Here is a 270,050-nt window from a genome sequence, read left to right as displayed (position 1 = left end):
TGATTTCCAAAGTGGGCTTGGACGGGCTTGGTCCAACTGGGCTCATGTCCCACCTTATTTCGTAAAGCCCATATAGTATGGACGGCTATTGCAAATAGAAGACGCCAGTCTATAGACCTTGGTCCCTAACTCATTTGCAAGATGCGGGCAATTATGCCATAGGAAGATCTAGCTTTTACTAAATCGGCCATTGAGCCAGAGTCCTGCACTCCAGAGAGCAAGTCCGGAACTCCATAACTAGAGGAATTGGGACAGACTGATAGAGCATACTCGGAATAAATAAATAATGTACGAATTTTGTAGGGTTTCTCATAGGTTGGATCGAGGCCATATATGGATCCCAACTTGAGATACATTGCAACCTTAAGAAAAATAAAATTATAGAATCTGTTCATATATTGTCTGTCATACACGCGACAATAAAAAAAGAGAGTATTAAATTGGAGATCGAGAATCTTTAAGAAGTATGCTAATTTAGAATATGTTCGAGTTGGGTATACATATAGCTCAGTAATTTACAATGGGAATCATTTTTTTCGGCGTCATAAAAAAACTCGAAAATGAGATGATTTAGCGCGATTAAGCATGGAGCATGATGAAAAAGTTTCGTTTTGAACAAAACAAACTTGAAAAAGCAATCAACTATTTGGTTAATCATATTGTGTGTGTGAAAAGGACAATATTTTAAGATAAATTTTTAAGTTACTTTTTTTGTATAAAATTTTAAATTTTGTTTCAAATAAATTAGCAATTAAGGGAAAACACTTGATCACCCAACGTATACCGACAAAAGTATTACTCCGCACAATTTGCGATTTAGAGAATTACGTGTTTAAATTCATATGTGTATGTATCATTTAATCTATTAATTACTTGATATAATTAAAATTACAAATTAATTACTTGGTCATGACGTATCAAGTTTCGTTCTTTTTCTTTTTTTTTCCTCGAAAAAAATAGCTCACAAGCAAACTCGAGAACGATGAGCTCAAGAACGACTCTATATTTTGAATTATAGAGAAATACTTCGGAAGGGTTATATATATGAGTATGTCTCTTGTGAGAAGGTCCCACAAATCTTTATCTGTGAGATGAGTCAACCTCACCGATATTCACAATAAAAGTAATACTATTAGTATAAAAAGTAATATTTTTTCATGAATGACCAAAATAAGATATCAATATAATAAAATACGACTCGTGAGACCGTTTCGTACAAGTTTTTGTCTATGTGAAGACCATGCAATATGGGAGTGCACCAATTGTGGAAGAAATTCATGCAGAAATTCATCAATCCCCAATTGCAATTTAAAGACAACCGAAATCACTCCATTATAGCACAAATCTCGAGTATATACCTTGAACCAAGAAGAGACCACGTTCATCCGGGAGAGATTAGTGCAATCATCCATTTGATTAGCCATCAGCGTCATTCGTGGAGCGACTTCAGAGCTTACCTTGTAAGCTGATTTTCCGTGCCTATAAATAGGAGGACTCCTCATTCAGAACTTGCACTCCCAAATCTCTCGAAATCCTCTCTAGCATCACCGTATTCTCGAAGCTTTTCGCCCTCTAGTAACAGAGCTCTGCCGCAATCTCACCATTCACGTTTCTTTGAGCAGTCAGAATATTGTAAGTGGGCTTTTGCTATATATCTTTCTTTATAAGTGGGTTCTTGATACTATTTTATTTGGCACACTTATTTTCTTTTAAGTGGGCATAATATGTTTCGAAAATAAATTAAATATGACTTTGAAAATTCGGTCGGCGTGATATATTCATTTCCATTTGGTATTGAAATCCCTTGAATTGTTCTTTGTTCGATATCAGTTAAATATGTGAAAGCATGTTTGAATTTTTTTGAAATGCACTGTAATGACTCGATTTAGAAATGGTAAAGGAAATTCCGAACTTTGATATACTTTTTTTAGGCCCTGATGCGGTGGGTTATAATAACCGTTTCTTTGGCCTCGTCCCTTAGAGGAGGAACATATAGGGGACTGATCAGTAAAAACCATAGAAAATGAGATGATTTTCAGTGCTATATTCGTATTTGTGTTAGTATTTGATTCAACATGCTTAATATTGAAATTTTGATAATTTATTCATATGTATATCCTCGATAATTGTCATGCGCGATCGGCCCCCATTTACTGAGTATTTCTCCAAAATACTCACCCCTTACTTTCCTACCCAGATAAGAATGAGAATCAAATTGAGGATGAGGAGCAAGACTACTTTTGGGGATGGTGATGAAGCAGTCTAATTCGGGACCGGTCGATTATTCTGTCTTATGATTTCAGTATCGTGTATTACGCTTCCGCATGTTTCTATTTCTTTTGAGTTGTAAAGACAGTGAACTTTTGAGAAATTTATGATAATAAACTGGTTTCGGTTTATGATGTACTACGAGGCTAGTTGTTTTTCGATCGTGTGGTTGTTAAACAACGCCGGTGTCATAACCCGGTCTCGGGGCGTGACAGTCTATATATATATAAATGATCGGAAATAAAATCATAAAAAAATTATTGATTTTACAAAGGGCAATTGCGTTCTCTATTTTATTAAGATGTCTCATAACACATGCCCATATGGTTCAATAATTTGGAGAAAGGCCCCGCTTGTACAATCTATTGAATAAATTATTTTATATGAGCCTGGAACATGGCCGTACCTCCTGTGAGGCGAGAGAGGCCATCGCCTCAGGGCCCGGCCCTCACAGGGGCCCAAAAAAAAATCATAAGTATCATGTTATTTAGGTATATATGCACCTAAATAGTATGTGTAATGGACATTTAAAAAAAATTAGACATTGATCTATTGAAAATATGATTAAATATGATGATTGTGTTCATTGTGGATTTAATCATGTAGAGCCCAAACAATAAAACTACACGGCTCATTGATTAAATTTTTAAAAATTTTGTATGCATAACATGGTAATGTTTATCCAATATATGTATTATTTTATCTTGTGTCAACTCATGTGTTAAACTTTTATACTTTACTTGTCGATTATTTGGCCGCTTTTCTTGAATTTACGTAGTTGGACCCATTTCAAAAAAATAAAACACAAAAAATTGTGATATTTACCTATTTTACATATCTTTATTTTCTATTTTCTTGAATAAAATATTATATTTATTATTTAAAACAAATCATATATTTTTACAATATTGGTTTATTATATTTATCATTTTGTTATTTTGATAGTCTATATTGATAAATTTCAATTTTAGCAACATATCTTACAATTTTTGTCAATTTCAATCTTTTCTCAATATAATTGTTCATATGATACTGCATTAGTTAGAACTATGTTGATTTTGTGGCGCACGAAGAAAAAAATCGCAAAGAGATAAATATATAACTCGTAAATTATATTTTTCTTATATCTATTTTTTGGTTATTTTTAATTTGCAAAATGAGCTTTACGATTATTTATCATAACAAGATTTTTTTTAACATATTGCCTCATGCCCCTGTGAAGCTCTGGCCTGGAATTGAGAGAGGTACCAAGAATAACCTGCAGAGAATACATGGATATGATTCCAGTATTGAATTCGAATGGGACGGAAGAGGACATCGAAATATAAATAATTAATTTATTATAATAAAAATATATTAATATTTCTTTATATACGTAATCCGTAAATTTAAAATTAAACTATTATTGTCAATAAAGTGATACCTCAATTACAAAATTTTACTATATGGATGCATGTAAATTTTTTTTTTCATTTGGCATTTTTGTCGATGTTGTTCAAAGAGTATTGTTCGTTCCGTAGCATGCACAAATCTTGATTATAGGAACCCCGAATGAGCTCTTATAAACTTACGGAAGGTCGCATGATCTAATGTACAAGCCTAGGCCTAGAACACGTTAAAAATCCCGAGTAGAGAATCTTGTAACAAAACTATTTAAACTTAACAGGGATATATTATTGTCAAAATTTTAATGGCAAGATAAATCCATTTAAAATAGCCAGTAATCAAATACCACAAAAATTCACGTGTGACTGTTTTACGGAACAATTTTGTGATACGGATCTCATATCTTACCCAACTATGCAGGGCAAAGTTGGTATCAGAATGGTATCAGAGCCGGTCACCAGCAAAGAACACCATGAAATAAGTGCTATGCAGGGCAAAGTGCTACGTGCATGGGAGCCACCTCTTGAACATGTGGGACAAAGTGCTACATGACGAGAGCCACCTCTTGAACATGTAGGAGCCACCTCTAGATTCTCGGCGCTTGTGGATCGAGTGGTCAGGCCGCGACGAGGACGTCGCGTTCTGAAGGAGGGGTGATTGTGATATCCTTGTTCCACATCTTAAAAATTAAAGATTTAAAATTAGTATAATGGGCTTACAATGGATTTCTATAGCAACTTGAGTTAATCATTTTCGTAAAACGATGACGAATACGAAGTAATTGCTATAGGGACCTATTGTGCAGTCACGCAGCCACGGACCCAGGCTCGGGACGTTAATTATAGATCAGATCAATCAATATTAATAATAAAAATATGTGAGACCGTCTAACAATAAATTTTTCTTGAATACGTTTATATGTTAAAAGATTGAGGACGCCTTGTGATATATATTATATTTAAGAGGGTCCCTTCAACAATGAATATATTTTTCCAAAAAGAAAAAAAAAAAGCTTGTGGATATAAAGTATCGTCTTGTTCTGTCTATTTGGTACATGATTGGCCAGAATTAAAGGTAACTAACCATATGTTTTTAACTAATCCATGTCATATGGCCAGCAAAAAAGAAACCCCCAAAAATCAAATAACAACAAATGCCAGCCATTCAATAATCCATTTGACGAATAATTGAAATAAAAGAAACTATTATTATTAAACTCACAGCAAAAAAAAAAAAAAAAGATGGATCTTTAATCTTCTTACCTTTTTACGTTTATTTATTTCCTTTTTAAATACATTTGAGACACATTTAATAACATATGAGAATCGAGATAATTTTATGTGCATGAGATCAATTACAAATACTAGTGATGCATATAATTCATCGTAAAATAGTTCAAAATATGCACACACAAAAGGATCGATTTCACAAATTATACCAACGTCAAACCATTATAAACATTCGGCTATTTAAAACAAGACAAAAATTTGTGTGAGACGGTCTCACGGGTCGTATTTCGTGAGACGGATCTCTTATTTGGGTCATCTATGAAAAATATTACTTTTTATGCTAGAGTAGATCTCTTGTGAAACGGTCTCACGAATCTTTATCTGTGAGACGGGTCAACCCTACCGATATTCGCTATAAAAAGTAATACTCTTAGCATAAAAAATAATATTTTTTATAGATGACCCAAATAAAAGATCCATCTCACAAAATATGACCCGTGAGATCGTCTCATACAAATTTTTGTCTTTATGCTAAGAGTATTACTTTTTATTGTGAATATCGGTAGGGTTGGCCCGTCTCAAAGATAAAGATTCGTGAGACCGTCTCACAAGAGACATACTCTTAAAACAAAAAATGTGACCAAAACTAAACAAATTTCAACTTAACTAAATGGCTACTACTTTATGTTATAGACAACATAACTATTATTTTCCCAATCTCCCGAAAAAAAAGGTCAAATTTTGCGAGTCGAACTCGAGTAAGATTGTCGAATTTGAGCTCGAACCAAAGACAACTCATTGAGTATCCAGATTCGTAGTCTACTATATATATACTCTCTTTTTTTTCATTTACTTGATCTATCTAGTAATTACAAACAATAATAATAGAATAATAAATCTAACAAAAATGTGAACTGTACACAGAACCTTAAAATTAATTATTTCAAGAATCATTTCTTCTTCTTCTTGGATTTTTTACTACAGAAAAAAGAACCAATCCCAAAAAAACTTACTCTACCTTTAGCAATGTAAGTTGGAGGAATGTTCAGAACCGGACTAATTCTGACACCATTGCCATATGATCTGTTGGAACTCTTGTTCAAATAAGGCCTTTCAGCTGTATTGTAATAAGGGTAGTATTGAATTGGAGATGAACGTAAATTTGAAGATTCTTTTGTTGAATGCTGCTTCTGCATAACTTTGTGCTTTGGATTTGGATTTGGATTCGGAGCAGAACCCGTTGAGTTGCTACGTGTTAAAAAATGTAAAGATCGAAGCAACCCGCTGTTGCTGCTATTTCCGCCATTTTCGCAGGCGCTGCTGCTTCGTCTGAACTTCCAAAAGGGTTTTGTAAGTCGCTTGTTGCTATCCTCTTGCTCATCATCAGCATCGAAACTGGTGGATAAGAACTCGACCAATCGCTTTTTCTTTGTGTTTTCGATTGGATTCTCGATGGTTTTGTGGGGTGGAGTGGTGATTTTTCTGGGTTTAGAATGGGCTTGAATCGGATCTGTTTGATGGGTTTGGATCTTCTTGGATTTGAGAGGTAAGATTTTCCCATTGGCGAAGAGTTCGTCGGCAGAGGAGATTGGTTGCGACAAGTTTTGGATGATGCAGAAGTTGAAATCAACGGCCACGATGTTGTCGTCTTCTTCTCTAATTGGATCATGAGAAAATGGGATTCTTGGAGTGGCGAACGGACTTGAGATTTCAGAGCATATGTCAACTGCCATGGCGATCGATCTTCTCAAGAATTAATGGGAAACTATTGCAACAGGAGAAGAATTTTATACCTACAAAAGTATTTTATTAAATCAAAGTACAGGAATCAAGAAATAAAAAATTGGAGATGATCACGATTTGTGGTATGAAATTTGGATTAGGATTTAAAGAAATGGAGCTCATTTGGGTTTTGACACTATTTTTTGTTGGATGATCGAGAAATCTGCAGCAACTAACTTTCGCAACTAACTTTCGGGGAAAATATACGTGGCAAAAATTCGGGTGAGACGGTCTCACGGTTCATATTTTATGAGACGGATCTTTTATTTGGTTCATCTATGAAAAAATATTATTTTTTATATTAAGAGTATTACTTTTTAGAGTAGGGCTCTTATTAGACGGTCTCACGAATTTTTATCTGTGAGACTGGTCAACCCTACTATAAAAAGTAACTCTTAGCATAAAAAATAAGGCAAAAACTTGTGTGAGACGGTCTCACGGGTCGTATTTGTGAGACGGATCTCTTATTTGGGTCATCCATGAAAAAATATTATTTTTTATGCTAAGAGTATTACTTTATATTGTGAATATGGGTAGGATTGACCCGTCTCACAGATAAAGATATGTGAGACAGTCTAATAAGAGGCATACTCATGTCGTGTATTCATAAAAAATCTCATGAAACTGTATGGATGTATGAAAAATATTAATATTTTATTAAAAAGAGTTATATTTCATTTTAAATATGTACTGATCAACTCGTCTCATAAATACAGATCCATAAATATTGTTATAAAAGAATTATTCTCATATATTGTATTGCATATAAAACTGTGGATTAATATTTTTAATAATAAAGATTATTATATATAAGTTAATTCTTTAATTTTTTTTATTGAAATATTTAAATAAGATAAATTATTTCCTCAATAATAAATAAAAAGTGAACGAGATCAGGCTTCTAGCCCAGTTGATCTCACCGACTGCCGACCCTAGACAATACCTTCCATTTATACTTAAAAAAAAAAAATTTAACCTCAAATAGGGATTGGACAGTTGAATTTTCATGGTTTGAAGCCAAGAGAACAAACAGAGGATGCTAAATAATTCCTTATTAGAAAGTTGAATTATCCTTCTTTTTTCTTTTTTAGAGAACCAGAATATTGGATTGAGTATTCAAATGATCACTTTCTAATTAAATTTTCTATGTTAGTTGATAAATATGAAAATAAATCATATAAAGTCAGAAATGCAAGAAACAGTTAATGTCGGTAGGACGTCGAAAAGTAAAATTTAACTAATTACACTATTTTGGTGCGAACGATAATAACATATTAAATAACTATACATATTTGTTTCATTCAACATTTGACTCAAATTCTACGAATAATTAAATTCACTCTATTATCAATATATCATGTATAAAACTTCAGAGCCGATGTTTAGACAAGGCAGACATATACATCTCTATCATCATGATCCTGGGCAATGTCATGTTACTTGTCACCTTATTTCACATTGTCACATTCGGCCTTTATTCTAACATTTTATTACATATTCCCACAATTCTGACATTGCATATCAATTGTATTGAATCTTCTAAGATAGATTGAAATATCAATTGATGGATACTAAAATCATTCAACGGTGATCTTGTGGATCGTATAATACCCTTGAATACCACATTAATCTTGTATTTCTTTATTTTTTTTACCACATTAATCTTGTGGATTGTAATACCCTTGAAAATATATGCAAAATCGTCGATGTTACGAAAGTCTTTATGAATTTGTTCTTGAATTTTATGTAAAAAAAACTTCACACCGATGAGATTTCTTACATCACGATCTTCCACGTATATTTCTTAACATGCATTCTCAAACACATGCTGCTTCAACTTGCAAGAAAACCCACTTGAAGATGTTATGAAAAACACAAAAATGGGAGTTGGCCCAAAAGAAAGAAAGACATAATTGGGGGAGATGAATTGAATGAACTTGAGGATCACTGTAATCAACATATATTGATCCAAGGCGTGTGACGTGTAATAATAATTATTGTATGTTGATAGAGACACGAGAGGGGGAATGCATTTTGCTTTCAGAATTCCATTTTCACAAGAAAAATCAATCTCAGCTTATTGGTTCACATCACATCCCAAAGGCGCGGGTTTTGCATATTGGCTCGTTTTGTGCATACGTTAAATTTTCATAAAAATTAATTTCGACACCTAAAATAGTTCAGACCTAATAAAATATTGATAGATTTAACTATAGAAAGCTAGGGGTGCACACGAACCGAGCTGCTCGAGTATTATATTACTCGAGCTCGATTCAATTTAAATTTTGTAAACTCGATTAGAATTCGATTCACGGCTTCAAGGTCAAGCTCGACGATTTACATACGTATATTAGTTCTATCACAATCGATCATAGATTATGCATAATCTAGCTTGAACCAACTCAATTTTTTGACAACATTGAATGAACTTGATTTGATTGACATTATCTTTAATATGTATCTTATCGTTATCGAATTGCATTATTCTAATTTAGAGGTGTAAACGAACATAGTCGATTCGCAATCTTTTCGAGACAGTTCGAAAAATATTTGATTCATATTCGAGTTTATCGAATTCGAGTCGAACTCGAACATGTTCGACCCTTCGTTCTTAAGGCCCGTGTCCTACACGTTTTGCATTGGAGAGCTATTCGAATACCAATTCGATTTGAAACTACTGATATTGAATAAATATACATGGCCCTGTCACAAAAACAAAGGGGTCACGCACTTGTAGAGCCTAAGCTACATTCTTAAAATGCCATAGTTCATCGTTACTCCAACATGAGGAGGTCTCCCCAAAGTCTTCCCCGAACCAATCAAAATTGTCCAAGTGGCAGTCGGAAACTGAAATATTTTGGGCGTCCAATTCTTGCATGCAGTAGCCATGAACGCTACCGTCATAACAATCTCCCTCAAGTGAGTTTCCACAAGAAAATCTCAAAACTTCAGAAGACGTTGATTTCTCCGAAGAATTAGTGTCCATGTCGCTTGGATTTGGGCAGAGTGAATGAAGGGGAACATCGTTATTGAAAACTGGTGAAGGGGCGTTACTTTTTTGAGTTTCAATCGAGGGTGAACAAGATGAAGAAATGGATGCTAGTGATAAATTTTGTTCCATTTTCTCCTTTAATCTTGGCATCAAAAACTGGCGGATGGCTTCGACAAATTTCTTGCTATTGGAATCGACCTTAAGTTGTCGCGCTTGCTTCTGCACCCGCGTTCTCCAGTAATTCTTGATCTCGTTATCCGTTCTTCCCGGTAAATGTTGTGCTATCTTTGACCATCTATATATACAAGTTTATGCATATTAGGGTGAATGGTCAAAAGATTATAAATTCAAATAATCACAACTTTACCTATTTCCCAAATTGGAATGGAGTTCAAGGATCAAGAGTTGTTCTTGTGGAGTGAGGTTTCCACGTCTAATGTCGGGATTCAAGTAATTTAACCATCTTAATCTGCAACTTTTCCCTGTTCTCTGGAGCCCTGCATACACACAAACAACATGTATAAAGTACAAACATAAAATGATAATCGCAAAGATCAGAAAGTATGCGTATACCTGCAGATTTGGCCAAGAAATTCCAGCGGCCTTCGCCATGGGAAGTTATATATCGAATAAGAAGATTATCTTCTTCAAGGGTCCATGGCCCTCTTCTTAGCTCAGTTTCGCCTCTGCATGAATTGTTTGCTACGCTTTTATGAATTCTTACTTCACTCATTATCATGAAAAAAAGGAAGTGATTTTTGGGTGGAATGAACAAGTGAAGTTTGAGTGGGTTTTATAATGAATGGAGCCCATTTGAAGAGAAAAACATATAGTTTTAAGCGTAGAATTATATTTTAAAATCGATTTTCTTGAAATGGTGCTCTTTGTGTGAGCATCGGAAACCCTGCAAACTAAGGGCGATTGTGTTATTTGAACGTGACCACTATTCAAAAATAAGAAAATAAAATTTAAAAAACCTAATCCTCTAATAGAACACCATTTGGCTTAAAATTTGGTTTTGATACAATAATTTTTAATTTTCTATTATTTCGGTTCAAATGTTAACGTAACATCTTACCGTATAGATTGTGAGAATTTAATTTAATAAAAGAAATTGAATTCTTCTTCGTTAGTCTAGCTAGCTAGCAGGTCCATGGTGACTTATGATCGATCCCCGGATTTGGACTGTGACTGTAAATAATAAACATAATTGACTGTTTTTTTTTAAAAAAAAAGGAGTTTTCTTTACTCTAAGCTGGCTGCATTAAATTGGTTTCATTCCTTCCCTTTTTCCCCCTTGATCTTTTATGGGATTTTTCGCACAAGAGACGTGCTTGACTGGTTCAATTTTTTGGGAACATGGGATTATTTGACTTCATAAGTAGACCGGCGGCGAGAGATTAATAATACTTCCTTCTTTATATAGTGTATGCATTTTATGTGGAATTCGATTATCATACTCCATCTCCAATGCTCTTTTTTTATTATTATTAGTTGAAGTTATATTTATAAGCAATATATTTATTGTGGGCAAAAACTTGTATGAAACGATTTTGCGGGTCGTATTTTGTGAGACAGATCTCTTATTTGAGTTATCCATGAAAAAGTATTACTTTTTATGCTAAGAGTATTACTTTTTATTGTGAATATCGGTAGGGTTGACTCGTCTCAAAAATAAAGATTCGTGAGACCGTCTCACAAGAGACATACTCTTTATTGTGATATCATTCCCCTACATTTTTTTATTGAAATTGAACGTTTAAAATAGTTTAATAAACTTATATAACAATTTAAGTTAATCATTTTCATAAAACGAAGAGGGATATGAAATAATTATTACATGAGCCCGTTATGTAATCACGCTTGAGCGAGTTTGGGGCGTGACATTTGTATTTTTATACATTATTATTTCATATTACAGTAATAATATAGCCAAGTAAAAAAATTGAAATCGATAATATTTGCAAATAGACGTCATTGATAAAACTTATATTTGTAATTTATGCATTATATATTTCCGCACAAAAGTAGTTTGATAATACCTTAACTTAATAATAAAAAATCGAAAATTTTATAATTATTAATCATAAAAAAGAAGAATGTGTGTAAAAATTAATAAAGTAGGAAAAAAAGATTGAAATGCCGTGGAAGAATCACCAAAGCTAGCTAAGTCAGATCCAACTTTCAACTGTTTCTCTTTAATTTCAGCACTGTATGCCCACTAAAATATTGCTATTTTACTTCATTCTAGTTTTACCAAATAACCGCTTAAAGATAAATCACAAAAATAACACCCAAACCGGTAATATTGGTCTGTTAAAATTTCCCCACTTCAATTCGATAAGTGACTGAATTAACCGATTTTTTTTCGGTTTGGTTTGTTCGATTCATTTGAAAAAAAAAAAATGACATATTTGTTTTGCGTGATTATTCCTCATTATTATATGATAAGGGATTCCCATATTTGAATTGTTTTGTTGAAAATCAAAGTTTAGTCGAACTTTTATCCTGAAATGTCTTACTCATGGTTTGGTTAATTGATTTTGGACCGAGTTTTGAGAAAGAATTAAAGACCGAGGAAAATTCTTGCTTTACACTGTACGAGGAACATGCGCTAACCGTCTAACTTATTGACTGAATAAATTATTTGATACGCAGCTTTAGTTTCCAAGAATAAAATTCAGGAAGTGGAAACATTATTGAAACTTAAGCTTTTACAGACGCCTAGTGCTTCAACATGATATTGTGCATGGAAGGTCGGTCGGTTGAAGAATTGAAGAAGTATTTGTGCAAGTACTGCCGAGAGACCAACAATCTAAATGGTAACAAACTTGAACATGGTGATAAAGCAAGATTATACATGTTGTACCACATAACGTGTCTGAGTCGGTAGAATAGCTGAGTAGGTGTCTACTTATATAATGGTCATGAGTTCAATTTCCCCCACTAACACAATTTCCAGCGAGCCTATCGCACATAGTTTGTCAAATACGATTTGAAAGTAATTCTGTTTAACATAATGATAAGGATTGTGTGTATCAGATATAAGTGTTGTCTCGGATGTTGTAATATCTTGTGACAACTTGCAGCGTGTGATGCCTCATAGCAAAATAATTAATATAAAAGAAATCAACTTTATTGAACAAATATTAGTGAAAAAACGAAAAAATATCTTTCTTCATAAGTCAATGGAGTACATTGCATCTTAAAATATCTATAACAAAAGTAACCAAAAAATAAAAATACAAATCAGTGTGGCCAAAATTTGGAGCAACAAAACAATTCTTTAATTAACATTTTGTACGAGTGGTGTCATCAAATGTCTCCAACACATCACAGCAACATAGTGAAACAACGATATTTTGTCTTTACGAGTTCTTCAGAAAATTTTCTCTTTGTTCTCTCATATTCGTATGTAGCTTCTCTTTGGTGCAATAATTATTTTTCAATATATATAGACTTGTGTTGATCTTGATGGGATTTTTTGAATAGATTCTTACAATATAAGGTCTTTCATTAGGAAATAATTTTTTAAAAATATTAATGATAAAAATTTAAAATTTAAGAAACTCGATATTCTATAAAGACAAAACTTTTATGCAAAATCTTATCAAAAATGAAAATAATTTAGAAGGTAAATTTTGTCTTGCAAAGCAAAACATGCTTCATTTCATGATTTATCTAGCTACCGTAGTTTGCAAGCTAAATGTATTATCTTATGAGTTTATCCAATGTATAATGAAAGTAAAGACGGAGTAAGATTGAGTGAATTAACAGCCAAAGTCCATAAAACTTATAAATTTGTTTAATGTATTTTGGTAGAGCAGTAAAAAACTAGATGTTATATTAAACTAATAATTTTGAAATAAATTTTAATATTTTTATAATTATTTAAGTAGTATATTTTTTTATTATTTAAAATTTTTAATATAATTTTTTTTAAAAAAATCAGATTAAGGTCACATCCATTAAGTTTATGATCGTACCATATACGATGTACATTTGTTATGAATAGAAATTAAAATGATAATTTTTATTGGGATTTATCATATACTATATATTAAGATAATTTTTGAAGAACGAGATATTATATTGTACGAGAGGGTTATGAGTCAATACTTAATATACACTGAATCTAATATTAATTTTTTTTTTAAATGTAAAAACAATAATTAACGTTTTGAAATCAGAAAAACAAACTTATATGACCAAAATTACCGTTTTTCTATCAAAATATATGTCGTTTAACGTATTATTTCCTACCACTTGTTTATTTTTTTAACAAAACAAAGCAATTAGGATAACTCACTGGCAAAACCAGTCTTAAACAAATTGTTTTAGTTCGATTTTCAACAAAATAGATCATTATTTTCTAAAAGTTTACATAAATACAAGAGAAAATTATGTTTTTCCACTAACTTTTTCAATTTTGGGTTGTAGTCTATTAAGTTTACAAAGTTTCATTTTGGTACACTAATTTTAATTTTTGTTTTTTTTGGTCAAATTATCAACGTGATATCAGACAAGTTAACAATTCTTGATGTTACATCGGTATTTTTGGATGTCAAATCAACATTGTTGGGTTTTACATTGGTAGTCCAATGAAATAGGACTAAAAGAAAAAAAAATTAAAGGTAGTGCACTCAAATCAAATTTGAAAACTTAGTGAGTCCATACCTAAATTTAAATATTATTGGATCAAAGAATTTTTTTCCCATAAATTCATATTTTTTTTTCATACTACAAATAAAATACAATGTATATCATGGCGACACCATAATCAAAGACCTTAGAATATCTAGCACCAATGGCTAATAAAAAGTAGCATAATCACCCATCTCCCTAGGTTTGTTCAACTTAGAAAAAGGAATTTCATCTTGATTTTAGGTATGCATGGAAATTCATTAAAATGTGTATGGTAAAGCCAGCAGAAACATACGGACTTGTCCCCTTGCTTAATTAATGATTGAATTTTACACTACTTATCCAATATACATAGAGTAGGTCTCTGGTGAGACGGTCTCATGAATTTTTATCTATAAGACGGGCAACCCCACCGATATTGACAGTAAAAAGTAATACTCTTAGCATAAAAAATAATACTTTTTCATGGATATCCCAAATAAGATATATGTCTCACAAAATACGACCCGTAAGACCGTCTCACAAATTAAAAAATCCCAACGTAGTCTATGAATCCTAGTTTAATGTAATTTGTTGCCCATACAGCCAAAGCAACCATTGAATGTTCAAGTAAAAGTAAGCTTTTCTTAAAATGGGAAAAGTTTGATTAGGCTTCCCATGAGTTGGGTGAAATTTTGGTATGAAAATAAAATTTATATTTTTGGATGCGTCTTTGATTAAACCAGAATGGAAATGGATGTTTTGCATGGGGGATATATATATAGACGACGGACTAAAAGTATTTACAAACAAGACTTTCATACAAGATGCTTGGAATTCGAAACATTGATTAAATAGTGTAGGACAGAGCGTAGCAAATGTAATATTTTAAACCATACAATATCACAAACACCACATTTTAATTGCTCCTGTAGCCGAAGCAATAACCCCAACAAATAGTCGATCTTTTCTTTTAAAATTCTTAATTTCACTCTTTTCGTAACTTAATTAATATACATACCGCAAATTATTGCAAGAATAAAAAATACTTAAATTTATCGACATAGAATTCGCCAGATGATAAATCATAATTGGTTTTCGATGAGCAAAGTACGACATAATAAATAGAGAATTTTTATTTTGTTATATATTTCATTGAATATTTAACATAATTTCTAAATTGAAAACTTCCTTTTATCCAATAAAAACTTAAAAAGACTTGGTAATAAACTAAAATTCACTAGATGATAAGTCATAAATGGTTTAAGATGAGCATTTGCGGCAAGAGGACGTGTGATCAATTGAACCAGAACAAGGCAAGTTAATAGTCAATAGATAGGAACATATTCTAATCAATCGCCACAACAAATAAATTTGTATAGAAATTGAACAAGTAACTAATACCGACATGGAGAAAAAACTTTCAAGGAAAACAAAAATGAGAAAGAAAGAAAACACTCTAAAAAATCCTTTACCATAAGCCTTACAGTTTCATAGATTGGACAAGTTTCCAATATACATTATACCCAAGTTTTTCGATTCAAACTAATGGTCTTGTAATTGGACCATTGTTTGTTTTTAATTTTATAAATTGTCGATGTTTAATTTAGTCTAGTCTCAATCCAATAAGTTGGTCCTCGTTTTCATTTTTGGTCATTTTTTACGAAGTCTTGTGTACATCTAAGCAATATCTACGCCTCGTCATCATTTCCGATGACATGTCAAATATTCAATAAACAATAACTAAATGTGAAAGAGAAACCAATTTATTGGAATGAAAATGAACTTCAAAGATTTAAAATAGTAAAAATGAAGAAGGATCCAATTATGTACAAAAGCAAAATTTTGTCTTTAATGGATTTTAGGAGGGTGTATTCAATGTAGGAGATTTATTGAAAAATATTAATTTTTTTAGATTTTAAAAGTCTAGATGTATTAAATTAAAACTTTTACATATTTCATAAAAGTCTAATGGTATTTAAAATAGACTTTCATAGAGTTTAAAAAGTCAAGTGGTACTCAACATTGACTTTTAAAAACTCTAAAAAAGTCATTGAAAATAACTTCATAGAATTCATTAACATACAAACATTAAAATTTAAGGTACAACTATAAATTGTCAAAAATTGTATTTTGGTTCAACCCAAAGATTTGGATGGATTTTTAAAACTTCTAACTCATACACAAACTATTTATTTCTCTCTTTGTCGCTACACATCACCTCTCTTCTTATCTTCTCTCCTCTCATCTATCTCTATCATTCTCTCAAATTTTCGAAGTGTATCTCTATATATATTTTCATCTTTCCATTTCAAATTTTTCATTTTTTGGTTGATTGTTCATTTAATAATTTTTTATTTTAATATCATAGGAAATTTTGAATTCTAGAGTTTATTTTGTGATTTTTAATTTATGATTTATACAAATTAATGTAATATTTATTAATAATAAAAGATTATCCAAAAAATGTCGTTTAATTCTTAATAATTGAATATCCTCACAACAACAATGATTTTTTAAATTCTTTTTAGAATTTTCAGTTAATATATAAACTATGATATTTTTATACAAAATTATATCCACACAATGCTAAATAATATTCTTTTCACATATATATTATCAATTCAAAAACAAGATTACAGATTAATCAATTGATGTATTTTAAAAAATTTACAAACATGCATACAAATTACAAACTCACATATATATACATGTAAGGATTAAATAATTTAACTTTTAAATAAGTATATTTATTTATTAATATAAATATTGAAAAGCTATTTCAAACTGAATATGTTATATACGTCAATTAATTATTGGTTCCAAGAAATTAATAAAAAATAATATGTTATAATTAAGTACAAAATTTATAAAATTCTATATAAAAAAAATCACAAAAGTCTATAAAAAAACTTGTAAAAAAGTCTACATGAATCTACATAAATCTGTTTATAAATCTGTGAGAATCCATATAAGTCAATAAAAATCTATCAAATCCATAAAAGTCTACATTTGAAAAAGTCATTAAAAGTCATCAAAACTCTGAATGAACACACCCCACTTAATGTGTGTAACATCGATTTTATTCTTGTCACATTTGTCACATGCGAGAGAATCATTGTTAAATAAATAATATTCTATTAATTTAACGACTTCTAGCGAAAAAAGGACCAAAGCAACAAAAAACCAAGTTATTGAACGAAAATAAAACTTTGACAAGCTACGTGACTAAAATCTTAAACATGTTAATTTATATAACTAAAATTACAAATTTTCCATATCATGTGCATTTTGCCCCATTCCTGAAAACAATGACGTATGGGCAAAAAATAAATAAAAAAAAGCATATGTTATAGCATTATAATAGAACAAAAAAAACATATATATTGCCCTTTTATGATATTCATCGCAAAGTATTTCAATGGAAGAATTCAATATAGGCTTACATAACCCTAAACCTTCTCTCCCACACATTAATTCCAACATGGAACTGTTCAATCATAACTTGGTTTCAGTACAAAGTTTTAATGCGAACAGACAAGGGATCATGCCCTTCTCCAACAACGTGTTTTCCGATCACCAAGAACCTCAACTGCCTACTATTTTTAACGACGATATTTCAAGGTCAATCGAGCCTAGCCTTCCAGTTCCTCATTTATATTCCAATTTCTTCCCATCGAGCGATGGATGCAACAACGTAAACTTCAACTTGGTTAGCTCGAATTCTTCGGTTTCTGGAATAGATATTGCAACACCACCTAACAAGGTTAATCGAATAGAGCTAGCTAGGGCTCTTTTCTTTCTCTTTTACGAAATTTTTCGAACCCTTACTCATAAAGATAATGTTTTTAGATTGATCTATTTATTTGTTTATCCTGTGTTTTTTGGCAGAACTATGGGGGGAAGAAGAGGAAAAGAACCAGTGATAGAGAATTCGTAGAGAAGCCAAGAGAAGTAGTTCATGTTAGAGCAAAGAGAGGGCAGGCTACTGATAGCCACAGTTTAGCTGAAAGGGTACGTATTTTTCACTGTATGTCGATTTATTACAGGTTAAACATATGCTTATTATTTAAATTTTAGTTTCTTTTTCGACGTTGATCCCGACATTTGATAATCGAAACAAATATTGTTGACATGCTGATGGTGTCATGAAATAAAATCACTCGATCGATATTCACTATGAAAACTAATGATTTGTGATTAGAAAATTTTTCTTGCTTTTTTAATGAACCAACCAGTTAAGAAGAGAGAAAATAAATGAAAAGCTGAGGTGCTTGCAAGATCTCGTTCCAGGGTGTTACAAGGTAGATTTGTTCATCTTTCATATATATAATTTTTTATTATTATTCGTTATTTATTATTTGAATAATATAACTATCAATTTGATTTTCAGACAATGGGGATGGCTGTAATGTTGGAGGTGATAATTAATTACGTACGATCTCTGCAAAACCAAATCGACGTAAGCTTCATCAAGAATTAAATATTTTTTAAGTAAATATTCCATTAATTGTCTTTATTTATTTAACAATTTTCTTACCTTCATATTTTTTGTAGTTTCTTTCCATGAAGCTGTCTGCAGCTAGCTTATTTTATGATTTCAATTCATCAGAGGCTGAAGCCATGGAAGCAACACAAGTAATAATAATCCTGTTGTCTTTTTAATTCTAAACTTTTTCTGCTTTATTTCTGTTGTTCGCCAAACAAGAATCGATCTAAATTAAATTTCATTTCCGAAGCCATTCCGCGATCGATCAAAGTTAGCTAATGCATTACAATAAACTAGTTGAATAAATTAAGCTATATATGGAGCATTTAATCACTAATTCTTAGGATTTATTGAACAAAAACATATGGTATATGATTAGTTAATCTATCTAGCTATGCCCGCCCATGTCTTATTTCTATTTAAAAATTGAGACGATGCATTGCTTGCAATTATTGGTCTCAGAATGAGCCAATATATGTAAATAAATCTTCTTTTTTTGAAACAAATGAATTTTTTAATCAATTTCAAATTACTGAACAAAGAAAATTGTGGGTCGATGCTTGCATATTTCCATTATTCAATTAATATTACCCTAGCTTTAATCGTCCCTGCAGTGTACTAAGGTATGGTTTTACTACAGGGAACTGTACTTGGGTATGAAGTACAAGGGATGGAGAAAAATGTTGGGGAAAACTATGGATCGGGAATTTCCCAATTCCAAACATCATGGACCCTTTGATACATCTAATATTTTAATTTATATATGTTATATTAATACAGTAATCATATATTAAAATGCTAAGGCCATCGTATCTGTTACATAATTCTTCACCCTTCATGCAGAAAACTATTGATTTTATTTGACCTTGTTTGTCGCAAATAATAGCAACAAATCCGTTGTGGTTGAACGCACTTTCAACAACAACATCAGTTACAACAGTTATAAATTACCTACAGTTGTAAATTGTCGTTCTTGTTGTAGTGCATTATCAATATAAATTACCTTTGCTTCATTTGCAAATTAAGCCATGTTTTCTTAGAAATGTTGGCATTGCTGGAACCAGTTTATTGGCTAAAATTTGATACGAATAGGCCAAATTACATAACTAACATTGCTATTTTCCCAAGATATATAAGAGAATCCATCGCTGAAAACTCGTGCTTGATTGGACCAATGTAGACTCCATTGGTTTGACATATCCTTTTCTGATGACACAGACAAATAACGATTTTGTTCATTTTGTACAAACTGGCAAACCATAAAATTTTGTGGCATGGCAGTTTAGTCATCTACTGTGCACCCAATACTACCTGCTGGTTTAAGCTGTCGCGTGAGTTTAACTTTATCTGAACCGTCATCCGAATATACGGTTAAGCGTGGCGGCCAACCGGACTCCACCTTGTGCCAATCGGAGATTGACCACCGGATTACGCGAGATGAAGTAATCATCTGCCGAAGACAAATACATTCAGTGTCGACTCGAGGAATCCGCTGGTGGAAGTCATGAAACAAAAGATGAAATGTACCTTCAAGTACTGAACCTTCACTGACTCCTTTGTATGCCCAGTCGCAAGCTGCTTTAATTCCTTCCGATGCATATCTAGATTTTTACCAATATAACATATGTAAATTTACATTATTCTAATTACCGTGAGATTAAAAACAGTCATACTTGAGTTAGATGATATATGCAATATTCTTACACATCAGGGCAAGCAGTGTTGGTGCAAGCTGCCCATGCCTTTGCTTGGTTCGACCACACAGTCTGTAAAGCATATATATTTCATGATAGTTACGAACATGGTGAAGCGAATTGGATTGAATCAAATAAGATAGGTATATATGTATATACTGTTATGTTCTTTTGGAGCGTATCGACGAGTTCATCCACACTTGAATCGTAAAACCTCTCTTCGGCTGTCTCGATGATGTTGACATCCCATACCTGCAGCATCGATCATTTGATATAATTTAGAGAAATACTTGAGCATATATGTATAACAGTATAAGCATGTTGTGATACATAGTATTTAACATACTTGCGGATGTCAAGATGCTAAGAAAACTCACATGATGGAGAACTGCTTTTCGTCTGTACCAATGGACATCAATGGTGTTTCCTCCCCTGTCTGAAGTAAATCCAACGTGTAGAGGCTGCATTAATGCACTTTTATGCTTAATAAACGGATTTTGATGCAAAATTCTTTGACAAGATTTTTCATATAATGTGATGACAAAGACGGGTTTCAATTTATCTTAACTAGAAGCCAGTATTCCATCTATTTGATCACTAATCGAAACAACATAGTGTCAAAAACCAAATTAGGCAAATTTCAACCAAACTTTTACGCAAGAAGACATATTGAAAATATTAATACCTGATGGATATCTCCCATGAAATGAGATAGGAAGAGAAGTGCTTCTGTGAGATTATCTGATAATTGCTCAACTAATTATTTAAGTTTTAGGCATGATAAAACAAATATCATTCAAGAAACTGATACGTTACATTGAGAAGCAGCACTGAGACCGCGATAGCTTAGAAGCTGGTTGGTGTAATTTTTTATCGCTCCGGACACACATCTGTCCTGTATGCCATCTTCGTCTTTGCAATCCCCTGCGTTGTAACATTAGAACATCGATTTAACGTTCGATTCAAGGAAGATAAGAAACATGAAAACTAGGCAAGATTTTATATTCAGACCCACTTTTGTATTGATATGTGCATAGATTATCGGGAGTGTCGATGTAATGCAGAGCTGACGACCAGTGATACCGAAATTTTACACGATCCGCCCACGAACACACGCTACCAAGATCACCACCGGCATAGTCCGGCAAAAGCTGCGACACAGCATCCGCTGCTGCCTCGCTTAGCCTCGGCTGCAAACAATGGGAAACCCATAAACAAAACACGTTTCAAGAAATGAAAACCTTAAACATGCGCAGACCCAATGTAGTTTAAGGCGAAACCTGAGCAATTCTGCAAATAATGAGATGGCCATCGATTCCCCATCCATTGGCTACTGGAATACAGATGATAAGTAGAGCTATGAGTGGTAGAATTTGAATTTTGGATCTCATTTTCGTTTCTCTAACGTTGTGGGAATTGTGAAAGTGAATGAGAATAATCGATATGATGCCAAAACTTTTATTATGGCATTGATTTTATAATATGAACATAGGGAAAGAATCAGTAAATACAATTAGAATCTTTTTTGAAAAAAATGGAACTTTTACTTAATGTCCTTTAATAGGACGCGGATATGTGGGCCTTCTCAAATTATATGACATTGTTTTTGTCCTGATTCATGTGATTTGATAGACAATTATTTTAAATTATGTCCGGGAGTGATTGATTACAAATCTAGTATATTTAACGTATTTTTATAGTTCAGATAAAGTAAAACCATTAAATTTAAATCAATTTTTCACGTGTTTATATAGTATTTGATATTAATTGTAATGGATTTCAAGTTTACCCAATAATAATATCATTTATAATTCATCTATTTTGTTTTAGTAATTTATAAAATTAGTAATTTATAATTTGATATATTATTTCATTTTAAACAATAAAACAATATCAGTTCAAAGAGTAGGTATCTTGTGAGACGGTCTCGCAAATTTTTATCTGTGAGACGGGTCAACCCTACCGATATTCACAATAAAAAATAGTACTTTTAACATTATTTTTCATGGATGACCCAAATAAGAGACCGTCTCACAAAATACGACCCGTGACACTGTCTCACACAACTTTTTGTCTAGTTAAAAACACAACCTTGTTTCATCGGGTAGCCTATTATGTTAGTTCCGAAAACTGCTAAAGTTACGGTCTCTTCTTCATGAAAAAGGCATGTAAGGAAACGTGCCTTTACAGGTAAGAAACTGGGATATATATATATATATATATATATGACAAGGAATTTGTTATCATGAGCACCGCCTACGTGGCGGTGCATGATTGGTCAATCATTTTAAAAAAAAAACAAAACAAAAAATTTTGTGTGGTTGTGGGCGTGCCACATAGGCAGGCGCTCACAGATGTGAAGGAAAAGAGTTTACAGGGTATCATTGTTATATATATATATATATATATATATATATATATATGTTGTTGCCCTATCCCGTGATCAGAGCCAATCATTAATCACAAAAATAGTATTCCATAAAAGGTTTTAACATTAGACATGAAAATGATATTATTCTATATTACATCTTAAGCATCTAGTTCCAATTATGTAAATTTTAGATCTTCGATCGTCAACGAAAAATGTCAAATATCGTTAAAATATGATGGATTTACATGATCTGATTATGTTGAGATATTAAAATAATTATTCTCAGTGGAGGATGTACTCACTCGTAAAAATGTAAGTAGGAAAAATATTTCTTTAAAATGAGATTTTAATCTTGAATCGCGATCTTATGTAACACAACCCCTGATTTTACACCAATGTTTTTTTCCCCCATAATCTATATATATATAAAAGCAGAGTTTTTGTCAAAAATAGTAATTTTTCGCCAAAATGTCATTTCTAAAAAAATGAAAAATTTATTATGAATATTGTTATATGTGTACTGCAATAAATGATCAGTTCAATTATTGTTTGCATTGATTATATCAATTCATTTAATTCAATTTTGAATTTAATTAATTTTTATATTAATTCAAATGTAATTTACGTATCATATGTTTTTTTATTTTTCTACTGAAATTAAAACTAAATTCTATTGAAAACATAAATTATATTAAAATTTTTGCATTGATTATATCAACCAGTTTAATTAAAAACAGTATAAATAAATTTAAAAACAAATGATTGCAATGTTCAGTATCACTCATTAGGTAAATCATTCAAAAATAAATTGTTCTATTTTAAGTAATTTCTGTTCAAATTACTTACTAAAAAAATACAATATTTAATTAGTTTATTTAATTTTTCTAAAAATAAAATTGGTTGAGTGTTAGAAGTTATCATACAACAAGGTTTTCCAATGAACATTAATTTACCATTTAATGATCATAAATTTTTTTATCTCGAATACATATTATTTCAAAATTACCTTAATTTGAAAGAATTAATGCGTTGTAATTTTCTTCCAAAACCATATGTATATTGTATATCTTGAACTTGCTCTTCTTAAAAATTTAAATAAGAGAGCACAAAAAAATTAAAAAGATAGATTCAAAAGAGTTTCAAATTGACATTAAATTAATCCCAATAAACATGTATATTACCCTAATAATAAGAAATTTTTGACACTCAATGCATGCAATTCGAGATTTCCATAATTTGAAATAGTTAATGTATGATATAATTATGTCAAAAGCATCAAATATATAATTATCGTCCCTTGGAATGTCTTATTTGAATTTAAAATTATAAATAATGCAATATTGCATATTATATTAGAAACCAATTTTATTCTATTTATCTATTCCAAGATAGAATTTTGAAATGACTCCTCTTTTCAGCACCATATATGAGTTGAATCATTTCAAGATGTAATGTTTGTTTAAATTTAGATTTGTTCGTTGTTATGAACTACCTACCTATAAAAACAACGAGAACAACAAGACACTTTAAAATATGTCTTTCATAATCGAGAAGTAAAAAATATTATTCATCTATTTGTACAAAATTTTAATTATTACGTATTACTAATGTGATGATTTTCTTCTATATTACAAAGTTCACGGATACATGATAGTATAAAATTTTCCGTAATGAAAATGATTAAACCAATTCTAAAGAAAGTAAGCATCTTATTAGAAGACACCTTATAAAATTTATTGACATTGTTTTAGAATAAACATAATAAATGTTAATTAAATAACTTTTCTGATTTATACATAATTTACTTATGATCATGTGTTTCAATTTTCTTTCGGAATAATAGACTGTTGTGTATATTATGAAGAGATTTTGTAAATAAAATCACAACCCATTTGGATAAAGATATTGATGAAACAATTATTGTTATCATTCAAATGTGTCAAACACGTGTCATGTCACAAAATTCTTTTTGAATGTAGATTTATACAAAGTTACTGAATTTTTTAAAAAGTATTTCTCATTAATTTTATTGAATATGATTTAAAAATATTTTTTTATCACATGTTAAAAAATAATAATATATAGCTTCTCAAAAATTAAAGAATTAAATATGTATTAAGGTTGGTGGTCGACATCAATACAATAAACACGATAAGCATCATGTCATTGCCTTAGGCTAACACAATCTAAAATTTTGAGATATGATAGTGATTATTAGCCAAAAAAATTAATCGACATGCGTAGTATTTAATAAAGTTTTTTAAAATTACCGAAAAATAGTTTTATTTTTATTTTTTATAATTATATTATTTTTTCAATTTAAATATTTATTCATTTTCACTAATTTTTAATAATATTATCCCGTGCATCGCACGGGTGAAATACTAGTTGTAGACAAAAATGGAGTTGGTACTGACATCACGAGTTTATTTCATGTGTTATGATTGGGCCCAAATTGAGTAACTTGGGCCGGGCCTCTGTGTTGTGAACAGGCTATCTCGACCCGACTTTGATTGAGCTTCTTTGGTCCATAACAGTTCTTCATTTAGCCCAAGAGAAATAGTGCAATTATAGAATGTGAGTGGGGTAGGTCTCTTGTGAGACGGTCTTCACGAATCTGTATCTATGAGACGGGTCAATCCTATTGATATTCACAATAAAAAGTAATAATCTTAGCATAAAAAGTAATATTTTTTCATGGATGACCCAAATAAGAGATCCGTCTCACAAAATGCGATACGTGAGACCGTCTCACACAAGTTTTTGCTACCTGAGAATTCAGTAAAATTTGAGCAGCCAAATGTTTGTTTCTTACCGCTACGTGACACATGTGATGCGTATTTGTAATATACTAAAAAATATATTTAAAAAACTATAAATTTAATACGCGTATATATGCCTAGTAATAATTTAATAGCACTACGTGGTTTTCTTTTCAAAAACTATTTTGATCTAGGTTTCCTTAGAAATTAGGGAAGTTATTAATTATGAGTTGAGTATGTTTTTGTGCAACGGATCCAGTCATATATATAATATTTTTTATTTAAATAAGCATATATTGTATAATATATTTTGACATAAAAAATAATATTTTAACTCAAATCAACGTATTTATTATATATATATATATATATATATATATATATATATATACACACCACCCCTACGGGTGACTTTAATTTCATATGTCCTGACGTTAATGAAAGGATAATCTCGTCACCAACGACGTGGACCAGCTTTAAATGTTATACGCAATTACACGACTAAAGATGATTATTATATACTTTTTCTAGATATAATATATTTTATTCCTCGTTAATATAAATTGGGATGTTACATAAATTTTAAATTCAAATTAGTGGTTATTACCTAAATGGTAATTCTATAAGAAAAATATAACAAGAAAATTATTAAAAGAAAACAAGAAAATTATGACAAAAACTTGTGTGAGAATGTCTCACGGGTCGTATTTTGTGAGACGGATATGTTAATTAAGTCATCCATGAAAAAAATTACTTTTTATGCTAAGAGTATTACTTTTTATTGTGAATATCGTTAGAGTTTACACGTCTCACAGATAAAGATTCGTGAGACTGTCTCAAAAGAGACCTACTCGAAAATTATTAAAAGAAAAATCATATGAATAAACTAAGAAGCTAATAATAAGTGTATAATTATATTTTGTTTCATAATATTATATAGAAAAAGGTGATAAATATTATTCTCTCAATGCTATAATTAATATAGAAAATATGACTAAATTCCTTGATATCTTTTTAAATGTAAATCTTGCATTTTAAATGAAATATAAGAGAAAATTTCAATATTTTGCATTTGTGCAAGTATATCACCCTTAATATAGTAGGAGATTTCACCATTTTCGTATAGGTATATACAATATAACATTAGAGGGTTTGTATTAATTTTGAATCATACCAGCTAAGCATGATTTTTGCATGAATTACTCATTATAAAGTCGACATTTGAAATAATATATGTAACGACCATGGATCGTAGGCTGACTCAACATGAGTCTCAACGTATAATCATACATCACTAATGATCGTAAATTAGTCCAGCATTAGCTTAGTCCATTCTCATGCAGCGTAACTCATATAATATCTCATCAATGGAAAGTGATCTATTTCATCTCTCCCAACACTCGAACTCAAAACATCCAGGCTTAAGTACTTGAAGTGTTGGTACCAATTGGGTTGCTTGCTCAATTGGTACCAATACTCTAGGAATCTATATATTTTAAGTATGAAGGTCTTGGTTTCGAGTATCGGAGTAGACGAAAAAAATCACTATCTGAGAGTTTGATATTATATGAGTGACATCACATGAGAATGTCGATGAAGGAGAAAACCCCATAGAAAACTCGTTTACAAAAAAAAAAAAAGACCTTAAATATAGTTCAAGATCGAGATAACTCATGTTCTTTACGTCTCGTTTTCAAATTTATCGAAACACAGCAATGTCAAATTCTTATAACCTTCACAATGTGAGAAGATTCTGGCTCCCGCATCATATCGACAAATTACTTGGTTCCTTGGTCAAATTTTGAGTTATAATTGCTAATAATTATGAATAGTTGTCGTATGTATTTCATTGAATTACATCAATTTTTAATTGTTCTTTATCCTACCCTTTCGAACATTGAAAAATCTCTCAAATTTTTAGCAATTACATTTAAAAAAAACCACAAAGAAACACGGTTTCATATATCTAATTTCGAATAAATAATGTATATATGAACAAAATCAAAAAAGAGAATTTACAACATTTAATATGAATTCATGGGTTCACCAAAGATTACAAGCTCGCATTTATTTGTGAATGTGAATGGACATACGCATAAATAATAAAGGTATTGGGCACAAAGAGATAATGCCAATTACCAAAGGCCCTAATTTTTTTGGTAAAACTACAACTTGTGGTGTGATATAGATTGATTGATTGTGTGCATTTGAATGAAATAGGATATGCACTCCACCGCATAATTTCAACAAAGTTGAGTGTGGAAATAGTAAACTAAACGTGGTACGTCTAAATCCACACACACACACACACACACACACACACACACACAAGCTTTAAATACACATATAAACTGTCAACATAACGAACACGACAATGGCCTGAAATTGACAGTTTCTAAAAATATTGTTCCTGCATATACAATCTATTAAATAAATATTTTTTTATTTCTTTAATATAATCAATAAAGGGTTGTGATTTAATAAATATAAAGTATAGATAAATAAATTATTGTTTTCTTTAGGGAAATAATATTTTTATTTGTTGCCAAATGACACATAAGTTGGTATCCTTGAGCATCTCCAACGCTGCGCTATTTTAGCATTTCAGCATTTCTTTCCAATAAGGGATGCGCTATTTTGGCAATTTGGCGCAGCCCCTTTTTTCTATGCAAATTTGGGGCAGAGGATAGCTTTACGCCAATTTGGCGTGGAGCAATTTAATTTTTTTTTTTTACTTTCTTAATTGTATTTTGGTTTTTAATTATTATTATAAATATATATTAATTATATTTTAGATAATAATCTCTTATTACATATAATTTAATTAATATATAATAATTAATCAAATATAATGATGATTATAATATTAATATTGTTAAATTTATATTGTTATGTTAAACAGAATAATTTATATAAAATAAAAGGAATATTCTAAGAATATATTTTTAGTGTAATATTTGAAGTAAATGGGTTGGAGATGAATGTTGTATTTGGTGCAGAAAGCACACTATTTTAGTGTAGAATTTACATCAAAATAGATTTCTAGCTTTGGAGATGACTTAAATGTTTTTGCAACGAATTATCCTCGTAAACTCCATCTGATCTTATATAAAACGTAGTTTGTTTCTAAAATAGACTGCCACGTTTATTATTAACTAATTAAATAATAAAGAGAACATAGTATAGGCACCTTAATTAATTTAATATTATATACATTAAGAATTAATACAACTCTTTTGGTAATAATTTTCTAATTCCGGTTCGATGATGGAGACAATTTTGAAAGTTAACTAAAATAATTATAGAACACAATTATTATGTCCTTACAAAAGGTATCTTTTCTTCTTTGTTTTAGAACCTTAAAAAAATATTCGAAAGGCTATAAAACTACCAAACTCACCACTCCAAAAAAAATGAACAGTGTCCCACAAGCAATGAGTTATTACCACGTGTCGGGAAATGAATGGTAGGTAGTTGGATGAAGAAAATCCCGCGCAAATTTGGACTGTATTGCTGAGTCGTGTATGAGGCGGCCGGAATCTCCTGCCTGGGCTGGGGCTGTCCATCTGTGTCATTTACGATATATTTTTCCATAATATTTTTATATTTTACACCATCAAAATTTACAAAAATAACTATTTTCGAGAAAAATCATGATAGATATATATATCATTTATATTTAAACTCAAGTTCAAATTTTTTTTTTCAGCTCTGATACCTCATGAATGGACCCATCGAGATCAAGTCTAAACTCTCAGCCCATCCCAAACAAAGGTGGAGGGCCCATGACAGGCCTATATATTCTCCTATAAATATCAAGTTTGAGTGTTTATTTCAGGCATTCACTATATTGTTTTTTCATCATCACCTATAGATGCTCTCTAGTTATATCATCAGTGTCTGACTTGAGAGTCGGAAGAGTTACGCCGGGACGCCCTCCCGGCCATTTTTTAACGGTCTTTTTCGTGATTTCAGGCTCAAGGAGACTGGTGATAACCCATGGATGAGCCCATCCAAATCGAGCTCACACCGCATCATGGGCCCCGGCCCATCTCTAGCTAAGGTAGAAGGCCTCATGTATTCTCCTATAAATATCAGATTTTAGTGTCTAACTCATTCATATTTATTATATTATTTTTCGACAGCACCCTTAGCTGCTCTCCTTATATTCCAGTATCTGACTTAAGCGTCGGATGGGCTACGACGGGACGCTCTCCCGACCCTCTTCTAATGGTCTTCTTCGTGATTTCAGGCTCAGAGCCAATTCAAAATCTATGTCTGGACTAGAGTCACTTGCTGAAATCAGATCCTAAATTTTCAGTGAGTATCGAGCTGAATGCTCAATTTGAAAAAATAGATATTTTTTTAAAAGTATGAATTTGAACTAAATTTATTTTTTTAAAACTTAATTGTCAGACTCTATTAATTAAGCGGTCTCGACTTCGAATTCATGCACGTGAGATTCGTGTAATTCTACATATAACAAATACGATTCAAATAATGCTGGAATTAACAATTCATTTGAAAGTCCAATCTGAACATGGATAGCAAAATGTTGGTCAATGAGTTCCTTTCGACTCTATTTTTTTTTTAATAATACGATGGGAGTGCATAAATTTATCTGCCTGAACCCAAACAACTCAAAAGTATTTGAAAATTAGGACTTCATCTTTACAAGTAGACCGAAATCTCAGTGTACTGTAGATGACAACTGATCGTTTGGACAAACCCGAAACATAACCTGTCACGTGAAACCGACGGGACCAATCTAGGTTGGACCCGTAGACCTGTTAAATTTATTTTTCTCAAATAAAAAATAAAAAATTATTAATTACTAAATTTATTTTCAGAATGTATATTAATAATATTTAATAACAAAAAATATTATCACTAAGTTAACATATATTAATTTCTATTTAATTAAAAATTAGTAATTATAATAATAATAATATATATATGTTTATATATTTTTATATATATACGGGTGATAAATTCGGGATCCAGACCCGCTTGAGATCCATTTAAGCGAGTCTAAACCCTCCCCGATGATTTTACAAAAACGAGACCACTCCCCTTCCCCCTCATTGACATCACCAAATACCACTATTAATTACTTGCACCACATCCACCTCTCCTGAATTCTCCTCCTCCAATCTTCTGTCTATCATAATTATCAACACTGCATCAACCACATACAGTTCTTCAAATCACATAATTCATCTGGATAGTAGCTGTACTCTGCAAAGGCAAAAATTCTTGAATTACAAAAAGCTAATCTTGTAGAAATGGAGATTCCAGAGATTAATATGATTTGCAATTTTGAAGCTGGGGTGAATTGCCTGCAAAACCCATCTTCAGTTTCTCGTTTCTTTGCACTTCCTGGTTTTGGGGTGTATAGTTTCTGGAAATGGGGTGCTTTGATTTTTGCAATTTTGGCCACTTTAGCGGTATAATCAAGAGAATTAAGCTTATTCTCTTTCGGTTGCATACGATCATACCTTCTCCAAATCGATTTCAACAGATTGTGATTAGTGAGGATGACGATATCTCCTTGGCATCTTCTTCCGATGATGAGGGAGAAGAGGAGGAGGAGGAAGAAGAAGAAGAAAGAAGCAGGTCGACGACGTCGTTTTCAGGTCAACAGAGCGTTGATGAAGGCTCCTTCGTTAAGGATCCGCGCCGGTTGAGGAACCGGAGGCGGGGGATCTGCGGCGGCGGCGGCGGCGGGTTTGATTGGTCGGATTTTACTTCCGGTAAAAACGTTGTGAAGCTATGGGACAGTCTGAGCTCAAGCTTCAATTTTGGGCTGGAGTTCGATGATTTCGAGTCGGACGACGTGGTTTCTACCTGGGATTTCGATCGGCGTCGGGATTCAAACGGATTCCCGGGCCTGATTTCTAATATCCCGGCGCTCGTCTTCATGGCGGAGGGGAATGAGAAGGGAGACGGCGTCGTTTTGCGAGGCTACGATACGAGAGTGCGGAGTCGGGTTCCAGATTTGTATGCCGAATGGCGGTCATCACCGGCGGCTAAAGTTTCCGCCGCCTCCACAACCGTCATTGGTGGCAAGATATACGTAAGAGACGACGTCAGCGGGGTGTTGACAGTGGGAGACGTTAGAAATGTGAGGATGCCGTTAGAGAAGACCGGAGATTCCGACGGCGAAACTTGGTGGGGCGCCGACGCCCTTGTTATCGAGGACGAATATGTGGTGGTTGACAAGTCAACTTAACCATGTCTCCACGCAATTTTCATTTCCTTAAATCGAAATTATACATAATATAATTTGGTCGAAATTTAAATCCCATTTGATTATGCTTTCATTTGGAGAAGTTGTTGTTTATAAATAATTACTCCAATTACTTTATTCTGCAATAGCTAATTTGGCATAGTTTATTTAGTCAATGATCAAAATTTGTGTGAGACGGTTTCACGTGTCGTTTTTGTGAGACAGATTTTTTGTTTGGGTCATCCATGAAAAAGTATTACTTTTTATTCTAAGAGTATTACTTTTTATTGTAAATATCGGTAGGATTGACCCGTTTCATAGATAAAGACTCAGGAGACCGTCTCACAATAGACCTACTCTTAGTCAATTTACTTAATTACCTCTCTTGATTTATTTAGTCAATCGAATTAGGACAAATTTTGTAAAATTGGATCATAAATTTAAAATATAGATGAGTTATCAAATCTCAATTTTGCGTGCCATGTTAGTATAAAACCTTTGATTTTTTGTTAATCTTGATGAACTATTAATTATACCACTTTTTTTTTTAAAATGAACTATAATAACATTAATTCGTGAAGTCCCGACATACAATGTTTACAAGTTACAAGGGTAGATCGTCATCAACACAACTAATAGAGTTATTACAAGACAAAGCTTTGCGAGCTAAAATGTGAGCCACTTCGACGGCCTTTCGTCGCACATGTTTGATGGAATGAAAATTTGGAAGCTCTAACATTGATTGGATTTCCAAGGCAAGAACACCAGCAGATCCAATATCTTTTACGTATGAAAGGACCATCCTAACAGCTTCCAAAGAGTCAGAAAATATACAAACATTTGATAGCCCAATCCGAAGACATAAGTCCATCCCGCTTCTGATTGCCAACAACTCCGCACAAGTAACTGAACCTGGACATCTGATAAGGCTAGCTTGCACACCACAAACATGTCCCATTGTATTACGCAACACCGCCCCAACACTAAATTTGTTGTTTCTAATATCAAAGCATGCATCAACATCCAACCTAAAAAAGTTTGGTAGTGATGGTACCCATTTATTTTCCATAACAAACTACATATGTCTAAAATCATCAATAGTAAAAGTGATGAGTTATTTTCAAAAATTTACTTGTGCCAAAATCAAAGCTCCAAATAAAAGTTATTTCACTATTTTATTTTATTGATTAAGCATTAATAATTGACAAAAATTTGTGTGAGACGGTCTTACGGATCGTATTTTGTGAGACATATATCTTATTTGAGTCATAAAGTATTATTTTTTTGCTAAGAGTATTACTTTTTATTGTGAATATCGGTAGGGTTGAACCGTCTCACAGATAAAAATTCGTGAGATCGTCTCACAAGATATCTACTCTTAAAAATTTTATTTATATTTGTAAATTGGATCACTCTTTGTATGATTTCATAAAATCTTATCCAATTTAGTTAAATATTTTTCAGTTGTTAAGAATTTTATTTTCTTTTATTTTGTGCTTTTAATATCCTTTTTGTGGTTTTAAGAATCATTAGATTTTCCGAAGTGTAGTTTTAGGAAAAAAACCGAAAAAAAAAAAAGAAGAAGAATCTCTTCAACCATCATTTATACATGATAATGTCTCTCATGAGATAGTATTATTGATATTTATTTATGAGACGAGTCAATCATGTTTTTATTTACAATATAAAAAATATAATTTTTTCATGAGTGATTCAAATATAAAATCTGTATTACAAAATTGATCGACAAAATTTTTTCACATGAGCTTCTGTGTTTATATATGGATAAAAATATTATAATTCTAATTAAAGATAGACAAGTTGTACTAACAAATAATAATTATGATAAGCCTTTGAGAACTTCTAGAAACCCTATTAAAATCCAACTGGTTATGAACTTCATCACGCGATTCACAAGATACGATTACGTAATGAGATAAATGTGATTGATATTTCTCCGTATAAAGAAAGTCATTAGTCATGGGTTGGTTTGAATATTTAATCGGAAGCTGAAAATTAATGAGATTATGAGACTAATATACAAAGATACCAACATACAAACATGCTTATTTATTTAATATATATAATAAATTTAGAGTACAATATTCAATTTTTTAATAAATGTTTCGTTTAGTTTATATATTTTTCGGATTATTTTCCATACAGTCATATCATATATATTTTACTTGTTTATATATAATACGTATATTTGTTTGGAGTAGGTCTCTTGTGAGACGGTCTCGCGAATATTTATCTGTAAGATGTGTCAACCTTATTGATATTCACAATAAAAAGTAATACTCTTAGCATAAAAAGTAATATTTTTTCATGGATGACTCAAATAAGAGATCCGTCTCACAAAATACGACATCTGAAACCGTCTCACACAAATTTTTACCATTTGTTTGATATCTGTATTTGTTGAGTTTACGACTCACCACGATTACCTGGAACTATATTGAGATTTGAGGCAAACAACTCACCATATCACCAACGATCGACGCAATGTCATCGATCTTAACGCAAAAGGCTCACTTTTTCCTTCGATCAAATTTCTCAAAAAGCAAATACTAGTGGAATCTATGGAAAACAAAGATAAATATATTTATATTAAGATTGAGACTTGAATTTAATTCAATCTCAAAAAATAACTCAAAAAAATATAATTGTTCTAATCGATATACAGAGCTCTCATAAATTTTATTTAACTAACGTTGCACAACTAACTATCTAATCTAAACACACTTAATTTTGATTTGGAAAGAAAAGGATGTATAACTAAGAATTCTACGTGCAATTATTAAAGAATAGACAGTTGAAAAGATTGCACGAAAATGACATATTAAACCTCTTACTTTGTTATCACATACGAAACATGCATTTATAAAAAGCAAATGAAAGCGAAGGATGCAATTATGTTCACATTTGCTCCACTAAGTCAATAACTAGTAAGAAATTGAAATTGAAATTGAAATTGAATTTGAATTGGAAAAACAAATGAAGTTCATATTAGACAATAATAGGATTTCTTTTGGATCCAAAAGGGATTACTTGAAAACTTTAAAACCTTTTTTTTTTAGAATGAAAACTTTTAAAAACTTACTGATATTTGTCTCCATATTTTACGTACACTCTCGAAAGCATTTCAAACGGCAAAAATTACTGTGCTGTAACGTAGATTTTATTATTCTACTTCAAGTATGTTTAAATAAATAGAATGTGCTTTTTAACTATATTATCCAAATATAATATAAAGTAGTTGTAAAAGTGTTAAAACACGTTATTTTTTCAAGAGAAATTCCTATCGAAGTTCACTATGAATTTTAGGGTTTAGCAGAGAGACGGGTATTCCTGGAAAGACTTTTTCTTCGATTTTTTAATAAAGACGCGTTTTGGAATTTTTTTCTTCATTAGAATAGAAAAAAGGTTAGGATTTGGATCTAACTAAACTCCAAAAATTAGCTCAACGAGAAGGATTATTCAAGCCCATATATGCTAACTCTCATTAACTTAATACGGCTGATGTAGGACAACACACATCTCACGTCCAGGAATGAACATTTGGATCGTGAATTTTACAAGACAATAAGTGGCCCTCTATGGACAATCCAACACATAACCATAAAACCTGAGCTCTGATAACATCTTAAGATTGAGATTTATCTAACTCAACCCAAAATTTTGCTCTGATATCATGTCAATATTACGAATTGAGTCTAACTCAACCATAATAGCTAGCTTTTGAGACTGAGTTAGCTCAAAATCATAATTTTAACCAGAAGAAAATCCTTTAAAAACCATAAAAAAATTATTATCTGAAAAAAAAACCTAAACAACATATTTTTTTCTGCAAAAGAAAACCCTTTTTTAAAATCTTGTATCGAAAATTCGATCAATCAATATGGTCGGTGATTAGCTTCACCAGACCAAATTAGATTAAAATTTGAGCGAGCGAGTGCCGTGAGAAAACTAAAGGTTACTTCCTCCACACCCCCACATGTATAGAGCAGAAATATAGGTTGTACTTAATGATATCATGTGATTAGAGTTGGATGAGACTTTGGATCAATCGAACTAACTGATTGAATCAAAATTTTTTATTTTTATTTTGTTAAAAAAAATCGGTTATATATTTGTTGTTTAAAATTATTTGAGTCCAATGAAATTAACTCAAGTCCAATAAGATATCAACCTATGTCAATCAATCTGAATTGTGCTGCCAGCGAGTGATTGGTTGGAACAGTCCAAAAAAATGAGTAATCGGCAGAAACAGAGAGCACAGCTAAACATCCAAAAACAATAATGAAAATTTTCAGTAAACTTTAGACATCATAGTTCAAGCATTTTCATTTTCTTAGTCTATGATTTGAAATTTCTTTAAACATCTCGAACCTCAACATCAAAATAGCGTTTCCTCCAACGGAGCTGTGCTATTTTGCAAAATAGCGCAGCTCCAATTTCCTCTGCGCCAATTTGGCGCATAAGTTTTTTTTTTTTTTTTGAAAAAAAAAAGAAAAAAAAAATTTTTAAAAAGGAAGAATGGGTTGGGTCGAGCTCAACCCACTTTTCTTAAAATAACAAATCACTTTAAAATTAAAAAAAAAAAAGAAGAAGAAGAACAAACGAGTGGGTCGAGCTCGACTCACTCACTTTAAAATTAAAAAAAAAAGGTCGAGCTCTTGTGATAAATGAGTGGGGACTCACTTTAAAATTAAAAAAAAAAGTAGGTCGAGTTCTTAACAAGAGCTTGACCCACTAATCTCGACCCAAATGGATCGCAATTATTAATAAAATATTATATTAACTAAAATAGAATTTTTGGTTGGTGATGACCTTTACTCGTTTGGATAGATAAAATAGAAATGAATTTTAAATTCACTAATTATGATAGATTTAAAATAGGCATAAGATTAATGTCATTTCGAATTCATTCTTTCGATCCATTCCTCAAAATCAAATCCTTCCACAAACTTCAACCTTATTTATTTAGGATTAAATCTTGAATTGGTTCGAGTAGTTTGAACTTTCAAAGTAGTTCCCTTCACGTTCATTGGTTGCTTGAAACTTAAGCTGGATCAGTTCTATTCGAACCGGGTGATGGGCCCTAATTGTGATCATCTTCTCTAAAAGTTCTAATTATAGTCTCAAAAGCTGGAATCCCCAGCCCAAGGCCCATCCACTTACTCTTCAAAAGAAGTTAAATGCTGGAAATGAACTCCATGAGATTTTTGAACTTTGGTCATGAGGCATGGGAAACAAAAACAAACCAATTTATAAGACAAAAACCAAAATTTGACTATTTAGGGTTTCTAGACAAAATAATAGGTCAAGTTAAAGGATGGTTTGTGCATTTATAAATTTCTGATACCATCTGCTCAGTGCTCCTCATGAATTCGAGTCAAGGAATTAAATTTTTATCACATTAATATGACATTTACATTAAATAAAACAATAGTATGTACATTAGAAAATGTCATATGCAACATAAAATTTGTTATTTTTATGACCGTCAGATCTTGTAATTTATTGAAAAGTTGAGATGTCTTTAGTTACAAGATAAACCAACCGTAGATGAAAATCTCCAGTCTCCCACGTGAAATGAGACGAGAACGAAATAGTAAAAGCAGCAATCGAATGTGCAACAACATTTGCCGATCGTCGAACATTAATAAAGGTGATGTTATTTGAGAATCCATGATAAGTATGATATATGTAGCTATGGATCATACATAACTGAGATTTTTTTCTGACCTTGTGATTATTTACACTGTTAATAAAGAATCTGATGTAATTTAATGAATCAGTAAGTTGTTCCTTTGAGAAATCTTTAAACCACCTTCCGTAGCAAGAAATTCAGCACATGTAATAAACCGAGTTTAGCTTAAGATTTATAAGCTTATTTTTCTTAAACATATCTTCTCAAAGAACAATGTGTCAATATACATTTTGATCGAAGTCACAGTTTCCCATGCAATATTTACTATTTCCCAATCGAAATAAAGATATTATCGAATCAATAAAGTGGAAAAAGAAATATAAATCGATCATATATATACTATATATATCATCATTATAATTAGAATTTTATTATTATAAACGATGTGAGCTAATTACTTTTGTTTTGGTGTAATATTTTGAAGTACTAAAAATTACCCCATCAAATTAGAAAAATAGTGAAATACTCAATTTTTATTTAATAAAAAATATAAAAACATATTTTAGAAATTTTGTATTTTATCTATATAACTAACATATCTTATCCACTTCCAATTTTTTTTATTTCTAAAAATATTTACTTATATTTTTAAACATTTAAAATTACCATATTTTAATAAAGCTTGTGTGGCCATATTGTAATGATTTTTTTCATCAATCAAGTTTTTTCCGGTATAAAGATATAATATCGATACGGTGTCGACATCTTCGTATATATAATCGGTATGCTGCTTGTACCATGCCAAAATTTTGGTATGGTATCCACATAATTTTTCGCATACCTAAAATTTCAATACGATATATGGTATATGCGAAAATTGTCGGTATATCGTATCGAACCACCCTTAGCTATATTACGGAATCTAAGCCTATTATTAGCTTGTTTGAACTTGATCGATTTTCGGTTTTGAATCGAGAAATATAATAGTTCGTAATTCTTCACATGCATATCGGATGAATAACCATTTTAGATTTAAATTGACAAAACCTTCGTCCAATTAACCAAGTACCAATTTCGATTCTAAACCAAATTTAGAAAAAAAAATTCAACTTGGTTCAATATCAAATAACCCTTAAGCATCCTATATATATATATAATATAGGATGCTTAAGGGTTATTTGATATATATATATATATATACCCGTTGCTTTTAAATTGAGCATCCTTTGGAAATAGCTAGCAATTTAACAATTTTCCAATGTTTAGGCTTTTATGAGTTCATAGAACAAATACTTCTTCGGCTCCGTGCAAACAAATATATTATAAGTTCATTAAGATTGAGAATGAAAATTGGCAGAACTATTGATGTTTTAATTTTTTTACACTTAAAAAGTGTTTAAATTTTGCCACACCACAAAATATAATTAAGTGTTTAATCATATAATCGACATCATGGTCAAGTCGTATGTTCAATTTTAGTATTGCAACAAATGGTCGGTTTTATAAAACTCATTTAACTAAAACGTCGTTTAGCACTAAAAATGATTTTTTAATGTTTTTTTTTTGAAGTTATATATGAAGGCTGTACTTGAAAAGCAGTTTTCCTTCAATTTTCAGGCATATATTAAAATGAAATAGCAAAACAGTAGTTTTCCTTTGGATCTTTTAAAATCCATGATCTTTTCCGTAAGGCTATGTTTGATACATTTTATTAGGTTGGTTTATGTTTTTTTAACCCACATAATATCATGTTTGATATGATTTTTATTTAACCAAGTCAATCCCTACTATGAATGATTATGTTATATTAATTGGGATAAAATAAGCACTCCTCACCCCCCAGAATTATTTACCTATACTCTTAATTTACCATATTTTTTCAATTTAACCTTTCTCCTAAATCCAAACTCACCACCACTTCCCACCACCGATCGCCGACCACCCACCCGCCGCCGGCCGACCACCCCCCGCCGTCGGCCGACCGCCGCCGACGCCGGCGGCCAATTACCACTGCCGCCTCCGCTGGCTGACGTCGTCGTCGCCAGCCAACCACCAGCGCCACCACGGCCGACCGCCGCTGCCGCCGGCCGACCACCACCGCCGACCGATTGCCGTCGCAATAGTGAAAAGATATTTTAGTCAATTAATCAAAAGATTCTAAATTATCTCGTTCTTAACCATCATAAATCAAACATAATATTATTTTATCATTATACATTATATTTCTACTTCAATCATTTTTTTATCATTTATCTCTTAATCATTTTATAATTTTATCCTCCAATCAAACGCATCCTAAAAATAGAACCCAACATAAAGCTAAACAAAACTTTCGAACCACAAATTTTAAACTCTTTTTTCTTAAAAAAAATAAAATGAAATAATAATGCATTCCGACAAATTATTTATATATATACAAAAAATTGAATCATAGTTTGAAAATAATAATAATAATAATAAATCGAATCATTGTAGATTACTAATATCTTAAAATAAAATACTTGGCGACACGATGCTTCCAAGGCCACTTATTCCCTCTCTTCCACATATTTTTGTCTTTTTATAACTTTTTGGGATCTATTTCTCGTGGCTCATCCATTTCTTGATTTACTTATTAATATACTTGGGTTCGTGTGGGTTCAGAAATAATATAAAAAATTGTTTAAGACACCCACACAGGCATATCCAAGTTGAGCCAAACGATGTGGTTGGGTCATTCTTCTGGCGAGTATGTCTCTTATGAGACGATCTCACGAATCTTTATCTGTCAAAAAGATCAACCTTACCGATATTCACAATAAAAAATAACTCTCTCAACATAAAAAGTAATAATAGATGACCAAATAAAAGATATGTCTCACAAAATACGACTCGTGAGATCGTCTCACACATATAATTGCCTTCTTTTATAATATATATCATCTCCAAATCCCAATCCTGGATGAGCTGTATAAATGGTCACAAATTTGGAAAGCAAAACCTATGATTGGGACTCAAAACAGTTTGCATTTCCTATACACTGCGGTTCATTCAATAGTCCTACTTTATTATCTAAAGTCGTCATCGATAATCCAGACGCATTCTGAAACTCTAAAATAAGATGGGAAGCATTTTATTTTATTTTATTTCAAGATGATTTGAAATTGTTTTGAACCAAAAATATGTGAAGAAAGCTGTGTTCTACGGAGTCCGGTCCCCACTTCGTATATCTATTTGAGAAATTTTAAGTTTCAAGAATTTGTTAGCCCTAAAACTTCTCTTTCGAATTTTATACCCCAAAATATTGAAACGGCCCTGCAGAAGTTTATATTGTTTCAAATAAAGTTTCCAAAAATGCAGCCACTGATTAATTAAATAATGACCTTCTTGATGTTGTGGTTATCACAAATGGGCTCACGTGATACCAGTATATCAAGTTTATGATAAGTTTCGAGTTCGAGACTCACTTAATAATATAATGATTTATAATTATAATTTTATGTAAATCTTGAGTTAAACGTTATATTTCTCGTGTGATTTTGAATACTGATGGAAGGAAGTGATTGATTTAATTCTATGTACTTTAGGATTTTTTTTTTAAAACGTGCGTTTTTGTGTACAATACAAGTTTGATCGTCTCATTTATAGAGTACTTGTATTTTGAATTAGAGATATGTCTTTGCAAAATCTGAACTACTTATTTTAACTCAACTTTTGGTTGCTTCCTTCGATTGATAATATAAACAATGAGAATAAATAAATTATGAAAAGGATAAGATTTGGAGTACTCCAATGGTATCCTATTGGCTTAGACCTTAACAAATGTTCTTCATTTCCGACTATTTATTATTTAATTTTTTTTAGGACATTTAGTTTACCAAAAGTATTCGTACTGAGTAGATATCTTGTGAGACGGTTTCACGAATCTTTATCTGTGAGACGGGACAATCCTACTGATATTCACAGTAAAAAGTAATACTATGAGCATAAAAAATAATATTTTTTTATGGATGACCTAAATAAGATATTCGTCTCTCAAAATACGACCCGTGAGACCGTCTCACATAAATTTTTGTCATTTTTATTATGAATTTTCTAATTACAACCCGTATCAATATCTTGAATTTGATTATGATAATAATTTTAGGATGATATGTTTCGCACCTTTACAAGTTTTTATTTTTTAGAAAAACGAATTCTGTAACATTTGTGCAACAACTAAGTAATTTACATATTATTTAGTAGATAATAATTAATTATCTTAATTGACTAATTAGAATTTAGAAGAAAAATTGGGCAAAAGGTACGTGAACGAATAGTAGGTTTCTTGTGAGACGGTATCACGAATCTTTATCTGTGAGACGAGTCAACCATGCTGATATTCACAATAAAAAGTAATACTCTTAGCATAAAAAGTGATATTTTTTTCATGGATGACCCAAATACTAGATCCGTCTCACAAATATAATCCGTGAGACCGTCTCCCACAAGTTTTTGCTGTGAATGAATTTTCTTTTGTTAATCTAGTTTCCGAATAGATAATTGATCTGTAAAAGCATCAAATTAGGGAAGCTTGCATTATAATTAATATTACACACGGAGGTTCAGGACCACTTTTCATTTTCGTGCTCTGTTTATCATACCACATTTATTCTACCTAGGATAGAATGTCTCCAGGAATACACATATCACTTCAGAAATTCTTGGAAAAATGAAATAAATTGACATATCTATCATCTATTAGCTCTGTGTAATGGACGTAAATCTTGGGATTGATGGTTATAAACTTTTATTTATAAACGTCTAAAATCTATCGAACCTTAAAAAACAATACATTAAGTCTAAAATCTGTCGAACCCTGGAAACAATACATTAAGTTTAAACGATATCACATATCTATTTTCAAGACTTATCACTATATATATCAAATGATTTTTTTTTGAAAATAAGATGCATTATAGATTCTTTATAAAGTTTTATTTTGTTTATAACCATATCAATCGGAATTTGGTAACATCGCATTCTTGGTTCATTGAATAAGGTATCGTTTGATTCGTGGTATGTGATAAACATTATGAAAATAAGTTATATTTTTTAATAATAAAATATATAAAAATGATAGTTAATATAATGTTTGATTTGATTGATTAAATTTGAGATAATATAATATTATCGTTTTATCTTTTTGAAAATATTAATAAAATATGTATAATATTATTTATTTTTAAAGATAATATTGTAATTTCAATTCAATGATTTGATTGATGTAAGATAAATAATTGATAGATGAATAAATAATATGATGAGCCAAACATGATATTAGATAAGATAAAAATGTTGATAAAAGTATAAATAAACGATATAGCGAACCAAACGGACCTAAAAAAATACGGTGATATATAGTTCAAAATAAATATATTTATGAAAAAATACATATATATATATATATAAAAAAAAGCGCATCTTTGCAAAAAGACAAGACAAGCAGTCGGATAGGCAGCAGATTAAAAATTTATGCCGTCAATCACCAAAAGGCTAATCTTGTGCCTTAGCATGCAGTGCAAGGCCTGGGAGGCCACTATTCATACATGCCCATGTTCTTTTCAATTTTAAACTTTTCCCAATTATTTTTTCCTTGTTTATATTACTTTTATTTAAAAAATACGACATCCACAATGGCACAATACATAAACCACTTGAAAAATCCCAACAAAAAATAATTAAAAAAGAGGTGAAATGGGATAATTTGGTTCCATTTTGTGTATTTATAATTTAGAAAAATGTACATAAAAAGTTTAGGAAATTAAAAATCTACATTTTCTCGGCGAACTCAAAGGCGGCCTACCGCCACAAAATTGGTCGCCCCTGCAGCCCAAATATATCTGAGGCCCCCCTCAAAAATCCGTTATTTAAAATTCTTACACCACAAAAATAGAGAAATTAAATTTGACCACCCCAAACAAAATGGAAAATTTTGGTCCAACAAACATGAGAGAGAGAGAGCTGGGAATAGCTGGAAAACCTACTCCATCAAGAACCGCTTCACAATCTTCACGCTTGGCTCCAACACCTGTCTTTCCCAAATCTCCGCCGCCCTCCTTCCACCCATAGCTGCCAGAAATACCGCCGTCGAGTCCACCCTTTTCAACTCCCACCCCGCCGCGTCTCTCAAGCGACGGATTTTCCCCGCCTGCCTCTTCGCCAGCTGACAAGTGTTCTCCTTGACTGCCCTCACGGCCTCCTCGTACGCCGCCTGCTTCTCCATTTCGTGAATTTGCGATTCACCATTCTCGTATGTCTCGAAGTACTTCTGGAACTCGGGGACCCCGATCGCCTTCTTCAGCCCGCATTTACTAACTGGGTTCAGCTCGGGATGAAGGAAATACTCTGCTAGTTCCTCGAACATCCCTGAATCAAGCATGTCGTCTACACGTTTGATTAAATACTGATTCAATACTGGTGAAGAAACGTCAACCCAAATGAAACAGCACCTATAACGAAGTTCCTTACAGAATACCGAGTCCGCATCCGAGTTAAAATCGCTGAATACGTCGACATCTGGGTTGTATTTTTTCGCCAACAAGGCGTAGATGAACGAGTTGGAGCCTCCGACTAAGAAGGGCATTCTTCGACGGGAAACAATCTGAGAAATGACGGCTGCCCCGCTGAGGCGGAAATCGGAGGGAGTGAACTCTGGGTGTGAATCGGATGACTCGAACTCGCCGAGTAAATGATGGTGGACGTTCTTACGTTCCCATAATGGGATTTTGTTTGTGGTTATGTCAAGGCCATTGTATACTTGGATTTTGTCGGAGTTTATGATTTCCGAATCGGGAAAAAATCTGGAGGCCAAATCGACGGAAAGCTTGGATTTACCGCAGCCGGTTGGGCCCATTATGACAATTATTTTCATGTGGCGGCGGAGGGTGGCGGAAGTGGTGGCTGAATCGATATCAGTGGACTGCATCCGGGCCCACCTAGTCGATTTATTTGAAAAGGAGAGGGAAAGGAGCGTGTTGTGGTTTTTGCAAGGAAAGTGGGGTGTCGATGGAAATACTGATAATCTTTTCATATGGAACACAAACAAACTATGTATGTGTAGAGCCAAGGAGAGAGACAGAGATAGATATATACGTATATATATATATATATATCTGTGTGTTGTAGGTGGGTGATGATACTTATAGTACTGTTGAAGGCACCTGATGAAGGGCGGACGAAGGGGTTGGTGCAGAGTTGGTTGTCTGTAATGCTACGCAGAGCGGTGTGTCTGTGTGTGTGATGGTATCACTTATACACTGTTGTTGCTGCCATATTTCAATATTGCTTCATCCTGTATTTTCACTCTGTTTCTTCTTCTTCTTCTTCTTCTTCTTCTTCCTTCAATCCTTCAATATATATACCTCCACGCAGATTCAGACATTCATTTGAATCTGATTCTCTTCTCTGCTTGTGTGTGTTCTTTCTGTGAATGAATATATTTTGGTGATATATATATTTATACGGGTGCGAGGCAGAGTGGACTCCTTATTCGTAGTCACGCACAGAAAAGTAGGGATACTACTTTCTTTCTGGAAACTCATTAATTATTTTTACCACATTTTTGTTTTCCGATACTATTTGGTGGGGTTGGGGAATTTTTTAACTAATCTATTTTAATTAAAATTGGGGATTTTTGGGGAGGGAGAAGACTAAGGTCTTCAACGAGTCAAATTTAACTAAACAATATCGGATTCGAGTTTGGCTCGTTTAAGATATATAGCTCGAATCTTTTATCGTTAAGCTTGAGCTCAACTTGTTTTAAAATTATTAAGTTCGCGGATAGCTCGAGTTTGACTCGTTAATAGTTTTTTTATAATGTTTAATGAGTCTGCCTCGAGGTCGACTCATTAAACAGGCTCGTTTTCGATCTTGTCGAGTATTTTTAGCGAAAAAGTCAACTAAGATATGAGAATCTAAGATGACGGGATTTTATTTTATATTTTTCCAATCACTTTATTTACACTCAAATTTTGATGTGTTAAATACAAGTTATTATTGTACGTTCAACGTCAAACGAACTAGCAGAACACAAACTCGAGCTCGCGAACATGCTCGCGAACTTATGAGCCGAATATCTTTAAGCTCGACTTGATAAAATTATGAGTTCGAATCTCTAGACAAAATCACCTGCTCCATTTGGTATATAGTTGCATATAATATATACGGGCGAGTTATTGGACCGCTTCACCCAAAAAAATTCGACGAATACCTAACTTGGAACTGAAATTGACAATGGGAAAATGCAGTAATGACCAAAGCATATAGACACATAACTTTATGACCTTGTGTATCTTCAGGCACTACTCGCTAACTAAGTACACGTACCTAGTTACATACATGCATGGAGGGTTTAGGTATATTCGAACTAGGGTTCACGCCCGAGATTACACTGTTCGTGAAGATATATAGTTCTTTTTTTTAACAGTGTCGTTTTGAATTAATGAGAAGGATGTAATAATTTGATTATTTCGATTTTGTATATAACACAATGTTTTAATTTGGTCCCAAATTTTGAAATTGAAGTGGCTTTGAAATTATAATCGAGTGGAAAAGTCATTTAATGGTTTGATGATGAAACCCTTGGATTTTTTGTGGCATATGTGCCATCTCATATCATTAGCGTGTGTCTAAGTGCGTTCGACTTCTAAGGAGTTTACATTGAATTTTTATCTTAGTTAATCACGTGTGACAATGATTGCATTGTTGGTGTCACCGTCTTTCGAGTGGGGTGGGTATATGGTGAAAATGAACTTTGAATATGTAAAGAATAATTAAATTCATCCTCCCAACTTCTTGGTAACAATACACGAATTTGGCTTAGGAAAAGTAATGTCAAAAGTTTCTAACTTACTAGCATAGATCAAGAACAATGTATGGCAACGAATCAATGAAGAAAAAAAAAAATACAATGTATGGCATTACATAGTTCTTGATCCTTGTATGTTATTATAGCTCAATTCGACTTTAATCAAAATTCACTCGATTGAATAGAATATCTATCAATTACTGACTTGTGAAATATTGATGATGTTGTAATTAGTATTACTGATGTGACATTGAATATCGTTGACGTTGATCTAAGACACTACATCATTACTCCAATGGAAAGAGGTAAAACAAACTTTTTGACTACTTGAAAAATCAAAATTCAAAATAAGTCAATTTTACGTGATGAATTTGATTATTTTCTCCTAAAATTGTGAGTCCTCGATTTACGGTGGAGTATATAAAGAGACCATATATATTAATTAAGATAAATATATGAACACATATACTCATAATTTCAAGAAATTAGAAACATGCTCATGAGATGATGAATGCTCTCCCCCACAAGTTCACGACTTTAATTCTGTCTGTCTCCACAATTAGGGACCGTCACGGGTTCAACCATTTCAAAGTGGGTAATGCACCGACCCAGACCCGATTGGTTGCTTCGGCTTCAAATTATGACAAAGCGTGGAGTATTGTCACATTGCCCCATAAAATTTATACAAGGGAAAAACTATATAGTTGCTTATCAATTAATATTTCCAATTTTAAATAAATTTATGTCCAAGCATGCGGAATATTGGGGAACCTCATGCACTATGCTGTCACGCTTGTTCCGATTCTGTCTCCATGGTAATGCTCGATGTTTTGGTCTATTTGAAAGGATAAAATAATCAAAGGGAGAGTTTTCAAATAGAATAGGTCTCTTGTGAGACGGTCTCACGATTCTTTATCTGTGAGACCGGTCAACCCTACCTATATTCACAATAAAAAGTAATACTCTTAGCATAAAAAGTAATATTTTTACATGGATGACTCAAATAAGAGATCCGTCTCAGTAAAAATTGTTCGTCGACACATGTTTTATTCTAAAACCTAGCTAGACTACATACTACACGGTAGTAGATCGATCAAGCAACCATGCATCCTCAAACTTCATCTTCTGGATATTCTACACTATCTCGCCCACCATCGAAAGGTCACCAACTTCTAATGGCGCTACAAGGAACTGGGAAGCACGCTCCATTTTCCTAGAGACACCGATATTGCTCACCATATTCGATGGCTAGTAAGAAGTATCATGGCCATGAGGCACGCAATTGTCGAGACAAGACGGGTTTGAGCGAGCTGCGTGATATAGAATTAAGTACATGTCATAAAAAGGGCTGGCAGCGGAATAAATCATCATGCAAGTCGTGTTTATTCCGTATTTAATTTTTTATTGTGAATATCGATCGGTAGGGTTGACCCGTCTCACAGATAAAGATTCATGAGACTGTCTCACAAGAGACCTACTCTTTCAAATAACACGCGAAAACTAATATTTGACAACATGAGTGTGGAGCACGTGGAGTCGTAGACACATACTCAGTTCTTTGTTTCCTGAGATTTTTTACCAATCAATTAGTTAGATAGCATCACTTCCCGGAATCTCAAACATATCTAAAGGGCCAAGCTTCTGTTAGTGAGTATGCTCCAGCAAAAATTCAACATATTGATCAAGAAATGCCAATATTTCTCATTTTAAACCAGGATCCTGGATTACGTAAGTGACAAGTCTTCCAAATTCTCCTAAAAACAGTAACATCTAGCTCTATCTCCATAACCAGTTAACTTTTCCTCTTTCGAAAATAACCAAAATCAACATTCAAAGATATGGATCGTGGATGATCTTACAGATAGTGACAATGTACTGGTAGCACAAATAGTTGACTATGTTTTTCTTTCCTTACAAAAGATTAAAACAGTGACATTTGGTGAATGTTGATTTTAATTATGTTTCATTTTCTCCTATATCATGTACCACATCAACTGAATAACATGAACCATTGAATATTTTTTAATGTACATAATCTAGTTTATGATATAACATCAAAATGCTATGAAATTTGACTACATAAATAGAGATCGATTTCGATTCAAGTGTTATGATACAAATTGAAATATCAATGTAATTAAAGAAAAATAAATTATTAATTAACAAGATAACTTAAAATCTTAAAGAGGATTCAAAAGGACAAGAAGAATAGAATCCAAAGCATAACCGAATCACATCCATGCAAGATTTTCAAATCGTAAATTAGGATAAAAAGGAAACCTCCATTTATGACTTCTGGTGAACAAATACTTATCTCTCCATTATCAATATATCTAATTATTTGAAAACATTATCATTGGTGGGGTCAACGAATATACTTATGGAGTAGGTCTCTTGTGAGACGGTCTTACGAATCTTTATCCGTGAGACGGGTCAATCCTATTGATATTCACAATAAAAAATTATACTCTTAGCATAAAAAAGTAATATTTTTCATTGATGATCCAAATAAGATATCTGTCTCATAAAATACGACCCGTGAAACCCTCTTACACAAGTTTTTGATTATATTTATGTAGGACTTATTAGGAAGGTTTATGGTTTTTTAAAATAGAATTTAGTTTGATCTTGAATGTAACGGCCACGCGTGGACGTACGCATGATCATGTTATTTTCTTTTATATTTTAGCAATACTCTTTCAATTTTTGTCTCAAAATCTATATATATATATATATATATATATATAAAAGCTAATACTGACAAATTAAAGATCTAAAACCCAAAATATATCATCAATAAGACGAATTTATTAATTTTCCTTCAGCAATTTGTGATTTTGGATTGGATATGAAACCTCGTATTTCGTCCCAAATTACTATTATGAACTAAATGTATGTGATTTTTTTTAAAATTATTAAGGTTGTATTTAGATCGAACGATGCAAATCTATAAAAAGCGTAAGATAAATTTTTTCAAATAAACCTATTTTGTAGATTTTAAAACTCATTACATTAGGTCATGATAAACAAGTTAAAAATATACAGTTTTATTTGAAATTTATAGATTTCAGGAGTACCCAGATAAAATAAGACGAATATATATCCAAATATAAAAGTTCAAATCAACGTTGTCAAACCTTATATTTTGGTGATACATATGTTTTGCCAAACATTTGGGATTAATTATATTTTTTTAATAAAAAAACGTAATATTTGTTTATTTTTATTGTCACTCTATAGTTTCCATAGAGTGACAAGATTAGCCTTATCTGTTGTCCAAAACTATATGTTATTTACCTTCACCAAGTAATATTAAAAATCAATAAAAATAAATAATTAAAAAAACCGTGACATGGCTATACTTTTCTAATAGCTACGGATTATTTTATTTTTGAAAGTAGAAACTACAATAGTTTTAACACTACTTTTTCCTGATTTATTTATGTTAATTATATACGAAAATTTTGCTACGTAAGCAATAAATACTAAAAAGTAATACTATTTTATGAGCCGAGTGTGATAAAAATTTGTCTCACAAAATTGATTTATGAGATTGTCTTATAAAATTTTTTGTGTTAATGAATATTGGATATATTCCCTGTCCATAATCGACTCTAAAGAGACACTAAAAACCACTTAAAATTTTGATAAAGTTTATCAGTATATATAATCAACTTGGCGAACGTACAACTAAACAATGAAATTTAATTTATCCTAAACAGTAACCTTAATTATGTATTATAGAATATTAAGTAAACATCAAATCATAGATATTTTGATATTAGATCGAAGTAAGTGAACATAATATATACAAAACATGTAACGTTAATCATGGGAATTAAATAAATTATTAATAAGTTATTATTAAAGTTAACTACAACGTAAGAGTGGTAAGCGTAAGACATCCAAGGTGGGATCTAACCATGTAAGGATTTTCAGATGAGATCATGTCCTAATGTCCTATTAGTTGAATAAAGTTATTAATTAGTTTAGGTAGTTAATTAAATAATTATCTAGTTTACATTGCATCATACCCTAATTAATGATAATTTTAACAAATGAATACTTTCTTGTCCGTTGCATAGCACTATCAACATTTTCTGAATACTTTTTACTATCTCTTATTTATAAAAGATTTATTTTAGGTCATGTCTATCAAGTAAACTTATATTCGATATTTATATATTCTTTATGAAGAAAATATTTTTTTTCCTTAAAAGTTTATATATTCTCAATTTTTAATCGATCAGTTCAGAACTACTAGATTTAAATATTAAATTGTTAACATTTCAAATCTTAAAAAAAAATTGTTTTTTTGGCAAAAACTTGTGTGAGACGGTCTCACGGGTCGTATTTTGTGAGACATATATCTTATTTGGGTCATTCATGAAAAAATATTACTTTTTATTTTGAATATCGGTAGAGTTGACCGGTCTCACAGATAAAAATTTGTAAGACCATCTCACAATAAATATATTGTTTTTTTGATATAATTGTACGTGAAAACTGGGGAAGAAAAGGAATTAATAAACTAAAACTATCAAAATAATTTTAATGAAGAGATCGTCTCAAATTTCTTTCATTTGAAGAACCATGACGTACAGAAAGTATTAACATGGGCAAATCTTGATCATCTATCTTATCATGGGGACAATGCTCACATGGGTATGATGAAATGAAATAGGGGTCGATTTAATGCATTTAGTAACAGGGTGTCGTGGTTCACAGCCCAAACATACTGGACAACAAGTTAAAATGGGCTTAAGAATGACGAATGCATCTGTTCGTATAAACTCAAAGCCCAAATGGAAGAAGACCAACTTTTCAAGATGCATTGCATTTGCATAAGAAACAAAAAAAATTAATATATTAATTGATTAACTTAAAATAATTTAGTATAATAAAAATCTCAAACTACCCAATTCGTGAAGCTCAATTTTCCTATACAAGCAAAGGCCACACATGATACAAGAAGTAATCGATCAATTTTCCTATCTAATTCTTTGTTAATATCTATTTCTATTATTAAGTGTGCATAATAAAGACAAATCCAACTGTGCCATGATCTTTTTTTAAGAGTAGATCTCTTGTAAGATGGTCTCACGAATCTTTATCTATGAGACGGGTTAACCCTACCGATATTCACAATAAAAGTAATATTCTTAGCATAAAAAGTAATACTTTTTCATTGATGATCCAAATAAGAGATCCGTCTCACAAAATACGATCCATGAGATCATCCCACACAATTTTTTGCCATCTCTTTTTTAAAATTCACCATTTCAAAATCGTCGTCCAGTCGCTCCTCTTCGTTTGAATTATTTATATTGGTGGGTCATTCTTTTTTTGGCAATTAGCTAAAACCTCCTTCCATAGTATAATGGTTTGCTGATTTGGTTTCCACTTGGCCATACTAGAGAAGTTGTCAGTAAACACAGAATGCCAAAAAGGGGTAGAAGATTTTGTGTGAAACTCTTTAGCGATTGTCAAATCGTAGTTCAAGTAGAGCACTTGTAAGTTGGATTCCAATGCTTACGGAACTTTATACTTTATTTCTCGTTTTCATTTTGGACATTAAATATCGATAGAACTCTCAAAATGGACAAAGATTATCATATCGACTCACCCCACAACGTAAAATTGTTGGGTTGGATTCAGATGAGTTGACAATGTCTGAATCAGTCAAATATGACTTTAGATTGGCTAGGCCGTCACATAAAATAGTTAGATTGAAAATTTTCTGACCTGCCAAACTAATAGTGCGACCTATCATGCCCCGCCATATGATGGATTGAGGGCATGTGCTCCCTGTTAGCATGTTCTGACTAGGGCAGAGCCATCTTTGTGTTAGAGTGAGCTCAAACCCCACCTTTTTTTAAATAGTAGTTTGGAGTTAGAATTCTTACCGTAAAATTTAATGTTGCGAATTTTTGGAATAATAATCAATTGATTGAAATGTTTGATGATTGTTGATGATCAATTATTATTGAGTTTGTATTGCGATTTTTCTATTTAGAATAATCGAAAATTGAATAATTATGAAATTAGAAAAATAATTCTTTATTGTAAAATTTTGGGATTATTGAAATTTCTAGTCAGGTAACTCATGGAATGAAGGAAAAAAAAACTATTAAGTTATTTTTAAATCAAAAGTGTAGATATCAACAAATAATGGGAAAACATTAATTAATGTCGATGTACGAACAAAATATCAGTTTTAATCAAAATAAAAGATCGAACTGAAATAATTTGAAAAATCGGTTCGGATTATTCAGAAATTTGGTTTAAATTTTTTAAAATATCAATTAGTTCGGTTCGATTTCTATTTTTAATATAAAAACTTCGTTAACCGAACAAATCAAACTTTTATAAAAAAAATTAATATTAATAAATTTTCTAATAAAATTTATAAGGAAATAAATTTATAAATTTATAATAAAATTTATTGGACAATAGAACTATATTTAAATATATTTTTAATAAATAAAATTTAAATTTATTTAATCCAATTTTTATGATACAATTTTTTATTTAAAACTTGATTTTTTTAAAATAAGTCTAAAATTCTTATTGTGTTACCGATCCAAATAATCGATTTTTTCGATTTGATTTGTTTGGTTTCCATAGTAAAGTATATAGAGAAAAAAGTTCGGTTAATTCGATTTTAAAAAATTAGATTCGATTTTAACCGAACCTATTAATGTTTTACATGTATGGCTCAGCCCCTGGTTATGACAATTCTAGATGTTGACCACATATTAATAGCTTTAATTAAGAATAAGTATATTGTGATACTGTTTCACGTATCTTTATTCGTGAGATGAGTCAATCCTGTTCATATTTACAATAAAAAAATATAACAATTTTGGTAAAAAAAGTAAAATTATATTATAGATAATTTAAATAGAATATCTGTAACACAAAATTGAATGATTAAGTTCTAGTGTTTAATCAAATATTCAAGTTTGTCAAAATTTTACGAAGAAAACCAAAAGATTATACAAAACCAGCATTACTGTAAAATGGATCCGGTAACCCGCCCGATATTCTTGTACGGTTTTCTTGCCCGGACTATTTTACACTTCCATGTCTGATGCATACTTGTTCAGGTGCACGTTTTTCTCAATAGAGATTACTTTTCTTTTTTAAATACAGTGGGAGTCTCAGTCTACATATATAAATGGAAGTGATTCTTTCACTTTACTAATAAAAAAGTGTTCCCAATCCCAATGGATCTTGCTTTATGTCCAGCTTCCCGGCAGCTCTCGCCGGAAAGTGGCCACTATTGTTGGAATTCTGTCAGACCCGTTTCTTTGGGGCGGACTTTGGGTCCAAGGCGAGCAGTGATCGTAATGGCCCAGAAAAAGAAGAAAATCGAGGGCGTGAGTGATCAGCTGAACTCTATCGCTTCGCAGAATTTGGACCAAGCCATGGCTCGCAGAAGGGTGCGATCTGCTTTTAGTAATGTTCAGCAGCAGCTTGATCATATATTGTTTAAGGTATTTTTTGACGATTAATCGTATTTGATTTTGATTTTACGAACTGCTAGATGCATACGAACTCCTGTTTGTATGCATCTAGTGCTAAGAGACTTTCTTTCTTTCTTTTTCTCCTCCATTTTTGCTTTGATGAGCAGATGGCTCCAGCTGGGATCAGAACAGAGGAGGTAAGTTGTACTAAGCTTTGCTATCAATCCTCATTTAGACACACTGGCGGATCAAGATTGATCTGGGCTATTTAATATATTTTGGAAATTTAGATTTTTAGAAAAATCGTACCTGGCTGGTCCGGTCTCCTCTTTTTTGGACTAGAATCTTATGCTTTTTTTGTGTGATTTTATTTGTTCCTCCGTGTTTATCCATTGATTTTGTTGAAGAACTGAATATTTGGGGGTGAAACTGGCTTGTTTTTTGATGTTTGTGAAAGAATTGCGCTGGCTTGCCATCAATTCATATACTGCATATTGATTAGCAGCACGGTAGCGTCTATCTGAAGTTGCGCTTTTGCATTGTGACACTTGACAGTATGACATCTTCCAATTCTTGATATTGAATGCAAATGTTTGTATAGTGGTATGAGATCAATTCAAACCGACAAGAAATTTTCTGCAAAAGCTGGTTGCCGAAGCCCGGTGTAAGAATCAAAGGAGCCTTGTGTTTCTGCCATGGATATGGTGATACCTGCACTTTTTTCTTTGAAGGTTTGTTGTTCTTCATCTAATGTAATGCGTCTGTCTCTTTTCCTCTTTACATACAATTTGTGCCGGAATGACTTGACTTCAAACAAACTGCACTATTTGATCGTCTTGAAATTGTATCTTACCTTCTGAGTTTCAGGCATTGCCAAATACATAGCTTCGGCGGGTTATGGAGTCTATGCAATTGATCATCCGGGCTTTGGTCTATCTGAAGGATTGCATGGTTATGTTCCGTCTTTTGATGGGATAGTAGATAACGTCAACGAACAATTCAAGATAATGAAAGGTGAGTGCCTTCTCTATGGTCTTCCTTGATTTAATAACAAATTCAGGTGAAATTCACGGGTATACATGAACAGAACTAGGACTTTGAATTGGGAATCATAATTTCTATGCATCGACTGTATCCATTTTGGATGTTTATTTGAGAGTTCTTACTTTGATTCTTTGGTAGGGTGGGCTTTTATACTTATTCCTCTAAGACAAGTCACGCCATAATGTAATTGTGATACACAGGAAGGCCGGAGATTCGAGGATTCCCCCGATTCATATTCGGTCAGTCCATGGGTGGAGCAATTGCGATCAAAGCACTTCTCAAGGCACCAAAAGAATGGGATGGCATAGTTCTTGTAGCTCCAATGTGTAAAGTAATTCATCGTATCTTATGTTTTTCTACTTTGAAAATAGCTTTTGCATTACAAATTCTTGTATATAAGTCGAACACAAAGCCAAACTTTGCTTTGCAATCTCCAACTTTCAAGGACAAAATATTACAGGGATAAGCTCTATTAAATGAAATCTGACGCCCGTTTTTATAATCAGATTTCAAAGGAAATGTCACCCCCTCTTCCACTGCAGAAACTCCTAATATTAATGTCTGAGTTTATGCCAAAAGCAAAGCTCGTTCCCCAGAAAGACTTAGCTGATCTGGCATTCAGAGAACTCAAGAAAAAACAAATGGTATGTTTCAAACTGTTTGTTTGAGAAGTTTCATAGCAACACACTGAATTTAAAACTGTTAACATATTCCGAACTTATTTATTTTTAGGCTCCATACAACGTGATCAGCTACAGTGATCAAACGCGACTCAGGACTGCTGTGGAGCTACTAAACGCTACAAAATATATCGAGTCACAGGTGAATAAGGTCAGTACCGTATCCTTTCTTCATCCATCATCCACTGTATGTCCACTATTTTCTTGAAAAAAATGATTTTTTTTAATGTCTCAGGTTGCATCTCCTATGCTTGTTCTTCATGGAGCTGCTGATAAAGTGACTGATCCTCTAGTGAGTACATTTTTATACGAAAATGCTTCGAGCAAAGATAAAACTCTGAAGCTTTATGAAGATGGATTTCACTGCATTCTCGAAGGGGAACCAGATGACAGAATTTTGACTGTTCTTGGTGACATTGTTGCATGGCTTGATTCAAGAACCTCAATGAAGTAGTGGCTCAACTTCTTCTTCTTTTTGGTTAAAAAAACTTTATTTATTTGCCTTTAGGAGTTTCATTGGTAAAGTTGGTGAGTTGAGATTGTAGTGACCAGTAATTTAGTTGTTGAAGAGATATATACATCTAGAGAGGCATTAACTTATTTATGCGAAAAATAAGCTCTATCTTGGTTTGTGTTGGATAACATCCGGTCCTCTTGGAAAGTCCAATAAAAGTTTGAAGAATAAACTTGATTGTCACTTCAATCTGGTCTTCTTTTAATTTTTTTCCTATGCTTAGATTGAATTAAAAAAAGAAGAAAAGAGTTTAACCTTGACTTAGGCTTGGTTGGGTTGTAATTTTATGTATTTATTATTTATAAATCACTTTACATGTATATTATATAATATTATTGTCTTCGGGCACAATTACATATAATTTTTTTTTCATGTTAAGTAATTTATGATTAAAAAAAAAACTTAGAGATTATATTAAAATTAAAAATTTATTCAAAAAATGACTTTATTATAGTAATTTTATTTTATGGGTGATATTAGTAAATAAATAAAAATAGCTCATGAAATTGCGGAATAATAGTTATGAAAATATCAACTGTGAATATAGATACAGAAACTACCGATAGGCGATAACAAAAAATCATTTTTGGCTTTATTTATTTTTTATTTTTTCGAAGTATCCAAACTCATTTTTGCTTAAAAAACAAATAAATTACAAGAAAATGTCCTTTTAATATCCAAATCTAGATAAATTTGTATTATTATTAATTTTCAAGATTTTTTATCTGGATCTTTTTAATTGAGTATGTCTTTAAGTTTAAAATTCAGAATAATTTTGAAAATTTATATTCGGATAAATTTGTAAAATGATCTTGATCAACTATTTATTCAAAAAATTGATTATTCAAATACACTTGAAAAAATCAACTCCTAAAATAAATATTTGATTTTAAATAAATAATTGACAAAGTTAAATCAAATCTTTAAAGAAATAAATAGTTTATCAAAATTATTTTACAAATTTTTCAAACATCTTCGTGGGCAGAGAGGTTCAGAAGCAACAGTACTGATGAATGGTCGCAACAAAATTCTATTTCTAGGTGAGGAATCGCAAAAAACATCCCCGATCAACATATATGCATAGTCAACAGTTATCCATCAACAGTCCATTAGTCAGTCAATTTTTTCCAAGAAATCCGATGTCTATGCTGAATCAACTTTTCAACAGGGGACTTCTGGGAGTGAAATGGTTAGTGCTTAACAATTTTTGTGATAATTATTTGTTTGACAATATCTGTGATTATTATTTTTTAATTAATGGTAAATGTAAGATTGAAATAGTTGGTACCTTGTTCAGAAAAGAAGGGTAAATATTACACTGATCTTCGTCGAGTTCTTGGGTATTTTCTTTTTCTTTGAGTTCATTTTTTATCTGGGTTTTTATTTTTCGTATTTGCCATTGTTTTTAGACCATAATATGCTTAAAAATCGCAGCTTTCTGCTAATTCTATGATGTTTATGCAATTCAACAATCTTAACATGTAGTTTTATTTTATGCTTTTTTTGCTTTGTGTCGGATATTTGTGTTTAAGAAAGAGGGGTTGCCTTGAATGTTATTTCATGGGTTCAGAAAAGGTTTGTAGGTACTAAGATTTGGCAAACATTTTTACTAATGGTGGGCCAAGATTTGTATTCGATGCAGAAACTCGTCACTGTGGAATCACTTATAGATCTAAAGGTGGGTTTTTTTGAAATCATGAGCCTCAGTGCAGAAACTGAGCAATCTATGATGAAGTGATCTTGCTGCGTCTTTATGTGCGTGTGTGTGGAAACTCGTGCTGTATTATTTTAAAAAATCATGACCTTTCAGGTTCTATATAGATTTTTATTTAACTGAAGTTGATTGGTAACTTTGTAGTAAAACATGCTTGACCTTGGCCATTGCAAAACAAGCGAGAGTCACTCTAACCGGTTTCTTTCGTCTTCTCCAACACTTGAATCCTAGGGAGTGAGATATTCTATGAGTGACAGTCTATAGCCCATGCTGGATCATACTAACGGCTCATGACCAGTAGTGGTGCATGGGTATGGACCGAAGCCCATGTTGGTTCAGCCAAATGACTGATCGTTACAAAAAAAGACACCTGAGTGTAAATAGCGATTTATTCTGCAACAGTTGTAACTCTTAGAAACTTAATCACGTTTTCGCTTAGTATGTTCTTTTAGTTTTCCAAAACCGGCCCTGTACTCATCCGTGGGAAGAGGGAAGGAGAATTAGAATCTTCCTTCGTGTTTTGTTTAAAAATATCTTAAAATGATCTTTTTCAAACATTTTGTTGCATTTATACCAATAAGTAAGAATGTAAGATCACGATATGCATTTATGTGTTTAAATTTGTCTATGTATGTATGAAATCGAGTACATCACATAGATACATACCCAAGTAATAATTTCGTGCAAATGATAAAAATCAAGGTCAGTTACCAGAATGAAGGCTACATTTTATATCCGTTGCCTCTGATTTCTGTTGATTCAAATAAACTTTTCTATTTGTTTGTTACTCTACTACTTGAAACAGGGAATGCTCGAGTGAGCTTCGGGAAGCAGTGGCAAGCATAATCTTTCCATCTCCCAAATGTTCAGATTTGCCAGATCTATTGCATGTTCAGAATTTGTTTGCTGCGAAGTATGGAAAAGAATTCATAGCTGCTGCAACCGAGCTTCGCCCCGATACCAGCGTCATTCGTACAGTTAGTTTATTTCATCCTTGGTTATCAAGAAAAACATTCACACTCAGGCATCTGATATGACTCAAACCTAAACTATATCCTGGAAATCAAACTGCTCTCTACAGTTATTCTTTTATGTGGGTTCCTCAATGCGGTTTATCCCTTGTCTTTCAGATTATTGAAAAACTCACTGTGAGTGCTCCGCCGCCACAAGTAAAACTCAGAGTTCTAAAGGAGATCACGCTAGAGCACAGTGTTGATTGGGACTCGACTAAAACTGAAGCTGAATTCGGCAAGAAACCCGAAGATCTTCTGGTATTTGTCGTGTTTCAAGCTATTAATCTTTCATTTTTCAGTTCTGTCTCTTGTCCGAGCCATTCTCCTGGCGTTGACAATGCATCTGTGTACATTTTAGATGGACCGAAGCAAATATCTGTTCAATTTCCGAAGCCAGAAATTCAAGAAAGTTCATCTAGCACAAAGCATTCTGTTAATTATGTAGATGGTTAAAACAGAGAAGATTGATGATTGCAATCTCCCGTTTCTCGTAACAGCACCCCTGCTGCTGGTGTGTCCGAATCTTCAAGGGATCAGAGTTTAGAACCGAGTTCACATTCATCTGATGTGCTTCAACTGGCTTGCACTGCTATTGCTGCAGCTGAACGTGCATCAGCTTCTGCCCGTGCTGCTGCCGAGTTGGTAAATGCAAACTTTAGCTCGTTGAAACTAATGAAACGAAAATCTAGATGAAGGTTTCGGCTCAGAAAGTATGATGGTATGGAGTTCTGAACTGATCCCGTAGTCCAAGATCAAACTGAAAATTGGAAGATGAATTTGTACATGTATGCACAAAACGTTTTTGTTTACAATTATCTATGTTGTTGGCAGCGTCATGCATATTTAAAGTCTTTGATTTGATAAAAGATTTATGGGACCTTTTGTCAATGAAATATGAGTTTCACTTGTTTAAGTGCTAGATTCCAATCTTATCTTCATGACTTGAGGCATATTTTCCTACGGTTGCTTTAGATCCCTATTCTTTAGGTACATGCCTGAGTAGGAACACTGCTAAAATACAGACAATGGTGGATAGTTGTAACAGTTGATAAGATTAGACAAGGGACTTTGGAAGTAATTAGTTAATACATTTAGCAAGTATAGCCTATAGGTGAAAATAGTTAAAATTTAGACTTTTTTGTTTGTGGTCTCTCCTTGGAAGCCAGAACCTTCACCTTTGAAGTTATTCCGTGTATTTTTTTAAAAATAAAAAAAGTAACAAAATGAATAGATGGGATGGAGCTTTCGAGGCTAACGGAGACTTGCCACCAAAAATATGGTGCATACCAAAGGTCCTTTTCAAATATTTTAGGGATAGAATTTATATCCAGCTATATAATATTTAAAATATAATATGGTTTTCTTGTGAGACGGTCTCACGAATCTTTATCTATGAGACGGGTAAACTCTACTGATATTCACAATAAAAAGTAATACTTTTTCATGGATGACCCAAATAAGAGATTCGTCTAACAAAATACGACCTGTGAGACCGTCTCACACAAGTTTTTGCACATGAATAACACATGAAATTATAACCCATCTTAATTAATTGAATTGATAGACGATTTATAACCTATCTACACCAAATTTCCAAGTTCGAGACGAGTAACTGAGTTCAAAACTCAATAATACTAACGCTGATACTTATAATAAAAAAGCCCAATACACAACTCAAAAACTAACGAGAACATTCTTCCGGTTAATCGGCTAGTCATGCAGAGAATATTCAATTTTTTGTTACAAAAAATTGGTAGAAATTCTTGAAAACCGATTCTTAATCTATTTAATACTTCAGTAAATGATTTTAAAAGAAATTAAGTGGCAATATATAATAATATTACAATAAAACATCGAAAAGCCTGGAGAAGTAGTTTCCCCCAAAAAACAACGAAACAAATTTTTTTTTAAAAAAAAAAGAGAAAAGAAATAGACAATATATAATAAATCATGAAAAGACGTAGCTTTTGAGTACCAATGAAAGAAGGTTCAGAATGATTGGCGATGAGACAACAAAACTCCTCATACAAACGACAATCCAAATTATTCTTCTTTTCTCCTCTAAATAGCAAGAAAATGTTGGTCACTTTCTGTTGGAACCTTCAAACTTAAATTAATCTAAAATTTTCGAAAACAAAACTGTTTAGAGTAGGTCTCTTGTGAGACGATCTCACGAATCTTTATCGGGTCAACCCTATCCAATATTCACAATAAAAAATAGTATTTTTTTCATGAATGACCCAAATAAGATATCCGTCTCATAAAATACGAACCGTAAGACTGTATCACACAAGTTTTTGCCAACTGTTTAAGAATAAATTTGGGACGGTCTACACATCAATTCAAACAAATTAAAGCTCAAATAACATGATATATATCAAAGTTAATTTTGGAGTACAAATTCTGATGTCAAAATAAAAAGATGAGACTCAACTAAAAATAAATAAACAAAAGATGAGGTTGAATTTAATTTTGATACTATATTTTTAGATATTCGAATAAAATTTAATGTGGGCTCTCTGCTCTCTTAGATATTTTGGATATCAAGGGGCAGGTTGTCTAATCAGTTAAATATAAGCAACTAATAGACGGAATTTTAAAAATATTTTACTACAAGAAGAAAATTAAATTGATTAAATATTATTTTATTAACTAGAATTCACTACTGTATCCAAAAAAAAATTAAAATAATATAAAGAACGTACGCTTTGATTGGATATATATTTCCTTGCTGAACCACATTTTATACTTGTAAAAATAATTTAATTCGCGACCTAACAGAGGCATTGGGCAGGAACTTAAATTATTATTATTTGCACCTGTTCTTAACCGCATGATATTGAGGATAAAGTTTTCAGTTTGGAAAATTGAAATGTTCTTTTGGTATGTTTAACTTTTTTCGTAATTAGGTTTTTTTGTAAAAATTGAATCTTAGTAATCTATTTTCAATTTTTGTTAATTTTATTCTAATTTCCACTTGTGTGATTTTTATACACAAGAACTCTACGTCAGCATCATATCAGTGTCATATCGACGCCACGTCCACGTTGTAAAAAGAACCAAAATTACAAAAAAAAGAAAATGTAGTTAAAATTCGACAACTTAAATGACCAAAATCGCAGATGGACAAATATTTATGTCCAATATTACAAATTTTCCTTCTTAAAATCGTGATCTAATTCTATGAAAATTTTCAGTGCAAAACGTGTTTCTAGTACCTGTACATGTAGGTCTATTTTATTTTATTTTTTTACCTTTAGTCGAACAATTGATGTGGGAAAGGATAAATCTTTTGGTAACTTAAAAAATTTAAAAGCGAAATAATTTTATGGGAACTATTCACAAGGGATTTTTCTGATCCTCTGCTTTTAATTTGTAGCTTCCGATGAAAGTCAGTTTGAACTACATATCGGTACAAAGCAGCCATTAGTAGTTTTTTATAATAAAAAAAATCATGACCCAAACTTTGAGCAATTTTCTTTCATTTTGGTTAACTGTGACATGGAAAGTTTACTCCATCAACTCTCAATTCTTATGCTTTTTCCCTCAATAAAGTTTGGAAACTTTGATTATATATATATATATATATATATATATATAAACGAGCTAGGGATTCACGTACATTTATTTATAAAGACTAAGATAAACAGATTTAGGATGTTAAGATTTGATGTAAATTGCCTAAAAGATATTTGATGTATGATTGTGTTTCAATTGATGTATTTGATTTGAAAACTTGCTTGATGAATTAATGGGTACGTATTTGAAACATATCACAGTTATTATTGAAATTGTTTGTTATATTAATATAAAAAATATTTGAAATTCGCGTTAATACTGAAAAGGCTGTGAAGAGTGCAAAAATATTGGTATAAGTTGATAATTAATGTTTTATTCATCTTTATTCTCGAATCTACCCTTTACAGTAAATTGTATGAAGTGATTTTTATATATTAAATTGTCTATAATTTAGTTAATAGACTAAGTGGTGTTATGAGTTTATGCTGAATCTATTAGCCAAATATGGAGGATTTTTGGCTTTATCAAAAGTTGTTTTAAATTTCCTGATGCTTGATTTGTTATGACTTACTATGCTCATTAGAAATAAAATCATAATTATCAAATTTATTTATAAACTTGTATCTATTTACATATTTCTAATGGTAAAATTTGGATTTAATCCATTAAGTTGATATTTGATTTCTCTTCTAGGTCTTTTTCACTAGATTGCTAACGTGGTTCGGACATGTCAAGGCAACAATGTCTAATATCGTGTCACCAACATATAGTGTCACATCATATCGGTGTCAATGCTACATCAATACACTGTTAGTGAAAAATGACTAAACTTAACCAATTATGTTAGAAAATGAAGAAACTAAAAATTACTACATACATTTTCTTGATATTATATTATTAATGCGTGCAAGAGGACATTTTGAAAAGGCGATTCCCCAATAACTAATGGTTTCAAGGGAGATTAAGACTGAAAGTACTAAGATGGATAGAAACACCTCAATAAATGAGACATGAGTACGATAACCCCACGAGACCTAGGTCCTTACACAGGAAGCATGCTCTTCTTAACATGAATTTGAGCATGACTGCACAGTCATGTGTATACGATAAAGACTTTGTCTTCACTGCCCTTAGTGTATATAATGCCAATTCCCTCCTCCAAAAATTAAGTGGCAAGGGTTAATTTGATGCTATATATATAAGATGCCATTTTGGAAGCAATTCCTAGCTTCAAGGTAACTGTACGTTACCAATTCTAGATTATTAATTATATATCCTTGTGTTTGTGTGGTTGGGTTCAAGTCGAGGCATATGAAAAGTCGAAGATGGGATAAGAAGAACGGACGTCTTGTAAATCTTGACTATTAGTTACAACTGTATATATTTTTTTAAATTTTATATGTTTATATAATTTCATCTATCAATTAAGTGTATATACATCATTAAGTCTCGCATTACCATTCATTACAACAGTCATGTCGCCTCCATAACTAAAATTTCAACGACTATCGATCCCGAAAAAGCCTTGTATGCATCATCATGACAATCACAAATATCATATAGGTGGTGTATTATAAATGATAATACAACTCAAATATTTTAGATTATATAATAATTTAATCATTATGTTTCGATCATCGTATATACCACAAACGACATTGTAAGCAGTTGGTTCATGTTTGAACATTGTCATGTCACCAACTCTCAAATGATCTTACATACATTTGGGACGCAACATGATCCTTCTGGCCAAGTTTTCCCCTGATGAAGATGGGGTAGCTAAGTTTTGCAAGATTTTGTGTGTATGGACATATATATATATTATGGTATCATGAGTCTAGTATGTAGCTAGCTCCAGGGCAATAAAACTAGCTACTATACGCCGAGCCAAGAGATTAAGGCAACGTCCCTCTCATTCTTCTCTCTCAATCCCAAACCAAATGACACTACACTGCACTATACTTCCATGCATCTGCACACCAAGCCTCTCTTTTACTCTGTCCTTTTTAAAGTCACGAGACCCTCTGCCTCTTTATTTCATACTCATTCAATTTTCTTGAGAGATATATATTAGAGAGAGAAAGGGAGAGAGAGATTAAAATGAAAATGTTTCCAATGTGGTTGGCAGAAAGAAACTGAGAGAGAACTTTCAAACCCTTCTTTTTCTTCACCCATCACTCAACTATAGCCCTCTAAATTTCAGTCCCAAACTGAAAGTCTTATAATTTTCCAAGCTTAAGTTGAATCCCATCTGCAAGAAAATCCAGAATTATTGATCACTTCAAAGAAATTTTGATCTTTTGGCATATGTCTTTCTCTGTCGGTCGTTCCATTATGTAGGCCTCACCCCACAAAATTTAATTAAACTCCCCCGAACAACTGCATCTATCTTATCTTATCTTCTAAATGTTTTCTAGCTTGCTTTTGATTTGAATTCTCTGGTCCCTATCTAACCTTCTGTCTTCTGTTTTCTGTTGTTTGTTCTTCTGTTTTTCCAGGAGATCAGAGGGAAATCCATTAGATCTTAATAACTTACCGGAAGATTACGGTAAACAGACCTCTGAAGATAGTTCTTCATCTGCTGGTACATGGCTTTGTCTTTACTATTTATTTATTGAATGCGGGTTCTTGAATTTGAAGATGGAAAGAAAAAAAACCCACCATTTCTTTCATCTTGATTCCAATATGAAATCAACAACTTTTGCTAGATCAACACCATCACTTTCAGTGTTCCAAATTATATGCATTGCTTCTACTTCTTACAGTTGCATCTCAATTCATTTTGAGCTAAATAAACGTGTTTTCCCGTTGGAAACTCCGTTTCCTCCTAGATTTTCTTTTCTGTCTTCATAAAAAAGACAGCCCATTTCTTCTTGGCAAATGGAGTGTGAGATCGAAACCCTAGAAAGAAAAAAAAAAAAACATTGACAAGACAAGAAGAAAAAAGAAAATAATTATGCTGGAGCATCATAATTAATTTGGTGGAATTAGGGTTGAAGTATAGGCATAAGATGTGTCTCATCAGAGTTGCTTTAAATGGCATAGTTGCAGGAGGAGGCTACAGAAAAAAGAAAAACGGCGCAAATGAAGCAAAAGATGAGTGTGGGAAGGTGTATGAATGCAGGTTTTGTTCCCTTAAGTTCTGCAAATCTCAAGCTCTCGGGGGACACATGAACCGCCACCGCCAAGGCAAACTCTTTTCATTTACTTATTTTTATTAAAACTGCATTTTTCTTTGAAAACATGAATTTTAGCAAAGTTCGTTATACAATGAAATGCTCCCACTGTTTTTTTATTATTATTTATTGGGCAATGACATAATATTCCTAGTTTATTGAAGCACTATCTTTGTCAATCTTTTCTTCACATGTTATTATCAAGAAATTAATACTTATGTGGAATGATACGGAAGTTCGACTCCAAAATTGTTTAAAAGAATCTATACATTATCAAATCATAAAATTTTCTCTCAAAGTGACTCTTCGTTGGAATTCTTATTAATAAATTTGAATTTCAATTTACTTTTTTGAGTACATTGGAAAGGAGATAGTATTAAAGTTGCGGGGGATTGAAGCCGAATCTTGATAAAATGGTTTATTATTATAGATAAATTTTTGCTTGTGGTTCCAGAAAGGGAGACAGAAACATTGAACAAGGCTCGTCAACTGGTTTTAAGTAATGATTTGGCCCCAACTACACATCACTTAGGCTATGTTTCAAGGTATATATATATATATAGATTTACAAACCCCCAATCAAAAATAAAGTCGTTTTCATTGCATTTATATTTTAACCAAATGTTGATTATTATGTCTGTATATTTAGCAATGGGCAACCAATCCCACATGGAGGATACCATCATCAAGGAACCAACATGTCCGATCCATCCTTGCCTTTCAGATCCATATACCCTACAAGATTGTTCCAGGCATCTTCACCGCTGATACCGCCACCTCCGCCGCGGCCTATGTACACTTCTCCTCAACGTCTGCTGCCGTTCCCTTCGGGGCCACCGATAAACGAGTACTACCTGGGACATGTCCTCTCAAATCCGACATTCGGAACAACTCAAAATGAAGGCAATTACACCTGCATCGGAGCACCGGTGGGGCACGGTGGGGATGTTAGAGACATGACACTGCAGAATCAAGAAGACGGATTGAACTGGGGCCGGAGATAAAATGGGACAAGATTGGAGCAATTGGAAGATTTGATGATCAATCAGTTTCAAGATGGATTCTACGTATATTTGTTTCTTAATGTTTTCTCTGTGTTGTTTCTTGGTAAGTGAGAGTGGCAACGTTTTAATGTTGGTGTTGACAAGGCACACTCACTGAAAGAGAAAGATATGATCCAAGCAAACTGACAAATTAAATGCGGATGTAAAAAGAGACAAGTTTTTTGTTTTTTCCGAAATGTGGATGGATTATGCCATTCACATCGGAATCATTCGATGGATCCACTTCCACCATCGCTTGTTCTTATAATATCATTTATTTTTCTTTTTTACTAAAAGATTTTCATAACCAAAAAATTCTTGTAACTAAGCCTTCTATCAGAAATGCAAAATTCTTCATAATTTGTCAAAGATCTATTTTTTAACTCCAATGAGCTATTAACCAATCATTTGAAAATAAAATGTTCATTTTACTTTGAATTTTCTTCTCTTTTTCATTCAATGTTAATATGTACTTGATTGTCCGTCTTTAGACATATAAAATTATTTTTTCTTGAGGCTAAAATAAAATATAAAAGTAAACAACAAAAATTTTGTAAAGTAATATCAAATTAGTAATTTTATCGAGAAATCAATTGTTTTGAAAAAAATTATTTGATTTTGACTTATGTTATTATAAAATTCTTATATGTTTAAATATTTTAAGCATGAGATAAACATTTTACTGTTTATGTAATTATTGTAGAAACGTATAAGGCTCCGTTTGAAAAAGTCTTAAAGTATCTTTTTGGATAAATATTTGTAAAATGTTTTTGAAAAATAGTTTTAAAAAGTGTTCTCTAAGTATATTTTTAAAGAACAATTGTTATAAATTTTTTTAATGTTTTTTTAATCGAAGGTAGTGATGGAAATCAAAATATATTACTTTCTAATTCTCAAAATATTTTTATATAATAATTGTCCAAATTAAAACATATTTATTCTTAAAACAACTCCTAAATATTTTATAAAAAAATTAATTTTTTTATAAAAACTTTTTAAAAGTACATGTCCAAACGAAGCCATAATTTATAACCGTTTCTTACTAAAATTTTATTTCCTTAAATCAATTCAATTCAGAGTAATTTGGGAAGCAACTGCAAAATTCTTCTGAATGCAGTTTGTAATTTGGGTGTGAAAAAAAAAAAGAAAGATATAATGATTTGTTCTATTAACTCGCTGGTGTTATGAAGAACAAGGAAAATTACAATTTGATCATGCAACTTGTATGTTTTTCAATTTTTTTCTAGTTATATGTCAATTACCATTTTAATCAACTAATTTTTCATTTTTATCTTAGTTTTTTTTTCATCGAAGATATGGCACGACGCCAGAAAATGATGACATAGAGATTGACATTTCTGTCGTGTCTAACATTATGTCAGCACTCCGATGAAAAATAACCAAAGTTGAAAAAAGTGTGTGTTAGTACGAAACGAAGACCGCAAATTAACAATAACATGACTAAAATTGAAAAACACGTGCATTACCAAATATGTAATTTTCTCAAAAAGTACGTAAGAGATCTAGTTTTTCCCTTAAAAATGAATGACCAAGTTTATTATTGCAAGTGGCCTACTCTTCTACTTGCTTTCCATCTCCCCTTGGGAAGGAATATTACAACTTTCCCCTCATTCGAAACACAACGTCCTAGTCGTTCTCGGATGATATTTAATCAGACCCATACCACATGCCAATGCAAAAAAGAGCATCAGTAAATATAGTTTATTTTATAGGTATTGTTAATTTTTTCCATTCACCAAATTTACTAGCTGGGAAAGATTAGCCAAAAGTTTCAAACTCTAGGGTTTCGATAGTCGTAATTAATGTTTCACTCTTTATTAAAACTTAAATTATTGTAAAAATAATATTAATGAAAATTAGAGATACAGAAACAACAAATCACACAGCCTAGCTAGCTGCTTAAGAATATTTGCAGATTTAAGCAAATTTCGGCCAAAAGCTGCGGCAGTTGAATTTCGAGCTACCTACAAGTTCAAAAATAGGCTCCATGTAAATGAACAAATATATGCACTCTAATTGGCAGGTCAACTCTATGCGCGACAAGGCCTAATCCCCTAGTGCTTCTAGATATATATACGCATATATACATATATAATATTCTGAAATCTGAATAGCCTCTGTTATGTAGGTCAAGCTGGATTGTGCGATTATCCAAGATCTGGCCTTTTGTCCATATTTCAGTGCCCAATGATAAAAAGATGGCAAAAATCATGGTGAAATTTTATTCTTGAGAAAATTATATTCAATTACTGTAGAATTTCATACACGCTAGCAAGAAAACGTACCTGTGGTCACCACGTTTGAAATAAGACTAAAAAAAGCTGTCCCAAGAAACCTAGTACTTGACACCCTACAAGCTAGAAATTATTATTATTTTATTGCCTGATAAATAAATATAATTGATAACCAATTTTTTTTAAGGGCTGACTAAAGCTGAATATGGGAGAAAATAAAATGGGTGTCGATGATATAATTCGAAACTCTTTTCAATGTTTGAAAATTCCCTCTATAGCATTATGACGTGTAATTATGTGCAAGTATTTTCTATTTTGGTTTCTATGTTACAAATTTCAGTTTTAGTTAGATTTTTTTTTTGTGATTTTGGTATATTTTGATGTGATTGTTGCACCATATATCAAATGGTATATAGTACAGAAATATTTTGGCAAAGAAAACCAGCGAAAAATATAGTGAAGAAAAACAGTAGAGAAAGACTTAAAATAAAGCAAATCGAGGCTTGCATGAAATACAGTGTCCTTAAAACAGATTCGTCCCCTCCGGTATGTGCTTCGAAGATGTACTTGGACGTCTGTTTCCCAGGATACAACGAAATAACTAGCAATAACCTAGCACGAGGCACCACTACAGCGAACTGAAAACGTACATTTACTTTATCACCGAGATTTAACGGATGCCAAATGGAAATATAACAATATGAAATGCAAGAAAGTGCTTGAAAGATATTAGATTTTCATATATTTGAAATGAGTAATTGAGCTCACTATTTATAAGCCCCAAAATGCACACCAAGAGTCATGCAAGATTAATTAACTCAATTAATCTTCCTATTAACTCAAGATTATTATTAAGAGCCAAAACTCTTCAACTAACTCAAGAATGTGGAGAGCCAAAAGACACTCACACATTCATGAGACATAATTTTTATTCAAACTCTAAATTTGATTAAATTTCCAACAATACTGATGTGACGTTAATTAGACGGTGAAGTGGTACTTCAAGTGAAAAACGACTGAACTTGTCGAAATATATACGACAAAAATTGCAATTTTTTATCAATAAAATTTATTTTCAAAAAAGGACTGAAATTTTATTTGACCATTTGACATCTAAATCTCTTGGATTTTCGGTATCAAGCTGAATATATATCTTCGCAACCGTGGAGCAGCACCTGACTGATGCTATTTCAAGTTATTAATTCCTTTTCTTCAATATTTCTTTTTCATTCAAATGATGGTACTATAGTAAAGATTTACATATCTTAAACTTCCATTCCTCATTTTGAACAACATAATCCCAATGTCAAAAGAAAACAAAAAGATTCTACCAAAAAACAAGTCTCACTGTTACACTACAAGAGAACCACAGAGCACTACGCGTTGTAGTCTCTCTCACACAAGCCGAAATCCCGAGATTTTCATTGGTCAAGGGTTTATTATATTATATATTTGAGTGGAGCGTGCATTTATTTAGGCCAGTGAAACTACACGAAAAAAGGTTGCAGCAGTATCCATTTAAACTGCGAAATCTGAAAGAGGGCTGCAGCAAAAGTCGATCACCCTATATCTTTTAGGGTCTGCTCAGTCGTCGAAATTTGGCGATTTTGGAGATGTTTAAAGCTGCATGATGCGTACCTGTTAATATATATTATAATCATGATAAAGTTTTGTTTGTGAGTAAATAACAAACAATGCTTCGATCGAGTATGTTTGTAGATTGCTTTCATCTGTGTTCTGATAATTACAACTCGGTCACAAACAAAGTATTGCTACCATATCTAATTTTGGCAGGGTGGATTCTAAAATATATATGAGATAATCCATTTTATCTATTAACATAAAACTAAAAAATAAATATGACTGTTACGCACATTTTTTTTATAGCTCACACACGTATGAATAAATTTGGATGTTTTTTTAAAATAAATTTTAGTCATTTTTTCTTATATGGTGCATTATAACATTGACATGACGTCGCACTCTCTCATGGAAAATGGACTAAACTTAATATTCAAAAATAAAATTGAAGTTTAATTAACAAGTAAATATCAAAATCGTAAAAAAAAAAAAATTATCATATATGAGAGAAATTTTTAACGATAATTTGTAAAATACTTCGTTGCCAATTTTTTATCAAGGAATTATGAAGTGTGTAATTATTGATGGAAATGAATTAATTTTAAAAAGTAACTACGGAAAATGACATGACAATGTTTTTCTTTAGATTCATAAAGAGCTGATTATTTATTAAAAATTATCTGATGAGGAAAAAGAAAATGTAAACCCTGTCAAACCTACGGATTAAATTTTTTATCGTACGATATCACGAATTTTTATCTGTGAAATGAATTAAAAAATAATATTTTTTTATAAATAACCTAAATAAAATATATATCTGGTAAAATACCAATGATAACTCCCTCTCACACGAGTTTTCGCGGGCCTTGTATATCCAAACGTTACTTCATCTACGGCTTCTTCTCTCCTCTCCCTCTCCCTCTCCACAACCACACCGCTGCTTCAGCTTTCCTCTTCTCATTTCAAGGTACTGTGTATATCTCCATCTACTCTCCCATTCACATATCATGTATTCTCAAAGAAATCCAGTTTCACTTGTTTTTTAGAATTACGGATTTAATTTTCTTTTTTTGTCAATCAACAGGGCAATATACGAACTTTAAAGGAGAACCCACTTGCATTTCCTTCCATAAAACTCTCCCACCCTAAACAAAGACAGAGGCAACCACTTGTCTTTCTGAATTCATCTGCTTCAGGAATCCAATAGACTGTAGTAGGCGGCCAGAATGTGCAGTTTCGTCTTAATAACTTGGGCCCGCAACCCGGGTCGCGGAAGAAATCGAAGAGAAAGGGGAGAGGGCATTCGGCTGGACAGGGAGGCAGTTGCGGATTTGGAATGAGAAGTCAGAAGTCTAGGTCTGGTCCTGGGGTTCGAAAGGGGTTCGAAGGTGGACAGATGCCGTTGTACCGGAGGATTCCGAAGTTGAGAGGGATTGCTGGAGGTATAGTTTTGGTGTAAAGATTGAAAATTTCCACGAGTTAGTTCGTTTTCTGTATGTATTTGTGGCTAATTTAGCTTATACACAGATGTGTGGAACTGTTTGTGGTGTAAGTAATGGTGATTTTGGATAATGCTGATGATTTTTCCCTGGGGGATGTTTGGTATGGGGTAACCGCTGTATAAGTGTTCTATGATGTAGTTGATTTAGTTTATGTTAGCTGTTAAAGGGTATTAGTATCACTACGATAATCCAACAGAGTTTTCAAAGTCGCTAGCTATATAAACATCCTTGCATCAAGCAATTTCATTATGCCTGCTTCACTATATTCATATCTAATTATCATGGGTCTTTATGGATTAGAATTACTTTCCTTCCGTTTTTTTCTCAAAAGAATAGGATGGTGGACTGTTAAAAGCTCAATGCCTGAAAATTTGATCTTAAAATGTGTTACATTTTGAATAGGGTATCGTGGTTATTCAAAGTTAAGTGTCATGTTTAATTTCACGGGGAAAGTCAGTGGAAATATTGATTAAGAACAAGCAGACAGAATGGGATTTTGGTGCAACCTTTTGATATCCATTTAATAAATTAGTTTAGACTCTTGATATAGGTGCACTTGTTTAGTTTGCAGATAATTATGCTTCCACTCCCACTTGTGCATAAGTCAAAGGGATTGGCATTTGTTAGACCATGCTGCTCGATTCTAGAAATTTCGAAAAGATTTTATGTCAATCTGTTTATTTTGCTTAGCATCAATTTTAATTCCCAAATTCATTATACTCTTCTAGTCTTCAGCAAAAACTATTTAATTGTAATCACGGGAATACTGAAGTTTTTTCCCTTGTAAAATTGGCCAGCCATTAGATCTGTCCATGATTTTGCAGAACAATGAGGGGATGAAAATCCAAATCTGTTATTGATTTGGTGAATCTTTGAATTAAAACTGAAATTATACTTGAATTGGTGAAAATGACATTTCAAAAAATTGAATCGGTCTAATGAGATGATTAAAAACGAAAATTGTATTTGCATGGTTTAGTATGAGGTTTTCTGGTTGCTTTGCACTCAATTTCTCTATTCTAAAGAGGTGGATTTGGAAATGATGTGGTTTGATATGTCATGAATCGTAGGGATTGCGAGATTGTAACGGAGTAGCATGCATCAATCACATGGTAATGAGGTAAAAGGCAAGATCATGACAACTTAATGACAGGTGTAGTGATAGGTTATTGAGTATGAGAAGTTACGATGATGATAAGATTATCTCAGTTCAGTTGATTTGTGCAAAGAAAAAAGAAAGTGTTGTTCATTAAGTGTGAGTCTCGGAGCCTTTAAAAGTGACTGTTCTAATGTTCAAAGTATTGAATGATGGACAATTAAAATATGAAAAATGGCATATGACTTTTAACAGATATAAAGAGGAATCATAATTGGAATGAAGAGAATAAATATCAAGAAACATTCAGTCATTTATGCATAAGTAATAGAATTTATCTTCTGTAACATCAGCTGCAGAGAGTGAGTCAGACTAACCTCGAGTAGGTTTAATTCATGCTTTGTTGATATGTATATTTTTTCCCATAAGGTATGCATGCTGGACTCCTGAAGTATGTGCCCGTCAACTTGAAATATATCGCTGATGCGGGGAGAAGTGGTTTCCCTGGAGTCATTGAAGACAAAGGGTCTGATCAACCCATCGGGAAGGGAAAGGAGACTTCCTCTGAAGGCAATGATTAGAAGACTAGACTTTGGTATATTTTCATATATTAGTCATGCTGAGTTATAATTAGTTATTACCTTAATTACTTACACTTTTGGGAGGGCATGTTTAGCACCCGAATAGAATAGAAGTGAATATGAGCTTTCTGTTCCTTAGAATTTTTTGGTACATTCTTTGTTAAACATTCTCCAGTTCACTAACTTAAATCATGTGCTGCAGAGATGATGGCCGGCTGTATGTCAGGCCATAATATCCGGCCTAAATATGGCCGGTCATCATATCTGCGACACATGACTTGTGTTAGTGAACTGGAGAATGTTTAACAGATAATGTACAAAACAGAACCCACAGGTTAGACACTAGCTTTCATATGTATCCAGATTGAATCTGATTATGACACCAGTTAAGAGAGGTAGCGCGTCTCCTTCACTGCCATGTAATGGTTTGTCTCAAAAACAAATAATCTTTTCCTTATCATTAATTTCTTTTCTTCTTGTTTGTGTTCCTACCTTAGGAGGAAGTACTGAAATCAAATAGAAGATGGGTGGTTGCATAGAAATTTAACAAATTCCATCTCATCGAATACCAATTCCAAGTTCTTTCTTTTTCCGCCATTTTTTATTGGAGGCTGTTAGTTTAATTTGTTTTTCTGGGACTGAAGTGAAGGTTTCACATGATGGACATTATAAGACCAGATTTATTCATAGTTTTAAGGTGTAAAATTTTTGTTGTGCTTACTTCCATGAGTTTGATCTTTTGAGTGAATGCTTATTTTTGGAGTCTGTGTTGCCTAATGTAAATGGCCATTCGCGTGTTTCCTTTGAATGTTACTTCTAGGAATATATTCCTCAGTTTCTAACATACATCCGAGGATATATTAAATTATAAAATTAGTATTTGGCCACCTTCTAAAATTTGGCTGGTTTAAATACTAATTACCATGTAGTTCATGTAACCATACCTGATTATCCCAAATTTGTCATTTTTCTTTAGTTTTCCATTTTTTAGCTAGGGCAGGGGTGTACCGAGGATTATTTTTAATTTGTTCTTTTTCTTATGCAGAAATTTGTGTCTTGAAGCAAATCTTTTCCAAATTCCACCATGCCCCAATTATCCGTATTAGTCATTCAAAACATTGGTTTAAGTTGTCTGTATTTTGTTGGTCATCAATTATGTTCGACACGAGCATTCGAAAAGCCCTTTCATGATACTCTCTCTTTCTTTCAGATTTTAGGCGATGGAGAACTGACTGTGAAACTCGATTTCAAGGCTCGTGCCTTCTCAGAATCAGCAAAAGAGAAGCTTGAGGCTGCAGGTTGCTCCCTAACCATAATCCCAGGCCGGAAGAAATGGGTCAAGCCATCAGTGGCTAAGAACATTGCACGAGCCGAATAATATTTTGCCAAGAAAAGAGCAGCAGCCGATAACCCTTCTTAACCTTGATCATTTACGTCAAGTCCAATGCCGGTTTATGAAACGTTAAAATGAGCTGTAGTTCTATTGTTTCACAGAATATCTTGTTTAAGTATTTTTTGTTGAATCTGTCGAAGTGGAAGTGGTTCAACCAGGTTCTGATTTGAAGATGAATGTGCGTAGCCGTACCGAGTTCAAGATCTATTAATTTTGTGCATAAATTTTCTTTCTTTGTGGAAAATATTGAAAAGGGTAAAAAAAGAATGGAAAATTACTCACTGTTTGCATGAAATCAATTTCAAGAACCCGACGCTGCTTCTCATCATCCACTACCTACGGCAAAGAATTTTCTTTAGTCGCCCAAAGAAATGGAAACTTTTCCTCCCTTTAGGATTAAGACAAGAAAGCGACTTGACATCTTGGGTAGATTCGAATTTTAAGACTTCTTTTTATCTTCTTAGATGGAATTTCAAAAAGAAAAATGATTTCTCAGTTTACTTTTCCTACATGCCGCTCCAATGGAGCCAACACCCTATGTCCACAAAATATTCCTTCTTGTGAATATGATTTATTTTTCATTGATTTCCAGTGGGATGAGCAAATGTTGGTTTCCGTGGAAGTGGGACTTTTTTCTTACATGAGACTTGGGTTTTCCGTATTGACTAGGTTAGAGTTAGTTGTGAGTGATTTATGTAGCTATAATGGCTTTGGGTAGGTTTCTCGTGATACGGTCTCACGAATCTTTATCTGTGAGACGGGTCAACCTACCCGCAATAAAAAGTAATATTCTTAGCATAAAAATTAATATTTTTTTCATGGATAACCTAAATAAGAGATCTGTCTCACAAAATACGACCTGTGAAACCGTCTCACACAAGTTTTTGTCAATAGCCTTACAAATTTTTTTTAAAACGCTATAAACAAGTTCTCTTCTTTTTTAAGCCATTAATAAATATGTTCACTTGCTCTTTTATGCTCATCCGGCTTTGTGCTTTTCTATATACCCGCACAAGGCAATAAAGTGCCTAATAAAAAAAATTTCTTGAATCAGTTTTACATAGTTGACGCCTAACAAGATGTAGGCGATTTTTTCTATTCTGCTTAAATGTATCTCAATTAAAGAAGTTAAAATCCCGATTCTTACACGCTAATTTCGAAAGGAGACAAACGGGCTTGACACGCACAAAGAGAATATCTCACCATGTGTGGGATATCATATCCCCGGATCTTGTTGGTATCATGCGTTACGCGAGTCAAATGAGTTGGCTATTGCGATACTTTGATTTAGCAGAATTTTATGTTGCGTGTTAATTATCATAGGTAGTACATAAGACATGAGAAAACCAAAAGGAAAGCAAGTCATTTAAATTAAACCCAAATTTAATCATAAAGGCTGGACACCCCAGGTTACCAATATCTGTTCTCTAGAGTTTACTATGGATTTAAGGGCTTGTATCACTTATGAATCGAAGATGGTTGTTAAAAAATATATATCATTTAATTTGTAATCTTGTGATATGTTAATTGATTTAAATCAAATTAATAAACAGTATTTTGGAAACAGAATTGAGAGTTGATTGGTTTTACTAATTATCGATTTTCCATGGGCAAAGCATCACTCAAGCTGTATGCTTGATGATAATGCTAAAATCGATGATGCTAACTGGCAGGTCAGATCCTCGCTTGGAGAGCTTGGATCAGGCCTTGGAACGCTGGCTGGGAAGTCGGCACGTCACTCGAGGAGTCGGATTGGGCTCTCGAAATCTGGCAACACGAGCAAGAACGTTAGAAGGGGGCCGGAAGGTTGTTCCGGCGTAGCCCCTCCGACGCTCAAGTCGGATAATAGAAAATTTGAGAGAGTACTGTGTGTGCTGAGAGAATGTGAATATATAAATGAATAAACAGTGAACGAAACCTGGTATTTATAGGAGAACGATAGAGTTTTGATTTGGTAGGTTTAGATCCTCAGAATCTTGAAAGATTTGGGTATATCTTGTGCCAGATTTGGTTAGATCTTTAATGGGCTTTACCTTTCTGGGCTTTGATCTATGTGGGCTACGCGCTTAATGTCTGAATAAGAGCTCTCGTAGGTATGAGCCCGTCTGTCGCCAGGTACTTACGGGAGCTCGGCCGAGAAGTCTTCAATCATCCCGATATCACCGTCTTGGAGGTCGGCTCGGCTTCATGTTGGGAGGTCGGCTTATGCAATCGACGGGGCTGGTGATATGGGAGGTCGGCTGGGATGACCTCCCAGATGACCTCCGAAGGCCGGGTCCTCAACTAGGTGGGCTACCGAGAGCGGGCTGAGCCCATCCTCAATCCGGGGGTATCACGAGTCCCTCCCTCAAGTCGAGCTGACGTTGAAGACCAAAAGCTCGTGGTTGTATGAGCTCTCAATGGCCCATGACTACTGAGCTCAATGCCCTTGAACCGTGCTGAGATTAATATGCCCAAGTGATTGGATGAGCTGACGTTGCAGACCAGAGTCTCGTGGTTGCGTGAGCTCTCGATGGCCCTCGGCTATACTGAGCCTCGAAGCTTATTGCTGCGCTGATCTTATGTGACAAAGTGCTGGTATGTCCTGGTGTGATGGGTAACAACCTTTAATCGAGCTTCCTAGATGTTCTGAGCTTATATGACCAAGCTAATGTACGTCCAGAAGAATGAAATCCTTCAGCTGAGCTTAGGAGTTTTTAATGATACTGATCTGTGGTGAGGAGGTCCAGGTGCTTCCCGATCTTAGAGGCTCATCCGTGCTGATCTGGAATGACCAAGTTATAGGGTGTTCTGACCCTAAAAGCGAGTTTTTCAGCTGAGCAAAGTTTTTGATTGTCCTGAACTGGAAGACGAAGTTCTTAGCCGAGCTGAATGAATAAGCAAAGTACACGAGCTGGCACTCAAAAGTCCCTAACCATGCTGACTAAGTCGTCCTTACCCATGCTGAACTGATAAGGAGCTGAGGTTCGCAGCTTCTAGTCCTGCAGGTTCCCGAGCTAAAAATGAAACGTCGCTGTCACCTGTCAGTTCAACGGCTAGTTTCACGCATCCCGAGATGATCCTAGCCGTCCACCTCATCTGGATTCAACGGTCCGATTTCCTCATGGTCCCTCTATAAATACCCCCAACCCTTATCTCTTTATTTTCCACGCTTTCACCTCGGCTCCGACCTTCCAGAAAAAAGAATTCCCTTTCAACTCCTCATTCCCGGTTCCCCGATCTCCCGTAGGTATTTTATTATGACCTCCCCAATTATTTCTTCCCCGCTGAACTCCGAGGAGATTTTCCGAGAGGTGGATTAGTATGATGCCCTCACGGAGATCGCCTCGGGGTCTGGTGAGTGTCCCGCGACTGAGGGGGACAGCTCCCGCCTTGCTACTGGTGATGACGGCGCGGTCCGGAACCAGCTTAGTCTTAATCATCCCGAGGAGCTGATTAGGACGTCGGATCCTTGGTTCGAGCTCCATCCTTCGTGGTTGGATGAATCGGACGAGGTTCGCATCTGAGTTTTCTCCCACGCCCCCTCAGATTACAAGTTCATCTTCCCTCACTCTGAAGAGAGAGCTAACAACCCCCCTCCTGGCTATTATACCTTCTATCAAGATCAGCTAGAGGGTGGCCTTCGATTCCCTCTCCCCCCTTTCTTTCAGCAGCTTAGTCAATTTTACCAGATCCACCTTGGCCAATTCACACCAAATGCTTTTCGTACCTTGTGTAATTTTGTTGTCCTCTTCAAAGCCTTAGATTTCGAGGTAGACCCCCTGACCTTTTCCCACTTCTACCTCCCCAAGAGGTTAGAAGAGTTTCCCTTATATTTCTCAGCTCGGCCGAACTGCCAGTTCTTTGAAGGGGCCCCAAGCTCAAATAAATATTGGAAACATCACTTCTTTTTCGTTCAACCTTCCGACCTGTGGGACATCTGCTCCCAGTGGAGAGCGACTCTCCCTGAGCTCCCTTGTCCCCCTTCGGGTTTCCGCAAGAGTCTCACTTTTCTTGGGCCCTTCGGGGCTATTAGAGGTCGACGTTTCCTAACCCCAACCCTTCTAGCCGAGGACCTCTTGCGCTATTACAGGCTCAGCTCGGCCAAAGTCTCTCCCAAGGGTCAAGAGGGTATGGATCTCGGCTCGGCCCCTTTGCAAGTCGCTACTTTGGTTTTTGTTTTGTGTGTTCCCTTCACCTCCCACTTTCTTTTCTGATCTGACCTTAATTTTTCCTTGTCTCAGCTAGCAGAGTCATGAATGCCCTGATCCAAAAGGTTGCGGCTCGGAAGCAACAGCAGAAGGCCAGCTTGGAAGCTGCGAAAGGTAAGGCCGTGGCTGCTGAGGTCAGTGCTGAAGAGGTCACCGTTGTGACGGTGACTGAGGCTTTGGAGGCACCTCGGAACACGCCTTCCCGGAAGCGTCGAGCCCCCAGTACCCCTGGTCCGGTAGGCCAGTCCAGCAGCAGTGGGGATTTCAGGCCTCCCCCAACTGAGGCTGTGCCCCTGCGTCAGTTCAAGCCGGACCCTCGCTCAAAGGTCCTCCGCTGCCGATCCAACCTCTACAATATGTACCGGGATGACCTTCGGATAATAGGGACAGGGCCCACCCCCCTGGCGGGAGCTGTGCTTCGGGATGTCGTCTCTGAAGCCGATGCGGCCTTCCTCCAGGAGCTTAACTGGTCTGAGCTCATATCGAGGTCCACCACGGCCAGTGCTGAGGTAACGTTTTTCAAATAATCTCCTTGCATCTACTCTGAATTTCACTGAGCTCTTCTTTTACAGTGCGCCCTGCTGAACGCCGAGGTAGCTTTCCGGGCCACCAATTTTCGCAAGCAGGCCTCCAAGGATACCAGGGCCTTCGAAGCCCATTCGGCTGAGCTGGATAAAAAGGTAGCCGACCTCACGGAGGCCTTTGAGAGGGAGAAGGCCAACTCGAAGAGGCGGGATGATGAGATGCGCCAGGGCTTTGCAGCTGAGGCCTTGAAGTTAAAAAACGAGCTTCGAGTGGCAGAGGTCCGACTCAAGGCGTGCCAGGAGGAGGTCAAAGCTTCCCAAGAGGCGGCCCCGGCTGCTCAAGCTGACCTGGAGAAGGGCTCTGAGGTGTTCAAGGAGGACTTCCTGAAGTCGGAGGAGTTTGCTCTTACTGTGGCTGAGAAGGCCCTTGGCTTCATATATGTGGGCTTCGACGGTGCTGTGGCCCAGTTCAAGGAAGCCGGCTACCCTCCGGAGGGATCCTCGACCGATTTTCTCGATGCCCAGAAGGTGGTGGCTAACCACCCCCCCCCCCCCCCCCCCCCCCCCCGAAGCTCCAGAAACCTGATTACCTTAGCTCCTCGACTCAGCTCATTCGTTTCGTTTTCCTTTCCTTTTGCTTGTATTTAACCTTTAAATGAAAATTTTATTTCCTCATTCTGTCCCGCACGAGGTCAGCGAAAGACAAAGGGAACCGTGGCTTGGTGAGGTCGTTCTGAGTGGGGTAGGTCGGGCTCTTGAAGCTCGGCCCATTACAAAATAATTAACAAAATACTTAATTCGGTAAGCTAGATCATTGAAAGAGGTCGGCTGGGTTCACGGGAGCTCGGCCAACCACTTAACAATATAATAATTTGGTAAGTTAACGCCGCGATGAGCTCGGTTCGGCCATGGGAGCTCGGCCAGCCACTTGACAATATAATAATTTGGTAAGTTAACGCGGCGATGAGCTCGGCTCGGCCATCGGAGCTCGGCCAACCACTTAACAATAATAATTTGGTAAATTAACGTCGCAATGAGCTCGGCTCGGCCATATGAGCTCGGCCAGCCACTTAACAAGAATAATTTGGCAAGTTAACGCCGTGATGAGCTCGGCTCGATCATGGGAGCTCGACCGCAATGAAAATAGTCCTGCCGAGCTGAGGTAGGTATAAACCAAGGTGAGATGAGCTCTGGGGCTCCTGAACTGACTGAGGGTGAAAACCCTTTCAAACTTGGCGTAACCAAGATGAGGTGAGCTCTGGGATCCTGAACTGAGATCGGGTGAAAACCCTTGTAAACTTGGCGTAACCAAGATGAGGTGAGCTCTGGGCTCCTGAACTGAGATCGGGTGAAAACCTTTGTAAACTTGGCGTAACCAAGATGAGATGAGCTCTGGGCTCCTGAACTGACTGAGGGTGAAAATCCTTGTAAACTTGGCGTAACCAAGATGAGATGAGCTCTGGGCTCCTGAACTGACTGGGTGAAAACCCTTTCAAACTTGGCGTAACCAAGATGGGGTGAGCTCTGGGCTCCTGAATTGACTGAGGGTGAAAACCCTTTTAAACTTGGCGTAACCAAGATGAGATGAGCTCTAGGCTCCTGAACTGACTGAGGGTGAAAACCCTTGTAAACTTGGCTTAACAAAGATGAAATGAGCTCTGGGCTCCTGAACTGACTGGGTGAAAACCCTTTCAAACTTGGCGTAACCAAGATGAGGTGAGCTCTGGGCTCCTGAACTGACTGAGGGTGAAAACCCCTTTTAAACTTGGCGTAACCAAGATGAGGTGAGCTCTGGGCTCCTGAAATGACTGATAAGTGCAATTTATTGTACTTTTATTACTTGTTTTTAACTTGAAATTCTGTGATTCTTGTGCAGGTTTTATGTGATTTGTTATTGTTTTTGTTTTTATAGTTTGGAAGCTTAGAATGAGAGTGTGGAGTATTAAAGTGTTGAATTGGAAAGTGCCAAAGATAAGAAAAATACAGCAGCTGCACCGCACCCGCGGTATATGTAGCACCACACCCGCGGTAAGACAGTGCACCCGCGCTAAAAGGAGTATCGCACCTGCGTTTGCACACCAGAAGCAACACCGCACCCGCGGTAGGTTCTGCACCGCACCCGCGGTCCCTGCACGACAGAATCCGAAAAATCTGTAACTTGGTGTGCTGCGCATGGAAGTCCAAGATAATGGTGTGCTGCGGATTGAGGCTTGTCGAGGACTATAAAATACATCATTTTCTTACCATCTAGGGTATGGAGGAGCCAAGGAAAGAGGGAAGGCTGCTGCTAGATGATTGAAAACTCAAGTTCATCTAGTTCTTGAGAAATTTTTTGCACAAATCCGGGGACGGAATCAACACTTCAAACTCTTGTTCTAAGTTCTTCTTTCTTTTATTTTTCATTTGATATGTCTTGTTTTTTTAGAACCATGTTTTGTTGTTTTACTTGTGTTATTATGAACTAATTTTTATTTCTAGAGGAATGATGGAACAAAACTAGAAACCATGTGTTGGAATCTATGAACTAAGCTATTTAAGTTCTTCATCTTGTTCTTTTGTATTATTTCAATCTTAATGCTTTCAATTTATTGGCCATAATTTGAATGATTTATATGTTTACAATTTATCACTCGGAAGAGGAAATTATAAACAAGAAAAAGAAAAAATGATTTATATGTTTACAATTTATCACTCGGAAGAGGAAATTATAAACAAGAAAAAGAAAAAAATACATCAATGGTATTTACAGAGTTTGGGAGGGCCTATAATGCTATTGAAGCTTATAGAGAATCTAGTGCTTGATGTGTTATTTATTTGTAGATTATTGATGGGAACATTGCAATCAAATTTTAGATAACTAAAATCTACTAACACTCGGGAGAGGGAGTATGTAATTATATGATTCTTGGCTATTGAATAAGAAGGAGTTTTACAAAATAGCTACAAGAAATTACACATGGTGGATAGTTGAGTGAAATCGGACCTCTAGATCTTTTATTCCATTGTTATTTGCTAAAAAGTTTGGTGTTATATTTTATTTAATCCATTTTCAATATAGCTATTCTTGTAAACAAATCTTTTAATTGATTTTTCTAAATAAAGTCTAGACTATTTTAATTACAAGTACTAATATACAGTTATATACACATTCCTCGTGGGATCGACACTTGTACTCAAAAATACATTTTACTATAACTTGTGCGTTTGCGAGCAATCAAGAAAATACGCAACAATGACTGAGGGTGAAAACCCTTGTAAACTTGGCGTAACCAAGATGAGATGAGCTCTGGGCTCCTGAACTGACTGGGTGAAAACCCTTTCAAACTTGACGTAACCAAGATGAGGTGAGCTCTGGGCTCCTGAACTGACTAAGGGTGAAAACCCCTTTTAAACTTAGTGTAACCAAGATGAGGTGAGCTCCGGGCTCCTGAACTGACTGAGGGTGAAAACCCTTTCAAACTTGGCGTAACCAAGATGAGGTGAGCTCTGGGCTCCTGGACTGACTGAGGGTGAAAACCCTTATCTGCAATAATCTTTAACAAAAATGCATAGTTTTATTAATAGATCTGAATAAAGTATTGAAACATGACGTCCTTCCAACAAAAGTAACTGACAAAATAACAGAAACTAAAGCTCTAACAATATCTAAGCATAATATTTGCGGAGGTGAAAAGCATTCCAAGGCCTCTTCAATTTCTTCCCCGCCAGGTCTTCTAAGTAATAGGCACCCGAGCTGAGCTTCTCTACCACCTTGAACGGGCCTTCCCATCTTGGATCTAGCTTTCCTACCTCCGCCTCTTGAATCTTCTTCCAAACCAGATCTCCAACCTGGAAGCTCCTCTGGATGACCTTCTTATTGTAGGATTGGGCTATGTGTCTCTTGTAGGCTTCCATCCTTATGGCCGCGACTTCCCTCTTTTCTTCCATGAAATCTAGGTCCGCAGCTCGCTTCTCATTGTTTTGCTCATCATAGAATATTACTCGTGAGGTTTCTTCGCCGATCTCTGCTGGGAGCACCGCCTCATTCCCATAAACTAGGCTGAAAGGTGTCTCCCCGGTGCCAATCTTTGGAGTAGTCCCGTATGACCAAAGCACACTGGGGAGTTCCTCCACCCATTTTCCTTTTGCATTCCCCAGTCGGGTTTTAAGGCTTTGCACTAAGGACCTGTTGGTGACTTCCACTTGGCCATTGCACTGAGGATAAGCCATGGAGGTAAAATGCTGTTGAATTTTCATCTCCTTACACCAGGCTTGGATCTGGTTTCCTTGAAACTGTCTTCCATTGTCAGATATCAACTTTGTCGGGACCCCAAACCTGCAAACAATGTTCTTCAAGAGAAATTTGAGGACCTCACTCTCAGTGATCTTAGCCAACGCCTCAGCCTCCACCCACTTTGAAAAATAATCGATGGCGACCAGCAAGAACTTCTTCTGAGCTGGGGCTATGGGAAAAGGTCCCATAATATCAATTCCCCATTGGTCAAACGGGCAAGCCGCTACAATACTCTTCATTAGCGCGGCTAGTTGATGTTGGAGCTTAGCATGACGTTGGCAACTGTTGCATGAGTTGACGACGGCTAGGGCGTCTTTTAGCATAGTTGGCCAGAAATAACCGGCCAGAAGTGCCTTCCGTGCCAAGAAATAAGGTCCCAAGTGATTTTCGCAACAGCCTTCATGAATCTCCCTCAGCATGTAGTTGGTTTGTTTGGGGCCTAAGCACTTGAGCAGAGGTTGAGAGAATGATCTCTTGTAGAGAACTCCATCGACAAGTATAAACCAAAGGCTCCTCCATTTCATCTTATATGCCTTTTTCGGATTTCTTGGCAGCTCCCCATATTTCATGTATCCCAATAATTCAGCACGCCAGTCATTGTCTTCGGGTTCAGGAGATGGGGAGTCGAGTGAAGGACTTAGTTCCACTTGGACTACCACATATCTCGTCTTCGAGCTGTGAAGCGAGCTTGCCATTTTAACAAGGGAGTCAGCTCCCTCATTTTCTTCCCTCGGGATTTGGTTGAAAACAAGTTCCGTGAAGAGTTCTTTAGCTGCTTCCACCGCTTTTGCGTATTCCACCAGTCTTTCATTCTTGACATCGTAAGATCCATTCATTTGATGGGCCACCAACTGAGAATCGGAAAAGATGTGAAACCAAGCGGCCCCAACCTGCCGAGCTGCCCTTAGACCTGCTAAGAATGCTTCATATTCTGCCTCATTGTTAGATGCCCTGAAGTCTAGCCGCACAGCCAACTCTAGTTCATCCCTTTTCGGAGAGATCAATAATACTCCAACTCCGCTGCCTTCATTGGTGGATGAGCCATCCACATAGACTTTCCAAAGGTCTTCTACCTCGACATGCAAAGTCTCAGCCAGGAAATCGGCCAAGGCCTGCGCTTTGATTGCGGTCCGAGGTCCATATTGAATGTCATATTCTCCCAATTCAGTGGTCCATTTCACCAACCTTCCGGAGATATCAGCATGCATCATTATTTTCCCGAGAGGGCTATTAGTGAGGACGTTAATGGGGTGAGAGAGGAAGTATGGCCTCAGTCTTCGAGCTGTCATGACCAAAGCTAGAGCTAGTTTCTCTACCACAGTATATCTGAGCTCTGCTCCTTTGAGTGCGTGGGAGATGTAATATACGGGACTTTGTTCGGTGCCTCTCTGCTTGATCAAGACTGAGCTGACGGCCATTTCAGTGGCCGAGAGATAAACATATAATGGTTCTCCCGGGGCCGGCTTGGCCAGTATGGAAAGCTCAGCCAAATACTTCTTCAGATCATCGAATGCCTTCACGCATTCTTCATCCCACTCAAACTTCTTAGCTTTTCTGAGAACTCGGAAGAAAGGTAGACTTCGATGTGCTGCTCTTGAAATGAATCGTGATAAGGCGGCAATTCTCCCGGCCAGCTTCTGGACCTCCTGGAGATTTCCAGGAGGTGTCATAGATTGAATAGCTTTTACATTTTCAGGATTGGCCTCAATTCCTCTTTCCGTTACCATATATCCAAGGAACTTTCCACTTTTGACCCCGAAGGTGCATTTCTGCGGGTTCAGCTTCAGCCCATAGGATCTTAGAGTGGCAAAGGTCTCACGGAGGTCTTCAATAAGGGCGGCTGAGCTTTTGGACTTTATCAGAATGTCATCCACATATACCTCCACATTTCTTCCGATCTGAGCTGAGAAGACTTTGTCCATGAGCCTCTGGTAGGTGGCTCCAGCATTTTTTAACCCGAAAGACATTACCACATAACAGAATGTCCCATCGGAGGTGATGAAGCTCACTTTGTCTTGGTCTTCCTCTGCTAGGAGGATCTGATGGTATCCCTGATAAGCATCCATTAAACATAGGTACTGATGACCTGCAGTGGAGTCAACCAGTTGATCTATCCTTGGCAAGGGGCAACAATCTTTTGGGCAGGCTTTGTTAAGATCTCTGAAGTCGACACACATTCTCCACTTTCCAGAGCTTTTTGGGACCAGGACGACATTTGATAGCCATGTCGGGAAAAAGACCTCCCTTATGTGCCCTGCCCTAAGTAACTCATCCACCTGTTCCTTTATTACCTTGTTCTTCTCGGGACCAAAATGCATTTTCTTCTGTTTGATTGGCCGAGCTTCAGGAAGTATATTGAGGTGGTGTTCCATGATCCTGGGGCTGACCCCTCGGAGCTCTTGTGAGGACCACACAAATATATCAAGGTTAGCATTCAAGCAAGCCAGCAAATCATGCTTAGTTTCAAGATCAAGATCAGCCGCCACCCTGACGTTTTGTTGGACCCCTATTTCTATTGTTTCCGGCTCTTCTTCTGATGCGAGCTGAACCTCTTTTTTTGAGACCACTTTTGGTTGGGTCACAATCATCCCTACCTCGGTTCGAGACCTTTTGACTTCCACCTTTACCTCATCTACATAACAATGTCGTGAGGATTTTTTGTCTCCCCCGACGACTCCCACCTCATTCCCTGCAGGGTATTTCAGCTTTTGATGGTAAGTGGAGCTCACAGCTCGGAAGTCAGCCAGGGCAGGTCGGCCAAGTATACCATTGTAAGAAGAAGAGGCATCCACCACAGTAAAGCATGTCATTTTGGTGATGCAGTGTGGTCCCGCCCCTAAAGACAAGGGGAGCATGATTTGCCCAATGGTCTGAACCGCATGTCCTGTAAAGCCAAATAAAGGCGTAGAGATAGGATCAAACTCAAAGCCTTCCACCTTCATTTGATCAAGGGTTCTTTTGAAAAAAGAATATTAACTGAGCTTCCGGTGTCGACAAAGATTCTTGCGACGTCATAGTTGGCGACCGTAAGGGTGACCAATAAGACGTCGTTATGAGGTGCCACAATACCTTTTAAATCATCCGGCCCGAAGCTAATAATAGGGTCAGCTTTGGGAGCGAGGTCCAACCCCAGGCTCTCCAATCTTCGACCATGAGCTTTGCGAGCTCTGCCTGAGTCCCCGTCGATGGCGTCGCCCGTTATCATATGGATTATACCTCGGGTCGGGTCATTAGCTATCTGCTGGACCTGAGGCCCTTGCTGTCACGGGGGGTCATTCCGACCACCCTGGTTGGGTCGGTTCTCCGTGCGTTGTGGTCTCTGGTTCACCCCGGGAGGTCCTCGGCCTCTTCTATTATCTTGGCCCCTTATTTCCGATCGGGCTAAGAGGTTCTTCATGTGAGGGTCTCTCTGCATGATCCTTTGGACCTCCTCACCCAATCTCTGGCAATCATTCGTAAGGTGACCGTATTCTTGATGGAACTCACAGAAATTATCTGAAGGAGGTAGACGCGGCCCCCTCTCGGCTTGTTTCGGGCGCTCTAACTTTCTTCTTTCTTCGCAAATAGCCATGGCTCTTTCCAAGCTCATGGCCAATGGGGCATAGGGGAAGGGTCTAGGGCCTCGGCCTCTTTCCTCTGTTCTTTCCGTAGGTCTCTTCCTGCTCGGCTCCACTTTCTCATTTCCCTTATCCTTATCACCGGGTCGGACATCCACTCGCCTTTGCCTCTGTGCGTCCTCAAGGTTCACATATTTCTCAGCCCGGCTCAGGAGCTCATCATAACTTTGGGGGGGTTTTTTCACCAAGGAATTGAAAAATTGTCCCCCTCGGAGCCCTTGTGTGAAAGCATTAACCAAGGTTTCTGTTGCTGCAACAGGGACCTCCAAGGCTGCACTGTTGAATCGCCTAATGAAGTCCCTCAGTGAATCTGCATCTCCTTGTTTCAAATTGAACAAACCCAATGATGTTTTCAAGTATCTCTTGCTTGTAGCATACTGATTTATGAAAAGGGTGCTGAATTCCCGGAAGCTGGCAATGGAATGCGGTGGGAGCAGATCGAACCACCTCTGAGCGGGTCCTACCAGGGTGATAAGGAAGACCCGGCATTTGACCCCATCTGGGTATCGGTGGAGCAGAGCGGAATTATTAAACCTCCCCAGGTGTTCTTCAAGGTCAGTACTCCCATCATAATCCTTAACAGTTGGCTAGCGGAAGTTAACAGGGAGGTCCTCATTCAGTATTTCGGGAGAGAGTGGGCTTTCCCTGTCCAGCATGGGAGGTCGGCCTCCCATCTGTCTGCCAAGCCTTCTGAATTCCTCCCATATGCCTTCTAGATGTTCAGGAGGAGGAGGAGGAGGAGGATTAGGAAGTTGTTGCGGTGGTGGTGATGGGGTCCGATTTCGACAGAGGGCCTCATTCACAGATCTATTAATCAGCTGGGCCAATTGGTCTAGGCTAAGATCAGCCACTCCTCTCCCTTGACCCCCTCGAGGGCCTCCTTGACCTCCTTCAGGACCTCGGTCACCTCCTACATGGCCTCGACCTCCTGCAGGGCCTGTTCTTCTACCTGTTCGTCCCCACATGTCTACGTCTTATCAGTATTTTCCCACAGACGGCGCCAATTGATAATGCTAAAATCGGTGATGCTAACTGGCAGGTCAGATCCTCGCTTGGAGAACTCGGATCAGGCCTTGGAACGCTGGCTGGGAAGTTGGCACGTCACTCGGGGAGCTCGGATTGGGCTCTCGAAATCTGGCAACACGAGCAAGAACGTTAGAAGGGGGCCGGAAGGTTGTTCCGACGTAGCCCCTCCGACGCTCAAGTCAGAGAATAGAAAATTTGAGAGAGTAGTGTGTGTGCTGAGAGAATGTGAATATATGAATGAATAAACAGTGAACGAAACCTGGTATTTATAGGAGAACGATAGAGTCTTGATTTGGTAGGTTTAGATCCTCAGAATCTTGAAAGATTTGGGTATATCTTGTGGCAGATTTGGTTAGATCTTTAATGGGCTTTACCTTTCTGGGCTTTGATCTCTATGGGCTACGCGCTTAATGTCTGAATAAGAGCTCTCATAGGTATGAGCCCGCCTGCCGCCAGGTACTTGCGGGAGCTCGGCTCGGGAGCTCGGCCGAGAAGTCTTCAATCATCCCGATATCACCGTCTTGGAGGTCGGCTCAGCTTCATGTTGGGAGGTCGGCTCAGGAGGTCGGCTTCTGCAATCGACGGGGCTGGTGATATGGGAGGTCGGCTGGGATGACCTCCCAGATGTCCTCCGAAGGCCGGGTCCTCAACTAGGTGGGCTACCGAGAGTGGGCTGAGCCCATCCTCAATCCGAGGGTATCACTTAATATCACACGTCTTAGATTCAAAATGTCTCATTTTGGTGATAATAAATAATATTGAACTGTTTCAGTTCTAGTTATTATTTCCTTGTATTCGTAAATATCAAACTGGACAATTAGTCATCCAAGATACAAGTTAGACCGCAAAACTATCTATCCAAAATGTCCGACCAATTTACAGATTGAAACTCTAGCTCGTTGTTAAATCCAACCAATGAGCATATCAAATGCATACGTCAAGCTTGATTTGTCAGAACGTTACTAGACAATTCAATGTCATCCAACAAAAAAAAATTATTTGCAGAATCTTTTTCTCTCGTGAACCAAATTTTTAGAAGTCGTTTGTTATCTTATTTAGATACAAATCAAGATGCATTTATTACGACGTATTATAAAGATAAAGGAAACAATAGACAACTTGCTTTAATATCAGATCTCATTACAAGTGATTGTTGGAAATGATTTGACAGTTGAAAAACTCAAGTATAAATATGGAGACTCAATGCTGAAGAAAATTACCAAAAAGCGTTTATCAAGCTATCATTCTGATCATATGCGCTCAACATTATATGCAAAGTCTTTAGCACGCAAATCTTCTAATTTTTAGCTGGTCACATGGCACTCGCTTATATTTTTTTTATCAAATCATCTAATATTCGTTCAGTGTTACCTTACCAATTCTAGCTGCTCAAGCGAACTGTTAAAGAGTTGTGATTGTGTTTCTGTCTGGACCGATGGTTCAAAAGATTTTTTTATTGTTGTAGATACTAAATTTTTTATTTTAGGCAGTGTGATAAGCCTTATATCGAAGTAAATTTGTATAAAAATTATATAAATCGAAGTTTTTTTAAGTGAATTTCTTCCTAAGTGAAATAAAAATAGATATAGAATGAGTTTGCTTACTATATGTTCACTCTTTTATATCTGCCTACATTCATCTTTTAACTTGAATACATACATGTTCATGTAGTCTAGAAGTAAATAACGCAAGATATGACGGAAGTTCGAAAGCAACATGTTCATCTAATCTAGCAGAATAAGAAAAAAGACATAAATAGCTATCTACTATTTAGACAAGGTCAAATTGCATTTAAGTTTATTTTAAGGGTTTATAATTCACATCTTCTAAATACATATCTAATCCCAACAACACTAAGTTGGATATGCTTAAATTTCATTTAAACTCATAAATCAAAATGACACATTTCAAAATTACACAAAACAAAATCATTTAAAATTTATTCCTCAAATTTTTTTTTAAAAGTCCAAATGATTTCATAATGCATACCTAAGTAATTGTCTAATTAATTTGTTTTTTTAGGGAAAGGATTTGTCTAAAAAAAACACGTTAAACACCTTCTCTGCGCGGAAGCTTGTTATTACCATAATTATATTTTGACTGGTCAAATTTCACTCCGTAGGTTTGGCTCCTATAAAATAAAGTAAAACAAAACGTCATTATTCTAATGTTACAGCTATTATATATAATCACTTTGCTTAGTGTCTTCAAAATATAAATTAATATTTAAAAAAGACCCCTGATCTACTTTTTAATAGATAATTAATTTTCATCCCAACCACTAACGCTCCTCCCAATTTCTTTTTCTATTTTTTCAAAACTTTCTGGTAGGGGGCTAAATTTCGACTAGTCTCGTCTAAGAAGTAAGAAGAGTAGATCTCTTGTGAAACGGTCTTACGTCTCTTTATCCGTGAAACAGTTCAATTTTTCTGATACTCACGATAAAAAGTAATACTCTTAGCATAAAAAGTAATATTTTTTCATGGATAATCCAAATAAGATATATGTCTTACAAAATACGACCCGTGAGACCGTCTAACACAAACCGTTGCCATATAAGAATTATCTCTGCATGCTATAATATTAGATTTAAACTTTTCATACTAATTTCGTATAATTTATATATTACCAAAAAAAAAGTGTTGAAGATGGAAACAAAATCATGCAGTATGGAATCTCTTGTTCAATTATATTAATATTTATTTTATTAGCATAAATAATAAAATTAAAATTATTTTGTCTCTCGTTAGTCCTTGCCATGTCTTGTATAAATACAAAGGAAACGATCCGAAGTCCCTCTCCACTCTTTGCCCGAGCCTGACTATTTCTGCTCTTCTTTTTTGTTTTTCTTTTTTCTTTATCTTTTTTATTTTTTCCTCTCTTGGAATCCTCCCCTTTTGGAGGTGCTACACAATCGTGTACAGTTCTTCCAGGTAAATTTTTGATCTCATCTTTTAATTTTTGTTTCTTCGCCTTCTTGCAGCTGGGATGGAGGTGGGCTACTTCTGGAAAAACCTTTTTTCGTGTGATTTTGTAGTACTATTGCTGCGATTCTTGTATGTTGAAGTGGGCTCTGTTCGAAATGTTTTCCTGAAAATTACAAAACAAGTCTTTGATGTGAAGAAGCTTGAATCTTGTTTTTTTTTTTTTTTTTTGTGCGAATATATATATTTTCTGAGTTGAGTTCTTAGTCTGGTGACTTGTGATTGTATTAGATATGCTATGTATATGGAATTCGAAAAATGTTTGTCTTTTCAGATCTGTTAAATTTTCAGCTTAATTCTCGTTACATCTTTTAATATTTCAGCTTGGATCGTGAGATCTTTCTTGATTTGTTAACCCAAAGCGCGTCTTATTTCAGAAAGATAAAAACAAAAACAAAACTTTCGATTTTTTCTACAGATCTGTGTGTTTCTCGTCTATGACCACTGGAAAATATTTTTTAAATCTTGTATGTGCACTCTTTGTTTTGTCTGTAAGAACAAGTCAAAATATGCCCGACTCTTTTTTCCAATTTAGCCGCTTTGTCCGGATCTTAATCACTGAAAACAAAATCAAAGAAACAAATTTATAATATTCCCAGTTAATTCAGGTTGTTTGCGTCCCTCTTGTCTACGGATCTATCATATTCCTTTGTCTTGAATTTATTTTTCTAACCAAGATTTCACCTTTCTTACCATATCAGGGGTATTATTTCTTCAAGATATTTAAAAGATGAATCACTATGCAATTCAAAAAAAGGGTTTTGTTTCCTGTGAAGAGATGATAGGGATCACCACGGCCAGCGGTGGCGGAAGATCTATGGAGAAAAAAGAAACTGTTGTCTGCCCAAAACCGCGGCGGCTCGGCCTAATCCATACCACCCTTACCGACTTTTCTTCTATGAGACCTCTCCGATGGCATGTCAGGTAAATTTTGTAATATCACGTACCTTTTTCTGGTCTTTCATTTTAATTATTTTAAGCCTTCTTATTTTTTTATTTTTGTTTTCTTTGGTAACAGCCATCAGCAAGAGATTTGTGAAGTTAAAGCTGGAAATGAACTGCTTGACATCATTCTTGCAAAGGTTAGTTTTGCTATATAACCCTTATTTGGGAATGGATGGATCATTCATTTGGTATGACTTGCAATTAATAATAGTAGCTAAAAATTTGTTTCTTATTTAGAGCATTCAACTCGCCTCTGAAATTCGGTTTTTCAATCTAACAGGGTGGTTCTGGTGTTGATCAATCCGTTACCCATGTAGCCTCGTCGCCCCCATTTTTTCCCGGGTCACCGCCGAGTAGAGTATCTAACCCACTAACTCGGGACTCACGTTTCGGGGACGAAAAATTCACCCCCGTCTCACCACGTGCGATCCCAACTCCATCAGCAGAAGGGTCTGGTCTAGCCCCTTCCCCATCATCCACTCGCAAGGGTGGATGTGTTCGAGCAAATTTTGGTAACAATCCGGCCGCGAGGGTCGAGGGGTTCGACTGCCTCGACAGGGATAGGCGAAACTGCAGCATCCCGGCCCTGGCCTAGAGAGTGTACTTGTACAAAGAATCCAAGCCGATTTTCGACGAGAAAATGATTTTTGCACAATCTTGGTTGTGTGAGTAATAGGTGGATTATTGATAATTTTTGTCCAAAAAGTGTATATATAATGTTATTTCGGAGTGTCTGTAATTAAAGGAAGTCGTTGTATTAACCGATTTTACCCCCCTCTTTGTAATGGTGTAAGGGATGAGGGGGATTCTTGGTAATTTGTGTCCATTTTGGGGGGTCATTGTTGAGATTTGATTGTATAATAGAGAAATTTACATGGTATCGAGTCGTTATCTTTTGTAGCCCCATTTGCTTTGTATATATTATGGGAAAAAACATTATAATTTTATAGATAAATACAATGTATTCAATTGGTTCCAAAAGTTGCTATAATATCATGCTTTGAATGATGATGCGTGTCTCGTTTGTTTGCCATGCGAAAACAAGGAATATTATTGTGTCAGTGGGTCGATTATGATAGGTTTGGATATATAATTTGAGTATGTCTTTTATGAGATGGTGTCAACTCTATCTATATTTACAATAAAAAATAATATTCTTAGCATAAAAAGTCATATTTTTTCATGGATTATTTAAATAAGAGATCCGTCTCATAAAATATTTTTGCGTGAAACCGTCTCACAAATTTTTGCCATATAATTTTGGTTCCTTGATTTCAAATTTTTCCAATATGATTGATTTATCGTCTTCTATAAATAATAAAAATATGGTTTCATGTTCCACATAATTTGTGAGACGGATATCTTATTTGGGTCATCCATAAAAAATATATTTTTTTATGCTAAGAGTGTTATTTTTATTGTGAATATGGTTAGGATTGATCCGTCTCACAGATAAAAATTCGTGAGACCGTTTCAAAAAAAACATATTCCCTTCCTTTTATACGTATACACACAAGCATATTAAATTGCAAAGTTACAAGTTCATAATTAAAATCTAAAAGTTTATATATAAAAAAAATCTAAAAATAAAATAAAGAATTTTCCATCAAAATTAATGGTTAATTAAAAGAAAAATGACGTTTTTTTTAAATATATACTATTATATAAAAAACTGTCGACTAGAGGACATCCTCTTTTGTTTATCAAATTGCCCTTACACAAATATTTTTTTCTTGAAATTATCATTGTAATTTATTTTCAATATCACCCATCTCAAATTGAGCTATGGTCTCTCTCTAACTTCTATCAATTATTATTAAAATTAACATAAAAATACGCATTTAATAAAATTTAATTTTTTTTATATAATTATGATTATAATTTTATACACAAAGTGTGTGCATAATTTACTAATAAATAACAAAGTAAGTACACCTCTATTTTGAAATATTGTAAAGTAAAATTTTATTTTTCTTTTAAAATTTTTAATATAAAATGAATAGTAATATTTAATTTTAAAAATTAAAAAAAAATGAAAATATTGATGAACAATAAAATAACAATGATAATAATAATAAATAACATTGTATAAATTCATATAAAAAATTGCTCAACCAGACCCAACCCAAACCCGAATCAACTCGATTAACCCAATTTTGAATTTTTTAAAATTTTTTTTAAAAAAATTAAATAAAATTCAAAAAAACTTAATAATTTAATTCAAACACATAATAACAAAATCTCTCTCATATATATGATTTAAATTTGAAAGTCTAATTGTAGAAAAATAAAGTATATTTACTAAATCAAATATACGATTGTTTAAAAATAAAAAAAAAATGTACAAAATAAATATTAAATTATGAAAATTTATGATATAAATACATAATAAATATTTTTTCAGACATACAATATATAAAAATGTATGAAATATTTATTAATTATATTTTTTAAAAAAAATCAACTTTTTCGGGCAAGCCAACCCAACCCGATCATTTTTTTCGGGTCCAATATGATCTGACCCGAACCCGAAAACCTCAAACCCAAACCTATTTTTTTATTGAACTGTATCGGATTGATGAGTCGTGTCTGATTTTGACATCTCTTGCCAGAGATTCCCAAAAAGTGATGTAGACATTAAAATAGAGTTGGTCTCTTGTGAGACGATCTCACGAATCTTTATCTGTGAGACGGGTCAACCCACCAATATTCACAATAAAAACTAATACTATTAGCATAAAAAGTAATATTTTTTCATGGATGACCCAAATAAGATATTCGTCTCACAAAATACAACCCGTAAGACCGTCGCACACAAGTTTTTGCCTTATATTTAAATGTTTTATTAAGAAATTATGTAAGAAAGATAACATATTATATTTTACAATATATTTATCTTATTAATTTAAATAATTGTATCAAAACCGAAATAATCGATCAAAATAACTGAACCATTTCTTAAGAAAATCGAACCGAACCGAAGAAAAATGGTCGTATATCGGAATATATATTTGTAAAATCGAAAACCGAAAAAACCGAAATAAAAAACCGAAAATCAAACCGAACCGATCAATGAACATCGTTGATGCCGTTAGATTTTGACCTGGGCATGTATTTTTGTTCTCTTTACATTAATCTACTTGATTGATTTTTATCTTTGAATCAATCCCTTAAATCCTCGGCAAGTAAAAGCTTTATTTATGTACAAATAAATATATATTGATGGGAAAAGACTTGAACTCTTTTATGAAAAATAATGGTGGCAACAATATGGTAAACGGTAATATAATTTGATTGATAATTAACATCTAACAAATATTTTTACAAGTAATAATTATTCTGAATCAGTCAGATTTGATGTTAAATAAGTTAATTAACGATTACATCCAATAAAATGATAAGACAAGAGTCAAAGATTCAATGTTACAACGTTGACCCCATGGCGCGTTGTTCACTTGCTATAAATTGCGTGGGTTATACATACGAACTCACACTGCAGCTTTAATTTCCTACTTTTCCCACTCAGTTTGATTTACTTTTTCACAAATTCACTGAGAAAAAAAAGAGGGTAAAGCGAGGAAGTGAGGATGGAAGAAAAAGGGTCGTCTTTAGTTCATCTTCTGGTTATAGTATTGAGCTTAACTGCATTTGGATTTTCCATTGCTGCTGAACGGCGGCGTAGCACTGTAATTGCTCTCTTTTTCACTCCCTCTTTGTCGTTTGTGTGTGTATGCAAAAATGTATGTCGATTGATCCAGCATTTAACTGGTTTATGTAGATCATCTTGATTATTACTGTATTTTGGGTCTCATTTGGTTTGTTTCCTGATAAAAATTATAACTGTATGACTGTAATCGTTTCTATGATTGGAACGGTGTACAACGGAATGTCGATTTGTGCTGGAAATGATTTTATGTGAATGATTTTACAGGTTTTGTTTACTTTGGCTTTTTGTCTAAATATTGTATTTTTGTTTCTTCTCATATGATGACAATGCTGAGTAGTTGGATGTTCTGTGGACCTTTATACGAAATTAACTATAATTGATGACTGATTAAATATGAAGTGGTGTGATGCACTTATGTTGCCTTTTCGGAAAAAAAAGATTTTATTTTTTCCTCTTTTTTGCGCCATTTTATACACCATTCAATGAGATTTGAACAGGCCAAGTCCCGTGAAAATGAGAGTTGCACCAACCCTTGGTTAATTGGTTGGCCATGTAAATAGGATTTTTACCAGGATCTTGAAGTTTATCTTGTGTAGGATTCGAGGAAGTAGGGTTTTACTGATTTCCATCCCATATGCTGGTAAACGTTGGAAGGCTCTTGAATTCTTTGTTTCTTGGAAGAATAAAGTTGTTTGCCTATTCAAGCGTGAAATGCAAAGTGCTATAATATAGCATAAGTGAAAAGAAAATGTCGAGGACATATATTTTCTTGCATTTTATTAATATCGGAAGCTTCAATGTTATTTTACGAAGATATGATGTTATGAACAAATTTCTTACATATCTACTCCACATTCTGAAATGAAGGTAGGATGCAATGAATTGTTTATCAAGTTACTTTGATTTAATGTCCTTGCAAAAACTCGAAGATAACCTTGGCCTGTAATTTCCATGACTTACATTGCTGATTGCTCATTAAACAAAAACATATGTTTCTGTTTGGTCATGCTACACATAGTAAGAAACGAGAATATGTTTTCAGACAAAACTAGTTGTGCAAACCGATAAAATATGCAATTTCCTTCTGTTTGTAGAAGTGATTATAATTCCTCGTTTTCATTGCCCCAGTGACTCCTAGAAGCAATTTTGTTAGCTTTCTCCTGGTTAGGTGGCCGATATCGTGTTCTCTGTTCAATGAGTTCACATACATCCTTTGATTTCTAGACAAAGACCATTTTCATGGGCAGTATGTTGTTTATTTCTCACCTTCTTTCTTTTATAATTTATACTTTAGGTTTTCGAAATTGGGCAGCTATGAATTAAATTTCAACACATTTTCTTTGGCTTTGCGAGTTCCTTAAATTTCCTTGTTGTTTAGTTACTTTTGTTGTTAGTAGGTTTTAGTGAACATTGTTGGTATGGTTGGATGATTACAAGTGGAGCTCCCTCTCCGTGCCCCAATTAGCATATTTTATTTGCTTTAGGGTGAGGGAATGATTATGTATAGAATATATTAATGCAAACTTTGTATAATCGATCAAGATTCTGGTTACAAGTTTGTGGAAATGGTTTGCCTGCATTTGCATTCTTCTATGGTAGCCAAATTTGGAAAGGAAACATGTAGTAGTATAGTTCAGGACCGAGTCTCGTTATATTATTATGTACAATATCTTTTTCTCTGGAAACGAACAAAGAGAGAAAACTTGTGATGGATAGTACTTGAGTGAAAGATCCGGTTTTATTGGGGTCGATGCTGGAAGCAGCCATTTTGATCGTAATCTCCGGACATGGTCCTTTGAACATGTTTAACCTGCAATATGCTTGACTTGGAAAAAAAATTTAGCTTGCATAAAAAATAAGTTGTATCAATATTTGTAAGTTTATTATTTTGCTGCCGTTAGTATACATCCAACTTTGCTTTTGTTTGTTTTAGAATTTATCTCACCTGAACTAATATCCATAAAACATAGTGGGTCTACAGCACATTGCGCACAAGTTTGAGTATCAAGAGTAGATGTCAACAATGGGTTGCAATAGGTATACTTAGTTCTTGTAAGCATTCACATATGTGAATTCGATGATCCAGCATGATTTGGATGTCATTTTTTATGAGATTGTATTTGAGTTAAAAAAACATGATAAAATATTATCCAAAATTTTAGTGACCAAATGGTATAGTCCTTTGGATAAAACTTTTTTTCTTGATTTGGGATGGTGAAACACATTTGAGTATTGAAGCAAGCCATTTTGAAGGAGAAACATCCCTTTCTCGATGGGAGTTGTCAATATTGTGTGTGATGGCTGATTACCTGATGACAGTTCAACACTCGATTGGCTTGGTCAACTTTTGATTTAAGAGAATCGAATGTTAGCATTGTGCAACACATTTGACCACATGTTGGATAAGTATAGAAAATTTATGCGGATATTTTAGTGAAATGTGGTCAAGTCACTGGAGCTATGGAGTATTGGTAACACAAAATTTTGTCTTAAGGCGGTGCACCTTTTAGATTATTTACATATACCTTCCTGTAAGTGGATGTAAAGATACTATTTGATCTATAACATTGATAAACTGCCAATCAGGGTTAGATACCAACAATTTCGGTATCTTTACATTCATCTTATGGACAAAAAGACCGAGTTATCGGACCCAGGGAAATTTGGTATATGACCTTATGCACATTTCAGTTTCAAACTGCGACCTGTGTATTTGTTTAATCGTTTTCACATGCATAGGATCATGTGTTTACAGTTTTTAACCATTATCTTACACATAGTACCACATTTTTTGCAAGTGTGAAGGTTATGGATAACAAAAAGTGAAATATGGTTATAAATCTTAAAAAACAAAAGATTGATCAGGTCATTTTGCAAACTCTCCTTGAGCTTAACTTTACTTTACGGGTTTCTAATGTAAATTTGTGGCACTAAACAAGATCAAAATATATTAACCAGACAATTTGTTGATTATTCGAGCGTGCTGGTTATGTTTTTTTTTTCTTTGTCTCTTTTGCATCGGTTAAAGTTTACTTAAATTAGTAGCAAAACTAGGACGTAATGTAACAACCACGGGCTATCCCGATCTCGGGCTCCCTCTGAGTTCTTCTCCCTTATGGACTTTCTCATGTGCCGTCACTCATAAAATATCATCATCTCTGAAAAATGGGTTCCTTTCGCTTTCCCAACATTCGAACCCTGGACCTATAAGCTTAAGTACCTTGATTCCTACAATGTTGCTACCAATTGAAACCTGGAGATCCTGAGTTCGAGCGTTGGAGGAGGCAAAAATAACCGATTTTTCAGGGATGAGGATATTCTATAAGTGATGGCACATAGGAAAGCCCGTAAGGAGAAAGCCCAGAGAGAAATGTTACAATCACTATAGGAATCTAGGTACTTAAGCCTGAAAGTCTTAAGTTCGAATGTTGGGAGGAGTCGAAAGGAACTCATTTCCCAGGGATGGAGATATTCTATGAATGACGGCGCAAAGGAAAGCCTGTGAGGGAGAAGGCCCAGAGGGAGCCCGTTTACAGGATAAGGCCCAGATGGAGCCCATGGTCATTAAAAAACGACCATGGGCTACCCCAATCTTGTACTTCCTCTGGGGCCTTCTGTCGTAAATGGCCCTCTCTGGTGCATTCTCCCTCACGGGCTTTCCCATACGCCGTCAGTCATAGATTATCAAAAAATGGTTTTTGTTTCCCTCTCCCCACAGTTGAACCCCAGACCTCCAAGCTTAAGTACCTAGATTCCTAGAATGTTGGTACCAATTGATACTTGGAAGTCCTGGGTTCGATTGTCGGGGGAGACGAAAGGAACCTATTTTCCAAGGATAATGATATTCTATGAGTGGCCGCGTATGGGACAGCCCGTGAGGGAGAAAGAGCCCATTTACGGGAGAAGCCCCCAGAGGGAGCCCAAGATCGGGATGGGCTAACGACCATAGGCTGACCCAACATGAACCTCAACTCATATCCATACACCACTATTGGGCACGAGTAGTAGGTTTTTCCAGCGTGCGACATAACTCATGTACTGACACTCATAGAATATCACATCCCTGGAAAGTTGTTTCTTTCGTTTCTCTCAACAATCGAACCCGAGATCTTCAGGTTACCAACACTCTAGGAAATCTAGGTACTTAAGTCTTGAGGTCTTGGGTCACAATTGAGACCAACACTCTAGGAATTTAGATACTAAAGCTTAGAGGTTTTGAGTTCGAGTGTTGGGGGAGGCGAATGTAAACACTTTCTAGAGTCGAGGTATTCTACGAGTGAGAGTACATGAGTATAGGCTACGGCTCATGCTGGACCAATCTACGGTCCATAACCAGTAGTGGTGCATAGGTATGGGTTGATGTTCATGTTGGGTCAGCCTACGGTCCATGGTCGTTACACGTACGTTGGCCAACATGGTTCAGCAGGACTACTGCTTAATAGTTGTACTTAAAATTGTTTTGAACTTAGCTTAGCTATGATCCGGGCAATGTGTATATCGTACTAGTTAGCTAGTAGTCCGCGTCATGTTTGAGTTATCAGCATAGAAGTAGTTTCAAGTGTAAAGGCGTGAGCTTGTTTTATATATTTTTTTCTGTATAAATGCCTATATTCAGCTGAACCCAGGGCGTTTGTAATTATGGTTGTATCTCTCTCTCTTATTCTTTGCATGACAGGGCACTTTAACCGTAGAAGAGGTCACTAATCGAACATATTGTGTCTACGAGTCCGATGTTGCCACAGGATATGGAGTGGGGGCATTCTTGTTTCTTCTCTCAAGTGAATTTTTGCTTATGGGCGTTACTAAGTGCATGTGTTTCGGAAGGCCTTTGGTTCCTGGTGGAAATCGTGCCTGGACCATAATATATTTTGTCTCTTCGTGGTAAGATAGTGAATTCTTTATATAGAGTTGTCTTTCGTTTCCGTATCTTCCTTAATTTCTTGTTCTTTATGCATATTTGCGTAATCGAAGAGAGTAAGCTAGTACATTTTTCGCTGCCTTTTTCTAGCTCATTTAGATTTAATAACAAGTTTTATGCAACTTAGTAGTTTGTGCTTTATATTTCTAATGATCTATCCAAAACTTTGTAGGATGACATTTATAGTAGCAGAAGCATGCCTGATTGCTGGTGCTAAGAACAACGCATATCACACCAAGTACCGTAATATGCTCTTAGCGGATAATTTTTCTTGTGAATCTTTACGGAAAGGCGTATTCATTGCTGGGGCAGTCTTTGTGGTTGGAACGATGGTTCTGAATGTCTACTACTACGTGTACTTCTCTAAAGCTACCACTCAACCTGCTCATAAAACTAATCGTGCTTCTTCGACGGTTAGCATGACTGGGCGAGTATAGATTTTCAACTTGAGACTTAAAGATTGCTGTGCAACGATATCTAGTCTACTAAATGATGATTTTTGGTTTTCAGCTGATAGGGCTATATTGGGATTAATATCACATTAAATTCAGTTTATTTATTTTGATATTCAAAGGTTTTACTGTTTATTATGATAATTTTGATGTAATGATTGTTGTGTTGGTAATTACTAAGTTGGTAATTTTGAGCGATGTCAATGTACTAAAAACGACTAAAATTGAAAAAAAAAAATTAGTGTACTAAAACTATAATTGATTGATAACATGACCAAAAATGAAAAACATTCGAGCGATTGAACCAAAACTATTATTCATCCCTGCAACCAATTTCTCCCCTCTAGTATTGATTTCCAAAGTTTAAGAGATTTTCTTTCAAACGAAGATGTGACGGTCGCTATGAGTTGTGAATTTGAGTCCCACTAACCTTATTGCATGGTAAGAAACCATACAAAAACCATACAAATATATTGTATGTTTACTGCCCAATATCATGTTAAAGTTTATTTTAAAAAAAAATTCTGTCACCACACAAAATATTTTATAAAATTATTATCCCTTTGGGTGGTTATAAATTATAATATCTCTATCTTCAACGGGTTGTCCCCGCATCATATTAAGAAGTTTGTTGCTGAATTAGTGGCGAGAGAGACAAATGAATGAGGCAAAAGGAAAATGGCAAAAAAGCAATGAAGCTAAGAGGAAAAATGGTAAAACGAAGAGTAAAACGACAGCAAGAGAGAAACAAATCCAAGGTACAAAATCTAAAAAGTCCTTTGTGGTGTGCAGAAGATCAGACAACCCTTTTCATTTCAAAATTGAAATACTTTTATTTTTTCACAGACAGAGCCAAACAATCCTCTAGACCATCCATTTGGAACAAAACCCGATAATCCACAATCTTGTATTAGAGATCATATATTGTACTTTCTGAGAATGTACTAAAATTATTATATTTCTTTATATCTTTATATGCTCAAACTGTGCATGATATACGTAAAAAAAACAATTATTTTTGCATACTTTAAAAACAAATACATTTGTTGAAAGACTCTTGAAAAGTCGGGGTTGGCTGTTCCGGTTAAATATTAATAGTTGACATTACTATATAAATTTATTTGTTATTCCCCTCATTTATATTCTTATAGTACATCATTTATTAGTAATAAATGTACTTGTTGGCCATTTATTTCGTACAATGATCACTCAAAATTTCTAAAATGTCAGAGATGAAATTAAAAGCTAGCAAGCATCAAGTTTCCATCATGTATTCATGTCAATTAAATTCTTAGGCCTATCCTATCAGCCTCATGTCCTTCCCCCTTTATAAAGCTCATACAAAGCGCAATAAAAATAGTAAAGCTTGAACTCACGCTGACCAGGAACAAATCCTGTCGCCGGAATACAAGAAACTGAAGTATTTTTTACATGTGGGTTCACCGGCGATGTCATTATCCGGCGGAAAAACACAGGTTTTGCCCTCGTATATTGCACTGTTTCTTGTCATCTCAATTGTGCATACATGGAATTCCTGCCAAAGCAAGGTAGTGGCAGTAAGGACATTTCCAGAACAAGCTCCTTCCCCTTCTCATCCTCCCAAGAATCAAACTACAATTTCCAGAGAGCATTTCAATGGCAGAAATGGTACATTTCTTGATTACAAAAGGAGAATACCAAGTTGCCCAGACCCTCTTCACAATTAGTGGAGTTAATTGTTTTAGCTTTTTGGTTTATTAATCTTACTTTGTTCATTAATTTCTGTCCAAAATACTCAGGTTTCCTCGTATTTTCACTCATGATTCTAGGAAGTAGGAACTGAATGTTGAATGAGTAAACCGTGAGTATTTTGTTTTTAAAAAAATGGATGATCGAGAATATTATATAATATATATAGGTGAGTTCTTGAAATTTGGTTTTGTAATCACGCAATTAGGTATATTAATAACTCAATGCCATCATCTCTTGATTATATTTCGTCTCCAAATTAAATGAGTACTTCGTGGGGACAGTTTTATTATAACTGCATTGATGCCAATTAAATCCAATTCTTTCACCATTAGAGCAAACTTTACTGACTTTGTTTCTCAGAGCCTCGTGAAGAAAGCAAATCCAGTGGAGGTCTTGTTCTTTTTTATGATTAGAAACACACGACTTTACAAAGATTTCAGACACGGTTTTCAATTTTAGTATTGCTCAAAGTACTTGCTGATATATTGCATACGAGGAGGAAAAATCCTACTTTTTAAAATTTCTTGTTACGTTACCTCATTAATTCCCCACATTAGTCATCAATGGCAGGCTAGCTAGGGCTTCTTTTTCATATTTCTTTCCAAATAATGGCCAAAACACAGGAGTGATGGGATTGATTACTTTCACCGGAGCAAACATTGATGAGATTGATGTCAGAATTTTTCTCAAAATCATGTTTTCACGTATATATAAATATGATAATTAATATGTGGAAGCGGATCGAGCGTTACCTCCGGCCATCGAGAAATTTGTAAGTTTTCTGATTTCCTTTCGGTTGAAGTCTGTTGAAGCCTTCTAAGCACTACACAATCTCTTTAGATGGTGTATTTTTCTTATGAGGTATCTGTACTTACGGACCTCAATCGCTCTAGTTATAGGCGTTTCTCATACCATCGATGAGTGTATCGGGAGCCGAGATTCAGAAGAAGAAACATGTACGTATCTCAAGTTTCTAAAGTTGAGCACGTTTGTCAAAAATTGTAGGTAATGGCCGTCGCCATTTCCTACACGTCTTTCCTTCTTCTGAGTAATATGGGTCATTTTTTTTCTTACATTCTCCCACTTGACCCATATATCTCATTTACCATAGGAGAAAACAGAACACATGAATCATGGCGATAGTTCCTCTAGAAGCGAGTATTATCTTCCATGTATCACAATGCATTATGTATCTCAAACTGTATAACTTAATGAATAAATCTTATATTTATTCGAGGTCTAACTTTATTGATATTTCTCAAATAAATGAATGTGTACACAATAAATATGAGAAAATATCACATAGTTTCATTAACTTTGTTCTTACAACAAAATTACATAAAAGAACCAAGTCTCATTCTTTCTGTATGATCCTTAAATTTTAATGGTGGCATGCCCTTAGTCAAAGGATTCGCAATCATCAATTCAGTGCTAATGTGCTCAATAAGTAACTTCTTATCTTTAACACGTTCTCGTATGGCTAAATACTTAATGTCGATGTGCTTGCTTCGACTACCACTTTTGTTATTTTTAGCCATAAAAACAGCAGCTGAATTGTCACAATATATTCTTAATGGTCTAGATATAGAATTCATAATTCTAAGCCCTGAAATGAAACTTTTCAACCATACACCATGTGAGGTTGCCTCAAAACAAGATACGAACTCAGCTTCCATAGTGGAAGTAGCAGTCAATGTCTGCTTTGCACTTCTCCAAGATACAGCTCCACCAGCTAGCATGAAAATATATCCTGAAGTGGATTTTTTTGAATCAATGCAGCCAGCGTAGTCTGAATCAGAGTAGCCAATTACTTCCAAATTCTCAGTTCATCTGAACATAAGCATATAATCTTTTGTCCCTTGAAGGTATCTCATGACTTTCTTTGCAGCTTTCCAATGGTCTAAACCTGGATTACTCTGATATCTTCCCAACATCCCAACAACAAATGCAATGTCAGGTCTAGTGCAAACCTGAGCATACATCAATCTTCCAACAGCAGAAGTATAAGGAATGTTTTTCATTTGTTCCCGCTCTAGATCATTCTTTGGGCATTGGCTCAAATTGAATTTATCGCCTTTCACAACGGGAGCTATACTTGGTGAACAATCTTTCATCCGATATCTCTATAAAACTTTGTTTATATAGGTTTCTTGAGACAGACCTATAATATCTCGAATTCTGTCTCTATGTATCTTAATGCCAATGACATAAGATGCATCGTCCATATCTTTCATATCAAAGTTTTTAGAGAGGAATTGTTTCACCTCATATAACAGACCCTTATCGTTGGTTGCAAGTAATATATCATCCACATATAGTATAAGGAAACAAATCTTACTCCCACTGACCTTCTGGTATATACATTGATCCATGAGGTTCTCAACGAATCCGAATGAAGAGATAACATCATGAAATTTTAAATATCATTGAAGGGAAGCTTGTTTCAATCCATATATAGATTTCTTAATCTTACAAACCAATTGCTCACCATTACTAGAGAAGAATCCTTCAGGTTGTTTCATATAAACCTCTTCCTCTAGTTTTCCATTGAGAAAAGCTGTTTTCACATCCATTTGTTGTAAATCTAAGTCAAAATCTGCAACTAATGCTAGAATGATACGGAGATAATCTTTCTTAGATACAGGAGAAAAAGTCTCCTTATAATCGATTCCTTCCTGCTGAGTGAATCATTTAGCAACGAGTCTTGCTTTATACCTTTCAATGTTGCCTAATGAGTCTTTCTTTGTTTTGAAGACCCATTTACATCCAATGACTTTTACACCATCAGGCAACTGAACAAGATCCCAGACTCCATTAAATGCCATAGAATTCATTTCTTCTTTCATAGCATTAAACCATAGTTTTGACTCATTACAACTCATGGCTTGTGAAAATGTTTCATGATCATTTTCGATTCCGATGTTAAAGTCCGATTCTTGTAAATACACAACATAATCACTAGATATTGTTGATCTTCTTATTCTAGTAGATCTCCTAAGGTTGTTTGGTTGATCAACAATTTCTTGTTGTTCTTCATTAACAACTTGATTTACTGGATTTTCATCAGCGATTTCTGGAACTTCAGTAATCGGTTGCCTAACACTCATTTGGTCTTGAGGGGTATGAATAACAACCAATCTATCATTTGAATAAGAGGGTTGTGCATTAATGTGATCATTCTCAAAAACTATGTCATGATCACTCCCACTAATCAAGTCATTTTCAAGAAATTTTGCATTTCTTGATTCCACAATTCTAGTGTTGTAAGATGGACAATAGAATCTGTACCCTTTGGATTTTTCAGCATATCCAATGAAATATCCACTTATAGTTCTTGGGTCCAGTTTCTTTTCATGTGGGTTGTAAACTCTTATTTCAGAAGGACAACCCCAAACGCGTATATGTTGCAAACTCGGTTTCCAACCTTTAAATAACTCAAATGGCGTCTTTGGGACATCCTTAGTTGGAACTCGGTTTAATATATACACAGCTGTCTTAAGAGCTTCGGTCCACAAGGATTTAGGAAGTTTAGAGCTACTAAACATGCTCCTCACCATGTCCAATAATGTTCAGTTTCTGCTCTCAGCTACGCCATTTTGGTCCGTAGAACCAGACATAGTATATTGGGCAACAATCCCATGTTCTTGGAGAAACTTCGCAAATGGACCAGGTGCTTGTCCATTCTCAGTGTATCTACCGTAATATTCTCCACCTCTATCAGTTCTCACGATCTTAATATGTTTTCCACATTGTTTATCCACTTCAACCTTAAAAACCTTAAAGGCTTCAAGTGCTTCGTTTTTGTTATGAAGCATGTAGATATACATGTATCGTGAGTAATCATCAATGAAAGAGATGAAGTATTTCGGACTTTGCATGTCCATATCTGGACAACAAATATCTGAATGTATGATTTCTAATATTTTCGTACTCCTCTTGGCACCCTTTTTAGACTTATTGATCTGCTTTCCCTTAATGCAGTCCACACAAGTCTCAAAATCAGTAAAATCTAAAGTACTGAGTACTCCATCATTTACTAATCTTTTAATTCTCTCTATGGAGATGTGTCCCAATCTCCTGTGCCACAATATAGAGGAATCTTCATTTATAACACATCTTTTAATACCTCTTTGAACATGCATAGTGGTGTTATTATTTTGTAAAGAAATAGAGAAAAGACCATCAACCATTGTACCATTTCCAATAAGATTTGATTTATAAAACAAATTTATTGATTTATCCAAAAACTGAAATGAATAACCAAGGGGTACAAGTTTTGAAACTGAAATTAAATTCCTAGAAAAACTAGGAACATAAAATGTCTTTTCCGTTTTTAAAATAAAACAACTATCCAATATAAGGCAGCAAGTCCCAATCGCCTCCACATGCGAAGACATCTTGTTTCCTGAATAGATGCTCCACTCATTTCCTATTGGCTTCTTTAGGTTTTGCATACACTGTAAGGTATTTGTAACATGGATTGTAGAACCAGAATCAATCCACCATGTGTTATAAATCATATTAACCATATTAGATTCATAACAGACAAATGAAGTAGGAATAACTTTCTTTTCAAGCCAGTCTTTAAATTTATTGCAATCCTTCTTCTTGTGCCCCGTCTTTTTACAGAAGAAACACTTGGATTCTTTTTTAATGTCAGGTTGAGGTGGAATTATTCCTTTCCATTTTCCCTTGACTTTGGCTTGTTTATTTTACTTTTCGTGTGTAGTCATAAATACATTATCACTCGTTTCCATCAACAACATTCCTTCCTCTTGAACACACATGGTCATTAATTCATTAATTGACCATTTATCCTTATGTGTGTTGTAAGAAATTTTGAAGGGTCCATATTGCTGTGGAAGAGTGCATAAAATGTAGTGCACAAGAAAAGTCTCAGACATTTCCACTTCAAGTGTCTTGAGCCGAGCCGCTATATCCCGCATTTTCATGATGTGCTCTCGCACACCTCTCACACTGGTGAGCCTTAATGAAGAGAATTCCATAATTAAGGTGCTTGCAAGTGCCTTATCTGAAGACTGAAATTGTTCATCAATAACCTTCAGTAATTCTTTGACATTGTTATGCTGGTCGACAGAACCACGCATACCAGCAGAGATTTTGGTCTTTATGAACATTACGCAGAGTCGATTAGATCGCTCCCATTTTTCATAAAGATCAACATCATCCGGAATGCTGTTTTCAGTAATAGCAGATGGTTCGTCTTTCCGTATAGCATAATCAATATCCATCCACCCTAATTGAAGAAGAATTCTTTCTTTCCATATTTTATAGTTGTCGCCCTTTAGTTCGAGAATGTCACATTTCATATCAGAAAAACTCGCAGCTTGCATAACTGCACAAAATATCATATGCTTAAAATTTTGAGACAATTTCATGTTTTACCAATGTAATTCATGTTTTAAAAATCTAGTGACATAAAATTTGCCTGTGGGCTAAAATTTTAATTCAATAATAGTTTTCTATAATTTTATGATAAAACTATCAAAATGTATTTTCCTTAACTCCTGTGGGTAAATTAAGTAAAATATAATTTGATATTTTAACATAATTAGTTATATAAATATAACAAAAATCCATGTGGGGTAAAATTTATTATGTTTATATAATTAATTACAATTGATGTCCATTATGTGATCCAAATCCACTTAATGCACAATTTTTCATAATTAAGGATGCTGTCGCTATTCCTCAATTATTTAAAATTATACGGTTCACTGGACAAACTTTTGGCTTTACTTAATGCTTTATATAATAATTATTTCGCAATCAACACTTTCCAAGAGTGCTCCCAGGAAAGATAGGTAGTGCTAAGGCCCTTTAAATACCTAACTCCTAGACAGAGCAACGTTCTTCAGGGAGACCAGTGGCTAGTCAAGGCAGTTTAAACCGATCTATGAAGAATTCCCTCATATCATGTTTTCTTACGTCACCTTATAATTATTATTCAACTTAATTATCCACATTTATGTGAATTTTTATAAGCCAAAATTTTTTATTAAATAACTTTATATTCACATTTTTACTTAATATGAACAAATACGTTCCCCATCAGTTTTTTCTCTTCAATCAGAGTAGTGATAAAGTGGGGATCACATTTACATGAAAATGTGGGCTCCTCATCAGTTTTTCTCTTTTATCAGAGTAGGGATAAAGTGAGGATTATTTGTTCATTTGTGAACATCTGAAATATTTTATTTTAAATATTATATTCACATCTTACTTGATATGTTCATTTTAAACTATAAACAACTCAATATAATTTAATATGAACATTATGTGAATATCGATTTACCAAAATATTTTTCAATACAATTTGCATTTAAAAAACTTAAAAATAAATGCAAACATAATATTAAATTTGCATGTATACATCAAATACTTATCTATAATATTAGACATTATATATAACATGCAAAAATAATTTCTAAACATATAGGGAAAATGCGGATTTGGTGGTACTTGAATTGTTACTCATCATACGAATTGGAGAGCATGCTCCGTTGGGTAGTAGAGATTAACTTTAATTTGAAATTCCAAAATATAATTTCAAATCAATTTACTATTGCTATCAATTTGGAAGTTGAAATGTCATTTTCATATTTAAAATGATTTCACGTGGCCTCTCATCAAATTGAATTGCTAGCCAACAATACACATATATATATCACATTTATTTTGTTTGTTGAAATGTCATTTTCAAATTGTAAATGATTTCACGTAATGCTTCAAATATGAAGGCTGATGCTTTGCCTATTTCATTATATCGAAAACTTACAGTATCGTCTTCAACCTCTGGCAGTGTTCATATTTAAAATTTTCAATAACCTTCGTTGTGGTTTTTTTTTATTATTATTATTATTATTATATATATATATATATATATATATATATATATATATTCGAACTTCAAGCTTTAAGTTTCTTACTCCAAACTATCAAAATTCATATAAGAATTCCAGAAAAATTGAAGAACGTGTATATTCAAGGTAGAGATATGTTGCTCTGATATCAAATGTCAGAATTTTTCTCAAAATCATGTTTTCACGTATATATAAACATGATAATTAATATGTGGAAGCGGATCGAGCATTACCTCCGGCCATCGAGAAATTTGCAAGTTTTCTGATTTCCTTTCGGTTGAAGTATGTTGAAGCCTTCTAAGCACTGCACGCTCTCTTTATATGGTGTATTTTTCTTATGAGGTGTGTGTGCTTAGGGACCTCAATCGCTCTATTTATAGGCGTTTCTCATACCATCGATGAGTGTATCGTGAGCCGAGATTCAGAAGAAGAAACGTGTATGTATCTCAAGTTTCTAAAGTTGAGCACGTTTGTCAAAAGTTGTAGGTAATGGCCGTCGCCATTTCCTACACGTTTTTCCTTTTTTCTGATTAACATGGGTCATTTTTTTTTTTTTTTTACAATCTATACTTTCACTTCCCACAATATTGGCTCTCTACGCTATTTCGGAGAATTTATCTGCTGTCACATCAATGAAATTTGGTATTTGGATCCTCCAACTATATGCAACGTTCATGTGCAAATAATTACCGGCATCGAGATCGGCGACGTTGAAGGCGTCCTTTTTGGTGTCGCTCATTTTGGACCAAAAACCCTAAATCGGAGAAAGCAAAACCCCTGCGGGGGAGGCGAAGTAGGGCGACAGAGCGAGCTGTGTGCGGGAGAGTGAGAGGGAGAGGGGATAACACCAAAACGGGGAGAATAAATATAAATATATACAAACAATAAAAATAAATAAAATCCTTCACCAAAACCTAGCACGTATACTATTTATACGTGTAAGCTAAGGCCGCGTTTGGATCTTCTCTGTTATCCGACTCATTGGGCTTTAATATATCCGTGTTTTATGGGGCCTTTCGCGATTTTGTGTGTGAAGATTTCTGTCTATTTGATATCTGACCCAACCCAGCCCGATTCTCGAGATGCTTTCTTCCTTACATTAAGGATCATTTTGATCCAAATGTAGATAATTTTTAAATGGCAATGACGAGCTACTCAATGAAAGGGTAATTACTTGGAGCAATACCTTTCTAACCGAATTCCAAGCTGCTAGATCGACTGCTCGAAGTCCTCCTCAAGGGCGAGCTCTGACCAGCAAATGGAAGCCACCAGAAGCAAATGATTTAAAGATGAATGTTGATGCATGCTTCAATGAACACCTGAATCGATACAGTATAAATGGAGCACTACGAGACAACCAAGGTAGACTACTCCTGGCCTTTGGGAAACAAATTTCGAAACCAATATCAGTGCTTATGGGAGAACTAGAGGCAGTTCATGTGCAGATATCAAGTTATTATATGACAAACATATCCATGATGTCCAAGTTACAACAGATTCCTTATTGGCAGTGCAAGCAGTCACGACCTTTAAGGATGACATTAGCTATGTAGGATTACGGGCTTCGGTAATCAAAGATCTGGTCCAGAAGCCGGTAGTGTCAAGTCTTACTTATGAGAATAGATTAGCTAATAATGTGGCCCACAGTATTGCTCATTTTTCTTCTTGCTCCCACTCATCCTTTGTCTGGAAGAATGGCGAGTTTCCTCTGTGGCTAGTAAATCTTGTAACTCTTGATCTTTCTCAATAAAATTACAAGTTTTTGCTGTAAAAAAAAAACCCAAAATATACATAATACCTTGTATTAAATAATGATCTTTTAAAAATGGAGTATTTTTATTTTAAAAAAATTAAGCATAAAATTCCTGCAAATTAGTCATATTTGCGTGATCTTTAATTTAATATAGAAGATTTTATACATTTAGTTTTCGATATTTAACGGGGAGTAGGTATCTTACGAGAAAGTTTCACAGATAAGACGGGTCAATTCTATCATATATATATATATATATATATAATACAGATTAATGTTTTTGACATAAAAAATAATATTTTCTCACGGGTAAAAGTTATTTGATAAAGATACTGACAAAATAATATTTTAATTAGTCAGCTTGACCATTGAATGAATTGTTAAGAATGGGTTTTTGTGAGACCATCTCACGAATTTATATCCATGAGATGTCTTGACCCGACTCATATCTACCATGAGTAGTAATAATTTTTTATATAAAAAGTAATAATTTTTCATTAATTGAGTTATATTGAAAATCCGTATAATAAAATTAGTCAGTTAACGATCTCACGAGAACTTTTATATAATAAAAATACTTATTTTCATTACTAAACGACTATTCAATTGCATGAGTAGTCTAGTTGTTACTGTTATCAAAACTTGTGGCAAAGCCATTAATCTGTGAATGGAAATACTAGGCTATTATCTTGTATTACATTGACATATTTTTATCTATAATAAAGATTTGATATTTTAAATTATTCTATCACGTGGATATAAATTACTATTTAAATATTTTACAGTTCGAATATATACTGTAAAAAGCATCAGAATTTTTTTATTTTTTTATTTTAAATTAAAAGCATTAGAATCTAGAGAATTCGATTATGTTATGAAACATAATTTGCCATTCATGTGCAAGTCGAGGTGTTGACACACGACAAAGCATAAAACGTAGCCCTCAACAAAATAAAAAATAATAATAAGGCTACACGGACTCTCTTTTTCTTTCCTCGACTTAGCAAACATTCAGGCAGGAATTGTCTATTCAGTCCTTTTGTAGGCCTTAAGTATCCTTCGTAAGCCCAACGACCCAATAAATTTATCATTTTCTAAAAAAAAAAATTTACAACTCTTGAAGTTAAGAAAATTATTAGCCAATTTCTATAAAACAAAAACTTGTGTGAGATTGTTTAACGGGATAATTTTATGAGACATATATTTTATTTGAGTCAACCATGAAAAAATATTACTTTTAATGCTAAAAGTATTACTTTTTTTATTGTAAAGATAGACATAGTTGATATATCTCAAAAATAAAAATATATTCGACCGTTTTAAAGTGTGTACAAATAAATATGGAAAATCTATGAAGCTGGTCGAGATAAGGAATCTCTTATATATAGATGGAAATGGATGAATAATTTATATGATTACAATAATTATAAATTTTAAAAAAACATGATTTTTTTTGTTTTAATAGATATAGAGAGATCATTAGAGATGGTTTCAAAAAATAAAAACAAACATTGTACGTAATTCTATTTTTTTATTCGTACATAAATCTACTATAAAATGATTGATTATTTTTTCTACCATTATCAAAATTCAATATTTATATACTAATAATTTGAATCCAAAACATTATATTTCATAACTCTAATATTTTGTAAATGCTATATTTTAAAAAAAAAAAGGTTATGGTGTCAAATCATTAATTCAGTATATGGTAATAATTTTCAAGTGAAAAATATTATCAAAATGAATAATAATATTCAACATATATTTTCAAGAATTTATTAATTTAACATCGCAACTCACGTGAATGATTTACCGTTTATCTGGTATTTAGATCTCAAGTTTAAAATGATGTCTTGATTTCGAGATTTAACGATAATAAATTTCCCTCCCATCTATAAAAAAATATAGTATGACATATCAACATATTTTACTATATCTATTATATATATATTTTATTAAGGTTTAGCACATGATAATAACTACTTAGAAGGACATCAATTTTTTCTTCCATTATTACCATTATATGATACTAATATTACACTTTTGTTTTTTGTTATTTTTTTTTTTTAATTTCAACACACACTTTTTTTTATTTTTTTTATTTCAACAATCCAAATATTAATTTAGTCTCTCCATAAATTATCAAATTACACTTTAGTCCATCAATAATAATAAAAAAGAATTTGTACACACACATCGCGTGTGCATAATAACTAATATATCATTATATTTTTCCTACTCTGTTCAACAATAGCCCGAGAATAAGGATTATTGGTCAACCATTTTAAAATGGCAAATGTTATTCTATGAAGACGAAATATTCAAATGGAATAAAACTAAACCGTTTACCATATGTTATCCGGTCAAATCTTCATAATTTAATCGCGACTCCAAAATGTCAACTATAATACTCCACGACACAGCAAAAAAATAGTCAATCAATTTTTAAAATTTAAATTTTAATTAATTAATATCTAGTATGAAGATTTAAGGCAGAGCCTATTAAAACAATAATTTTTAATTAGTTTGCTATGTTAGTTACCTAAAGTAACCTTCCATGATAATGTGTTAATGAATTAAATTATATTATTGTGCACTTTGTGTGAGCTTCCCAAGATGCAGACTTTTGTAAAAATTACTTTGAAATTGACAAGTTGGCAAGAAAGATGATGATACGACAAAGTTGACTTGAAATAAGTAACTAATATACTATGGTAAAAATTTGTGTGAGATAATCTCACAGATCGTATTATGTGAGACAGATCTCTTATTTGGGTAATCAATGAAAAATTATTATTTTTTATGCTAAAAGTATTACTTTTGATTGTGAATATGGGTAGGATTGACCCATCTCACAGATAAAAATTCGTAATATCGTCTCACAAAAGACCTACTCATATACTAAAGTACACATGCTACCGCAAAAAAACATATCCTAACTGAAAATATAAATAAAAAAATCTACATGACTCGAATGACATTACTTAAACAGCAATTCTCGAAAAGGGGCAATTCTTAGCTACAAGCCTAAAAACGTCAAAAAATACTTGTCACGCCTCTCTATTTGGCTAAGAATTTATCTTCCAAAACATATATATATATATGTGTGTGTATATATATATATATATATGTATGGGGGATAAAGGTAAACTAAATAAGAGTAAATAAATTACTTCTTCAAAATTGGTATTTTTCTCCATTTTGTCAGCTCTGTGTGTCCCGTACTTGATTGAAACCCAAGGTCAACTCCAGCTCTATCTCAATTCCAGAGACCGAAGGATCCGGCTTGTATTCTTGACCGGGTTCGACCCGGTTCACCAAGTCCTGCTCCACAGTTTCAACAGAGGAAGAGTCTTGACTCCCCGCCCATTTCAGTTCATCGGAGAATTCTTTCTGATCCTCACCGGAATCCCATCCAGTGATGGTGAATTTGGTATCCGACTCGCAGATGAACTCAGCAGGTGGGGTCAAGTCAACGTTCTTCTTTGCTGAGCGTTTGAACCTTTGGCGGTTCTTGATGGTGAGACGGGAGGCGGCGGAGGCATCCTTCGAGAGGTGGCGGATGTCGCAGCCATGAAGTGGCATAATCGACTGTTTTGCGGAGGCCGATGAAGAGTCGTCAACGCCGGTGCTTTGCATCATAATCGGTGCACCTTTGAGCACCGCCTCCACCGCCGCCTGGCACTGGGGCCAATCGCCGGAGCTCATCAAGCCCACTGAACCTTGCACAGGGTTGATGATTCTCCCACAAGCCTCATACAAAAGTGACTCGAGAATCACTGCGGATTAATAAAACAAACGATCATCATTCATCACATTAAAGAACGAAATTCAACATAAAATTAATCATTCAAATATTTCTGCACGTTTGTGTACCTGGGCGGAGATGAGGTGGGCCAGCATCGATGAGATTGATGAGTCCGGCGCGGCCATAAAACTTTGCAAGGAAAAGAGTAGCATTAGCTTGTGACTGAGGGGAACTGATCCATAGAAGAGAAGGCCTAAGGATGCAATCTTCGGTGCATGCTTTGCGGAGAGCTCTGCAGCCATTGCAGCTCATTTTCATGGAGAGATTGAGGAAGGAGGACAATCGAAATTAGAGGGGAAAAATGAAAGGAAGGGATGCGGAGAATTGTAAGTAGGGGCTATTTATTTTGCAAAATGTGATGTCATGCCGGGTAACCACTAACCCCGCGATGGGAAATTTGTTGGTTGCTTCAACTTTTTATTTTTAGTAAATCAATAATTAATTGTTCAATTGAATAATCAAATAAATACAGTTGACAAAAACTTGTATGAGACGGTCTCACGAGTCTTATTTTATAAGACGGATATCTTATTAAGATCATCAATGACTTTTTTATTGTGAATATCGGTAGAGTTGACTTGTCTCACAGATAAAAATTTGCTAGACCGTCTCATAAGAGACACACTCAAACAAGTTACTGACAACTCACATGTACTGACGCATTTGAAAATATTACATCTATATGACCACTTAACTATTATTAACAACTAATTTAAACAAATATAATAAAATAATCCATAAAATTATTAGTATCACACAATAATTTTAATCGAGTTGTCCAGCGGTATTGGAGAATATTTCAAAATTCAAACTATCTATTTTTGTTGTAAAATAATAAAGCAAAAATTTGTGTGAGGCGTTTCACGGGTCATGTTATGTGAGACAAATCTTTTATTTGGGTCATTCATGAAAAAATATTACTTTTTATGTCAAAAGTATTACTTGTTATGTTAAGAGTATTACTTTTTATTGTAAATATCGGTAGAGTTGATACGTCTCACAGATAAAGATTCATGATACCGTCTCACAAGAGACATACTCAAATAATAATTACATCAAAAAAAATACAGCTGGCCTAATTAGACCGGTTATAAATAACTAAATAAGTAGGATAAACATTATTTTTTGGTCCTCATTTTTTTTAAAATTAAATATGCTAGCTCATATTTCCAATTTTGTTGCTAATAATAAATACTTGTACAAAAGATAATGAAACTCACGAGCATTGCCTGGTCGTCGCATAATTATATGATTTTTTTTTACAATGTGGTTGACATTTGACTTGGAATTAGGTAAAATTCCTGGAAAATTATTTCTCGCCAGCTTCTTATATTCTTGCAAAATCTGATAATTCAACTTTGTATTAAAAAAATTCATATTTTTTCAGTATCAGTTCTCAAACCTGGTTTGTAACATTTTTAAAAGATTTTTATTAAAAAATGTTATCACATGTAAGTACATATTAATCTTTATTTTCCTGTTTCATTAATTTCACGATAACAGAATTACATTTCATTAACAAAGTCGATTTTTTCATTTTCTTCTTGTATGTTTGCATCTGTGTAATTTTGGTCTTTTATATTATAATATTTGATCTTAGTTATATATATATATAAATGGGTATTAGTTATATCTAAAAAATTGGGTTTTAGTAAAAAAATCAAGTCTTAGTCCCAAACTTAAAATATTTGGTGATTTTCAATCATTTTTAATCGAGATTTCTCATGACCAGTACTTCACATGACGCGTCATGTTGGCGTTAAGTTAGGAACACATCGAAAAATTGATGAAAATTGAAAAAAATAACATAACAAATACAAAACTATAATGAACTAAAACTAAAAGTTGATTAAGATAACTAAAATCGCACAGAAATAAATACACTAAAATTACGAGTAATTTCCCATAAAAACTTGTTAGATTTGACCATTTTAAAAATTCAAACGTATGACTCCACGGATGACATTTTAGCACTTAGTCGTTTTACGATTAAATATTAATTTCAATGATGGAAATCAAGTTTCCATTTATCTTCTTATTCTACTACTTTAAAAATGTGGCCCTCCTAGTGTGGAGCCATGCTAGTTGATCATTTTTTAATTTGGACAAAGACAGACAGATTAAATGAATGTAGTGCACCCTTTCGCTGGAGCAGGTCGCCACATTTTCACTTTGTAATAAATATCAATATAATTTAAATCGTTGTCCTAATGTTGCTAATTTCCGGACAATTATGTCACGAACGCAATTTGAATAAGCGTGATTGGCTGGCCTGTGCTTGTGGTTCCCGACTAAAGCTAATTGGTCTATATATTGTTTTTAATCAAGTAATTAACCATGGTTTACCGCATAAATTGATTGATTAGTGCATTTAAGATAATACTTTAATAATCATGACTAACGATTGTGGTTTTCATGTCACATTGATCTTGAAACAAATGGAAATTATATGCAAATTAAGCAGTCGATAATTATCATGTAAATCTCAAGAACACGTTATTTTTTTGATGATTACATAAACTTTGAAACCAATGGAAGATTTCCTTTATTTGCAAATTCGTGCACTTGAAAGGAAGATAAAAAACTTGTATGGGACGGTCTCACAGGTCGTATTTTGTGAGACATAACTCTTATTTGGATCATCAATGAAAAAGTTTTACTTTTCATGCTAAGAATATTACTTTTTATTGTAAATATCAGCAGGGTTGACAAATCTCACAGATAAAGATTCGTGACATCGTCTCACAAGAGACTTACTCTGAAAAGAAATATTAGATTTGAAAGGGAACAATCAAAATTGAAATCCATAACTCAAATCTATTAATCCAAACACACGCGATGTAATATTTAAATTTATTGGATGCTTGTACATGTATTTTATATACATATAAATATAAAAAACATGGATTGAAGTGTGTACGTCATCTGATGGAAATTTTCGACATAATTTATTTTTATTGTGGCTTTTCGAATCATGTTGGGAGAACGTTGGCAGGTTGCCGCAAGGGTTACTTCTTCATATTTTATTACTAAACTTTTATCTCCAAATTATTTAACGAAGTAATTAATCAGCCAAAACTCGTCACAATCTCTTTCCTATTTTTTACGTAAAACCTGTGAGACGCGGCGACTAGTGGATTGGAATATTCAATTTCGAGAGTGCGTAAGCGCTTACGCAAGTACGCATAGATTCTGTCTCGATCCTTTGAATATTCTTGAATCTTAAGTGGATGATTATTAGTCATAGTTAACGAATGGAGTCGTTCCGAAATGGATCCGATATAACCCGATTCAACATGAAACCGGTTAATATGGTTTAAGGTTGAACTAATCCAATATTCTAATTGAATTGGATTGGTTTTTAAAAACTTTGGTCCGGAATAGAAACAATCTGGTTCGATAACAATATCAGATCCGCTCCAGTATGAAATCGACTTCAATCCAGTACGAAACGAGTGCTTTTATTAAAAAAATTCTTAATACTTTTTAGAATAAATTTCACTTGTAATACTATATATAACAAATATTTTTAAAATGATGTCGTTATCATGTCTTGTGTCGGATGTATGTAACTTATTTATCCAAATTGAATGATCAAAGTCACGTACAACCAATTATTATTGGAGTGGTAGTATCACTTATAATCCACTCATAATTTAGTATCAACTCGGATGCCACACTACAATATCGATCAAATTATTCAATTAATTGATAACATTAATTTGAACACTATTATAAAACTCAATCACGGTGTATCATTATAATATATTGAAATTTTGCAATTTTTATACAATTTTCTAAGCATACAATTTAAGAAATCAACATTTATATTTGGCATGTGTGCTGATGAAATATATTTGAAATTTTTTGCTTTGGAATCAAGTACTTTTTATTTTATTTTCTATGACCTGAGAAATTGTAGCCGTTATCTTTCGTCGCGTACTGAGTAAATTTCAAGGCTAACGCAGTAGTTGCAACAAGCATGCTTAACAATTCCCCGATCCGATTCCGACCGGTTCCGTGTCAGTTAGTTTCGGAACCGATTCGAAAGTAAAAACCTTGGGACCAATCCGAATCGGAGATCGGTTCAGTAATTTATAGACAGATTCCGGGTCTGATTTTTATAATTTTTAATAGAAAATTACTTCTATTAATGAGAAATTTTTTTATTTAGTATTTTGAGTGGAAATAATAATGGCTAATCATAAAAATAAAAATAAATTACTAAAAATTGATTTTCATAATTGAAAATCTAAAATTCATTACGGTTTATTAAAATATATTTTCAATACTCCAGATCTTCGTCAGAGTTTGATCTTTGAAATTCGTCGATCTCTCCAGGGATCCTATTCTTTTTTCGACTGAAAACTAATCTTGTAGCGTTATCATGCTAAGTGTTTCTGATTTTAAATTAGTTTTTTGTTTATCAATGATTCTTCCACACACTGAAAACATGCATTTACTTTATCACCAAAATTTAACGGAGGCCAAATGGAAAGCTAACAATATGAAATGCAAGAGAATGCTTGAAAAAGATAATATTTTCATGTATTTGAAATGAGTAATTGAACACATTATTTATAAGCATCAAAATGCACACCAGGAGTCATGCAAGATTAATTAACTCAATCAATCTTCCAATTAACTCAAGAATATGAAGAGCCAAAAGTTTTCAATTAATTCAAGAATGTGGAAAGTCAAAAGACACTACCATAATAAAAAGCCGCAACTAACTCAAGAATGTGAAGAGCCAAAAGACACACCCACGTTCATGAGACATAATTTTTATTCAAACTCTAAATTTGATTCAAATTTCGATCAAAGAAAATATCGTACTTTTTGCTTTTGAAACATTTGGATGCAGTTTGAAAGATTTTGTGGGTTCAAGTTCATTGATCAGGGTTTGACTGAAAAACTCTACAAGTTTTCAAAAACCGAAGTTACAAATCACGAAGTCGGGTTTGCATACTTTTCTAGTTATAGATAGGCTTCGACCTTGGAAGCCAACATAAAAACTGCAGATTTGAAGAATTCCATATCTAACATTATTAAACTTATTTAATTTATATGGAGTGAAATTGAATTTACTTGACTTTCTTCCGTGTATATATATATATATATATATATATATATAAAGAATGCTGGGTGGTGGAGAGAACCATTGGGTTAGTGAGATTCTACCTATGTGGGCACTACCCTCACTTCATTTCAACGGGTAAGATATTGCCACACATACAATTTCAAAAAAAAAGTGGGTCCTATATATGCATGGGCAAATTTTGGCCATCCATCTTATTATGAGGACAATGTCCACGTGGATAGGATGAAATAAACCGCCCGCCCGGCAGAAATGTATGCCATCTCAGGCACATAATTAGGATCGAACAAGTAAAAAGGCAGTTGACAAACAAAACTCTAGTTAGCTATTTACTAAGCAACGCAAAATTAGGTGCTGCGGCTGTCACAAAATTCGCCTTCTTAACGAACCTCCCTTTCATTCGGGGCCTCTTCTCCGCGTTCAATTTCCGAACTTCGTACCTTATTTTCTTCGAGTACAACCTATTCCGGCGCTTCTTGTTGGGAAATTACCCCGAAGTGATGCCGATCACGATGATAATATAGTGCCGAAATTGCGGAATAAAATAATCAATCAACAAGAACACAACGATTTACGTGGTTCACCCAAAATAGGCTACGTCCACGGAGCACTGCAACTTTTATAACCGGAAGAAATATTACAACAAGTGTATACACCAATACACTAAATATTCCTCACACTCCCAAACCCGAGTATACCGAGAAAATAATTTATCTAACTCACACAAGAGAATTCCCGCACTCAAGAAAAAATACACTCTTTTTTTCTATGCACTCTCTTTTTATCAAAGTTGAAAAGCTTTTGATTTTGGGATACAATAACTGAAGGAGTTGAGCTCTATTTATAACCAGAATTCTTAAGCCAAAAGAGATCTCCCGATGTGGGATTTCATTTTCTGATTTTTAAATTCCGCGTGGGCCCCACCTTATTAAAAAACTCACATAACAATTCTCCCACTTGAAGACTTGATTTCAATCATGTCTTCACACCATCATTGCAGCAGCTCATATATCTCCATTTATACTTGCAGTCCGACTGAAGTTGAACACAACTTCAGTTTGTCAATGGTTACTGTCTTTGTGAGCATATCGGCTGGATTCTTACTTCCAGGAATCTTCTCCAGCATCAAGATTCCATCTTCCAGCACCGATCTGATGAAATGGTACCTAACCTGTATATGCTTTGTCCTAGCATGATAAACATGATTTTTTGCTAGATGAATAGCACTCTGATTGTCACAGTGTAACGTGTTATCTTCAAGCTTCTGACCCAATTCTTCCAGAAAGGATCTCAACCATATCATCTCCTTGCTAGCTTCTGTAACTGCAACATACTCAGCCTCAGTAGTCGAAAGTGCAACAATCTTTTGCAGCTTAGACACCCAGCTTACAACTGTACCACCTAATATGAACACATATCCAGTAGTACTTTTCCTGCCATCCAGGTCACCACCCATATTGGCATCGACAAAACCCTGTAAGCCCAATTTTGACCTCCTGAAGCATAAAGAACAACTAGCAATACCTTTCAAATACCTGAGAATCCACTTAACTGCTTCCCAGTGTTGCTTTCCTGGATTACTCATAAACCTGCTCACGACTCCCACTGCATGTGCTATGTCTGGTCTTGTACACACCATTGCATACATGATGCTTCCGACAGCAGAAGCATAAGGAACCTTATTCATATAAGCCTTCTCCTGCTCCGTCGATGGTGATTGTGCTTTGGTTAGTTTGAAATGGCTAGCCAAAGGAGTACTAACAGATTTAGCTTCATCCATATTAAATCTGCTAACCACCTTTTTTACGTACTCTTCTTGAGATAACTTCAAGAATCCATTCACCCGGTCTCTAAAGATCCTCATTCCAAGGATTTGCTTTGCAGCACCCAAATCCTTCATGGCAAATTCCTTTGATAAATCTTTCTTGAGTTTATCAATTTCTTCCAGACAAGCTCCAGCTATCAGCATATCATCTACATATAGTAGTAGTATGATATAAGAACCGTCGAACCTTTTCACATAACAGCAGTGATCAGCTTGACACCTTAGGAAACCATTTTCACTCATGAATCCATCAAACTTCTTGTACCACTGTCTTGGAGCTTGTTTGAGACCGTACAAGCTCTTCTGAAGTTTGCACACCATTCTCTCTTTTCCCCGTACTTCAAAGCCTTGTGGCTGTTTCATATAAATTTCTTCATCTAGGTCACCGTGAAGAAACGCAGTCTTTACATCCAACTGCTCCAAATGTAAGTCTTCCTTCACCACTAGTCCAAGTACTGTCCTGATAGTGGTTAATTTAACCACCGGAGAGAAAATTTCGGTGTAATCAATTCCATCCCGTTGTTGGAAGCCTTTTACAACAAGTCTTGCCTTGTACCGCTTGCTACCATCATGCTCTTCTTTTAACCGGTACACCCACTTGTTATGTAACGCCTTTTTGCCTTGTGGAAGTTCTGTCAACTCCCACGTCTGATTGGATGACAGTGAATCCATCTCATCCTCCATGGCCAACTCCCACTTGGTTGAATCATCATTTTGCATTGCCTCTTCATAGGTCTCCGGTTCACCTTTGTCTGTCAGCAAAATATAGTGAAGTGCAGGGGAGTACCTCTCAGGTGGTCTAATGGTTCTCAAAGATCTCCTGAGTTCAATCACCGGAGTTTGTGGGTCATCATCTTGTGCAGTTTCTTCTTCATCTTCCTGGTTACTGGTTTTTGATTCATTCACAGGAATATATGTCAATGTCACTTCATCAGTCTTCTTGACTTCAGGACATTCATCTCCAGCTCCAATGTCTGACTTGTCCTTGTACAGAAGTTTCTCATTAAATATTACATCCCTGCTCCGAATGATCTTCCGATTTTGGTCATCCCAGAAACGATAACCAAACTCATTATCTCCATGACCAATAAAGAAGCACTTCTTTGATTTCGGATCAAGTTTTGTTCTGCTTGCTGAATCAATATGAACATAGGATAGACATCCAAACACTTTCAAGAAAGAAAGATTTATTTCTTTGCCGCTCCATACCTCTTCGGGTATTCTGCAGTCAAGCGGTATCGAAGGTCCTCTGTTGATCAGATATGCTGCAGTGTTAACAGCATCAGCCCAGAATGATTTTGGCAATCCAGAATGCAATCTCATGCTCCTTGCGCGTTCATTCAAGGTCCTGTTCATCCTTTCAGCTACACCATTCTGTTGAGGTGTACCAGGAATGGTTTTCTCCATCTTGATCCCGTTCTGTGCACAATATTTCTTGAACTCATCATCTTCATATTCTCCACCATTATCAGATCTTAAGCACTTCACCTTCAAGTTGGTCTCATTTTCCACCATGGCTTTCCACCTTTTAAAGGTCTCGTAAACATCAGATTTATTTTTCAGAAAATAAACCCAAACATTTCTACTCGAATCGTCAATGAATGTGACATAGTATCTCAAGCCTCCAAGGGATGTCATAGGAGATGGTCCCCATACATCAGTATGAACCAGCTCCAACTTTGCTGCTTTCGGTTCTCTACCACCTTTTAAAAATCTCACCTTCTTCTGCTTTCCAAAGATACAACTTTCACATAGTTGGTGTTCAACAGTCTTTAATTCTGGTAGCTTTCATTTTGACACCAACATCTTCATTCCCTTTTCACTCATATGTCCAAGTCTATAATGCCATAGACTTGAATTGGCTCCAGCATCCACAGCTGCTAGTGTGTCTCTACAACTGGAAGTCATATACAGTGTTCCAGTTTTCTTTCCTCGAGCAACGATCATGGCTCCTTTGTTCACTTTCCAGGAACCATCACCGAAGGTCACATTATGGCCTTCATCATCGAGCTGTCCCACCGAGATCAGATTGCGTGTCAATTTTGGTACATGTCTGACTTTGTTGATTTTCCAGATATATCTATTTGACATCTTCATTCGTACATCACCCATACCAACAATTTCCAAAGGTTTTCCATCAGCCAGGAAAACTTTTCCGTAATCGCCAGCGATGTAATTATCAAATACATCGCGATCACCAGTGGTATGAAACGAAGCTCCCGAGTCCATAACCCAAGAATCAACAGGGCTTTGCATGGATAATAGCAGAGCATCATGTACTTCCTCAGTGACAGCATTGGCGTTATTTTTCAGTTGATCTGCAGTTCTTTTTCAGGTGACCAGTCTCACCACAGCTCCAGCACTTCATATTCTTTTCAAGGATGTTTTTGTCTTTTCCATTTCTTGATTTGGATCTACCGCGCCATCGGTTTGAACTCCTTTCACCATTCATGCATCTTCCTCTGTTATCAAGATTTAGAGCAGATCTCGATGATGTTGCTTCACCCGAGTCTTTCCTGCGAACTTCTTCAGCAAGGATTTGATCTCTAACATCATTGAGTTGTAGTTTCCCTTTTCCAACAGAGTTGCTAACCGCTGCCCGCATCGGTTCCCAAATGTCTGGTAAAGACGCCAGAAGAATAAGTGCCCGAATTTCATCATCAAATTTGATGTCCACCGATGTCAGCTGAGAGACAATCGTGTTGAATTCATTTATGTGCTTTGCCACCGAAGCACCTTCTCCCATCTTCAATTTGAATAACATCTTCATGAGATGTACTTTATTGTTTGCTGATGGCTTCTCGTACATGTCTGACAGAATGGTCATCATTTCCTCCGTGGTTTTGGCCTCCGCCACGTTATGCGCCACGTTCTTTGTTAGGGTCAGTCGTATCACACCTAACACCTGTCGGTCAAGGAGCTCCCAATCATCATCCTCCATCTTTTCTGGTTTCTTTCCTGATAGAGGTTGATGCAGCTTCTTACTGTACAGATAATCTCTTATCTGTAACCGCCAGAACGAAAAATCTGTTCCGTCGAACTTGTTGATTCCCGGTCCCGATCCATCATCTCCGGCCATCACTTCTCTAGCCTTAGCAAAAAATCTAAAAAATCTTTTCTGATGTGGAAGATCAGACAAGGCTGCAACCACAGAGCATACTCAGAATTTTTAAGAATTTTCACAACAAGGCTCTGATACCAGTTGTTGGGAAATTACCCCGAAGTGATGCCGATCACGATGATAATATAGTGCCGAAATTGCGGAATAAAATAATCAATCAACAAGAACACAACGATTTACGTGGTTCACCCAAAATAGGCTACGTCCACGGAGCACTGCAACTTTTATAACCGGAAGAAATATTACAACAAGTGTATACACCAATACACTAAATATTCCTCACACTCCCAAACCCGAGTATACCGAGAAAATAATTTCTCTAACTCACACAAGAGAATTCCCGCACTCAAGAAAAAATACATTCTTTTTTTCTATGCACTCTCTTTTTATCAAAACTGAAAAGCTTTTGATTTTGGGATACAATAACTGAAGGAGTTGAGCTCTATTTATAACCAGAATTCTTAAGCCGAAACAGAAAATCTCCCGACGTGGGATTTCATTTTCTTATTTTCAAATTTCGTATGGGCCACACCTCATTAAAAAACTCACCTAACACTTCTCCCTATACCTAGACACCCTTGCTTCTCTCCCGTCATCGCTCATCGCTCCCGCTCCTGCTCCTCCCATCATACTCATATTTCCACACACATGCATTGCTCCACAGTTGCCCTGAATTTACAGGTAAATCCGGGTTAATCCCATCCAACATTTACAAATTACAAGTATGTATGTATGTGTATGCATATAAACATACCGTGCAATCAGGCCAACAGTCACCGGAATGGAATCCCGGTCTTTCTCCGGTTGTCCACGGAGACTTTTCCTTGTCCCAATTCGAAATGATGCCTTCACAATCAAGACTCAAAAGGTTCTGATTTTTATAAGAATCACACTTGATGTTCATTAAAATTGGCTCTCCCATTACTGCAATATTCTTTACTTCTTCACTTGTAATTAATTGCAGAATCATAGCCGAAATTCAACTCAAAATCTTTTCTTCCCACTTCAATTTTAACCCTTTCACACCCTAAAGAATCGCAACCCTTCGGCTGATATATTTCTTTTTTCTCGTCAAAATCCAAAAGTCCTAATCCTTCCATACTAAACAAACTGTCGTCTAGCCCTTTACCCAGTAAACTCTCGACATCAGCAGCAAACTCCGCAAGATCCATTTCAGATGGAAGAAACCCATGTAAATTATTCATTTTTGGGCTCAAATCATCCGACAGATATATGTATTCGTGTTCAAAATCAGCAGGCTGTGTTATTTCTGCATGAATAATATCATCCCCAGATTCAGTAGAATTGCATGGTTTTGAAACAGACTGATGGAATGTAGGAACTCCGCACAGTAATTGTTCTTCATTTTCTTCACGTGAATTCTCTTCGCTGCAAATTTCAGGAACAAGGTGAGGTGGGCTAATAGATTTTCCATGCTTCTTCTGCCTTCGTGTTCGAGCTTTCTTGGTGAAACCATTGTGCCAGAAAGGCTCATAAATTTGACATTTTGCATCAAGAGATTTGATGGATGAGATTTTGAGGCGAACCCTTTCATGTCTCCGAGCTAAATAATTGGCCGAATGAACAGATGAGTCACAAGATTGGCACAAGAATGCATCGTCTGCTGCACAATACCATCTCGCTCTTTTTTTTATGCAGTTATCACAAGCTCTCACTGATTTTGCTCCAAAGGCGTTGGCTAGTTTGATGTTTAAATTCATGGATCCTGAATATATTTGAGCTTTTTTTTGGCTTGAAAATGACAATAAAATTTATGTGGGCTTCGTTGATTTCAAAGTTTGTGCAAATTATTTGTAGGCGGGGATTGTCTGTCCCACAGCGTGCACTTTTGCAGTAGTTTTTGAGTCGGTACTGGGACGTCCTGTTTGCTTATTTTTTCGATATTTATCAAGGGGCACTTTTGGGACCCATAATCGAGGGACTTATCTCTTTTCTGATTGGTTAAGAAGAAAATCCAATCATATTATCTGAATTTTGATTGGCTGGCTGTTTCATTATTGGATTTCTGGAAACAGTAATTGATCCAATTTCTTGATTTTTAAACTCGAATGAGACGTTTTTCGTAAAAGTTGTCTTTTTATGAGAGGGGCTGTTTGGGAGTTCGGAACAGTGGGTTTTGTTTTGGTCCCCTCTTCCAGAAAAAAAATAGTAAATAAAGATACATATTGGAGTAATAATTATTAAGTAATCAAGTTGTAAATTCATATTATATATTGCCAAAAATATCAAAATCTCTAGGTTATCCCTCATGAACAAGTTGCTTTGAGATTATCATCATGCAATTTGGTGATGGCTAAAAGTTTGTTACATCTATTATCTATTACTATCATTGAGGAATTGAAGAGGGCCACATATTATTGAGGAATTGAAGAGATCAATGAGTTGTATTACTTGGAATGCTCGAAGGGCTTGGGAACCAACGAGCATTCCGTGAACTCAAGTGACTTGTAGCAGAGAAGAGCCCAACCCTCCTTTTCTTATGTGAAACGAAATTGAGAGATTTGAACTGTAGATGGTGGAAGGAGGTATTGGGATACTCAGGAATGTTTGTTGTTAATTGTGTGGGTCGAAGTGGGGGTTTGATACTTCTTTGGAAGGAACCATTTGTGGTCAAGGTGCATTCGTACACAGTGGGACACATTGATTGCGTGATACAACATGAGGAAAAACGATGGAGATTTACTGGCTTCTACGGTCATCCAGAAACGCACTACAGACATGCATCATGGGCTCTCTTAAGACGCTTAAGCAGACTGTCGGAACTTCAAGGGCTGCCATGGCTAGTAGGCGGCGACTTTAATGAAATATGCTATGACAGTGAAAAACATGGGGGTAATATACGGTCACCTAATCAGACCAGAGCATTTCGGGACACACTTGATGATTGTCTATTACAGGATCTTCATGGGGGAGGTGAATTCTTTACATGGGTTAACCGTCGATCTTTGAGTAATATCATATTTGAAAGACGTAGACCGGTACACAGCAACTCTTGAGTGGAGACTTATGTATCCAGTTGCACAAGCTCAATCATTGGAGTTTTTCCACTCGGACCATAGACCAATCTTGCTTGTTATGGGCAAGATGCAGGAACTACCGGTGCAGCGGGGTCATGTGCTTCGATTCGAATCTCATTGGGTGACAGAGCCAGAATGTAAAGAAATGGTTGAAAAAGGATGGAAAAAATCTGATTCCTCCATATCATTGAAAGAGCGTATTTTGAGGTGTAAAACAACCCTTCACCAATGGGCAGAAAACAGATTTAAAAGCCTTCCTTGGCAGCTGAAAATCAAAAGGAAGAAACTTGAAAATTTGAAAACACAAGAACTATGGGAGCAAAATGTGAATCAAATAGGCTGCCTAGAGATAGAAGTAGAGAATCTTGCAAATAAAGAAGAGATGTATTGGAAGTAGCGGAGCCGAGCTAATTGGTTGGCACATGGTGATAGAAACTCAAAATACTTCCATGCATGTGCTTCAATTCGAAGGGACATGATCTTCATCCATGGACTGGTCTCTTCACATGGAGATTGGTGTACCGAGAAAATCCAAATGATTGAGATTATTCAAAGCTACTTCAGCAACCTATTCGAATCCTATAACCCAACAGAGGAAGACAGAAGTTTAATCACAGATTGTGTTGAGCCAAAAATCGATGAACACGTGAACTCAATATTGTGTGCTCCTTTTTCAGCCACAGAAATTAAAAGAGCTTTGTTTGACATGCACCCTGATAAGGCTCCAGGAAGTGACGGTATGTCTGTTTTTTTCTTTCAGAAATTCTGGGATATAGTAGGAGATGAGGTAATAGAAGCTGTTCAACAGATTCTAAATGATGGGAAACTCATTGATGAATGGAACGAGACTATAGTTACTCTGATCCCGAAAATTAAATCGCCCATGTGTATAAAGGATTTTCGCCCTATAAGTCTCTGTAATGTCTGCTACAAGATTGTTGCTCGTGCTCTAACGAACAGGCTATGTCCGATCTTAAAGCAAACTGTCAATGAGTATCAGAGTGCATTCATCCAAGGTCGCCTCATATCAGACAATATTATTTTGGGTTTTGAGACTCTTCACTGGATTCGAAATAGAAAAGGTGGAAAAAAAGGCTACGCATCTTTAAAACTTGACATGAGCAAGGCCTATGACCGTGTGGAATGGAGTTTTCTGGAGGGCATTATGCTTCAACTGGGGTTCTCACCTATCTGGGTGGAGAAAGTGATGCTATGTGTCCGGTCAGTTAAATACTCTTTGATACCCCTGTAAAGGTCCGGGTTAATGGTGACCCATTTCCGGGTTAATGATGACCCGGGTTATCGGTTGAATAGCCCGGATCAGAAGCCAACTGCCCGGGTACTTTTCCTCCACCCGGTTTCTCATATAGGCACCCAGGTAACCAACTACCCAGGCCACCTCGAGAATTGCACCACACTCGAGTGTGATCGATACAGACAGTCTAATCCGTCAGAACCACTTGAGTTTGGAGTGTCCGAGAAGTCATCAGAAGCTAGTATGATAAACCGACTTAGTAGGTGGTGTGATAATCGAGGTAACTACCCATTCTTCCACTATAAATAGCAGGTATTAAAGTCATTTAATGATTCTGAGATCTTTGAACTAAAAGCACTTACATATTTCCCCTCAAATATTGCTTGTGTTCATCTAAAAACCTGCTGACTTAAGCATCGGAGTGGCCACGTCGGACATCCCTCCGGCGTCCATTCACGAGTTACTTTCTTGTTTGCAGGTGTTGATCCAAGCCATTATCTTCACTCAAATTCTCAAACATTATAAATTATTGATTTGGTCCGTTGGAGCCCCGTACCCGGCTCACCCATTTTAACGAGATCACATCATTGGCGCCGTCTGTGGGAAATCACTGAGTTCGAGACGTTGATATGGCTCGTACGAGAAGAACCAACCAGGGTAATTCTCACACCCAGGGTGATGGGGGACAAACTTCAAGACAAGCTGATGTTAATAACATTGGAACAAACCTCATTACCCTGACCCCTGAAGAGTTAAAGAAAATGATGGCCGATGCCGTTGTGCTAGCTATGGCCAGGAAGGAGGTCTCTCACCCTGTCACACCACCCGGCGATAAACAGGGACATGATCAGGGATTTGAGCAGGAGCAGGAGCAGGGGCAGGGAAGGAGGGATAACGAGATGGTAGGAGAAGACGAGGGATCCAGCGCTGGGTCCAAATCTCCTACCGTGGCAGAGGAATTGTTGGAATTAAGGCAGAAGATGAAGGTCTTGGAAAGACAGTTGGAAAGACGGAGCGTTGCCCGGACAGTCCCGAGAGGATGCCCGTTTTCTGATATCATCGTCCGGGAGCCTCTTCCTGGAAATTTCAAATCTGCGAAGGTGAAAGACTATGATGGCAATGCAGACCCGGAGGAACACCTGGCCAGGTTTGAAAATATGGCCATGTTACACTGTTACACTGATAGAATCAAGTGCAAAGTGTTCCTAACAACACTGGTGGATTCAGCTCAGAGGTGGTTCGAAGGCTTGACTTCCCAAAGTATCAGTTCCTTTGGAGACTTCCAGAAGGTGTTTTTACACCATTTTAGCAGCAGTAAAAAGTACAAAAAGACTGCTTTTAGTCTTTTTGAAGTTAAGCAGAACCCAGAAGAGAGTTTAAGGGCCTATATCAGAAGATTCAACAGAGTGGCCCTAGACGTCCCTACTTGCGCCACTGAAACAAAGACTACTGCATTCACCCAGGGTTTGAGAGAGGGTGAGTTCTTCAAGTCACTGACTAAGAAGGTGCCGGGAGATTTCGAGGATCTATTGTCGCGAGCAGAAAAATATATTAATATGGAGAAGGCCCAGAAACAGAATAGGGAGGCTGTGAGAAAGGAAAAAGGAGACCGGATGTCTAAGCCCGAGGAGAGGGGACAGAAAAGAGGCAATACAGGGCACTTTTCTCACCACGTGCCTCTGAAAATTGCTCAGGAGAGGGAAGTGCAGGAGTGCAGCAGAGATTTGGACCCGGATCATCAGTTATCCCGGCCAGAAAAGAGTGGATTTTGCTCTTTTCACAAAGTATGCCACCATAACACTGAAAACTGCAAGGCACTAAAGGGGAATTATGTCTCACCCTCCATCCCGGGACCCAGTAACAATAGCCAGAGGCCGAGAGTGCCACCTTGGACATCTCGGCCACCAGGATCCAGCGCCCGAGGAGGAAGTGTGAGGAATATCCCGAGGATTGAGCCCAGTAGAAGAAGGGAGCCTGAGCCCGAGAGAAAAAAGAATTCGCCCCCTGCCACAGGAATGATCAAAATGATATTAGGAGGCTCTACTGATGGAGACTCTAACCGGGCAAGGAAGGGGAGAAGCAGGAGGGAATGTTTGGAGGTAGAGGGAGCAAGAAGGAATGAGGGGATCATTAGTTTTGGCCCGGAAGATTTGAGAGGGGTGAATCTGCCCCACAACGACGCCTTGGTGATCCAAGCCCGAGTGGCAAATTATGATATTCTACGGGTCTTTGTGGACTCAGGCAGCTCTGTAAATGTAATTTTTAAAGATGTCTTTGTACAGATGGATTTGCAGGGCTACCACTTAAAGGCTGTGGAGACTGCCCTCTTTGGTTTTGCTGGCCATATGGTTTACCCGGAAGGGGAGATCATGTTGCCATTAACCTTGGGTTCTCAGGATCTTAAGAGGACGGTGATGACTTCATTCACCGTAGTGGATTCCCCGTCATCATATAATATCATTTTGGGGAGACCGGCTATGAACGAATTGAGAGCCGTAGCATCCACATACCACCAAAAGATAAAATTTCCAGTAGGAGCTCGGGTGGGAGAAGTCCGAGGAGATCAACCATCCTCTCGGAAATGCTATGTGGAGGCAGTCCGGGCTGATCAGAGTAGAACAAGGAAGGAAGGGAAGAAGGCAAGGGTGGACGGGGAAAGAACGATGGGGAGAGGAGAGGTGCATTTTGTGGCAGAAGAAGAACAAGAAGTAATAGAAATCGGACCAGGTCAGCAAATCCGGGTGGCCCGAGATCTCAGTATATCCACTCGGAACATCAATTGAACATCCTCCCAGGATCTCACCCAGTAAAACAAAAAAAGAGGCACTTTGGCCCTGAAAAGGACAAAGTGATTGATGCGCAAATTAAGGAGCTTCTGAAAGCTGGCCACATTCGTGAAATTCAATTCCCCACATGGCTTTCGAATGTGGTCTTGGTACCCAAATCTACCGGGAGGTGGCGCATGTGTGTAGACTTCCGCGATCTCAACAAGGCGTGTCCCAAAGATCATTATCCTCTGCCCAGGATTGATCAGTTGGTGGATTCCACCTCGGGCTATGAATTGCTAAGTTTCATGGACGCATACCAGGGGTACCATCAAATCCCCCTGGCTAAAAAGGATCAAGACAAAGCCAGCTTCATCATCTCGGGAGGTACATTTTGTTATATTGTAATGCCTTTCGGGTTGAAGAATGCAGGGGCTACTTACCAGCGTCTGATGGATAAAGTCTTTGAGAAGCAGCTGGGACGGAATGTAGAAGTCTATGTGGATGATATTCTATCCAAATCTCGGGAGGGTGCCAGCTTTATTAGTGATCTAGAAGAAACTTTTGCGACTCTCATGCATTATGGAATCAAGCTTAATCATGCCAAGTGTATTTTTGGCGTGAAGAGTGGCAAATTCTTGGGATTCATTGTGACAGACCGAGGGATCGAGGTGAATCAAGAGAAAGTCAAATCTGTGCTAAGTATGCCATCTCCCCGATCTGTCAAGGAGGTACAAAAGCTAACTGGGAGAATTGCTTCCCTTTCCAGATTTATTTCCCGATCAGCACACCAGAGTTATCCTTTTTTTCAAGTCTTAAGGAAGGCCCAACAATTCGGATGGGATGAGAAATGTGAACAGGCCTTCCAGGACTTGAAAATTCATCTTGCCGGGCTCCTGGTGTTGGTGAAACCAGAACCTGGAGAAAAATTATATGTCTACCTGTCCACTACAGAGTATGCTGTCAGCTCTGTTCTAATAAAAGAGGAAGGAACTGATCAAAAACCTGTCTAGTATGTCAGCCATGCTCTGAGGGGGCCCGAGCTCCGGTATAGCGAAGTGGAGAAAATTGCTTTGGCCCTGGTCATGACCGCCCGGAAGCTAAGACCTTACTTTCTGTCACATCAGGTTATTGTTCTTACCAATAGTCCTCTGGGTAGGATCATGACTCACTCTGAAGTATCCGGACAAATGATAAAATGGACAGTAGAGTTGGGGGAATATGACATCGAGTACAATCCCCAAGTGGCCATTAAAGCGCAGGCTTTGTCAGATTTCTTATCTGAAATGATCCAGCCCAGCAAGGAGGAGTTATGGAAAGTGTCAGTGGATGGGGCATCTAGCCTGGTGGGGTGCGGAGTAGGGGTGGTGTTAGTGTCTCCCCTGGGAGAAAATGTCAAATTAGCATTAAGAATTGATTCCCGGATAACCAACAATGAAGCTGAGTATGAGGCTGTTCTTGCAGGTATTCGAGCTGCCCGGGAAGTTGGAGCTTCTCGGATTATTCTTTATTCTGATTCACAGCTCATCACTCAACAAATAAAGGGCATTTATGAGGCTGAGGATGACAGGATGCTTAAATATTTACAGCTCATTCGAGCCCAAGCAGAAAGCTTCATGGATTGGAGTATTGAACAAATACCCCGGGAAGAAAACAGTGAGGCAGACGCTTTGGCTAAAATGGCTGCTTCTTTATCAGAAGTTAATACCTGGGAGGTGCTGCATATTACTCGGCTGGTTCTCTCTACGGAGGAAGAAGCATCACCCCTGCCTGAAGATTCATGGATGACACCGCTGATCGCGTACATTACGAACCATGAGCTCCCTGAGGATAAAGCTCGAGCTCAGAAGATCAAAAGACAAGCTCCCAGGTTTGTTCTCTTAAATAAAATTTTGTACAGAAGATCATTCCAAGGACCGCTTTTGAAGTGTTTAAATGAAAAAGAGGTGGATTATGTTCTCCGAGAGATTCATGAGGGGTGTTGTGCCAAGCACCTCGGAGGAATGTCTTTAACTCGAAAAACAATGCTTGCTGGATTCTGGTGGCCCACCTTAAAACAAGATTCTGCTCGTTTGGTCCAGATTTGTGAGGGCTGTCAACATCATTCGAATTTCAGCTACAGCCCGGCCACTCTCATGAAGCCTATTTGGGCATCCTGCCCTTTTGATCAATGGGGCATGGATATTGTGGGTCCTTTTCCGGTTGCCCGGGCTCAGAAAAAATTCTTACTAGTAGCTGTTGACTAATTTTCCAAGTGGGTTGAAGCTGAGCCTTTAGCAAAAATCACCGAGCAGGAAGTATTGAAATTCTTGTGGAAGAACATTGTGTGCCGGTTCGGTGTGCCCAGGAGAATAATCTCGGACAATGGAAAACAATTTCAAGGTAAAGGAATTACGTCATGGTGCCAGGAAATGAAAATCACTCAATCTTTTACCTCTGTTGCATATCCTCAAGCCAATGGTCAAACAGAAGTTGTCAATAGAATCATTGTGCAAGCATTAAAAGCAAGACTTCAAGGTAAAGGAAAGAATTGGGTGGATGAGTTACCTAGTGTTATATGGGCTTACAGAACTACTCCCCGGGCACCTACTCAAGAAACTCCCTTCAGTTTGGTATATGGTTCTGAAGCAGTTCTTCCAGTAGAGATCGGGCAGACTTCTTCCCGGATAGAATCTTACCCGGAGGACAATGACCAGAGCAGGGCCATGGAATTGGACTTAATAGAAGAAAAAAGGAACATGGCATTTATTCGAATGGAGGCATACAGAAGTCGGGTGATGAAATCATATAACAAGAAGGTCTGCATTCGAGACTTCCAAGTTGGGGATTTAGTCATGAAAAAAGTCAACCCTGCTGGGGAAGTTGGGAAGCTGGAAGCCCGATGGGAAGGACCTTACAAAATCACTCGGAGAGTCAACTCGGGATCCTTTTATTTAGAAGATGCGCAGGGACGTCCCCTCAAAAGGCCTTGGAATGTGTTTAACTTAAAGAAGTACTATGCATAATAGATGTAATTGTTTGATGGAAGAAATCAATAAAAAAAATATATATTTTCTCAGAGTATTGCGTTTGTTATTATATCTCGGGAGCTGCTATGACCCGGTTCTTAAAAAGCCCAGGGCACTACACCCTGGCTCGGGGCACCACACCTCGACCATTCCCAAGTCCCGGGACATGATCCCCGGCCCAAGGCTCCGTACCTTGGTTCTTAAAAAGCCCAGGGCACTACACCCTGGCTCGGGGCACCACACCTTGACCATTCCCAAGTCCCGGGACATGATCCCTGGCCCAAGGCTCCGTACCTTGGTTCTTAAAAAGCCCAGGGCACTACACCCTGGCTCGGGGCACCACACCTCGACCATTCCCAAGTCCCGGGACATGATCCCCGGCCCAAGGCTCCGTACCTTGGTTCTTAAAAAGCCTAGGGCACTACACCCTGGCTCGGGGCACCACACCTCGACCATTCCCAAGTCCCGGGACATGATCCCCGGCCCAAGGCTCCGTACCTTGGTTCTTAAAAAGCCCAGGGCACTACACCCTGGCTCGGGGCACCACACCTCGACCATTCCCAAGTCCCGGGACATGATCCCCGGCCCAAGGCTCCGTACCTTGGTTCTAAAAAGCACAGGGCACTACACCCTGGCTCGGGGCACCACACCTCGACCATTCCCAAGTCCCGGGACATGATCCCCGGCCCAAGGCTCCGTACCTTGGTTCTTAACAAGCCCAGGGCACTACACCCTGGCTCAGGGCACCACACCTCGACCATTCCCAAGTCACGGGACATGATCTCCGGCCCAAGGCTCCGTACCTTGGTTCTTAAAAAGCCCAGGGCACTACACCCTGGCTCGGGGCACCACACCTCGACCATTCCCAAGTCCCGGGACATGATCCCCGGCCCAAGGCTCCGAACCTCGTTTCTTAAAATCTCAGGGCACTATACCCTGGTTTGTGGAATCCAAGAAATACTCCTTTTGAGTTCAGGTTTAAATCTCTACATCTGGAGTACTAGTTAAGCTACTTATTTAACGTATGGACCGGGACCCCGGGTATTTGATTGAAATTACCGTTTTCTCGAACTAAGAAATAATCATAAGATATTGCATTACCCGGGTTGCGGAAAAATTGTCAAAAACCATATGGAAAAAGGCACATCAATGGAAAGAAATCAACATTTCCTTACAAAGTTCAAAGGCAAGAAATACAAAGAAAAAAAATACAGAGTAAATTACAAGCCTATTCTAAAGTCTGCTGCCCTGATGGTTCTCCGGATTCCTCGGGAGTCTTCTCAGCCTCTTTCTCGATAGCATCATCTTTGGGAAGGGAAGCAATGGCCTTATCAATATCGGGAAAGCCCTCCTTATCTGTTGGAATCAGACCTATCTCCTCAAATTGCTCCTGGCATTTCTCAAAGCCAATCGTAAAGTATTTGTATGCCCTATCTTCAACAGCTGCCTGGAATTCCGCCGATTGAAGGAAAATAGCCCTTCATTCTTCATGGGTCAGCTGAAGAAGTCTAAGCTTATCTTCAGCAATCTCGGCTCGATGTTGCTGGGCACTGGCCTCATCCTCGAGATAGCTAATCCGAGATGCCAGGAACGCAGTTTGCCTCTAAGAAGCCTCCTCCCGGGCTATGCTCTCATCACGAGAAAGTTGAGCCGCGGCCAGCTCTTGATTAACTGCTTCCAAGGAAGCTTGGAGGCTGGCAGTTGTCTCCTCGTGAAGCTTCTGAGCCCGGGCCATCTCTCCTTGGAGATGGTCATGAATATCCTGAGCCGCCCGGGCTTGCTCACATTTCTTGGTTGCCACCGCTGCCACCTCTTCAAAAGCCGAAACTAGCATCTGGGCAACCTGGACAAGAAGGAATCTTAAAAAAGAAAAAGGGGGGAGGAAGAGAAAGGGAAAAAAAATAAAAGAATAAAGCTTACAGACAAAAGACAGTTGGACCCCTCCAAAAACCTCACACTAGAAGGAGTGCTTTTCAAGATAGCTATCTCAGCAGGGCTGAGCACCTTCTTGAAGCGCTTAACACCAACAGCGGAAGCTCCCTCGAAGAAGATGTTGGCTAGAGAAAGCTGGTCGGTTGGAGGGAGCTCTTGGCAATGTTCTTCATTGGACTGGGGGGGGGGGGAGAGGAGGAGGTGGAGCAGATCGGAAGGCGCCTTGGTCACCCTCGGGAGGGTCTTCGAGAATAACCAGCTTGGGTTCTGCAGTAGCTTTTCGTTTTCTCTGACTGATGGGAATGAGATCTTCAGATTCCTCCGAGTTCTCAGTCATCGCCCGGGAAGCGCCATCCTGGGGAGGTTCTTCCCGGGACACCTCAGCTCTCAAGGCTGCCGCTTCTGCATCCCGTTGTTTCTTTTCTTCCGCAGCTGCCCGGCGAGCCGCCATTTCCTTCTCTCGGGCTGCCTTCTCAGCTGCACGCCTTTTAGCAAAAGCTGCTTGCATCTCAAAGTTATCTGCATAGAGGAGTGACAGGGTTATGATACATTAAATAAACAGGACAAAGAAATAAGGAAGCACAGAAGATAAAGTATGTATCGGATTGAGAGCCCGAGCCAGCCACCTCATCAATTACCCGGTCTATGGGGTCCTCAGCCCGGGAACTCAACCCGTAGGCCACTAAGTTCTCTTCTGAGATAAGGATGGAAGAGGAGTACTTGTGTCCCTCCACAAGGGTTTGACTCATGAGGAAAGGCTCCTCAAATTTGTAGGATGGAGGAAGGGAAGGTTGTTGGGGAAGGGAAGGGAGAAACCGGGTTAGACAGGGTAGAGGACCTGGGAGTTGGATGTAAAAAATTCTTCCTTTCCATCCTTTTTGAGAGGAAGGGATGCCATCAAGGAATCAGGTGTTTAGCCGGGATTTAAGGGAAAATGCATTATCCCCGAAATGGCAAGAAAAATAATAGTGAAGGATGATGGGGGTGATGATAAGATTATTCATTTTAAAAAGAACATAGGCCGAGGCCATAATCCTGAAAGAATTGGGATGAAGTTGATTGACAGGTACACCAAAAAATTTGGCAACATCAATATAAAAGGGATGAACGGGAAATCGAAGACCATTCCTAACCTGGTCCCGAAAGAAAGTTGTGTACCTGGGAGGAGGGTTATCGGCCCTATCAGAAGGCCCAGGTATCAAGATAGAAATGAAAGAAGGAATATTGCCCAGCGCTCGGAGTTCCTCATCTGCCCCCGAGCGTAAGGCGCTTCGCATAGAGGAGAACCAGGGAGTTCCCGGGATCTCGATCGCCCGAGGACTCGAGACCTTGGCTTTACCCTTACCCTTATTCTTCGCAAGAGCTCGGGCCCGGGAGGGGCCAGAAGATGAAGGTTTAGAAAAGAGAGGTTTGGTTGGAAGTGCCACTGATTTTTTAGAAGGTTGGGTGATGGAGCGACGTGGGGGAGAGGGGGGAGAATCGAAACGAAGTGCGGAAGACTCAGCGCTAGGAGAGCCTCGCGCATTCGCTCCTGAGGTGGAAGAAGTGGAGTGAGACATTTTAAGAGAAGAAAACTTACGACGATATATGCGGTGGAAGATTGCCGGAAATGATTTCGCACAAATAGAGTCTCGAGAAGAGAATTCGCAAGAGCTTCTCTGCAGTTTCGAATTTGAGAGTAATTTTTGGAAAACCTGTTAGTTAGTATATATAGGCGGTGGGGGAAGATCTCATCCGTTTATTTAAAAAGCATGCGTGGACGACCACGATTTGCCTAGAAAATTGTACCAGGCATATGACGGGACACACGCAATAATTAAAAATGTCAGACTTATCGGCTCCTCGAAATACGAAACGTTCCTGACCGTTGAAAGAAAGGGCACGCGTTATCATGGCACCCCGTGGGTTACCCAAGATCTCACTATAGCCCGGGAGGTTTGAGGCCCCGGCATCTACTCTTAAGCCCGGGAGGTTTGAGGCCCCGGCATCTTATCTTCATCCCGGGAAGAGTAAGGCCCCGGTACTTCATTTTGAGCATGGGGAATTTTAGGGCCCGGTTTTTTTTCAGTTGGTCACTTATCAGTTCTGGATATTTATTCTGATTCATTTTATGGTACATATATCATGCGGTGGCAATGAAATACGGGCAATAAGAGTAACTAGATAAGCATTTTTATTATTATTATTATTATTCCGGGAATTCTTTACCCGTTACATTAAAAAATTCCTCTTCTACAGAGGCTATCCACTTAATCACAAAACTCTTTATAGAGCTACCAGTGAACGCCTTCATAAAGCTAGCGGAGTCGGCAATCTTCTGCAGCGTCCTCCTCTCTTTATGAAGCAATAGTTGGAGGAGGAAGTCGTCCTCAAAGAGGTCCTCCGTATCAGAAATCTGCAAGCGTTCCCGATACTTTGCAAGCTTGGCCACCAGCTCAGGAGTGATAGCCTCCTCCCACTCGTGAAGAAGCTGAAGTCCTTGCAGGTCCTCCCAGTAATGGAGGATCTTTTGGAAGACTTCATCTTCCAATTCAGATTTCCGTTTCTCAGAAGCTGGTTGCATGAACTCTGCTGCCATGTCGGGAGCTTTCGAACCACTGGAACTCGCCATTGCACTTCTTGAGGACTGAATTGATGGAATGTAGGAGAATAGGTAAGCGGTTACTGTATATATATATAGGAAGGAATCAGTCTCCACCGTCGATCCGAATCCAATCGGACGATCAGAGGGAATCTAGGAAATTGAGCAGGCAGATGAAAAGACGTGTACGGATATCGAGAAAACAGGCTCATTATTACCTCGGAATACGAACAAATTTTCGACGGTATCACTGTTAACGCATGCAGCATAATGACATTCATTGGATTTCCCGAGAGTACTAAACGATGAATGTTCAAAACCCGAGAGATATGGAAACCTGACACCTCCTCACTTCTGCAGGATATTTAGAGACCCAATGCTCTTATTCACTCTGGGATATGTTTTGGAGTAAACATGCATGACTGATCGGGACAGCGAGTCAAGCTCTAGCCCGACTATTTTTAGGATGTGTGGTGATACCCCTGTAAAGGTCCGGGTTAATGGTGACCCATTTCCGGGTTAATGATGACCCGGGTTATCGGTTGAATAGCCCGGATCAGAAGCCAACTGTCCGGGTACTTTTCCTTCACCCGGTTTCTCATATAGGTACCCAGGTAACCAACTACCCAGGCCACCTCGAGAATTGCACCACACTCGAGTGTGATCAATACAGGCAGTCTAATCCGTCAGAACCACTTGAGTTTGGAGTGTCCGAGAAGTCATCAGAAGCTAGTATGATAAACCGACTTAGTAGGTGGTGTGATAATCGAGGTAACTACCCATTCTTCCACTATAAATAGCAGGTATTAAAGTCATTTAATGATTCTGAGATCTTTGAACTAAAAGAACTTACATATTTCCCCTCAAATATTGCTTGTGTTCATCTAAAAACCTGCTGACTTAAGCATCGGAGTGGCCACGTCGGACATCCCTCTGGCGCCCATTCACGAGTTACTTTCTTGTTTGCAGGTGTTGATCCAAGCCATTATCTTCACTCAAATTCCCAAACATTATAAATTATTGATTTGGTCCGTTGGAGCCCCGTACCCGGCTCACCCATTTTAACGAGATCACATCACTCTTTTTGTGTGAATGGTGAGGTTATTGGTAGTATCACACCCCAAAGAGGCCTACGACAGGGTGATCCACTTTCCCCCTATTTATTTGTTTTATGTGCTCATGGTTTATCTTCGGCGATCCTCTCTTATGAAGCTCGAAATCTTATCAAAGGGGTTCGAATTGCTTCTGCTTGCCCTTCGATTACTCACCTCTTCTTTGCATATGACAGTCTCATGTTTTTTCAAGCAACTCAGGAAAGCTGTGCAGGGATTCGGAATTGCTTGATCTCATATGAGAAAGCTTCAGGGCAACTTATAAATTTTGAAAAATCATCGCTCTCTTTTAGCCCGAACACCAATTTAAGTGTCATGGATTCTATTAAAACCATGCTTGCCATCCCGGTGGTGCAGGGTCATGAGGTGTATCTGGGCTTGCCAGTATTTTCAGCTAGGAATAAGACACTTCAGTTTCGATACCTAGTGGAAAGGGTTGTCAAGCGTATGAAAGGATGGGGAAAAAATACGTTCTCAGCAGGAGGAAAAGAGACATTGATAAAGTCTGTGATCCAGTCAATTCCAACCTATGCAATGTCATGCTTTCGCATCCCAAAATCTATATGCAAAGAAATAGAAAAAGAGTGCTCAAATTTCTGGTAGGGAGGAGATGATGAAAAGAGGGGGATGCACTGGAAATCTTGGAAATCACTATGTCAGCCTAAATGTCTGGGAGGAATGGGATTTCGTCACCTTGAGACTTTCAACATGGCTCTTCTAGCAAAACAAATTTGGAGAATTATTATTAATCCTGATTCACTGGTTGCGAGAATACTCAAAGCTAGATACTATAGACATCAAGACATCATGAAGGCCACTATTGGTAGCAATCCATCGTATATATGGAGATCCCTTTTATGGAGTCGCCCTTTGCTGGAGAAAGGGCTATACTGGAAAATAGGAAACGGACAGAAAATTGCAACGTATGCAGACCGTTGGATCCCGGGGAAAGGAGTATATAAAAATAACTCACCTATCCCCCAAAATTTCTCCACGGTGAACACTCTTATTAGGAATGGAGAATGGAATGAACAGCTGGTCAACGAGCTCTTCCCCTTTCATGTTGCATCAGAAATCCTATCCATCAATCTATCTGCATCGGCACAAGAGGACTCTAGATTTTGGGTTTTCGATCCAAAGGGTAAATATTCGGTGAGAGAGGGGTACAAGTCGGCAATTGGACTCTATGATCCACCCGTGAATAGCTCTGAAGTGCACTTAAAAAGTTGGTGGCAATTCTTGTGATCTCTTTCGATACCCCCTAAGGTCCGTATCTTCTGGTGGCGGGTTTTGCATAATATAATTCCTACATCAGGTAATCTGATGGTACATCATGTCCCTACCACTGGAGCGTGTCCATTATGCCACTTTGCTTATGATTCAACCAGTCACGCGTTGTTCTCTTGTCCAGCGATCAAAAGTTGCTGGAAAGACACTAGGTACTGGTCATGTCTAAAGAGTGTATGAATGATGGAGGTGTTTGATATTACATTATGGATGAAGAGCAAACTTAACAGAAAGGATTTCGAATTCTTCGCTATGAGAACTTATGCAGTATGGATGGAGAGACTTAGAGCAGTACATAACAATGATTCTAAGAAGAAGGAGATTAATGCTGAATGGTGCGAGACCATGCTTTGCGGTTACCAAGAGGCGAGAACATCAATACTAACTTTAGCCAGCAGCAGAGAACATATATCATCACCGAGTCGATGGATAGCACCACCAATCAACCATTTGCGATTGGACGTTGATGCAGCTTATAATGTCAATTCAAATCGATTTGCAATCGGCGGTGTTGTGTGAAATCACGAGGGTCATCCACTGCTAGCCTTTGGGAAGAAAATTACTAAACCACCATCTATAGTAGCCGCTGAACTTATTGCAATTGAGGAAGGCCTTCAAATGACTCAGACTCAACACTTAAGGATAAACCAGATTACATCGGATTCTCTGATGGCAGTGCAAGCAGTCACTAACCCAGCAGAGGACTATGGATACAATGGGGCCTTTGCAACAAAGACTAGGAATTTATTGGCTTCTCATGCCCATTTAAAATTAGAACATGTCTTGCGCACCGCAAATGGTGTTGCACACTCGTTAGCCTCTTTTGCTATTTCCTCTCCCTCACCTTTCGTGTGGATTTGTGTAGAGTTTCCTATTTGGTTAGTAAAGCTTGTAATCGAGGATCTTACTACGATTTGAATAAAATTACAGGTTTTTTTTGTCAAAAAAAAAAAAACAACATATGTTTCTTGATGTGTTTTTATATGATTTTTTTTCTAAAGTATCCCTAAAAAAGACAAAAACTTGTATTAGTATATAAATTTAAAACACATATGATATTTATATATTTTTATCTTGTATTATTACGAAAAACACAATAAATTTTTTGCTAAAATTTAGGCAAAAACTTGTATGAGATGGTCTCATGGGTCGTATTTTGTGAGACAGATCACTTATTTGGGTCATACATGAAAAAATACTAATTTTTATGCTAAGAATATTACTTTTTATTGTGAATATCGGTAGAGTTGTAAAGATTCGTGAGACTATCTCACAAGAGACATACTCTAAAATTTATACCAACAAAACATATACTATATATAAAAATAAAATTATTTGTTAAATGAAATTTATACACATTAACAAATGCATGCAAGAATTGCTAGTTTAAATCAAGAGTAAGTCTATTGTAAGACGGTCTCACAAATTTTTATCTGTGAGACGAGTCAACTCTACCGATATTCACAATAAAAAGTAATATTTTTAGCATAAAAAGTAATGTTTTAATGGATGATCCCAAATAAGATATTCGACCCACGAAATTGATCCGTGAGACTGTCTCACAAGAGTTTTTGTGTTAAATCAAGAATGATATTATTTTAAGGTACCAGAGTATATATTCTATCCATTCATCATTTGCCAAATAGCTAAAATATAACTAAATCAATATTAGAATTGATTATTACTGTACAAGATTTTGAATTGTTATAAGCGTAATAAATAAACTAACAAATTAAATAATTGTTAAAGAAACTATCTTCTCAAAAAAATTATGTATTTATGTTTTTGTTCTTAAAAAAATTAAAGAATTGAATTAACTAATTCCAAACTATCTATATATCGCTATTATTATTTTAATATCATTATTAATTTTTTATGATGTAAGAACTAGCAACCGCTATTATTCGATGCGCATTGAGTAAAACTTCATACTAATGCAATAATTATTTTACTATTATTAACTATTAAGGAAGATGACCACATAATAACCACATTAATCTCTTGGTATGTTTTGATGCAATTCTTCTTAAATCACCCCTCTAAAAATAACCACCTCCAATAATTTTTTATCAATTTTCTGATACACTTATTTTATCTAAGATTATGTATCTTATAAGATGGTCTCACGAATATTTATCTGTGAGACGGGTTAACCCTACCGATATTCACAATAAAAAGTAATACTCTCAGTATAAAAAGTAATATTTTTTCATGAATGACCCAAATAAGAGATCTATTTCACAAAATACGGCGTGTGAGACCGTCTCACACAAGTTTTTGCTTTTATCTAATTAATAATGCATTATATTAGTTTTTAAGATTTAACAAACATACGATATTATAAGGAAAAAAACATAAAAAATTGATAAAAATATTTATACCGACAAAATATGGTTTTTATATATATATAAATTTATAAACATGTAATTTCCATAAATTTGGAGGTTATTTATACATGTATACCCAAACTATTGGGTTTACCTGAATAAAAGCCCAATCGGACGTGGTGGTTAGGAGTTAAGGTTTAATCTCATGAATCCATCCCCAAAATAAAATTTGCTCTTCCAGAACCTCTTTCGAGTCTGTAATTCTCCTGAAATTCGCAGGTATGGCTTTCTTCAATTAAACTTTTATTATTAGTATACTTTTTAATTTGATGAACTCATGCATTATAGATGTAATAATCGTAATTTTATGTCCTCCGTGAACATTTTTTGGATTAATAATTAGCTGAAACGTATCAATTGTTTGTTGTATTAGGTTCTGAATTTTCCCGATAGTCGGAATTAATTCTTGTTGAAGTAGGGTTTTCTATTAAATTAAGTTCTGGATGAACTTTGCACCGTTAGAAATCTCGTGGGTATAAAGTTTCAGCTTCAATCCTTTTTTCTGGTAAAAATCGATTATTTTACTTCTGTTGTAAGTTGTAACTATCTGGGTGAAAAATTAGAATCTTTTGATTTCTTTTCGTTGCTTGATAAATTTTATTCATGGTGGTTGTACCCTATTTTGAGTCGTTAAAGAAAATGTGCGAAGAAATCTGCATCTCGTATTTGTATAATTAGAAAGAAAGATATTTTTTGTTTAATTGAAACAGGCGGTATTTTCTTTCACTTGTTTTTTCTCTTATAGATCAAAGTTCTCCAGGTTGAAAAGTAGTATGTTAGGTCTGTCACCTTCACATTTGAGAGATAGGTAAGCATTGTATGAACAACATGTTCATTTATTCATGTGTTATTGAGAAAAATTTAAAGGATTGATGGAGAGTAGAGATATTTTTAACGCAGAGTTGAGTCATTTTCTGTTTTGTGTCAACCTATTATATATTCAGGATTTTCTTGTGGCATAGAACACGAGTCTTGATTGAATGTGAAACGCATTCGAATGGTTTGCAGTATAATGTGAGAATGAATAGAAAGGGAGGGTTAAGATTCGAGAAAGTAGTCATTCAGCTTATGTGCTTTCCCTCACTGTTCAAGTCTTCTATAATTCTTCTGGTTAAGACAGATTCAATAAAGTTGATTTATTTATTAGTTTAAGCTATCAAGTTTTGTTCTGTGCAAGGAGTAAGTTTAGTTTATGGACAGGATTGGACTACCTTTATTTCTTTTATCTGGTTAAGACAGAATTGGTCTAACATTATTTATATAATGGAACAAGTTTCTTCCAAGTTATCCATTCTATTCTTTTTTAACATGGACCGGGGATATTAATTTTCACTTCTCTTGTAACATTTTGGCATGGTTAATTCTACTCTTGCGGACTATTCAAGTGGCACATATGATCTAGTTTTCCCTATGTCCTTTTGTGGCCTGCTACAATATTTTTTTTCCCATTTCCTTGTGTTTCTCCATGGTATTCGTCTTCATGCTTTAATTAATATTTAATATTACTCTTCTTTTTTCTTTTTGCTGGTTTAGCTTTCATTAACCATACTTGGATTGGTTGAGTTGTAATTATATAAAACAATGTCTTCAATCTAATCAACTTTTGAGTTTGTATATTTGTATAACTCTCATTAGAAAATAAATAAAACCTCTCTCAAAAGCATCGGCTTGGTTCTTCATGATGGCTACTAATAGCAAGGAACTCTAACTGAAAATTTATTTTTTTGAATAAGTTTTCTTAGGTTTCTTGAGAATGGTTTGGTGTGGAAGATTGTAGTAGATAATTTAAATTGTGTATGGTGCAATTCTAAATGATGGCCTAAAATTTTTTCTGGAAAAAACATTTGGTTGTGATTTTATCCACAATAAAATAATGGACTCCATGCTTCAATTTCTGTTTCTAGATTTGTGTGTTTAGTGATAACGCTTGTATAATTGCTTTGGTCTAACTTTATTTATATAATGGAACAAGTTTCTTCCAAGTTATCCATTCTATTCTTTTAACATGGACCGGGCATATTAATTTTCACTTCTCTTGTAACATTTTGGCGTGGTTAATTCTACTCTTGCGGACTATTCAAGTGGCACATATTATCTAGTTTTCCCTATGTCCTTTTGTGGCCTGCTACAATATTTACTATTACTCTTCTTTTTTCTTTTTGCTGGTTTAGCTTTCATTAACCATACTTGGATTGGTTGAGTTGTAATTATATAAAACAATGTCTTCAATCTAATCAACTTTTGAGTTTGTATATTTGTATAACTCTCATTAGAAAATAAATAAAACCTCTCTCAAAAGCATCAGCTTGGTTCTTCATGATGGCTACTAATAGCAAGGAACTCTAACTGAAAATTTATTTTTTTGAATAAGTTTTCTTAGGTTTCTTGAGAATGGTTTGGTGTGGAAGATTGTAGTAGATAATTTAAATCGTGTATGGTGCAATTCTAAATGATGGCCTAAAATTTTGTCTGGAAAAAACATTTGGTTGTGATTTTATCCACAATAAAATAATGGACTCCATGCTTCAATTTCTGTTTCTAGATTTGTGTGTTTAGTGATAACGCTTGTATAATTGCTTTGGTCTAACTTTATTTATATAATGGAACAAGTTTCTTCCAAGTTATCCATTCTATTCTTTTAACATGGACCGGGCATATTAATTTTCACTTCTCTTGTAACATTTTGGCGTGGTTAATTCTACTCTTGCGGACTATTCAAGTGGCACATATTATCTAGTTTTCCCTGTGTCCTTTTGTGGCCTGCTACAATATTTACTATTACTCTTCTTTTTTCTTTTTGCTGGTTTAGCTTTCATTAACCATACTTGGATTGGTTGAGTTGTAATTATATAAAACAATGTCTTCAATCTAATCAACTTTTGAGTTTGTATATTTGTATACTCTCATTAGAAAATAAATAAAACCTCTCTCAAAAGCATCAGCTTGGTTCTTCATGATGGCTACTAATAGCAAGGAACTCTAACTGAAAATTTATTTGTTTGAATAAGTTTTCTTAGGTTTCTTGAGAATGGTTTGGTGTGGAAGATTGTAGTAGATAATTTAAATTGTGTATGGTGCAATTCTAAATGATGGCCTAAAATTTTGTCTGGAAAAAACATTTGGTTGTGATTTTATCCACAATAAAATAATGGACTCCATGCTTAGATTTCTGTTTCTAGATTTGTGTGTTTAGTGATAACGCTTGTACAATTGCTTTGGAATTTTAATGGAGTGGGAAGAACTTCAGTTCGTGCCCAATGTATAGATTCTTGCGTGACATTTAGTTCTTCTACTCAGTGTATCTTCCTAGTATTATGATGCCTCGTATCAGTAAGTTAACATGGAATGGCTTATTCAGGCTATTCCTAATGGCTGGGAGAAATCGCATGCCTCGCCATCCTGATAGTTTTCGAGGCCTCCCTGATGATCCACGGCCTATTTTGCGTCGAGGTCCCCTCCCTCCTCATCCTCTTGCCCTGGAAGAGGAACTAGATCTCCAAAGAAGAGACATTCAAAGACTCCTTGTTGAAAACAGACACGTGATTGATGATAATGTGATGCTTCAAAGGGATTTGGCGTCTGTGAAAGATGAGATCCACAGATTAAGTCAGGTTATTCCTAAACTGAATGGTGAACGAGAGGCACAACGAAGGGAGTTGATTGAAAGAGGGCTGAAACTAGAGGCCGAACTCCGTGCTTCAGAACCTCTGAGAGAAAAGGTGGCTCAATTAAGGACTGAGGCTCAGAAACTAAGTGGGGTGCGGAACGATTTATCGACACAGGTTCAAAATCTCACAAAGGATGTTAATAAACTCCAAGCTGAGAACAAGGAGTTAACTGTAATGAAGACTGATGTTGAGAAGATGAGGAAAGAGCTTGCTGATGCCAGGTATGAAGTAAATTCTTACTTGATTGCTGATATACGATTGACTAGATTGGCGCTATCTGTTGCTAATTGTTTGAAACAACGTCTCCCCAAAACTCTCGAGCTTATGAAAGGTGGTGTCTCAACTCTCAACAGTAATTCATTATTTACTATTTAGGACGTCCCCTCATATATAAGACAGACTGCGAAATATTGGCCCAAATTCAACATACCAAATGGGCATGTTGATTGGCGTTGAACAGCAGTGACCCAAAAAATAACCGCCCAAGACAAATTAATTTTTGTGCGCACAGCATTTGAATTTGTGACATTCTGTCCATACATAACTTTTAATTCACGATAAGTGGCTGTAACAACAGTTTTATAAATTAACATTAACATTCTGATAGCACATGAAGTCTCCGGTACAAGACGAAGGATAATGAGTATCAATTGGTTACTGGGCGGGGGGGCCAATTGAAATTTGAGTTATGATGCGTGTTCAAAGATTTCCTTAAGATGAGTCGCCCATAAATGTTGTTGTGTTTCTGATAACAGTGCTTTACTTTTGCATCCACTCACTGTTTAGGAGAATATACGAACATGAGAAGAAAGAGAACGAAGAGCTGGTAGAGCAAAATCTGTCAATGGAGCAAAATCTCATCTCCATGGCTCGAGAAATGGAGAAACTACGTGCTGAGCAATCAAGGATGGAAATGGGTATCTCAATCTCTCCCTTGCTCACAAACACAAGCCCCCACAGTAGGCTTGATGATATTTTCATCTAAAACGATGTTTTCTGAACCAACTTTCCATTGACACAGGTATTCGAGGATACGGAATGCTGAATGGAAGTCACGAAACAAGATATCCAGGGCCATATGGTGATACATGGGGTTCGTATGATAAACGCGGTCCTTTTCGACGTTGATTTTTTCCAGTTATCTGTGGTCTGGAAGGAAACAAAACGCTATTATCCCTCTCTGGTCTCCTGTTCCTTGTGTAGTTTGTATTTGCACATGCAGCAACTATTCTCTCCATCTCTTCCAAATGAAAGAAAACTTTGTAAACTTGCCCTTTTGACACTATAATTCTATCGTGTACTTCATCCACCAAGAGTCAATTTTTCTCATTTTCAAACCCACAACCCATAACTGGTAGCATTATCACTCCCTTACACTGCTATAATATGGTAATCAAAACGTTTTTGTTGCAAAAGTGTGATATGATACTGATATCGAGTTAATTTTTTTTCTTATAATATTTGCTGTTTATTAAAATTTAAATATATTATATATAGTATGTTGAGTTAAATATACTGTATTAGCGAAGTATTTTCAAATGGTGACAGAAAATTTGAATTAAACATTATCATTAAGTTATGTCAAGACATGGTATTAATGGATTGAAATATATATTTTCGTCAAAAAGATGTTTTCGGAGGTGACAAGTCAAATATTTCTTATATGAGTAGGTCTTTTGTGAGACTTTCTCACGAATCTTTATCTGTGAGACGGGTAAATCCTATCGATATTCACAATAAAAAGTAATATTTTTTCATGGATAACCCAAATAAGAGATCTGTCTCACAAAATACGACTCGTGAAACCGTCTCACATAAGTTTTTGTTTCTTATATATGATGAAAGAAATCATACAAGCTATTATAATAGTATTCCAATATTGAAGGGATTAATCGTCTCTCATTCGAACTGTCGGTTTTTGTTTTTAGCATTTTGGGTTGCGAGTTGTTGATGCTTTAACCTCACGAAGCTGAAAGGGTATTTAGAAATAAAGAAACTTCTGTACTCCTGTCCTGTGTGTAGTTTAGTTGTGTAACAAAATATTTTATCAGGTCCATAAGTATTATTATATACAAATAATGGATGAGCCCCACTACACATTTAGCTATTTAAAGCTCAACATATTTAAAGTTTCTTTATGTTTTTCAGATTACTATTATTATCAGCTACACGATAAATATTTTACAAATTTGATTTTTTTAAAAATTAAATACTTAAAAGTTAATATACATACGTACAACATATAGACAGATGTTAGCAAGTACTGATTAATTAAGAAGGAACTTAAATATAAAATTTTCACATGCTTGTTATAATAAGAAAGTAATGATGTTGGTCAAAATGGAAACTGAATATTAAAATAGAATAAATCTGATAGTTTTGACGATGAAAAATAATAATTTATTGTGTTATATCAAACGACCATTTACTTTATACTGCTGGTATTCACCCGTTCAGTAGAATCCGATCAACTGTTCAACCGGTCTCGACATACTAAGCTACTCGAACGTCTCCTGCACATTAGTATGTGACAAACTACTCAACCACTCACTGTATCAAATATTGGTTGTTAGATTGTGTGTTTCAAGCGCCGAAAGAAGTTACTAGGAGTTTTAGGGGGGTGTATTCAATAAAGGAGATTTATTGACTTTTAATGACTTTTGTAGATTTTATAAGTCTAGATGTATTCAATTTAGACTTTTACATAATCTACAGAAGTCTAGTGGTATTCAAAATAGACTTTCATAGAGATTTAAAAAGTTAAGTGATATTCAACATTGACTTTTAAAAACTCTATAAAAGTCTATAGGTATTCAAATTTGCAATAGACTTTTAATAACTTCATAGAATTCATCAACATACAAACATTAAAGCCTAATGTACAACTATAAATTGTAAAAATTGTATTTGGTTCAACCCAAAGATTTGGATGGATTTTTAAAATTTCTAACTTATACACAAGCTATTTATTTCTCTCTCTTACGCTTCACATATCTCTTTTCTTATTTTCTCTCCTCTCATCTATCTCTATCACTCTCTCAAATTTTGGAAGTGTACCTCTGTATATATTTTCATCTTTCTTTTTTTAATTTTTCATTTCTTGGCTGATTGTTCATTTAATAAATTTTTATGTTAATATCATAGGAAATTTTGAATTCCATAATTGATTTTGTGATTTTTAATTTATGATTTATACAAATTAATGTAATATGCAATAATAATAAAGACGATCCAAAAAATTATCGTTTAATTTTTAACAATTAAATAGCCTCACAACAACCATGATTTTTAAAATAAAAGCAAGACTTGAATTGAATGAATGAATTATTCTTTCTAGCATTTTCAATTTTAATCAATATGTAAGCTATGATATTTTTATACAAAATTATATCCACACAAATATTCTTTTCACATGTATATTATCAATTTAAAAACAAAGTTACATATTAAAAAATTGATGTATTTTAAAAAGTTTACAAGCATCCATACAAACCCACATATATACATATGTAAAGATTAAATGATTTAACTTTTAAATAAGTAAATTCATTTATTAATATAAATATTGAAAAACTATTTCAAACTGAATATGTTATATATGTTAATTATTTATTGGTTCAAAGAAATTAATAAAAAATAATATATTATAATCAAGTACATATTTTTTAAATTCTATAAAAAAATTCTCAAAATCATATAAAAAACTTGCAAAAAAGTCTACATGAATTCACATAAATCTGTTTATAAATATGTGAGATTCTGTAAAAGTCAATAAAAATCTATCAAATCCATAAAAGTCTATCATTTGAAAAAGTCATTAAAAATCATCAAAACTATGAATTGAATACACTCCACTTAATTTATCCAGTTGATAAATTCTAAAGTTGAAACGGGTTGTTACAAGTTTTATAAAACCAAAATCTTTTAGTGAAATCATTGCATAAGTGGAAGAAGAGATGACGTAGGAGGTAGAGTATCTGAACATCCATAAACACCACTTGTGTTATTTCCTTATTTACTTATCATGTTTAAATTGCTTTATTTGAGTATAAATTGTTCATAAGATTCATCGGACCGTTTCGCACAATTTTGGACCGATCGTTTCTTAAGAAGTTGAAAAAATCTGGTTTTGATATTTAACAAAATCAAGACCGATCGCGTTAGTTGACAAAGTTTAGAAGAAGTTTTTTAAAAAAGTTTATTCACCCTCTTTCAAGTCTAACAAATTGATTTTCCAAAACCTTTTTATCATTTCATAAACTAATTACCACAAAATGCGGTAACTAAGATTTTGTGTGGCTTTGATTTTTTAGCAAAAAAATAAAGGTATGATTCCACATTCATTCAATTTAAAGAAGGGGGTGAGAAAATGACCAGCCACCTATCTGCCTTTATACTGAATTAATAATTAACTAGCTGCAAGCCTGCAACTTTATTATAATTATTTAGTTATGGAATTTTCAACTAATTAAACTCCATTATCCATTTGCACTTTTTCTTTGACACCACTGTCTAAATTGTCCACACTCTAGTGGTAAAGATGCTTCAATTTAGCCTCAGATTTACTTATTGTACTAATCTAAATCCGTGCGCTTCTATATTTGAAGAAATTCTACATGTATGGAAGTATCTGAATGTAAGATCCAAGAAATTATTTTCACCATATGCACTTATGGTTTAAAATTGAAAAATTATATTTTTTGGTCATATAACTTTAATATTTTTTATTTTTTATTCGGTTGTTCGTCAATTTATGGTTTTAATTCATTAATTTTCATTTTTTTCGATTTTAGTCATTTTTCCCCGGAATTCCGAAGTGAAGCCGGAAAATGCTGAAATATCATTAGAAATACTGGTGTGGCACGAGGGACATTGCTGACTCGTCTAATGTCATGTCGTCACTCCGGTGAAAAAGACTAAAATGGAAAAAAATAACTGCATGTTAGTGAATTCAACTTGTGCATTGACTAATACCAGGACAAAAATAAAAAAAAAACATCAAATTATATGATTAAAATAAAATTACTCCATCTAAAATTATATATCAATCCAATTAGAAGTTAATTAAATATACTTATGTAATATATCTGAACAAATTGAATATGAAATAAAACTAATTAATATATATGTACGGGTTGATGTGATGGCAAGGTTGTATGCGTCTTGCACGCTGGTGCGCACTGCTTTCGTGCGGCGCCTGCTTCTGCTTCCGCTTCCCCTTCGTCCCTCTTCTTCATTTTCTCGAGCTCCAATTTTATTCTTTTACACGTCAACTTGGCCCTGATATGATGTATTACCAAGATTCCTCCAGTGACGCTAAAACAATAAATAAGACGTGTACTTATGTCCAACACTAGCATAATTCATATCAATTTATAGGCTAATTTAAGTGAAAAATTTGCAATTATCGCACTAATATATGATTTCTGAGTACTCAAATATATATAAAAATTTTTGATATTAATGACACATCTTTTTCGGATAAAAATTACAAAAAAATTGAAAATATGCTATTGATATATAATATTTGAGTATTAAATATTTCAGATCTGACAGTAATATGTGACTGGCACGTTTTGATATTAATGACATATGTTTTTTTCAAATGAAAATTGGTATAAAACATTAAAAATGTACTAATATATGATATTTCGGTATAAACTCTTTCATATCGAGTACTAATATATAATATTTGAGCACATAAACAAGTATAGAAAGTATTGATATTGATATAGTTATTCCAATTTTAAACTTAAAACTTTACTTGTATCAGATCTAAAATAATTTGTTATTCAATACCATATATATGTTCCAGATTTTCAATATTTTGTAATGAATTTCATCCGAAAAATAATTATGGGCCTCAGAGTGCGGAAACATTTTTTGTGTGAATAGAAACTACACAAAAAGTTTCAATTTGACAAGAACTGAATATACTTTTAACTATGTTGTCGAGGATTTAAAAGCAAGCATCTCATTCTTTGAGCAAATATACAGTCCATTATTTTGATTTTAGACAGCAGCTCATTAATTAATTTAATTTTGTTTGCTTCATTCAACCAATTCGAGTTTTCGTGCTTTGAAACAATATAAAACTCAAATTAGACTGTCTCATGAATCAATTTTATGAGACGAATCTCAAATTCGACCAGAGGCATGAGAAATATTATTTTTTATATCAAAAGTATTATTTTTCATTCTAAATATGGATTATGTCAATTCATCTCACATATGATAATACCAAAGGTAATGCTTTTTTACCTTTCCTATAAAATAAAATATTTCCCAAAAACATAAACAACATATCTATATTATTTAACACAAAACTCGTATGATAATGTCACATATCAATTTTATGATACAGATCTCATATCCGATCAAACTCATGAAAAATATTAATTTTTATGCAAAAATTGTTATTTTTCACTTTAAACACGGATATAGATTCATGATACGATCGCACAAGATACCTACACTTTATTTCATTCAGAATTAATTTTTTCCAAACAAAACTTATTGTTGCTCCCAAAAATTATATTTTATTAACAATCCAATACTGATATAATGTTAATATCATCAATGTCTGATTCTGAAAATTTAACCAAGCCCCAAATTTATTTCTGGAATATAGACGTGTGTGTCTATATATATATATATATATATATATATATATATACACTATCAATGAAAAATAATGGTTTATTAAAATAACAATTTAAAGTAATTCTTCAATTTAGTACTTATGTAACGTAATTTTCAAGTTTATAATATAGTTACCCATTTCAATAATTATTTCAACCGCCACCAATGAACTCTCTACTTTAAATTTTCTCTTAAATTGCTTTCAATTGTTGTTAGCATCGATATATCAATCGCTATACATATAGGTGTATTAATTTTATGCTAATTCACACGTTAGAAGAGAGATTCTACGTAAAATAGATAAATAATTTAAACAAAAATAATTATATTTTTGTCTTTTAAATTGTACATTTTTCATATTTTGTTATTTATCAACCACTTCACAGTCATAGTCCATTAATTTACATTTTTTTTCAATTTTAGTTATTTTTCACAGGAAATGCTGATGTCATCAGTCAAATCAGAAATGTTCGTACGGTAGCAATTTTCAGTGATTCGTAAACATTTTCCGACTCCATTTAAGCAATTCAATGAAAATGAATTGAAATAAAAAAAAGTAATAATTAGTTGACTATGATTGTAAATTAACCGATAATGTGACCGAATATCATAATCATGAAAAAAAAATGCAATTTCCCCTAATTTAAACAACTAAGGTACCACTTGATTTGAATAATAAAATAACTAGAGGATTTGTAACTTGAGTGATAACAAATCGAAATATTGAGATAGATATAATGGTGTGATAAAATATATAGTGTTTAATATTGTTGTGTATCAAGTTATGTGTTTTTTCAACTATTTATATTACATATTTATTATTCTTGATAACAAAATCATCATGATATTATTACTCTTCAATATATATTTTTCCTATGTCAAAATTCTCATGTGTATTTTCAACTTTTGAAAATACATGATATAATTAAATAAATCAATTTTTGATAATGCATGACTAAATATAATTGATTGACTATTATTTAATTAATTAATCAATTATTTTTAGATGCATCTGGAAGATTCATTGTTAATCTTTCATGATAGTCTAAACTACTAAATTATTATTCAATGAGCATATTCTAAATTTACTAATTAAATAATTGATCGTGATCGACGATCAGACTACGTCAATACGACGAAAAACACAACTCCCGTGCATATAATGAAAAACAAAAATTTCGAAAAACAAAATTTTTCACTGATACATTTTTGACAGTTGCCTATTTTGTAAACTCTTTCACCAAAATAGCAAGTTGTACTCTCATCACAAAATTAGCGGTCATGATAACTTCTACAACTTCCAAATATGTAATCCACTTATAAACTCTTTTAGTCATTTATAAGTCATATGTTTGATCTCCATCATACTTAATCATCAAATCCAACTCCTTGAATTCGACTACTCAATGGAAACACATAATCCAATATTTGTTAAACCTCAATAGTTCAGGGATACAACTAACCGTAGGTTTACAATTCACCTGATTCGAGACAACATTTATATATTATATGAGCTTACCCTAATTAGCTTCATTATGTATATCAACCCCTTGATCACAAGAATGTCATAACTCAAGTCTGATCACACCCATGAGATCATGGTAAAAGTGTCTAGTAGCACAATCTCCTAGATTATGTGATGTATCTTTGAGTAATAATAGTGATATCGGATGTGCAACTAGATAATCACCTTCTCTAAATCACATTTTTTACTTTGGTCATAGATTCCTTGCACTATTAACTCATCATATCACACAAGATATCCATATCCGTAAATGAGCGATGGATCCCCTATTACAATGCATCGAATCCTAGGTAAGACCGAGATAGGCTCAGTCTCACCACCTGATAACCCTCGTAGAGTCGGTAAATAAGTCAAAGTATCGTGCTAGTACGTAGATCCTTCATGTTGTTTCGGGACTAAGGACTAACGTTGTACAACCACAACTGCAGACTATTCTACTCGATAAATGATAACCACTTGAAACTTTGAGGAAGGATTGTTCAGTTGTTCATTCCATTATCATCCATATGTATGATTATACATCTACATGTCCATACTAAACGAAAATGACAATAACATCACAGATTCTAGTCTCAAACTCAAACAATCTTTATCCATATTTTAGGCAGTTGAAACAAGTAAGAATATATTTAAAATATACAATACACGCCCGATGAATTCATGATCAACATTGCGAAGAAGACCTCATGGTACTAAAGTGTATTCGCGGGTTTTACAACTAAAGTGAATGTTATAATTGGATAAATCCGTAAAATAATATTAAAATAAAGATTATTTTATATTAGAATCAATAAAGCTCAAGCCACATATTGACTTGTTGGGCACTTACTCTAAAAATCTCTCATTTGTCATATAGTCAACTTTCCATCGATCTTAGACCCGCTGTCTCGCGATGCTTATCAAACAATGATCATAGAAGAAGCTTTGTCAGTAGATCAACAATGTTGTCTACAGATGCGACTCTCTAAACAAATATGTCTCATCTTCCCACAATCTCCTAGATCATGTGAAACTTCCTCAGTACATGTCTGGATCGCTAATGAGATCTAGGCTCTTTTGCTTGTGCAACGGTACAGTTGTTGTCGCAGTATACCGGGACTGGATCAACTTCGTTAGGAATTATGTCTAACTTTTGGACAAAATTTTTCGGCCTCATTGGTTGAATCCGTTGTGATGTCTTGCTTGGAACTCTTCCGAGAGACAACATTACCATTGAGCTTGAATACAAATCCAAATTTTGATTTCGTATCATCTATATCTTATTGGAGATTAGAATAAATATAGTCTTATAATTTTAATTTTCCACCATATATAGACCTGACTTTGGGCCGGGTGTGGGGCCCTTAGCTCCTAATCGTTACTACAATGCACTTTGATTAGGGTTAACTAAATACAGCGGAAAACGAGTTTAAAATTTCTTTACAATGAGCCCGAAATATTTCTTCTATAATTTAAATACTAAAAATAGTATTTAATCTCACATCATAAACATGCCCACACGAAATCATAACCAATCATATACAAACAATTCATATTCTCAGGACATGCCCCGGTATATAAATACATATACATATATACTGGGAACAAAATATAAACCTCAACTCAACTGTGACTCCCTTCAGAAGTACCCTCTCCGGTCTCCTGATATTCTGGAGTACCTGCCATTGTCCACACACAAAGACAACAACAGCCCCCCTTGGGGGTGAGCAAAGCTCCATATGGAACAACCATCATATATACCACAAATATCTAAACAATGATATATGATATGCAATGCATGTATGTCGTGGAGGTATCAGGTCAAATGCTCATCCACTGAGCACATGTCAGAATCAAATGAATCGCTATCAAATCAATGCTCGAGCTGGCACACCGGCCTCAATAAGGGATACTCGTATGATAGCGTCGACGAAGCGCCATCAAATCCCAAATCTCATATCAATCGTCGGGGCCACAAATGTCTATGTTTTAAAGGTCATGTAATACCAAACATAGCATTGTGTTCACAAACCCTAGAATCCAATCAAATCATATCAGGGTATCCAAGGATCATATCTCAACGTGCATGTCATGTATCGATGTATGCATCAAACGATGTGTGTTAACAAAACATTTATTTTATACATCGATATTCAAATCACAATGTCATGTATGCCACATAAACTCAACAAATAAGGCATATAGACATGTATTCTCATTTCAATCAATCAAACCAATCCAACATATATCATATAATACAGATACCTGTCGTATGTTACCCGGTCGCAACATACCTCAATTCTTCGTTCCAGTCGATGTAGCTTGAAGATATCGGTATAATACTTTATCTACATCAATAACATACTCATTCCAATCAATAACATAATTCAAAATCATTAATATGAGTTTCAAATATCATTTGAAACTTCAAAAATTCATATCAAATCCAAATTATATTATAATTCAGTTCCGACTTCGAATATGAGTTTATTGTCGGTTATTCTACTATATACAGGAAATTCAACTTCAAATACATGCTATTCCAGCACTTTGATATTTAGAGCTGCTGAAAGCCAGAAGAAAATTACCTCAGTCAGAAGCCCTCGACGCGAAGATCACAAATATATAATTTTTTTCGCGTTTAGACAGCGTTTCGAAGTCGATTCGGACGAAGAAATTTGATTTTCTCTCGTACTCTTTCGAAGACATCGAATAGGAAATGAAGAAGAAAAGAGGAAAAGTTATTCTTATCCCCCACCGCTTCGGCGCTCGGGTGATAGAATTCTCGCGCTCACCCGAGCGCGAGACGTTCTGCCCCCGAGTTTTGTTTGTACCGCGCCCGGGCGATCACAAATTACCGCTCGGGCGCGGCATGTTCTGCCCAAACCCACTTGCATCGCGCTCGGGCGGTCGCAAACTACCGCTCGGGCGCGAAGTGTTCTGCCCGAACACAATTGTCATATACCCTGGCGCTCGGGCGGTCATTTTCTACCGCCCGGGCGCCACATGTTCTGTACAAATATTGACTTTTGTACTATATTGGCGTCCGGCTTCTCTACTCGAGCTCTTACAACGTCAATTCATATTCAATATTCATTTTCTCAATTCCATTGTCATGATATACATCAAATACATAATCACATGACAATTTCATAAATTATCGATAATCACATAAGATTTACGATAATACGATACACGGTCCTTACACCGAGCCAGTTCCGGGTCAGACCCGACGGATCTAATCGGTCCGCTTGTGGTAGGTTACAGGACAGTTATGGACTTGGCGGTTCGAGTCTGGGTCCAGGTTTGGTTCAACTCTGTTGGGTGAAATAATTGTTTTTACTTGGTAAAGCGATCGAACCGTGGTGCTTGAGCTGTTGTGTGGTTTAAAAGATTTGAATTGCACCATTACTACTAGCTATAACTATTGGTAAAGCGGTAAACACTCGGTCCTACAATTGGTATCAGAGCCAATGTCACGGGTTCGATTCTCATTGATTGCAAGGAGTGCAATTATTGGGAGGAAGATTGCTGGGTGTAATAATTGTTTTTGCTTGGTAGAGCGATCGAACCGTGGTGCTTGAGCTGTTGTGCGGTTTAAAAGATTTGAGTTGCACCATTACTACTAGCTATAGCTATTGGTAAAGTGGTAAGCACTCGGTCCTACAAACTCTTTACTTTTTTCTTAAATTTTTTTCAGTTAAATTACATAAACAATAAAGGCTACAAACAGTAATAAAAAAAGGACGTGTTTTAAGGTTGAGAGATTATATAAAGACGAGAATAAAAAAATCGAGAACGTGTTGTCAGGTCTGAGAGATTATATAAAAATTACTTTGTTGATAGTCCCATCTATAACAAGAAATATTTTTGAAGGCAATTCTAAATGAAGAGATAAATGTTTTGGAGGTTAAAGCTTTACAACCAATGTTTCTTAATATGTCCAACGGAAGGATGCTTCTGCTAAGTTCAGGTTGTCATCTCTCATAAAGTTTTGAATGTGGTCAGATTGCTTACATATGATGTTGCAGCAATATTGTTGATGAATACTTGAGAATATGTGCATCGACAACATTGGAATGTTTGAAAATATTTTTCAAGCGGGGTATAATATATTTTATGAGCAATATTTAAGACAACCAACATTTGAGGACGTTGCTCAGCTAATTATGAAAATGGTCGAATAAGATTTCCGTGGATGCTTGGAAATTTTGATTGCATGCGTAGGACTTGGAAGAATTGTCCGACAAGCCTGAGAAGGAAATATCAAGTGGGCTCCAAAATTAACCCTCGATCATACTACATTCGGTTCCATCGAAATATTTATGGATTTGACATGTATATTTTGGCGTACCAGAATAAAACGACATAAACATTTAAGAGAGGTCTAATTTGTTCTTAAACCTTGCAAATGATCAAGTCCTTCCAATGTTGATTGAGTATTTGGTATACTCCAAATACGATGGCATATAGTAAGATGTTCATCTCACATTTGAGATCCAATTAATTTGGATTATATAATGAAAACATGTATAATTCTCAATAACATGTTTGTTGAAGACGAAAGGGATTATATGCTTAAATATCGTGTTTCCCAGCTCGAGATGATGAATGTGTTCTCCTGGATGATGTCCATTCAAGAGATCCTACCGTAGAGTTAACGTTTTTCTAAAGTGATGTGTTGACATTCTGAGCACATGATTACACCACATGCTTTAAAAAGACATGATCGAACATACTTGGAGTTTAAATGGTGGTGCATAGTGTATTTGCATTTGATATATTGGTTGAGTGAAACTCTTATTAATAAAAAAATAGAAAAATATATAAATTACATATTTTTCATTCCATCAAAATTTTAACGAATAAATCAATGTTTTTCGAAATGTGAAAATTATTATCATTTATTAGATGAATAAATTTTGATTATTTTTTTGAAGATAATTAATAATACAAATTTAAGAATATTCATTCAGTATACCATAAATTCACGATGAATTATTCTGTTTTTTAAATTCAAATTTATCTAGTGGAATAAAAAATTCATACTTCAACATCATTTCTACAACTTCATATCATCATTGTAAGAACGTAAAATGAAGTTAACAATGCTGACATCAGCATGAGATATTTCATTTCTTCGATTTCATCTCACCATTATTTCTTATTTGGACAACGGATTTATGTGGCCCATTGCCGTTATTTTCCGATTCATCGGACTCATTAATAGGGCAACCAGTCTCTTCCTAAGGTTTCTCTTCTCCTTGAACCTTAAGATTTATATACTAGAGTCCTCAACAAAGAAGTAAACTTCAGGCATGAACCGCTTAACCTAGTCTCATTAGTTATTTCCTCGTCATCTTGAGTAGGGGTGATCAAATTTTTATTAATTGCTCGAACCGAATTGCACTGCATCTTTTTTCTCATTTTTTTAAAAACTACGATTAAAAATAATGACCATAAACCGAACCGCATATTATTGTTTTGTCAAGATTCAAGAACAACATTCCCTAAACTGCTTGCCATAGTATTTTACTTAAAGTTATAATAACATGTAAACAACATATTCAATTAAAGAAGTCTTCATATAGTATCTCTCTCAACTCTCTTTCAAAATCGCTCGTCCTACAAAAAAAGCTCATCCTTTTTTTAAATATTCTTCAAATTAATCTTAAAAATAAGAAATCATGAGCAACTATGCAACACCTAGCATCAAATAAATAATTTTGGATGAAAAAAATTGTCTAATACTATTTTCTAATAATAAATAATTTACTGTGTATGTTGAATCATGTAAGATTTTGTTAAACAAAATAAATACTTATAGTAATTACACTATGTTTTAAAATTAGATTTGAATATTTGATTTTTATTATTGACCATTCACCAAAAAAAGGACAAAGCGATCCAGATCGTACAAAATCGCTCAAAAATCGTAATATAATTCTATGTATAAAACAAAGAATTTTTTTTAAAGATTAATTGACCGCATATGAAAAAACCGATTTAAACTTTTTAAGCAAAATCGCAAAAACCGAAAGTGACCATCCCTATTCATGCGATGAATCGGCAGCATCCGGGTCACATCTCCGGATGACTCAAATATGATAGTTGTCTCACAAAATTGACTCATAACCTCTCGGATGACTCAAATATGATAGTTGTCTCACAAAATTGACTCATAACCTCTCGGATGACTCAAATATGATATTTGTCTCACAAAATTGACTCGTAAGATGATCTCACTATTTTTTTATTTAATTATTATTTTTGCAACGTAATTCTCAGGTTTATTATATGGTACCCAGTTCAATAATTATTTCAACCGCCGCCAATGCACTCTCGACTTTAAATTTTCACTTAAATCGCTTTTAATTGTTGTTAGCATATCAATCGCTATACGTATAGGTGTATTAATTTTACGCTAATTCACACGTTAGAAGAGAGATTATACGTACAATAGATAAAGAATTTAAACGAAAAAAATTTATATTTTTATGGTGAAAAGATTATATTGTTGGTCTTTTAACTTGTATTTTTTTTTGGTCATTTATGGGTTAAGTCATGGTCCGATTCTACTAACTTTTATTTTTATTCAATTCTAATCATTTTTCATGGAAGTACTAACGTAACCTCAGCCACGTCATCAATTTTCGAAGGCATGTAACCATTTTTTGTGACACACTTGTATTTTTCATAATCATATCAATATTACGGTAAAAATGCACTAAAATTGAAAATCATGCAAATGAATTGAATAAAACTGCGATGTCCTTAAGTGAAACAACTAAGAGTAAAATTTAAAAAAATATGTATAATTTAGAATTGTTAAAAATTCATTGTTTAGACTTCAGAGGTAAGAATATGTTAGACAGTTTCACGAATCTTTATATGTGAGTCGGGTCAATCTTACCGATATTCACAATAAAAAATAATACTGTTAGTATAAAAAATAATAATTTTTCATGAATGACCCAAATAAGAAAATATGTCTCACAAAATACGACACATGAGACCGACTCACACAAGTTTTTGTCTAGAAGTAAACAGGTGAACCGACAAAAGTTGCAACAATTATCAAACCAAATATATTCTTCAAGAAAATCTAGTATAAATATCCTTCGATCTTCCTAAATTACTCTCACATTCCCAAACGGGCGAAAAATGGCTTCTCAAATCCCACACATTGTGGCCTTTTTGTTCACCACCATTATCATCTCCTTCATCATTCAAACAAGCCCCGAACAAATCCTGCAACTCTGGAATTCCATGCAGTTCACTTCTCTACAGATCCTCTGCTTTTCATTCTTCATCGTTTACACTCTGACTGTGTTCCTCATGAAACGGCCCCGAACTGTTTATCTCGTAGATTTTGCCCTCTTCAAGACTCCTCAAAGCATGCGAGTCTCCTTCGCAGGTTTCATGGAGCATGCAAGATTGGTTTTACCCACTCAGCCTAAAAGTGTCCACTTCCAGATGAGGATTCTTGAACGCTCAGGTCTTGGTGAAACAACATGCCTGCCACCCGCAATCCATTACATTCCTCCCACCCCGAATATGGCTCTTGCTAGAGAAGAAGCTGAACTTGTGATCTTTTCTTGCATGGATTCGCTGTTTCAGAAAACCGGGATCCAGCCCAAAGATATCGATATCTTGATCTTGAATTGCAGCCTGTTTTCTCCGACTCCATCTCTAACAGCCATGGTGGTTAACAAATACAAAATGAGAAGTAATATCAAGAGTTTTAATTTATCCGGAATGGGATGCAGCGCGGGTTTGATTTCACTCGATTTAGCGAATGATCTTCTGCAACAGCATTCAAGTTCAAATGCTGTGGTTATAAGTACAGAGATTCTTACACCCAATTGCTACATGGGTAAGGAAAGAGCCATGCTCCTCCCCAACTGCTTGTTCAGAATGGGTGGCGCCGCCATACTCTTGTCCAACCGGAGCTCCGATCGCAGCCGCGCAAAGTATCGTCTATCTCATGTTGTGAGGACCCACAAAGGAGCTGATGATAAATCATACAGATGCGTATCGCAAGAAGAGGATTCCGAAGGGAATGTCGGAATAATGTTGAACATTGATCTAATGAGAATCGCTGGCGAGTCTTTGAAATCCAATATCACTACACTTGGCCCTTTAGTCCTTCCTGCTTCGGAGCAGCTACGCTTTGTTATTTCACTCATCAGAAGGAAGCTATTCAACCCCAAAATTAAGCCATATATTCCAGATTTCAAGCAGGCTTTTGACCATTTCTGCATACACGCCGGCGGAAGGGCGGTGATCGATGAGCTTCAGAAGAGCCTCAACCTCACGGCGGAGCAAGTGGAGGCTTCGAGAATGACTTTACACAGATTTGGGAACACTTCTTCTTCTTCACTTTGGTATGAACTGAGTTACATTGAGAATAAAGGGAGGATGAAGAAAGGAGACAGAGTGTGGCAGATTGCTTTCGGGAGCGGATTTAAGTGCAACAGTGCGGTTTGGAAATGCAATCGGACGATCAAGAAACCATCGGACGGAGCTTGGGCTGATTGCATCGATAAATATCCAGTCTATATACCAGAAATCGTCAAACTTTAAGGAAATCTGAAAATTAAATTTAAATAAAATTTCAATATTGCGTTTCTCTCCCCTGTGTGTGTAAGTGTGTTTTTTTTTCATATTTACCAGGAGTTGGGTGAGATTTTAATCCAAATTCAAGAATGTCTTACCTCTTTTTTTTTTTTTTTTTTTTTTTTTGGAAAGGCTATATAATTTATGTGCAATGTATCCATTTTACGATAAAATACCAGTAATTCTAGACTTATCCTTCAATACCTAATTTTTTTTAAAAAAAATTTGAACAATATCTGAAACAGTCAATGTGATGAAGTGGTGAATGTAGAGTAGGTTAACCCTACTCTTTATCTGTCAGATATGTCAATCTTACCGATATTCACAATAAAAATTAATATTATTAGCTAAAAAATAATATTTTTTCATGGATGACCCAAATAAGAGATTCGTCTCACAAAATACGACTCGTAAAACCGTCTCATACAAGTTTTTTACCTGAATATAATATCATGTATACGAAATTTGACAATACAACAAAATAAGACTTTAAAGTAATACTCATATTTTCTATTGGGGAGTTTTATTTACACTCCAAAAAAGTATTAATAACATTCCTCTTTACTTGTAAAATTTCTTACTTGACAAATTTACCATTTTTATTATTTCCTTATATTATAGATTTTGATTTGAACTTAAAAATACAAACGTAATAGTTTGCATGTTACAACTAGAATTGTTATGCTCTAGACATTTTTCATAATTTTTTTATCATCTATAAATTTAATATTTCGTATTTTAACCCAAGTTTCATTAGGAGTATAAAAAATATGCATCTATTAATTTTAAAAACACATAAAAACTGTTTGAATATTAAAAAAAATTTGATTTACCAATATTTTTGTTAAATTGAGGATAAAATACAAAATATATTAAAAGTAAGGCTTTTGTTATTTTATATCAAGTTTTTACCGAATATCTAAAATTTTTAGAGCATAAAAATATTAATTTGAACTGAACTCATTTACATTTGGTGGGCATGTGACATCTGTCGAAGCTGAAGATACTACGGCAATACGTGATCTTTGATACGTGCGATTAATAACTGAAAAATGAAAACTCAACCAATGAATTAGCGATGAAGAACATGAATTAATTGATTCCACATTAAAATGAGATTCATAAAAAGATTTAAAAAAAGCATTTCTCATATCAATAATGTGTATATTCTTTCCGAGAACTCGTCACTTAAAAACTCAAAAATAAATCGTGTTTGATGTGAGAAATTATGGCACAGGTGACACGGAGAAGTTTTCTCAAAATACGTCATTCTTGTGAGTTAGAACTTAAGCATATTGAAATTACATATGTTAGTACAGCGGGGACAATCATCGATTACGTTAAACATACTAATTTTAAAATTAACCAGTATATGTTTTGTTTATATTCGGAATACATTGTCAATTTTGGATAACTTATTTTAGAAATTGAAATTACTAATAAATTTAATAAAAATAAATAACTACTGAAGGAAAACATTGTCAATTTATGATATGAAAATTGATGAAGGAGTGTATTTTATAATGAGTAGGTCAGTTGTGAGACGGTTTTACAGATCTTTTTTATGATACGGGTCAATCCTAATCATGATTACAATAAAAATTAATATTTTTGACATAAAACATAATTTTTTCATTGGTGATCTAAATGTGGTATATGTCTCATGAAATTGACATGTGAGACTGTCTCATGAAAGTTTTTGTATTAATAAAAACTGGAGTTCGACATAAACTGATCGAGTTTGAGTTCGACAATTGACTCTGACGGAGACATATGGCACAAAAGGTGACTCAATCTATCCAACATTCCATAGCTTTAACAAAAAGCATTCCACATATTGGTTCATATTGGTTCACAAAATCAACCAAATACGAGAGTAGGGTGTGGAAATTAAAGAAACAAGGACCATAAATAGAATTTTAACAAAATTTTAGCCAAGCAGGTGTAAATGGACTTAGTGACCACTACCCAATTGGTAGGCCAACCTATTTACCCCAAAATGCTAGCTTTGCTTGTTTTTGGTATGTAGGAATTGCGTGCGTAGAGTGGGGCAAAATCAAAGATTAATGGTTAGTTTGGCGGCAAATTAAATATAATCCTATTATGTATGTATTCATTTATAGCATATAATATATTTAATAATGACTAATTTGATTCATTATGAGTCATCAACCAATTAACTAATGAAACTTCTTTATTATTAGATAGTTAGATTGTATAGGATTTACTTGATCATTTATGTGGAGGACCAATTGCATGAAGATAAATTAAACTACACTTTATATATATATTATTGAGACATTGAATTTACTTACCTTTTTTTCCATTCTTTTAAAGTACCCTTTATATCAATATATTATCGATATATTTTGAAGAAAATATATCACTCCACATAATTCCACGCACTACAAGAAATTTTACATTTGGCAAAACTGACCAACGTAGCAAAATATAAGTGAAACACGCCGCCGAATATTTGGCGACGCAAAAACTCGTCGACGAGTTGCGTCGCAAATTGTTTGTATCCAATGTCAATCGGCTCTTTGGCGACGCGGAAAATAAAACATTATTAATGGTGTACGCATTTCGTGACACTGATCCCACACGTCGCCAAAAGGTATTATCATGTGGCGACGCCTTCCTTGCATCGCGAAATGTATTTTTCGATTTCAATATTTCTATATTATTGTAATTATTTAGCAACGCAAAATCTTCATCACCAAAGATATTAAATATTTGACGACGCCCTTAGCGTTACCAATTTTTTTATTTTTTTATTCATCCTCATTTTCCGACACTATAAAAACATTGCCAAAATGTGTCATTAATGTTATTTTTATCTATTAAATATGAATATCAGATAAAATAATTATATATAACAAAATTAATATATGTGTAATTTACAATTCAATAATCAAATATTTTTCAAAAAGATAAACAAACGAATCAAATAATGTCCAAAAACAAAATTACTGAAACAATAATTGGATAATGTTGCAAAATAATTAAAAAAAACTACATAGTCGTTGCCGGAGGCGAGGGAAGTCATGAAGAAGATCAAGTCGAAGAGCCTGTCGGTGGAGGCTGGAAAGAGAAAACAGAAATGACATGTTGCAAGTGTTGCAATAATGTATTTTGTTGTTGCTCACTATAGTTTGTTACTGCTCACATATAATCTGTTTTTGCTCATTGATAATTTTTGTTGCATAACCATAATTTTTTCACCATCATTATGCTTTGAGCTAATGTTTGTGGCCCTAGAACCATCCACTATAGATAGTTTATGTAATGGACCTAAACCCTTAACGTTGCGAGACTAAGACTTGCGTCATGATATCAACATTTTTGAGATGATGCACATTATCAATAGTAGAGACACACACTTCAACCTTCTACGATGCTTTAACCGAGTCATGTTACCAAATGATGCAGAACATTGGAGGAAAAATTCTCCGCTGCGTATCAACGATGTTGAGTGTGCTTTATGTCGTCAAATGCTTACATTTCGTGACGCATAAGCTTTGTCCAGTCATCAAACAACCCAAAATAAAGGTAGGAAAATGGACTCACACGATTCGTTATTTGAGCAACACTGAGCACATTATGCTGTCATCATACAAATGGTATCATACGTTGAACGTACGGTTCATCACAATATATCAGATTTCTTGTAGTGAAGATTACGAATTTATATTTTGGCATAAAATAATCATGTTTTTCTATTTTTTACTGCATTGTCGTATTTGAAGTAGTCGATGGATTCCACTAGATTGAATTGTCCTTTAGATTACACGTGCATGTTAGCTGAATTTCTGCTTGTCAATTAATAACTAAGAAATAACTAATATGATGAAAAAAAATAAAAAGATATCGGTCCTACTTAGTTGCGGAGGAGGAAGTTGGAAGTTTCATGTCTATTTAATTTTTTTAATTAATGATAACTTTGAATTATACACATAAAGTATATACCTTCGCATTAAATTTAAATTTAAGCAAATACTAAACGAAACTTCTTCGTCTTCGTATATATACACTAGATGGTGACCCTAGTGCGTCTGCTTTAGTGTTTTTTTAAATAAAAAAAATCTTTATCGTTAAAATAGCTAAATATTAACTTACTTAGTTTTAATAACATATTAAAATAAAATTATTTTACAGAAATATTTTTTTTTAAAAAAAATATTATCACTTCTTTATCAAAAAATTGATCCAAAATCCCAGTAATAAACGTTAGTTTCAGCGACAGATAAAAGACCGGTAGTCCATCTCTGGGCGTCAATAACTTGATCCCACGAGTCAATTAATTTGCCATATGGCACACTATAATCAAGCCTGTAGCTAAATGAAGAGTCAATCGATCGTTAGAAACACCTACGTAAGAAGGTTTTTACATGGTTTACGTGATAAGATCATTACGTGAGAATGACTTATATTAAGATTTTTTACATCGATTAGATAGTGTATGGAGTTGACATGGTTTGTAAGTTATAATATATTTGAGCAAATTCCGTAAAGACGTCGCATTTAGTTTGAGAGTAGGTCTCTTGTGAGACGGTCTCACGAATCTTTATCTGTGAGACGGGTCAACCCTATTGATATTCACAATAAAAAGTAATACTTTTAGCATAAAAAGTAATACTTTTTAATGTATGATCCAAATAAGATATCTGTGAGACCCGTGAGACCGTCTCACACAAGTTTTTGCCTTAGTTTGATGGATTTCATTTTATTTTTTTTATTTTTGTTTTAGAGAAGGAAACCATGAACTTCAAATTCACATCTTGTGTGGTTTATATAGTGTTTCATGTCAATAATGGTGTCATTTGAAATTCATTTTATATTGTGTAACTAATATGTAAATAAGTAAGGTTCAATATTTGATATATTGTTGTATAGATAACAATAAAACTATAATTGAATCCATTGATTTCAAAGTGTCTACTGGACAAATAGCCCAGCAAAGAATGTATATTTTATCAGTGGGCATCACTTGCAGATTCTATGCGATTGAATTTGAGGGGAAAATTTTAATCAACTTCAATGGAAGTTCAATCGAGTTATTAGCAAATTTTTGCGAAAAATACCCTTAAAACCCAGTTCTGGAAACTTTTCTTAAGTAAAAAAAAAAAAAAAAACCAAGAAAAAGTTAATTTCAAAACTCCAATTAATAAAATTTCGATACTTCATCTTTAACACACCACTAACTAATTAGGTTTGCATGTACGAATAAGTACTAGGTCGTGCCGATTGGGGCATTGTTTGGTACGTTGGTCCCCAATGGAAAAAGGATACTCTTCATAAGTCCACATTATTACTTTACCATTTGACCATGTGATATGTCTCAATGTATGAAATATTATTGTAAACTTCTATATATTTTGTAGATTCTTCGAATAAATTATTTTTGTCTAGTTCAAATTTTGTAATGCAATGTCTTATAATTCAGTCTCAAGTTTGACACGAGATCTCGAAACACTTCGTAAGTTTGTAACAAATCCCCCTTCCCTGATGAAAAAAAAAATGTATTGTAATGATAACTAGAATTCAAAATATAATAAAATTAAATATTAAATGAATTTGTAATAAATTAATTCTATTTTTTATTATTATTATCTAAATTGTTTTTCACAAAACAATATCGATTGTGCTTTATTTATGACAAAAACTTGTGTGAGACAGTCTCATGGATCGTATTTTGTGAGACGAATATCTTATTTGGGTCATCTATGAAAAAGTATTACTTTTTATGATAAGAGTATTACTTTTTATTCTGAATATTGGTAAAATTGACCCGTCTCACAATTAAAAATTCGTGAGATCGTCTCACAAGAAACCTGCTCTTTATTTATTCCCATTTATCACAAGAATTAAATATTGTTTGACCCCTCAAAGTAAAGGCAATAGAATTTAGCTTTCACAACAAGCAAACAAGCATAATGAAAGCACTCACTAAAGTTTCTGCCAACCATACTACTCTTGTAAATAGACTCATTTTTTAAGTTGTGGGAGGGAATTGTTAAAATTGGGCCGCAAACATGACATATTATCCTTAATTTAGAAATTTGATGTCGGATGAGGCATAGTCGCATTTTTATAATAAACATTTATGAATAGTAAATTACTTAAATTTACTTATTGATCCATCAAATGCAACATAAAATATTCTTAGATGATCATTTTAGTCAATTCAATATTATATTGGCAATTGGATTATTTCAGAATTCAAGAAACATTAGCATGTTAAGAATAGAATTAGAATCATCGAAAAGATCAAATATATCCGAAGTTTGGATTGCAATTATTACTTGAAATTTAGTTATTTATTATGTTGTCTTTAAGATATATTTTTAAAATTTTAATGTTCCTTATATATGCGTGTATGTAAATAATATGAAATAAAAATCTCAAAAAAATTAACCCGTACATGTCAACTTGCGACGATTCCCTTTTTGCGAAGCTAACATAATTGAGTAGGATGCATAATGCATTTTACAGTACTAAATGGCCCAAGTCTACACCTAGCCTTTATCCGCGGACTACCAAATAATAAATACAAATCAATAGATTCTATCCAAATAATATAATTTTTCATATAATAAAATAAAGCCAATTATTTATATTTTAAAATTCTTCATTCTAGAAATCGATTTTTTTATTTAACAATTATTATTTTTGTGTGTGTGTGTGTGTGTGTGTGTAATAAGGACACTTGAACAGAGACGTGTTCTACTTACTTGTAGGTCAATGGAAATCTGTATTTGACCAGCAGCCTCAAACAGCTTAATGAATACTTTGATGGATGGACTATGAGCAATAAAACAAAAAAAGTATAATAAGAATATGTCAAGAGCAATCCTTGCATGTTTATATCATCCAATGATTGAATCTGTCGCACAAGATTTGGTTGATTTATCTGATTAAAATGATTTGCATAATACTACATTGATCTTGATTCATCAGAGAACATCTATCATGCAGGTTCTTAAAGTTAAAAAAAAACAAAACAAAACAAAAAAGTCAGATCCAGGACAAGCGGGAATTAGGAATACGTAACTTTCAATTCCAAGAATAAAACCCATGAAAAGAAACAGGGTATAAAATGGTCACACCAATAAGTGATGAAGATAAATTCGTCGATCATGTCGATTTTTTTTACAAGTTGTAACTTTTTGAACAGATTAGTTTCGTCATGAAATTCCCACAGAAATTCGAAGCTGACATAACCTTAGGGCAGCTTAAAATTTTTTATGCTTCCCTCTCCTGCTTGAAAAAATCACATTATTCATGATACTGACATGGATTTTAACTTTTCACACAAGGGATTTTAACGATAGGCAACAGAAGACAGCTCCCATCGACATGTTGCACATGCACTTGCATTTGCATTCTGCAGGAAAAGAAGTATTGTGGACAATCACACTCAGGAAAGAAATCTAAATTTTGTTCATAATAATGAAAGAAATCTTAAATTTTGTTCATAATCTTTTCAAAATTATAATTTTTTACACATCGCAATATGTAAAATCCCCCTGTCGATCAAATTTCCAAAATGCATCCACCATCATGCCCAGCTTTACTTATTCAATTCAAACCGCATAAAATAGATACGAACAGAGAGTCGGGTAATACACGATGATGACAACTTATAAATTCATAATATCTCCAACACTAGCAAGTTTATAACACCTTTGGACTGCTCTAAGAGCACAAGAAAACCCAAAAGATGCTACAAACTCTTCAATACCTCTTATCCCTCGACACAAAATCTCTCTTAATAAACAAAATAAAGACTCGTTATTCAAAAAACCCTCTCAAGAAAATGAAGTAGTCTGATCCTTGAGAGAACACTTCTTAAATTAGCTGCAAGATGCCAATACATAATAGAAAATAGTCCTGATAGCTGCAAAACTTACGGGCATGCTATATTGAGGGGTGCACCATTCATCATCGGTGGTGCACCATTCATCGGGGTAGTCACTTCATCTATCCAAGCAGGGCTTCGTTGCAAGCCTCAAAGTCAAAATCTGGCAACGCGGTAGAATGATCACCATCATTGAACCCAAAAATAGGAAGATCATCGAATTCACCGAGGATGTCGTCCAGCGGTGGGGCGAAATCATCATACTCCATGAACGAATCGAACTCAAAAGCTAAGTCCATCTCCGCGCCCATTTGTGACAGTGCCATCAATTCATCGTCCACTAATCCAGTATCACCAGATTCAGCTAACTTCTTCTCTGAAACATTTTTGTTGACAGGTACAGTATCAACAATTTTATCCTCAGTTTCAAGGTTGATTCCTGAGCCTGGGCACAAAGAATCCAATTCAAGCACGGAAGATGGTGATGTGTGGGAGACAGGCAATACAAAAAATGCACCAGAGTCGTTTTCCAAAGCACAAGCACTTGAATCATGTGATTTCTGGCTCTCATCATTCTTAGATATAACCACAGAGCAAACAGTTCCATTGTTAGCATCATCCAAACTCTTATGCATTGGAAAGTCGGTGTTAATAACCAAAGCCTGGAATTCCATTCGTTTTGTTTCATATGCTCTTGACGCCTCCTCCGCAGTACTATAAGTCCCTAACCAGACTCGTTTTTGCCTAATTGGATCACGGATTTCCGCAGCCCATTTCCCCCATTTACGCTGCCGAACACCTCTATATTTTCCGGTAATTTGACTAGACTTTCTCTCAATTAGAGGGGAAGCTCGTTTCTTCTTGGGGATCCTCTTCTCTTCATTGTCACTGTTTCGAAATGAACCCTTCGATTCATCAACTTTCGCCACTGGACTAGAATCCTCAACAGGGATACAGACTTCTCGGATAAGCCTCTTACTAACTCCCTCATCATCAGATGAATCGGTAGCATCCGGGTCATCACAAACGATCACGACTTTCCTCATGGGTAGGATGGGTTCAAACTTGTTCCTCAACATTCTGGTTCCAAATTCTTGTTTCAATGAAATTGTTTTCCGAGGCTCTCGCATTTTTACTTCAATTCAAATCATTAAATAACCCCTCAATAAAGAATACCCTCAAAATTTGTATGAAAACAAACTATAAAGCCAAAAAATACTACAATAGGTAAACACAAATTGGTCTCAAGCAAACAAAACGACTTCAATCAAGGAATTCTTCTAAGTGAGAAAACCTCTGAAGAACAAAAAGAGATGGAATAGCCAATTTATGTGATAACCACCAAAACACTCAACTCCGGAACAAGTCCTGCAAAACAATGAAAAGATCCCACAAAAAATCAACACAAACCCATTACAGATCAGCGCTTAACAACCCCCAAAACAACCAAAAATCACCTAAAAACAATATAAATTTAACGAACAAAACGCATGAGGGTTTAAGGTAGAACAATACATACCTTTTGGACCTCAAACGCATCGAAACAGTTGGGAAGAAAGAGTGGGCGCCCTCCTGCAGTTTGCAGCAGAGAGATTTTCGCATGCGGTGAGCTGATGAAGAAGAAGCAGATGAGAAACCCAGCTTCAATGGAGCCCCAAACACAACAGCCAAATCAGAACCTGCCGACATAAATCTCTCACTCCTAACCCGCCTTATCTCAAACAACCCCTTCCTCTTCTGCTCAAAACTTGGAAAAGCACCACGAAAGAAAGAAAAAATGGATCAGAAACACCTATTTATAAGAGCAATAAAGATTTATCTAAAAAAAACATAAATAAAAACGATCCGAAGAGTGCAGAAAAAGGGATTAGAAATCAATGGTCATAAACTTTTTTAGCCGGAATACGAAATGACAAAGATCAAGGTATGGTGTAATCGAAATCTCAGCAGAAAAACCAGTGACAGAGACCTCTTCTACCTCTACCGAAAAAGGACGTGAAAAACTCCACTGTGAGTACAGAGAGCATAAGGTGGACTATTAAATAAAATATTGGTTCTTCCTTTAATTTCGCAACCACCACCATTCACTGACCGTAAAAGCCGATCTCAGTAGAAAAAAATTTTACATTTACATTAAAAAATTTTACATTTATATCATGCTGCGTTGCGTGGAAATCCTAAATAAAGATGAAATGAAACATTATAATACGCATACGTGATGGGAATCCTGATTTGCTTGTCTGCTATCTTTTGCTCCTCGCCTCTCCTATATATGCAGTCAAAATTGACCATTAAAAGGGCATACAAAGAGGCTTGAGAATTAATTTTAATTGATTCACTGCTGCTACCGTAGAAAGATAGTAGCTTTAAAAACAAAGAGTTCAAGATTTTATTAGAAGAATTTAAGCTTCATCTTTTAAGTCGAGATTTGTGTCCAAACTCTGTCACACTCCCAACAAAATTACCTTCTTGCTTCTGTTTTTTTTTAAAAAAGGCTCACAAATGTGGTAACTATGCAGATTTTGTGCAATTTCGGGAGAAATGGTCTTTAAAAAAGGGATATATTTGCTATTTATTTTAAAAGCAAAAATTTGTGTGAGACGGTTTCACGGGTCGTATTTCATGAGACGGATATCTTATTTGGGTCATCCATGAAAAAGTATTAACTTTTATGCTAAAAATATTACTTTTTATTGTAAATATAGGTAGAGTTGAGACTACTCTATTTTAGATGAGCGTAATTTTTTTAGTGCAATTTTGATAGAAAGATTTAATAGGATTTCACTTAACATATTTGGTACAAAATCATAACCAAATATTTGAAATTTCTTGTTGCTCAATTACATTTAGTTGCTTCCATTTCAAATTCATTTTACTCATCTGAGATCATTCAACCATAAATTCTTATTCTTCCATCCAAGTACTATTTTAGAATTGATCATGATTTAATTTAATTTTGATGATTATACATGATGTCTCAAAATTTGTCAAAATGACTGTACAAATAAAAAAAATATGATGTTATATATATTTATTTATTTTTATTTTTGTGAATGGGAAGCCATGCGCAATGGTTGGTAAATGATTAATTTAGCTACTGGGTATGTTATTGTATCTGCGTTCGTAGAGCGTGCGTAGTACGTACAAATTGAATTGGGTTTTCCAGGGGAGAGTGGTGTCACGTTACATATTAGAGATTGGCCTTGTGTTGGTATTACTCCTTGTCGACCGAAAAGCAGGCAACGACGCTGGTTAATGAATTCGAAACCTGCCGATTCTGAAATTCAGCAATTGGTTACAGCTCATTTTTTCCTTTGCCCCATTTTGGGGCTTTGTTGTTTCTTATTCACGGTTGTGCCACAGTTACCTTGTCCCAATTCGTAGATAAAATATTAAAAATTTATATATATGTTTATATTTTATTAATATTTATTTCTATATTTTTATATTATTTATAATTATAATATATTATTAAATTTGAGATATATAAAATAATTAAATTTAATAACAGTAAATTTTTTAATATATCGACGATATCTTTTAAAATTAAAAAAAAATTACTTGATTTTCATTATAAATATTATAAAAACATATTTTAGTAAATTTGTGTATTATCTTATCATTATCATATTTATTTTCCAAACTTTTAAAATTTCTAAATTAATTTTTTACATTTTTATCTAAACTTTTGATTTTTTTTTAAATGATTTATCATTCTTAATATAAAAAACTATTATAAAAAATCATCAAAAAAATACAAAAAAATATCACATATATAACAAAATGAGTGTGAAGGATACGTAATTAAACTATTGAATCATATTCTAATTCAGGAAAAAAACAATTTAAAATACCTAATCAGTACTAAAAAATAAATAATTATGTAAATATCAAAATAATTGGATTAAATTGTTGATCAGACTCGTCTAAATAAGAATTATAACGTAAATTTGCAATAATAATCAATTTGGTAATTATTTCATGAAATTAATTAAAGTGATTTTTAGTCTTATATTTTTGTTACAGTGAGTTGTTTGGTAAGCTTTAGTATCACGTGAAGAAATCTTTGTCGTGTTCCCAATTACACGGGGACAAAAGCTGATTAGCTTTGATTTTGTTGGCATACGAGCCGCACTTAATTTATTATTTTTTTATTCTTATATATTATTAAAAAAAATTATTTACAAATTTGGAAAATAATTGACTATATTTTATGGAAATAGCGTCTAACATGTGAATTTGGAAAATTTCGTAAATCGACTCGATTCGTTTATTTCCTTAATAACATATATACTAAACAAGTATACTATATAATAGATAAATGAGTCAACCTTTTATGATCCGTTGCTCGTACAGCGGGAGAAGAGAGGTGGTGGGTACGCATGGCCCCACCGACCACCGCCACGCTTTTCCCGCCAATTTTTCCGGGTCATGCCAAAGCCAGGCCATGCACATGTCTGCCTGATATCACTGCTCTGGCCCATTTGTATTAAGATTATACATTTTAAAAATTGAGATTTTTTATTTAATTATTGATATAATAATTTATATTAAAAAAGTGAAAAAACTTTGTTTTCCACTCAAAATAGATTAGATCTCTTGTGTCTCACGGATCTTTATTTGTGAAATGATTTAATCTTGTCGATATTCACAATAAAAAGTAATACTCTTAGCATAAAAAATAATATTTTTTAATTGATAACCCAAATAAGAAATTCGTCGCACAAAATATGACCCGTGATACCGTCTTACACAAGTTTTTGTCAAAGAATTGTATAAGTTTCAAAAATAAAAAATACATAACACACTTATCGTATGTGTCTGATCACTAATTTTAATAATAAGTTAGAAACAATGGATGAAACTATTGAATTTGATTTTAGGATTATGACATGATATAATATAAAACATTAATTTATTATTAATATATATTAGGCTGGGTCCAGAGCTGGTTTATCAAAACTCTTTACCAACCCCGAACCTGTTTCTAGATTTGTTGGCTGGGTTTAGACCTGGGGCGCAACATGTTTGACGCAAGAACAAGGTCCATAACCGTGCTAGACTTGTTTTTGGGATGAGAAAAAAAAAATTCTTAATATTCATCAAGTTTATGGATAAAATTTGAACAATTCGGATTTTTAAAAAAAAATAAACAAATTTGAACAATTTTCGGACTGAATTTCCCTCGACAACTCTAGGTAGTATATATTTTCGCTCATTCCGGTGTAGCATAATCTATGATATGAAAAATGAACCTTTATCGACTTGAATGTTCTTGGAAATAGCTTCGGATTATTCAAAAACGACACGAAAATGAGGCTGAATCAGCATTGCTTCCATGGGTATGATGGAAGCCTTTTATCCCAACAAATTTCCAAATCAATCAAGAATCTAAATTTAACACTAAAAAACTCATAATGATGCTGCTTATAAATTCATTCCTTCAAGCTTTGATTCCCATTTTCCATGACAGAGAAAACTTCTTCCCCAAAGGCAACTCCAACCCTCCAATCTCCACCATCACATTCTTCATCTCATCCCCTCCATCTTCCACTCTCTCCAAAGATTCATGTTCCCTCGTCGTAAATTCAACTTTAGAGGTATCTTTAAGCTCATTTCCATCAACTTCAATCACAAAAGAACTCTCCACTCCATTCAACCCGAGCACGGTTACCCTCTCGATAATCCATCCTTTCTCTAATGCGAACTTGCTTTCTTGGACGGATGACCATACTTTTACCGACCCTTTACTAACTGTTGCATAGAAATCAATGTAAGTCGAGTAGCCACTCCCGAGTTTCATCTCCAGTCGTTCATCATCGTCTAAGAAAAGCTCCCCCTTAGCCTTTCCTTGACCTTCCCCCAGTGGGAAGGTGACTATAAGTGTAAAAGGCGTGGTTCTGGCTTGTTTAGAGATCAATCCACCTTGTTGCATTGGTATAATCGTGTTTTGATACACATGGACATTGATAACGTGTAATGGTGCATCAAGTGTGAGGTAATGTGTCTCTTTAGAAACAATAACCTTAGCCATATCGAACATATTGTACCAAGACCCCGGCGGGAATAGAACTTTCACTTCGGTTTTGTTCTGTTCTAGTACTGGAGAAACCATCACACTTTTTCCCAGCAAGAATTGAGTGCTCAATCCATACAACTTTGTATCAGTCGGGAATGTGAAAAAGAGGGGTCGAGCTATAGGAGCTCCTGTAGTATGTGCCTCATAGTTCAATGTGTAAAAATATGGCAGAAGTCTGTACCTCATTCCTAATGCATTTCTTGCGGATATGGCCACTGATTCCCACTGATAAAGCTCTTGCCTTGGAGAGTAAAAGTTAGCATGATCCCTTGAAAAAGGGTAAAACGCCCCGAGTTCAATCCAACGGTTGCAAAGCTCTTCCGTTGGGGCTGGATAGAATCCACATATATCCGAGCCGACCATTGGAACACCAAATATTCCAAAATTCAACATTGTAGAAATCGAGTACTTCAAATCTTCCCACGTTCCTTTGTTATCCCCTGTCCAGTGTGCAGTGTAGTGTCCTGATCCAACGTAAGTCGAACGCGAAAGTATAAAGGGACGTTTTCCCTCGAGCTCTCGAAGACCCTTGTGAGTCGCAACTGCTTGTGAGAAACCATATATACTATGTGCATCATACTCCAAAACTCCATTATAATGAGATGCACTAGTTGCTATAGTTTTGTACCCTACAGGAGCTTGTATCCCAGAAGCATTGATCTTGTATGGTGGATCGTCCCATCTAGTTTTCGTTATATTTTTGCAATCTAGACAACAAACCCATCCCGGGCCTGTCCCATTGGGGCAAATCCTGCCCTCCGGAAGAGTACACAAACCAGAGCAAAAATTTGAAACTTCATTCATATCAATCCAAAGTCCATCAACCGGTACAAGCTCATGGAAACGTCGGATCTCATCACTCCACCATTCGACAGTTTTCGGGTTAAGAAAATCGGGGAAATTGACAGCTCCCGGCCAAACTTGAGCCAAGTAGGGCTTGCCTTCATACTTGATAAACACATCGTTTGCTATGCCTCTCTGGTAAACACCATAGCTCGTGTTGACACCGATTCCGGGGTCAATTATGACAATGTATTTCATGCCTTGGGCATGGATTTTTTCCAAGAATGCTAAAAGTTTGGGTCGTGGGTAATTTGTGGGATTAAGCGTGAAATCTTTGTGTCCATCCATGTGATCATCATCATTCCATATTACATCAAGTGGGATTTTGGCGTTCTTGTAGTTTTCTACTACATCTTCAACTACCGATAAATTATGGTAGCCCCATCTGCATTGATGGAATCCTGTGGAATCATTGAAAAAAGATAATAAATAAGATCACCATACACGGCATCTACTTCAAGTGATATAAGATATTGGCTCACACACACTGTATAAAACAGTACATCTATATTATGGTTTTTCTGCAATGATATATGAAAGTGAGATTACTTGATTAATATATAATACATTAGTATGTATTTAATGCATGAATACTAGTTGGGATCTCGAGCTCGAAACTCAATTGCACTAGCGGGGCTGATGACCTTTTAAACGATCCAGTCAAATCTAAAACTCGAAACTGGCTTACAACTCAGTTTGACAAATCTTCAATAAATCAAGTAAAAAAGTCCCAAGCTTGGTAGCAAGAAACCAAAGCAATAATGAATATAAAAACTTTTTCTCTCGCCTTTTTGACTCTTGAATCATCCCATGGGCCTTAGGTACCACCACTTTCTTGCATTCATGAGTTCCATAGTCTATCAATACACTATTTACATAGTGGATACAAAATTCAGTCCTGCTGGTCCCTTTAATTAATGAAAAATCATAATCTCTATATACACCGACGGTAAGGTAAACAGAGACAATTTACTAATAATATATGTTTCAAGAAGTTGAATTAAAGGATGCTATGTATATTTGGTGGTGTTTTCGGAATATTTATTGAAAATTATATTTGGTGGAATGCTTTCGTTCCCATAAAAGTCATCCCAAAACAAGGAAGGTTTCACAAGGAAAATGAGATATTCACAATGGCAATAGCATTTTTGCGGGTAAATCGGCTTTGCGCCAAGATTTTATCATTATTGTTATTATCGTCTTTAAATCTTATACATATAAAAGTAGGTTTTTTGTCAACGGTCTCATGAATCTTTATCTGTGAGACAGGTCAACTCTATCGATATTTACAATAAAAAAAATAATACTCTTAGCATAAAAAGTAATAGTTTTTTATTGATGACCAAATAAGATATCTGTATCACAAAATACGACCCGTGAGACCATCTCACACAAGTTTAGTGACCACTTTTAAAGGGAAAAATTAGAAAAGTACAAATCAAAGTAGAAAACAAAACCAATTAAGCTTGATTGTCACACTTTGTTTCCGTGTGGATCATATCAAAAGCTAGCACTGCTAAACATTACCAAAATGCTTGTTTTTATGAGTTCCAAAAAAATAATTATTTATATAAGAATAAAAAAATTGTTATTTCTATATATAATTTAACTTATATTTGTGAATTAATAATGTCATATTTAGTTATACCAAAGAAAAATCCCATTAAAGTAAACAAAAGAAAGATATTTTTTTTAATAAAAAAAGGAAATATGTTTGTAATGAAATGAAGACTGATAATGAAAGCTATGTAATTAATTCCTCTAGGGGCTCGTTGGTAAAAAGAGAAAGCAAAACATCAAACAAATGTGGACCAAGGCGTCACTTTCTTTTAAGCACTATCAACGGAAAACAAGAAAGTGTGGATCACAAAATGCCACACATAGGTAAACCCACATGCATACAAGTCCACTTTATTATATTTTTCTTACAAGATTTTTGACCCGAATCCGCATATAATTTCATATTAAGATATTGATTGACATGCTACGTGTTTTATAATCATTAATGCAATAAAACCATCGCACAAGTGCTATCATTTTAACCTAACATTGTTGAAAAAACTTGTCACATTTACCAACACTTTTGTATTTATTTTATGGATATGAATATTTTCAAGGCAAAAATTTGGTTCGAGCTACTAAATTTTTAATGTTAAAAAGCAGGGCTATGGATGTCCAATCATTTTCTCATCAAGGTTTTGTTAGTGTCATTTCTTCAGAATTCTGAATCCCTAGTTATCCTCAGAGAGTGGACAGACTTGCCAATCTGTTGTGGTCCTATCATCTTCGTTCGTATTCCCGCGTGTGTAAAGAAAAGACCATCGGGATTCATCATATAATTCAAAGACTATTAAACTCATTTTGACAATTTAGTCTATTTTTGCTGATATGAGTGTAAATAGTTTTCCTATGATAGCGGGGCAATAACTAGAGCCAACTCATTCATTGATTGAAAAAAAAAAACTTCCAAAACATAATGATGCACCACCTAACAAAGGGCCGAATTCACAATAAATAATACACAAGACTAACTTGTATATTTGAATATAGTAGGCCAATTACATTGTATTTTTGTGTGATTAGGAGGGATTTTAATCCTTTACACTCTCTACAACCATCGTAAATTAGCTATAATCTAATAAGGTAAAAACTTGTGTGAGACGATACCACAAATCTTATTTTACAAGACGGATCTCTTATTTGGGTCATCAATAAAAAATATTATTTTTCATTATGAATATCGATAGAGTTAGACCCGTCTCACACATAAAAATTCCCGAAAATATTCATCTAATAGGGTGTGATATGAGTACTCGGTGCGGTGTTTAATGAACACGTGAAGTCACAATCTTGATATAAATCGTAGGTGGTCACAAAAGTCGAAATATTTTCAAAAAAATGTACTCAAAAAGTATAAAACAAATCTTCATGATTTTAATTCCAAAATTAATTACCGAATAAAAAAAATTAAGAAGAGTAGAGAAAAGGCATTGGTAGTTACCAAAAGCCCAGTAAGGCATGGCAGCAGGCCGTCCGATGAAAGCAGTGTACTGATCAACAACGTCCAACGGCGAAGGGCCGGCGAAGAAGTAAAAGTCGAAGACACCCCCAATCACTTTATACGTCAACGAATCCCCTTTGTAGAATACGTCCATTCCGTTGCTGTTCAGCAGCAGTACTGCGTGGGCAGAGGCATCGCCTTCCCTGTTCCTCAAATCCATGTACACGGGATGCGACCCGTACAAATCTGCATTCAGATTTATCGCAGAAATATCTGTTGTGTACAAGGTGTAAGGATCGTAGGGGTTGAGCTTGATCCCATGTGGCTGCGTGTTCTCTCCGAGGCCGTACAGGGAGGCGTTCTTGGGGAGTTTTGTGGAGATTTCGAGGTATTGGTCTTTGAAGACTAATGGGTTGTACGGGTCGGCTTGTTCGGAGGTGGAGTTGAAAAGGGTCTGCCCGTTTGATTTCCTCTTCACGGAGAAGGTGAAGGGGTCTGTTTCGTATGAGAATATGAGCTCGTTTCCTGGGTAATCTGTGGGTTTGGGTGAGCTAATAGCTTCTTTTCTTGAAGAGATGGCGATGGATTGTTTGGCTAATGGAGGGGTCTCTCTGGGTAGAAGATTGTAAGGAACCTCCCATCTTTGCTTTTGAGCATCTGTAATGTGAACCCTCAAGCGGGAATCTGTTTCATGCCTGAAAAGGAGGGAAATTTTGTCAGAAAGATGAGATTTTTGTTAAGAATTCAGTTTAAGTAGTTGAATATGTGGATTCAGTTTTTGTTAAATATGCAGCTAAATCGACACATTGTAGAATATGAAATGGTACGCAAACTAGGCTAAGTTTAGCTTTTTTTGTGATACTGAATACAAAAAAATTGAAGTAAAATAAAAATCTTACTTGACATAGAGGTGCAAGAGGGGGATATCAGGCCCGTAGATATTAGTTTTCTGATTAAGTTGAAGAAGGCCAACAAGGCCGCCATTAGAGGACTCTTCAATCGAGATCAAACGGTAGCCATTGCCAATTCTGCTTGGACTTCCTGCAGATACAAAACCAACTTGAAGAAGAAGAAGAAGAAGAAGATTGCAAAGAACTAGAAAAGGCAACAAAAGCCTGAGAAAAGAAGATAATAATGGAGGGAAAGAAAACATGGTGTATGACTGCTTGGTCTAGGCAATTGGGCACTGAACTGATGGATGGTTTTTTGGTTTATAATGGCAGAGGAATGGCACAATTGCATAGGATACTTGTGAATATGTGATGCGGACGAGGGTGACAACATGTAAAATTTTTGTTCACATTCAGTAACACCATTATTGGCTTTAATCCAAAGATGAGTTTTGTCAATTTTTCTGATAAAAAAAAAGATAATGTCACTTTTCAATAAAAAAAAAATTTCCTTTTTTGGGATGATTTCCAATCTTTTTTCTGGAAATACTTGCCATTTCAGTCAATTATATGTCTGGCAAGTTCTTTCTGGAAAGACCTGATTTTTAATAAAAGTTCATTCATATCCTATCATCAATTAATCATATATCTTTTTTTAAGAAAAAAAGAAAGACAATGGGAGCGATAATAAGAATGTTGGTTTAGACAAAGCATATTAGACTTGATGTTGCACTTTGCATGTGAGCTTGGTTTGGGCTCCAAAAAGACCAAAACCAATGTGCACAGCACAATTGCAGGTGAGATTTGGTCCCATCGGCATCAACGTAATCACTTTTTGTAAATGTTTTCAGCGAGTTTTTCCTTTAGGACGGTTTGGTTGGTGTCTCTTTTATACCCATATTTATTGCTCATTCATTTCGCTACTTTGCTTTGTATCTACCATTCATGCGATCTCATGACATGTCTCTCAGTAGATGTTCGACTTGGTAGAAGATGTGAACGCTTGATCGATGATCAAAACTTCGATTCTCTCACTTTATCGGATGATTATGTCGCACAAAATTTGTTATGTGTTATTTTGTATAACTATCGGTGGTTCATAAACTATTACATTAGTACAAGGTTTATTCAATATGAACAATAAGATGACGATTGCAGTTTTATTCTTGTAAAAAAATATCAATGGTTTATATTCTGACGGAACATTCAAAGGTACAAGTGAATAAAAAAAATAGTTAATATGTTAAAAAATGATTAAAAAGTAAACTTATGATGCAAATGTAAAAAAGGTCGGAGAAATTTTTCATGAAAGGATAATAAAAAATAGTGGATGATAATATTTGGTCGTGATTTGAGGCGAAAGATAGTTACGTTGGGAATGACAACAAACAGACCAAGCCATCTATTTTTAGAGGATGGGATCGTGGCAAGCAGTTAATGGACCAACTATTTTTTAACTATTTTATATATTCGCTCATTAATTAAAACAGCATACTTTTTAACCTAAAATTCCTAAATTTTTATAAACATTGATGATGCTCCTGAAATTGGTATACCTGAGCAGATCTGACTCAGCCCACATTCAAAACCAACTCCTAGTCCTATCAAAAGTCCAAGCCCACAACCCTCTGTCAGAAGTCCGAGCCCACTAAAGGACTGGGATATCGGAGCCCACCAAAAGGTTGAGAAACATGAGCCCTAAAATAACTAAAAGATACGAAGATATTCTATTTAATAGATAAAGGTATCATCAAATATTTGAAGACCCGCTCTCCATGTCGAACCCGAAGTAAATATTTTGGTATCATCAAATATGAATTGCATTTTTTTTTTTATGAAAACATGAACTCATTTAAGGATAAAAATATTTAGAATAAAGAGGGGGAGCGCAAGTATTCACATAAATGGAGATTGAGTAGTGTTATAACCAATTTGTATAAAAATATGTCTACACATTACGGATTATGATTAACTGAAACGGATTCCTTCGTTAACAATTTCACTCTCTCAGTAATGGGCCTGGAGATTTGTGGGCCAATGAAAAATGGTAATCAAAGTGATGGGTCTGGAGATCTTATAGAGCTGCCCTCAGACTAGCGTACTACGCTATTTGATCAAATCTGTATTTTGCAAATTAATATCAACATCAGTCGGACTAGATCAAAATTAGGAATATGCAGTCCTAATTTTGTGAGAAAGAAGAGAAGCCCAATCCAGTGTTATCAAAAGTCCTTCCGATAAGCCCACCGAAATAAAAGAGTTGCAGGCCCACACGAAGAACAAAGCCCATTTGAATTAAAGGAAAATTCCCTCGATTAAATTTTTTTTCCTAAAAGAGTTGCGATAGATTAGGTTTTCTAGTGATATTGATCATTGTAGATGAATATGTATAAATCGGTGTATTGGTTTACTATGAATTATGAAATACATATGGATTAGATTTCATCATTTTTTTGCTTTTTGTTAAGATTTTGATATTTAAGTCTAACTCTACCTTAAATGAGAGCTCATGCGAATGAATTATCCGAGTCTATATGTACAAATCATATGAGAAAAAAATGTTATGTGAACTGGAATTACAAAATATTAGTGGGTGGTTCATTTAACAATTAAACACATATGGTTTGTCAAGTTCTGATACAATTTTAAGATTGAGATTTGGGTGTAACTCCCCTTAAAAATTAGCTCAATAAAAAATAATTGTTTTTTGAACAAATATACAACTTCTAATGATTTAATCTAACCGGTGTGGAACATCAGACATTTTTATTTGATTTTCCTTTTGGTACCTAATTTTATGTAAAAAAAAAATCCTTCCGACTTGTCTCAATTCGGTTCATTTTGTGCCGTCTCCTAAAATTTTTATGTTTAGGAGAATCCAAGTTCATCTCTCAAATTAACCTAACCCGTTAAGGGTAAGACTTCATTATTAACCAAGGGTCTGAAAAGTTTAAGCTCATAGATTTTTCCAAAAATAATCGAGCTAAAAAACATTAAAAATGAGCCAAGTCCATGAAAATTCTGACGAGGTCGAACCCACGGATCATTCTTTAAGGGTCCAAACCCATTAGTGTGACTGAGAAATCCGAGCCCAATGATTGTTATTGAATTTGAAGACATCTTCGTCAGTAGATAAAAAAACCTCGATAAATATGAGATTTGATCGAATCTCATCGAGATAAAACGAAAGTACTAAACATCATTAAGAATGCTAGCCGTCAATGATTGTTATTGAATTTGAAGACATCTTCGTCAGTAGATAAAAAAACCTCGATAAATATGAGATTTGATCGAATCTCATCGAGATAAAACGAAAGTACTAAACATCATTAAGAATGCTAGCCGTCATGATTAGAGAGTTCTATCATAAGATGTTTCTTATCTCAGACATGATTCTATCTTAGTAAGAATCATACTCCAATGAAATAACTGTTATCTCCAATTTCTATAAATAACAGCTATTGATCACGATTTTACAGGATTCACACTCTCTCACTCACTCAGCATTATTATATCTCATTTTTCTCTTTGCATTCATAATCAGAACACCGAATTAAGCATAAAAAACCTATGCCGGAAACATGTCTGGTAACACCAAACCCTCTTTTTGTCTGTATATATCCTTTATCACTGACCCGATCCCAAAAGCTAAAAAAATAAAAAAAAAATCAACTAAAAATTCAAGTATATATTGTGTCAACATATAAATAGTAAAAAAAATTAATTTTCTATAATGCCCCTAACATAAACCACTACGCAGATGATGTGGAAGTTGAAGGAAGGAGACGTACTTTTTCAACACAGAAAAGTAATCAGCCAAATGCTTTGCAAGTGCATAAAGCTAGCAAATAAAAAATTCCAGAAAAAACGTGAAATGAATGAAACCAAAATTTAAACTTTTTCGATTATTTGAATATTTTGAAATGTAAAATTCACGTAACTAATTATATCTTGCTATATAAATAAGGAGTAAGTCTTCTGTGATACGTAGGGTTGTAAACGATCAAACCAAACCAAACTGTATCAGGCTTGAGCTTGGTTCGTTTAAAATTGTTTGAGGCTCGATTCGAGCTTTTATTATCAGACTCGAGCTTGGTTTGTCTTGAAATTGCCAAGCTCGGGAAAAGCTCGAGCTCGGCCATTTAGCATGTTAATCAAACCAGGCTCGAGCTTGATTCATTAATAACTCGTTTAGCATGTTTAACAAGCCTGACTTAAGCTCGGATAGTTCGTAAAGCATAAAATTGTGCTCGAATTTGAGCTTGATTCGAGCTTGTTAAAAATTAAATATATCTATAAAATAATTTTAAATCAGACATAAAAATGTAAATTCATTCATAAATAACCAAAATGATATAAATAAGAGCTAAAAAACATAAATCAATATATTATTGAACATTCCAAAATAATTCATCTAGAATATTCAGCATACACTGATATCACCTTATAAATAACAATGAAATAATTTCACCCCTTTAATACTTCAACTAAGTCCTGGTGAGAAAGTAGAGAGGATGTCAAATGAATCCATTAAAATTAGGAATTACAAAATCATCTCCAATATCAACTAGTCAAGTATCATGCAAAGTTCATAATATCATTAATATTAATATTTTTATTTGTTTTGTATTCAATTCCTTCCATTGACATTAGAACTAATATTTTTATTTGTCAACTCAACAAATGAGTCAAACTCAAGCTTACGAGCCACCTAAATGAGCTCGAGATCGAGCTCGCGAGCCTATTATCAAACATGTTTGCGAGCTCACGAGCCGAATATCTCTAAGCTTGAGCTTGGTTTGATTAATTTTTCGAGCTCAAAATCGAGCTTGAGCTTGGCTTGATATGATTAACAAACGAACTCAAACGATCTTTTTATCGAACCGAGCTTCGAATAGCTCGCAAACGGTTTGGTTCATTTAAATCTCCGACGGCGGTCCGGCGGAGGCTCGACGGCGGTCCCGCGGCGGAGGTTGTCTGGCGTTGGTGAAAGAAAAAGGGTAAAATTGGAAAGATGGTAGGGATAGAGGAAGGATAAATAATCCTAAGAAGGAATGATGTATTATTTAATCATACATAATACAACATAATCATTCGTAGGAAGAATTGAGTTGGTTAAATAAAAATCTGGGTTTAATAAAGCCTATCAAACGCACCGTAAAGGTATAATTGTACGAATATTATTCTCTCAATATGTCATTTAATTATTAGAGAACAATCGACCCCACCAAATTCCTAGTCTTTTCAGACCCAAAATTCGTGGTTGCGAATTGGTCACTCAAAAGAATGGCCTATTTCCTTTATTCCCACGAGGAATAATGACGTAAGCAGAATAAATTAAGTATTTAATTTATTTATTTGACAAATATGTTTTGCTCCGACAGCGTATTTAAATTATTTCATTAATATTTACGAATTGTAATTTCATTCCTCCCAAGTTTTCTGCTAGCATAACAATGCAAGTGGAGAAGAGAAAGCGGGAGGATGACGACGGACAAGCTGACCGGCCCAAAGGGAGGGCGCGGCATGAAGATGGCAGCGTCGAGGTGGAAGTGCCGGCGGACGAGGAGGTGGAAGAGTTCTTCGTCATGGTGAGGAGAATGCAGCTGGCCCTGGAGTACTTCAAGAAGCGCACCGGCCGTAAGATCACGGCAGCGTCGTGGATTCCGTTACTGGAAACGGAAGATTTTGGTAGAGAGGAGGGGGGAAATGCTAAGGCGGATTTGGGTTTGGATCTTAATTCTGACCCGGTTAATGAAATTGAAGCCGATAATGTTCCGAATTCGGGTTAGTACGTACGTGGAGCTTTGGGATTTGGATATCTATTTTCGATTAATTGGGAATTATTTAGATGTATAATTTATAGACACATCTGGCCAACAAATTAAAATATTGGTTACGTTGTGTAATATTTATTATTTGACAATTGATATTTACCCTCCGATTAATATTATCTGAATTCCAAAATCTATAAATTTATTCTCAAATAACAACACTTAACTTTTTTGAATTTTTATAATGAGGTTTGAGCTGATCTCATTTCGAAATTATTAAACTTAGTTCGATCTCGATTTGTTAATAAATTGTTTATCATGTTCAACGAGTATAACTCGAGCTAGACTCCTTAAGAGAGTTTGTTTTCGAAACCGTCGGATGTACAATGAGCTGGATTCGAGCTCGTTTAAAATATATTTGAGCTTGATCATACAATATAATGAATTGTTTTAGTTTGTTTTTAGCACTATAAGTATTTTGTCGGATAATTTTAATTACCAAAATAATTATCTATATTCTAACTTTTTTTCATATATTCTAAATTTAATTGTTAATTCCATTCACAAATAAAAATAAATGTATTATCCTATTAATAAAGTTTAACACATTGACAAGTTTCATTTAGATAATTTCATTTAACTAAATGTACTCTAAAATATCATTCATCATATATACTTCTAATTTCTTTAAAATAATTTAAATTGAATTGCAATTTCGTTTCATTAAAAAATTTATCGAACGAATCAACATTCATTATACATATAAATAAATAAAAATTATTATATTATTATAAAATTTGTTTCTTGTTTTAGTTATATTCTTATTCATTTCAATCATCACATAATAAAGTTCATCTTGTTAAATAAGAGAAAAATCATATTTCTTAATTTTAATCATATTAAGTTTGATCTCATTAATTTAAAATATTTATTAATTTCAAATTACTTATCAATTAGCATATAAATTTTTTAATTAACCGTCATATTATATCATCATAGAATTTAGATTTTAGTATTTTAACAATATAAATTCATTATACTCTATTTAAAATACTATTTTCCAAAATATCTTAATAGTAGTAAATTTATCGGTTTCAAGTAATTTACTGTCAATCATACTAAGATTTGGTTTTACAATTTATTTGATTAATGATAAACTTCATTTAATTACTCTAAATCTATAATGTTATATTATTAGTATGAATTCTCTGGGTTATGTATAATTATTTAATTAATTTTTATGGATATTTCAATGTATCGATGTCATTATAAGATATTGATAATATTTTATTTATTTATTATGCTAGTTTTTAAAAGAATGTTTCGGTATAATATATACAAGTTTGTTCAAATTTGCTATCGGCTTAGTAATACAAGTTCATATTATTTTAATGTGTTCAATCTTTTAAAATGAATTAAATGATATGTTTTTGCTTAGTTTTATTTATTGATCATGCTAGTTTTTTTAAATAATATTCAAGTATAATAATTTGTAAATTTACTTAATGTTCATATGGCTTAATTAGTTGTGTATGGTTCTGAAGAAAAAGAATAAGTTGGTGAATTTCTGTTACGTTGATTTTGTTATTTTGTTTTAAAGAACATTTTAATAGAATGATATGTTAATTAAACTCAAAAATGAAATTGTAGCTAAATATTATAAACTCATATTTCTTTCAACAAAATATTGTATTCGAAAAATCAAATCTTTCAAAATGCATTAGTATTAATATTTTTATTTGTAAAATCAACAAATAAACCGAGCTCACGAGCGATGTATACGAGAATATTCGCGAATATGCAGACAAGCCCAGCTTGAACCAAATAAACGAGCCAACTCTAGCAAGAGTTTGTGATCCATATAAACGAACATGTTCGCGAACAGTAAACGAACCAAGCTCGAGCTCGGTTCGATAAGATTGACGACTGAACTCTAACGTGTTTTTACTGAGAAGTTTTGATTCATTTACATCCTTAACGACGCGTGGATATATGATGGCTTGATAATACAAGTTTTGTAACACATGAACTAAACTCGACCCATTTACTAAATATTTCAATTCATATCATTTAGATGTGGTAAATGCGTGTAGAAAATTATATGATATATTTTACTGCTATATAATATGGAATAATAATTAATAACGAAAATTCCTGAAGAGACTAAATTTATTGGTTAATTAATTTGATTTTGTTAGTTTTCTCTATATATTTTCATTATCGTGCTAATTTTTTCATTCACATTTGCGTCAATTTTTAAGAGTTTATTTAGTTGAAAAAGTCAATAATAAACTAAACGATTTTTTTTGTTAAAATGTTTTTCTTAATACATATTGTTTTTAAAAAAACTTATTTGAGTACCTTTTTAGAAGCGGCTATTATTTCCATTTAAAAATTTAAAAATACTTTTTAATATTTTATGCAAACATTAAAACTACTTTTATTTTTTTTAATAAAAACATTTTTTTAAAAAAAAATTATTTAAATTATTTTTAAAATTATAACTTCCGTGCCCAAACTCGTTTTAATCAACTCTGATATTAAAACTCCCCCGTACGCAATCAATTGAACATACTATTCGTGACTGCCTAAAATGACAGTTCAACCAATCCATGATCTTAACAAGACAACACGAAAGAAACAATTAAACTTTCATAAAAGCCATGATTAGTTGATAGGTTAAAATCCCACCAAACATTATTAGTCACCTTTTTGCGAAATATTTATTTTTGAAACTCTTTTTTTACATATTATTAACAATATACAGTATGAAATTATTTTGATTGTATTCTTATTTTTCAGGATTTAATGTAGACATGACATGTACGGATATTCTATTTGGCTCATTCAAGAAAAAATATTAATTTTTAATGTCAAAAATATTAATTTTAATTGAAAATATAAGCATTGTTGAATCATCTCCCGAATAAAGCATCTCACTGAGAGACCAACTTGTGTGTTCGTACGTTCCAATTGATTAAATATTAAAATTATCGATAAAATCTACATTTATACCACCAGTTTTTCATATATATATATTTGAATCAGGAATTTTCAAAATTCTATTTTTTTTAATAATATGGGAACCCGTTGGCCGCTATCACTACCTTCTGTTTATGAGCCAAACAGAAGCCTTCATTTGGTGACTTTTGTTGCCATTACTTAATAAATAATAAGATATATATAGAAGGTAATTAGCAATATATTTAAGATATTGTTTAGATATAAATTTTGTGAATTAGTTTGAGATCGTGCAACTATTCGATGAATACCGAGGTATTGTAAATTAATCACGTTTTATATGGATGAATTGAACGAGAAATTATTTATTTACGTGAAAATTTTGAAGAAATCATTGTTTCAAATGTTTAGAATTTTGAGTTGAAATAATTAAGACTGAATTTGATAGCCTAAATGAGCACACAATGAGATTTTGTAATTTGAATTAATTAAATTTTATCTTTATAGTCTTGACGTCAATTATTTGATTTAAAATTTTAAATTATCCGTAGTCAATAACAATCTGATTTTAATTCCTAGTCTCCTAGTAGCAAGTTGTGCCCAAAAAAAAAAAAAAATTATTATAGCATGCAAAAAAAGAAAATATTTTGTCACACTAATCTACTATTGTGAGATGGATTGATCATATCCATGATTATCATGAATAATAATAATAATATTATTATTAGCGTATAAAAAAAATTTCATGTGTTGGGTCGGTCATATATCTTTGTTACAAAATTGACTCATGAAACTATCTTGTACGAGGTTTTTTGCTAAAAGACATATAAACAAGAGTAGGTCTCTTGTGAGACGGTCTCACGAATCTTTATATGTGAGACGGGTCAACTCTACCAATATTCACGATAAAAAGTAATACTTTTAGCATAAAAAGTAATATTTTTTCATTGATGACCAAAATAAAAGATCCATGTCACAAAATATGACATGTGAGACTGTCTCACATAAGTTTTTGTCTATAAACAATAGCATACTCTCATGCTTCTTTAAAAAATATTGATTCCGAGAAACATTGTTTCTAGACAGAAAAATTTGAAGAATTCCAATTAATTGTTCATTCTAAAACATTTTTTCTCTCTTATCCCTTTTCTTTTCTTTCTGTTTTTTTTTATAATTTTATATTGCAAAAATACTATCATCTATAACAATTGAATAATAAGAATTGTATTTAAAAAATGCACTTTAATATTTATGAGCCAGTAATTGAGTATGATGATGTCATAATGACTACGCAAGGTCTCTTAATTCTACAGCTTTTAGGCTTCTACGGGCAATGGCAAACCTGTTCCATCAAGAATTTTTTCTCTGGCACGGGAATCACGCATCTTACGTCATGAACACCTACGTCATCTTATGATGTCACTGACGCTTGGTTTCACTTCAGACTACCCGTTTTCCAGCACCGCGTATTCTTTAAATCCACGAAATAAAGTGCGTTTGCATAATTGATCCTTAATCAATATCACAGAACCATAACAGTAATTTTTCCATCAATTTTTTTCCGTGTGTTTTTTTTTTCCATGGAAGTTGAGAAGAGAAAGCGGCCGGATGAGGACGGAGAAGTTAAGGGGAAGAAAGGTAAAGCAATGCCTAAGGATGTCGGCGTCGACAAGGTGGCGGAGCCTACGGATGAGGAAGTGGAGGAGTTCTTCGCAATATTGAGGAGAATACAGTTGGCAGTCAAGTATTTTAAGGAGCGTGCCAGCCGTGAGTGGACGGCGACGCCTTGGAATCCGTCCTTCGAGCAGGAGGACTTCGCCGGAGTTAAGAAAGAACACATGGAAAACAAGAACGCGGGTTTGGATCTTAATTCCGACCCTGTTAGTGAGCATAACGGCGACACCTAGTTGATTCATGTATGAGCTTAATCAGGATCAAAATACTTATTCATTTGTGTGGTAATTTTGTTCAAATTTGAATTTGAATTTTGATCACGATTGTTTATCTTTAATGATATGAGATATAGTATTACCGGATGTATATGGTTTTTTAAACAAAAAACACATAATTCAATCGGTGCGTAATAAATATATGAAGAACATTTGATTTCAACATTACAATTCATCTCATGTATGCTGAAGTAGATGTTGAGATTACAAATTTGAGGAATCAAATATATAGAGAGATTTTTGGCAAAAGAATGAAGAATTAATGAAGGGGAAAATAAGAGTTTTTCGAAATTTTATTTTCAAGTTTTTTAATGTATGTAAGAAGTCTTTGTCAACAAATTTATTTACAAGTTAAATTAATTTATACAATCAAGACGAGCATACCATCGTTCGCCTGACCGACGTTGTTTAGAGAATGTTAATAAATTCCAGAATTCATTTTGTCGTAAGAGACTGCTAACTACGATCGGGGATTTCTGGTATTTTTGTATCAGAAATAACAATACAGGTGGATGGACATGATAGTAGCACACTAGCACAAGGAGAAGGTTTAGAAGGCTCCTGCGTAAGACTTAAAATAGTTTATAGATACCTAAATCAAAATTGATGTTTCATTAAGGAAATATTTATTGAAAGAGAGTTGAATTTTAAAAATTTTGTCACATTGTATTATTCAAATTTATTAAACAATATGATTTTTTCGAAAAACTTTCTCATTTTTTGATGTTACGTCCCTCCCTCTTTTAACATCTTTTTTTCCATGATAAAAGGCAAAAAAAAGTTGTAAAAAAACAAATTTCAAAATGCACATGCCTGATTGATCGCCTAAAGGAACTTAGACTTTTGGCACGAGTCAAAGTATTATTTTTGAGATATTATTAATTTAAAGAGTCAATTTTGAGTGAGTTAAATGAATTAATTTTCATGTGTGTGGAACCAACAAAAGATCAAGTCGATGCTCATGAAGTTTATGGGTCGAGCATCGTAGGTCATTCTTGAAAATTATTATTCTAGTTTTAAACAAGGTATTCATTTAAATCGAGTATTTATTACTCAAAATTCATGTACGACGAGGGTATCGGTAGGTCAAACACTTGTTACTTTACCAAAAACTATAGTCGATGGTAACAATACAACTTGAAAATGATGTTGCTAATAAAAGTACATGAAATTAAAATATTATAATAAAAATATTCAGTAATTGATATATCAGAATTTTTTTGTTGTGCTAAGGTGTTGTTAACACAGTACACAACACTGCAGCGGAAATTATTTGTTAATTAAACAGGTATAATTGCAATAAATAAGCAGAGACCAAACTTTCAATCATGCACAAGTACGAATACTTGTGCGATGCCTCATGGAAAAAATTTCACTAGTAAAATATGTAAAAACATTTACACCAAACCAGTCCTAGTGAAAAATAACAAAATCAGATTCCTTTACACTCCAAGGAATTAAAGAAGCATCGAAACTAATCATAAAAAACCAGATGCATAGAGTAACAACGTATTGCTTGAAACTAATCGAAAATCACTCTTTGATCAACACTATGTGTCAGTGTAGTTCTTGAGTGTTGAAAACACCGATCATCAACACGGTTGTGACGTGAGTCAATAACACAAACCACTTTGCACCGAAACCTTCAGTTCCAAGAAGGGTCCTGCAGCGATGCTCCTTTTCTCAGTAGTAATCGTCTCTGTGCATCTTCTCTCCTTATTCCCTTTTTATATATTTTCTTCTCATTTTCTCAATCTCTTTCCATAGATGCTCAAGATCCTATAATCAAATAAAGTAAACGGTTTATTAGGAATTGATCTCTATGTTAGGCTAAGATATCAACTCTTAGAGATAAGTTTTCAATTCAAATACATGGAATATATCTTATCATATAATCACTTTATATTAGTCTAGAAATGCAAAATCGTAATATCTCATTTAAATGGAGTATAGATTAAATAGGAATACAATATTCCTTTCAATCTCCTACTTTTTGCATTTCAGGACAAAACTTCCAAAAATAATCTCCCCCTGAGTTTTTAGCGTACAGCTCCCCCTGAGTTACAAAGTTGCATCTCCCCCTGAATTTAGTAATGTTGTTGACGGTGTTGTCAACACAATCACACAACACATAAACAAGATAAATCGAACCGCATTACTCAAGCACATAAACAAAAGAAATCTAATTGCAAGACATAAACCGCCAGGAATTAAGCAACTAGAGCAATGAGAGAGAAAACATAAGAGCAAGAAAGAAATAAAAACTCAGTCAGTCCACAGCAGTGTCATCCTTAGCAGTATCTCCATCTCCCATGTGATGAGGGCGATCATCTCCCCTTTTTTGACCAGAATGCAATCCAACCTCAAGAAGTAGCCGATAGTCGGCGATCAGATTTTCATGATAGGCAATGGTTGTCTTGGCCTGGGTAATCTGCTTAAGGGCAGAGGTAATAGTGTCCTGTTCCTGTTGAATTTACTGGAGGCCTAATGTCACGTCCCGGGACGGGGGTTGGTTGACACCGACGTTGCTCTCAAATTTACATTCGAAAACCACAAGCCTCAGAAGTACAAAATTCAAAAATCGGTCTTTTATTCATAATATTCATTGTCTGATACAACTCAAAGAACAAATGTTTTACAGCGAAAATGTAAAACCAAACATATCATAATTTTAACTGATACAGCGAAAACATAATTTGGAACAGTCTTCTTCACCAGCCCCAGAATTGAGTCTGCTCTTCCTCTTCTAACAATTCTTCCTCGTTCTTATCTGAGATGGGTTTGGTGGATGAGTGATATGGTTCACTCAATAAGCGGGGTCGGGAATTGTAATGACCCGAATCCTTGTTTTGAATTAAGTATTAATTAAGAGATAATTAATGAGTTGTTAATTAAGTATTAATAAGGAATTGATAAATCGGGATTAAGCTGTTGGTATCCACTGAATTTTAAATGGATAACCCGATCTACTTCAGATTTCATTATCTCGAGAAATTCAACTAGACCAATGAGATTCTGACACGTGGCAGATAAGATTGATTCGGATTTATGAAATAGTGCGGATGCAGCCTATAAATGGAAGCCGAATTTTTTTGTGTCCTTCACCGCATTCTTCAGAGAGAGTTCTAGTTATATTAGGTTTTCTAGCTAGTTTCTAGGGCACTTTGGTGTCGGGAAGTTTCGGAGCTAGTGTCGACTCGAGGAGGGGTCGGTGATCTGAGATCGAGACATCATCAGCGGGGCTGACGACGGACGCAGGTATAATCCTAAAGCCTTAAATAGTGATTTAAGGATCATTAGGGAGAACTTGTAGCATGTTTGTTCTGGTTTGATAGTGATTTCATTATGTTGGTATTGTCTAGGTTCAGAGCTTTCTGTCAGATTGTTTTAGTGAGGTACATGATGTACTGACTGAGATATCCAAGCGTAGTATACACACTTATATGCTGAATATTTATCTGTTGCATGATACATGTTTTACTGCTTTGGCATATTATGCATGACACATCATGTTGAGCCTGATATCTTTTGAGATATACCTCGTTTGTTGGGGCCGCTCAGCCCTATTATGTATTGTGGACGATGGGGCATCGAGAGCTACAGTGTCCGACGGGATCCGCGGGCTCTGATGTCCTGGACATTGCAGGTCCACGTCTTGATGATGAGTGTGGGAGCCAAAACATGCCTAGGGCAGATCAGAGACTACACACTCAGGTGCCTCTAGACTAAGCATGAGATTCTTGACTTGATCCTTGATATCCGAGCATATTGCATTTTTTGCGTGCATCATATCAGTTTGTATACTCGTACATTCTCGTTTTGGACGATTGTCGCTCACGCCCTTGTTTTCATCTTGGGCACCCCATTCCACGGGGCAGGTCTTATGTTGGACGGTTCGGACGACCAGGGCAGTGGCTAGAGCAGTTAAGTTTTCGGTGGTGATCCAGTGGAGGTTTTCTGTGGTTTATCGTTTTCTCGTTCAGAATTATGTTTTCGTTATGGTTGTAATAATGTTTAAGACTGATGTTATTGCTCTGTTTTTGTTTGGGTTGTAAGATGATTAAGTAATTGGTTCCCGTTGTTTAATTGTTGTTATTAAGCTTTAATGTTGTATGTTTATTAGTCTGTTTAGTAGTGGCTCGGGTAAGGGCGCTACAGGAATAACTACCAGTTTTCAAAACCATTTTTAAACAGAAACAGTAATACGAATGATATACAGAAATTCTTATTTTCAGCACATAAATCAGTAATTAGAAATCAGTAATTAAAAATCAGTATTCAGTAATCAGTAATCAGAAATTTATCAAGTAAGCACTGAGCACGTTCGTGAATTTCATGGCTAAACTGATATCAGTTCACTATATGTTCTCTCCTCTAAGGGGTGAGGCCAGTAATCGGTAATCAGTAATGTTCACAATTTATATTCCTACCATTAGTTCACTAAGTTTCAGTGCTTAAAAAATCAGAGATCAGGAATACTTAAAACATGAATTATCAAACTGGTTTCAAGATATTTATACATAGCCCACTTACCGTAATTTGCTAGAGTTTCGATTGTTGAAGTCTGGAATATGCTTGCTCTTGCTACTGGATTTTTCAGTTCGAAAATAAACTCTCTTAGCTCGAAAATTCAAGCGATAATCTCAAGATTTGTGTAACACCAATTCAGATGTTTAAATTGAGTATAGATTAAATAGGAATACAATATTCCTTTCACAATTCAAATATTTTACACTATATAATAGCTCAAACATCATGTTTCAATTGTTTTATTAGCAGAGATAATTATTGTACACGAACAATTGCACTATTTGTAATAAATTAGAATCAAAGACATTTGTTCTGATACTAATTATTAGAACGAGTGTCCGCCTCTTTATCAAAACATATTTATGATAATAGTGCAACTCAAATCTTTTAAACCGTACAACAGCTCAAGCACCACGTTTCGATTACTTTATCTAGCAATAACAATTTTTACGAACCAAATTATCTTAGTAAGATCAATAACAGACTAATTATTTGTGATTTTAGAAATTTATCAAAATTAATGATATATAAAAGAAAGTAATACAGAAAAAATTGAGTTAAATACATTTTTTCATCTTTAAATTAAGATTTGGAACCTAGGTATAATTTTTTATAAATCAGTACCTAACAATGCCATAATTTTAGTTTTAACTCCCCAAAAATTCAAGTTTACATTTTATCTTTTTTTTTAATTACAATGGAATAAGAGTAAGTACTTATTTTGGAGTTTCAGATATTTGATTTGGATATTTAAATACTCTAAACGAGTAAAAAAATACTGATTTTCGAGAATTATCATAAATTCAATCATTGTTGGTCTTTTCATTGAAAATACATTAAGATTGTCTTATTCATGCAATATTTTTTTTTTTAAAAAAAAACATAGTTAATCCATTATCATGGAATAAGAAAAAAAATACATGTTTTGACATAAAAAGTACATATTTCGGGGTTTCAATATGTGATTTGGCTATTTGAATTTCCAAATGTTTAAAAAAAATAATCGATCGCCATAAATTCAATCATTGTTGGTTTTTTCATGAAAATAATATTAGGATGATTTTTTCATGTCATTTAATTTTTTTTATCCGAATGTTTAAAAAATAATCGATCTTCGAACGATCACCATAAATTCAATCATTGTTGATCTTTTCATGAAAAAAATAGGATGACTTTTTCATGTCATTTAATTTTTTTAAAAAAATATAATTCCTCGCTCATAATGGAATAAGACTAATTACTTATTTGGAGCTATAATGTACCTAATATATTATAGGGTTTCAGATACTTGATTTAACTATTTGAATACTCCAAATGTCTAAAAAATTACTGGATATTCGAGTGATCATCATAAATTCAGTCATTGTTGGTCTTTTCATGAAAAATACATTGGGATACTTAGTCATTTCATTTAATTTTAAAAAAACATAGTTCATCACTCATCATGAAATAAGATTAATACTTATTTTGACTTATAAAGTACCTATTTTGGAGATCCAGATACTTGTTTGGTTCTTTTAATACTCCAAACGTGTAAGAAAATATTGGATCTCGGACGATCACTATAAATTCAATCATTGTTGGTATTTTTTGGAAAAAGCATTATGTAGTCTTTTGCAATCTATACCTTATTAGTATTCACTTATAATATTTAGGTAGTGTTTGCACTCACTACACTACAAAAAAAATGACATATCGTAGTCCTTTTAAAACTGTTGTTAAAGCCATTGTTGTTAAATGGTTCGTAAGAGATAAAAAATTTAATTGTTTTGAAGTGGTAAAATCGTGTAAGTGAGAAAAATTTTAAGTGTTGTCAAGTGAAGTGGAAGAAAATGGAGCGAATTTGCATGTATTTATAGAGAGTTTTGGAAGAAAATGGAGGGAATTTTAGGAGGTATCGAATTTTTGAAATTAGCGACGGTTTTTCTACAACCGTTGCTAATATTAACGACGATTATAGCTGAATCGTCACTAATTTCAAATTAGCGACGGTTTTACTTGATTCTGTTGCTAACGTTGCGACGGTTGAAAATAAACCGTCGCTATTTTGAAATTAGCGACGATTTAGCTATAACTGTCGCTAACACCGTCGCTATTTACCGTTGTGTTTTATTCTAAACTCATGCTTTGTCCAAAAAAACACGATAATAGACAACGGTTCATGAAACCGTTGTCATAAATGATCTACGACAACGGTTTTAACTAAAACCGTTGTTAAAAGTTTTTTAACAACGGTTTTAGTTAAAACCGTTGTCGTATGTGTGTTGTTGATTTTGAAATTTCTTGTAGTGCTATCTTATTAATATTCATCCAAATATTTATTGGTATTAATAAAACACCAAGATATATTTAATTTGATATCATACTTATTAGCTAGTATTCGTTCACAATACTGTTGATATAAAAACCACAATTTTTCTCATGAAACTTGATGTGACCTCTTAAATACTAATTTTTTTTTTTATTTTTACTTTCAAAATACACTTTGAATTTAATCTTGAATGACTTATTTGGCGTTCATGAAAATAACAATATGATATATCTATGTATAGGTACAAAATCACCTAATTTTTGTCATGTGATACCTGATGTGGCCTCATAAATACTAAAAAAATTTGTTTGTATTCTCGAAAAATAAATTTGAAATATAATTTTGAATGACTTATTTAGAATTCATAAAATAACATTATGATACCTAAATTGGTAAAAAAAAGTACATAAATTTTGTCAAGTGATACTTGATGTTGCCCCTTAAATATTAAATTTTTTACCGATATTCTTTCATTATATTAATGATTATAATATTTATAATAATCATTAATATTCATTCAAATTATTTATTGTTATTCATTAAATAATAAGGGAATACTTCATTATCTTTGGTAGTATTCATCAATAATACTTGTTGGTAATCGTTCATTATATTTATCAGTATTATGTCATTATACTTATGGTTATTCATTTATAATACTCATTAATATAATTATTTCACAATATTTGTTGGTATTTATTAAGTAACATGTGAATACTTTTTGATATCATCCATATTAGTATTCATGCACAATACATATTGATGATAATTCATTATACTAAGGACTATTCATGTATAATAATCATTAATATCCATTCACAAAACTTTTTGGTACTCATTAATAAAAAATGAATACTTAATTTGATAGCATACTTGTTATTGAGTGATTTGTGTTGGTGACATACATGAAACAAAAATATTATACATAAATTAGTAATTAAAGTACATAATTCGAGTCAATATATGTTTTATTGGGTCTTTTAGATACTCTAATTCCATTATTTGAGGATAAAAAAAATTTTGACTGGCTTTTGTTGGTACGTAGTATCGTGAAATTAAAAAAAAAAAGATATCAAAATTGATAGTTAAAGTACCAAATTGAGTTAGTGGGTACTCAATTTAGCCTCAAAAGTACCTAAATTTGAGTAAGTGGGTACTAATTTGGCATCAGAAGTACCTAATTCGAGTCAATAGATACTTGATTTGACCCTGTAAATACCTTTGTTCCATTATTTGGGAATGTAAAATAATATATTACGAAGTTGATGTTGAGTGGTTTTTGTTGGTATCATCATGAAGTTAAAATAAGATATTTAAATTGGTACTTAAAGTACTTAATTTGAGTCAACGGGTACTTGATTTGGTATCATAAGTACCTAATTCTAGTCAATACGTACTTGATTTGGCCTCGTAAATGTCATTATTCTATTATTTGGGGATGTAAAAAATATATTACGCAGTTGATGTTGAGTGATTTTTGTTGATAATATCGTGAATTCAAAATATGATACCTAAATATGGCAGATTTAAAAAAATTGTTGTCGTTTGTCAAAAAACATGCTAATCGTCAACGATTTTCAAAAATCGTTGTCGATTGGCCAAAAAAACACGCCAAAAGACAACGGTTTTGTAAAAATCGTTGTCAAATCGCACCTACGACAACGGTTTTCACTAAAACCGTTGTTAAAAACTCTACGACAACGGTAACCGTTGTCGTAGGTGCGTTGTCGTTGGGTGTTTTTCTTGTAGTGTTAAAAAAGCTCTATTGTTTATAATTACAAGCTAAAATATTTTAGCAATACCAAGTAACATATTATCAATATCAAATATCAAATTAATGATATCATCATTGCTAAAAAAATTAATTATATTAACATCAGATCAACTATATAAATTAACAGATTATTAATACCAAGTATGATATTAATGTTACCTAAATAGTAAATTAATTATACTAACATATAAATGTCTAAACAATTCAGAGATCATACTATGCTGGTATCATTCAATCAACTACATAATTACATTTTCTAAATATATTTTTCCAACAGTCATCAAGATAAAACACAAAATTTTCAGCATTCAATATCATTAAGAAAATTCTTCTACTATTAACTTAGTTGTATTATTAGTAAAAAAAAAAAAAAACTACATAAGAAAATAATATGTATATTGAGTTAAGAAATGAGTATATAAGAAAATTGTCAAGTATTTAAAGGTAAAATAGCAAAATGAACATTTGTAGGAAGTTAAAACACAACATAAGTTGCTGTCGGGGGTTGGACAGGAAAAAAAAAGAAGAAAAAGAAACTCATGAATATTGAATCCTAATCAAAATCTCGACGGATGAATATTTTTACCAATTAACCGGTATTTTTTTTATATATTCAATACTTGGCCTTTATGAAATCGAGCATGAGAATTGAGAAGGCTTTAAATACGTGGGCTCAATGAATGTGGGTAGTTGCATCACATCTCACATATGACTGACTACTCACCTTCGTAACAAACCTCAATTAATATGAATTTTTGTTTGCCATTTCTAAAATTTAAAATATTGTATATAAATTTATAGGGATGCGTTGTCCAAAAAAAATAATTAATATAATTGAGATGATAGTTACTACAAGGTACGAGACGAACGACGATATATCATCTAAATCTAGAGTAAAAATAATACAAAGATGTACGTATATGGTCGATTAATAGCTATTGACATAAAGTGCCAATGTGTTGAACCATATCAAGTCGGAAAGAGAAGATGACTCAAAAGTTTGGTGCAATTATCTCACAGTATCACGAAATATTTCATCAAAAACTAAGGTTCAATATATGTTTCATACGTACACAAATAAACAAGGTTGTCCACAATCTTGCTAGGGCGTCTTATTTCTATGTTCGTCCCTCGATCAGATTTTATTTTTGATGCTCTGAATGAAAACTGTAATTCTTTTTTACCTTAATAATATTTATGATTTTTTTTCTTTTTTGAAAATAGAACAAGTTATTCTATTAAAATTTGACCTCCAAAAATGAGAGATCACCCCTTATTTCCACCGACCATCCTAGATCAATCCTTATTATCAACAAGATTCTATAAAATTAATTTTAAAAAAAAACTCGAACGATGTTCACGTACCCACCTAGCCGTAGCAGTCGATATAAACTGTGGATTCCACTGGGGACGAACAAATATGCTTCATTAAAATGTAATTAACATCCACATTAGCGTTGCCGCGCTTCACCACACCGTAATTTGCCTTGGAGATGGCGGAACTCAACTCCGGTATTGACTCAGTTGACAAGATCAGCTTCACCTTCTGCAACACCAACGGATTCCCCACGAGTTGATTGAAGAGTGCAGACTCGGTGACCGAGTTTCTTCTTTTCTTCTGGATCGATGTCCTCACAATTTCCATCAACATTAAGTCGGAGAGTCTTCGGACTCCTCTGTCTCCGCCGATGATAATTGTCGGAATCGCCAATCTTTGGACTTTGTTTGGATTCCTCGACTTCCTCCCTTGCTTCTCGTTGCTTGATTGCGTGGTTACCAAAACTGATTCCATGGTGGTGCCTCGAATTTTGTCGAATGGGTCGTCGAGGAGTAGCACTTCTTTCATGTCCAATAATGTGACATGCTTGAAATTTCTTCTGACTCGACCGAGTATCATTGGGTAACAAGCCCATCTTCTTAAGCTCATAGGAATGTGATCCAAGAACCCGGATAACGAGCTCTCCGGATCAAGTTCCTCCACATCGAAACCCACCACCGACCCGTAACTCAGTCGCCGGGACTCAGTGCCGTCTTCCTCGCTGAGATTGCTGCGGGTCCTTCGTCCCCAGATGGGCTCCCCTGTATGCTTCGATTTATTGATATTTTTCACGAAATGGGTCGGTTTAAAACTCGGAAAGGAAGAGCTGTAGTTGCTTGATTGCATGGTATTAATAGTGTTGTAGCGATCCACAAGTTTCATGAAGTAGTCGTTTTCTTCTTGAATCGCGCGATCAAAAACGGCTGATTTTGATGGGAAAACGAAGAGAAGATCCGATTTGGAGGTGGTACCAGACCTGTGCAGCACCCTGAGAAACAGTTTGAACTCATGCGAAGAAAGGGACTCAACGGCATGCGCAACAATGAGGTCGTTCATAGCTCGCGTGCCTCTTCTGTACAAAGTGCCCATCCCCTGCAATGCGTGTGGAGACGAATTCCGACCTGAAGAAGAGATTCCATTGCAGCTGCCTTCTGGGTTGGTGGTAGTTCCGTCTGGCGGCGCTTGTGGTGGTGGTGGAAGGGAGGGTGGAGATGGTGAAAAGGAGGAGGATTGTGAACAGAAGCAGAGCGCAGATGGAGATTGCAGATTGGGCTTTGTAGAGTAGATTTGATGAATTGGTGCGTTTAAGGGACGAAGGAAGCGAAAAAGATGGAGAAAAGAGATTGAAATTGACGGGTTTCTTCTTCGCAATGGAATGATTATCGTTGGTGGAATGAATTTGTTGATCGGGGAAGAGGATTAAGAAAATTCCCATTCCTCAGCTGTTCTTGAGCTTCATTCTTATTTTGGAAGATAAAAATGGTGAAATAACACTTTGAAACAAAATGATCCAATCTTATTTCATTTGATAACTCATCGAATAATATTTATTACTTTAATATATCTTTGGGGATTGACGGAAAGTAATGTTTATTTAAGTTTGAGAAGAGAAGTTTATCTTTATTAATATTAAGAAAGTGGATTGCTTTATTAAAAGAGAAAGCCAAGAGTTGAGATAAGGAGAATAAAGGGTTTTTAATTTTTTGACTTTTGAAAGAAAAATTCAACTTGCGAACCTTTTTCTTTTTGAAATTCTTAAGGTTTGGCCCAAACGCAAATCAAATTTATTTTCCTTTATACTTAAAGAATGTGTAATTTATGTATTTGTTTTTATATATTAAAAAAATGTAAGTGGAAATTAACAAGGAAACTTCAATGTGAATATATGAAATGGAAAATGGGCAACTGTTAACTGACTCTGGTATTAGTTTTATGATACTTTTGCTCGAAATGTGTGATTGGAACCCAGCTAAGCAACGGTAGCTCGTTCGACTTGACTGCAGCATGCAATGCAATAAGTTCGTCGGTTCGAAGGAGTCGATAATTTTTGTACCAAGAACAACATATAGACGATGATCCGTAGCTCATTCGATATCAACGTCCTAAGTTTTGGACTCAACTTAAAATCTAACTAAACCCTTACCCAACCAAACAAGAACAACATATAAAATTATGTTTTATAAATTTTTTAAAAAAATCAAATTGCGTTTTCAATATGGGGATCTCGTACCCTATTGTTTGATTTCACTTGACCAAATTAATTTTTTGTTTTTTAAAAAATATAAGCTACCGGATCTATCAAGGCTAAACTCGCGCTACTTGTGGGCCGTACTGAAGATGTACAGCTCCAAGAGGGAAATTTGGTTTTTGGGAGCGTCGGTGGTAGGCTGTACCACTCATTTATTTGTGGGCCAAAATGTAAAACTATTTTTATTAATATGCCTAACCTAAGATTTTAGAGATAGTGAAACATTAAATTTTGGGGGTTCTTGAAAGCGAAAACCAACTCTAAAAAAAAATAAAAATAAATTCTTCGAGTTCAAATCATAAATAAATAATATGAAGTTGGGAAATAAATCCAGACATATACCTTAAAGATTTCTTGTTTTCCACAAAATTTGACTATTGTTCATAGAGTAGGTATCTTGTGAGACGGTCTCACGAATCTTTATCAGTGAGACGGATCAACCCTACCGATATTCACAATAAAAAATAATACTCTTAGCACACAAAAAATAAAATTTTTCATTGATAACTCAAATAATAGATATGTCTCACAAAATATGACCCGTGATACCGTTTCACACATGTTTTTGTCTTGTTCATAATATGATCCAATAGATTTGCTTGGAATCTATTTTTTTTTTTCAATTTGAGAGGTATTCAATCATACGTCCAGAGGCGGAGCTACATGGTGATGTACCCGGGCTAAAAAGCCCAAGTGGCCCAATTTTTTTTAAAAAAAATTTATATGTAAATTTTCTATAATCTTGAAACAATATGATATTAGTCCAGATATATCAATTTGAAATATTAAAAGATTTTAAAATATAAAATTGTAACCCGAACATAGCATTCCGGCACTTCATAGGTCCTACTCCAACCAAAATATTTTTGCTACTTGTCGGTGAAAAAGTATCAAGTTTAATTCCATTACAGTGATAATTGAGTTGAATTTGTCCTTTATTGGTGGAAAACTATTTCCAACGGACGCGCAGTTTGTGTGGTGTAAGCCCATGTTCGGATTTAATCATACGTCCTACTCCAAAACTCTTCCTAACTATGTCTACTCTGACAGTTTTAATGAACTGATCGAGCTTCATTTTAGGTGTAAAAAATGGGATGACAAACACTATTTATGTGGGGAACCGAGTATTCCCATCAAATAATTTAGCCAAAATTTTAAATATCAAGTCATAATAACTGAACTTATAAATAGTTAACAATTCAAATGATAATATATCTGTGTAGTAATTCAATATGAGATGACATGTATCAGTAATAATGTATTGTCACAAAATATCTTGCCAAGTGAAAGACAGTGACTGTTCAGGATTCTGAATTGAATATCGTGGGCTAAAGAGGTGACTTCCATTAAGATTCAGTATATCACTTTTTTCCATGTACTCAAGTAGATTCGTACAATCGATCATTTATGAGTCAATGTGAACTCATATTTTCGGACCGAAATCACGTTGTTCAAATGAACTATATGCCATATTTTAAACATGATGTTCATTGGACTTACTTTCCGGACCGAAGTCACGTTGTCCATTGGAATAACAATCTGGTACATAGACCGTTAACCAAGGCTCAAGTCATTCAGTCATTCGGTAATAGCCAATTGGTAACCAGTCATGGTAACAATCAAGCAAATCAAATATTCATAACAATATATCCAACAAAAATGTAAATCGCACAATATGATGTAATAAATGAAAAAATCATTAATTTATGAAACTTCACCGCAAATTTTAGGTCAAATGTCAAAATCTATTATTTCAAGAAATTTGTAGAAAATAATACCTTTTATTTTAAAAGCGAAGTGAAAATCATTCGAGAAATAAGATTAATATAGGCTTTAAATAGTTACCTTAAAACAAATTTTCTGAAATTTTTTTCAGAAATTTTTCTTCATGGTTTTGAAATTTCTTAGAAGATTTCACTTGTGATATTGTTACATCTCCAGCATAATATGGTTCATGGGTAAGAAATGAGTCTTACATAAATTTTTCAGAATTTTTGGTGATAATTTGATATTTTTCCTTTTTTTTTTTTTTCTATTTTTCATTATTTCTGTTTTCTTTTCAAACTCATTATCCCCTATCTAAAAATCCACGAGTTTCAGAGGAATTTTTGTAATGAAATGCATCAGGTGAGGCCTATTTATCGGCCAAAATTATTGGGGTGAGCCATCTGTGTTATGACATTTGTCGAAGCCTAAAACTTGGCAAGTGTCATGCTTATTAACTTGGCATATGTTGGCTTATCTTGGTGACAATTTTTGCTTATAAATTTAATTTTTAATAAATAGTTTTTTATTAATTAATTTAATATAATATTTAGACTCTCCATTGATTTTTACATGTGCATATTTTATTTATTAATCTAGTATATATATAACATAATTTTATTTAGTTATTTAGATCTATTTTTAAATATTTTATTAAATAATAATTTCCTAAAATCACTTTCCTCATAAAATATATTATATACTTATAACTTAAGTTTTAAAATCTAATATTTAATTTTTTACTTATATATATACTTTTTATTTTAGCTATATTATTATAGAAGCATATTTTATGTATTTGCAGTGTTCCATTTAAATTTTATTTGTAGAATAAAATTCATTTCATAATTAAATTTGTATTTATTACTTCATGATTGAGCAACAATTAGTTCCAGCTTCAATATTTGGCAAAAATATTACTGCTAAATATTTTTTAAATACGCCATGCTTGACGTTTCTGGGTCAATCATTAAGTTCATTTTCGTTTATACAAATTAATTAATAAATTTTTAATAATCTTAATCATGGTTTTGCGACATAAGATCCATCACACCACCTAACATTTGTTTGCGAAGAACATTAGTCAATCAAACCATCCGCTAAGCATATATTTTTACATGTAAAACGACAAAACATTGAAGCAAACACATGGATATATATATTTGTGAACAATAAAATATTTAATTTTATTGTCTTACTTTGACACGTTTGCATAAACTATGCGATTAGGTATATTGTGAGACGATCTCACGAATCTTTATTTGTGAGACGGTAAACCCTACCGATATTCACAATAAAAAGTAATACTCTTAACATAAAAAGTAATATTTTTTCATGGATGACCCAAATAAGATATATCTTTCACAAAATACGACCCCTGAGACTGTCTGACAAATTTTTTGTCAAACTATGCCCGTAAATGGTGTAGTTTATGCGCTCAATAAACTATTCATTCTTTACTTAAAGAAATCAACCCGCAGATGGTGTAGTTTATGCCGTCGGATTGCAGTCTTGATCAACTATTTTATTATTTTGGCATTTTAGTATTATTTTTTTCCGATATGACATTGATGTGTTATGTATTCTTCGCCAATGTGAATCCGACATGGTGTTGATGTATGCAGTATCACATCAATATTTTCGATTAAAAACTATTGAAATTATCAAAAAATTGAAAAATTAAGAATTATAAGTGATATCAAATAATATATATTATCAAAATTAAATAGAAACAAACATAAGAACAAGACTAATGATGAAATCGTTTTGAAAATGATATAAACAAAACATATATTACATTATACTACACACATTAAAATATATCTAAACAAAAAAAAAATTTCCTCAAATTTTGAAATATTTGATAGCATTTTGCTTTATTTTTCATTTAATTTTATTTAAATAAATTTTAATATACGTAACAAAGGCTTTATTCTCGTTATACGAATAAGATTAATATCAATGTTAAATAACAAATATTTGACAAGTTAGTGGCTTACGTTAAAAAAGATCGAATAAAAAAAATCCGTGATCAAATTTTGACAAGTTTCATAACTATTATTGTGAAACATAGTCAAATTATATTTCCACATATATACAATAAGGTAAATTAATATCGACAGATATTTTGTCGCGCCGTAAGAATATCAAATTAAAATTTTGTTTTGTTGGCAAATAAATAAATAATTATTAGCATCGGCTGAAGTTATTGACACCACACCTGGTGAAGTTTAAATTTATTAAATTAATGAAAACAATCATAACTAATATATCATTAATTAATTACGCTCGATCTGTCATTGGCCAGAAAGATGTGTATATATATTTTTAATAAATATACTAAAATATCTTGGGTACAGATATTAATAATATCTTGAGAAATATCTCGGGCTGGCACATGAAAATATCTTATCAGCTCTCTCTACCAAATGATTATTTACTATATTTTTATATGCTGCGTAAGAGAACAGATGCTATCTAAGCAAATTATTTACTCACATCACGATTTTTTTTTTTCTCCTGAAAAAATAGGCCATGTTATTCGTATGGATAGTGTCTTCGTCCACTCAATACATGATACGTATACTGACTAATGAATCATGGTCATTCAGTCATATATCATTGTTGAATGAATGATCGGCATTTATCCACTGGGCACACGTTTCATGTGCTGAGTTCATAAAAACATTATTTATTTGAGTAACATGAACAAAATCAAAAAATAATCACATTTTCGAAGAAATTAACTGCGTAATTTCACGTTTCATGTTTACATACCGCTGGGCACTAACAGTGAAAGGGATAAATGTATATTTAGATTTCAATTTGGGTTAACTATTTTTATCATTTTGGTATTTTTTTAGTATAAGCGTACCGCTAATCACATTTATTATCGTGTTTAGAGTATGTCTCTTGTGAGACGATCTCACGAATCTTTATCTGTGAGACGGGTCAACCCTAACGATATTTACAATAAAAAGTAATATTTTTTTATGGATGACCCAAATAAGATATTCGTCTTACAAAATACGACTCGTGAGACCGTCTCACACAAGTTTTTGTCTTGTGTTTATACCGCTAATCATATTTAAGTTTATTTATATTATAAGAATTTTTCCGCAGTTATTTTTATTTTCATTAAAAAAGTTCAAATTTATATATTTTAATTAACAAATTCTACACATACTATATAATTGAAATCGAAATTTTGAAGCAGTCTATTATTATATGATAAATGAAATTAACTTGGAATTGAAGTGTTGCCATAAGAATTTGGCATCAGATAATAAACTAATGTTATGTGTTTATAAATTTTAATAATCAATTAAATCATATGTAACAGTAATTTTTTATTTATTAACTCTTTGTTATAACAAGCTTATCAATCTATAATAATCAACATTAATGGTGAGAGAATTATAAAATTCAAATAAGTTAATTAATATCTGAGAAATAATTATTATTACGTGTTTCTTCCAATTTTTTAATTAATTAAATGTCTCGTTGTCAAGTTTAATCACACATCTTTTTCAATATTTAAATATTGTCATACAAAATTTGGTCATACGTTTCAAAAACTTGATCGTTCAAATATTATTTGAAATTTCATTTACAAATAAAATAGTACTGCAAAAGTTTTGCTATGGTTTTAAATTTAATAAAAGCAGGAAAATAATTACCACAAAAACATGTACAGTTCAACAACCCTTTCCTGCTAATTTTTTATTCTCACATGATTTCAGTACTACTCAAATAGACAAGGTTCCAGGGTTTGAGTTCTACATCATTAATTCTACTTTCTCACCCATTTTCTAGGCAAAAGTTGTGGCTTTTTTTTTTTTTTTTTCCCTTTTTCCTAAGGAAAAATTCTGAGTTTTCAAAATTTTGTTTTGATGAGTTAATATTATATTATTTTTTTGCTTTCAGTATTATTTCACTGGAGTATTGACGTGCCATCGAAAAATCCTAACGTTATTTCGAAATCATTGTCTTGTCCGATGTATAAGTAACTTGACCAAAATAGTCAAAAAATATAAGTTAGTGTACCAAAATCGAATTTTGATAGTCGACCAAAACTCCAAAATAGGCAAGTTAGTAGGAAAGAAAATCGTTTTCCCGTGATAATATTGTTATAGCAACTATATCACAAAGAACCCTGCATGGGGACAATTCATATCACCCAATTAGTTTACCAATGTAATATAATGATTTCCAGAAAACCGTTATCATATATTTTATTATTTTGAACAAATTTGTAAAATAAATTTGGTCAATTACTTTTTAAAAAAATACTTTTATGAAGATAAAGAAAAAAATTACAAGGTTAATAAATAACGTACAATCAACATTCAAATTTATTCAAAAACAAATACATTTATGAAGCAAACATAGAAGATAAAACCAATCCACAGTTTCCTCTTTTTTCCACCATGATTTTCTGTTCACTTATGATTAAATTCTAAGCAGAAAAATAGTAAGTTCAGGCCCTCCGTTCCCATCAGGGTTCAACATATAGAACGCTTCTGAATCACGCGTCCCCACAACACGCTCAAACCGAGCCCTCATATACAGCAACTCCCCTTCAGACGCGCCGCCGCTCTTCTGCACATCCTCCACCACCGGAATCACCCCCGCCCCAACGGAAACACTCCTCACCTTGCTCAGGATATGCCAATCAGACTCACTGCATGCACGAGACAGCGCGTACCCGCAGTTTCTCCCGTTGCAGTACATTGTCCACACCGGCTCCCTGAGCAGCACTCGCCTGTTCTGCGGAGGCTTGCGGATCTTCTCGCACTCCAGCGCAATTCGTACCAACCCAGTGGACATTTGTTTCACTAGGGTTGAAGTCGAAACGCCAAGCTCGAGGAGAAGAACAGGTTCGGATGCAAGATCGCTTTGGACCGCGAAGCTGACGTTTCCATGACGGTTACCGAAAAGGGTCCCTGTCACTTTTCGGCCGAGAGAGGGAGTGATGGATAGGTACTGCGTTGGAAGGGTGAGCCACCTGCATGAGGGGAGCATGGACGGAAAAGAAAAGATAGAGAGTAAGGATTGGAAGAACGTGGTGACGGTGCTGGAGGCACGGCGGACGAGGCGACGGTAGGGTTCGTAGTCGTCTTTGGAAGTTGATCTTACGTAAGTGGCCGGGATGATCTTGGTGGTGCTCTTGCTGCTGCTGGTTCTCGGAAGAGTGGGGATTATTTGTTCATATTCTGACAGTGTTCCCATGTTTTTGCGCATAAATTTATCGATGTTTAGGATAATGATATACGCAGTAGTTTGCGTGAATCAGTTATGTGCAAATTTCAACGAAATTGTGTAGTAGAATATTTGCAAGTGGAGTGGGAGGCCGAGGCATGGATGATGCCTCGTATTTATAATACAAAATGCTCACTTAGATTTTAATATTATTATATCATATTATGTATAAACACTCACACAAGTCTATATCCATAAAACTATCGACCGACTTAGTAAAAAAAAAAATTTATTCAAATTATCTTATATTATTCAACATTTATTTCTGATATAAATAACAAAAAAATTTGTAAAATGAAAAATAATACATTAAATATAAAAAATATTATTTTTCACAAATCGGATCAGATCAAGTCACAAAATCGATACATGAAACGTCACATGATTTTTTATATTTGTGGAGTCATGCTATTTAGTAGTATCAATTTCAACAATTTAATTAATTGATCTTTATTAATATCCAAAAAAATACTTGTTAATGTATAATCTGTGCGACAGTAAGATCCATTACACCTAATAAGTCTGACATACGGGCATACTACGTGCCAGATATTTCATAACCATCTATAAAAACAAATTTAAAAAAAATAGAAGACATGGATATTTATCTCATCGCCTTTGTAATGAACAATAAAATATATTTTCACTCGCCATGCAACCTTAGATCGACACGTTTCCGTAATCTATGTTTTTTTCTAGGATTTAGACCAATGATTTTCTTCTAAATAAATTAAAATGAGACGAAAAATAGGTTTTTCCAGTGTCTTTAAGGACCACTCTCTAAATTAATAATCGTTCTTTACATAAATAAAAACATTCTCTCGAGTTTTTTTTTTTTTTTTTTATGATTTTTTTATAAAATTTGTGAAGTTTTATTATATAAATAAAATATTCTCTCTGTGTCTTTAGGACCACTTTCCTTTATATATGTTATTCATTTTTTGGACTATGTGACAATCTTTATTAAGGATTTAATTGAATAAAACTGTTTGTGGACTATTTGAAGCTCGATTCGAGAAATCTTCGTTTGAGCTCGTTTAATGAGACTCATTAAGATAAACGAACAAAGCTTAAGCTTTAAAATATTCGGTTCGTTAGCTCGTGAACATGTTTGTTAGTAAGTTCATTAAAAAAATAATAGTTTTGATTTATTGATTTCGCAGATTACTTATACTTACTAGAATAAATTTACAAATTTTAATATGAATAATATATTTTTTCCTAAATATATAATTTACTTTTTAAGTAATTAAATGAAGATTTAAAGTTATAATTTATATTTATTAAGATCGTTTATACTCGATTATAAACGAGTCAAGTTCAAATATTTAAAAATTCGGTTCAGCTCCACTCGATTACATACATCCCTACTTGCTATCATCACTACCTAATTGCCTTGGGATCTTAAACATCTCTTTTTTCCCCCTAAAATTGGAAAAATAAATGAAACTCGTAGTTTAATTTTTACATATGATGTGGTTTCTCTAAACCGAGACTTGTTTTTATTTTCTCTTGTATAATTTTAATTCGTTCTCTTTTACTGTAATTTAATCCCTTATAAAGATCTTATCCAAATCCGCCAAACCCAAAGTAGCAAACACAACCAACTAGACGAGAATTGGGCCTCCATGTTTCAGCCCGTAAAGACGAGCAGGCCATATTGTGGATCCACCCGATGATACCGAGTTTATTTCCTTTCAACCATTTTTTTTTTTTAAAAGGAAAATAGATTATTAAAAAATAATCTAAGAATAATGTGATTTTGATTCTCAAGTGAGACAATAGCTACTTCATTTTTTTCATATTTTTATCTTATATATATAATACAAGATATAACATCATACTTCTACCTCCCATAATTATATAAATTTACCATGTGACATTGGCTCCAAATTTCAAATATACTTTGTAGGTAAACCTTCTCGTGAACTTATATTCGTGAGACAGTTCAACTCAGTTGCATATATGAATATTAGAATATATTACACAATATTTCTTCGTAACATTAACTATAAAAATACATTTTTTTACAGTAAAAATAATACTCTGAATATAAAAAAAAAGTCGTGAGTTAGATTGAAGATTTATCTTATATAATTGATTCGTGAGACCGTTTTAGACGGAGTTCTTGTTATTAAAATTTATCATTTTGGAAGAGTTCAATTGCAGTACCACCTTATTTTATGAACAATCGAAGAGTCAAAAGAGGCAAATTTACGTTTCTCAGTTACTCCCACGCGGCTCCATCCTTGTTTGGAAATTGTCCAATACGACACGTGACCACTTTTTATCAGACTCTGATTTTGATATTATTATTTATTTTTATAAAAAATATAGTATTATTAGTTGAATATAACGTGTTCCTATCAAATTCCACCAGGCATTGCACTAAACCACACCCAGCCGACGAGAAAATTCCCTGCTCTTGCAATCAATTTTGAATTCTACGATCATCACAGGCGCAAGTGTTGACCTTTCAACGTTAGAATATAATCACTCTACATTTTATATGTTGTTATTATATAAATCAGATAACCATCGATTCAAGACTTTAAATTCTCATCCACGTACAAACCATTATTCTAGCTACTCTTTACTTTCTTTTATTGATCCCATTAACAATGTTTTCTTCAAACTCAAACGAGTACCAGAAATTCTCGGACAAAACCGCTGATGCCGCGTCGAAAGGGAGTCCGGTCAACTCCGACACGACTAGCCAGCCCCAACCTCGTATCCCGCCCAAACCTCGAGTCCCCTGGTCCACAGGCCTATTCGATTGCTTCTCAGATGTCGAAAACTGTGAGTTTTTGCTTCATTTTGTAACTACCAATTAGCTAGGTTCTCTCTTAATTCTTTCATTTTTTGCAAAAAAATAAAAAGATAAAGAATAGTGGGTTTTCATTTACTTTCATGATTAATATCAGGTTGCGTTACGTGCTGGTGCCCGTGTATTACTTTCGGGCAAATTGCTGAGATTGTTGACCAAGGATCAAGTTGTAAGTCTAGTCTCGCAACTTTTTTTATATGGTACATACTGAAAAAAAATCATGAGCCACCGTTGGGCAAAAAATAAAGGAATTAAATTTAATAAATGTAAATTTATTTTGGCGCAGCGTGTGCACAGAATGGAGCCTTGTACGCAGTGATAGCGTGTGTGACGGCATGCCCTTGCTGTTATTCTTGTTTATACAGATCAAAAATGAGGGAAAATTACTCGTTGCATGAATCTCCATGTGGGGATTGTTTGGTTCACTTCTTCTGTGAATCTTGTGCTCTGTGCCAAGAATATCGCGAGCTCAAGTCTCGTGGATACAATATGTCCGTTGGTAATTAACTCTTTTATTTTATATATTCACTCCATATATATATATATATATATATATATTTGAAAGTTGATGTGTATATAAATAAATTGATTTTGCACAGGATGGCATGGAAACGCGGAGAAACACAACCGTGAGGTAGCCATGGCTCCGGTGGTTGAAAGTGGAATGAGCCGATGATAAAATAAAATAAAATAATTCAGTCAATCAACCCAATCATGATATATTATGTATGTTTAGTTTATGTTTAGTTTGTTTTTGCTATACTTGTTTTTTTTTTATTTACCTTTGGGCTTGTGCAAATCTGTATCGTATTTTCTCGGAAATAAATATTTCCTTATGTGTACATATAGTTGGATAGGTTGGGTGTTGTTTTCAGATGTTTGTGTTTGGTAAATTTCTCTGTTGGGGATTAAAGAGAATATTTAATTTTTTTTATTTGAAGAAGAATAAGAAAGAAATTTCTGATAATAATTTTGTATCGTGTAATTGAATCACAACATATTGTATTATGTTAAAATATCATATGATATCACCTTTTCTTTTTTTACGGGAAATTCATGCTTGTTTGAAAGAATGAAGATAAAAACTTGTGTAAAACGGTCTCATGGTCGTATTTTGTGAGACATATATCTTATTTGTGTCATCTATGAAAAAATATTACTTTGTATACTAAGAGTGTTACTTTTTATAATGAATATTGGTTGGGTTGACCCGTCTCACAAATAAAGATTCGTGAGACCGTCTCACAAGAGACCTATTCAAGAAAGAATTAGGGCAAAAACTTGAGTGTGACGGTCTCACGGGTCGTATTTTGTGAGACAGAAATCTTATTTGAATCATCTATTAAAAAATATTACTTTTTATGCTAAGAGTATTATTTTTTTATTGTGAAGATCGATAGGGTTGACCTGTCTCACAGATAAAGATTCGTGAGATCATCTCACAAGAGACCTGATCAAGAATTAGATTGAAAGATAGGAAAATGGATTTTTTTTTTTAAAAAAATACATTTTTTCGAACTTTGTCATTTTTTAAAGAAACGATTTAATAAAATTAAAGAAGATTATAACACAAAAGAAGAAGACTAGTCCAACTACATCTTAAAAGTTTACACGTCGTACAAGATAAAATTTAATATTTTATATCATATCATATGAAAAGCGAATCTCGTCATAAAATTATATTCCAAATGGAAATGGGCTGATTTTTCTAAGTTCATTATCCATTCTAATTCAAATATTTGGGCCCGAATCATCCTCCACCAGGCAACTTAAATTGGAGGCTCAAATCGTTGTGGGAGCCCAAATTAAATTTAGTCGAGATCAAACGACATCCATGTTTGAACAAAATCTTATGTGAGACGGTCCCACGGGTCGTATGTTGTGAGGCGAATCTCTTATTTGGGTCATCAATGAAAAAGTATTACTTTTTTATGCTAAGTGTATTACTTTTTATGCTAATAGTATTACTTTTATTGTGAATATCGGTAAGGTTGACCCGTCTTACAGATAAAGATTTCTTAGACCATCTCACAGATAAAGATATGTGAGACCGTCTCACAAGAAACCTACTCCTATATTTGTCATTGCATAACCTATAATAACAACAAGCATGTCATATAATATATTTAATTAATTTCTAGAAGAATTTCAAATGTTCTCGTAATTTCGCGCATTCTATCCAGGGATTTGAATTTATAGTAAGATACAAATAAAAGGATTTGAATTGACTAGGTTGTGGTGTAAATTTTAAATCGAAGTAAAAAAATTTACTTGAAGAAACAAGTAGTTTCAAATTTTTTATTCAAAATTTACTTCAAATAGATCCAATATATTTGAAATTAAATCATTTCAAATACATTTTTCTAAAGTAAGTATCTTTTGATATAATCTAACGAATCTATATTGTGAGATGTGATGATCAGATCTATATTTACAATTAAAAGTAATATTTTTGGAATAAAAATAATAATATTTTTCATAGATCGGATTGGCCTGGAAAACCCGTCTCGAAATTGACTTGTGAAATAATCTAATTGGAATTTGTGGGACTCATCTAAATACAAGCTCAAAGTATGGCTCGATATGCTATGCTTGACGACGCCTTTCCGTGGAAGAAAAAGTTGATTAGTTTACTCCAAAAACAGCAAAAATTTTTGCGTTTAAAAAAGAAGCAAAATTAGGAGGCTCCCATTATAAGCAGAAAATTGTAAATATGGATTTTTAAATATAAGGTTTAATTCCATAACTAAAACTGAACACACACAAAGGGATTTTATCATATAATATTTAGAGTAGGTTTTTTGTGAGACGGTTTCACGAATCTCTATCTGTGAGACGGATCAAACCCCACTTATATTCACAATAAAAAGTAATACTTTTAGCATCAAAAGTAATATTTTTTTCATGGATGACCTAAATAAGATATCTGTCTCACAAAATATGACCCGTGAGACCGTGTCACACAAATTTTTGCTTAATATGTATTATCACTTTTGTGTGCTATTTAAGAACAATAACGTTGTAATTTTTAAATTTATACTTCCTATTTTTTACTTTATTTTTTCTATATTTCGATTGCTAATATAGTATTTAAGGAAAAAAATTTGAAATTTATATAATGGTTTAGAATTTTGATTTAAAGTGGGAAAAAAACACTTATAAAATCCAAGAAGAGATGCGAAATGCTAGACTCTCAAATTCCTCTCTTCCACGTAATTACATGTCCATAATGTAACATCAAGTTTTGGTGTGAATCCACTAAAATAAACAATTGGAATTCTTGACTTTAGATCATAAACAAATTGTTGGGACTTGGAAGATATGGATAACTTTGACACAAATCAAACAAAACAAAACAAAATTTGGGAAAAATAAAAGAAAAACGAGGGATTTTTTCAAGAAGATAATGATTCATAGACAAGGATGACCTACGGATTGAAATATTTTGTAATGTCCGGCTACCTTTACTTGTAAAGGCTTCTAGTAAGAGAGTGAGAGGATCAATTCATACCCGAAAATCATAATATATAGTTTGAATTATTGAAATTTGATCCTGAAAAGAATATTTTATTCTTTATTAATTTGCTAAATATCAATTTAAGATTTTGTCTTTCTAAATTATAAAATCTTATTTTATTTATTTCTAGATGATAAGATCTTAATTGATTTATCTCTAGATATTATAGGATTTGTTTTTAATATACTTTTTATCTTTATTTAAAAGAGTTTTATATCTAATGAAAATCTTATTTCCTTATTTTGTATGACTCTCTTATGGAATTGATTTTAGGTCATGCATTGGGTATAAATATGGAGTGTCTTATAGTCGTATAAGTTCTTTCGGTGTGAGTCTTTTCCTGAGGGTTTTTGGGAAGGTCGCCAGAGGAGTTCTTGCACGGAAAAAAAATACGAAAGCCAAGCCTATTTTGATGAGAAGTTTTTGTGTGATCGGGTGATCATTTTGTGCAGCTGCTGAAGTTTTTCGTGTGATCTGTTGATCACTTTGCACAGATGTTGGAGTTTTTTTGAACATGCACAAGTTCAGTACTGAAGATTTTCGTGTGAAGAGTCTGTGTGTTTGATTCACATAATCACCGTGTAGCTGATTGGTGTTGACGACACTCAAGAACCATACTGCATGAAGTGTTGGGTGAAGAATGGTTTCGTGTGGTTTTAAGCAATACGATCTTTTGTTTCATGCATCTAGTATTTACTTTGAGTTTTTGATGCATTTTAATTCCTTAGAGTTTGAAAGAATTTGGTTTTGTTATTTTCACTATTATTGTTTTGTGTAAACGATTTACATATTTTTCTAGTGAATTGTTGTCATAAGGCGTTGTACAAATACTTGTAGATAATTTAAATCTTGTTTCTTTTTATTCATGTTATGCTTGTGTGTCAATAATTAATTTCCGCTATATGTTGTGCGCTCGTATTGACAACAACAGAGCACAACACTAACTTCTGATATACATAATATGTATATTTCCTGTACTTTTATGATCAACAACGTCCTTTCAAATCCAATTTAAACAAATCTAATAAAAACCGCAATGTATTTTGTATTTTTTTAAAAAAAAATTCAAGTAACCTGTCCAACCAATCCCTCCATAATAAATTCAAAAATAATATTTTATTTGTTCTGATCAATTTTTTATATATATAAACGCATATACTTGAAAATAAAACAGCTCATGTATCGTAAAACGGTGTTTATTATGATTTTATAATTTCATTTTAATTTTTAAACCTAAAATTAGACTTGTCTCATCCAAAACTGATTTGATCCGGACCGATTTCTAACCCACCCTCCACTTGTTTTTGTTTCCCTATTCAAAGAAAAGTAGGTTTTCATGTGTATATATGTCTATAACGTGAATATGTCAACCTTTTATGAAAGTCATGCCCCGCTAAGCAACGTGTTTTTGTATGGCAAAAGGCGTCATTATCAAATCTAGTGTGTCCAAAATAATTGTTTCTTTGGATGTAAATATTTAAATTTATTCATTTTTCGTAATTGTAAAAATAGGAGTCCCGTAGACCAACTGACTTTGTCTATCCTAAGCCAAAATAATGAAATTAAATGTAATATAAACGACACAAAATTTATTAATATTCGAGTGTGATATAATCCTTCTACATCGTCTCTTCTTCGAACGACGGGTGTCTCGCTAAATGATTGTTATTCTACACTGAACTCCAAAGAATTCAGCAGCTAGATCCTATGATTTACAAGACTCCATTAGTTATGATTTTCTTTTCTGTGGCAGAATGAAATAATTTTCGTCATCATCTTAATTACGGGTTTTTTTAAAAAATATTATAAATTAATAAAATCATTATAAAAATGTTGCAAAGTAAAAATTTTTATGAAACTAGTACAATCCGCAAAACACTGTCACGGATTCATATTTAATTTTTTAAAATAATAAAAAAAAAGTCACGGATTCAAGACAGGATTCAGAATCGTGGCAGGAGGTCACAGATTCATTGTCCATGACCACTCCAACCCGTGACTTTTCCCTCCCGTGACTTTCCTTCTTTAAATGAGGTGCGCACCTCCTCATTTTCCAATCACCGAGGCGTCTCTCTTCTTTTTGACGGATCATATCACCGATTGTGGAGCGCACTTTTTCCTTTCCCCTGCATTTTTCTTTCATCACCGAGCTTCATTAACGTAAGTATTCAAATTTTTTTCAGAATATTAAGAGGTAATGATATTGTTTTGTTTATTATATTTATAGTTTTTCGTTAATTATAGCAGTTTTAAGTGATAACAATAGTTTTAATTTTAATTGTCTTAACAGAATTATAATACTATAATTTAGAATTTTTGCATATTATGAATGCATTATAGTAGTTTTAATTAATAATAATAAGGTACTTAATTTAATTTCAATAATTATAATATTATTTGTATTATTAGAATAATTATAATATTAACTGTATAATAATAACTATATAGTTATTATATTGGTATAATTGTAATATTAATTGTATAATATTAATGAACAAATCACGTCATACTTATAATAGTAATTTTATTATTGAAATAATTATAATATTAATTGTATAATAATCACTAAATTTAATGTTATTATAATAAATATATACGTTTTGTATTATTGGAATAATTATAATATTAATTGTATAATATAATAATAATAATAAAAATATAACTTATAACAAAATTATACATTATATTACAATGCAACCGAAAATTTTTTTAATACAGTAACAAAACATAAATAATATAATTAAAATCTAAGAAATTATTTAAATTACCTTTTCAAATGTGGTTGTACGTAATTTGTAAATAAATCAGCGAACGATGTTTATTATCTGCAATAAATTACGAACATTATCAGAAATATTATACAAAAAAATATCAAATATAAAAAGCAAAAAAAAAATAGATTCGACGGAGACTCGACGCAATTGTCCCAAATTCTGATACTCAGCACAATTCTCCCAAATCAACTTCTGAATTACTGAGACTCGACGCAAATCTATAAAATTCTGTTATTCTAGCAGAATTCCTCAAATCAAATTAGAAATTCTAATAATTATACGATCGACGCAATTTATAAAGGGACGAGAGTCAAGATTTCTAAAAATTATAATTAACAAAAAAAAACGGAACTAAAAAAGCATATAATTGGGTAGAAGAATGTCGAATTTGTGCCGAAATATTTCACAAATTATTTTTTTTTTAAATTTTAAATCCGCAGTTTCAACTTCCGGATTGTTACATTTTTACAAACTTTCCAATTCTGCAATATTTTAATACATAAGTTTTAAAAATATAATATTTTTTTAAAAAAGCCTCTTAATTACTTGATTAATCGACATGAAGACTTTCACATGTTGAACAATTGTATACGTTAAAAAGTCCTCTTTAACATTAATTAGTCTGAAATTTTTTGCGACCTTTAAACTTACCTATTCAGTTATATATATTGGTAACAAAATCAAATTTCATAGGGATCTATGTGCTAGAGAAAGGAATTATGATTTTTTTTTAAAAATAAATAAAATAAAATAGCTTAATCCGAGAGTTTAAATTTGGGATCATGGTAGGGGAAATTCAATCCTATGGCTAAGATTTGACCAATTTCTATAAGACTAGCATGATTTAAGTGTTTGAACCGAGTTTTTTTTTTTATATATTTTTATATTTGCCATAATTCAGTTCAATAAAAGAATTTTTATAGAAAAAAAATGTGATTTGCACACCTAACGGTCCCACACAGAGCTGCCCCACGCCCCGGTGTGTGAAGGAAGGGTAAATCAGGGATATGCCTGGCCAGGTAAGTACCCAGGGAGAGGAAGGCTCGCGATTTGGGCGCGATAAACAAGACCGAATACATCTTTACGGGATTCGAACACTCGTTACCTTCTTTTTTCACCAAGATCTTTGTCAGTCCAGCTGTGCCCTGGGGGCAAGAATTTTTATACAAGGTGGGGGCGGAGGGGGTTGAGGAGGTGGGCCGATGGCTCTAACAATGAACAAAAACAGGTGGAGGGGAGGGATGGGGGTCACGGAGGGTGCAACCCATTCCCCTTGGTAGGCAGACAAAATTTATATTGTTATATTATTTGAGTAAATCAGCTCAGAGTAAATAATTTATTGTCACGGTAAGATTTTTTGATAAACAAATAAATAATTTTCTTCTCAAATCAAAAAAAATTCATTTTTTTTGTTAAAAAAAAACATGTTTTTATTAAATTTGTATTTCATCTATAATTATTATAACTTTATAAAACATTTTTTCAACTTTTATATATACTTTTGCAAGTTTTAAATGATCGTATTACCCATTACATACAAAATATTATAGAAACCCATTTATAATAAAAGCTTATTCTACTAAATTTGTATCTGCGATATTTTTTTATCTTTATATGTACGTTTTATTTTTGAGTAATAATATTGCCATAACATAAAAATATTACAAAGAAACATATTTTAATTTTTTTTATTTTGAAAAAAAAAATATTTAACTTAAAATATGTATAAACACATCGCGCACTAAAAGATTAAAAAAAGAAAATATAACCAAACAATTATATTTAATTTGAGAGTAGGTCTCTTGTGAGACGATCTCACAAATCTTTATCTGGAGGACGAGTCATAAGAATAATGTTTTTTCATGGATGACCCAAATAAGAAATATGTCCTACAAAATACGACCCGTGAGACCGTCTAACACAAGTTTTTGCCTTAATTTGAAATAGAACGTAAAATTTGACTGAGTAATTTCATATTTCTCCTAATTTGAGATATACTTTAGTTACGAATTTTTTTTTAAAAAAATCATCAATCTTAATCAATTTGATTGTTTTGTAGGTAATTTAGTATATAGTTGATGATAATGGACGCTACATGGGTTTTCTTGCCGCCACTCAATCAATATTCCACTTCCTACAAAATATTGAACAGTCAAATTGTATACCAGCTGCCAATACCATTTATTATATAATTATATATATATAAATTATTATTTCTACACAAATTTTAAAAAAAGTTCTGTATTTTCAAAAAACTACAATGAAATATTCGCAAATAATATTAAAAAAAATTCGAGTGAATTTAAAATTTTAGTCATTATCTAAAATATAGAATATAATTTTAAAAGGTGTGCCCCATTCTCCACGAAGATGTAAACGACTGGGAATTGACTTAGATTTCAGTCACTAAAAACTGGTTACACTTCAATTTAAAATTGTTATATAAATAAATAAAGACTGATGAGTTATGATGACTATTGACAATTTCCTTTAAGTTTATATTGACTTGGGTTTATATTTGAATTGAATATGAAATAATATACTAATTTAATATTACTTTTTTGATATCTTACATACCTATTTAACGTCCAACGCACCTAAAATCCAAACCTCCCGAACCCAACAAACAACCAAAACAACAAGAAAAAGAAAAGCAGAAAAAATGGAGGTGGAAAAAAATTCGATCCCTTGTGGGGCCCTCCAACGTTTGCCGGACTCCAACTTAAAATTAAAATCCAATTTAACCAAAATTCCGCGAGGAAAAATAAATGTATGAAACACACACACTGACAGAGGAGGACACAGTGGATTAGCAAACACGTCAATGAAAAAGCAGCCTAGTCCACATTTGCCCGCGACATCCGTGATTTTGGTCCCATCTACTCAAATTTGTCGACATCATTTTTTTTTTTTAAAAAAAGAAATTATTTTATTTTTTAAAATTATATTTATCTGTTTATTTTATATTTCGTAAATAAATATGGAATACTAGATTCTACCAGAGAAAAAAAAAGGCGGTTGAAGCATCTTTTTTCAGCCCACGATTTGGGATCGAATTTGGAAAACTTTATTTTAAATATTTGATAGCTTTAATTTAATCTAAAAAAATAATTACTAAATTTATATATTCAATCTCACTTTATTACATATTAGTTAATCTATACACGCGATGCATGTGTATACAATATTTTTATCATTATCGATTGACTAAAATGAAATTTGACAAATTATGATACCACTAAATTGATATTTGAATTATAAAATAAAAATAAAAGTATGTGTTGAAAATTAAAAAAACAAAACAAAACAAAAGTATAATATTAGTATCAAGTTGAAAAAAAAGTCGATGTTCTTCTTAGACGTAACTATCATGTCATCGACTTTAATAAAATAGAACAGATATATAATAATAATAATATAAAAAGAGAGAAAAAAAAAAGGATTGAATATTTGAAATGTATTCCCACGTCACCGTCATTAGTCTCGTATATTTTTGCCCCTATAAATTTCTCCTCATTTCGACACCTTCGATCACACCAATCATCTCTCTAGAAATTTTTCTCGATATGTTGGAATTTCTTGTTGTTTGAAAAGCATTTATTACCTTTTAATGGAGGATATGAACGGTAAGAAGCGGTTGCGGGATGAGACTGTGAATCCCAGATCGGATGTAGACTCGCCGGAGGTGAAGAGGCTGAGGGAGAATCTTCTGGACAGTTTGGACGATGACGATGATGAGGCTGAGTTTTGTACGGCGAGGGAAGATCTAGACTCTTTCATGAAGAGCTTCGAGAAGGAGATTACTTCCGACGCCGGAGACGCGGTGGAGGTCGTGGATCTGGTTTCCGGGACCGAAGATTCTCGGCCGGAGCTGGGTTACTTGTTGGAGGCTTCTGATGATGATCTTGGACTGCCTCCCACGGAATCGTCTCCGGATGCAGCGCAGAAATCTGAGCTGGGAGACGATATCTGGGGATTTGAACCGGGGATTCCGGGTTATGATTCGGATGGATATGGGTTCGTACAGACGGAGAACTTATATTGCGGCGACAGTGAATATGTAGCGATTGACGGGTTGTTTGACTATTCGGATATGGGCTTAGGGTCGGGTGACTTTTTGTGGAGACCCGGAAAGATGCCGGCCCAATAGCCTGGGCTTCTTAAGTCTTGAGATGTTTAGGCAAAGAATATTTGTTGATATAATTATACTTTATTTTTTTCTTGAATTTTCATTCGTTTGGAAAATTGAAAGAGCAGTAATACGTTGGGGGAATTCAGACATGATGCTTACCTTGTGCAACAACATTTGGAACATCAGAACAAACAAAAAGCTCGAGTAATTATTATAAAAAATCGACTCTCAAATATATAATTTGTAGATTAAATACTATAAAAAAATTATATTTTGTAATATAACACGAAATACTATGGTTCTGAGTATTTGTAAAAAACTTCATTCTCGGTTATAAGCTTTAATTGTTATGGAAGAAAAAGAATTGTTTGTGTTTCATTCTCTTTCTTTTCCTTTTTTTCAGAAATTAAGGGACAGAGAAATTCTTTGTTTCTAATTTTTATATTATTTTACTTGAAACATAATTTAAATTCTGGAAACTTGTAACTTAACAAAAATTCATTAATCTTGGCAAAAGCCATCGGTCGATCGGAAAGTTGCAAGGTGTAATTGGTGAAATAGAACTTATAAAATAACTTTTTTCTAGAAAAAAAAATTAAAAATTACTCATGAATAATCCGTGAGTGGTTCCATATTCGGCTTAAGTTTGACTAATTAAGGGGTGATATATTATATTATATCGAAAAATACAGATAATATATGATATCGGAAATTACGATGTTAAAAATATTATATTGATATTTCGATATATTGAGTTTTGGTATACTGAAATTTTCGATATGTATATTAGCATATCGATTATACTTAATTATTGTGGTATATCGAAATTTCAATACTGTATCGATTTATATCGAAATTTTTTTTGAAAAAAATAGTTTTGTTATTTAAATATATTATATATTTTTAAATTTATATATATTATTTTAATGTTTCGAAATATATCGAAATTTTTTTAATTTCGTATCGTTATCGTATCAAATTGTACTGAAAATTTCGTTAAATTCTATATTTTTTGATAGGGTAACCGGGATATATCGAAAATTCTTTATTTTTACAAATCCCTAAATTTAACAGATATGAGTCCAACTGGTTGTGATCGAGACGGTGGAAAGGATAATCCCAATCCTTCCCCAATGAAAACATGTTTTTATATAAATATATAAATAAAGAGAAATAGTAACGGAGTCGGTGACAATATATTATATATCCTTTTATATTTAATTACAATTTTAAATGTGTTTCTTGTGATAAAACATATATTTAGCTCGATTTGGTTAGAATATTAGTTGACGAAAATACTTGTTAGAGTTGGGACAGTTGGTATAACTTAAAAACTTGGCAGCAAATAAAATTTTGCTGTCTTTATCATTTTTACCTAAAAACACGTTTGTTTAAAGATATTGTACTTAACAGGGATGTAAACGAACCAAACCGTTTGTGAGCTATTCGAAGCTCGATTCGATAAAAGCTTGTTTGAGCTCGTTTAATGAGGCTCGTTAAGATAAACAAACCAAACTCAAGTTTTACAGTATTCGGCTCGTTAGCTCGTGAACATGTTCGTTGATAAGTTCATGAGTAATTTTTTAGATGAAAAAATAATAGTTTTGATATTTGATTTATTGATTTTGAATATTATTTATGAAATATATAGAAAAATATATTAAATTTATTTATTATAATAAATTTACAAATTTTAATAAGAATAATATATTTTTCTTTTAATATGTAATTTACTTTTTAATTAATTTAATAAAATTTTAATGTATAATTCATATTTATTAAGCTTGTTTAGGCTCGATAAAGGCTTGAATAAGCTCGTGAACCATGCATATGTTCGTTAAATAAAGCTCGAGCTCGGCTCGATTATAAACGAACCAAGCTCAAATATTCAAGAGCTCGGCTCGGCTCGACTCGATTACATCTCTAGTACTTAATAATTCCGAATTTCAATTATAATCTTTTTTAACACGTTTTCAATTACATTTTTTTTGTTTTTACTTTATTCAATTTTGCATTTTAACTTGTCTAATTCAAACATCCTATATTTCGTATTTTATTTACATGGATGACGTGTGTGTGTATTTTGGTGCTGTAGCATGTAACATTAAAATTTTGGGAGTGTATATTTTAGAGTCTGATATATTATATTATAAAATTTTGTAAAATGATTGAATGAAAATAAAGATTATTTTAAGAAAGCTAAAATAATTAAAGATATTTATTATTTGTTCCGCATGGAATCGATTAGAACAATTAGCTTTATTATTATGAATGCAACCCACAAGTAGATTCAATTGAACATCCCTATAGATAGTTACACGAGTTCCTAGGTAACAAAATAGCAAAACAATCCATAAGGTCACCCACAATGGTTGGTTAATGGGTGTTAATAACACCCATTAATTTTCGCCCACCAATGTGGGCGCAAGAATTAATAATCTTGGATGACATGGCAGCCAAGAAATTCATCAGAATGAACGGCGTTATTTCGAAATTTGCGACGGTTTTTCGTAAACCATAGCAACTTTGCAACGGTTTTTCGTAAACCGTCGCAAAGTGAAAAGCGTCTGTTTTTTTTAAAAAAAGGTCGCTATTTGCGACGGTTTTTTAACACCCGTCGCTATGTGCGACGGTTTTTGAAAAACCGTCGCTAATTATCACCAACGGCTATTTTCAAACGGCAAAATTATGCACCAACGGCTATATTCGATTATCGTAATTCGTTTTTTTTGTATTTTGTGTTTTTTTTAAAGAGATTGTGTTGAATAATATTTTAAATAAAAGAGTCCAACTTTTTTTTCATTTCTTAATAATATTTTAATGAATATTGGAATTAAGTTATTTTTAAAATAATAATACTATTTATTTTTAGTAATATTTGTTGTAAAATTTTAAAAATATTAGAAATATATTGAAATATTAAAAATAAAAAAAAAATGAGTAAGTGGACAGTGAGACCCATAAATAATGAAAGTTGAAATTAAATGAATGTGGGTGTGTGTTAATAATGGGGAAGTGTTAATGTAATGAATATGTGGCTCGTGGATCCCATCATTTTTGATGAGATGGATAGTTATTAACATGGATTAATTCCGACGGATGCGGATGCCCTAATAGGTAACAAAATAGCAAAACAATCAACGAAAAAGTAGGTTTCTTGTGAGACGGTCTCACGAAACTTTATATGTGAGATAAGTCAATCTTACCGATATTCACAATAAAAAATAATACTTTTAGCATAAAAAAATAATTTTCCATGGATGACCCAAATAAAAAATACGTATCACAAAATATGACTTGTTAAACCATCTCACACAAGTTTTTGCCCAATAACAATTTGTTCATAATTTTTTTTTAGTATAGCTTTGTTTAGGTGTTTTTTAAAAATATATATATATATATGTATAAACTTAATGTTTTTTATTTTAATATTAAAAAAGACAAGTAAATTAAAAGAACAAAATCCAAGTTCATTGAAAAATATTCAAAAACTTTTTCAAAAGAAAAGCACAATCAAACAAATTATTTTTATACAAAGGTACTCTAAAGCCAACCCCAATCTTATTCTAGCAGCCATTGGATTTGATGTGCGCGTGCGAATAAAGATAAAAGTTACCAACAAAGTTAAATGCCCTGAATTGTATTCGAAATGATAGCAAAAGTTTAAAATTCTGTTTCCAAATTTGTTGTTCACCGTCGTATGGTATGTAAAGAAAGAAGAACATAATGAAATACTAAAAAAAAAAAAAAAATCAGCGGTGAGCTCTAAATAGCCGCATCCAGTTCATTAAAATACCTCTTTGACACATCTCTACGAAATTAAACCGTGTTCTATATGACTACATCGTCAAGCTTTCTGGGTTCTCAACGATCTTTGAGAATGTTTTAAGAAAAGCAGCCAAGTCAGCACCATAAATGATTCTGTGATCAGCAGTCACATTCACCTGAAAAAGTACAGGAGAATCATTCACCTAATGTTGTATCCCAGAAAAAATATTACATCCAACCACTTCTGTTGGAAAAATTGATCTCTTCAATTGGTAAACAATACGGAGATGTCTATACAGCTTCACAAGGTGGGTTTTTTGGTTAAGCAGAACTTCTTCTACTCAATACCCAAACAACACAAAACCCAACTAGCACAGCAGATTGTCAACTACCATTACCAATATGTGGTCGGATGATAAGGCTAAGGTTGTAGAGGTCATTTGTCTGATATAATATAGGTATAGCATCAATTCGACGTTATGTTTTACAGATTGAATAAGCTTAAAATTTGTCACAGCAGTTTAACAACGTCACAGAATCAGTGATCTACCTCGTCAAACACTGACTTCCCATTTAATATTCGGGCAAGTCAATATCTGACAAACAAGTTACATGACATGGTAAAGCTGCACAAGTGATTTCCCATTTCGAACATCAGTGGCAAGTAACATTTGAAATGAATGGTTGTAAATGTGGGAAAAGAAAAGAATAATGTCAACTCAGAGGAAAACAGCAGGCTGCAGCATAAAAATGTGATATGCTCAACTATATGCACCATATAGCACAACATCTTTTCATACCAATGTCAAACTTACCAGCATCTTGTTTTTAACACCGAAGAATCCATCTTTATCAGCACTGACAGTGGGTTTTGATGCTCCAACAGCCATAATAGCCCCCTGATTACCATCAAAAGTACTTTAAACAACGCAGAAATATAATGTAGGCAAAATTATCTCTGTTATACAGTCTCATTTCTTACCTGGCCTGGAGGAAGAATAGCATCAAACCTATCCACTCCAAACATACCCAAATTTGATAGCGTAAAAGTCCCTACAGGTCAAAAACCATATATAACTCAGTAATTTATACAACCATGAATCTCAAAATCGTACCTGACCTTAATCCTTATTACTCTATACAATATGGACTGTTTAAGTACCTGAATTGTACTCATGAGGCTGAAGTTGCTTTGCACGTGCCTTTTCCACGAGCTCCTTCCATTTTTGAGACAACAGATAAAGATCCAACTGCATGAAGCGAAGACAAGTCAAGATCATTAAAAACTTCAATGCTTCTTAAGCTCGAAACAAGGAAAGGTATTGAGAAGTAATGAGAACTCAAATTTCACTCCGATGTTACCTTATCCGCGTCCTGAAGAACAGGGGTGATCAATCCACCATTAATCGCCACAGCTACTGCGATATTTATATTGCTATTGTAAGTAAAACTTTTCCCATCTTTGCATGTCGCGTTCACCACAGGATGCTGAACCAACGCCATTGCTGCCGCCTTTGCTAACAAGGCTGTCATGGTCACACCCTTCGGCTTCACCTATCAGTGTGGATAAAATTGTAATATTTAACTCATATTCACACTTGTAAGTTTTCTCTCTAACTTGTCATAAATATGAAATTATTTCCCAATTTGGTGCAATTCATATCATAATCCAAGAATTAACTCCCATTTCAGTACGTCTATTGTTGGCATCACTGCTTGTGATAAGTTATATGACATGCACGCAGAATGCAATGAATCCATGCCTCACCGCGATTACTCAATTAAAATCACTCTAATTTTTGTAACACATTCCCAAAGATGAATAATTTTAACCAAATGCTTCACCAACTTGGAATCCAGGACATTCCAAATTATCAATGTAAATCATGCTGATTCCAACAGGATGACTTCTTATAAAATTGCAATATTTAACTCATATTCACACTTATAAGTTTTCTCTCCAACTTGTCATAAATATGAAAGTATTTCCCAATTCAGTACAATTCATACCATAATCCAAGAATTAACTCCCATTTCAGTATGTCTATTTTGGCATAACTTCTTATGAGAAGTTATATGACATCCACGTAGAATGCAATTAACCCATGCCTCATGGCGATTACTCAATTAAAATTACTCTAATTTTTGTAACACATCCCAAAGATAATTAGTTTTAATCAAATGCTCCACCAACTAGGAATTCAGCCCATTCCAAACAATCAATGTAAATCATGCTAATTCCAACAGGATGACATCTTATAAAAATGTGTACCTTGTCATAGAGAGCATCGAAGGCATCAGTAACAACAGGATATCCAACTCTGAAAGTGGGCACACTCAAACTCTCCACCATATTCTTCGACACTGCTGTTTGCATTGTAGTGAACGGCACCACACTGGATCCAGGAATCTCCGGAAAACTTGCTGCAGCCTTTGGCGGAGATTCCGGAGCAGCCACGGCAGGCACGGCCACATTACTCTTCGGAGTGGTAGTAATTCCTGCAGCCTTCTCCACATCCTCCGGCGTAATCCTTCCAAACGAACCCGTGCCCACGATCTTATTAATATCCACCTTATGCTGTTTGGCCAATTTCTTCGCATAGGGCGTTGCCACCACCTTCCCCGGCGTAGTGGGGGCAGAAGCCAGTGTCTGAGCCGGAGCTGGCGCAGGAGCAGGAATTGGAACGGGAGTAGAATCCTCGACTTTTGGAGCTGAGCTGGCGGGAGCTCCAGTGGATTGCGACGCGGCTTTAGCCTTGGCTTCGGCGATTTCATCCTCTGTTTCAGCCAAGAGCCCAATCGGCGAGCCAACCGGAGCCGTCTCACCTTCATTAACAACAATTGCAGCCAAAATGCCATCGTAGAATGTCTCCACATCCATATCGGCTTTATCCGATTCCACCACGACGACGGATTCCCCCTTGGAGAGTGTATCGCCTTCGGATTTAATCCAGCTGACGATCTTACCCTCGGTCATGGTAGAGCTGAGGGCAGGCATGAAAATCTCACGGATCTTGGCGCGCACGGCGGGGAGGCGAGAGGAGGAGGAGGAGGATTTAGGTCGCAGGAAGAAAATGGAGGGGCGTAGAAGGGGAGTGACGGAGGAGAGTGAGGATGAGGAGGAGAGTGACGGAGTTTTGGGGTAGACAAGCAAAGCCATGGTGGCGTCGGAGGAGTAGGAGGATGTGGTGGAGGAGTAATTGGTGATCGGTAGAATGTATAGCGGTTGGGGTGGAGAAGACGAGGGACACTTCGTTCGGACTTGGCATGGAGTACTCCGCCTCCGACGACCAATGGGGCCACAGGATAATTATGTAATTTTGATATGAAATACATTTGAAATTCATTTCAATATTATTCCTCACCAAATTTTTTAAAATTAATCAGCTCAAATCCATGAATCAAATATGAGTTCGTCACTCATGAGACGATCTCAAAATTTTTTATATGTGAGATTTGTTAATTATACTGATTTTTATAATAAAAAGTAATATGATTAGCATAAAAAATAATACTTTTTCATGGATGACTCAAATAAAAGATCTGTCTCACAAAATACGACTCGTGAGACCGTCTCACACAAGTTTTTGCCCTCAGATATCATACTTGAAATTCACCTTCTATTTGGACCTCCAGATCAATAAAACTAGTTACTCTACACACGCGATGCGTGTGTGTACAATCTTTTTTATCATTGATTCATTATCGATGGACTAAAGTGAAATTTGACAAATTATGGAGGGACTAAATTGATATTTGAATTTTTGAAATAAAAAAAAATAAAAGTGTGTGTTGAAATTTCAAAAAAAAAAAAAAACAAAAACCAAAAGTGTAATATTAATATCATATAAGGGTAAAATTGGAAGAAAAAGATGGTGTCATCTCTAGGTAGTTATTATCACGTCCTCACACTTAATAATATAGTATAGATAATAATAATAATAATAATAATAATAATAATAATAATAATAATAATAATAATAATAATAATAATAATAATAATAATAAGTTACTCTGCACACACAATACGTGTGTGTACAATCTTTTTTATCATTATCGATAGACTAAAGGGAAAATTTGACAAATTATGGAGGGACTAAATTGATATCTGAATGGTTGAAATAAAAAAAAATAAAAATAAAAGTGTGTGTTGAAATTGAAAAAAAAAAACAAAAAACAAAAGTGTAATATTAGTATCATATAAGGGTAAAATTACAAAAGTGTAATATTAGCATCATCTAAGGGTAAAATTGGAAAAAAAAGGTTGATGTCTCACACTTAATAAGATAGTATATATAGTATAGATAATATAGATAATTTATTTAGAATTTTTATAAATGAGATCGTTTAAATTTATTAATCAACTTATTATCTCGAATTTAAATAACTCTACTCAAACACAATATATATAAATATGAAGTAAGTCTCTCGTGAGATGTTATCACTTGCCTTTTTCGCGATACGAGTCAACCTGATTTATATTTTAAGTGAAATGTGCCCGAATATATATAAATATGAAGTAAGTTTGTGCTACATTATCTCTCCCTCGTCTAATTTCCTACGCCAAATGTGCCCGAATTCTGATACCCCACGGTTAACGAACTGAGCTAGAAAGCCCATCTTTTCAGACGCCCTATTACTTGTTAGCATTTCGGTTGTTTTTTTTTTTAAAAAAATTATTATCCATTGAATGAGTTTAATCAGAGACCAATTTCCATTTTTCTAAAAGAAATCCAATTTGTAACTAAGGTCTCGAATGATAGTAATTTTTTACAATTCTTCGAATACTCTTATTAAATTAATTCATTTTTATACACATTTAGTGTATTAAAAATGTTCAAATTTATTTATTTGTTTTTTTTTTTGGAAGGTTATTTATTTGTTTTGAAAACTTATTAAAAATTATAAAAATGAAACTTAATAGTTATTCTTAAAATTTAATTTCTAATATTTTATAACAAAAAAAATGACCAAAAAATGGACTATACACACAATATGTACATAAAAAATTATTGTATATATGCACTGCACTACACACATACAGATAGCATTAATATTAATAATTGTATTCTGACTTTTTAAAAAAAGTTAAAATACAAAAATATGACCTTTTTGTCATGTTATGTGACTCATCAAATCTTCCCAAGATCACACTAATTTCATTTGATGCAAAGTGTACATATTATCTTTCAACGATATGAAAGCAGCAAATTGTATTTTGAACTTATTGTAAAAAAAATAAATAAAATAAATAAGTATATATAATCTTTATATAAAATAAAATATCTTTTGAAATTCCCATATTTTATAATTGAGTTTTAAAACACATGTTTTATAAGATAATTGATTTTATATATGAGCGCTTTTTAAATTTCCCGGCGCAAAATTGTCATTTATTCCATATTTAATTATTTATTTATCAGAGTAGGAAAAAAAACATATAATAGAGAAGCGTATGGAACTTGTAATTATTATGCTGATTAAACTTTTTTAATTGTTAAAATTTTAATCCATCATTTTGTTTACATTTTGAATTTTTTAATACATAAATGGCAAAACTTGCGTGAGACGATCTCACGGATCGTATTTTGTGAGACGAGTTTCTTATTTTGGTCATCCATTAAAAAGTATTATTTTTTATGCTAAAAGTATTACTTTTTATTGTGAATATCAGTAGTGTTGACCCACCTCACAGATAAAATTCGTGAGACCGTCTCACAAGAGACCTACTCTACATACATTTATAGAAAACTCTTTTTTTTTAATATATTTTCTCAGTCTACTCAACACTAAAATCGATTAATTTTATGATAATATTTTTACGTAAATTATTATATTAAATATTTTAAAAAATGTCGAATCAGACAATTTTTTAAATTTATTTTAATTGAATGTTTTAACAAGTGTCAGGGCCTAAAAATAGCCACGCTTAACACATAACAATGGGAGAGGTGGGCGTGTTGGATTCTTGGCTACCCGGCCCCACTATTTGTCCAGTTGGCCCTTTTTCATTTGGGAAATTTGTGTGAGCTTTATTTCCACGTTTATATTTTTTTATTTCTCAATATAAACAAATACCATAATGTTTTCTATTTTTATTTTTTTTAAAAAAATATTATGTCAAATTATACATAAATTAATACTTATTTTCAAAGTTAATCTATTATTATTATTATTAGTATATATATATAACATATTCCAATATATTATCAACCTTAATCATTATTCATATAAAAAAATAAATAATATTACTTTAGAAAAGTTTTCGGGAGGTTAAAAATATAAACTAAATACGCATCAACTTAGAAAATTATACGGAACAATATTTTTTTTAATTCACCAAAATCGTATCTCAAATCCTTTCTAGAAATATTAAAATCAAACAAAAGCGAAAATTTTCAGAAGTTTTTATATGTATAAGTGAAACTGAACATGTTTGATAATATATCAAGTCTAAGTTTGATTCTAAAATTGATAACATAACATAAGAATATTAAAATTTATCATTTATATGATTTTGATATTTATGCTAAATTGTACATTAAATTGAAAAGTTTAAGGAAATTAAAATTTAATGGTAAAAATTTTAAAAATAAAATGTGTTTAGTTTCTACGTTAATCGTCGCTGCGCTGTATCGTCTAGGTCACCTCCATTCCACGTCTGGCCAACCCACACTCACACATGTTGCTCTTGGGAAACTGGACCACAAACAATCACTCTCACGCTACAGCGCGTGTCTTCCAACTTCCTACAAAAGGTTAATTAAAAATCTCATTCCGATGACATGGGACACGGTGGCCTCCTACCAACAATCCCAAAGAAATACCAATCCCATCTCTTTGAGCTCCACGTTACCACTTATTTCACTGGCAACTGGCACCCACCCCACCATCCCTTCCCTTCCCTTCCCTTCCCTCAAATCAAGACTCAACCCTCGTGTTTTTGTTTTTTTTTTAAGTAAAGGAACCCTTTTTCTTTCTGGGATTTGACTGATTTGTGCGTGGGATGGAGGGGGTGAGTAGCAGTAGTAGTACTACTACTACTGGTGGTTGTGTGACCTCGCAGTTTGTGATGAAGACTTATCAGATGGTGAATGATGCGTCGACTAATGCTTTCATCACATGGGGAAGTGGGAATAACAGCTTCATCGTTCTGGAGCCATTGGATTTCTCGCGGAAGATTCTGCCCGTGTATTTCAAGCACAGCAATTTCGCTAGTTTCGTGCGTCAGCTCAATACATATGTGAGTTCAGTGATTCAGGAGCTTCGGTTTACTTCTATGTTGATGTGGGTTTGTTGGATTTTCATTTGTTCATCTGTGTATGATTGTGGGATTTTTATTTGCTTTGGCTTTGTTTTTCTGATGTGTTCTGATATTGGGTACTCCAGAAACTAATCGAAATATATATATAATCTAAAGTTATTATTGTGGAGCGGTTTATTTGCTAGTAAACAATCTTTGACTGAGAAACATTAGTTAGCTGCGATTTTTTTTTTCGACTTTTCACAAGGCAAGTTTTATTTTTGGGTACGCCAATAACTTGGCCCACACCTATTTGCATCGTATTACCATTTGTGTTATCGGAGTTGGTGCAGCTTAACAAAATAATGGTTCTTTGGTCAGATAGTCTACCTGAAGCAGTGAATTGAGAAGATTTGGCATTTTTTGCCATCTTTAGTCCATGTTCCACCTTGAGTACAAGATGATTTTGAAAGAGAAGTCAGAAAATATACAAGTTGGGCATAAACAGGCAGAAAATATATCAAAATAAGTATGTCTTTTGTAGTCTTTGTTTTGATTGTCAGGGGAACTAGTTTGATTATAACGAAAGTTTATAGAATGTACTGCCCATTTTGTGAAGATTAACAAGAAAAAAAATGATTATATTCTCCCGTCTTCTCTAAGCTAGAACTATCTGACTATGGTCTTCTCTTCTCCTTCTACTTCTGATTTTCCCATCTGATCCTTTTAATTCCTTGATATGAACATTTCAATCTGTCTATATGTGTTGTAATAGACTTGATACGAATTGAACCATGAAAACTAGAACTATAAAGGCTCGACTGAAAGCTTCTATAGTAGAACTAATTTGAGAGGGATTTGACACCTTTTTTTTCCATCCATCCAACATGTATGTTTCTTGATTTGCGCTAATTATATTGGTTGGTTTGAGTGATTTAATTAAAGGGCTTCTTCATTTCATGCAGTTAGCTTCTCGGTCATGTGTTACTCACTATTTTTTTTATATTTAGATATAGCACGTTGAATTGTGTTGCTTGTCGCGGCTGATTTTGTGCTGGGTAAATGGTTAATAAAATGGGGAGCTTTCCTCTAAAAGTGTTCGGGTCATAGGTATTTCTAGAGCTTCTGAGAAACAGCACATTTTTGTCGTATCACACGGCGCAGTTATGCTGAATCATATGTGGCCACACTTCTTTTGGCTGTACCTGTTTGGATTACTTACCATAGCTTTAAGCTCTCTAATTTTTGCAATTCTTTTTATCCAATACTATGACAATTATCCTAATTGCTTTTTGAATTTACTAAAAATTGTGGTGGGTGTTTCTTTTTCCCCTTTGCTCACTCGTGTCCAACTCAAATCTGGTTTGCATGTGATTGACTGATTAAAAGATACGATTTCTACGTGAATAATACACAGGGGCTCCAATCAGATGTATCGATTTATCCTAGTGTGATGTATGTTTCTTTCTTTCTTTTTCTTTCTTTTTTTTTTCTGGCTTTTATAATCATGTGTATTGACTACTTTTCCTTTGATGTAGAGTTCACCGAGTATTTTTCTGTAAGTTGTGTTTAAATTTCGATCCTGGATACTTAATTTACAAGTTATTTTTATCCCACAGCTCAGTAGGACTCTGTTTGTATCGTTTGGATCGAAAAAGAATTTCCCTTTGAATTCACCTTTAATTTCCATCAGGGATTCAGAAAAGTCGATCCAGATCGGTGGGAGTTTGCAAATGAATGGTTCTTACGTGGCCAAAAGCAGATATTGAGCAACATTGTTCGGAAAAAGCATAGTACTAAAACTTGCACTTCTCATCACAAAATTGAAGATGGTGAATTTTGTGATGAGAAGGAGCTAGTTATGGAGATAGCAAAGCTGAGGCGAGAGCAAAAGAGTCTAGATCAAGAGCTTGAGAGGATGACTCGTAGGCTTGAGGCAACAGAGAAACGACCTAAAGAAATGGTGACTTTCTTATACAAAATTGTAGAAAACCCTGAGATTTTACCTCGGATGATGCTTGAGAAAGAAAGGACGATGCATCTATCGTATTGTGACAGCAAAAAGAAGCGAAAGCTGATGATGATGTCTTCTACAACTTCATCAAATTCTTCATCAGGAATGGCTATGTCGAGCTCGTCAATCGAGAGTGAAGAGGATCGAGAAGGCAACACTTACAAGGAAACAACACTAATTTCTTCCCCTGATGGAAATTCGAATGCCAATATTTACTGCCTATCTTCAACACAATTCGAGTTATCATCACCTGAATTGTTGCATCAGAAACAAAGTACAGGTGTGCCTGCAATCAGTCAAGAAAGCCCCAACCCTGCCAGTTTTACGAGCCCATCGATGCTAAGCTCGTGCAATGAAAATAGTGTTTTCGGGGCCGTTTCACCTCCTATAGATAACCTCATGGACTATAGTAACCTTGAAGGATTCAATGATGGTTATTTTGGGGAACTGTTGACTTGGGAGAATGATAGTGATACACTACCTCATCAATTCTCATTCTCGGAGAGTGGCCATTAGCAAGTATTGCAGTGTTTCATTGGGAATTAGACAATTTTTAGGCAATTCGGTTCTCATATATTCCTTTTGTAGCCGAATATTAAGTTCATTGTACGATAAGTCACGCTATATAGCTGCGCGCCTTTCGGATTATTTTTCATGCATGCATGCATATATGTAAGTATTTGTAATAAACGCCATGTCTGATTCCAACGCAACATTTGTTGGTTTTAGTGGGTTGGGAATCTACTATTGTTACATCAATTTTTCATAATTTATTTTGTTATTGATAACGAACAAAGTTATTACTGCGAAAATTACGGGGATCGATCTGTTCGGGGATCGAAAATTACGCGCATTAGTAGTTGGGCAATAATAGTAAAGATGCATCTTTCTGACCTTGGATTTTTTCATGCAACTTTCAACATCCTAGCCCAAGTCATGGAGCCCATTTTGTGGCCCAAATAAAAGGGAATATCGAAATTATTCCAATCATAGTCCACGGTAATATATAATAGTAATATTAAACATAGCAATGACTTTAAAATTGGTTCTTATTTTAATTTTTAAATTTTATGCTTTAAAAACTTATAAATTATTTTAAATATGTTTAATCAATCACCTTCTAGAGGTGACTTAACATTCTTTCCAACTTTTCAAAAAGTAAGTAAAAACGAAGTACACTATATATATATAATTTTATTTATTACAACATACGGGGGAGGGGAGATCGAATCCGAGAAGACGAGCCAACTAATCTGACGAATGAGATCAGTGGTCTACAAATCCGATCTCACACTATATCTTGTTTAATCAAATCATTTCTGTTATCCTATATTTACCCCCATACACTTGCTAAAATTTTTATCTATCTCAAGGCCACAATCATATATATACGCACACGTTAAACCTAAAGATTGGACTAGGCTAGAGCCAGGTGTAGTCCCTAAGGTAAGTTCGTCCATGCAGTGATTTTTTACACGTGTCACGTAACGTATTTGTATAATTTTTTAATAATTAATTTTATTTATATTTAAATGAAGATCGTAGCGTAATTATGAAAAAATAATGAGATGTTATATTAAATTTAAGAAAACAGAAAATACTCAGAAAAATAGTCCAAGGGATTACCTTCTACTTCAGAGATAAATGTTATATTCACTAAACTACAGATGTCTTGCACAAAAATATGATATTTTATTAATATATATAATTACAAAAACAAACAATGATACCAATTTTTTTGAGCCTATTAACAGCAAACTTAATAATCCATGCTTTAGATTTGAAACCATAAATTAATTGACTAGTCAATTATTATAAATGTTGGTGATGCCAATGCAATTACAGGTTAAAATATATATAAAGACCATATAACAACCCAATGAAGTGTACTCTATGCCAGTTTGTTTTCAGGACATAGACGAGTTGGTAAGGTTTAGGGTGACGTAAGTTGATATTCCTCTGTGATTCTCGTGTGAAACATATTTCTCACTGAAATATTGTGGGGTATGTTCTGAAGATCGGTATTTGTTGTTATCTTTCTCGAGTCTCTGCATATTTGTGCACATCTCTCGATTTATCTTCATATCTGAGTAACGAGACCTTTAATAAAGGGATTTGCCACCATCGCATCGCTGAACCTTTTGTATAAAGTTTACTTGCTACAAGGTGCAACTTTTCTATGCTATGTTTATTATATCAGTTAAAGAAATGCATATTTTTAATACGAATCTTACACCTAAGATGTAAAAATATTGTTTTTTTGCTACGAAAATTGCCAAGAAATAACTCCTCCTGTATAATTTTTTTGAGTAGGTCTCTTGTGAGACAATCTTACGAATCTTTATTTGTGAGACGGATCAATCCTACATATATTCACAATAAAAAATAATATTTTTAGCATAAAAAGTAATATTTTTTCATCGACTAACTCAAATAAGAGATCTGTCTCACAAAATAGACACGTGAGACCGTCTCACACAAGTTTTACCATATTTTTTTGTCTTCTAAAAATTACAATAAATTTATATTTCAAATTTCACTTTTCCCATAACCTAACATTGTAAATATAGATCAATTACTTATAATTCATCTGATATCATAAACTAAAATCTGACTTGAATAGTTTGAGATTCGATCATAAAAGAAATTTTTGTAAACACAAGTACTGCGAGATTATTAATATATTTTTTTAAAAAAAATTAGGTCAAAGTTGGCTGAATTCATTCGAAGTGTGGATGCACCTAAAAAATATCTTGACGAGTTACTTTCATTTTCTCATCCAAACAGGGAGCACACGTCGTGGATTAAGATGATGATAATTGAACGAGTGGAGCACGTAACAAGTTGATGATCTGCCAGGTCAGCTTGTCGGAAAGTCACCGGATAAAGCCAGTCATAGCGCGTGACTTTCTGGGGCAGGCGGTCACCGTATAGAAAGATTCTTAGTTTGAGTAGTCTTTAGTAAAAAATTGAGGGCCGGCTTAGCTGTCACTTGGAAGCATTATCGTGTTGCTGACCTAATCTATTTTGCCTTTATTCTCTTTATATTCCTTTTTTTTATTTACCTATTATTAATTTATTTATCCCAAATAAAAATATTATATTAAATATTTTATTTCCTCTCTTTTTTAAAACAAGAAAAATCTGATAACAAAATCTGATAAATATAATTACACACAAATCTCGAGAGAGATCAGACCAACTTTCTATCTATCGCTAATATATATAGGTCTACGATCTCATGAATCTTTATCTGTGATACATGTCAATCTTATCGATATTTACAATAAAAAGTAATATTTTTTCATGAATGACCCAAATAAAAGATATGTCTCACAAAATACGACTGGTGATATCGTATCACACAAATTTTTGTCTATATAAAATAGCAAGTGATTGAGAACATAGACCGACGTTAGCCCGATTTGTCTGATCCTAAATGAAAATTAAGTTGGTGAAAGTTCGAGTTTCCTCCCGATTCCTTAATATAAAAAAAAATAGATAGTAATAAAATCATGTGGGCTGAGGTACCAATCAACTGTCCACACTTGTCTTATATAATGGAATTGCAATAATCACTAACCCCACCAATAATGGAAATAATTTAATTTAAGACACCGTTTATCTCGATAAATTATAAAAATAATAAAATATGACTCGATCGACGATGAAATAAAAATTATCTATAATGCATGATTTTACGTATTGTGCTGCTTTGGAGGATTTGTGACACATAAATGATTTGGTGCTATGCTCGTATGGAAGGTATTGCAATGATTAGTCATTGATTATGATCAAGATAATCGTATTAGTAGGTTAATAATATCGAGATAAATAATCTGATATGTTAAAATAAATATATAAAAAATATAATATTTGATTTGATTGATAAATAATAGTTTGTTTGATTCGTTAAATTTGAAATAAAATGAGAAATTATTATTTTATCTTTTTAATAATTAATAAAATATTACGAGTAATATTATAATTTAAACTCAATGATTTGATTAATGTAACATAGATATTTAATGATTTTATTTATTTAAAACAAATAATTAGTAGAAGTATAAATAATATGATCAAATAAACATCCGAAGTGTACTAATATGATAAGATAAATTATTAAAATATTAATTATGTATAACTTCAAAGTGTGCCTTAGTGTACTAATTGTTGTAAGAATTACTACATTTTTATATTATAAGAATTCATGGGTTTTTATTAAAAATTTAAACTAGATTTTTTTATATATAAAAAACACAGTGATCCAAATAACCCATGTTGATTGTCTTACGTGCATGTGCCTAAACCTCGTTGCTGAAGGCAGTTAATGTCATATCCATGCTAATTAATATAAACAATATTCCCGATGGATATGAGCAAATAAAATTACCAATTTAAGCACAACATGTAATATTTCAAAAAGAGGGTTGATTGTCTCAATTACATTATCGAAATGTATCCAATAAGGGACTTAAAAGGGAAGATATAACGTGTTGGTGATTTAATAACAATAAATCATATGATTCAACCAAACATAATAACACGTCATAAATTTATGTTGAATTATATATATATATATATATATATATATATATATATATATATATATATATATATATATAGCAGTAAACACATATCAAAATTCATTGATTGATCTATAGCGAAAGTTATGGATATTACAAGACATATCAAAATTCATTGATTGATCTAGAGCGAATGTTATGGATATTACAAGACAATAAAGAGTCGATAATCTTATTCTTATATTAGATGAGAGTATTAGAGAAGTTCAAAATATGTGTACTATATATTATGTATTATTCTTTGTGCCTTGGGACCGTAGCCATATATATAACACGAGCAGTCTTCGACTCATCGTATAAAACTTAATTGCAAAAACTTGTGTGAGACGGTCTCACGGGTCGTATTTTGTGAGATGGATATCTTATTTGGATCATCAATGAAAGAATATCACTTTTTATGCTAAGATGATTACTTTTTATTGTGAATATCGGTTGGGTTAACCCGTCTCACAGATAAAGATTCGTGAGACCATCTCACAGGAGACACACTCAAACTTAATTATATTGAGTTCTACGTAGAAGGTGGACGATAACAATTTATTTAATATTTTGGAAACTCACAATTAATTAGATTGTCTGGTTGATTTGTTTATCGGACAATAAGTTCATATATAATTAATTAAATTATGTGAGCTCACAAAATATCGACGGAGTGTGAATAAAACATAGATGATTAGTGGAATATCAATTTTCGATTATCTGCAGCTTAATTCGATACTGGAATCAGTCGATTGAGGTTGACTCAATAGTGTGATGGTATTGCATTAATGGTTTTATGTATCAACGCACCAGTTGCTACATTGTATTATTGTCGAGGAATTGAAATGATAATCTCTATTAAATATAAAAAAGGGCATGAAATTTCGTATGCTGAATTGAATTAGTATTTTTACAACGTTTTAAAAAACCGAGTGTTTTGCCTTCACAACAGAAGTGTACGTAGAAGGAGATGCCGATGGAGTTGGGGAACAATGGAAGAAGAGTCCGAGCTTGCAAAGAGCATCCTACCATCTGGTAAAACAATCGGACTTAATTAGTAGTAATATCACAGCTATTAAAGTATGTTAATTGCAAGAATTATTTTGACATCAACTATGATTCAGAGTAGGTAGTGTAAAATTAATCCATCTTATATTCCAAACTCGTTTTAGATACAAACTTAATTCGCAAAATATATCGGAGTAGGTCTCTTGTGAGACGGTCTCACGAATATTTATCTGTGAGACGGGTCAACACTACCGATATTCACAATAAAAAGTAACACTCTTAGCATAAAAAATAATATTTTAATTAGTGGATATGATAAATAATAAGAGTGATAAAAATATAAAAATAAGGATAAATAATATAATGCGATAAATTATATGGTATTTGATATAATTTGAATGTGCATGATTATTTTTTATTTGGCCCAACAATACAAAATTTAAAATTGCGCTGATGAGGATACATTAGAAATTTTAACGAGATTTTAAATTATCACGTGAAAGAAGAGAAAACAGTAACTTTAGGATTATGACTGGACTTAAAAAGATCAACCAAACAAGTGATGATTATGATTGTTAATATTATGACTTCTAATCAAGTAAAGCAAAGGGTACCTTAAGTGTTGGGTTTTTTTTTATAATTAATGTAAAAAAATAATAATAATTTTTAAAAAAATTATTTGCAAAACTAATTTAATGCGCTTACAAAACGCGGACGCTCGTCTATATAGATATATTATTATTTATTATTATTTTATTATTATTATTAATATTATATTATTATTTTATTATTATTTTGTGATGTTACGTAAATTTAAGTTTATTATTATTATTATTATTATTATTTATTATAATTTTTAATTATTAATTTAATTCGAATGAAAAATATATAATATAAATATTTATAATATATATTAATTATTAAATATTTTGTATTATTTGGTTGGGTGATTGAAAAATTAGAGATATGAGAGGATTGAAAGAAAACGTACATAAAATCAATATTTTTAAAATATGAGAGGATTGAAAAAATATTTATTGTTTCATTTTAAATTGTTGTTCCATTTTAAAAATATGAGATGATTGAAAAATATTTTTTATTTTTAAATTATTATTTCAAGAAAACGTATATAAAATCAATTTATCAAAAGGATATTTTAGGAAGACCCATTTCGAATTCTCTCAAAATTATATAAACACATATTTCATAAAAAAAAATTAATTGTAAAACATATAATTATATATAATCGGTTTATTATTATTAATAGATTTATTAAATAAATCAATCTATAAAAATAAGAAGGCCAAAAGTGAAGGAAGCAAGCAATCATTAATAATTACTTGTATAATATATTAATATTGTATTTTTATGTTGTGATTAATATTTTATTTTAATGTTGTGATTGAAATTCAATTAATAATAAGAGCTTAAATAAAAAATAAACAATGTACATTTACAAATAGAATGAAAATATTGTAATTCAATGTAAGTTTTATCGATAATATATGCTAAAATTAAACATCTTATTGGTGTATTGATGAAAGACTACTATTTTTATTCTCCTTAATTTTCTCCCTTCAATCCTCTCATATCTCTAATTTTTCAATCACCAAACAAAATAATACAAAATATTTAATAATTAACATATATTATAAATACATATATTTTTCATTCGAATTAAATTAATAATAATAATAATAATAATAATAATAATAATAATAATAATATATTTATAAATATAATTTCACGCTGTTTGAGTTTTTATGTTGCGATTGAAATTAAATAAATAATAATAGCTTAAATAAAAAATAAACAATGTAAATTTAATAATAGAATGAAAATATTATAATACAGAGTAAGTTTCATGGATATTATACGTTAAAATTAAACCTCTTATTAGTGTATTGGTGAAAGACTATTATTTTTATTCTCCTTAATTTTCTCCCTTCAATCCTCTCATATCTTTTTAAATTTCTCATTTCAATTTTCTTGTATCTCTAATTTTTCAATCACCCAACCAAATAATACAAAATATTTAATAATTAATATATATTATAAATATTTATAGTTTATATTTTTCATTCGAATTAAATTAATAATAATAATAATAATATATTTTTATTAAATTAATTATTTAAAATAAATAATAATAATAATAATAATAATAATAAACTTACGTAACATCACAAAATAATAATATAATAATATTAAAAAATAATAATATAATAATAATATATCTACGTGGACGAGCGTCCGCGTTTTGGTCCACGTAAGCGAGCATCCGTGCTTACAAAGCACGGAAGCTCGTCCATGTGGAGCGTCCACGCTTTGTAATCGCAGATTAAATTAGTTTTGCAAATAATTTTTTTTTAAAATTATTTTTGAAATTAATTTTTTTTTACATTAATTATAAAAAAAACCCCTTAAGTGCTACATATGTGATAAATGAATGTTAAATTATTCGATAATAAATACCACATTCCAAAGAGATCCATAAAATAAGTTCAATATTAAAATGCATTATTCGTGTAATTATTCCGTAAATCAAATTTCTTTATTCTCAATACCTTCTTGATTTGTGCTTTGAGTTTAGGCAAAAAAATATGTGAGACGATCTTACGGGTGGTATTTTGTGAGACGGATCTTTTATTTGGGTCATCCATGAAAAAATATTATTTTTTATGCTAAGAGTGTTAATTTTTATTGTGAATATCGGTAGAGTTAACCCGTATCACAAAAAAAAACTCATGAGACCGTCTCACAGGAGACATACTCGAGAGTTTAATGGACAAAAATATTATGAAACCTTTTATTGGTCTTTAGATTAATTCCATGAATAATTATCCTTCTCAGATTCCAATATATGGAAAAAGATCTCCAATAAATTCATAGTTACCTTTGGAGATTTATTATAATAAATTGTTTCGAGTTTATTTTTCTTTGTGACTGAAATATAACATCTAGGTAATTTCAATTATCACTAAAAATATAGTTTTCCTCCTTCTGGTAATACCAATCATACAATACAATACAATAAAAAAAAAACTGAATGTTTTTTTATTTATATATTTATGCGTGTAAATTTAGCTATTTCTTTAAAAAAATTATATTATAACAATTTTTTAAAAATATTTTCAAAGTTTGTATACTTACATTTTTTTAATTTTAAAAATAAGGAAATGGAGGTACCAAACGTTTCTTTTAAAATTTTCTGAAATCCTAGTTTTTTTTAAAAAAAATATTTTGTTAACATTTTAAAAAGTCGTCTAAGATTACAAACAAAACGTACCCAATAATTGGCATGGCTTTATTTTATTCGGTAACAAAACGGGACATTTTAGTAAATCAACTATACTCCAGGGACCTTTCTGCGAGGCATAATAACTTCCGCAACTTCCTGCGATTTTCCTTAATATTGAGAACTCAATCTCCACCGTTCCTTCCAAATCGCGAAACCCTATGTCGCCCCCTATAAATTTCACGTTCAAACTGAAAAATTACGTTAGCAATTGAAAAAAAAAACAAATCAATCAAAGAGCGTGAATTCCTCTCTCTAATCTTCGTCCTCTCTTTTCCTAATATCCGGGTGTTTCTACTCCTTAATTGATGGGGGCGATGGCGAATGATTCAACGGCTTCGTATGTCGACTGGGAGGAGGTGATTGTTTCGAGCGAGAAGGGGCGGCGGGAGTTCCATTACTACCTCAAGCGCAACGATGGAGGGACGGATCTGGTGGTGGTAGGAAAAGAGAAGAGCGCCAGGCATATGTCATATTATTATGCGATGAAAAATAACAAGGCTTTGCTTTCGAATTTGAAGCGTTGCTCCATCTTGAAGCTGAGGTCGAGAAGAGAAGTTATTGATTGGATTGAGTCAATTCTTACAGGTAATTATCTCACTATGCCATGTTTTTTTGTACGGATTAATGAGAAAAACCGTTTTTCTTGTTCTCACGGTTCTTTCTGCGTTTCCGCTATTTATTGTGAAATTTGAATTCATAAATCGGGGTGGTAAATTTTTTAATCTTTTTCGGTGTTTTTGGGTTTCTCTAACTAGATCTGTATCGAGATCTGTGTTGAGGCCGTGTACGTGCGGGAGTTTTTAAAGCTGAAATCTCTTTGACTGGATGAATTTCGTTCAAATTCATATCGATCTGTAAATGAAATTCAGTAATAGCAGAAGCGATATTCTTGTTTTAAGTCGGTTTTGAAGCGTTATTCTTGTTCTGTGGGTGAACTATATTATTGAGGATAAAAATGTTTTTTTTTTAAAACATGGGGAGACTCACTTTTAAGATTTATGTATTTTGTAGATTTTTTTGGGTCCTCCATCATCCATCTCGTTCCGCGTAATTTTGCTCGAGATCTCAACTCGCTTTGGCGTATTTTGGCTGATGAAATTTTCAGATTTTTTTAATGTTAGAACGGTCTATGAGATTGGGTTCGAGTTTTAAATTTGCAATATTATTTTTACTCCTGGAAATCTTAATTTGTTTATCTTCTTATATGGAGCTCCTGACCCGGATATTTTTCTTTTGGGCATACTGGGATAGAATATGTCCAAAACTTCAAGGCCGAATGTTGGCAAAAAAATCATTTTCTTGTTTTAGAGGATACTTTTAGCTTTCTTAGAAGACAATTCAAGACCAACATCGCCGTTTCACAAATGCTTTTTTTCCAGATAGGTTTAATGTTAATCTGCAGTCAAATGTACTTTCACCGAGAATTATTTTGTTAATTGTGGTCGATTAGACGTTCATTGCATTTTTTAGGGTTCTTCAATTCTAGTTTTATATTCTCATTTTTTATTGCTTCTGCTAGGGATGTTTGGCTTTAAACAACTCTTTTGATTTATATGGCTCGAGGAATAGTTGATTACATATTCAGCTTATGATGTTTACATGGTTCTTTTTAGGAAAACTACAGGCTTTTGATGTATTATAACGTTTGATGGTGGTTTTAGATGAGATTCATATGAAATTTTTGCTAACTTCGGTCACTTTTCTCATCTATCTTAGGATCTGTACGATTTATTGATATCTATGATTTTTTTGCTATTTTAGATACCACTGTTGGCTTTTCTTATCACGCTGTCAATAGTTTTAATCATGCTTCCATACCTTAGTGTTGACGTGGATGGTGTTCTCTGTTTTCTTATGATTCCGGTTTCAGGTGAGCAAGCTGATGGTTTCTTTGGGCGGTTTGGAGATGACCTGGAAAGCAAATTGGACCTTGACAATATTAAGGTTAGAAAGGATGTTCTCTTCTTTATTTTCTTCAGATTCAGTTACTTTATCCTGTATTATACCCAGACGAATAATGCATTTTATATTACATTTCTTGTTCTGAAATATTTGTAGGATGCCCAAACACAAAGTTTGTGTCGGTATAAGACTGAGTTCACGTGGATAGGTTCCCCATGGACTTGTCGGAAAAGACGGAGGCATTATGAAGCATTCTGTCGCAATGGTGTCGTAATTTCTGTGAGTTTCTATCAGTGCTAATCCTCTTAATTGGTTTCTTTGTAGTTTTTGGGTTAAAATTATTTTATCTGTGCTTTTTTTTTTACTGGTTTAATGTTTCTGTAAATTGCAGGTTCAAGACTTTGTGTATGTATTGGCAGAAGAAGGCAAACGACTTGTTGCTTACTTGGATGATATGTATGAAGACCCTCGAGGCAACAAAATGGTTGTGGTACGATGGTTTCACCGAATTGATGAGGTTGGTTTTGTTTTGCCTCGTAATTATAATGACAGAGAGATTTTCTTTTCTCTTTGTCTTCAAGATCTCAGTGTTGAATGCGTAGATGGACATGCAACGGTCCTCAGTCCAGAACATTATGAGAAATTTATGAGCAAAGATTCGCACATTGTGTTGGAGCCTTTTGTGTGTTATAGACAGTTCGATAACGATGATGTAAAGCCATTTGATGTAACATTCGTTAAAGGCTATTGGAAACAGAAACTGTTGAAGGAAATGTCTTCTCCTTCAGTACTTGAGCCAATTGACGAGGATGGGGAAGTAAAATTCTCTCTTGGCGACGATGCTGTTGGTTGGAGACCCAACAAGAGAATTCGCTGGTCTAAAGAGAGTGAAATATTCTCGAACCCTTCTAACAAAAGAGAGCATGTTGAAAATATAAAAGTTTGCTCGGGAGCTTCTGCTGATCATAAAGGAAACTTGAATATTGGCTTTCGGAAAGAAGGTTGCTCCCATGAATCTTTGTCCAAGCTAGGTGATGCTATGCTATCAAATTGTGGGCAATACTTGACTGTTGGCTCTCGAGTTGAATTGCTCTCTCAGGATAGTGGCATCAGGGGTTGTTGGTTCAGGGCATTGATCATCAAGAAGCACAAAGATAAGGTGAAACTGCAATATCAAGATGTCAAGGATTCAATTGATGACACAAAAAATCTTGAGGTGGATGTAATGTTATTTTCTCTCGATTTATTGTGAATACATAGTTTCCTTGTTTATTTTATTTTCTCATGTTGTGTTTTTTCATTTTGTAGGAGTGGATCTTGGCGTCTCGACTGGCTATACCTGACGCTTTAGGTATCCGGATATCTGGAAGGGCAATTATTCGGCCGACACCGTTGTCTGATGAGAGAAGAGGTTCCTGTGTGGTAAATGTTGGAAGCGTTGTTGATGCTTGGTGGCATGATGGATGGTGGGAAGGAATTGTTGTCAAGAACAACTCCGTAAATAAGGTTCATGTTTATTTCCCAGGTGCGTATCTTTATGTTGAATTTCTGAATTCGTTCTCTCTCTCGCATTTAGTACTTCAGATCATTCTTCTTGGATTTAACTGTTGAATAAATCCTGATTAATTTGCAGGTGAAAAGAAAGAGCAGTTTTTTAGTGTTTCCGACTTGAGGCGGTCACAAGAATGGATTGGTAATGGGTGGAAAAACATCAAGAACAGGCCAGAGATCATCTCAACATTGCTCGAGCAAGAAACACTGTTAAGTACAAACAAAGACGCTGACGTAAAACTGGAGGCTGGTTCATTTGGTAAAGGCCATTTTAGTCTTCCGGTGGATACCAATGATCTACCTAATAAGGTTTCAAAAATTTGTGGCCCTACAGCGATCTATGATATCAAGGTGCCAAATGATTTGGAAACTATACGAGATCTCTCAAAAGATCTTTTGCTTACTCACTTGAGATGGAAATCATCTGGTAAGAGAAGGCATAGCCGGAGCTCAGTTCATAAGTTGCGTTATGGTGCAAATTGTGATTACTCAGGAATGCAATCATTTGAGAAATCCTTTGTGAAGCCATCCTTGAAGTTCGATCCAGACAATTGCAAATATGCCAATGATTCTCATAATCCATCAGTTGTCTCCCCCATGACAAGCTTGGTTATGTCTAGATAAAGTTTTCGAAATCTGGTTACTCCGTTAGTCTTTCGTATCTCATCCATCTGTACATCCGCACTAGTGTTTTTAGATTTTCGTTTCTTGACATTGTAATGGAAATTGCTTAGGGTAGGAAGGTGAGGTGATGAACCAAGTCACCCCATTTGTTTACAGTAGCTGGTGATCTTGGCTGGAGCAGCAGTTTTTGGAGTAGCTCTTAGGTGATTTCATGTTTAGCTTGAAAGTCTCTAGGATTGTATATATTAATGTCTGTGAACATCCATGTTTTTGTTTTGTTTTACTGGTGAGTGGCTCACATGTATGGCTAAACTGATTTTTTTAGTACTGTGGTTTGTTCATAAGTTTGCTCCTGTTCAAAAATTGGACTTTGAAGCATGTCTGGTTATTTATGCACAGATCAGCAAATTGGCGTATCTCATTGGTTGTTCGTTTGATTCTTTCAATTTAAATTTGACTGAATATCACGTAATATTGGGTGCCAAAAAGATAATTCGTGGACCGGTTTTAAAAAAACCCAAAAATTTACGTTTAACTAATATTAATACTGAGTTTATCTAGGTCTATACGAATAGGTACAATAATTCTGTTGGAAACGATAATAAATAAAACAAGGGCTGCTGTTTTGGCTTGCTTTGCCAAAATGTCAATGTTCACACATCTAGAGGTTTTTGTTCAAACTAGCTTTTGTCATCTAGCAACCTAGAGACGACGTGTATGGAATAGTCATATTTATTTATTTGTTTTAAATGTATTCTCGGTGTATTTCATGGTTGCACTATCTATCCTTGTTGATTAATGAATCACCTATAAAAATAACTACATGTGTACCTTATTATATAAATTTCATTGATAATAAATAAATACCACCTTACACTTTTGAAGCAACTATTTTGATTCGTCGTCGTCGTTTTTTTTTCAATTTTTATTAAAATATGTTATAGGATAAGTTAGTTTATAGAATGGAAGTATATATATATGGCCTACTATAACACTAATCCTGTCTGGATTGATCCAAACCAGTCAGTCTAGCAATTGAGAGTTTTAGTCTTGGAAGCAAATTTAATAAAATAGTTGTATGTCAAGCAAGTCCAAATTGAGGGGCCTGCTTCCTTCCACAAATTGTAATTAAATCATCTTTGTCAACTTCGAACTTTCCAATTTTTTGACATTCTTTGTTATCTTTCATATATCTCCATTTTCTACAACACAGAGAAAGCATTTACTTTGAAGTTTCGCCGTAAAAAATCTGTCGAGTTTATCCCTATCGAGCTATGTAACAATAATAGTCCCTTGTCACTTTGCTGGGCAAATTGCGTGTCAAATCCTTTTCATATATGCTGGACTGCCAAAAGTCTTGAATGTTCATTAGTTGCTGCTGAAGTTTGACAATGTTTGGATGGCGGAAAAATGAGCTTTCTCCCGTCGCTGTGTTAGATGGCGTGGCGCATTCTCCACAAACTACCACTACCAGTACCCTTGCAGCTATTGAATCATTAGCCGTACCACTTGTGAGTATTTTCGTTCTTGTTTTCGAGGTATTTGTCAAATGATTCATCACCATCTGATCAAGTTTTCTGATCCACTCTTGGTCGGATATGTCAAAATATTGGTTGTGGCTTGAAAGTAGGTTCAAGAAGTGGTGTTCTTTGTCCATTTCCAGTGCGAAAGGTGCCAACAGAAGGTGGCTAAAATCATGTCCAAAATGGATGGCAAGTATTCTTTTTTTTTTTAAAAAAAAAAACTTGTACATCGATAGTTCAATACAAGACTCTGCTCATAAATTCATCGGCCATTTTCCCCATCAAGTCATGTTGGAGATTTTGAAATTTAAATTTGCCCAAATTGATTATGGCTGACTTGTATTTCTTGAAATCCTAAAATTCACCATTATTGGTTGGAATTCACTTCCAAGTTCCGGCCAGTAGGATGCCCTTTTGCAATAATAACGAGTGTGGCCGTAGTGACCACTTTGTGATTAGTTTTTAAGATGTCGTATGGAGCAAAAGCCTCATTTGAACCCCATTTAATCGTTCGTCCATCTTGGTAATTAAATCTATTGCTCAAGTTCGAAGTCTAATTGTCAAAAATATCATTTTAAATTGATAATTGGTAGAATGCTATTTTAAAACGTGATTCGAATTTGTCTAAATTGGGTGAGATTTATATGAATTTCAAATTCATGGATTTGAATTAGTTTTATTGTCAAATTTTAAATTCACACTTTAATTTTTTACACATTAGTAATTATAAAGTAGAATAAATTTTAAATGACATCATTATTAACATAAACACTATATAAACATGTAAAATGTGGATTTGAAGTATTTACTTCTTTATACAACAAAAATACATTTGAAATTCATATAATTAAAATTGATCAATCTAAACACAATCTACATTAAATACTTGCAAAATTGAAAAGATTTAATGAGATTTGGGCCGGTCGACATTTCAAAATTTATAAAATATCATTTTTCGAGAAATACATACAATTAGTTCAGACATGTTTTATCGTATATTTGAGAAAGTTATTTAAAACCAATTAAAACATTTTTAATTTATTATAATATAACAACTTTGTATCAATTTTTTAATGAAATATATTATTTTCATTATTAAAATTTATTTAATTAAAATATCTATTTTTATACATAAATATTTTTTTATGTAAAAATAATATTATATTTAACCATCAATCTTTCTTAATTCAAATTTATTTATTTATTTTTACTAAACACCAAGATGAGATTCTACTTCAATTGATTTAGGAATAGGTCTTTTGTGATATGGACTCACGAATCTTTATCTGTGAGACGAGTCAACTCTACCAGTATTCACAATAAAAAGTAATACTCTTAGCATTAAAAGTAATATTTTTTCATAGATGACCCAAATAAGAGAACCGTCTCATAAAATACGACTCGTAATACCGTCTCAAATAAGTTTTTGCCTTGATTTAGAAGTTCTGTCCTAATTCCAACTCTAAATCCGAATCCAAAGCCATTTTTCACTATCCCCCAAGCATAAGCACGTTAAATGTATGTGACATTCTAATTTAAATTTCTCATTTTTCAGCAGATATTCAATATTTGGTTATTAATGTTTTGGAGAAGAAGGTGACACTCGTGTGTACTTACTCAGCTGCTGCCAAAGATATAGCTAAATCTTCCCAGAATTCTTGGACGAGGCTCTTTCGTTATTCGTGTACTAGTTAATATGTATTTATGTGTGTATATATGTATACAGATATATATTTATATTTAATTTATGTATATTCACCTTTGTTATATATAAATTGTGTGTGCCAACATCGAGCATTATCAAGGGATGGGCGAGGGTCGGGTTTTCGGGTTCGGCCCGACAACGGATAGTAAATTTTACTACCCGACACCAATCCGATCATGTCGATCGGGTACCCGAAATTTTCGTGTATTTTCGGGTACCCGAAAAAAAAACATTTTTTTAAATTTTTTTTTGAAAAAATATATGTATTTTTCACATTTCACAAAAAATCATGTCATTATATCGAGTTATGGCTAGTCATTATATCATATTATGGCTAGTAAATTAAAAAAATCATGTATTTTTCACATTTAACAAACCCATAAAAAAAGTAAAAAAAAAAACAAAAAAATTAGGGAACCCGATACCTGATCGAGTATCGGTCAAATTACCCGAACCCGATAATGTCGGGTACCCGACAAACCCGATTTTTATTAAAAACACCGATCCGATCGGGTCGGATCGGGTACCCGATACCCGAGAATAAATGCCAACCCCTAATTAACAATGATATATTATCTTCGTCTGAAATATACATGTTACATATTTTTTTCATTTGTCCGAAATATATCGAAGACGTTTATATATTTAATAATCTTTTTTATTAATGTAACACATTATTTTTAATAACTTTCTAAATGTTTGCTTTCGAAATTAATTTTTAACTTTAAAAAAAAAAATTTTTAACTTTATTTTTCGAAAATAGCGGAAATAAACAGGGTGATAACTGCTACGTAGCACTTTTTGTAATGGAGGAAATTTGAGGGGGTCTTATGTGAATTATGATCAAACGTTAAGGGGCATAATATAATTATCTACACCTTGGGGGATTCAGGCCAAATTTCAGCATAAATGCTTGAAATTACGGTATATCGTCATTATGTACTTCGTTGCAAGTGCCTAGAAATACCAAATCGACTGATCTGGGGAAACCCTAACCCTACCTTTAATCCATTTTTCAACTGTGATTTTCTGACCTTTGTACCCAATGGCTACCGATTCCGAACCCACACGTCGCAAGCACCACCGGTCCTCCTCCCCCGACAATGCCGACGAGCACTCAAAGCGCCGCAAGCACCGCCATCATCGCCACCGCCACCACCGCCACAAGAGCAAGCAAGACAACGAGGAAGTACCGAATGATGAACTGGTAGTAGGAAGAATTGAAAATGATGAAGTCGAAGATAGGAAATTGGGAAATAGTGAGGATGAGAGCGGTGCTGTCGGTGATGTCGTCGTATCGAACGGATTTCGATTTATCGGGGTGGATTACGAAATGGAGGAAGGGGAGATTGTGGAGGATGACGATTTAGGTAGTTACGTTCATGGTGAGTTTGAGAAGTCGAAGAAGAATTTGGATTCCGACTTGGAGTCAGGAGAAATAAAAACTCTTCAGGACAACGATTCTAACCTGGTGTGTTCTGATTCTCCCCGCTTTTATATCAAATTGTTAAAAATTCTTTTTAGAATTATGTGATTTTGGATTTTTATTCTGTTCAAGGAAATGTCGTAAAACCATCCATAAAGGTCTTACTCTTCAAATGACTACACATGTTGCTAGCGGTTCGGGGTTCCTCGTGAATAAAATGTTACACAACACGTTATCTGATTAAATACATGGAACATGCAATCTTAATTTCTTAGAGTTCTTAGCTGAATCGTGTTGTTTGTTAGTTACACTCACTTTCCCAAACAAAATCTGTAATTTATTATTATTCTGGGGCCACGTGAGATTTTATGTACCGTTTGTCATATAAGAAATTTATTTGGGAACTTTTTCAGATAATTCTGAAATTGGACTACTTGCCTCTCAGTCCTTCGAGTAGCTCTGATAGATTAACGCCGTGTTTTTTTAGTGGCACCTCGAACTGCAAGTGAAATGATGAGCCTTCTTGCGGATATTTTAGTTCCATTAGAAAGTTCCACCATTATCAGTAGGTAACTCAGACACTGTTTTTTGCTGCAAGAAAAGTTGCCACAATATTTGAAGGTTCTGGTAGACTGAACTGACGATGGCTTTCAGTTAATCTGTTAGACTCGGTTCCGTGATTAGAAGTTTCTGCATATATTTTTTCAGTTACATGGATGTCATTATGATTTTAATGGTATTTCAGAATTCTTCTTTACAGGAAGTTAGCGAAGACAATGTGAAAAGTGTAGAGAAAAATTCAAGGAAACTCGATAAAGACGGCGAGGATAGGAAAGCAATTGGTGATCCGGATGAGGACAGAGCATTTAGTCTGGATGATCTAGGAAACAAGCATTATTCACTCAAAAATCACGAAGATGTGCATATGGTTCTTAGTGTGGATGGTAAGAGGACTAGAAAATTGGACCATATGGTTTATCCAAGTGATCAGAGGAAAAGTTTGTCATCTGTGAAAAGGCACAGAGTTGTTTCTTCCTTTCACTCTCATGAAGAGTATCTGAATGGGAGTTCTCCTAGAAGCTTGTCGAAGTCGCCTGTAAGAACTAGGGAAAGGTCTCGGTCCCGAAGTATTTTGCGCGAGCCTTTAATTGTGGAAGACACTTATCTTGCAGAGGTAAATCGCAGGAATAATCCTGGCGATGAAAGGGTGATTGCCCCCGACAGAAACAATAGTGATAGTGGCTGGGATGGAATGAGGCTGAAAGATATAAAACACCATTCTAGCAGCTATTTTGAAGGAACAGAAAGGTCTTATAAGAGAGATGGGCATGAGAAACACAGGAAGGGAAGCAGGGAGAGGGACTCAGTTAAGGATAAGGATAGAACCAGGGAGACTGAACGGGAGAAGGAGAGAGAGTGGGAGAGAGAAAGGGAAAGGGAAAGGGAAAGGACCAGAAATCGTGATAGAGCTAGGGAGAGGGAGAGGGAGAGGGGAAGGAACAGGGACAGGGAGAGAAAGGGAGAGGGGAGGAACAAGGATACTGATCGAGGTAGAACAACAGATAGAGATGGTGGCAGGCCTAGAAGCAGAGATGTTGATAAGGATAACGAGACTGATAGATTCAGAAGGCGTCAGATGTATGATGATGAGGTTAGTTTCAGAGATAGGGACGATGATTCCATGCATAGAAGGAATGTTGAAGATCATTCTAGAGAGAGATCAAAGAAAAGTTATTTGGAGAACACGGGCACCAACAGTAATTCAGCGGAGAAGGATGGCAAGAATTATAAGAGGTACATTTGTCCTTTGAACAATATTAAAATTTGAGGAGTTCTTGTTCTCTGATGGTTTGTTGTTGTTGGTATCAGGGAGGAGGATATACAAGAGGATTATCAAGATAAGATTGTGATGCAACTTGCTGAACAAGAAGAAGATGATCTTGATAGAATTAAGGAGGAAAGTAGGAGGCGCAAGCAAGCTATTCTCGAAAAATATAAAATTAAGAGCCCTAAAAAAAATGAACTGAAATCAGAAGAAACAGGTAAGATTGTCTTTTATCTTAAAAATTGGATTATACAGGCTGTGCCTTGCGCACGAAGTTTTTTGCCTACTCATAATGAATTTGTAATTTTTTTGTACCCATTTACGTTTATGAATTCTACAAAATCATGTCATTATTTTTGTAGTACAGAATTTAGTGTTGATGTCTTCTCATGTGATAAAGTGCACTGGAAATTCTTACTATTTGATATAATGGTATTGAAATTATAGGGCTTGTTTGGTTTGTTTTGGGAGCTTTGGAGAAATATTTTGTGGAAATAATTTCATTTTGTTATCATTTTAGAATTGGATACAATTATTTTAAATTATTAAAATTAGTATATTGTGGGTAAAAACATATGCTAATAAAAGCTTGTTGTTTTTATTGTTGTTTATACTTTTCTCACTGATATTGGTCCTGTTTGGTGCATTGTGAACAAGTTTGTGTTTATTTGTTTCTCCTGAAACAATAAGCAGGTACATATCCTATGTGGAGCATTTGCTTTTGTAGAATTGGAAAACAGAAGCAGAACGCAAAATGTTTGTAGGCTGTTGCTATTTGTTCTCCAAAATAAAAAGATTATTTGGTTCTTCAAATTTTACCAAGTCCACTCATTTGCTTATTCTATTAATCTGTTAATTTCACATTCCTTTTTTATTGTTTATTTTCATTAATAAGTTTAGTATCCAAACTATTTTTTCTATGTTCATATAATTTATAAATAATAATTTTCTCAAACATGTTATCAATTTATTTGAGATATGATTATTCTTATTTTTTTTTTCTATTTTTTATATTCTAATTAAATACTTATAGCCATAATTTTTACTGTTTTAATTGTTAAGATGAACGTGAGGCAAATGCGCAAGGATATAATTATGAATGAAATGATTATGAGCTGTTTAGATGTAGCACAAAGATAGAATTTTGAATGAAATGATTATGAGCTATTTAGATGTAGTCTCATAGAGTATAAGATTAAACAAAGATATCTAACATGATTTGGTAATGTGAAGAGAAGACGAAACACGTCCCCAATCCGACATATCCTAGATTGATAGTTTAATGGAATGAGTAGAAGGAGGGTAATCAATTGAAAACTTGGATAAAAGTGGTTAAGGTATATGTTGGAAAATCACTTAGTTTGGAGAACTAATATCCATGTGACCGACCCGCAATTAGCGGGAATGTGCTATGATGATGATGATGAATTTTTAATTTCATTATTAATTAATTTGTAATTTTAAAATATGGCAAGTAAAAAGTTGAATATTACTCAATTGTGCTAAAAACTTTTTTTAGACAGTACCTCCAAGTATGTATTTATTTTAGTCGGTATTAATAATTTTGACTCCTAAGCAAACACCTCTATGTCTTTTCGTAAATAAGTCTTATATCCAATAAGCAGAAAGAAACAAGTAATGGGAACAATTAGTGAATCTCGTTCCTAAATGGGCCCACTGATTATTTCATATCTTGTATTGATTTTCCCCTGTTGGCTAATACTTGCCTCATATGGCCAGTTAAGAAGCAAGATGGACAGTCTTCTGAACAAGTGGTATCTGCAGAAGTTGCAGCAGATAGTATTGACAATCAGGTGGAAGGCTCAGATCTTTTTGTCCCCGAGTCAAACTTTTCAGTTGGAAAATCACCTTTGCAAAATGGTCTTTCAGCCATTCAGAGGCCAGCTGGAATTGGAACCCGAACTGGTGGACTAGGTGAGGGTTCCCCTAAGGTGAGCTAACCACAATTCACCTTGATGAATTACATTTGTATTCTTGCAATCTGCAATGATAAATTGTCTTTTTTTGGTAGGACAGAGTTGGATAAAGGATATTTTTCTGTACCTTCATAAGTTGACGTTATTTTATGATTTTTCCTAGTTTCTTCTTTGTGTTCTGATTTGATTTGTGGAGATGATTGAAATTATTTATAACACTGTGCAGAGTGAAAGGTCGGCGGATATGTTCTGTGATGATATATTTGGAGAGTCGCCTACTTTTGTTCGTAAAACGGTAGGTAATCATTCTGATGTGTGGATCTTTCATGTTATCTTTGACCTTTTAATTTCCTGTTAGAACAATCTGCATTTAAAATCCTATGAGTTCTCCGTTGCTTAATATATTTTAGTTCTCTATTCGTAAAACCCAGCATTTCCATTAGCTATGTCTACATTATAACATGCAGGAAATGTTCATGTTCTGTTTTAAAAAGTTAAGCTTTTCATGCTGGTTATTATTGATCACTTTAAGGTTAAGTAGTTAAGCTTTTTGCCAACATGCCAGTTTGCAATTGGCTCTAATGGAGTGTCACAATTCTATTAATAAAATTTTATTTGTGAACTAAACACTTCATCAGGGAAAAGCAGACAACGCGGCTATTGAAAAAAGTGAGCTTCATGACAATTGGGATGATGCAGAAGGATACTATGGTATGTGTCTAACCATCAATTTCGTAATCTGTTTTCAATGTGCTTCCTTTTGGATGTTGATTATAGCTCAAGTTGGACAGACCTATCTGTTCCTTTCTCCCTCTTGAAAGCATGTAGTATATACATAGGTGTCGGTACCCTGTGTTTCTAGATCTTTGAGGTGATAGCTTAATCGTGCCATCAACTGAAGAACAACAGAGAATGTTAAGTTTGATAAAAGTCTACATTCTGCCATTTTATTCTAATTTTCAAATTTTGTTTTATGTTTCTCACCTGGACTCCTTTCTTTCCCAACATTCAGGCTACCGTTTTGGAGAAATACTTGATGGTCGATACGAAATAATTGCTGCTCATGGGAGAGGCGTCTTTTCTACTGTTGTTCGAGCAAAGGATCTCAAAGCTAAATCCAGTGACCCTGAAGAAGTAGCAATTAAGATCATCCGCAATAACGAAACAATGTGGGTAAAATATCAAGTATTTCTTTTAATGCTGTAAATGTATGTTAACTGTGATTAAGTCCAAGTGTTGCCATGTAGGTATAAGGCAGGTATGGAAGAGTTGGTCATTCTTAAGAAGTTGGTCAAAGCAGACCCTGAGAACAAGCGCCACTGTGTTCGCTTTCTTTCCTCCTTCAAGTATCGAAATCATCTATGTTTAGTTTTTGAATCTCTGCATATGAACTTACGTGAGGTTCTTAAGAAATTTGGTCGTAATATTGGTCTGAAGCTTACTGCTGTGAGGACGTATGCAAAACAACTATTCATTGCGCTGAAACATCTGAAAAACTGCCGTGTTCTTCATTGTGATATCAAGCCAGATAACATGTTGGTATGATGCCAGTCATTTTTCAGTTCTCATAATTATTTCTGAGTTCTTTCTCTACCATAGCTAATCTTTTACATTTTCTTCCGTAGGTGAACGAAGCTAAAAATATATTGAAGCTATGTGACTTTGGAAATGCCATGTTTGCTGGTAAAAATGAAATCACCCCATACCTTGTCAGCCGTTTTTATCGCGCCCCTGAGATAAGTAGGTTTTACTTTTTCTTTCTTTCGACTTTATTTTTTCTCCTGTATCAGAATGTTTTTTGTGTCCTATTAGTTTATATTTTTCCTCTTCTATAGTTTTGGGTCTGCCTTATGATCACCCCATGGACATCTGGTCAATTGGTTGCTGTTTGTTTGAGCTCTACACTGGGAAAGTTTTATTTCCTGGTTCTACCAATAATGACATGCTTCGTCTTCACATGGAATTGAAAGGTCCATTTCCCAAAAGGATGCTTCGAAAGGTAAGAAATCCGTGTGCATGATTTGGCCTTGTGGTACCCCTCTATGATATTAGTGGTTATGATTTCAGCTATTTTGTGCAGGGAGCATTTGCTGACCAACACTTCGACCAGGATTTAAATTTTCTTGCCACGGAGGAGGACCCTGTCACAAAGAAGGTAGGCAGGCAGTTAATATTACTTTCATGTCTATAGATGTAGAAAGTTGAAATCCGGTCTCAAGTTAATTAGTATGCGACACTTTGGTTGAGCTTTGCGCTGTTGTTGTAGGGAATTAGGAGACTAATAGTAAACGTGAAGCCAAAAGATTTTGGCACACTGCTTCTGGGATCTCCTGGTGAGGATCCAAAAATGTTAGCTAATATTAAAGACCTCATGGAAAAAATTTTTGTGTTGGATCCAGACAAGAGGTTGAGTGTATCTCAAGCCTTGAGCCATCCTTTCATCACGGGCAAGTGAAACACTGATGCTGCTTCTGACTACGGAACTGGTGTTGCGTTAAATACTTGTACATTTTCGTGAGATCTCACTTAAATCAATTATCTAATGGTTGGACATTATTTGTCTTTGTTCTCTGTGCGGGAGCAAGAACTCAGGAGATTCACTCTGCATGGTAGAAGTTCTTAGAGACGATCTCGGGAAATGCATCTAACATGGAGTTCTTTCGTTGGATTGTTTACAGTGTCTATTGTAAGATAACCTGCCAAAGGCTTTTTTCCTCAGCGCCTGTACTAATTATTATTGGGGACAATTAAGAAAGTTTATAATGATTTTATATTTTTACTTGCATATTATTTGAATATTCTGGAACTGACCCCTGTGGTTGAATAGAATGTTGTTATTTACCTTGTTGAAGAGATAGTGGAACTATTGTCTTCATACACGTGCACACATCTTCTGTTATTACGGTCGTGGACTCGTGATGCATTACAGAATTTCCTTGGATAGTCGGGAAATGTTTTTTGAGGTTTCATCCCCCATATATATATATATATATATTTATTCCATGTCATCCTAGATATTCTGCTTAAGCAATGTTTTTTTTTTCAATCCATGATAATTACTTCCATGTGATAATTTCATTTTTATTTGATTTCTGTAATCTGCTGTAGAGTTTTTGGTTCCTGGAGATTCTGATGTAATCTTTCATTCAGGAAATCTACCTGTGCTATGAGGAAACCATTCAGTGATTTTAGATGCTAAAAAGACACTCTGAAGAAGGTACCTTGGTTTGTTAATTAGGAGTTTGTGTGTGGAACCTTTAACAATACATCAGTTGGTTCCAGAAGCTGCTTCATGTAACTATCGTTTGGTTTCTCAAATCATCAGTCACGATTTTATGTATTCTGCATTTGGATGGTTATTCCAGAGTTTTGTTCTTCTTTGTGTCACACGTGTTATTGTAGATATACCAATCGTCGAGAACAATTTCTCTTGGTGCTTTTCCTCATCAGTTCTTCTAACCGTGTCCAGAATATCTAAAGGCCATATTTTGGTCCTCAGTTCTCCTATTACGAGTATAGGCTACCCTTTAACATGGCTTGTTTTATTTTGGCTTTCCTTTGTTTTCTCCCTGGATAGTAGATGCATGGTTTTTGGCGCTGATTTTTAGAGCTACGACTATATATATGTACATGTATGTTTCTTTTGAGTTGCTATGCATCTGATCCATGGTTTGGTTGTTCTGGAGGATTCTATGCCCTGGACTAGGAGATGTTCAGATGCTGGTTCGAAGTGTAAAACTCTTTGGTGAGTAAACCATGTGACTTTGTTGACTTTATTTTCCTGAGCATTCATTGTCAAATGATATTGCACCAATTGGTTGTGACATGCATTTCTTTGTTGATAGAATTGAGCTCTCACATGTGCGTCCACAACTCTGGTAAGTACCTCCTGTATCTTGCATAGGGCTCCTCTAAATTGGCATGGTTACAGTAAAATGCTCATGTTTCTGCTAGTCGTTTGATGTATCTTCCAAATGCTTGTGGTAATGTCCAAAGAGGCTACCATTTGATTTGTCGGAACTTAGTTTTTATGGTTACTCCAAGAATGGCTCAATTTTTTTTGCTTTTGATGCAACAATGCTATCATCTAGTAGGTTCCTGTGTATTTTCGTGGAACATGTGATCTCTGCTGTCTTTTGGCCATATATATTGTGTGCCATTGGAGTACTTATCACTTGCCATTGGAGTACTCCTCACTTACCAGTACATCAACCTTTTTGGTTTATCCATGGTTTATTGACAATTGAAACTCTTAGAATATAATTGAACTTGTTTACGAGCATACTATGAATGAGGTTACTCTCTAAACTGCAGAACGGGTCCAATTGTAGGGTCGATCTTCTGAAATGAGTGACCATCCTTTAGTGATTCCTAAGCAACAAATTTGTGAATTTGGAAAAAACAAGTAATAAATTTTGCCATTCCTGATTTAATATTGTCGTAAACTGAATTTTGCAATTAATTTCTTAATTCAAGTCATAAAATGACTTAAACTTGTCAGGTGGAATTCAAAATTCAAATTGTCATCAGTACACCAATTGGGAAGCTTTTAAATTATAAATTTTTTTATTTTGTTGATAAAGTATTTCTCCCTCAAAAATTCATAAGTTCGTGTCTATAGTTTTTTATATTTGAAAATTTCTGCGCATACATTTTGTTTGACCCCTTCTCTTGTATCGATATTTTTCTTTTTTAGACATGTAAAAATTTGCACATATTTTCTGTGGTTTCCATATGTGGAAGAGAAGCAAATAGTGACGTAGAAAATTTGATGTAGACAAAAATTAATGTGGCACAATCGCACAAGCATTAAGATTAATTTTGAAACCTGTGAAGTCAAATGAATCGAATAGTTTAATTTATATATCATTTTTCATGTGCACTGGAAGCCCAAATGATGATTATTATGAAACAAGTTATTGTGAAGATATTTGTTGCTTTCAGTGAGTATGAAGTCGTCGTCATGTAGTACTTTGATGTTGAAGTGTAGATTAGTTTCTTCCAGGACCAGGTAAAAAACAAATCTGCTTGGTTTGCAAACTGTTGTTACTTGAACTGATTGCAGGGTTATTTTGGTCGTACACTGTTATATTGGTGCGTCTCATTTCATGAGAATAGCTGTTACTCGTAAATGATGCTTATTAGAAAAGGCGTGTGGAATTATTGTCATGTTACACAGATGTGTGTCATTTCACAATACTTGTACTCCGAAGGGACGACTGTCTGGCTCAGCTCTTAACATTCGGTGACTAGTTCCGCACAAGCCTCATAATGTGGTTATGAATGAAATCTTGACTTAAATCAGGTTTTACAAACTGTTTTTAGAAGAAGGGCGGGCCTCGTTGGTCTCGTAGATGGGATGTGTAATGTATTGTAATAATTATTACTCATCTACAAAAATGATTTTGTTACTTATAGAGTACAAGCTGATTACCATTAAGTAAAATAAATTGCATAAAATGTAAGAACTTTTACTACAAAGGAAGACCAAAAATCATACTACCTTTCCCTGCATAACCTTTTCTGGTTATTTCGTTCCCTGTACCAACTCTAGTGGCATGCTTCATTAGGTTTTCATGTCAAGTTAGGCCGTAAGGAGATTGGTAGTTTTAGATGATTTATGATATTGGTTTTGACAATTTCAGTTTTTATGTTGTATAACGAGTACCTTGACGTTTGATAATTTTCCTTGTCTGTGTTCTCTTCATGAAAATGGAAAGTTCTTAGATTCGTTCAACTTCCATATCCACCTGTTTCAAGTAAACGATCTGGTTTTATTTAATACAACCAATTTATTTTTGTTGTGTACTACATCATTACTAAACTTAAAATATATTCTCATTGTTGTTGATCTTTGATTTTATAAATAATCGATATGGGTGCCTGTCGTTTTCTGATCTTATATGTCTCATATGTTCTCGAAGTGTGAAATATCACTTTTATAATGAGAACCTGTTTATTTAGTGTGTGTGTGTCATGTCTCGTTTACATGGATTTCTCACCCTTCGGTGGCCATCACCATTTTGAAGAGTGATTTGATTTGATAATTCAACTTGACCAATGAAGGGTTATTATGGGTTCTTGATGTTGGCAGCATACTAAAACATTTTATACCGATGGCGTTTCTTGTTATGGCCCTTTCAACCACAGATATTGTACATGTAAGAAGATGGGAGAGAGTGTCTTGTTAGTGTTTTTACTTTTTATTGCTAACCATTTGGGAGCAATTCTTGGTGGTTCGTGAGTTCTTTAATGAAGTGGAGTTGCATACTTGACACCCTTCTATGTCGATTACGCAGAGCAGTACTAGTAGTTGGGAAGTGAGAGGGTTTTGTAGGATGGAAGATTTCTGTCGATGACTCCAATACACCGGTTTATCGACCTCGTGGAATGCTTTCACCACATTGTTTTTTGAGAATGCTTGATTTTTTTTAGAAGCCGATAAGATTTGTACTATGTTTGTTCGACCAGTCTTGGATAACACCATTATTCTACCCCGGAGTTCAATAATTCTTTCACAAGGTTGATGCAATATTCGGTAGGAGTACCATTTTAAAAAGAGAAATAAATTTTCTAAGTTACTGCCGAATAATACGATTTTAAAAAGAGAAATAAATTTCTTTTTTCTTCTTAGTATGATAGTTTAGCAGTGTTTAGACTATACTGATGGTGGCGGATTAGAGAATTTGCGGAGGAGTGAAACGAGCGGGGGGCGGTATAATGTATTTAGTGTGCAAAACATAGATGTGTAGAGATATTAAACTTAAGAACATTTTTATCGCAGCCTGCAAAGTAAGGTAATTGATTGAATATTTTACTATCTGTGTTTCAAAATACTATTTAATTGTTGATTTTTTATGGGAACGAACTCAGTCGAGAGTGCGACAAAGCAAGCATAGTAAGGTATTGTTTACAAATATTTGTCTACGTGGCAATCAATGTTGAAAGTTGGGAGAAGAGAGTATAATTGTATGTTAAATATTTTGGAGAGACGGACTGTTGTTTCTATTTGCTGTCCTAGTGATTCAGCTTGTGGACTCATCTAATATCGTAGTTTGGGAAATGTTGGAAGATATGTCAAGCAACCTCGCGAAGTTGAAAGTTCTGTATTATTAACTGGCGCATTTAATGATATAGGCACAAAAACAAAAACTGTTTTTTTTTTATTATTATTATTTGATTTTTCTTAGAATGCTTTTTCGTGTTTTCTAGATGGTGTTGAATTTTTTCTCAATCTAAGAGTGGAGTACTTTTATCTGGAGTACTTCTACATATTTTTAGATTTCTTGTCGAACTTGGATTTTTGCATGAAATTTCTCGGAAACTTCACGTTTTTAGAAAGGATTTGTTTTGCGCTCAATGTATTTGTGCACTTTAATTTTAGGGCCTTTCAAGTATGAATCCGAATATGAAAATAAGTTTGGAGGTACTGTAGTAAAGAAAAATTGATGATAACCAATAAAGTTGTTAAATCTGTAAGGAGTATAGGTTTTCAAAACTGGTCTCAATATTTGTCAATCCTAAAATTTTGATATTTTGGTGAGAAAAGCACGAGACGTAACAGACTGTCCTTTTATATATATATATATATATATATATATAAACATTTAAGAGATACATGTCTCGATTGTATTTGTGCGTATTTTTATGCCAATGTTGCTATTGGTCAATTTTAGTCAATCATGTGTTGTGCTTCATTATTTTTGTTTCTGTTAAGCGTAACTTGGGAAATTTCTTAGGTGTTCTTTTTATTTTGCTAATCAACTTTGAGTGAAGAAAAGTTGAATTTGGTAATTAAAATTTAGGCAGATGTCGTCTCGAGTCATTATCATGTACAAACAAATAGTTCAATTATCATTAAATTAATAAAAATAATCATATAAAATGTGTTCGATGTGGTCTTATTTAAGATAAAGTAATAATTTTTTTTAAATTAACAAAATTATTAACTTTTTGAAAACCCTTATATAAATCCACATACCTAAATATCATAAATGAACAACTATCCAACATTACAAATATATATAGGATAATTTAGCAAAATATGATTTTGTTTTTGAGCTGCGATAAAAATCGGTGAAGATGATTGTTTTTTCACACGATTAGTTTTAGAAACGCTTGTACTGACATTAACCATAAATTTTAATTGATTAATCAATTAAATATATAATATTATTTATTCATTAAAAACAAAGAATATATCACTCATTTCATTTATGTACAATGAATTTTAATTTTTATATTGATTAAGAATCGAATAAAGTACTCTTTAAAATAATAAGTTTTTTAATTTATCGATTACCTCTATGAATTAATAAATTTTCGAATTTCAAATATT

At 34.1% G+C, this 270,050-nt stretch overlaps 25 protein-coding genes, 2 long non-coding RNA genes and 3 pseudogenes across 51 annotated transcripts; 19 read left to right on the top strand and 11 right to left on the bottom strand.

The window, feature by feature from the left end:
* Positions 1–5,833: 5,833 nt before the first annotated feature.
* On the bottom strand, positions 5,834–6,616 carry LOC142542078 (uncharacterized). Its single transcript, XM_075648521.1, has one exon. It carries the CDS (start codon positions 6,614–6,616, stop codon positions 5,834–5,836), a length of 783 nt encoding a protein of 260 aa, XP_075504636.1.
* Positions 6,617–9,268: 2,652 nt separating this feature from the next.
* Positions 9,269–10,435, bottom strand: LOC142543589 (transcription factor MYB108-like). Its single transcript, XM_075650943.1, has 3 exons — positions 10,231–10,435; positions 10,025–10,154; positions 9,269–9,952 (listed from the first exon to the last, which is right to left on the bottom strand). The coding sequence occupies exons 1-3, from the start codon at positions 10,394–10,396 to the stop codon at positions 9,406–9,408; spliced, it is 843 nt and encodes a 280-aa protein (XP_075507058.1). The 5' UTR covers positions 10,397–10,435; the 3' UTR covers positions 9,269–9,405.
* A 7,275-nt stretch (positions 10,436–17,710) lies between these two features.
* LOC142541734 (transcription factor bHLH75-like) lies at positions 17,711–19,611 on the top strand. The gene is made up of 6 exons (XM_075648199.1): positions 17,711–18,046; positions 18,172–18,294; positions 18,519–18,584; positions 18,674–18,742; positions 18,838–18,918; positions 19,410–19,611. Exons 1-6 carry the CDS (start codon positions 17,765–17,767, stop codon positions 19,506–19,508), a joined length of 720 nt encoding a protein of 239 aa, XP_075504314.1. The 5' UTR covers positions 17,711–17,764; the 3' UTR covers positions 19,509–19,611.
* Positions 19,612–19,800: 189 nt separating this feature from the next.
* LOC142541733 (endonuclease 2) lies at positions 19,801–22,038 on the bottom strand. 2 transcript variants are annotated; one of them, XM_075648197.1, is made up of 10 exons: positions 21,744–22,038; positions 21,479–21,653; positions 21,280–21,387; positions 21,149–21,204; positions 20,841–20,924; positions 20,623–20,715; positions 20,474–20,535; positions 20,297–20,370; positions 20,081–20,219; positions 19,801–19,975 (listed from the first exon to the last, which is right to left on the bottom strand). In XM_075648197.1, exons 1-9 carry the CDS (start codon positions 21,852–21,854, stop codon positions 20,125–20,127), a joined length of 858 nt encoding a protein of 285 aa, XP_075504312.1. In that variant the 5' UTR covers positions 21,855–22,038; the 3' UTR covers positions 19,801–19,975; positions 20,081–20,124. The 2 variants fall into 2 exon arrangements, with proteins under 2 accessions (XP_075504312.1, XP_075504311.1); XM_075648196.1 differs by having other exon boundaries at positions 19,801–20,219.
* An 8,843-nt stretch (positions 22,039–30,881) lies between these two features.
* On the top strand, positions 30,882–31,828 carry LOC142542077 (uncharacterized). The gene is made up of 2 exons (XM_075648520.1): positions 30,882–31,043; positions 31,118–31,828. The coding sequence occupies exons 1-2, from the start codon at positions 30,882–30,884 to the stop codon at positions 31,826–31,828; spliced, it is 873 nt and encodes a 290-aa protein (XP_075504635.1).
* An 11,376-nt stretch (positions 31,829–43,204) lies between these two features.
* On the bottom strand, positions 43,205–44,894 carry LOC142543588 (adenylate isopentenyltransferase-like). The gene has a single exon (XM_075650942.1). The coding sequence runs from the start codon at positions 44,530–44,532 to the stop codon at positions 43,483–43,485; it is 1,050 nt and encodes a 349-aa protein (XP_075507057.1). The 5' UTR covers positions 44,533–44,894; the 3' UTR covers positions 43,205–43,482.
* Positions 44,895–53,401: 8,507 nt separating this feature from the next.
* On the top strand, positions 53,402–56,204 carry LOC142543586 (caffeoylshikimate esterase). Of its 3 annotated transcripts, none has more exons than XM_075650941.1 (8): positions 53,402–53,807; positions 53,945–53,974; positions 54,379–54,508; positions 54,645–54,791; positions 55,022–55,152; positions 55,364–55,465; positions 55,554–55,652; positions 55,737–56,204. In XM_075650941.1, exons 1-8 carry the CDS (start codon positions 53,538–53,540, stop codon positions 55,953–55,955), a joined length of 1,128 nt encoding a protein of 375 aa, XP_075507056.1. In that variant the 5' UTR covers positions 53,402–53,537; the 3' UTR covers positions 55,956–56,204. The 3 variants fall into 3 exon arrangements, with proteins under 3 accessions (XP_075507056.1, XP_075507055.1, XP_075507054.1); XM_075650939.1 differs by having other exon boundaries at positions 53,411–53,807; positions 55,328–55,465; XM_075650940.1 differs by lacking the exon at positions 53,945–53,974 and having other exon boundaries at positions 53,407–53,807; positions 55,328–55,465.
* A 777-nt stretch (positions 56,205–56,981) lies between these two features.
* On the top strand, positions 56,982–59,671 carry LOC142543585 (uncharacterized). Of its 12 annotated transcripts, none has more exons than XR_012819796.1 (4): positions 56,982–57,204; positions 57,658–57,776; positions 57,874–59,000; positions 59,101–59,671. XR_012819796.1 is itself a non-coding variant. In XM_075650938.1 (4 exons), exons 1-4 carry the CDS (start codon positions 57,092–57,094, stop codon positions 59,306–59,308), a joined length of 495 nt encoding a protein of 164 aa, XP_075507053.1. In that variant the 5' UTR covers positions 56,982–57,091; the 3' UTR covers positions 59,309–59,671. The 12 variants fall into 12 exon arrangements, 2 of the variants coding, with proteins under 2 accessions (XP_075507053.1, XP_075507051.1); XR_012819795.1 differs by adding an exon at positions 57,313–57,355 and having other exon boundaries at positions 57,658–59,000; XR_012819794.1 differs by adding an exon at positions 57,297–57,355 and having other exon boundaries at positions 57,658–59,000.
* A 4,599-nt stretch (positions 59,672–64,270) lies between these two features.
* Positions 64,271–66,778, top strand: LOC142541732 (zinc finger protein JAGGED-like). The gene is made up of 5 exons (XM_075648195.1): positions 64,271–64,597; positions 64,760–64,845; positions 65,307–65,450; positions 65,892–65,982; positions 66,087–66,778. The coding sequence occupies exons 1-5, from the start codon at positions 64,569–64,571 to the stop codon at positions 66,439–66,441; spliced, it is 705 nt and encodes a 234-aa protein (XP_075504310.1). The 5' UTR covers positions 64,271–64,568; the 3' UTR covers positions 66,442–66,778.
* Positions 66,779–69,017: 2,239 nt separating this feature from the next.
* LOC142542075 (large ribosomal subunit protein uL15c-like) lies at positions 69,018–75,183 on the top strand (annotated as a pseudogene).
* LOC142543584 (protein FLX-like 3) lies at positions 73,905–150,022 on the top strand. 3 transcript variants are annotated; one of them, XM_075650934.1, is made up of 5 exons: positions 73,905–73,908; positions 145,816–145,880; positions 148,431–148,961; positions 149,527–149,657; positions 149,762–150,022. In XM_075650934.1, the coding sequence occupies exons 2-5, from the start codon at positions 145,846–145,848 to the stop codon at positions 149,866–149,868; spliced, it is 804 nt and encodes a 267-aa protein (XP_075507049.1). In that variant the 5' UTR covers positions 73,905–73,908; positions 145,816–145,845; the 3' UTR covers positions 149,869–150,022. The 3 variants fall into 3 exon arrangements, with proteins under 3 accessions (XP_075507049.1, XP_075507050.1, XP_075507048.1); XM_075650935.1 differs by lacking the exons at positions 73,905–73,908; positions 145,816–145,880 and adding an exon at positions 145,182–145,291; XM_075650933.1 differs by lacking the exon at positions 73,905–73,908 and having other exon boundaries at positions 145,814–145,880.
* On the top strand, positions 91,290–93,455 carry LOC142543583 (uncharacterized). The gene is made up of 4 exons (XM_075650932.1): positions 91,290–91,451; positions 92,204–92,426; positions 92,521–92,584; positions 92,728–93,455. The coding sequence occupies exons 2-4, from the start codon at positions 92,233–92,235 to the stop codon at positions 93,040–93,042; spliced, it is 573 nt and encodes a 190-aa protein (XP_075507047.1). The 5' UTR covers positions 91,290–91,451; positions 92,204–92,232; the 3' UTR covers positions 93,043–93,455.
* LOC142543582 (uncharacterized) lies at positions 95,936–101,628 on the top strand. The gene is made up of 3 exons (XM_075650931.1): positions 95,936–96,133; positions 100,790–100,995; positions 101,205–101,628. Exons 1-3 carry the CDS (start codon positions 96,035–96,037, stop codon positions 101,467–101,469), a joined length of 570 nt encoding a protein of 189 aa, XP_075507046.1. The 5' UTR covers positions 95,936–96,034; the 3' UTR covers positions 101,470–101,628.
* LOC142541731 (LOB domain-containing protein 42-like) lies at positions 114,780–115,987 on the bottom strand. The gene is made up of 2 exons (XM_075648194.1): positions 115,732–115,987; positions 114,780–115,634 (listed from the first exon to the last, which is right to left on the bottom strand). The coding sequence occupies exons 1-2, from the start codon at positions 115,919–115,921 to the stop codon at positions 115,060–115,062; spliced, it is 765 nt and encodes a 254-aa protein (XP_075504309.1). The 5' UTR covers positions 115,922–115,987; the 3' UTR covers positions 114,780–115,059.
* On the bottom strand, positions 120,980–127,575 carry LOC142543581 (zinc finger protein CONSTANS-LIKE 16-like; annotated as a pseudogene).
* LOC142542074 (uncharacterized) lies at positions 130,630–133,778 on the top strand. Its single transcript, XM_075648519.1, has 4 exons — positions 130,630–132,186; positions 132,283–132,727; positions 132,796–133,152; positions 133,198–133,778. Exons 1-4 carry the CDS (start codon positions 130,630–130,632, stop codon positions 133,776–133,778), a joined length of 2,940 nt encoding a protein of 979 aa, XP_075504634.1.
* Positions 133,929–135,011, top strand: LOC142542073 (uncharacterized). Its single transcript, XM_075648518.1, has one exon. It carries the CDS (start codon positions 133,929–133,931, stop codon positions 135,009–135,011), a length of 1,083 nt encoding a protein of 360 aa, XP_075504633.1.
* A 13,996-nt stretch (positions 150,023–164,018) lies between the features above and the next one.
* Positions 164,019–165,606, top strand: LOC142543579 (3-ketoacyl-CoA synthase 6-like). The gene has a single exon (XM_075650930.1). The coding sequence runs from the start codon at positions 164,051–164,053 to the stop codon at positions 165,470–165,472; it is 1,422 nt and encodes a 473-aa protein (XP_075507045.1). The 5' UTR covers positions 164,019–164,050; the 3' UTR covers positions 165,473–165,606.
* Positions 165,607–173,131: 7,525 nt separating this feature from the next.
* Positions 173,132–175,428, bottom strand: LOC142543578 (ethylene-responsive transcription factor ERF118-like; annotated as a pseudogene).
* Positions 175,429–178,609: 3,181 nt separating this feature from the next.
* Positions 178,610–184,620, bottom strand: LOC142543576 (alpha-xylosidase 1). The gene is made up of 3 exons (XM_075650929.1): positions 184,189–184,620; positions 183,290–183,984; positions 178,610–180,689 (listed from the first exon to the last, which is right to left on the bottom strand). The coding sequence occupies exons 1-3, from the start codon at positions 184,440–184,442 to the stop codon at positions 178,810–178,812; spliced, it is 2,829 nt and encodes a 942-aa protein (XP_075507044.1). The 5' UTR covers positions 184,443–184,620; the 3' UTR covers positions 178,610–178,809.
* On the top strand, positions 181,203–181,921 carry LOC142543577 (uncharacterized). Its single transcript, XR_012819786.1, has 2 exons — positions 181,203–181,515; positions 181,690–181,921. It is a non-coding gene; the product is annotated as an uncharacterized LOC142543577 (long non-coding RNA).
* A 20,227-nt stretch (positions 184,621–204,847) lies between the features above and the next one.
* On the bottom strand, positions 204,848–205,678 carry LOC142542072 (uncharacterized). The gene has a single exon (XM_075648517.1). It carries the CDS (start codon positions 205,676–205,678, stop codon positions 204,848–204,850), a length of 831 nt encoding a protein of 276 aa, XP_075504632.1.
* A 7,408-nt stretch (positions 205,679–213,086) lies between these two features.
* Positions 213,087–214,197, bottom strand: LOC142541729 (protein MIZU-KUSSEI 1-like). The gene has a single exon (XM_075648193.1). It carries the CDS (start codon positions 214,050–214,052, stop codon positions 213,261–213,263), a length of 792 nt encoding a protein of 263 aa, XP_075504308.1. The 5' UTR covers positions 214,053–214,197; the 3' UTR covers positions 213,087–213,260.
* A 2,413-nt stretch (positions 214,198–216,610) lies between these two features.
* Positions 216,611–217,739, top strand: LOC142541728 (protein PLANT CADMIUM RESISTANCE 2-like). Its single transcript, XM_075648192.1, has 4 exons — positions 216,611–216,869; positions 216,995–217,066; positions 217,184–217,396; positions 217,497–217,739. The coding sequence occupies exons 1-4, from the start codon at positions 216,692–216,694 to the stop codon at positions 217,571–217,573; spliced, it is 540 nt and encodes a 179-aa protein (XP_075504307.1). The 5' UTR covers positions 216,611–216,691; the 3' UTR covers positions 217,574–217,739.
* A 9,059-nt stretch (positions 217,740–226,798) lies between these two features.
* Positions 226,799–227,338, top strand: LOC142542071 (uncharacterized). The gene has a single exon (XM_075648515.1). The coding sequence runs from the start codon at positions 226,799–226,801 to the stop codon at positions 227,336–227,338; it is 540 nt and encodes a 179-aa protein (XP_075504630.1).
* A 3,603-nt stretch (positions 227,339–230,941) lies between these two features.
* LOC142543575 (dihydrolipoyllysine-residue acetyltransferase component 4 of pyruvate dehydrogenase complex, chloroplastic-like) lies at positions 230,942–234,389 on the bottom strand. Its single transcript, XM_075650928.1, has 6 exons — positions 233,361–234,389; positions 232,451–232,642; positions 232,251–232,338; positions 232,071–232,141; positions 231,904–231,987; positions 230,942–231,264 (listed from the first exon to the last, which is right to left on the bottom strand). The coding sequence occupies exons 1-6, from the start codon at positions 234,246–234,248 to the stop codon at positions 231,160–231,162; spliced, it is 1,428 nt and encodes a 475-aa protein (XP_075507043.1). The 5' UTR covers positions 234,249–234,389; the 3' UTR covers positions 230,942–231,159.
* A 3,567-nt stretch (positions 234,390–237,956) lies between these two features.
* LOC142543574 (heat stress transcription factor C-1b-like) lies at positions 237,957–241,089 on the top strand. The gene is made up of 2 exons (XM_075650927.1): positions 237,957–238,331; positions 240,025–241,089. Exons 1-2 carry the CDS (start codon positions 238,095–238,097, stop codon positions 240,859–240,861), a joined length of 1,074 nt encoding a protein of 357 aa, XP_075507042.1. The 5' UTR covers positions 237,957–238,094; the 3' UTR covers positions 240,862–241,089.
* Positions 241,090–249,408: 8,319 nt separating this feature from the next.
* LOC142543573 (uncharacterized) lies at positions 249,409–253,742 on the top strand. Its single transcript, XM_075650926.1, has 6 exons — positions 249,409–249,804; positions 251,090–251,163; positions 251,278–251,400; positions 251,513–252,337; positions 252,430–252,646; positions 252,755–253,742. Exons 1-6 carry the CDS (start codon positions 249,525–249,527, stop codon positions 253,294–253,296), a joined length of 2,061 nt encoding a protein of 686 aa, XP_075507041.1. The 5' UTR covers positions 249,409–249,524; the 3' UTR covers positions 253,297–253,742.
* Positions 253,743–254,170: 428 nt separating this feature from the next.
* Positions 254,171–256,571, top strand: LOC142541727 (uncharacterized). Of its 3 annotated transcripts, none has more exons than XR_012819460.1 (3): positions 254,262–254,807; positions 254,927–255,008; positions 256,378–256,571. It is a non-coding gene; the product is annotated as an uncharacterized LOC142541727 (long non-coding RNA). The 3 variants fall into 3 exon arrangements; XR_012819459.1 differs by lacking the exon at positions 256,378–256,571 and having other exon boundaries at positions 254,283–254,473; positions 254,510–254,807; positions 254,927–255,164; XR_012819458.1 differs by lacking the exon at positions 256,378–256,571 and having other exon boundaries at positions 254,171–254,807; positions 254,927–255,164.
* Positions 256,572–257,455: 884 nt separating this feature from the next.
* LOC142543572 (uncharacterized) lies at positions 257,456–269,287 on the top strand. 7 transcript variants are annotated; one of them, XR_012819785.1, is made up of 16 exons: positions 257,456–257,995; positions 258,696–259,744; positions 259,820–259,992; positions 261,516–261,727; positions 261,939–262,007; positions 262,351–262,423; positions 262,725–262,881; positions 262,960–263,251; positions 263,338–263,452; positions 263,548–263,711; positions 263,793–263,867; positions 263,979–264,045; positions 264,298–264,398; positions 264,863–264,929; positions 265,399–265,457; positions 265,558–269,287. XR_012819785.1 is itself a non-coding variant. In XM_075650925.1 (13 exons), the coding sequence occupies exons 1-13, from the start codon at positions 257,570–257,572 to the stop codon at positions 264,333–264,335; spliced, it is 2,910 nt and encodes a 969-aa protein (XP_075507040.1). In that variant the 5' UTR covers positions 257,456–257,569; the 3' UTR covers positions 264,336–264,491. The 7 variants fall into 7 exon arrangements, 2 of the variants coding, with proteins under 2 accessions (XP_075507040.1, XP_075507038.1); XR_012819783.1 differs by having other exon boundaries at positions 263,979–264,398; positions 265,558–265,590; positions 266,892–269,287; XR_012819782.1 differs by having other exon boundaries at positions 263,979–264,398; positions 265,558–265,590; positions 266,778–269,287.
* The last annotated feature ends 763 nt before the right edge of the window (positions 269,288–270,050 follow it).

This window comes from Primulina tabacum, chromosome 4 (genome assembly GCF_025594145.1).
Source record: "Primulina tabacum isolate GXHZ01 chromosome 4, ASM2559414v2, whole genome shotgun sequence".
In the NCBI taxonomy this organism is placed as follows: domain Eukaryota; kingdom Viridiplantae; phylum Streptophyta; class Magnoliopsida; order Lamiales; family Gesneriaceae; genus Primulina; species Primulina tabacum.
Note: the sequence above shows the minus strand (reverse complement) of the source record. Positions and strands in the feature narration are given on the sequence as shown.

Bases quoted from the DNA above. Each gene is read 5' to 3' on its own strand.
- LOC142542078 (XM_075648521.1), bottom strand. From the start codon at position 6,616: ATGGCAGTTGACATATGCTCTGAAATCTCAAGTCCGTTCGCCACTCCA.
- LOC142543589 (XM_075650943.1), bottom strand. From the start codon at position 10,396: ATGATAATGAGTGAAGTAAGAATTCATAAAAGCGTAGCAAACAATTCA. The intron at 10,155-10,230 runs GTATACGCATAC...GTGTGTATGCAG, and splicing joins TTTCTTGGCCAAATCTGCAG to GGCTCCAGAGAACAGGGAAA. The intron at 9,953-10,024 runs GTAAAGTTGTGA...TTGTATATATAG, and splicing joins CATTCCAATTTGGGAAATAG to ATGGTCAAAGATAGCACAAC.
- LOC142541734 (XM_075648199.1), top strand. From the start codon at position 17,765: ATGGAACTGTTCAATCATAACTTGGTTTCAGTACAAAGTTTTAATGCG. The intron at 18,295-18,518 runs GTACGTATTTTT...TGAACCAACCAG, and splicing joins GCCACAGTTTAGCTGAAAGG to TTAAGAAGAGAGAAAATAAA. The intron at 18,919-19,409 runs GTAATAATAATC...GTTTTACTACAG, and splicing joins AAGCCATGGAAGCAACACAA to GGAACTGTACTTGGGTATGA.
- LOC142541733 (XM_075648196.1), bottom strand. From the start codon at position 21,854: ATGAGATCCAAAATTCAAATTCTACCACTCATAGCTCTACTTATCATC. The intron at 21,388-21,478 runs GTGGGTCTGAAT...GTTACAACGCAG, and splicing joins ATGCACATATCAATACAAAA to GGGATTGCAAAGACGAAGAT. The intron at 20,716-20,840 runs GTGAGTTTTCTT...TCGATGCTGCAG, and splicing joins GAAAAGCAGTTCTCCATCAT to GTATGGGATGTCAACATCAT.
- LOC142542077 (XM_075648520.1), top strand. From the start codon at position 30,882: ATGGAGATTCCAGAGATTAATATGATTTGCAATTTTGAAGCTGGGGTG. The intron at 31,044-31,117 runs GTATAATCAAGA...CGATTTCAACAG, and splicing joins CAATTTTGGCCACTTTAGCG to ATTGTGATTAGTGAGGATGA.
- LOC142543588 (XM_075650942.1), bottom strand. From the start codon at position 44,532: ATGAAAAGATTATCAGTATTTCCATCGACACCCCACTTTCCTTGCAAA.
- LOC142543586 (XM_075650939.1), top strand. From the start codon at position 53,538: ATGGATCTTGCTTTATGTCCAGCTTCCCGGCAGCTCTCGCCGGAAAGT. The intron at 53,808-53,944 runs GTATTTTTTGAC...TTTGATGAGCAG, and splicing joins TTGATCATATATTGTTTAAG to ATGGCTCCAGCTGGGATCAG. The intron at 55,153-55,327 runs GTAATTCATCGT...TTTTATAATCAG, and splicing joins TTGTAGCTCCAATGTGTAAA to ATTTCAAAGGAAATGTCACC.
- LOC142543585 (XM_075650936.1), top strand. From the start codon at position 57,092: ATGCATAGTCAACAGTTATCCATCAACAGTCCATTAGTCAGTCAATTT. The intron at 57,205-58,534 runs GTTAGTGCTTAA...TACTTGAAACAG, and splicing joins GGACTTCTGGGAGTGAAATG to GGAATGCTCGAGTGAGCTTC. The intron at 58,707-58,859 runs GTTAGTTTATTT...CTTGTCTTTCAG, and splicing joins ATACCAGCGTCATTCGTACA to ATTATTGAAAAACTCACTGT.
- LOC142541732 (XM_075648195.1), top strand. From the start codon at position 64,569: ATGTCTTTCTCTGTCGGTCGTTCCATTAT. The intron at 64,846-65,306 runs GTACATGGCTTT...TAAATGGCATAG, and splicing joins AGATAGTTCTTCATCTGCTG to TTGCAGGAGGAGGCTACAGA. The intron at 65,451-65,891 runs GCAAACTCTTTT...TTGTGGTTCCAG, and splicing joins CATGAACCGCCACCGCCAAG to AAAGGGAGACAGAAACATTG.
- LOC142543583 (XM_075650932.1), top strand. From the start codon at position 92,233: ATGAATCACTATGCAATTCAAAAAAAGGGTTTTGTTTCCTGTGAAGAG. The intron at 92,427-92,520 runs GTAAATTTTGTA...CTTTGGTAACAG, and splicing joins CCTCTCCGATGGCATGTCAG to CCATCAGCAAGAGATTTGTG. The intron at 92,585-92,727 runs GTTAGTTTTGCT...TCAATCTAACAG, and splicing joins TTGACATCATTCTTGCAAAG to GGTGGTTCTGGTGTTGATCA.
- LOC142543582 (XM_075650931.1), top strand. From the start codon at position 96,035: ATGGAAGAAAAAGGGTCGTCTTTAGTTCATCTTCTGGTTATAGTATTG. The intron at 96,134-100,789 runs GTAATTGCTCTC...TTTGCATGACAG, and splicing joins CTGAACGGCGGCGTAGCACT to GGCACTTTAACCGTAGAAGA. The intron at 100,996-101,204 runs GTAAGATAGTGA...AAAACTTTGTAG, and splicing joins ATATATTTTGTCTCTTCGTG to GATGACATTTATAGTAGCAG.
- LOC142541731 (XM_075648194.1), bottom strand. From the start codon at position 115,921: ATGAAAATGAGCTGCAATGGCTGCAGAGCTCTCCGCAAAGCATGCACC. The intron at 115,635-115,731 runs GTACACAAACGT...ATTAATCCGCAG, and splicing joins CCCACCTCATCTCCGCCCAG to TGATTCTCGAGTCACTTTTG.
- LOC142542074 (XM_075648519.1), top strand. From the start codon at position 130,630: ATGGCTCGTACGAGAAGAACCAACCAGGGTAATTCTCACACCCAGGGT. The intron at 132,187-132,282 runs GTGATCCAAGCC...GTCTTTGTACAG, and splicing joins TGCCCCACAACGACGCCTTG to ATGGATTTGCAGGGCTACCA. The intron at 132,728-132,795 runs GTCAGCAAATCC...ACATCCTCCCAG, and splicing joins AGTAATAGAAATCGGACCAG to GATCTCACCCAGTAAAACAA.
- LOC142542073 (XM_075648518.1), top strand. From the start codon at position 133,929: ATGACTCACTCTGAAGTATCCGGACAAATGATAAAATGGACAGTAGAG.
- LOC142543584 (XM_075650934.1), top strand. From the start codon at position 145,846: ATGTTAGGTCTGTCACCTTCACATTTGAGAGATAG. The intron at 145,881-148,430 runs GTAAGCATTGTA...TGGCTTATTCAG, and splicing joins CCTTCACATTTGAGAGATAG to GCTATTCCTAATGGCTGGGA. The intron at 149,658-149,761 runs GTATCTCAATCT...CCATTGACACAG, and splicing joins GCAATCAAGGATGGAAATGG to GTATTCGAGGATACGGAATG.
- LOC142543579 (XM_075650930.1), top strand. From the start codon at position 164,051: ATGGCTTCTCAAATCCCACACATTGTGGCCTTTTTGTTCACCACCATT.
- LOC142543576 (XM_075650929.1), bottom strand. From the start codon at position 184,442: ATGTTTTCTTTCCCTCCATTATTATCTTCTTTTCTCAGGCTTTTGTTG. The intron at 183,985-184,188 runs GTAAGATTTTTA...CCTCCTTTTCAG, and splicing joins CTCTTGCACCTCTATGTCAA to GCATGAAACAGATTCCCGCT. The intron at 180,690-183,289 runs GTAACTACCAAT...ATGATTCCACAG, and splicing joins CATGCCTTACTGGGCTTTTG to GATTCCATCAATGCAGATGG.
- LOC142542072 (XM_075648517.1), bottom strand. From the start codon at position 205,678: ATGAAACTTGTGGATCGCTACAACACTATTAATACCATGCAATCAAGC.
- LOC142541729 (XM_075648193.1), bottom strand. From the start codon at position 214,052: ATGCGCAAAAACATGGGAACACTGTCAGAATATGAACAAATAATCCCC.
- LOC142541728 (XM_075648192.1), top strand. From the start codon at position 216,692: ATGTTTTCTTCAAACTCAAACGAGTACCAGAAATTCTCGGACAAAACC. The intron at 217,067-217,183 runs GTAAGTCTAGTC...ATTTTGGCGCAG, and splicing joins TGTTGACCAAGGATCAAGTT to CGTGTGCACAGAATGGAGCC. The intron at 217,397-217,496 runs GTAATTAACTCT...GATTTTGCACAG, and splicing joins TGGATACAATATGTCCGTTG to GATGGCATGGAAACGCGGAG.
- LOC142542071 (XM_075648515.1), top strand. From the start codon at position 226,799: ATGGAGGATATGAACGGTAAGAAGCGGTTGCGGGATGAGACTGTGAAT.
- LOC142543575 (XM_075650928.1), bottom strand. From the start codon at position 234,248: ATGGCTTTGCTTGTCTACCCCAAAACTCCGTCACTCTCCTCCTCATCC. The intron at 232,643-233,360 runs GTACACATTTTT...CCACACTGATAG, and splicing joins TCGATGCTCTCTATGACAAG to GTGAAGCCGAAGGGTGTGAC. The intron at 231,265-231,903 runs GTAAGTTTGACA...GTACTTTTTCAG, and splicing joins GTGTTAAAAACAAGATGCTG to GTGAATGTGACTGCTGATCA.
- LOC142543574 (XM_075650927.1), top strand. From the start codon at position 238,095: ATGGAGGGGGTGAGTAGCAGTAGTAGTACTACTACTACTGGTGGTTGT. The intron at 238,332-240,024 runs GTGAGTTCAGTG...AATTTCCATCAG, and splicing joins TGCGTCAGCTCAATACATAT to GGATTCAGAAAAGTCGATCC.
- LOC142543573 (XM_075650926.1), top strand. From the start codon at position 249,525: ATGGGGGCGATGGCGAATGATTCAACGGCTTCGTATGTCGACTGGGAG. The intron at 252,338-252,429 runs GTGGATGTAATG...TTCATTTTGTAG, and splicing joins ATGACACAAAAAATCTTGAG to GAGTGGATCTTGGCGTCTCG. The intron at 252,647-252,754 runs GTGCGTATCTTT...ATTAATTTGCAG, and splicing joins GGTTCATGTTTATTTCCCAG to GTGAAAAGAAAGAGCAGTTT.
- LOC142543572 (XM_075650923.1), top strand. From the start codon at position 257,570: ATGGCTACCGATTCCGAACCCACACGTCGCAAGCACCACCGGTCCTCC. The intron at 257,996-258,695 runs GTGTGTTCTGAT...ATGGTATTTCAG, and splicing joins AGGACAACGATTCTAACCTG to AATTCTTCTTTACAGGAAGT. The intron at 263,453-263,547 runs GTAGGTTTTACT...CCTCTTCTATAG, and splicing joins TTATCGCGCCCCTGAGATAA to TTTTGGGTCTGCCTTATGAT.